This window comes from Pelodiscus sinensis, chromosome 8 (assembly GCF_049634645.1).
Source record: "Pelodiscus sinensis isolate JC-2024 chromosome 8, ASM4963464v1, whole genome shotgun sequence".
NCBI classification, from domain to species: Eukaryota; Metazoa; Chordata; order Testudines; family Trionychidae; genus Pelodiscus; species Pelodiscus sinensis.
In genome coordinates, this window is record NC_134718.1 from 35075598 (window position 1) to 35363955 (window position 288358).

The 288358-nt window shown below is 42.7% G+C and overlaps 1 protein-coding gene and 1 long non-coding RNA gene across 8 annotated transcripts in view; both read left to right on the plus strand.

Moving 5' to 3' along the window:
• Window positions 1–20912: 20912 nt before the first annotated feature.
• On the plus strand, window positions 20913–159331 carry LOC112546456 (uncharacterized). Of its 2 annotated transcripts, XR_012905796.1 has the most exons (5): window positions 20913–21231; window positions 71254–71517; window positions 124771–124892; window positions 148403–148472; window positions 158733–159331. It is a non-coding gene; the product is annotated as an uncharacterized LOC112546456 (long non-coding RNA). The 2 variants fall into 2 exon arrangements; XR_012905797.1 differs by lacking the exon at window positions 71254–71517.
• Window positions 159332–198258: 38927 nt separating this feature from the next.
• PCDH15 (protocadherin related 15) overlaps window positions 198259–288358 on the plus strand; it is a 1467631-nt gene continuing 1377531 nt past the window's right edge. For 4 of the 6 annotated variants that reach the window (XM_075935032.1, XM_075935037.1, XM_075935036.1 and 1 more), the window contains exons 1-2: window positions 198259–198513; window positions 258956–259007. The gene's annotated coding sequence lies outside the window, so the exon portion shown is untranslated. Of the gene's footprint in view, window positions 198514–258955; window positions 259008–285065; window positions 285081–288358 lie in introns of those variants that run through there. The other 2 variants (XM_075935034.1, XM_075935035.1) reach the window with 2 other exon arrangements.

Sequence of the window (288358 nt, forward strand, 5' to 3'; positions counted from 1 at the left end):
TTAAACACTGGAAAAAAAATGCCTAGAGAGGTTGAGGAATCTCCATCATTGGAGTTTTTAAGATCAGGTTAAACAAACAACTGTCAGGGATGGTCTAGATGATGCTTAGTTCGGCCGAGAGTACAGAGGACTGGACTTGATGATCTCTTGAGGTTCCTTCCAGTACTATTAGTCTACGAGTCTGTGGAGATAAACAGAGAAGTAGAGGCCATAAAGACAAAACTATAAAGAAGTATAGATTTCACAGTCCCAACTGTTTATAAGTGATTCCTTTCTAGAATGCAATAAAAGTTTTTTTAAAACATCTTAAAATCTGTTTCTTTATCTAGTGATGGTGGGTACTATTAGGACAGGAATGCCTTTTTAACAGCCTGGTATGTTACTGTATTAATTTTTAAATGGAGTATGAGGATGTGACTTTCTGGTTCTTCGCTGGCTGCTGCTGTCCTAATATGGCTTCAGAGAAAGGTCTCAGACCTTACACTATAAATATTGGAAATATATCAGTGTGAAGTCTCAAAGCTCCAAAGTGGGACTGATTTATGTCCTCTCCATGTCAGAGAGAGAATTGTTGAGCCCTGGCATGATGAAAGAGGAATGCCATTGCAGTATCTTTAATATATTAGTGTATTTTAATGCTTAACATTCCATTGTATTAAGGATTTATATGGGTGATGTTCCTGGCATTCGTGGGAGTAAAATACCCTCTGCCAGATCAGTGGTTGGGAATAAGGCTGCATCTCAAGCCCCTTTTTGTGGCTTCTGCTCCAGTCTGTACACTATAGTTGGGGCTGCTGCCTATATATTTTTTTTACTCTGGGTCTCTTTATGTCTGTACGTATGTAGCTATGGATCCTATACCCTTCTACTGTCCCATCTTCAGTGTGCCTCCCTGTATTGGCCTGTTTCAAATGGAGCATGACACTATCTCTGATAGGCTTCATACATTCCAGGAAGCCATCTCATTACCTGTGAATAGGAAACTGAATTTTTGGCTGCTAATGGAATTCCTGCGTATATAAGGCAGATAGAAAAATAAAGGTCACAGTGGGGATAATAAGGTAGTTTTTTCCCTCTAGTCAAGGCTTGATCCACACTCCCACAGTATCTGCATATTTCTGACAAAATAATGAGTAGTAGTATAGATAACAATGCTTGACATTTACATTTTTGTTAGGTTTCAGCATCAACCCCCTCCTTGACATGAATGGGGCCTTGGCTAGTTAATGTTTCTGCCTGTCTTTAGATTCAAGAAGACAATGTAGCATTAGGTCATGTTAGGACTAGAGCAATTTATTTGCAGCTAGAGGACCTGTACGTTTTGAGCAAAAATCTCAATCAGGGTAAAGTGGAATTAGTCTCATTTACATCAGCAGAGAACCTAGCCTTTTCTTGTCTTGTCTTCTGAGATCTTACTTTAAGCTCCATAGAAGCCAGAGGAGCTGCCAGAGACTTGCTGACAGAACAGATCCAATCATTCCCTCCCCTCTAATCAGAATTCAACACCTTTGGAAGTGATAGAAAGCGCTGATTTCCAAAAGGTCATTTCAGTAAAACTATAACTCACATTTTTATTAATAAATTTGTAAAATAAATAAGATTGGGTAATTATAAATTGTCAATAACAATTGTACTAATGTTGGTTTAGCAAGTATTAACTGACTTGAGTGCTTATAGATTGTAATCTATGGAAAAACAAAATCACTTATTTTCAAATAACTGATTTTGCATTTGTGTATATTACCATGTCTTAGATGCCTTTTATGCTGAAAGGAGAAATTGCTATTAGGATAGCATATAACACATCTGAGGGTAAATAAATTGCACCTCAGTTGTGATGGCAACTCCCCCTGAGGAGGGGGAGGCATCTGCCTAAATTGAGGCAAGTCCAGAAGTTTCCAATAGCAGAAGCCATAAGTCAGATGGAAGTGAAACATTTCAACAAAAACTGTATATTTTCAAGGTTCACGGCCTACAGTGCTTCTGAGAGATTTTAAATTCCCTGCAAGAAATAAAACATTTAGTTGCAACAATATATTAATGCTGTGGTGATAATGAGATGACAAAATACAAGGAATCTGGTCAATCTCTGGGATAGTCTTCATAATGTATGAATGACTATTTTAAACCATGATTTCCATTTACTTTGGGGACAGTCAGTAAAAGAACTCAAACATGTACCTATGGCATATTTATCTCAAGAAAAGCAAGAGTGACATATAATTAAAAAATTCTCCTTTGTTCATGGAAACATTACTTGACAAAATGAGATTTGCTTTATTTTAGAATATAGTATAACTTATAACTACTTTTCAGTATATTCTCTTAGGCTGTGTCTACACTGGCATGAATTTCCGGAAATGCTTAAAACGGAATACTATTCCGTTTTCAGTTTTTCCGGAAAAGGAGCGTCTACATTGACAGGCTGCTTTTCCGGAAAAGCCCTTTTTCCGGAAAAGCGTCTGTGGCCAATATAGACGCGCTTTTCCGGAAAAGAGCCCCAATCGCCATTTTTGCGATCAGGGCTTCTTTTTCCGGAAAAGACTACTGGGCTGTCTACACTGGCCCTTTTCCGGAACAGTGTTCCGGAATAAGGACTTATGCCCAAGCGGGAGCAGAATAGTTTTTCCGGAATAGCGGCTGATTTTTTACAGTAGAGCATCGTTGCTTTTCCGGAAATTCAAGGGCCAGTGTAGACAGCTCGCAGCTTATTCCGGAAAACCGGCTGATTTTCCAGAATAAGTGGCCCAGTGGAGACACAGCCCTCGTGTCTCGACTGGATTGAGCCATAACAATTATGTAAATACACATTTAAATTTAGTTTCTTTTGGATGAACACTGGCTAAGACAAGATATCTTTTTGGTTAAGATATGATGAGTAAACCATTGCAGTGCAAGCAAATTGATCTTTTTGTGTGACTAAATGTCATGAAAATGCAAAAGGAAATGTTAGTATTTCCAACATCATCAGGATTCAGAGAAATACTTTACATTAAGAAGTATATTTTCAGTTCAATGAACAGGGTAATGTTTGGTTTATATTAGCCATAAAAATACAATCATCAATAATGGATTGTTAACTTGATCTACAACAGTTATTGTGTGCTAATTCGAGTATACATTTTAACTTGCATATTTCATTGCTTTAGTGGTGTGATGGCAACTGAAAACTGGATGCACATCCAGTCAGTTGTGTCTACACAATATTAGCTATTCTATGGAAGTTCTTCTAATTTAGTAAAAAAGCATCAGAGAAGTGAAGTGATTGTATTAAGTAGCATTTTTCCTTTGATTCAGCTACATTCAGACCAATCCTAGCTCAGGCCTTTCATTATGTGGTTTTTTGCTAAGTGCCCTCCTCTTCCATCTTACTGGCATAGGTTAGTGGGAAGCTTCAGAAAACTCCAGCAAAGAGAGCTGTGTTGGGGCCAGATAGCTGAAAGCATATGTTGTCACTCGGTGTACTGCACCTTCAAAAGTACAAGAATCCATCCCTGCTGCACAGACAGTTGGTGTTTGGTGGGTCAGTGAGTCCCTCCTCTCTCTCACCCAAGGAGAAATGCTGTGTTCCTTTATTTACACTAAATAATGTATGTATATTTGTCTTGGTACATGAGAAAACAGAAAAGGAGCTGAGTATCTTAATCACTTTGCCAAGTGTTCCCATAATGCATGCACTACCATACTGTCTGAGCACCTACCAGTAGTGCATTAAGCAATGTGGCTTACCCCTTCGGTGTTTGTTCTCTTATCTCAAGGAGGAGAAGCATGTGAGGAATAAACTTATATCTCTTGCATTTTACCCTGAAAATGGTACACATATGCATACATTGAAATGCTAATATTATATTAAAACACACATTCTGAAAATATCATTGCTAGTAAACTGTGTTTTTTTCTTAAGATACATAGCAAATGGCAGTTTTTTCACTTGTTAAAACTAGGTGGAGGACACCCTCTTATTGTAAACCAATGGAAGATGAAATTGATGAGTGGAAATACCGCACAGGTAACAATGAATACATTGGTTAAATTTTTTGAGCAGCAATTTATTGTGACTGTGAGTAAAATAAATATTTTTAGCCAAAACGAATTAACTCTTCAATTAGATGCAAATGGTGGTACACACTGATATAACAGATACCCGTTCAATACTATTTTTCAATAAACTGCGCATACTAAATGATAAACAGGTTAAAAAATTAAGCAGCATTAAAATGACTACATGCCCAGAATTTCAAAGGTCCCAAGCCCTTTAAATTGCCTCTGGAGGTATCCTTCAAAAATCTATTTCAAATATTCAGAGTAAAACAGGAGAGGGTGCAGAATCCTAAGTTATCTATCTTCCACCTAGAAGACAATGATACCAGCCCTTTGACTTTGGTGGATAGTTCTTGACCCAGGAGTTTGCTCAGCCAACTTGATAGATATCTGGTGAAAATGTTACCTCAAAGCAAGATGGGTTCATAACTGGTGGGATAACTATTCCCAGAGAGTAGATATCAGTGGTTCATAGAACAGTATAACGAGTGAGGTTCTGCAGGGAACAGTTCTGTTCAATATCTTCATCAATGATTCTGATAAGTTTGTGAATGATACCAAGCAGGAGAGCTGTAAGCAAGTCACTAGAATTAATTCTTATGTTCTACTCTGCATTGATTAGCCCTCAATTAAAGTATTGTGTCCTGTTCTGGGCATCACATTTCAGGAAAGATTAGGGCAAATAGAAGAAAGTCAGAGAAAAGCAACAAAAACAATTCAAGGTCTAGAAAACATGACCTCTGCGGGAAGATTGAAAGAATTAGGTTTGTTTAGTTTGGAAAAGAGAACACTGAGGTGGGACACAACAGTTTTCAAATACATAAAAGGTTATTATAAGGGAGGCTAGGACAAGAATCAATGATCTTCGACTGTAGCAAGGGTGCCGTAGATTGGACATTAGAAAAACTGCCTGTCGGGGTCTGTAAATACTGGAATAAATTGCCCAGAAAGGTTGTGGAACTTCCAGTAGTGAAGATTTTAAGAGCAGGTTAGACAAACACCTCTCAGAGATGGTTTAGATATACTTAAGCCTGCCTAGAGCACCGGGGACTCAAATAGAAGACTTTCCAAGGCCCCTTCGAGTTCTGTTTTTCTATATGCAATATGTAGTTTTGTCTGAGTCCCATTGAAGGAGACTTAGTACCCAATCCCACAAAATGCCATGCATTTCATGTGAAGTGTTCAACATGACTCTCACTGAAGTCAGTGAAATGTCAAGGCAGTTGGCACCTATGAGGAGACAACATGCCAAAAATTCACTACTATAGGAAAATGAGACATAATTATGAGACTGAGTTCTGTTTATAACTTTTTTTGGTTTTGCCATTTCTCATAGGCTGTGTCTAGACTGGCCAGTTTTTCCAGAAAATCAGCCGCTTTTCCGGAAAAACTTGCCAGCTGTCTACACTGGCCGCTTGAATTTCCGCAAAAGCACTGACTTCCTACTGTAAGACATCAGTGCTTCTTGCGGAAATACTATGCTGCTCCCGTTCGGGCAAAAGTCCTTTTGCGCAAAGCTTTTGCACAAAAGGGCCAGTATAGACAGCTCGGATTTGTTTTGCGTAAAAAAGCCCCGATCGCAAAAATGGTGATTGGGGCTTTTTTGTGGGAAAGCGCATCTAGATTGGCATGGATGCTTTTCCGCAAAAAGTGCTTTTGCGGAAAAGTGTCCATGCCAATCTTGACGCTCTTTTCCAAAAATGTTTTTAACAGAAAACTTTTCCATTAAAAGCATTTACGGAAAATCATGCCAATCTAGATGTAGCCATACTGTTTTATCCTTTCCTTCCTTTCTCTTTTGTTTTAAAGTCTGGATAATATTGTAAAATAACTTGATGTAGCTAATTCAAATTAAGTAATGGATCTGCACCTGCTGCCCTATAGGTGACTGGTAGCACAGTAGATATTTGTCATAACACTCCATTTTTAAATAAAATGCATTGACTCAAGATAGCAATGAATGTATTATTTTATTGCTCAGTATAATCCACTATCAAAGTAATTTGCCTCTTTTCCTACATTCACTTAGCATAATAAATTGCCTAATGTGCATATTTTATTATGAGCTAATTCATTCATAGGGAAAAAATGATGATTGTTGGTGTCAAATGCTAAAATTAAAAGAAGCCTGGAAATATATTTTGCAGGGTAATACTGATTAAGATTGGAATTTGAGCTCCAAATGAAACACAACTTATAGTTCAACTCCTGCATTTTACAATAAATAATTGTACTGACTGTGAACCACTGCATAATATTTTTCTGTGAAGTAGTGAGTAAAAATAGCTTCTGAAGTGCAATACTGTGTTCTGTCTGCATTCAGTGAATTGCTTTCATTTCTCGTCTGTTGCCAGAAATGATTGATTTCTGATCTTAAATTTTGTGAACGAGAAGTGTGTGACTTTATATAAAGTTATTCCATGACTAGCTTCCACCAAACATTGCTGTTTAGATAACCTTTTTTGTGCCAAGGTGCTACTTTCCATGAAAGAGTCAATTCTGACACTACAGCTAAATTAGCATTTGACTTTCTTTAAAGTTGACAGTACAAACTTTTCATCATAAATAAAAATCATTCCTTTCTTCTTTAACTTCACATTTCACCTTTAAATATCAACTGAATAGAACTGCCTCTCACATGGAGTGTATAAGAAATCAATCATAACTGCAGATCTTTTCAGCATCTGTCAATGTGATATCTGAAAATGCAAGAACATTTGGTGGTCGGTGTTATTAAAGATGCCCCTCCCCCATAGTATATTAGAGTACCTTTTATTTTGAGGTACTCTATGTTATATTACAGCATATACAAGCATTAGAACTCCTTAATAGAGCCTGCTGTAGCAGTGACTTTTATCTCAGTTTGTATCTAGCAAAACCCAAAGTTGGAGGTTCCTTTTTCACACAAGGTGATTATATATAATCCCCCTGCCTAAAACAATTATCGTTCTCCTCTCTACGATGAAACTTTAAAAACAATAAATAGTCCAGTAGCATCTTACAATGAACAAAAAATGTAGATGGTATCATGAGCTTTGTGGACACAACCCACTACTTCAGGTGAATGGAGTTAAGGAGTCCAGGGTACAAATACATAGCACAGAAAAAGAGGGGATGGGGAGGGAAAGAGAAGGAAAAAACGGGAAAAAATTGTCAATCAGCGTGTCCATGCAATATGAGGCTAATAGAATGAGTTGTAAGTACCCGATACTTAGCTCTTTATGTTGTTAAGGTGTGGATAGGAGCCTATCCAGTACAGGTCTTTGTTCAGATTCTGGGTATCAAGCTGGTAAATGAAACCAAGTTCTGCAGCTTCTCTCTCAAATTGGTTTTTGAAATTGCTTTGTAATAATATAGTCACTTTTAGATCCATTAGTGAGTTACCAGGCAAGGTAAAATTTTTCCTAACAGGTTTCTGTGTGTTACCATTTTGAATATCTGATTTGTGTCCATTAATCCTGTGTCATAGATACTGTCCAGTTTGGCCAATAGGGACATTGCTGATATTTGTTGGCACAGATCACTGTATTGAATGTGCAGTTGTATGAGCCTCTGTCGTGGCTTCTATGGTTAGGTCCTGTGATGATGTCACTTATATAGATGTGAGGACAGAGTTGGCACTGAAGCTGATTGCAGGGGTGCATTCCTGGATAATTATGATGGAGGTGTGCTGCATGGTGGCTGGAAAGAATTTGTTTGAGATTAGAGAGTTGCCTGTAGGTGAAGACTGGCCTGTCCCCCAGGGCCTGTGAGAGTAGGGGTCATTTTCCACAAAAGGTTGTAGATTATTAATAATTCGCTGGAGGGGTTTAAGTTGGGGCTGTAGGTGATGACCAGTGGTGTTCTGTTGTTTTCTTTGTTGGGCCTATCTTGAAGAAGCTGATCCTGGATTCTCATCTGGCTTTATCAGTATTGTTTTTTTCCATGTTCACGGGTGGATATTTAAGTTTTAAGAAGGCTTGATATAGATCCTGTCTGTCTGTGGGATTGGAGCCAATTTGGTTGTATCTTAGGGCCTGGCTGTAAACAATTGATTGGGAAATGTGTCTTGGATGGAAACTAGAGGCATTTAGGTAAGTGTAATGGTCAGCAGGCTTCTGGAATAAGGTGGTGGAAATGTGGCCATCATTTAATTGCACTATAGTGTCAAGGAAGTGGATCTCTTATGTGGTCTGATCCAGGCTAAGGTTGATGGTGGGGTGGAAGTTGTTGAAATTTCTGTGGAATTCTTCAAGGGTCTCCTTTCCATAGGTCCATATGATGAAGATGTCATTAATGTAGTGTAAATAGAGTAAGGGTGCTAGGGGGCGGGAGCTGAGGAAACGTTTGAGGTCAACCATAAAGATGTTGGCATATTGCAGGTCCATGCAGATGTTCATAGCTGTGCAGTAGACTTGAAGATATAAAATGTCTCCAAACTGGAAATAGTTGTGAGTGAGGAAAAGGTCACAGAGATCTATAATCAGGTGAGCAGTGACATCATCAGAGGTAGTGTTACTGACAGCCTGTAATCCATCATCATATGGAATATTGGTGTAAAGAGCTTCTATATCCATGGAGGCAAGGATGGTATTTCAGGAAGATTAGTAGTGCTCTGTAGTTTCCTCAGGAAGTCAAAGGTATATCAAAGGTAGCTAGAAGTGCTGGTAGCATAGGGTCTGATGAGAGCGTCAATATAATCAGATAATCCTGCTGTAAGTGTTCCAATGCCAGAGATGCTACCAGTATGCCTAGTTACCTTCAAGACACCACTGATTGAGCATTCCATTTTCCTGGAAGAGGCCAGGTACCTCATAGTTTATTTTCTTGTGTTACAAAAAACAAACAACAAAAAAGCATGCTTGCCTGAGGTTACAGAAGGCAGTATCATATATCGTCTGCTGGAAAATCAGTGAATTTTGAGACACGGTCTTACCAGACCATTGCTCCTCTAGGAAAGAAAGGCCGCTGTGCTGGGTAGGACTATCTGTGTATTTCATTGCTGAGTTGTTTTTGTTTCTCCAAAAGGAGTGCCATAGCAAAGTATCCAGAAGGAGTCATGATACCAGAGTTTTCTGAAGCATCCACACCACTGGAGAAACTGGCCCTGAGTGCATGTAGAACCCTGGGAAAACCCCAAGTGGGTGCTGTGAAAGATCATTCTTTTGGCAGTGCTTCATAATTTTGTAATCAATCCCATATTTATTTTTTCCTCAGCAGCATGAACTGACTATGTCTTGATCAATTGTTTTATGAACACTGAGCTTTATAAACATCTCTTCTACTAGGCATGTTACCTGGTCTGGATGGAAATAGTTTTAATTTCACACACATGTTTTACATGTACCTATGTAATATGTTACTGTCACAGTTTTTTGCTTAGTTTTTATCATTTTAAATAAGTGAACTGTTCTAAAGAAAATAGCAGTTGGTGCTTCATGGTTTCTCAAGTACCCACATGCATTAAATGTAGTGTTTCAACTGTGCATTACAGAATACGTAAGAAGGAAGTGTCACTGGATTTTTACCCTTCCCGATTATGAACTCTCCCACTTGTTACAGTTATTAACACAAAGGCTATGTCTAAACTGGCCACATAAGATGGAAGAGGCATGCAAAGCAGGCAAGTCAGAATAGGGAAATCCGCGGGGGATTTAAATATCCCCCGCGGGATTTAAATAAACATGTCCGCCGCTTTTTTTCCGGCTTGGGGAAAAGCCGGAAAAGAGCGTCTAAACTGGCGCGATCCTCCGGAATAAAGCCCTTTTCCGGAGGATCTCTTATTCCTGAAGAGAAATAAGAGATCCTCCGGAAAAGGGCTTTATTCCGGAGGATCACGCCAGTCTAGACGCTCTTTTCCGGCTTTTCCCGAAGCCGGAAAAAAAGCGGCGGACATGTTTATTTAAATCCCGCGGGGGATATTTAAATCCCCCACGGATTTCCCTATTCTGACTTGCCTGCTTTGCATGCCTCTTCCGTCTTATGTGGCCAGTCTAGACGTAGCCAAAGAGAATAAAAGTTGAAAAAAGAGACTGTACATTTTCTAAAAAAGACCAAATTTGTATACAGAATATTCAAACTGATGTTATATAATGAGCTTTGGCAAGGAAAAGGAAAGTGACTGAAGCTAGCAGACATGAAAACTCATGTCACAGAAGCAGTCCAATTAGTGGGATAACCTATTTTTGAAAATTCGTTATTAAAATATTCGAAGTGGTTCCCAGGGTACAGGATGCATCCGTGCTTTTTCCCTTGCTCTGCTACCTATCACTTTCCAAGGCATCTGTTCATCAAGTTTGTCTTACCTCCTTCTTCTTTGGATCCCCTTGGTTGCTTATTCCATCTGGGTGGGCTTTGGATATGCTCAATATTTAGTTTTGTCATTGAAACTGACTGCACATTACCATGAAATATATTCTTGAAATACTTTCCAGGGCTGTTTTTCTCGAGTTTCAAATGTTTCCATGTGAGAATCTTCACATCTTGTTCCTTGTAAAGTAAGCCAACATATGTACATACCTGCTAGCAAACAAGCTGTTGGTCCAGGAGGACTAACATAAAAAATCTCATGAGCCGGGGACCCTTGCCAATAGTTTTAAAGTAAATATAAACAGGTTGAACGACATTCAAAAGGCCATATTTGAATAAGAAAAATACAAAGGGATACATTTTAATTTATGCATGCAAGTTCCATTCCTTTGAAAGCAATGAAATTCAGATTGACAAATTTTACTCTTAAAAAAAAAGTTAAGTTACTTAAAGGCAGCAATATATTTTTGACTGGAGGAAGAAAGGGATGTCATCATTTGTAAACCTCCATGAGGTTAAAATAAAGAAATCTGAATTAAAGAAGCACAGATATTAAAGCATTTATGAAAGTAAACTCTCTCATCTATTTCATATTGCTTCAGATCATGACCCACTAATTAATTAGGCTGTGTTTACACTGAGTATCAATTTCCCAAATTTCAAATGAAGATCTGATCTGAATAATTGATTAGTCTGTATATTTTACAAATGCAGCAGAATAAAATTCTTCCCTGTCTTATTAGGAAGCAGGGGACCTTACAAGGTAAGGGACACTGGTAAGGGAATATGAAAATCTTTGCCCCTTCCATGCAGCAGGAGACATAACATGACATAACATGCTCACAATTGCACTTAATTTCTTTAGTATGTATATACATATACATGCAGGACTGCTGCTGGGGGTGGTGGAAGGGAGCTGTTGTTCCAGAACTCAGAGATTCAAAAGGGCATGGGGTGCTTTAAATTGCTGCCATAGCCCCAAGTGGCATACTCCAGGTGGCTCTGAGGGCTAAGTGATGCGTGGTGCCGCATGCTTCAGGAAGCATTCAGGAGCTGGCCGCCACAGCTCCACCCCTTCCACCTGAGGCCCTGCTCCTTCTGGGAGCCCAGAGCCACCCTTCAGTCACCTTGTCCAGCAAGTTTGTTGTTTACATGTTCCTGGGGGAGTAACCTCTTTCTTTCCCCCCATTAACTGTCTGGCAAAAGTTTCTGAACTGCTCTCAATTATCTGTAGTGGGACCACACGAATGCTAGCAAACCTTATGTGCATCTCACTGTTGCACATCATCTTGCAACAACAAGCAAAGGCAACTTTCCCAGGAAACAGTTGGTTCTTCCATCCTTAGAGAAGTGGCTGACATCTCCTCTCCCATGTTTCCAAAATTCTACTACCTTTATGACAAGGCTTTATCATAGCAGGTGATACAAAAGCTATCTTATCAGTGCATGGAGGATGTCTTGGGATTTGGCTAATACATACTGCTAGGAGTAGAATACAAAGTATCCTGCTGATAAATGATCCTCAAATGGCCACTGTCTGGCCCCACCAAAAGAATGACGAGAAACAATGGATGTGGTTTAAGAGAGGCACAACTTTGTTAACTTAACATATCTTTCAGTACTTAGCAATAAATTGGGCATTTATTATTCATTGTTCATTGCCTCATCATTTCTAAACAATCCCCAGCCTGGTCCCAATTGGCATGTTGAGAGCCTTCCCAGCGTGGGGAGTTAAAGGAGCTAGAAAAGAAGAAGATTGGCTCCTTGCTATATCTTGTGTTGGCATCCCACACACCCACATACCTCAGCTCCCATGAAGGACACTTTCCTTTAAATCCTTTTTCAGTCCATTTGAGTACCTATTGTAGGCCCAGGAAACTGCAGCTAAAGGCCCTTTCCCTTAGTTGGCAGGAGAGGACCAGTGTGCCCAAGACACAACAGAATACTGGGGACAGTAAATGAAAAAACAAACAAACCAGGGACAGGAGTGAAGGTTATAGGGTGAGAATCAGGTAACAGGAAGGGGACACCAAACATAGAGCCCCCAACACTACCCATTAAAGGAGTCAGTGGACACTGCCCAGAGTAACCGTGTTCATAGGTTTGACTGAACAAAGGAATGGAAATAGGTTCCACAGTCACACCTATGATGGACAACTGTTGTGACCAGTGTCAGAAAGGTAAAGAGGAGTTCTCACAATTTAGTGGGTCTGTGGGTGGGGTGTACCAGCATCAGAAGGTGCAGGGAAAAGTGCAGCTAGAACCTCAGTTCTGGAGGAGTCTCATCTTAACTGTTCATCAGCAGACCTCAAGGCTCTTTACAAAGGAGGTCAGGATTTTACAGCTAATGAAATTGAGGAGTAGGGATAGGAAGTGATTTGCCCAAGGTTACACAGTAGGCTAGCAGTAGAACCAGAAAGAGAACCCAGGTCTCTTGAGACCTAATTCAATGGGCTATCCACTACATCACACTGCCTCTCCTTGGAAAGGTGTGTAAGTAGTGAGGCAATGGATTGAAGTGAGTGAAAGGATGGACTCATGGTAAAGTCAGTTGAATGATGCCCTTGTAAACTGGCACAGGTGTTGCGGGTCTTCCTGACCATTGTAGGCCTCCCTCTGTCAAACTCCCACTCAGACTTCCCTGTCTGCAGCTCCTGTCCTGTCCAGTCAATACAGTGTAGAAGAGGCTGACATTTCTCTTCGAAAGCATTTAATGCTGACATCCTTACTTGTACAATTTAATCCCACTGAGCTCTTGCATGAATAGAACTAAGCAGACCAAACCCCTTCCCTCCTCCCCCCAAAAAAACAACCAGGACTGGGGTCTTATCCTGGGAAGTCCCACTGTCGAGAGTACATTTAGGAAAATTCCCTGTGTGGGGACATCTCTAGAGCTGGGGAACACTGTAATTACAATAGGAATAATCAGATATTGACTCCTTTGAGATGAACTTCAAAATTTATTATCCTTTACTGGAAACAGTGACCTTAAGTTTGCCGCAGTAACTATTTACATGAATGTTAATGCTCATCACACCGAGAAATCAATATATGCATTTTTTACAAAGATTCTGAAGGTTTTAATCACAAACATCTAGATGTTTCCCAGTTATGACCAGGGACTTAAAAGTATGATGACTTTAACATGGTTTGAGTTCCAAAGTAAAAATATTATTCACCTTTGGAAGAGTGAATTATACCTTTGCCTTAATTCAGCTGCTAACAATTGGGTTGCATTCCTACGTACATGTGAGATTAATTAAAAATGCTTCTGACTTGAAGATCATTGTCTGCAGCGTTATAGTTCGTCCTAAGGATGTTAAGGAGCAGTTATTAAGCTAATCGTGTAGTCAATATAATTAGTGTCAACTACACAATTAGTCAATAAGGGGAGACTCTCTGTAGAGATGCAGCGGGGATAGTTCCTGGAGCCGGCACAAGCTGGGCTGGGACTGAGCAGTCCTGGTTCATGCTGGCTCTGGACTGCTGCAGCTCTGCATTTTAAATGTAGTAAGAGCCGCAGAGCAGGTGGCTCCCAGAGACAGGGAACCCCGTGATAGAGGCAGCATGGGGGGAGGGGAAGGTGGCACCGCAGAGATGGTGCTGAGGGGAACCAGCTTTTAAGCCAACTCCCCCTAGAACAAGCTCCTGTCCCGCCCCCTCCCCCCCACTTGCTGTCTCTCATACAGAAGCAGCAAGAGGGCGAAAGCGAGTAGTCGAGTACTCAACTGGACTACTCAGTAAGCTTAGCCTTACTGGGTAGTTGAATACTCAACTACTTGCTTATATTCCTGAGGCTATATCTACACTTCCCATTTATTTCAGAATAAGTAATTTTGGAAGAAATATTCCAAAATAGCTAATTTCAAAACAACACGTCTACACACCAAAAGCTCATAGAAATTGAATGTTCACGCTGATTGGACATTAACTTGCATTAAAGGCCACCCGGAACCACTTCAGGCAGGGAATCAGGACAGCAGTTACTTTCTGGAGTTGCTGCCTGAAGATATCTGAGGCTTGTGCTTAAAGGGAACCCCTCTGTACAGCCATGTCTCAGACGTTTTTCCTTTGCCTACCTCCTTAAGGGAGAGCAAAGCCTTTTCTTTTGCCTGATGTCCTTGCAGACACCTCAGAACTCCAGCTGTGGAGTCAGAACTGCCTTTGGGCAGCTGACAGCTATTGAAGCTTGTGCTGCACCTCATGCAGCAGTTTCTGCAGGCTGCCTCCCAGATCTTGCAGGAACTCTACCCCCTGCTCCATTTGGAGACCCTCCTCAGCTCTCAGTGCGCCTGACTCATGCTGCTGGATCCCACCCACCCTCCCCTGCACACAGTGCACTGCTGCTTCTAGCATCTGGACACCAGTACTGACTGATGGGACTGCTTTGTCATGGAGTGGTAAAGCAACCAGCAGTGGCTCCAGAATTTTTGGATGAGGAAGGACACCTTTCTGGAGCTGTGTGAATGGCTCACCTCTACCCTCAGGTTATGGAGCACTCACAGGAGATCTGCCATCCCCTTCGAGAAGAGGATCGCCATTGCCCTGTGGAAGCTCACCATGCCAGACAAGTACGAAACCATTGGGAACCAGTTCAGTGTGGGGAGATCGACCATGACCATGGTCCTCAGTAAAGAAGGTGTTGGTGTTGGTGCAAGCCCCCTCCCCAGGAAGTTTCTTCAGTCAAACCCTCACAAAGTCCTGGTGGGGGATGGGGTAAGTGTGGGGGATTGCTCCTGGTGTGTGTGGGGTGAGGGGACAGTTGGGCTCAGGACCTCCCAAGGGCTCTGACCACCTTCTGATTCCCTGTTTGTTTGTCTTTCTGTCTGTCTGTCTATCTCCTTCTACAGGTAGTGTGAACCATCAACACCATCTTGCTGTGCAGGGTCTTCCATCTTGGCGATGTGGATACCATCATCACCAGCTTTGCCAACATGGGCTTCCCCTACTGCTGCGGTGAGGCTATTGATGGCACCCATATCCCCATCCGGGCCTCTGACCACCGCGTTTCTGTCTACATCAGCCAGGAGGGGTACTTTTCAATGGCTCTGCAGGCTATCACAGATCACCAGGGCAAGTTTATTGAAATCTACATTGGGTGGACAGGGAAGGCACACGATATCCATGTCTTCTGCAAGTCCAGAGTATTTCAGAAGCTGCACGGCAGAACATTTTTCCCCGACCACACTATCAGGGTCGGGGACGAGTACATGCCCATGTGCATGGTGGGGGACGCGGCCTACCTTCTCTTGCCCTGGCTCATGAAGCCCTACACCGGACACCTTGAGCACTCTAGGAAATAGTTCAACCCCAGACTCATAATTGTGAGTGCGTTTGGTTGTCTCAAGGCACAGTTCAGATGTTTCCTTACTTGGCTGAATATCAGGGAGCACAACATCCCACATGTGGTGGCTGCATGTTGCATGCTTCAAAATATTTGTGATTGGAAGAGGGAGTAGTGCTTGCCAGGGTTGGGGGCAGAGGCTGACCAGCTTGGCAGGACCTTCAAGTAGAATAATTTCCTAATGTATACATGCCCTCAATGAGGGAGAAACCAGGTAGATGCTGTAGCTTGAATCTTTCATCAACAGAGTTTGGTGTACCAGAAGATATTTTTTCACCCATTCTGTCTCTCTTCACTATTATTGACCTCTGAGGAGAAGGTAATCAATAGAACTTACAGCTTTCACATGCTTGTTTTCAGCCAATGATGAACTAAGATTTTATTTTCTGTAGCAAATGGCATTTAAGGAATAACGTGTCAACTTGACTGGGAAAGCAATCCTACAGTTGCTACATTATCTGTGAAGTGTGTGCAGCATTATAAGAAAACGAATTCCTATAATACACAAGACTTATCCATTCTGAGGTTTGAAATACTAACTATTCACATGGTATTTCTAAAATTGCATTAATTTGAAACATATTCTTGTGGACCCTGCAAAAACAAATTACTTTGTTTAAAATAATAGTTTGGTAACATTTAATAGAGATATAGTTTACATAAAATGCACAAGAGCTGTCTGAGATTTTAAAAGAAAAGATTTATTCTACAAAAGCCAATGAAAGAGTGTTTGACTGGAAGCATAGACCCTGATTCTGCATACATTTATTCACATGCTTAACATACTCACACAAATTTTTTTAATTTTTTTTAAGACTAAAGATAAACATGTGCAACTGTTTAGAGGACTGGAGAACTAACCTGGTAACATCTTATACTCACTCATAACTGTGCATAATGTAATGTGGTGAAGATTTACATCTAGGCTACGTCTATACAGGCATGATTTTCCGGAAATGCTTTTAACGGAAAAGTTTTCTGTTAAAAGCATTTTCGGAAAAGAGCATCTAGATTGGCCACAGATGCTTTTCCTCAAAAAGTGCTTTTGCGGAAAAGCGTCCGTGGCCAATCTAGACCCGCTTTTCCACAAAAAAGCCCCGATCACCATTTTCGCGATCGGGGCTTTTTTGCGGAAAAGAAATATCTGCTGACTACACTGGCCCTTTTGCGCAAAAGTCTTTCAGAAAAAGACTTTTGCCTGAACAGGAGCAGCATAGTATTTCCGCAAAAAGCACTGATTTCTAGAGGTACATACTTGCTACTGCAACTCTCTGTACGTCTGCACTACACTGCGGCTTATGCTTGTGCTAGCTTCAGGAAACTGGGGCAAAAATGTGCATGTGTACACAGGAATTGCACCTCTACGATACAGCCAAAGTTTGCCTCTGTGATATGCATGAATCCTGTATGAAGGCTGTATTTTTAATGTTGTCTAACTGAATAAATGTACAATTAATTCATTACTTGTAAAGATTTATAGTTTCTTTATATGAAACTTGAAGGGAAAGAGCAGGAGGAGGTACCGTGTCAGAGAAGGCCAGCTCAGAAAATGAGAGTAGCACTCAGAAATATGACTACTTGAATGATTAAAGAACTTATTTGAAGCTGCTGGGGAAATAGAGAGCAGCATTCCCCATTTTAAAACATCAAAGGTATAGAAAGCAAAAGAGGATTATGAAGAAAAGCTGGAAAGGTATAATAAACAGATTAGGAAAACATAAACTGACAATGAGAGAAGTACTGCCCTTGACATAAATATAAGATTATTTAAAATGATCAGTGATTTAATACACCAACTGGCTAGAAGATAGATGAGAGGAAAAAATGATAGCTGAAAAAATAAAATGAGTTTCTCTATGTAACTCCTATTGCCTTCAACACCCCAAATGTATGAGTAACTGCTGGAGACATTTGAAATACGATTTATTATTGCCTTATTAAAGTGAGGATTTAACTGTTATATAAATCTACAAAAATAAATAAAACAGCACAGAAAAGGGCACTAGAAATCTATTCTCCTAATGCAGACAGGCCATCTTTAATGATCAGTTGAGTGCTGCCAAATGTGATACAATATAAGGTGCGTAATTTACCTCATCAAGTAATGTCCCAACTACCAGGTATGGGGCTTTGTTCTGAAGCACTGATGCTTCAGTGGAATGTACTCAGGTTCCCCTGCAGAACAGAAGCATCATAAGAACAATCAAACTCGGTCAGACCAAAGGTTCATACAGCCCAGTGTCCTGTCTTCCAAAAATGGCTGGTGCCAGGTGCCCGGGAAGGAATTAACAGAACAGGTAATCACCAAGTGATCCATTCCCTGTTGATCATTCCCATCTTTTGGCATACAGAGGCTAGGGACCATCACTAACTAATAGCCATTGATGGACCTATCCTCCATTAATTTATCTAGTTCTTTTTTGAACCATGTTATAATCTTGGCCTTAACTTCTTCTGGCAAAGATCTCTTCAAATTGACTGTGCTTAGTGCATAGAAATATTTCCTTTTGTTTGTTTTAAACCTGCTGCCTATTGATTTCCCCTAGAAGAGAAGGAGTAAATAGCAATTCCTAATCTACTTTTTCTATAGAAATCACGATTTTATAGCGCTGAATCATGTCACCCCTTACTTGTCTCTTTCTCAAGCTTAAAAGTCCTAGTTTCAATAATCTCTCCTCAAGATAGGCTAGATAGACATCTATCAGGGATCGTCTAGATGATGCTGGGTCCTTCCGTGAGGGCAGGGAATGGACTCAATGACCTCTCGAGGTCCCTTCCAGTTCTTGTGTTCTATGATTCTATATGGATGTTGTTCCATACTCTTAATCATTTTTGTTGCCCTTTTCTGAACCTTTTCCAATTCCAATATATCTATTTTAAGATGAGGTGACCACATCTGCAAGCAGCATTCAAGTGCTACACTGTAGTAAACCAGTTAAAGAGTGCTTGATATTGAAAGCAAATCATAATAAAATTATAGGAACAAGAGATAAATCAATGGGAGACCTGTTCAATATCTTTGTTGTCTATATTTAAAGAGGAATATGGAAAGAAAGGGGGAAGACCTGGAAGCATTAGTGTATAAGCTAACTTATGACTTAGATGGCATCTCAGAGACTTAGTGGGATAAGCCTCAACAGTGAAATATTGGTGTAGAAGACAATAGTTCGTCCAGGAAGAATGGGGAGGTTAAAAAGTGGGGAAGGAGGAAGGGTTGCATGGTACATTGAAAATATATACACAAACATACATAAATGTATACGTATGCTTGTTCTGAGCTCCAGAAGGAGGAACTAGACAGGCCAGTTGAAAGTCTCTGGATATAGATAAAGGGGTAAGAATCAGAGTTGATGTCCTTGTGGGTGTTTACTATTGTCCAAATCAGGATGAGGTAGATGAGACATTTCTAGAACAAATATCCAAAATATCCAGAAGACAAGGCATGCTAATAATATGAGACTTTAACTATCCAAACATCTGTTGGAAAAGTAATATAGCAATATGCTATTGTCCAATGAGTTTCCTGCCAGTTCTGGGGACAATTTTTTGTTTAAGAAAATGAAGAAAGGAATTGGTAGCGAATGAGAAAGTGGAAAGCATTTCAGAATAAAGTGATCATGAAATGATAGATTTTATGATTGTACCAAAAAAAAGGCATGAGTGTAGCAAATTATGGACAATGGACTTGAGAGAGACTAATAAGCTCAGAGAATTCATAGGTAAAGTTCTATGGGAGGAAAATCTAAAGGAAAAAGGAGTTCAGGAGAGCTGGCAGTTTCTCAAGGAGAGTATGTTAAAGGCACAAATGTAAACTATTCTGATGCAAAGGAAAGACAAGAATAGCAAGAGGAACTCTTTAATGAACTGATAATCAAAAAGGAACCCTACTTAAAGTAGGAACATGGGCACATTTCTAAGAAAGGAGCACAAAGGAATAGCACAACCACCTACGAACAAAATCAGAAACACTAAGGCACAAAATGAGATATACTATCAAGGGACATAAAAGGCAGTAAAAGAGATTCTTTAAATATATTAGGAGCAAGAGGGAGATTAAGGAGAGTATAAGATGTCATCTTATTGAGAAAGTTGAGCTAATAAGGGATGATGACATCAGGAACACTGAAGTATTTAATGAGTATTTTGCTTCAATCTTTACTAAAAAGCTAAACTGTGACCAACTACTTAACACTATTAACAAGGGGAAAGGAATGCAAACCAAAATAGGGAAAGAACCAGTTAAAGAATACGTATATAAATCAGATGTAGACAAGTCAGAAGGGCCAGATGAAATTTATGTGAGGATAGTAAGGGAACTAGCTAAAGCAGGCTTGGAGCCATTAGCAATTATCCTTGAAAAGTCCTGAAGCACTGGTGAAGTCCCAGAGGACTGGAGAAGGGCAGACATAGTACTTAATTTTAAAAGGGAGAACAAAAAGGACTAATGGAGTTAGATAAGTCAGCCTAATTTAGATATCTGGAAAGATACAGGAGCAAATTATTAAAATTTCATTTGTAAGCACCTAGAGGATAATCAGTTTGCTGTATAAGGAATAGCCAGCATGGATTTGTCAAGAACAAATCATGCAAAATTAACTTAAATCCTTTCTTTGACACAGTTACTGGCTTGTAGGATAAGGTGGGATACAGTACAAACGGTATATTTTGAGTTTAGTTAGGCTTTTTACAATACCACATGTTACTCTCATAAGAAAAAAAAACTAGGGAGATGGTGTCTTGATTATATTACGATTAGGGGATATACAACTGATTGAAGACTACACAAAGAGTAGTTACCAATAGTTTGCTATCAGACTGAAGGAGGGTATCCTGCAGAATGAGTTATGGGTCCAATACTATTCATTATTTTTTGTTACTGGAGTGCAGAGTATTCTTTTAAGTTTTGCAGAATACACCAAGCAGGGAGGGGTTACAAGTATTTTGGAGGACAAAAGCAGAAATGAAAATGACTTGAAAATTGGTATTAATTCAACATGATAATTTTTAATAAAGACAAGAGCAAAGTACTTCGCTTAGGGAAAAAATCAAATACATAGGATGAGTATTAGGAAAATATTTCTAACTATAAGGCTAGTGAAGCTTTGGAATAGATTTTCAAGAGAGCTTTTGGAATCTCCATCACTAGAGGTTTTAAAGAACAGGTGGGACTTGTCAGAAATGGGTCTATGTTTACTTGGTCTTGCCACAAGACAGGGAGTTAGACTTGGTGGTTTTTCAAGGTCACTTCCAACCCTATATTTCTAAGTGACTAGTATATGTACCCTGTTGCTTTATAAATCAGGACAGTGTTAAACTCCTTCACTCATCAGAAAGGAAGAAAGTAGCTCTTCAACATTGGTAGACCTGCAGATTAGGATAGAAGAACTGGCAACTGTGACTAGTTAGGCTGCTGGGAGGTGGAGATAACAGCTGCACCCTCTAAGCAGAAAGCTCCAGTGAGAGTTATTTTCTAGTTTTCTCTCATTACAAGAAGTTACTTTTCCAGATTTCCGGATAAGGAAATGGAAGGGTAGAGAAATTATTTCTTCTTGTAGAAGGTAAGCTGTTAGTGTGTGACGAATAAGTTCTGTTCATTTGTTTTTCCTCTGAGTGACCCTAGCTAAAGGAAACAGCCCTGTTTTCTTGTTAGCATTTGTACTAAACAGAAAGAAGCTACTTTGCATTTGTTTTGTTGTTGGGCTTCTTACTAAGAGAACCCAGCCTGTGGGTATTTTATTTTCTCTGGATGAAAGTGAAATGCTTTCTGTTCTGGGACCTTCCTTAAAGTGGCAGTATTCCATACACTTATTTATGCTCAGTTAAATATTTTTCTTCAAAAAGGCTTACAAAGCCTCCCTTTCATTGTCTGTGAGACTTTAAGTGAAAACTAGGAGAGTCTAACACTCATGGACACAAGTGCTTAAATAAAAATGATAATGCAAACAAAGCATGTTCTTCACTCCACTGCCTGTACTGTTTTATATAACAAGATCTCTTACTTGCAGGCGGGGGGACTAACCGACTTGCTTCATGGGGCTTAGGATAGAAGGGGCAGAGTTGGAGGCCGTCAGCCTGGAGTGCACCATACTGTGGGCTCCCATCAGCCCTCAGAGCTGCCTGGAGCATGCCACCAGGAACTCTGACAGTGATTCAAGGGCCCCAGGGCTCTGGCTGCTGTAATCCTCAGGCCCTAGGGCAACTTCCCTCTTTCCATCCCCCGCCACAGACACATTGACAGGACTGCCTGCAGGGTGTCTTGTTTGACAGCAATGTCTGTATGAATTATATTTCTCCTAATGAGGGGAAAAAGCAAAAGGGACAGTGATAAGAGCAATTTAGAAATTAAATAGTGGTGCTAAGCTCCACTACAGCAATAAAGTGGTCATGCCAACCCTCTTCCATATGCATTTTCTGGCAGAGCGAGGTTAGCATCAAGCCCATTTGATGATGTGGGAAAGAGTGAAGGAGGGCAACTGTCCTGGGGCCTAGCAATTCAAAGGGGCCTGGGGCTCCTGGCTACTGCTGTGGCGGTGACTGGAGCCACAGGCCCTTTAAACCTCTGTCCGAACCCCACATGGCACACAGCAGAGCTCTGGACAGTGCTGTGGGGGGAGGGGCGAGTGGCAGCCCCGCCCCTTCTGGGACCATGGAGCTGAGCCCTCCTCTCCCTTGCCCAGGGGCCTTGGTGAGTCTGGTGGTTTGCCTGGTCAGTGCAATATAATACTCATTAAACCTTTTAAAAGCATATATTTCTAATGTTGGATCCTGTACCTAATGGTGATAGCTTTGACTCAAATCATTAACACTTTTGCAAATTGAAGGCAAAGTACGTATGAAATGCTACCTGTCTCTGCCTCTCATCTAGAGGCTATAAAGTGAGTGAGGGTGGGTGTTGGGAGCAAGAGCAAATTTTCTGAAAAGTGTCTCCCACAGACTGGTTACATGTCAGAAGGGGGTGGCACCGGTTGCCACAAAAAAATCCTTTTACAAAATTTATTTCTTCCCTTGGGAGGACTTCTTTATGCTAAAGGGCTTCCCTGATGCAGATGGCAGCAGGAATAATGTTCCTCATAAGAGTTCAGCACTTGACAGTGAATCAGCTGCCCAGTCTCCCAGACTGCTCCCCACCTACCTTGTTAGCAAATCCCTCTGTGTGTACAATGCTCCATTGTCTTACCTTTCCTGAGCGCATCGTATTTATGTAGGCAAGTCAAAAGAAGATTCTATCTGCTTCTCCCATGATGGCAATAATATTTCTGCATGGGCATGGCTGATGCACAATATAGAGGTTTTGGTGGTTTTCACCACATGTTAGATGAATTTCAGGATAAGATCTGACAGGCTTGTAAGTGCCTCTTCAGTCTGCATTATGTCCGTGTTCTTATAAAATAGCTGTTAGAGCTGAAGCTGACATTTATTGAACAGATTTTTTTTTTTAGTAATTAGACATCTCTGCTCAGGAGGTGCCCCAATATGCACATGAGTAACTGTTTTCCTTTTAGCAAATTATGGAAAAATCCAACTTTCAATGATCATCAGCTGTACAGTACTCCTTGAACCATGATTAAATGGCATTTCTGACTGATCAGATGGAGTAGAAACAAATGAATAAAGAGAAAAAGTGCTTATCACAGTAGTGGTGGCATGACACTTTAAAATTTCACCCCTCAGGATATTTTATATGGAATCGCTGTATTGTTTTTTTTTCCTTGTGTACTAAGACTGGCTGTCTAATCCAAATTTGAAATCCCCATGCTCATTGATTTGAATTGTTTTCTGATTCACAGTCTGTGCAATCCCATTGACTTCAAACCTCACCCTACCTGATCTGTCACCTCCTTCCCATTATCATGCTTGTTTTAGAGGGATCTGATGTAGTAAGTATTTTTGTTAAACCATTAGACTTTAAACAAACCCCTCTCCAAAGCCATTATTACTCTACTACCACCCATGAGCATGTCCCCCCTGGGAAAAGCAACTGCTGTTTTTGTTTTTTGTTTTGTTTTTAAACATGCCCTGTTTCCAGACTGCAGATGTTTGGGAGGAGTTCAATTATCTCATTTCTTCTGTGGAGCGCTTGATATTTAACTATTTGATAAGTAATTTCGTATTAGGAGATTGGCCTCAGTGATTGGCTGTATAATTCAGAGCCTTTCATTACTAGGTTATTCTTTTAAAGGAAAAAGCCAATACCATCTAATGATTTCTGAATGGCATTTGTAAAATGAGTTGTTGGTCTAAGTCACTTCCTAATGAATAGGTATCCAGATCAGAAAAAATAACCAAAGTAATTGGCACCCTTATTGGTAAACTTCACAGAGGCTGAGGGCATGTCTACATTAGCACTTAAATTGATGTAGCTTATGTTGCTCTAGGGTTTGAAAAACTAATCCCCTGAGTCATGCAAATTTCAGCAAACTAAGCGCTGTGTTGGCTGTTTAGGCAGGAGATGCTTTCCCACCAATATAGCTTCTGCCACTCACAGTGGTGGAGTAATTTTTGCTGATCAGAGAGCACTCTCTCATTGGCATATCATGTCTTCAACAGACATGCTATAGCTTCATTGGTGTAACTGCACCAATGTAGAATTTTTAATGTAGGCTAACACTGACTGAGCATGGAGACTTAAGGGTGGTCCTTCCAGGATAGTGCCATGAAGTTTGATCTGCTGCTACCTGTTCTGTACAGTGTCTTTTCAGGACTACAAAATTCAGTGACTTCCACATAAATGTTTTAAGAGATTGATGAGTCTAGGGGAATTGATGGTGAACCACCATCCTGCATAGCCTGCAGCTGAAGAGTTGCCAGAGTGCTTCTATTCTACAGATCAACTCCTAGGCAGTGTCACAAAGGTACCTCTGTACAGCCACATCCCTGAGCTAAGCCCTCTCAATACACATTTTGAGAGGTTTCTCATAGAATTTTGCATCAGGACTCAGCATTCTCAGATTGATTTAAGATAAAAACAATACTTCCTGTTTGGCTAGAGATAAACTAGGGTTGCTAATAGTAGGTTTGTAAAGTCTAGACTGGACACTACTGTAATTGCAGGATGTGTTAAGTAGCATTTGTCTGATATTTTCCCTGGTTGACATATCCTTTAGAGATGTGTAAGGAGAATCGAAGAGTTGAAGTATTTTGTGACTAAGGTAGACACAACTGGTATCTTGCATCAAGATTACAATGTAAGGGACAAATCCCTCTTAGTTAGTACATTTTGTTGACTGTAAGTTAGAACATTAAGATCAAGGACATTATAACCAAAAGGACACTAAAATCAAAATGGAGTCTTGAGTTTTACATAGAAATCAAAATGGAACCCAAAGGACTAAAAGACTTTTGCCACCAAAAACCATCATTTGCACACAGAACATGGCTGTGTACACAACACTGTTGCTCTGCACACGATACTACAGTCTGCACCAGGAACACTAATATGCACCCAACACTATACACCTCGTGCACTAGAGACGCTCCTGCTATTTCCTGCCCTGGGATCTTTATAAGCTCAAGTGATCGGGCTCCTGCTCCTAGCTCCTGCTTCCTTCTCATCTTCCAGTAGCTGGCAGTTTAGATCACTGTTGAAAAAGAGCTGTGGCGAAGGCCGGGACCTGCTTCCCAATAGACTCAATTTCACCGCTACCTATAGGGTGCATTAGCTCACTACTGTGGCAATTGCCCAGCATTGTGGGTTATAGCTACCTGTAGTTCCGGACTGAGAGTAGCTGCCTATCACCCAGTTCCACTCCAACCATTGTGGCGAAGGCCCTATTTTGAAGCTGAGAACTGATTACCATCGGGTGCCTGTGTAACATACCCATGGTCATACCATCGACAAATCATCAGTTGGGCTCCTCAGTGTTCCTCCCCTGAGGCTGCCTATGCCAACGGATTGAAGGTCCTGAGCCTCGGCTGCCATCTGACTTTAGATGCACTTTCTTGTTTAGTTATACTGTGCTATTTTCTATTACTTCTGGGGTGAGGGGTTGATTTATGCAGTGTTCTATTCTGGGGTTATTCTTTGTGTTGTTACCTGTTGTATTCAATATATCTTTTAAATTTGACATTTGTGTCTGTGCTTTTTTCGGACTGGAGAAATCCTCCGGTGACAGATATGGTGGTTTCCAGACTGGACCACCTTCTGGGACAAAGGCATTTTCCATCTATTCAGATCGGCCCTACTAAATTTAGTTTAGTAGTGTGCTTTTCTAGGCTATAAATTGTTACTAGCAAAGTGCTAAGAGGCTGGTTAAATTAGTATGAATGAGACTCAACCTATAATGCCAGTAGGAGTAAACAACACATTTTTAAAAATTGCTTTACAATGGGTTTTTCAGGGAGAATGAATCTTGGTATTTTAAGCTTGAGGCCTAGTGATAGTAATTATGTAAGGCCACATTTTATCTACTAAGTGAGCAAAATAATCATACTTGAATCAGAAGGTTTAGTTATGGCTTATGGTAGACTGTCTAGAACACAAAGGCTTTATTCATCCAGACTTCTTTGACTTTATTTTAAGAGACTCATATACCTGTGCAAATTCTTATGAAAATTGTCAAAACCCACAAAATGGATAGCGGCACTTACAAGTACAGTCACTAGAGTCCAAGACTTCATCAAAATGGTCTTCGTAGGCAAAGGTGGCTGTAAGAAATAAGTTCATAATAAGAATCAAACCCGACCCTCAACAGAGCCTTGGGATGGTGGGTTGATGCCAACCTTAATGGTTATTTTACCTTAAGAGGAACCTGCAGTCATGTGAGTATATGGTACAGATTCTGCTGTTGCTGCTTACTTGTTCTATTTCTGTGACTTTTTCTCTTATATTGATCATAATAATAGAATTCAGGAAGTTTTGTGTATCTGACCAATAATCTTTAATCTTAAAATAGCCAACAAAGAGCAAACATATTATTAGTGGCGTGTGTATTTTGCACACCAAATTTAATCCTAGATCTATACCGCTGATGGAGTCATCAGCTATAAGAATTTGCACTGTCTTCCCCTGTGAAGTGGACAGAATCAACCCATAATATGTGCCTTTCTGCTTAAGCAAGTTCTATAAAGTTGCTATTTAATTAGCTACATTACTCATTCTTCCTGTAAGAAAAGAACAAAATACAAATTGCCTGTCTGTATTGCAACGAGTTTCCACATAACCCACCTTAGCTTAGAATGACATTAATTTCCCTTCTGGCTACCTAACTGTTCTTTGAGCCATTCCCCTTTACTTTTACTATCCACAGTCATTATATTCCATATTTGTTCTTCGACGAACCTCCACGCTTGCTCCCTCACCCTCCTCACTATCTGCTTATTTTTCTGTGGCAATATATTTTGAAACAGCTTGTCAAACCTGCTAAGTGACCATCAGCTCTCAAGAGTGCTTCATGTGACCAGTTCTCCAGTTTTGTGAGTGTTGGAGTTGATCCATCAGAGTCAAGAGCTATAGTAAGATAAAGTGCTTTGTGAAAAGTTCGGAACTGGGATTACTTTAGCTCCATAATGTTCATTCAATATCACTGTAAAGAGATTTGGCTAAAGTTGATTCAAAGGGGGGTATGAAAAGAGATAATCAATTTTATGTTTCTTAAAACCATTTTGCCTTTCATAATTCATGAAGTTACTTTGTATTTTTTCATCTTCAGATGTTTACTATTATAATTTAATTGAAGCTAACTAGGTCAACTTTTGTTACATCTCTCTTTGCTCCATCTAAACTCCTTATTAACTCATGATATTTATTTATTTTCAGTGAAGCTAGATGTTTTGCAACCATCACAGGTATTTTTCCTCCTGTATTGATTCTACACAACCAAAACCATATACACTGACAAATTTAAACTAGCAACTTTTCCCCTTCTTCCTCATCCATAATGGACTATGTCATGTAGACCCTTGGCCTGGGGAGCTATTAGCATAAGAATCTCCCTCTCTGAGTGTTGTGTTACATAACTGAGATAGGAACGGATTTATTCAGTGCACTCAGTGATCAAACATCATAAAATCTGAGTTGATAAAATTGCCAGTTTTAGCAAAGGGAAGGAATATAAAATTTACCATTTTACTAATTGCTGGCTTTAGATTGCATTGCTTTTCCTTGCAACATACTACTCTTGATGTTCATGTTGCTGAGCAAAGTATAATGATAAAATAGAAAGTATTGTATTCTATCCTGCATAGTTCCATGTAAATCAGCAAAGTAACAACAGGGACAAATGTGGCTCAGTATGATACAGGAAGGTAATAGTTGTTACCAGCAATGCTTCTATTCTAATGAAAATCCCAAGCCATAATGTCATACCTTCTCTTACTAGTAAGTTGAAAATGATTCCCTTTTACATTTGTGATGTCTATTTGAATTATGCATTAATTACCTTGAACCTTATTTTCTTCATTCACGTACTTTTCCCAGAACTATAACACCATTTTCATCTACTTTTTTTATCTGTATCACAGTAATGCCTTAGAAGCCCCATTCATGGCCAAGGTCTCCATTTTTCTAGAAGCTGTACAAACACATAACAAAGACAGCCTCTGCACCCAAAACCTTACACTTTCTCACCTTAACATAGATATGTTTGCTTAATTTCCATGGTGTACGTGAGCAGTTTATATCATGCATTTCTACTTTCTGGTGCTGAGATTGTGGCTGTCTGTAGTTATAAAAAATAGTTCATGCCCCAGAGAGTTGATTATATCATCTTTACAATATTTGGACCCTCTTCTTCCCTCTTCTCTACAGCATGGGAAGAGGAAAAGGTGCCTAAGGAGAGAAGTGGAACCAGTAAATCATGCTTCCCCTTTCCCACTTCTTAAATCGACACAACTATTTTATCATTTATCACATTACTATTATATTTACCACTTTTTGTTAGCAGTTCAAATTACTTTGCTTTGTCTCTCAAGATGAGATAATCTTATACCTTACAAGTAAGAGAACTGTGTTACTATATTAATCATCCCATAACTCTTGTTCTTTGACTGGTGATTTAGAAGAAACCCCTGTTCCAGATTGCACCTCCCATAGACTCTTAAACAGTCCTGTGTCCCAGCTGCCATAACTTTCTCCTACTAAGGCTATGTCTAGACTGCAAGCCTCTTTCGAAAGAGGCTCTTTCGAAAGAGCGCATCTAGACTGCACGTGGAATTTCGAAAAAGCAAGCCGCTTTTTCGAAAGAAAGCACCCAGTGAGTCTGGATGCTCTCTTTCTAAAAAGCCTGTTTGCTGTCAAGAATGCCTTCTTTCGAAAGAGCACTTTCGAAAGAAGGAGTTCTTCCTCGTGGAATTAGGTTTACCACCGTCGAAAGAAAAGCCGCATTCTTTCGATTTAATTTCGAAAGAACGCGGCTGCAGTCTAGACGCAGGTGAAGTTTTTTCGAAAAAAGGCTACTTTTTTCGAAAAAACCCCTGAGTCTGGACACAGCCTAAGAGTAAAAGGTTCCAAAGCCTTATCCTAGTTCATGAGACAGCACCTCCTTTGTTCATTTCCATAACAAAGCATTTTGGCTCCTTATCCCTGGTACTTACATGCGTGCACAGACTCACAAAAGGCTTTGTTTCTTTTTTGCACTTCATGTCTTGTGATTATTTTTTTTACACACAAGAAGAAAAAAATACAATTGACATTATGTCGAAGTGAATAGACCATATTCACGTTTTGAGTGTGACAGGTCTTCTATTGAAACTCAAATTAGATTGCTCTTCTAATTGTTTTCAATGAAGGCAAAAATGTAAAGCAATTTTGCCTGTTAAAATGGAGAGCACTTTTTGAAAAGGTCAGTTTAACTTTATTTTAGTGTTTGGAACAACTGAAAATACTTTCTATTCCTATCACATGAATACAACCTTTCTACACTGAATAACTCCAACTGATTATGTTTCTAAAGGCTGCATAATAATTGTGTAGGGAGTCAGCCCTATAGTATAGTGACAAGCCATTATGCTGCTGTGAGAAAGATCCAAGTTGATATCTTAAATGTTGTAGTGTCAGTAAACCAAAACCGGAAGAAAAGGATAACTTGCATTCTCCTGATCAACAGATGGTCACTATAGACAGTCTCGAGTCACTTTTCTGTCCTGACATGGGATGGAATCTGCCAGTGTGAGGCCTTTCAGAGTGTCTAAGGCAGGGGTGGGGAACCCTTTTTTTGAGTTGGGAGGGGGGGAACTGACCCACAGAAAAATCATTCAGAGGCTGCACATAAGTGAGCAACAAAAACCTTCACCCCTCACCAGTATGGGCTCCCCAATGTTGGGGGAAGCCCCCAGTATCAGGGGCCACTATCACCCGTCAGACTTGTATCACTACAATTTAATATTGACGATAGTCCCTTATCGGTGAGAGAATGACACCTATGTTACATATCTTCATATTTACCATGACTTTTTGGCATTTACTGAATACATTTTTTTGAGTAGCTCATTACTAGTGAAATAAGAAGGGGGATGAATGTAAGCCATAGTAATGTTGGAGATTTTACATTCTATTTGTTTGCACAATGTTTATCATTAACCAGTGATAACACATTGAATATTATTAGAAATATCATGTTCCCATGTCAGAAAAAAAAACAAGTGGGAAGGGGGGTAGAAAACTGTTGTGTTTTCAATAAAGGTCAGATAAGTTGTGTGTAATAAACACAAAAACTTATTAAATGTCGGGGATTATGTTTTGTAGATAATATAAATTTTATTGAAAAAATCACTCTTCAAATTAGATAATCACATTTTAATAAAATCAAGCAGATGGATTTTTATTTAAATCAGATTTTTTTATTTTATTTTCTTGGAAAAAATCTGCATAAACATCTTTTGTATTACATTAATATTTTATGTCTATACTTATTTTAACCTCTTAACATTTAAAATAAAAATACACATGATGGATCTGTGAGTCTCTATCAAAAACATTGCATTAAAGCTGGCGAGGGAAACCTATGGTCTGGGGTTAAGATCCAGCTTCTAGTTTGCCTGGATCTGGCCCTCAAGGTTTGGGGCTCCTCCCCGCATTGGGGAACCCGCACCGGTGATGTCCCTGAGGGGCTGCAGCACCAGCATTAGCTCTGAACTAGGGATGTTAAATTTCAACTAATTGACTAATCGAATAATTAATTGACTAAACTATTTGATTAGTGTTCAAAGGCGGAGGTGCCCTTATTGTGTAGCAACAACCCCAGGGCTGTTGCTACACTTCAAAGGCAAATGCACCCTATGGAGCTAAGGATCAGCTGGGAACTCCCCCGCTGACCCTGGGCTACACGTGATGCTGCTGCTTTGAAGCACCCCCTGTTGTCTCTTCCCTCCCCCACCCACACCCCACCTCTTTCAGAGACAAGGGAGGGAAATGTCTAGTCGACTACTGTGTTGACTATCCGATAAGCATTTGATTATAGGACAGTCGACTAGTCGTTCACATCCCTACTCTGCACTACATGGGAGAGAGAGGGCCTGTGACTCATGGGCCGGAGTTAGGCAATCTAGGGCCAGATCTGAGCCACAGGCTCTGCCTAGCAGGGGGAGGAATCAGCTTTGCATGGGGAAATGGCAGCACAGCAAAGTGCTGCCTAGAAGCTTTTCCCCTGCTGTTTTGAATGGCTGTAATTGTGGCCAATCAGCGTAGCAGGGGGTGGTGCCTGGTAACAAAGGGGCAGGGAGCAATGTGCATCCCTGTGGACCTGTGCCAGGTAAGTGTTCCCTCACGTTGTCCAGACCTCCTACCCCCTCCCCACTCCTGCACCCTACCACTTCCAAGGTCCCTGCCCCCACTCCACTTCTGCACCCTACCTCCCACCCAAACCACCCACTTCCAGCCCTCTCCTACATGCCCCCTACTCCCACATCATGACTTCCACCCAGACCCCCACCATCAATCCACAATCTGGTCTTCCCCCTCCCTGCCCAGGTCCCTGCTCCGCTCCACTCCACTCTTGCACCCTACCCCCCACCCAACCCTTTTACCTCTGGCCTGCTTTTTTACCATTCCAACCTGCCAGACCCTCCAACCCACTCCTGCATCCTCCCACCAACACAGACTCCACACCTCTAGCATGCTTCCCAGCAGACCCCTCCCACATATGGAATCCCTCATTTCTGGCCCCACCCCAGCACCTGGGGGGGCACAAAATCTACTAGCCTGCCCCCCTCCATCTCCGTTGTGTAAGGGGAATGTGGGAGTGTCTGCTTCTTAGTTGGGGGCCATATCAGTGAGATTTGTTTTTTGCCCCAACTCAAAAAAGGTTCCCCACCCTTCATTAAAGGGTGTTCTTCCTATATAAAGAAAGAATTCCTTGGGTGGTGGTGGAGGGAGGGGGAGTGGGAGAGGAATATATCCAATTTTGAGGTAAAGTTTTATAAAAATAGCATAAAGTCAGCCTCAATAACTTAGGAGACTCATTTAAAAAAAAACAGGGATGAATAAGACTTAAGTTCCAATCACTTTTATTTAGTCATATTTGAATTTTTTTTCCAGGCTGACCTGATATAATTGGTTTAATTCACTCACTACAGATAAACCTTCTATTATGTAAATCATTTGGTTGTAAGTGACAAACATATTTGGACTGTTTATGCGTATAAAGAATTTCATGTTATTTTGTGTAACAAAACATATTTTTGTACACTGTTGTTTAATTATATTCTGGTTACCATGCTAATGTGACTTCATATTGGTCATCTGTAAAAATAAGCAATTCACTATTTTCAAGTATACTAAAACATATATTTAATAAGAAACTGAACATATAAAGCTATATAAGCTTTATATAAAAAATAGGCTATATATTAGCTTAAATAAATGCTTGTAACTATAGCATATTCTCTTGGATAGCAAAATGATGGTACCAAATCTAGTGTAAAGGCTTTATTTAGCTGTAAATCAACTTGTTTTGTTATATCAACCAGAATGTATCTTTCTTTAGAAAATAACTGGAGAACAAATAGAAAAGTAGATTAAAATAAATTATTTAAATTGAGAGTTTCTACCTCATGATTTAAATCAATTCATCCTGCTCTTCATTTTAATGTTGACATTTTTCATTACCTTTTCTTCAAATAACACCTTTCTGTATAAACAGACATCCTATGCTTAGTTTTTTACTTGGGGTGGAGGAAGGCACTGTTAAGGCAGCTTGTAGGCACCTTTTTTCTGTTGTTCCGATGTTGAGCATGGCCCCCGCTAAAAGACAGAGCAATTTCAAAGTTGCTCTACCAGTCTAAACCCTGGTTCCAGATTCTAGGAACTACTACAGATTCTAGGAACTACATAATAGATGTTGTGTAGTATCTACAGTGTAGGCCCACTGCTCCGGCAGAGCTCATGTACCTACTTAGAGTGTTTATACATTCAACCAACCAAAGATACCATTCTTGGTCACAGCATTGTAGCAGGAGTTCATGTTCAGCTGACTATCTACCATGACTCCCAAATCTTTTGCAGAATCACAGCTTCCCTGAACAGAGTCCCTCATCACGTAAATATAGGCAATATTCTTTATTCCTAGATGCATACACTTACATTCAGCAGTATTAAAACACACATTGTTTGCTTGTACCTAATTTACCAAGCAATCAGGATAACTCTCTATCCATCATTCATCTCAATTATTTATCAATCCTTCAACCTTTGTGTCATCTGTAAAGTCATTAGTGATTATTTTCTTTTCTTCCAGGTCCCTAATAAAAGTGCTATATAGAGTAGGGCCTAGCATCATCCACACCACTAGAACTGCTCAATGATGATCCCCATCTGTAATTACATTTTTGGATTTATAAGTTAGCCAGTTTTTTAATCCATTAAATGTGTGCCATGTTAATTGTATATTCTGGTTTTTTTAATCAAAATATTGTGCGCTACCAAATCAAACACTACACAGAAGCCTTAGTATATTTTATCAAGTGTGCTACCCTTTTCAACTAAACTAATAATATCATTATAAAATTGTAGGTAAATGTGACTGCCCATTTTCTATAATCCAGTGTTGATTGGCATTAACTATTACCTTCCTTTACTTTTTATTGATTCCTAATTAGTCCACAATCTTGCCCAACATTGATATTCACAATTTTCATGTGGTACAAAATAAAGCTATGAATATTTGTTAAAATCTTCAGTGAAAACAATAGACAAAATCAGTCTTAAGGAAAGTGTTGCAGTACAGATGAAAGAAATATCATTCAGTGAGTTCTGCTTTTCATTCAAACAGCAGTGAAAAGGAAAAGAGATATAGCTGCACCCATTCTTGACCTCTTCATTTTCAAAAACTTCTGATAGGAAAAAAAAAAAGGAAGTTAAATCTACTCTTTAGAGGATGCATTTTGTTTCTTGACAAACATGCCATAGTATAACTTCATCAATTTTGAAGCCATGGATGTTTTCTGCTGAATCATTTATTTTTTATTTATTGAATTTATATATTTTTAGAGTCTGTATACAGTGTGTTTTTAAAGAGTTATAAAGTTTAGAGGGAAAATTAAATTTGAACAGATGGTTTGTGTACGTTTTACCCTGCTCTCATCAGATGGAGCCAAATTTTGCTATCCCATACTCTGCTTGTAATCCTACTGAGGACTTTTACATTATTGGGCTTGATTTTTTTTTAAATAACTAAATTACTAATAGTGTAATTGTTGTGTTTGTTTCCACAGAATCACAAAGTATAATATACTGTTCTTAGTGTTGTTTCTAAGGTAGTGCTTTGTTTCTTTTTGTATCATGTGTCCTTATAACAAAAATGCTCAAAAAAGAATGGAGAAGATGTAAAAAGAAGTGTGTTGATTGGGAATGCCCCAGATAGGAGAAGGACAAATAGAGAAGAAGAATATGTTATCTTTCGATATCTTTTTTATAGATAGATAACAAATCCATGAATTCATCATCAAATAGTTTTATTCTCCCCTTTATTTGAGTATTAAGTACATTGTATTTGATCTCTTCCATTTCTGAAGTGTTTTCCAAACTTTGTTGACATGGACAATTGATCTTTCCTTGTCCATAGACACAAATACGGATTTTGAGACTTTCTTGAAGCTGGTAACTATAGTAAGATGAAAGCCTAAAACATAAGCCCATTTAGCACAGGCCCAGTTAGAGGCCTGAGGCCTAGCTAACAACGGACACAACATGGCTAATATAAGGCAAAGCTAAGATTTGAGCAAGAGGCAGGCCATGGCATGAACAGGGCATGAGAGTGCAAAACACTATTAGGTCCAACTGTAGACCCATAATTGGTGCTAGGTACCGACTGCAAAATAGTAATTGATATTGGTCATAAGTGGGAAGCACACGGTACCACCAGTTTATTAAAAAGACCTTCGTACACAGTCCCCACAGATACAGGTGCAGAAAAGGGTCTAAAATGACAGCATGATGGATAGAGATGATCTCATCAAACCATGGTGATATCTAAACAAGGGTGATATCTAAACAAGGTCAGAGGGTGGTAACCTGACATGTCAGCAGTGATGTGTAACTTGTTTGTACCTGTATATAAAATGGTGTCTTGGAGGGGAGGATAGTTTTTGGATGACCTAGGGGGCAATGGAAATTTACTATTGATTGGGTCATTCCATTGTTATGAATGTGTAGTGTTTCAGTGAAGTCTACTGACAACTATTACTGTACTTCACTAAACAATAAACCTGGCTGGGAACCTTTAATCCTTATCTGATTTGTGGTCTTTGGGCTCTCTCTTGGGGTCTTCAGTGGAGACTAAGTGCACAAGTCAACATGGTACATGTTGCGCTTCCTCAGACTTGCTGAGGAACAAACCCAGACAAAGGGTGGGCTGGAGCAGTATTGCTTTGGGGATTGTTTATTGGTACAGATTCTCAAGAGTAAAGTGATACTCACACACATACATCTCATTCATGCTGGCAGTTTGGAGGCAGGCTGCAAGTGCAGTGTAGATTACTTTTGATTTCGCTGGTGGCTAGAGTGCAGGCCAGCTGTCAGCTTCCCAGAGGTTTGATCATGATGTTCCTTGGGAGCTCCCTCTGGGCCAGTCCCAGGTTTCTGCTGTGAAGTTACATTTTGTCTTAGAGAGAGAGAGAGAGATTTTCTGGCTGCTTCTCAATTAATTTATCTACTTGCAGGTTCTTTGTCTGCTTTAAAAGGTCACAGATTCTAAACTGCCTTTTTGGTTGGGTATTTCTCAGTCTCACCTCACACTCATTCCACAGGTTACATACATATACATAAAAAAGCAATATGGTTTCTGGGTAAAATTCAGCTTTATGGCTTTAAGTGACCAGAAATCTACCAGAAATTGGATTACTTGACATACTAAAAGGACCTAATGTAAATAATATGGGTTAACATACCAAAGGCATGATAAAGACTTAATATAAATTGTAACTAAGAGAGGTAGGGTCAAAGGAAAGGGGGAAAGCAGAGGAGTATGTCCAGTCAGCTAGATGCCAGTGGAGAGGAAGGGAGGGGTCATGTCGGACTGGTTGCATGTGTGCTCCATGATGTGTGCTGTAAACAGTTTTCTGGTTATCATCATCATCAACAAAGCCAGAGACCTGTGAGGGCACCTCAGAAGTAAATCCCAACCCCTAAAGACTAACTACAGTAATTAGAGTTGGCTGGTGATTTTTTGTTTTCAATGAAAACTATGTGAGAGAGAAAATACCAATTTACTGAAATCAAACCTTAATTTTGTGGAAATGTATTGGTTTAGATGAACATTTTTTCAATTAGCTGTCTCACCTCCAGGATAGAATTTCTGGTCAAAAGGATTAGATAGGGAGGAGTCAGATCAAAAAAGAGAGAGACTGTAACCAATACTCAAATTGTGAGATCCAAATTGAAGTCTCTCTTCAGTCAATTTCCCACATCCTAGGTGAATGTTCTAGCCACTGAGCTATAGTCAGTTTCTGTGTGAAAATCTCAACATTTTTTTGTGAAATGGTATTTTTGTTTTCCAGCCAGAGTTACTGATGATTGGCATTGCTGTGTTGCTCGCTCCTGGTTTTCTTTCTTATGTTGGACACAAATTAATTGTGTGGGTTTTCTTCTAAGTAAAGTCAAATTTGCAATTTTCAGTATACAAATGTAGCCCAAGTGTGTTTCAGCAGCAGCCCTGGGATCTACAAGTTGTGGACTACAAACCGCAGCATGTTGGGAGAACTTCCTGGTTCCTGCCAGGATGTGCCCTCTGCCCCAACCCAATTCTTCTTATATGCAACAGTAATTTTCAGCATATAGTCTTAAAAATGTGGGGCTTGATCCTGGAACCTTTATATATTGATTCTAAAGATTGAGCAATTTTAGGAAGTAAACAGTAGCTGAGAGAAATGAAGTCTGCCTCAGGAAGAAATTCTTGAAGATTCATAGAATACTAGAACTGGAAAGAACCTCAAATGTTTATCAAGTACAGCCGCCTGCCCCTATGGCAGGATCAAGCACCATGTAAACAATCCCTGATAGGTGTTTGTCTAATCTGCTCTTAAAAATCACCAATGATGGAGATTCCACGACGTCCTTATATAATTTATTCCTGTGTTTAACCGCCCTGACAGGAAATGTTTCCTAATGTTCAGCCTAAACCAGCCTCGCTGCAATTTAAGCCCATTGCTTCTTGTCTTATCAGAGGTTAAGGACAATAATTTTTCTCCCACCTTCTTAGAATCATAGAATCATAGGACTGGAAGGGACCTCGAGAGGTCATCGAGTCCAGCCCCCTGCCCTCAAGGCAGGATCAAGCTCCGTCTACACCATCCCTGACAGATGTCTATCTAACCTGTTCTTAAATATCTCCAGAGAGGGAGATTCCACCACCTCCCTTGGCAATTTATTCCAATATTTGACCACCCTGACAGTTAGGAATTTTTTCCTAATGTCCAATCTAAACCTCCCCTGCTGCACTTTAAGCCCATTACTCCTTGTCCTGTCCTCAGAAACCAAGAGGAACAAATTTTCTCCTTCCTCCTTGTGACACCCTTTTAGATATTTGAAAGCCGCTATCATGTCCCCCCTTAATCTTCTTTTTTCCAAACTAAACAAGCCCAGTTCATGAAGCCTGGCTTCATAGGTCATGTTCTCTAAACCTTTAATCATTCTTGTCGCTCTTCTCTGTACCCTTTCCAATTTCTCCACGTCTTTCTTGAAATGTGGCGCCCAGAACTGGACACAGTACTCCAGCTGAGGCCTAACTAGTGCAGAGTAGAGCGGCAGAATGACTTCACGAGTTTTGCTTACAACACACCTGTTAATACAACCTAGAATCATATTTGCTTTTTTTGCAACAGCATCACACTGTTGACTCATATTCAACTTGTGGTCCACTATGACCCCTAGATCCCTTTCTGCCATGCTCCTTCCTAGACAGTCGCTTCCCATCTTGTATGTATGGAACTGATTGTTCCTTCCTAAGTGGAGCACTTTGCATTTCTCTCTATTAAACCTCATCCTGTTTACCTCCGACCATTTCTCTAACTTGCTAAGGTCATTCTGAATTATGTCCCTATCCTCCAAAGAAGTCGCAACCCCACCCAGTTTGGTATCATCTGCAAACTTAATAAGCGTACTCTCTATCCCAATATCTACATCATTGATGAAGATATTGAACAGTATGGGTCCCAAAACAGACCCTTGAGGAACTCCACTTGTTATCCCTTTCCAGCAGGATTTAGAACCGTTAACAACCACTCTCTGACTACGGTTATCCAGCCAATTATGCACCCACCTTATCGTGGCCCTATCTAAGTTATATTTGCCTAGTTTATCAATAAGAATATCATGCGAGACCGTATCAAATGCCTTACTAAAGTCTAGGTATATGACATCCACCGCTTCTCCCTTATCCACAAGGCTCGTTATCTTATCAAAGAAAGCTATCAGATTAGTTTGGCATGACTTGTTCTTCACAAACCCATGCTGGCTATTCCCTATCACTTTATTACCTTCCAAGTGTTTGCATATGATTTCCTTAATTACCTGCTCCATTATCTTCCCTGGGACAGACGTTAAACTGACCGGTCTATAGTTTCCTGGGTTGTTCTTATTCCCCTTTTTATAGATGGGCACAATATTTGCCCTTTTCCAGTCTTCTGGAATCTCCCCTGTCTGCCATGATTTTTCAAAGATCATAGCTAAAGGCTCAGATACCTCCTCTATCAGCTCCTTGAGTATCCTGGGATGCATTTCATCAGGACCTGGTGACTTGCTGACATCTAACTTTCCTAAGTGATTTTTAACTTGTTCTTTGTGTATCCTATCTTCTAAACTTACCCTCTCTCTGCTTGTATTCACTACGTTAGGCACACCTCCAGACTTCTCGGTGAAGACCGAAACAAAGAAGTCATTGAGCATCTCCGCCATTTCCAAGTTTCCTGTTACTGCTTCTCCCTCCTCACTAAGCAGTGGGCCTACCCTGTCCTTGGTCTTCCTCTTGCTTCTAATGTATTTATAAATGTATTTATAAAAGGTCTTCTTGTTTCCCTTTATGCCTGTAGCTAGTTTGATCTCATTTTGTGCCTTTGCCTTTCTAATCTTGCCCCTGCATTCCCGTGTTGCTTGCCTATATTCATCCTTTGTTATTTGTCCTAGTTTCCATTTTTTATAGGACTCCTTTTTTATTTTGAGATTGTGCAAGATCTCCTTGTTAAGCCAAGCTGGTCTTTTGCCATATTTTCTATCTTTCCTACACAGCGGAATTGTTTGCTTTTGGGCCCTTAACAACGTCCCTTTGAAATACTTCCAACTCTCCTCAGTTGTTTTTCCCTTCAGTCTTGCTTCCCATGGGACCTTACCTACAAGTTCTCTGAGCTTATCAAAATCTGCCTTCCTGAAATCCATTACCTCAATTGTGCTGGTCTCCCTTCTACCTTTCCTTAAGATCATGAACTCTATTATTTCGTGATCACTGTCCCCTATACTGTCTTCCACTTTCAAGTTCTCAACTAGTTCCTCCCTATTTGTTAAAACCAAATCCAGAACAGCTTCTCCTCTGGTAGCTTTTTCAACCTTCTGAAACAGAAAGTTGTCTCCAATGCAGTCCAGAAACTTATTGGATAGCCTGTGCCCCGCTGTGTTAGTTTCCCAACATATGTCTGGATAGTTGAAGTCCCCCATCACCACCAAATCTTGTAATACCCTCTTAGGTACTTAAAAGCTGTTATATCCCCTCTCCGTCTTTTCTTTTACAAACAAACCCAATTATTTCAATATTCCCTCATAGGTCATGTTTTCTAGTCCTTTAATAATTTTTGTTGCTCTTCTCTGGACCTTCCCCACTTTGTCCACATATTTCCTGAAATATGGTGCCCCGAACAAGACACAATACTCCAGTTGAGGCCTAATCAGCACAGAATAAAGCAGAATTACTTCTTATGTCTTGTTTACAACACTCCTGGTCATACATCCCAGAATGTTTGGCTATTTTTTTTATTTTTTATTTTTTTTTTGCAGAGGTGTAATGCTATTGACTCCTATTTAGATTGTGTTCCACTATGATCCCAGATTCCTTTCTTCAGTACTTCTTCCTAGACAGTCATTTCCCATTTTGTATGTGTGAAACTGATTGTTCCTTTCTAGGTGAAGTATGTTGCATTTGTCCTAATTGAATTTCATCCTGCTGACTTCAGATCCTTCTATCCCCCAAAGTTCTTGCAGCCACTTCTAGCTTGATCTACAAACTTTATAAGTATGTTCTCTATGCCATTATCTAAGTCATTGATGAAGATCTTGAACAGAACTGGTCCCAGAACTGATCCCTGTAAAACCCCACTCATTATGTCCTTCCAGCATGAGTGTGAGCAATTGATAACCACTCTCTGTGAATGCACCCACCTTTATAATAGCTCCATCTAGACTGTATTTTCCTAGTTTATTAATACATTCAGATTGTTTCAGGTAAAATTTCTATTGGCTTATATGGTGCAGTAAACACTAAATGATAACCTTTCCTCTAGTGTCTCCAAATGACATAATTTAAGAGCAAAGTAGGTGGTGTTAAATATTCTATAAACTTCTGTTTTCCCCTCTTGAATTATCTGTGAACATGCTGTATTTGAACAATTTCTCTCCAATATGAACTCAATATACTGACAGGGCCAATATCATGCTGTTAATATGTCGTGTACTATAAATGCTCTCCACAAACCTTAGAGCTGTCTCCTGCATCTCAATGTTTAAACATTTCTCATGTGCAACTTAGAACTGTTCATTCTCATCTTTTTTGGGTGAAACACATACTAGCTCCAGTTATAGTGACAGATTAATGTGTGTCTGTAGAAGTCTGTATCAAATTATGACCTTCAGTTGATGATGTAATCATCATTTTGACCAATCTGATTCATATTTTGAGTGTGCAACTGCCATTGCTTAGATGTGTCAAGGACAAACCAAGTCAGTTTATTGGAATGCAGGACACCTCTCTGGAGTAACTAAGACAAGAACCTCCAACAGTGACTGTCTCAACTCGTGAATCTGCAATATGAAGTGAGAGGCTAAAATTAATTATTTTTCCTAGTTCGATTCCAGGGGAGTTGGAATCTGGACCACTTAGCTGAAGCATTGAATCTGTATGGCTGCTCACCTGACAAAGGGGAACTGTCTGTCCAGTCTCTCCCTCTCTCTTCCTGGCCAAACATTGCAAAGTAGACTGTAAGGGTATGTCTAGACTACATTGTTCTGTTTTTTTAAACTGCCCTTTTTTCAAAAAAATTTCACCTGCATCCACACTGTAATAGTGTTCTTTCAAAATTAAATCAAAAGAACGCAGGGTTTTTTTCGACATTGGTAAACCTCAAATTACGAGGAAGAATGACTTTTTCGAAAGAGCTCTTTCGAAAAAAGGCATGTGTGGACGCAGAGCAGGGACAGTTTTTGAAAGAAGAGGCAATGGAAAAAAGCTCAGGTGCCCTAGTGGCCATTCTCTGAATAGCAATCAGGGCTTTCTTTCGAGAAAGTGTCCATGCAGTCTGGACGCTCTCTTTAAAAAATATATTGCTTTTTTAATCTGGTATTGAGGTGTGGATGCTCTCTTTTGAAAGAAGCTTACAGTCTAGATGTACCTTAGGAGATAAGGAGCAGAAAGGACCCAGGGATTTACAAGAAGGAATAAACATGAGCTCAGGAGAATTCTCAGCACACTGATGATAACCAAAAATATCTAGATCACTCTGCCTAAGAAATGGGAATCCACACATTGTAGAGGTTGCTGCTAATTTGTGGAGTTTTTTACTAGTCCAGCAGCTTGTCATTCTTGAAATGGCTAAGTGAGCAGATGTAATTAAGAGCTGTCCAAGGCTACTTTAATTTGTCTTTTTCACCACCTTCGCTGTTGACATCTTTTTTCTTATTTGGTAGTTTTAATATTGTTCATAGTCCTTTAACTAGAGTGGGTTGGAAATTTTGCAGTGAATCAGCTGTTGGGAACCTCGACTTCTAGGGCTCCTGGCTCCAGGGCAGCTCTACCATACAATTTGCCCCAGGAGTGACATTCCAGCTTTAGGCCAACTCTACGAGATATAAGCAAATGTAGACCTGGATAACTTAAGAATTAATAACGCATTCAGATGAAACCCCAACTTACCAAGGTGTCATCTAATTATACCCAAATATGTGTTTCACAGAAGACCTAGGATGTATGATGGATCTGGCCAGTGATGCACAGTCTTTTTCTGATGTTGACCAGCATCAGATGGTACAGAAGAAAGTGCAGAAATCTTGTCGTGCTTACTTCTGAAATAACCACCTCATTATGGAAGAGGTCAAGTAAATGAGGAATGATGAAATTATGTCAGATCAATTTAGTCTTTAAAGAAAAGTATGCAGGAGGTGAGTGATAACTAAGGTTTGGATAGTCCCTATTTACTCTGTTTATAGAAACTATCATAGACTTCCATTATGTCCCCTAGAGTACTATGGAGTTTTGGCAGAATATACATTCTATGTGCTATTCTGAGCTACACACTTCCTCCTTTTGATGTTCAGACAGATTGTCCCTCAAAGCAATATGATTTTGTTGTTGTTTTTTGCCTCTAGAGAATTCTTTCTCCATAGCCTGATATTGAGCTACACACGTCCATGTGGTTCTCTGCATGGTTCATGCCATCAGAGGACAGATTGTATATTTGTATGAACAGCGCTCCTTATTAACCCTTTAAATTGTCAAGTTGTGTTTGGATGCTTTGTTGTGATGAACCTCATAGCTGATATCAGTAGCCAAATGTAGCGTAACACTGGGCAACTTCTGCTTTAGGGTAACTGATATCCTGCTGTTATAACATAGTGTTTTATATTGACATGTTATTCTGTTCTTATTAATGCTAGATACTCTGTTTCATATTGTCACCCCCCTGGCAACTTAAAAATCAATTACCAGTTTCAAATTTTCACTGATAGATAAACCCACAAACAAGCAGAACAGATATATTTGTATGCTGATAGGGTTCCATTAGAAGTATTCATTATTAATGCTACAACACAATGGTTGTGTCTACATTGGCAAGATTTTGCGCAAAAGCGCCCACTTTTGTGCAAAAACTTCCTGCCTTTCTACACTGGCCGCGAGTTCTTGCACAAGAACACTGACGTTCTAATGTATGAAATCAGTGCTTCTTGCGCAAATAATCTGACACTCCCGCTCAGGAACAAGCCGTCTTGCGCAAGTGTTCAGTGTAAACAGGCAGCCAAGACATTTTGCGCAAAAGCAGGCTAACTAGAAAAAAGCCCTTGTGGTTGCTTGGACGCTCTGTACCTGCAGGCAGCTCTGGACTTCCTGGTAACCCGAGCCCCCTTAAAGGCAGACGCAGCCTGCAGAGGCCAGGAAGCAGAAGCAGCTTTGCCACCTCTGCCCAGAGCTCTGCCACGTCGCTCTGCTCCCTGGAACAGCCACCAGACCACTGAGGATGGCCACTCCAGAGGGGAACAACCCGCATCCCCAGTGCAGGAGGCACCAAGGGGCACAAAGTGCCGTGCTTCTTCCTGGTCTGCAGGGGAGCTCGATGCTCTCCTGGACCTCTGGGCCGAGGAAGAGGCCTTCCACGACCCATGGTCCTGTCGGCACAATGCAGACATATTCCACCGTATGGCCCAGGCGCTCTCTGACCAGGGTCATCCAGCCCGGACCCTCAAACAGGTCCAGGCTAAGGTCAAAGAGCTGCCTGTGGGCACGAGCCACCGATGGGGAGGACTGGGGTGGCTCTGTGGGCTCCTCGGGGTGGAAGCTTTCCTTCAGGGTCTCCTGGATCCTGACAGCCCCCCCAGATGGCAGCCTGAGGCAAGTGCTGCCGGGCTGATGGCCGAGTGCTGTGATTTGCCGAGTGTGGGTGCTCAGGGCACTCCAAGACAGGACTGCTTTGCTGTCCCTCATTGAGGTAGACAAGCAAGCGGGGAACCCTGAGAACTGTCTGTCCAGGGTGGGGGTCTGGTCCCTTTAAGCACAGCCCTCAGCTAGCCTGAGGCAGCAGCTCCACGCTCTCAGTCCTAACCTGATGCCCTGCCGGCACCTGTTCTGGCCAGCCTTAACTTCGGTTCAAGGTCCACTCAATGTGGACATACTATTTCGAATTAGAAAAACGCTAATTCGAATTAGTTTTTAGGTCTAGATGCACTAGTTCGAATTGGCTTAGTTCGATTTAATTAATTTGAATTAAGTTAGTTTGAATTAGTGCTGTAGTGTAGACATAGCCTCTGTGTGTGTGTATAAATTGTTAGTCTCTAAAGTGCCAGAAAACTACTTGTTTGTTTGTTTTTAAAGTTGCAGACTAATACGGCTACCCATCTGAGACTATTGTATGTAGAATTCACTCGGCATCAACTCTTGTGAGCATTCCCTTCTGGTCTGAAGTGTCTGCAGTCTTTCAGTTTATGGTGACCCCATTCGGTTTCTCAGGTGGTTTTTCAGTGGCTCAGGCCTACAACTGAGTAACACATAGAATCTGTATGTGAATCAGAACAGCCCCCTTCCATGGTATAGCGTTCAGCAGGACCCTATCTCAGTACCCTCTGTTTGGTGTGTCTCTATCCATTCCTGAGATCAGGCTTTAAGTAGTCCTGATCCAAGTATGTGGTCATACCCCCAAGACTTCTCCCTCCTCCCACCCCAGAGGCAATGTTTTCCTTGAGGCACTTCCCAGGCTCAGCCCTTACTGAGTCCCAGCACCCAGCCGAGAACTCCTTCATTGCTCTCCCCTCCGCCAATCTCTACCAGGAGACTGCCTAGGGCCCAGTCCCTGCAACCAACCAGATGCTCTCTTGCTCCTCTGGTCTCTGCCCACTCTAAGCTGTCTATGGGCCTGCTGCTCTTTCTGCAAGCCAGTAACCTGGTACTCTCTCTTCCAAGTCCAAACAGCAACTAACTGGGGCTCTGTTTTACAACTCCTTTTACAAAGCCCTGCTGGGCCCTGATTGGGTGCTCCCTTCAGACTCTTCCTCTAATTCAGGGGTCTCCAAACTACGGCCCGCGGGCCGGATGCGGCCCGCGAGGCCCTCTCATCCGGCCCGTGGAGACCGTCCCTGGGGCGCCGCCGAACGGGCCCTTCTTGCCGCGGTGGGGGGGCCCTGTCAGGGGTGTGCGGCGTGTACTCACGCCGCGCCGGGGCAGGAGAAGCGGGCCGCTCCAATGACAAGCGGCCGTGCGGCGGCAAACGGCGCAGGGGCGGGGGTTAGCATGGGCGGCGTTCCCCCGCCCAGACTGACAGGGCAGCCGGCCAATCAGGGGGCAGGATGGGCGGTGGTGGTAACGCCCGCCCGGCGACGTGCAGGGGAACGTGAACCCCCGCGGGAACTTTAAAAAGGTGACCCCTGATTTAAATCGATATTAAATTCTTTCAGATCTCTCCTAAAACACCAGATCTAGTGCCTAAAATCAGCTTCTAGGTGAGGAAAAATGTTAATTTTTAATGCTTCATTTGTCTCTTGCTCCTTTTAAGTATTTTTCTCACTCTCTGGATTTCTTCTCGCTGGCCTGAAGGGTGAGTTTTCCCCAGTGCATTAATGCAGTGCCCCATAGCATGTGCCTGGCATGCTGCTAATTTGTTTTTGGAACAAGTACAGGCCAACAACTTGACGCACTTTCAGCAGTGCAAGGTCTTCATGGCTGAAGCAACAGCTGAGTTCCCCACGTCTGAAATATGTGAAGAACAATTTGAGAACAAACTTGTCCGATGATAATCTCAGGTCACTGTTGATGTTAGGGACAACAAATCTAAAGCCAGAAATGTCTGCTATTTTGGCATCCAGGAAACAATTTCACCATTCACACTAATACAGGTGTTCATGTGTAGTGTATCAATGTGTTATTAAATAATAACTGAATAAAATAATATTAAATAAATAATTAAAAACAACATCCATGTTTTGATTGTTTTTTATTTGGACCTCAAGTGTGTAGTCGGCCCCCGAACTGCTGTTTGATAGTTAATGCGGCCCTCGGGCTGAAAAGTTTGGAGACCCCTGCTCTAATTGCTTCCCTGAAAGCACTCTAGGCTGCTTGGAGGACTTCTCTTCTGTGGGACAGGGTATGGCAGGACCCTGAGGATTCCAGTAGGGGGTCTCTGGACCTCATCCACCATGACACACAGTGCTTTGCAGAGCACCAGACCAAGATCCATGCACCACTTAAGACCTGTTTTGTGGATACCGGTAAGATTTAAAGAGGCATATAGGCCTTGTGCTGGCCCTCTGCACTGAAACATATATATAGTAGCCCAATGTCTGTGATTCTGTAACGCTGAAATGCTGGCTGTTCCCTCTGGTCGGCGCTGTTGCCTCCCTGGCTGTTCCCTCTGAGCAGCGCTGTTGCCTGAGTCACATCCTTTGCCTCACGCCATGGCTCTCGGTTGACTTCTGTGCCACTCAGCTGGGCTGCCATGGGGGAGCAAGCAGCGCAAGCGGCCATTTGGGTGCCATGGTCCCTATGCAGCACACCTGTGCTGCATGGAGAGCGTGGGGACCAAACGGCGTCTTGCGCCGCTTACTCCCCCACAGCGGCCCGGCTGAACGGTGGAGAAGTCAACTGAGCGCCATTGTAGGAGGCAAAGGGGGGCAAGGCGGTGACGTACATGGCCAGTGGGCAGGGCCTGGACGAGCGTGCATCCCCAACAGACAGAGGAAAGTGGAGAGAGAGTGAGAGGCAGGAGGAGGAGAAGAGAAAGAGAGAGACGGACAGAGAGGCAGAAGGTGGAGGAGAGCTGAGAGAGACGGGGGAGGCAGTAGGAGGAGGAGAGAGAGACATGGAGTGAGAGACAGGAGGCTCAGGAGAAAAGACCGACGCAAGGAGAGACCTGAAAATCCCGTCTTATAAGGGGCTAGTCATATATATAGTAGCCCAATGTCTGTGACTGTGTAACACTGAAATGCTGGCTGTTCCCTCTAAGGGGGTGCTGTTGCCTCCCGCCATAGCACTCGGCTGACTTCTGTGCCCCTCAGCTGGGCCGCCGCGCAGGAGCAAGCGGCGCAAGTGGCCGTTTGGGATCCATGCAGCACAGTGGTGCTGCATGGGGAGCGTGGGGCCCAAACAGCCGCTTGCACCACTTCCTCCTGTGCAACGGCCCAGCTGAGCGGTGCAGAAGTCAGCTGAGCACCACAGCGGGAGGTGAAGGGGAGCAGGGTGGTGATGTGCGGCATGACAGCAGCTCTAGGCCCCGCCCCCTGATTGTGAACAGACCCTGGCTGGGGGAGAGGGAAGAGGGGGACAACTGGAAGGCTGCAGGATCAGTGCTCAGGTGAAGGGAAACGGTTCAGGGGGGCAACTGGAGCTCATAGGCAGCTGCTCAGCTGGGCTGTCGCATAGGAGCAAGTGGCGCAAACAGCCGTTTGGGCTCCGCGCTCCCTGTTCAGGAGGAGGAGGAGAAGAGAAAGAGAGTGAGAGTCGGGAGGGGGAGAAGAGAAAGAGAGACGGAGAAAGAGGCAGGAGACGGAGGAGAGCTGAGAAAGAGAGGGGGGAAGTCAGTCGGAGGAGGGGAGAGAGACGGAGTGAGTGACCTGGAGGCTCAGGAGAGAAGACCGAGATAGAAAGAGAATAGGACGTGGAGGAGAGACTCGAAAATCTGGTTTTACAATGAGATAATTGGCTAGTTTGTAAAATATTTATAGAAGAACCATTTTAAAACTGAAATGTTGGTAGGGTTTTTAATAACGCAGCTTATGTTTAATATTGAGGATAGATGCCCTGCTGATTTTATCCAAAAGATATTATCTCACTGTTTGTTGGTTGCTTTTGTACTATAGGCAGGCCAACTTATCTGATGCTCATATACCACCAGCTACCTGCTGTAGATCATCTATTTGTTTTCTTAATTGCAATGAAATCATTTTGCCAACTAATGCCATATTACAACAGCATAATTTAATTTGGAACTGTTCATTACAGTTCTATTACCCTCAGCTTTGGCACCTTCCCAGAAAAGGACCCATGAGTAGCGGGTTAGACAATTTTCTGAAGTGATAAAAATGCACTGCCACACAGTGCACTGCCAGGCTGATGGGTTTTTTCCCAAAATTCTGATGTAATTATATATCTTGATCATTAGGTATTTCATCTCACCCCCCCAAAAAGAAAGTGTTTTTCTTTGGACTTCTCTGCCCTTGATTGTAATCTCATCTTCATTCTAACATAATTATGCATCACCATGTAACAAAATTATTTAGAAAGAACACGACACATGTCCTTTACTTCTAACCAGTATAGCTTTTTATCTTGAAAGCCGTATAGAATTGCTCACTACATTAATACAAGACAAAACTAAAAAGTTCAAGTTGTCTCATCTAAAACTTCCTAATGAGAATAGTAATGAAACTTGAACTGTGAGTGTTTAGTTTGTTGTAATAATTTGAATCTAATGAACATGGCTTTTCAGGCATATACTCTTGTTATATTTAAGGCATTAGCATGCAGAAACATTCTGAGAAATGCATTCTGCTGTTGAACTGAATATATTTGTAGTAAATCTTTATAATTAATTAAAAGCAAGAATTTTTCTGAAAATTTGTCAAAGCCTCAGCAGGTCATCTTTGTACGTTCCTGTTATTTTCTACATTGTTGCATCATATATTAGTTTAAATTGGTTAGTTTCTTTTTTACCTCTGGAAATAAGTGAAGTGTGTATTGTGAATTTCTTCTCTTGTTTTTGTAAAATCCGGCCACATGAAGTTTTCATGAAAGATTGGTCTTCTATGAGAGTCTTCAGTCTTCTGCATGAAACTGTGGAGATGGAATTCATTTGGAAATTTGACACTATCAGACTGGGACTGAACAGAGACTGGGAATTGTTAGCTTACTACAAAAAGTGATTTTTCTCTTTTGGTATTCATAACATCTCATCAAGTATTGGGAATGGGCCACATCCACCCGGACTCAATTGACCTAATTAACACTGGTCCTTTGCATAGTAATTTAACACACCCATCTTTGCATGGGTATATATATACCTGCCAAATAGAAGTTTCCACTTCATGCGTTTGACAAAGTGGATTCCAGCTCGTGAAAGTTTATGCCCAAATTAATTTGATAGTTTAAGGTGCCACAAGACTTCTCGTTGTTTTTATTTTTACAATGAACAACATTTGCTGGGTCATCATCCAAGACTGCTATAACATGAAATAGATGATAGAATGTGGGTAAAATTCAGAGCAGGAGGCATAAAATTCCCCCCTGAAGAATTCAGTCACAAATTTAATTAACATTTTTTTTTTAAATGAGCATCATCAGCATGTAAGTGTGTCCTGTGGATTGCTGGCTGTAGGATGAAGGTGCATACAAATGTTTGGCATATCTCGAGTGGAAATATCTTGCAATGCCTCCCACAAAAGTGCCATGCAAACTCTTGTTTTAACTTTCAGGTGACACTGTAAATGAGAAGCAGGCTGCATTATCTCCTGCATATGTAAACAAACTTGTTTTCGCCTAGCAACTGGCTGAATGGAAAGTAGGATAAGTGGACTAGTAGGCTCTAAAGTTTTACATTGTTTGCTATATAATTGCACTGAAAAACAAAACAATCTACATTTTTAAGTAGCATGCTCATAATTAAGTGGTTGTATTACAGTACTTGAATGGGGTTAATTGAAATACTACTTTTGGTTTATCATTTTTATAGATCAAATATTTGTAAAAAAAATATAAAGTGAGCTCCTTATACTTTGTATTCTGCATCGGAACTGCAATTTAAATCTATATATTAATCACATGAGTTAATGGTTATTTAATCAAGAGCCCTTCTTTACTGCCATCTAAACTTCAGCACTGGTATGCTGCCTTTATTCTATAGTGTCTTTTTTGGATTTGATTTAGTATATCTTTTCATATTCTAATTCTGTTTAAATAAATAAAGCAACACACCGATTATCTTAGAGTCAAAAATTGTTCATGGATAAAAGATGCACTAAAATGCATAATGAAGGGACATGAAAATAATACTTAATTGCCTGCTGGAAAAAATGTCGGGGGGAGAGGGGGTGCCATGTTCAGTCTTAAGATCATAGCATGTTCTTACTAGAGTGAAGGGATATATACTTGCCTACCCCTAAAAGCAGCAGAATCCTATCTCAGGCCAACTGCCATCTTTGTTTAAAAAAAAAAGACATCTGTGTTTACCAGGCCACAGCGTAATCGGCAGATAGGTTCCTTCTTATTAATCTTCCATATGAATAAGGGCAGAATGGATGGCTAGAATCAGCTTTACAAACTGGAAGAGTCATCATGTAGCAAGCATTATAGATCTAACAGATCTTTTGTGTCTTGGGAACTGATAGAATAGGGGAAATTAGATCAGAAAAGAATTACATCCTTTAAGTGCATTTGCTGTGATTGAATTCAGTCAGTGCCATTTCTGTGTTCCCTTCCTATGACTACAGGTTGGAACTCCCTGTTCCAGCATCGTTGTTCAAAACCAGTCAGATCCCAAGAGAATTTGCCAGACCAGGGAGGTCTCCTTCTGGGGAGACCAGGGGAGGCCCCCCAAGCCCATCATCCACTGATGGCAGGCTGCCCCAGCAGGCAGCCCTGCCTTGCCCATCCCCCGCCATACACACACCTGGCTCGGCTGCTTGCCCAGCTAATGCTGGCACCCTGGGCTGCATAGGCTCTGGCTCCTGCCAGGGGCAGCTGCGGGGCTGGACCCCCGACCCCAGTCCCACACAGCCTTAGTCCCGGCCCCACTCAACTGAGGGAAGCCATGGGAAGCTGCGGGGCTCCAGCCCCACACAACCCCAGCCGTGGACCTGCACTCCTGGGGGATGTCATGGGAACTCTGATCTGACACTGTCATATGACTCCATCCTAAGGCCTGCACTCCCAGTAGCTGCTGCACGGCTCCGGCCCCATCCTGTGCTGTCCCCAGCTGGGCTGCTGACCCAGATGCCTAGCCTGGCTTACCCTCCTGCCCTTAGGCTCCTGGGCTCTGTGGTCTGGGAGCATCCCTGGTCTTGCCAGACCAGGGATAGTGCTGGATTTTGGAGGTACCACCTGTATTTAAAAAATCAGCTGACCAGCATATTTGTGAAAGAAGATAATGTTAAGTGTATATAGCAGAGTATTAACAAAGATACATTCTAAATAATGTTCTTGTGTGTTTGTACTGGAAACCTCCAAAGTTATGCTCATCCAGTCAGGGAATGAAAACATATCCATACCCACAGTTTAAAAAGCGTAAATTAATATATAGCAATCTGATTGAAAAGATTTTATTGAAGTGAATGTTTCAAATAAAGTTTACAAGATACAAGTTCAAAAAGAAGGCAATGTATACGCTGGGTCAAGCTTGGGTTATGAGGAAATACAAGTATCTGTTTATGTGGTTATTGAGATGGTTAACATTCATAACCAGCATTTTCCTGGATTATGGTAGATGAATTTTTTGGGGCATCAGTAAACAAGTGTCCTTGGAGATGCCTCCCATGAAGGGTATAAAGTTGTAGTCTGTGGCAGTTAAGAGCATAGGCATATGGTTCGAGCTAGTCCCTCAGTGGAGTGTGCCTTGGTCTGTCAGAGCCTTGTGGGTCTTTTATGAAAAAATATGTGGTCCACTAGGGAAGAAAGCATTTCCCTAACCGTGTCTCTTGTTAGCGATCTCGTTCAGTCGTTAGTAGTCTTGTTCACTGATCTATGTCCCTAGTTGATGGTTCAAGTGTCTCCTGTAAGAACATACATAGTCTGTCAGGGAAAGAAGCGGGTTGTTTCCCTGACCATATTTCTTGTCATGATATTACTACTTGAGACCCAAGAATTATTTGCAGAACTTATTAAGCAAATAATTTCTAGAAAATAGCAAAAAGCCTGTTCAGAGAAATTACAAACAGAAGAGATTAAATTTGTCCTATAAATTATTCACTTGGCTCTAGTGATTATCAGTTAACTGCAGTAAAATCTGAACTGTAAGATCATGTTTGCACTCTAATTGGTAATTGCAACTAGTACCACCAAAAAGTGATTACTCTGCAATCTGAACTCCAGTTTAGAAAATTGAAGTTATTAATGTTTTGGGGTCTTTAATCATGACATTAACTTACTATGTGAATCTTCTGGTTAATGGCACTTACTATGTTGTATTAATGTAAAAATCTTTATTTTACAAAGGTAAGGGCATTAAAATAAAACATCAATATACTGCAATAAAAGAGGCTTTTAAAAAAATAATACAGAGCTTCTCATGAACTGAGACATTCTACCATCACAAACATTTGCCAATTTATATGTAGCTACTGGCCCTACTTTTTAAGATTATCAACACAGAGTAGAACTGTTAGCTTGCATTGGCTTTATTTCACACATTCAGTGTAATTTACATAGTAACTTCTGTTGATTTCAAATTTAAGCTCCTGGTGGAGCAGGGAGGAGATGACCTTTGCTGGGCAACTTGATTATTGTTCTGTTACTTCCACTCTCTAGGCCAGATCCTTAGCTCCAGATGAGCTATAATCAGCCTAGAACCTGAGAAGGGAGGGACAGATATGGTATTATGGCATTGTTCTGCTTCCTCTAAATTGGAGCATCTAATTTAGGTCCCATCACACTTATGCTGAATCATAATTTTCCCATAGGTGACTGTAACAAACAGGTACCTGAACGAGGGTCAGACCATCCTTTTGCCTTAATTTCATCCCTTAGCTCTGGTCTGCATTAGGTTATTTCAAAATGACCTCTCCTCTTAGGTTGAATGTATAAGTGGCGCATCCACCCTACCAAGCCTGTTAATTTGAAATAACGGGCCACTTATTTCAAAATCTATACTCCTGTTTTCCTTGAGGAATAACATTAATTTTGACATAGTTATTTCAAAATAGTGGTAGTGTGGATGCACTGGTGCTGCTATTTCAAAATAATTGGCTTCCAGAGGCCTCTCATGGCTGCTGCTCTGATCGTTCTGGCCACATCTGGCATCTCCACTGCTCCCCTCCTCCTGTGGATCTTAAAAGTCCCAGCAGCAAGAGAATGTCTTATTACACGTGAAACAAAATACAGGACTATGTAGCACTTTAAAGACTAACAAGATGGTTTATTAGATGATGAGCTTTCGTGGGCCAGACCCACTTCCTCAGATCAAATAATGGAAGAAAATAGTCACAACCATATATACCAAAGGATACAATTTAAAAAAAATGAACACACATGAAAAGGACAAATCACATTTATTTGTCCTTTTCATGTGTGTTCATTTTTTTTAAATTGTATCCTTTGGTATATATGGTTGTGACTATTTTCTTCCATTATTTGATCTGAGGAAGTGGGTCTGGCCCACGAAAGCTCATCATCTAATAAACCATCTTGTTAGTCTTTAAAGTGCTACATAGTCCTGTATTTTGTTTCAGCTACACCAGACTAACACGGCTACATCTCTATCACTATTCTTATTACACGTGGTGAGTTTTAAAAGCCCTGTACAAGACACCACCATCCGAGGCAGGCATGACTGACCCCAGTGCTCTTTTGGATGCTCCCATGGCTGCCAGCACTCCTGCTGCTCCCACAGCTGCCACTGCCCAGGGACGCAGGAGACCCCTGGAATGGTGCGAATATCCTGGACCTCATCAAGGTCTGTGGGGGAGGAGACCAGCCTCCAGGATCTCCAGACCTGGAAAAGGAATGTGGACATCACCAGCCAGATCACTGCCAGCCTGGCTGACAAAGGGTACGCCAGGCCTTGGACCAGTGCCAGATGAAGATTAAAGAGCTGTGGCAGGTGTACCATGAGTCCAGGGAGCAGAGAGGATGCTTCAGAGTGGCATCACACACCTTCCAGTGCTATGACAAGCTGAATGCCATCCTAGGATTGAGGCCAGTCACATTCCTCGCTGTCGTCATCGAGTTCGGCCAGGACATGTCTGGCATCAATCTGCAGGTAGTAGAGGATGACGAGGAAGAAGAGGCCAGCCAGGCAACCATGACCACCAGCCAGGGCTTGCTCTTCACTCTAGAGCTGGTTCCCTCCTGCCTCAGGAAGTCTCCAAGACTTTGGAGGAACCTGGGGAAGGCACTTCAGGTGAGCTCTATAACTACCCTTATCTACATGCCAGGGCAGGCAATGGGCTGTGAGGGGCTGCACACTCTCTTCTCTCAGCCTGTTCATGTGTGTGCACATGGAGCACCAGTCCAGAGCACTCAGCTCCATGATGCTCTCACACAGGAACTCCTTGATCCTTCTCACAAGATTCCTGGAGAGGCCTGCCTTACTCCAGGCTCTATGGTGGGACACTTTCCCATGACAAACCACCACTAAGGAGTCTGAGGTCATGGAACAGCAGTTCCACACATGACATAGGGTCATGCCTGCACTCAGGCAACATCTGCTCCCAATCAAGCATGGTGATGCAGAGGAGACTGATCTTGTGCATGGGAACCTACCGTAGGGAGGGGAAGGAAGAGAAGAGGAACCTAGTAGCACTATCTCTGGCAAGCAGCATCTGCTGCTCCCAGAAAACTTCCCCAACAACCGCCCCTCCTCCAGTGGGCAGGGATAGTAATTCTCTCTCTGCGGGACACTGCCAGTGATGGACCCAGCATGTGTGGGACAGAAAGAAGCCAGGGCAGGAACAAGCCACTCACAGAACTTCATGAAGGTGGCCCCACCAGTCGAAGCTCGTCTCCCGCCACCAGAAGCAGCATTCCGCGGTGTTCGGGAATTAAGGAGTATTGTGGGGGTCTGGTCCCGCCCCCCTTCTCTTTTCCTTGTCTTTTCTTTTTTTTTTTTTTGCTTGCTAGCTGCTGAATGGCAGCTGCCTTTAAAGTTTGTTTCGCTGGGTGTGCGGGGTGGGGGGTCTGGGCCCACCCTCACTCCCAGGTCCCAGCCCAGGGCCCTAAAGACAGAGTCTCCAGGACCCGTCCCACCGGAAGGGGTATGTCCCCTTAACCCACCGGTGCGCCGGCTCCGTGCCCTGCCCTGGGCTGTTTCCACCCTGCCTCCTTCGCGCCTCTCTTATAACTGTCCTCTCCACTTCCTTCTTCTGTCTCTCTCTCCCTCCCCTCTCCTGCCTCTCTCCCCCCTTTTGGCACTTCCCTCGGGGCTTTTATCCCCCTCCCTTTGCCCTTCCCCCTGGGCGTCTGACGTCACTTCCGCCCCTGCCATCACTTCCGGCCACCATTACCCTGCGGCCGTGCACTCCGCAGTGCTCAGCAACGGCTGCTGGCTCACCGTTCAGCTGATGCATGGCGGCGCTACACAGCCCACAAGTGATCAGCTCCCGCTGTGTTGCCCCCACGAGCGAGAGGGCAATCGCGAGGTCAGTACGGGGTGGGCCCGTTTCAGTGGGGTAGGCGGGTCTCACCCCGTCACAGGTATGCATAGCAGGAAGACTGCAGGAACTGGTCGAGCAGGGATTGCAGTTCATGCTGGGGTTTGTTCTGCAGGTCCTGGTCCTAGTCCTGCTGAAACAGCATCTGGACAATCTGGAAGTACAGTGCCATGAGGCATAGCACAAGGACAATTAGCCTGGCACTACTTTGCAGTAGCTCTGGCTTCTTGCTATGAGTGCTGTGACATCCTCAAGAGCAGCCAGAGCACAATAAAGCACTTGCCCACTGTGTCTCTTTTGTATGCTGCAAGGTGGGGCAGCAGTGAAGGATTGTCTTGTGAGACACAGTCATAGAGAGGAGCCCCTGAAGGCACAAGTCACAGCTCGCCTGACCAGGAACTATCCACCACAGGAAGTATTCGCCCCCTTGGTGCCCTCCCCAGAATGCTTCCAGGGGCTCCAAGTCTCCAAGTCAAATGAATTCTAACTAATTTCAATGTTTTCCCATAGTGGGGACATGCTGTTTCAATTTTGTTAAATCAGGAGTTAAGTCAATTTTAGTCCTTTTGAAATCATTTCCTAGTGTAAACATGTCCTTGGTGTTTTTACATATTGCCCAAGACTCTTGGGCAAGGTAAAATATCCCTCTTTGAGGGTCTTGTTTAATTAAAACAGTTAAAATGTCATCATAAACCCAAACAAGCTTTTCTCCTGCATCATGTCTAAGGACCTCTTTGTTCCTGAGGAGTGAGCTTCAGGAATGACAGCCTGTCTTCCTCTGTCTTTCCCTGCAACTGCCCTCAGATTGGATCTCTGGGTCTCTCTTCCAGCTGAATTTGGCTCCGGTAAACTGTTTTCTGTGGTAACTAGTTACAATGGCTTCAGAACAAAGTATTTATTTTTTGACCCAGATTAAAGGGTAAAATTAAAACTCTTTATTCATATATTTCTCCTTAATCTTTCCTTGAATGCTTCTGTAAATTCCTCTCTGTCCAGCTAATCACTTTGGGCAGGAGAAGCAGAAATGTACGTTCAATGCATGCACCCTCTGTCTTCTGCCAGCCTGTCAATTTTCACTGGTTTTCCCTGGTCAGATACCTCCCGCTGCCCCTGCTTCAGACTGACCTTTTTCAATTCTGAGGTTTTTAGACTGTGAAGTCCCCTTAATACACCTGGTCTAGTTCCAATTAATGATTTCCTCACTGTTTCTTCAAGGACTGTTGGTATAGCTGCTAATAGCCCCATGCCTTTGTGGTACTTCTGTTTCTTGCCATTTTCTCCATAAGCATTCTTTGAGTTAACTCTCTGGGATCATCTAGACTACGTTAGACTGTCGAAAGAGGATATGCAAATTCCCAGATAATTTGCATATCTTTTTCTGATCTCTTTTTCTGATCGCAAAGCTTTCGAAAGTGAAAGTAGGTTAGATGTGGCTTTTTTGGCAAACCCCCGCCCCTTTGTTGTAAAGCCGCTCTTCCTCAAAATGCGGTGTACATGGCTTTTTGAGCTTTTCCACGGGAATTTGCATATCCTCTTTCGACACTCTAGCATAGTCTAGATGAGCCCTCTGTGTTCAGGCAGAATAATATCACACAGATAACCAGAGGGGGCATATGAAATTTATCAAAAGAACACATAACTTCCTCATTCTCTTCACTCCCGTGCCACAATTTCCTTAGCCCCTAGCTGACCTCCACAGTCCTTTCCAAGTCCTTGGTTCTGCAGCTTGATTTGTCTTATGCCTCTTTTCTCATAAGATTTCTACCCTTATCTCAGGTCACCCCAGCTAGGCCTTTTAATTTGACTAGTGTGGGGATCCTGCTGCCCACTCCACTCTGCCTCTTGTTCCTTTTTAGACAATTTATTTTCTACAGATCTCTCTGTTCCCTAGAACTTTCTGAACAGACACTGGAACTCTCTGGAGAACCCTTCCTTTTCCAGACACCCAAGACTTCCTCTCTCTGATGGCACAGAATCCTACAGGGGGAGGGATTCCTATCACTTGATGCTTAGTCACCTGCCTCAAGATTAAGCCCAAACCCATCATCTTGACCAGACAAGGACTCAACTCTAATCTCTTAAAGGGTCTGCCGATACTGTGACAGAGATGGTTGTTTTGCAGTCCAGAATCAATGGAACACATGGTGCTCTGGCTATGCCAAACCTAGCTCCAACACATACTTGGAAAAGAGGTCATCTGCATTAGTTCAGAATGTACCACAGAGAATAAAACAGGTTCCCTTTGTCATACTTCAGTGGTCTGTACTGTCAGCTTTTCGGTGTTGTCTGGTCAGAGTTCTTGGGGTTGTCCTGGAGCACTCCTGACAGAACCTCTACTCCGTCGGTGGTCATAAACTTTTGGCTGCATCCGTAACTATCAGAGCTCCCTTTATCTAGAGTGTTAGACCCCGTGCACTTGGGTTGACACAGGAGATCTCTGAGAGCTGCTGGAAATGACCGATGCAGTCAAGGTTTGAAATCAATCGAGCAGGTTTATTGTCAAATGCGAAGCTCTAACAGTTGATAGCAGAGATCCCACAATGCTACACCACTGTGCCTTTGGTCCGCTTTGACAAGGTACCAACATCAGGCAGGCTTATTGCCATATAACAAATATTAACAGCAGTTAGTTAGAGTTAAGTAACTGTGCATTCTGTAAGGTTCGGCAATGACACCTGCTGTTCAGGCACCTAGTGCGCCCCCTCCATGGTCGGCCAGAGAGCACCCTTTGTGGTGTCCTACTACAGATGGGTACAAACAACTGACATCACTTCTTTACGTACCAGGTTGCTACCCTCTGTTTCCTGGTTACCACCCCTCACCTTGTGTAAGGGAGGCTCACCTTCTATTCGTCATCCTGTCGGTTTCAACCTGGTCCTGAACCCAGATCAGTATGTGCATAGCTCCTAGGAAGTCCTTGTACCAAGACATTCCTTACTAAGATGGTCCGCTACTCCCCTTTGGCTTACAGTCTGTGCTAGGTGCCTCTCTATGTCTTGCCATGCTCCACCTAACTTGCACAATCGCACAATTATCAATAGGGCCTCTTTCTTGACTACTGTGTTGCTGAACCAAAGTCTTGCTCGCTAGATTGCAGGCTTATTGCTGTTTTCATGTTACAGGCCTCTATTCAGGCCTGCTGACTCCATGTTACTGACCCTCAACTTACTACGCCCTTTATTTATCTCCCCCACATGTATTTCTCTAAGAAATGTGACTAAGGAGGACAAGGAACTCCCCTTCTTTATATCTGAGGAGAGGCAATTATCAATAATGCCAATTGTTGCTCCATCAGGTGAATTTGAGCTATTCTTGGTAGTTGATTTTTTTGATATTTTTCTTCCCCCTCCCCACCTTCTTCTATGTCCTTGAGATGCAGGTTAATAGTTTCTTATCTGTTGCTATGCTGACTTAGAATGTCTGGAGTGTTGCACACTCATCATACCCTTATCCGTGACTTTGGCATGCTCCTAGGTTTCTCTGCGAAGTCATCTTCTCCAGCTTTACACCATCCGGTTAATGTCAAATGAGGACTTCCCTCTGACTATGACACAAAGGAGATAGAGATGGTACCAAAGTTCATGCCAATTATATTTATGTTAGAAGTAATGTTAGGTAGCAAAAAACACTGTCATAAGCGGAAAAAAATCAGAAAAGCATCTGCAAGAGTATTTTCTTTCACATTTCTTGAAATGTGCAAAAAATAAAAAAACTTCCTTGTTATCTATGGAAAATAACGATTGCATAGTTTTATTGCCAACTCCACATTTAAAGCATGGTACTCAGACACTTGAATTTTTGTGGCCAGTTAAAAGAAGCTGAAGTCAAAGCAAGAGATTTTGGTAGGGCAAATAAATTGCTGTCCACATCATTCATTTCTGTAAAAGCTTAAACAAAAAATGGTCTAGCAGCACCTTAAAGACTAACAAAACACATAGATGGTATCATGAGCTTTCGTGGGTTCAATCCACTTCTTCAGAAGAAGTTTCATCTGAAGAAGTGGGTTGTACCCACAAAAGTGCATGATACTATCTACATGTTTTGTTCGTCTTTAAGGTGTTACTAGACCATTTTTGGTTTTTTTAAGTTTTTCCAGTTACAGACTAATTTGGCTATCCCTCCAAAGCATTCATTTCTGTATCAGCTGTGAGCCCCACTATACCTTTGTACTGGAAATGCTCAAATAAAATCATACCTTTTGATTTTTGTTTCACCCAAGACATTCATGCTAATAGATTTTAAGTTCCAACCTTAGGTGACCTTTCTCCAGGGTTATTTATGTTATGTGAGTCCACTTGATACATGATAAACTGAAATTTGTGATAGGATCTGACATCCTTAGAATCCTAATGAGGAACCACATTAGTACCAGGTGAATTCACTATTCAGGTGTTACTATTTTTTGGTACTTTAATTTGTTTTATCTGCCTTGTAAAATACTTTTTAAACTTTGCAAATATTCCTTTATTCTTTCTTAACAGTATTAATTCATGCTGCATAGTAATGGAACAAAGCGTCAAAGTCATTTTGGTGTGCAATTTCATTTGAATGTTAGTTTATAGCTCTAGTGTATATTTTGAGAAGAGGAAGTGATGAGGACTGAAGTATCATGTAATGAATAACACACTGTATAGGGATTTTGTGAACTTTGTTCTAGTCCTTTTTCTGCCACTGGTCTACTGAGTGACCTTGGGCAAGTTGCTTCATTGCTCTGTGCCTCAGTGTCTCTGCTGATAAAATGATTATTACCTTCCTTCTAAACCCCAGTAAGGACTATATATGAAAAGTATTGTAATATATATAAAACTAGGCATTATTATTAAATAATTGTTAAATTATTAAAGTTATAAAGCAGACAGAAAAGTGGTGTGATTTACCAAATTACACAAATTTCATACACACACACACACACACACACATTTAGTAACGGTACATGTGTTCAAAAATAAAACCCAACAATTGGAATAATTGTAACATACAAGTACTCAAGATCAACATTCCTATCATGTACATAATTAATTCATACTGTAATCCACTATTATCAAATATTTGTGTTGAAAATGCTGCAAACCAGCTGCTTGTATATATGTTTTAGTGGCTGTTGTACAAGTTTTGATTTAAATCGGTCTTTCAGCATCATTAATTTATCACTTCAAAAGAGTGTAATCTAGTAGTTTGAGCAGGAAATTGGCCTAAAAGTGGAAGTAACTAGAGGAGATCCAAACATTTTTTAGAACCCCCAAAAAAGTTTGGTTAAAATCTAGTTGCAAAAACAAAAGGATCAGGGTAGTGGTGCTCTTCCACATTTCCACCCCCCCCCCCTTCTGGGTTGGACATGTCCCGTTCCTGGCACTCTGCAGAGAATCAAAGTGATTACACTTCTTTGTATTGAAAACCATCAAAACCTTGTTAGATGTCTCACAAAAAATTAGTTTTATTTCATTTAACTTATGTTGGGCTAGGTTCTGCTTCATTACTCATACTGACTGATCACTTTGCTCCTGAGTAAAGTTGTTGACTTCATGGGATTAATTGCAGCATAAGGGACCATTTGAAATGAGGAAGGGTGGGTCCTGTCTAAATTACTCGGTAACATTCGTAAATGGAGAAAAAATGGCTTACAGGAAAACTACTAAACATTAAGTACTCCTTGTCAATACTATTTCAGTCTTTTTTTTTTTTTTTTTTGCTTGCTCATGGTATTTTGTGATTGCCACTCAAGAACCATGTACCCACTATTACCCACTATCTCCTCAAATTAGGTAACATTAGGAAAACCAGGATTTCCTTTATTATCTAAACTTCACTCTGGTATAATAAAATTCTCTGATGGCATTCAGACTTGGATTATTTGCAGTGATGATAAATGCATTAGAAAGCAGAGAAATTTGAAATATGTAGATACAATTCTTATTGATAGCAAATACTCGGTGAAGAACTGTATGGATAATGCTGTAGCACCTAATGGAAATTCTAAAGTTGACAGTGTTTGGTCACTTTTCTGCTCTGTACCATTTCATAAAAAAAAGGAAAACTGAGGCATGGTGGTGCATCCAAATGGGGAGATTTCAGTAGTAGTAGCAGGAGAAGAGAAGATAGTTCAAATGGACTGGAACTACTGTTTTATCTTCAGGGAATCAGAACTGGAAATAAAAAACAAGACTATAATACACAAAAGGGGAAAGAAGAGAACAGCAAAGAAAGAACATGCAATTTCTGTCTGTGCTGCTGCCTCTTGCTTACATCCTCATTGCTGGAGAAATATGGTCATAGCACATGGTCTGACCAGTCACTTTGAAGTAGGCAAACTGTGTCAATATCAGGTTATTTTGGGCACCGTTTTTAACTGCCTCTCTGGTCAGAGGCTCATAGCTGTTTTGCAAAAGATTCAGAAGGCCAAAAAAAAAGGAGAGAAAGAGGTAGGAAAAAGAATGGGGGATGAAAGAAAAATGACCTCTTCGATGATGAGTCAAACAGGAACAAAAATCTAAAATCTCAGGTGGTGTTTGGGATCTACCCAGAGCTGCTGGAAATGGCTGTCATCTGGATCCCTTTATGTGGCTCAGTTTTGATAAGGACATCTCTCAGGACTAGAATGTCCTTACTAGAATGGTGAAGGCCCACCAATGCTATGGCAGATCCCAGGGTACCAAGAGATGCTGAGGGTGTCAGTCATGGAAGTAAATCCAGAAAGATAATTTGATTCTTTTCCCAAAACTTTTTTTTAGTCAATAGGTGTGTGTTTAAGGTTCCCAAAAGGAAATGATGGCTACAATAGCCCATCCCTTCACTATTTTGTCCACTAGCTAGACTTAATTTCTCACACAAACTTTGATCCATTGATTTCTGATCCAACGTCTGACACTCATGACAAAATGGAGGAGCTCTTTTTGCGAAGCACTTTGCAGATAAGATCACTCGCATCTGGTCAGTTTTGGACTCTGGTTGCTATGTAAATGTGGTACAGAATGTGTTGAGCGTACCACCCAGTCATTCTCTGGATCAATTTCAGCTATTGCAGACTGAGGATGTGGACAAGGTGCTTGGAAGACTGTGACCGACCCCATGCTCACTTGACCCCTGCCCTTCACGGCTTATTAAATCTAGCTGGGAAGGGATGACTGGCTGGGCCCAGGGGATTATTAATGCATCTTTTAGGTATGGTTCCCACCGCCTTGAAAGAGGCAGTGATAAAACCATTACTCAGGAAGACTTCCCTGGACCCACATGATTTAAATAACTATCACTCAATTGCTAATATTCACTTCCTGGGCAAGGTACTCAAGCAGGCGGTGGCTTTGCAACTCCAAGCTTTCTTGGAAGAAACAGATTACTTAGATCCATTTTAGTCTGGCTTTTGGCTTGTTTTTGGAATTGAAATGGCTTTAGTTGCCCTGGTAGATGACTTACGCTGGGAGACAGACAAGGGGAGTGCATCCCTGTTGATTCTTTTAGACCTCTCAGCAGCTTTAGATACCATCGACCATGGTATCTTTCTGGGAAACCTGGCAGAGTTGGGTACTGGAGGCACTGTTTTGCAGTGGTTCCAGTCCTACCTGTCGGGACATTTTCAGAAGGTGGAACTAGGGGGCTGCTATTTGACCCCGTGGCGATTGTGCTCCTTGGGGCCCCGCAAGGTTCGATCTTGTCCCCCAGGCTGTTTAATATCCACATAAGGAGTTTTGGAAGGACTATACCATCAATATGCAGATGACACCCAATTTTATTTCCCTGTGACATCAGAACCAGCTGTGGCAGTGACTGATCTAAATCGGTGTCTGGAGGCAGTGATGGTTTGGATGAAGTCAAACAAGCTGAAGTTGAATCCAGATAAGATTGAGTTCTTATGGATCAGGAGGCCATCTGTTCGGGAATGTGACATGGCACCTATTCTAGATGGGATTACCCTCCCCCCTTCTGAAAGAACAGGTATGCAGCTTGGGAGTCCTCTTGGACCCTTTTTTAACTTTTGAAAACCAGATTCTTTTGGTGGCCAGGACTGCTTTTGGGCAGCTTCATCTGATCCGCCAGCTACGACCCTTCCTGAACAAGCATGACTTGGCCCCAGTGATCCATGCTCTTGTTCATCCCGACTGGATTATTGTAATGCACTTTACATGGGCTTGCCTCTAAAGAGCCTTCGGAAACTTCAACTGGTCCAGAATGCAGCTGCTCGAGTCTTAACTAATACTCATTATACAGAACACGTTATGCCAGTGCTTCGGCAGCTGCACTGGCTTCCAGTATGTTTCCAGGCACAATTTAAGGTTTTAGTTATGACCTATAAAGCCTTAAATGGGTTGGGTCCAAGGTATCTGAAGGACCGTGTTCTCCCATATGAACCTGCCCAGGGATTGAGATCAGCTGGGAGGCTTTGCTTCGTGATCCCCCACTTGTGGAGATTAGGTTAATATCTACGCAGAACAGGGCCTTCTCACCTTTTGCTCCCAGGCTGTGGAATTCTCTTCCTCGGGATATTCGCATGGCACCAACGCTAGCATTGTTACGGCGTCAGGCTAAAGCCACCCTTTTTACTCATGCTTTTATTAATATTTGAGTCTGTGTGTATATGTTCCTTTTCTCTATATGTTTTTAGCAGGGTTTATGACCCTCTGGGGTTTCGTATTTTAAATTTTTATATATATTTGTATTGTGTTTAAAAAAATTTTGTAAGCTACCTCAAATATTTTAAATAGAGGGGCGGGGTAAAAGTATTTAAATAAATAAAAAATAAATAAATAAACTTACTAGGCTTGATTTCAACCTAGTCATCCAGTTACATCAGTAAGCCTAGGTGTTTGGACTCTTGCAGGGTTTTGTTTTGTTTTTGTCTTTAACATTTGTATCTTTCCATCAACATTTATTATTTTAGCAGATGGAATTATTTCATCCACTTTTATCACTTTCTTACAGGTAAGCTCAGAAAAGAGGTAGGCCTATTTGGCCTCAGTTATTACATCAATGCACAAACTTTGTCTTGACACTGAGCTTTGCAAATCCAATACCCACTGCCGCAACAAAATTGCTGAGTGAAACACCCAGAATGTTTGACATTCTTTCCAAAAGACAGTTCCTTCCTGATTATGCCAGGGCAGCTCCAAATTGTCCATAGCAAGTCTCTTTTCCAGTCTGTGCTGGGGGTGGGAAAAAAAGACTAGATTTCAACAAATTAAAGCCCTGATGAGCTTTCTCCAACCTTGAACCAGGCCCTATTTCCTGAATATTTGAGCCAGTCTTCAGAGGTGCACAGCTTCTTTGAAAATATTTCTTTTTATATATGAAAATATTTATTTTGTATCTTTAGGGTTGCATGTGGCATTTAACCAACTAATGAAGTTCATTGATTGAAGAAAGTAATGAGTACTCTAGCTTCCTGAAAATGAATCTTGAAAGCTTCACTGATTACACATTTCCTACTTTTAATTGCTTTTATCTCCCAGGCTAAAATCGAAGATTAGTGGAGATTAAACATAATGCAACTCACTGACTAACAAACCATAGTCATCCTAAAAGGGGATGTTGATAACACACTGGAATGTTATGGTAGTGGGATGGTTCTCTAGTGTGGCATATTGGATTCTGGATCCCCTCAGGGCGTGGAAGGGTGCACAACACTCTGACAAGTCCAACTCAGGGATGCTGTCAGCAAACAAGGACTTGTTGAAAATTCCTTACAGCAGCTTACAGTGCTTCAGAGATGGTTTTGAGTGATTAATGTTAGCATATAATATAACATTCTTATGTGCAAAACCATCTATCTTGTATTGAATTTATAGTCATCAGCTCTCGGTGCTCTGCAAGTGTGTGTGTTTTCTTGCTATCAGCTTTCCAGACTCCCTGGGAGTTCACTGCTCTGGGCTCATTTCTGATTACTTTCTGCCTTGTTCTGAGTGGTGTGTTGTTGCAGCACTGTTTATAACAGCCCCCAGCAAATCTGAGCTCAATTAGCCAACTTGCTTCATCAGAACGTACTACAGGTATATGCGTAATACACAGATATAGAATGTGATATGGATATGGAATGTGATGTAGTATGCTAAAATAACTGTAAAACCTAGAAAAGAAAATGCAATGTAACGTAAGTGATTGGGTTACAGATGAATTCAGAAGATGAATGCCTGTGTTTCCATAAGCCTTTTTTATTTAATCATTTTGCTGAATGATTCATTTGCATACATATAACAAGAAATGATGCTTAAACAGAATGGAAGTTGTTGTAGATTGACTCTAAAGTAAAAATTAACTTCCAGTATCTTGGTTTTAGTCAAGTGCATAGATTATTAAGGGTAAATTTAATCTAAGTGTGGATGTTACTAATTTAAGATATTTAATAGATGTTTATTTAAGAAGCTCAAATACCATTAAATGTCAGTCTCTTGTATTTTATTTTATTTTTTCAGTATTTAATGCATATGGAAGATTCCTCTCCAAGGATCTAGCTGCCTTTGTTGCCAGTTTAAAATATTGTATAAAATACACTCTTTATTCTAGGTAGACAGATTTTCATCTCTTTAAAGATGGGCCATATATTTATCCATTCAGTGTCCTCCAAGCCTCTGCTTAAGTTGGCCATACATTTTTTCTTTAATGTCAGGAATGCTTCGGTAGAAGGGGATGGGAAAAAATTACTAACTCAAGAAAGAACCTTCAGGAGATTTATAGGAGGAAGCATTCTCTTTCTCCCCTCTCCCCCATAATTTTCCAATCATTTTTATTAAATTCTGATATTGTTGTGTGCTTAATCATTGTATACACTGAAAATTACAAGCATAGGAGAGTTGCAGTTTGACTCCAAATTTTGTAGGGGAATTGTTTCTATAGTCGATATGAGTCATCTGTTCTGTGTCAGATGCTGTTGATGAAATACTGGCACCATTTAAATCAATGGCCGAACTCTCACTGAGGTCTCTGAGATCATTATTTCTCCCACAGAGTTTTTTCTTGTTTCTTCTCCGTTTGGAATACAAATGCTGCCAAGTGGTGCTGAAAAGGAGGGGAGGAGGAGTTTGAGTCAAGGGCCGGCAGTATTGCCTAGTAGTGATACTCTAGACTGTCACCCATTTGCAAGTATCAATGGCACTTCTCATAGCAGTCAGCGACAATGGTAGCGTTTCCCAGTGGAGAGAACTGATGGCCACTGTTATATTATTTGGAGTTCCATGCTTTAGAAAGAAATCACTGGAAACACAGAGAGCTTGAGCAGTGGCAAGTGTCCATTTATTCCATAACACAGAACTATCTAGAACGAGTCCAAACTGACTGGGCTGACCCCTCGTGACCTAACTCAGTTACTCTAACAACAAGATCTATATCTACACCACCCAACTCAATATATAACAGCCACTTTGTCTAGCAACTGTAGTCGCTGGCTGTGTTCCTAATGATGACAGTCAGTGGCAATTTTGCCTAGTGGTCGGAGTAAGTGTCCCCAAATGGCAAGAGTTACTGGCAACTTTGCCTAGTATGACTACAGTCAGTGTCTGGGAATTGGAGCAGGAAGACCCAAAGATCCATTAGTTTCAATCCAGGACCCCAAGAAATAATTTCTGTTTCAGTTCCTCTTCTGGTGCCTCTGGTCTGTCCTGGGATCCCCCTTGGATCTCACTGAGGTTACTCCTGAGGTGTTTTTCCCTCAGTTAGTGGCAGACTGGACTCGATGACCTCTCAAAGTCACTTCCAGTTCTAATATTCTAGGAGTCTATGAGCTCATTGTCCTTGGCCTCCATAGTTTAAAGGTTGTATAGTGACTTAACTGTAAAGTCTGTCTTGGCTACCTGGAGCTTTAGCAACTCCTCTGTTAGAAACTGCAACACTTAACTGCTCTCCTGCTCTGTCTATGGAAATTTGAATGCTGTCTTCCCTGTGAGCATGCTTAGCCGGTGCTATGGGTATGGCCTCTTGTGTCCAGAAATTCCTTTAATCCTCATTTCTGCAGTGAGGTGTTTCGATTCCCCTTTGTGATGGAGTGAACAGACTGATTTATCACCACATAGGGGCTGTGTCTACACTTAGCCACTTATTTCGGAAAATCAGCCGCTTTTCCGGAATAAGCTACGAGCTGTCTACACTGGCCCTTGAATTTCCGGAAAAGCAATGACGCTCTACTGTACAAAATCAGCCACTATTCTGGAACTATTTTGCTCCCGCTCGGGCATAAGTCCTTATTCTGGAACACTGTTCCAGAAAAGGGCCAGTGTAGACAGCCCAGTAGTCTTTTCCGGAAAAGCGCGTCTACATTGGCCACAGACGCTTTTCCAGAAAAAGGGTTTTTCCAGAAAAGCAGCCTGCCAATGTAGACGCTCCTTTTCTGGAAAAACTGAGGGAATAGTATTCCGTTTTAAGCAGTTCCGGAAATTCATGCCAGTGTAGACACAGCCAGGTAGTATTAACAGAAAATGTGGCATTCCCCTTGATTTTATTCAGTGGAGCATAAAAATGTCAGAGTCCATATGCCTCTCTTATGGAGTTTGCTGGAGTTGTGAATGAGTTGTTAAGCACAAGAACTACGTTGACTAGACTCTACAATGTCAGTGGAATAAACTAGCAAGAATTAAATCTCTTAATTATTGGATTGCAGCATCACTGCATTATCAGCCTTTGGGATTTTATTTTCCCAGCAGAAACAAAGAGATATGCTTATAGTTCTAAAATAATTAGCAGTGCAAAGTCTGGGTATATTTATACATAATATTAATTTGGGGAATGTAAAAGGTTGGATCAGAGAAATCTCGTTGAGGTTGTCCCCTGGTGTGCTAATCAAGCTACTGACGCTCACCTTCCTGTCCTCTGGGGCTCCTCAATGCACTGTTCTGCTGGGCCAAAAGCTCTCACCTCCCCCAAGCCAAGACACAGAGTCGGGGTTACTACACATCTGCAGAGTAATACAGGTGATGAACCAGTTCAGCTCTGAGAGAGCTTATCTATAAGGGCTCAGCACTCAGGAAACCAAACCCCCCAAAAAGGACCAAAACCCCAAATACATCCTTCTTACCCCATGTAAAAGGTTTACATAGAGACAGCTCATAAATTCACCCCATTTATCAATTAAAGAGAGCATCAGAGGGCTTGGCCTCATATCTTTGTAGACCCAATAACCACAGTTGGGTCTTACAAGAAAAACAAAATTATCACAGGTCATTGGTTATCAAGCCATTAAGATTCCCTAGAATCAGTAATGGCCCTCATTAGTACATTTAGAATTATAAACAGAGCCACACTTCATATTTTAATGTCACATACAAGAATACCACATGCACAAAACTAGGACCTACACATTCATCAGATTGTAACTTTAAAATTGATATTACATGAGGTATTTTTCCTACAATGTCTTTGAGTTATGCATATTCATAATAAGCCTATTTTCATAATGCATGGGGAGGAGGAAGAATTATCACTTTTATAACATGACTTTACCAATTAGTCATCAGGAGAGGAGACCAATTTTGTAATAGCTGTATATTTATTTTGAAGACAGGATTCTAATTGTCATAGTAGGCATTATCCATGCTCATTCTTAAATAGCGGAATTACTTTGCCTCAGCTTTAATTAACAAGAGAAGCAAAAAGGGTGGGAAGAGAGGGTTGCCTAGATCATGAAAATGTTGTTGTATTGATCTACATATTTGGGTAGAGGGTGAATTGTGTACATTTTCTGTGCCTCAAAACCACACAAGAGGTACATTAAATCCTGATCTGATGCTTGTCAGAATTCCTTCTAAGCTGAATTGCCTAGGGTTCAATTTCAGCAGTAAAAAAATGGAGAGGGGCAAATTTGTTTGATCTATTAAAGTTAATATTTAGATGATTGAATCATTGGATAGTTTTTTCTTAATTATGGGTACCTGGATCCCTCCTTCCACACCATAATGGCACAAATACCTTCACCTGTCCCGGGGAAAAATCCAGCCGTTCTCCCACTCTTAGACTGGGCCCTAGGTTTTAGTACCCTGCATCTCAGCCATGATTATTTAGCAGGTTTGGCACATGCACATTTTCTTCCTAGGTGTTTGTGACCAGATAGCCTTCTCTGACCAATGATTGTTTAACCTGCACATCAGGAATAAACACAGGGAAAGTGCACAACAAAATGCATGCATGTGTACCTTGCCCTTAAGGTTCGGGCCTAACCTGTACAATCCTGAGGCATTAAGACAAGCAGATTGTGCATCTTCACACATTCCCGCATTCCCCTGTCAGTCTGTTCGCTGAACAGCTCCCTGATAACTGCCACCACACTCTCCCTAATGAGTGACCTTTTAATTGTTTACTCTCCTTTTTGATCTTTTTGGCTCCCAACTTTTAATTCTGTAACATTGCACGATCCTGGAAGTAATAATTCTCCATTAATAACTTAAACATTGTCTCATTACCAGGAGATTCCTTATTTAGCCATTGTGCTGCCTTCCTGCTCATTTCCTAGCACCCCTGCTATAAAACTGAACCAATGTATGCATAAAATAAACAGTATAGACATCAAGTAATGATTCCAATAACTGGACCACAGACAGTTTTCATGAATTGTTAAAGATCATCTGCACGTCTTTACAATGAGCATAATGAATTTTACCCATTTAGACTCCAAGCCTGAAAATATGCATATGCTTAATTTTATGTCCGTTATGAATATAAAGATCAACATTTGCAAATTAGGTACTTAAAAAAGCCTTCGCTGCTCACTTTTTTCGGTGTAGCAAATGAATGGCCACTGTGCAGAGTGAATGGTTTTCTTCAAAGCCTAATTTTAGTTATATAACCACTTTCCAGTAGTGGGCCCCTTGATATGTGATCTGCAAGATTTGGACTATCAAGTACAAAGTTTAGTCAATCTGACTCAGGGCTGCTGACAGAATTGCTGGGGCTCTGGACAAGATGTGGGGGCTGGCTCTGGGCTCCCATAAAGAGCAGGGCCTCAAGCAGAATGGACATGGCTAGAGGTGTGCCTTAGCCAGCTAGCCTTTCAGTAATTCCCAGTTCGCCCCTCATGCGGCTCTGGCAGTTATTTAAAAGACCTGTGGCTCTGGCCACTGCAGTTGCCATGGTAGTGATGGTGGCTACACCTGAGAGCCTCAGGCCCTTTTCAATTTCCAGGCTCTCAGACAACTTATCATTTTGTTTCTGCTCTCCCCTCCCCTTTGTCAGGAGCCCTGATCCGACTATATTATGAAATGAGGCTTTCTTTCTGATCTAGTGATGGGGAATTTTTGTATCTATTGATTTATGAAGCACTGTTGATTTATGTATTGAATTTCCTGGCATAGTCCTAAGAAAAATAACTAAATATTATTCATGTTTAGGAAATTTGGAAGTGAACTAAATCATAGATCATGATTGTACATATGCAGGAGTATGTTCTGTATAACTCATAGATTAGCTATCTGCAATAATTCATCTGCATGGGGAAGAGTGTGTTTTTTAAATGTGGTTTTTAAATGCATCCACCATTTTTTGTGCTTTTGGTTCATGTAAGAACCAAAGATGTAGTAGGGGGAACTGGAAAGTCTTTTAGCTTGACCAATTGGTATTAACACAGGCCATCAACATTTTAGACCTGTGTTGGTTTTTGAAAGAAATGACTATCATTTTTCATAATTATTATAAAATATTATAATTTTTATGAAGTGAAAATTTTGATTGGCTGAAGGTTGACACTGACCTTTCATTAGTCCCTCAACCTCAATTTGTCCATCTTTAAACATAATTGATACTACTTATCAGGGTTATCCAAGATTGGGAGTGCGTTCTCTTGTGTCTTAACTAAGTAGGAGCATTTCCCATTGACTACTTTGAAAGTTTTTTCATGATATATGTGACTGTTTATTTGTTGTAACAAGAGCTTTAGGAATTGTGTAATGAGATATGCATGTTTAGTAATTTTCTGATTGTTTGTTTGCTGTTTCAGGAATAGAGTGCCTGGAGAAGTATTCAAAAGGGTTATTCTTGATAGGCTAACAAGCAACTTTATATTCCCTATCTTATACTTCGAGCATCCACACCCAGTGCAAGCTGGTGGGAAAATGATTGACAGTTGAACGTAAGGTTAAGAGATTTTTGGTCAATCAGAATCATGAAATGACATCTGAGGACTTCTCCTAATTGAACACAACAGGCATCTATCAACAGTTCCATTCTTACCAGACTCAAATATGAAAAAATTACATCTCTGGTAAGGGATTTCTTCATTTCCTCAAATGCACTTTGATGGTCATTTGACCAAACCCATATTTAATCTTTCTAGGAAAGATATCTTAAACAGTAAGATGAGTGATAATAGTTAACCTAGCAATAAATCTGCCTCAGAAATTTGCTAGTCCTAGTGTAACTGCCACTAGGCGAATTTAAACCTGGGACCTCTGGAGCAGAGTATAGGAGCCTCTACCCTCTGAGCTAAAAGCTAGCTGGCTCCTAGCCCATGCTGTAGAGGTCTCTTGATCTTAACTGTTGCTGTGGTCTAGGTACCACTTGCATTGTTCAGTAACCACACTAGGTGTGTGCGTTACACAAGCAGGCTAAGAACTTCAGTGTGGTTCATAAGCTCAGTGGCATTGTGACTATCCTTTGCTTTCTTAGGCTTTGCTCAGATACTGTCTTTGGAGAATGTGTATTGTTAGTTTATTGTACTCACATTTATTTGGGTTGAATGTGAGATTCTGCTCCTGCAGTGGTTCGGAGTATTGTGTTCTTCAGATGTGGTGCCAAATACTAACGCTATTACCCACATTACAAAGACCAGAGAATCCCATCAGTACTTCGTGGTGTTTTGAAATATTGCCAAAGCTGAAGAAATGCCAAAACTGAGACATTCATATTACTGGCATAGATCCATGAAAGCTGTTTTGTACCTCCAGTCAGGGTACAGCTCAAGTTTATGGCATCCTGCTGTGAAGTCAAGCTTGGAGAAGACCTTTGATGCATGTATATGTGCAGTAATCTCATTTACAATAGAGTTAATGTGTTTCTCTCACTTGATAGCATGATTAGGTAAATTCATATCCATGCAAATTTGCATGGCTGCTTATGTTTTTGGGTCCTTGATATAGACAAAACTGATGGTATTGGGGCCTTCAACTGGCACAGGGATGTCAGACTCTTCCAAATATGCTAGTTCTTCTTCTGCTTGCTTTGTGACACAGAAATAAATGTATCCCTGTGGTAAAACTACAGGCTGAGCCATGCTATAAATGTACAATTGTATTTGTCCTTTCAACTTCCCACTTCCTGTAAATGTGTCTCCAAGAGACAGGAAGAGTTGATTTGGGCTGTACCATTTGGATTATTTGAATCATTCCTACTGCACTTGATGTGGTATAGCTAATCAGTGTAATCAGTGGTATAGCTAATCTGTGACATTAGTGACTACATACATCAAATGGATAATAGACTTGTCCTTAAATACAAAATGAACCAAGAATGCATGACACACTGTCAGCAGTGTTCCCTGCAAGCTCTGCACTTGTGTGGCCACTCAGGAGAGATTCAAACACTGCCCAACTGAATAGTAGAGTGTCCACAGCTAGGTTTTTATTTCTGCTAGGTGGTGCATATTCTCATATGCCTCGGTGCACATAGAAACATTTTGCATGTGGAAGGAAAAGATAAGAGGGAACATTGATTGTCAGTGGATTTCCTTAGGCAGATACTTCTGTTGCCACCGGTTATAAAAGTGATTTATGTGGTATGGTCTCATACATGTTGATTCATCAAGTTCATTAATGCACTGGTGTCAATTAAAATTAAAATTCTGTTTCCTTGTGTATGATGATGATGTGGTGTCACTGGTTGAAAACCATGCTTACAACACTTTTTTACCTGAGAAAATGTTACAATATTCCCTGAGAAAATAAACAGCAGTTATCTTTTCTGGAGTCTGATCGAAGCACATTAACTTGATCTGGATATCCTCATTGGAAATGTTTCTCAATTTTGCAGGGAGTAGCAGATCTGCAGACTTTTGCACGATGGTTTCATTATCCACCACTATAACAGACAAGCCCTTTTGCTAGGCTGTCCCCTTGATGAAAGTGTGAGACTCCATGTTTGTAGCATTTTATATTTGTCATCTTTGAGGCTGAACCCTGAGTTTTCTGGGATTGATTATTGTCTTGAGAACACCGCACTTGATTCCAGATTGAGTTCTCACAGTGAAGTGTGTGCTGTTTCTACACTCATCAGTCTTCCTTCTTGGTTTTCTGAGCATATCTTTGACAGCTTATTCACTCAAGCAGTGTCAAGTTTTCTGATGAGAGTAATTGGGAGTCTTGGAGATGTTGTTTTCTTCTCAGTTTAGCTGACAGACATCCTTGTATTATCTGTTCTCCTATCTTGTGATCCAAATTAGTGAGCTCACATGAACTTTTAAGGCAATGTAGATGGGCATGACTTTGATCCATGTTGTCCCCTTCTCGCTGACATGCTTACCAGAATGTACATTGTTCATAGATGGTGTTTTAGGTAGCTTAAAAGACCCAGAATGAAATTTTTGCTTTCTCTTGATCCTTACTATCCCTAGTGTCAGGCATTGTTTTAAAAATATGATGCACCTAATTTCTTGGAAAGTCTAGGAGTATAGGATGTTTTCCTTCATTGCAAAACATAGCTCATATAACCTTTCAAGCCAGTGTTCCAAGCTAGGCCCAAGAATGCAACAAGATTCCTAGACAAGAAACTCCATAATACGTTTCATCTGAATGACCAGGACATGATCGCTATAAAGTGCTGTTTACAGCATGGCAGTCAGGTGGCTTCTATGAAGAAGGGGTAGAAGTATAGGCTGTGTTGCAAAATCTAAAATTCAACAGCTAGGAAGAGCTCACGCTACTTTTTGTAGTTGTAGTCATTGTAGCTGTTGTCTTTGTCCTAACTAAAGATGAACATCTAGAAGGAATCACAGACAAACTGTTTATAGTTTTAGATTAAGATTCTGTAGACCATTTTCAATCCTGCACTGCACAGAATACAACTTCCCTTACAATAACTATTTTAACTTTCTGGTAAAATTCCCAAATCTGGAGTAGACTAGCATGACATAGATACTATACTAGGTACTCTCTTACAATTCATTCCATAATATGTGCTTTTTTATTTAAATACTGTGGGTCCTCTTCCCAGCTATGTTGCATTGAACAGAATTTTAGAATACTAGAAATGGAAGGGACATCGAGAGATCATAATATCCAGCCTTCTGCCCTCATAGCAGGACCAAGCTCTATCTAGCTTATCCCTGAGGGTATGTCTACACTACCCTCCTAGTTCGAACTAGGAGGGTAATGTAGGCATACCGCACTTGCAAATAAAGCCCGGGATTTGAATTTCCCGGGCTTCATTTGCATAAGCGGGGAGCCACCATTTTTAAATCCCCGCTGGTTCGAACCCCGTGTAGCGCGGCTACACGGGGCTCGAACTAGGTAGTTCGGACTAGGATTCCTATTCCGAACTACCGGTACACCTCGATTTAAAAATGGCGGCTCCCCGCTTAGGCAAATGAAGCCCGGGAAATTCAAATCCCGGGCTTCATTTGCAAGTGCGGTATGCCTACATTACCCCGCTAGTTCGAACTAGCGGGGTAGTGTAGACATACCCTGATAGATGTCTATCCAAACTGCTCTTAAATAGCTCCACTGATGGAGATTCCACAACCTCCCTAGGCAATTTATTCCCTGACAGTTAGCAAGTTTTTTCTCATGTCCAATCTGAACCTTCCTTAACCATTGCTTCTTCTCCTATCATCAATGTCTAAGGAGACCAATTTTTCTCCATTCTCCCTGTAACACCCTTTTTGATACTTAAAACTGCTGTTATGCTCCCTCACAGTCTTTTCTAAATGGAACAAGCCCAATTATTTCAGTCTTCCCTCATAGCTCATGATTTCTAGGCCCTTAATCATTTTTGTTGCTGTTATCTGGACCTTCTCCAATCTTTCCATATCTTTCTTGAAATGTGGTGCCCAGAACTGGACACACTACTCCAACTGAGGCTTAATCAGTGCAGAGTACAGCAGAAGAATAAATTCTTGTGTCTTTCTCACAATATTCCTGTTAATGCATCCCAGAATCATGTTTGCTTTTTTGCAACAGTAACACAGTTGACTCATATTTAGCTTGTGGTCCAATATGATCTGTAAATCACTTTCTGTAGTACTCCTTCCTAAACAGTCACTTACCATCCTGCATGTGTGAAACTAATTGTTCTTCCCTAAGGGAAATACTTTGCATTTGTCCTTATTAAACTTCATGCTATTTATCACAGACCATTTCTCCTGTTTGTCCAGATAATTTTGAATTATGACCCTATCCTCCAAAGCACTTGCAATCCCTCCCAACTTGGTATCATCAGCAAACTTAATAATCATACTCTTTATGCCATCATCTAAATCATTGATGAAGATACTGAACAAAATTGGTCCCAAAACAGACCCCTGCAGAACCTCACTTGTTATGCCCTTTCAGCATGATTATAAACCATTAATTACTCTCTGGGAAACTCCAGTCATTTGAAGAAGTGGACTGTGCCCACGAAAGCTTATGACCATCTACGTGTTTTGTTTGTCTATAAAGTGCTACCAGACCTTTTGTTGTTTTTTAAGTTTTTCTCTGAGAACTGTTATCCAGCCAGTTATGCACCCACCTTAGAGTAGCCCCATCTAAGTTGTGTTTCCCTAATTTCTTGAAAGGGTCATGTGAGACCCATATCAAATGCTTTTCTAACGTCTAGATATACCACGTCTGCTGCTTCTTTCTTATTCACAAGACTTATTATCCTATTAAAGTAAGTTATCACATTGGTTTGACATGATTTGTTCTTTACAAATCCATGCTTGCTGTTACCTATCACCTTATTATATTCCAGGTATTTGCAGATGGATTACTTAATTACTTGCTCCATTATCTTCCCTGGGGCTACGTCTACACTGGCCGCTTTTTCGAAAGGGGCATGCTACTTTTAAACTTCGGAATAGGGAAATCCGTGGGGGATTTAAATATCCCCCGCGGGATTTAAATAAAGATGTCCGCCGCTTTTTTCCAGCTTGGGGAAAAACCGGAAAAAAGCATCTAGACTGGCCCGATCCTCCGGAATAAAGCCCTATTCCGGAGGATCTCTTATTCCTACTTCAAAGTAGCGGCGGACATCTTTATTTAAATCCCGCGGGGAATATTTAAATCCCCCACGGATTTCCCTATTCCGAAGTTTAAAATTAGCATTCCCCTTTTGAAAAAGGGGCCAATGTAGACGTAGCCTGGCACAGAAGTTAAACTGACTGGTCTGTAGTTTCTTGGGTTGTTCTTTTTTCCTTTTTTATAGGTTTTCCTTTTTGCAGTCTTCTCAAATCTGTATAGACCCTTCCTATAGTTTGGCTTTAGTGACAAAAAATTAACAAGTCTGAAAAAACCCCTCAGGTTGATCTCCCCTGATTTGGCTTCTTTTTAGGGTTGCAACCTCAGAATATACTCCACCCACACCTTATGTTGTGTCTTTAATAAAGCCACTCCACTTCACGTATTTTCGGGTGGGGTAATGAGCAGCCTACCTCCATGAATAAAACACATACTGCTAAGAACTATGTCAGCAGGCTTAACTCCTGCTACCAGGGTGAATTTTTCCCCAAGCAAACACTGCCAGCCTGTTAGAGGCTTAATTAATGAATAACATGTTTGAGAGCTGAAAGGAGAAATGGAGGGGGGGGGGGGGTGGAGTACTCTGGCAGATGATAGATGCTCTAAAGAAAATAAGAAATGTTTGGTGCTATAGGTTTACATGAAGTAGCTATATAATCTTATTAAATTTTCTCAGGTTCCCTCAGAAATGTTGTTACATCCTCATTATTTGATTAGCTTTTTTATTGGGTCAGTGTGATGTCAAGAACATGCTAAAACATCAGTTATTCAAGTTGTATAAAGCACTGCTTTATTCTACTACATGCCAGTTTAAAAGATTAGTGTCACATCTTTATTGTTTTGCACGGTAATTAACTCTTAGCTCAGTCGATAGTTAAGGCATAAAGACATGCCACCATTCTGCGTAGAGACTCCTGTGGTTCCATGTGCTAGTTTGGACACTCTGTGATTTCCAGCAACCCGACATGTGGTAGGTGTGTTACAGAAATATAGAAAAACACAAAGTCCCAGTTCTAAAAAGAATGCAATCACAGGGCTTGTGTACAATATATAGTTACTTAATTTAGGTTGGCTTACAGTCACTGAAGAAATTCAAACAACTATTGGTGCTCACGTATCCTCCTCCAGTGAGGGGAGATTGATTGATTGCTTTGAGTGGGACATTATGGGGCACTAAGTTGCACTGAGCTGAATGTGGGGCACAAATAGCTATAGAGAGCTCCAAGCTGGAACCTGCCCCCTACAAGGCCTCAATTTCACTTTTCTGCGATCTGTAACAAAATGTTGTCCTCTATACATCGAAGGCCTCATTAGACATTTTGTGTTTTGCCAATGTACCCAACAGATGTCTGGGTAGTCAGTCTCTCATTACTACCAATCTCATGTTTTTTAATAGTTCTCATTTGTTCTAAAAATGCCCTGTTTCTCTTCTCCTGATCTGGTGATCTATAATATCTACATACTATAACATCACTATTATATTTTCCTCTTTTAATTCTACCAAGAGACTTGCAGCTTATTTGCCTTCTGGACTTTAGAATTGATGTGTTTATACCAGATGTATAATCCATTCCCCATTTCCACCTTTCTGCTCCTGCCCTGACTCCCTGAAAAAGCTACACCCCTTTGTATCACTATTCCATTCATGAGATTAATCCCAGAAAGTCTCTGTGAAGCCAATTAAGGAATGATTTAGTAATAGTGTCAGTTCTTTTTGTTTACTACCCATACTCCTTACATTTAAGCAGTTTCTCCATTGACTTCTCTCTTGTTGCTCCTATGACTTTATTGTAATTTTCCATTTCCTCCATTCCCCAACAGCCAGCCCTCTGTTATGGTCACCTTTAAAAAACAAACAAACAACCTGTCAGTTTTTGTCACATGCCCTGTTCCATATATCTTCCTCCTTTTTGCAATGTATTAAAGGTATGGGCACAGTGTAACACATCCAGGTTACCTTGAATTTCATCCACCATTTTTTACATTCTCACTGCACACAGCAACTCCAGATTAGTATTCCCTGTAAGCTGAGCACTTGGGCGGCCACTCAAGAAAGCTAGAAATGCTACCCCCAGCTGATTTGCAGAGCATCCACAGCACCAATGGCCAGCATCATGTTTCTGCTGGTGGTATACATCCATGAATGCCATGGTGCACATAACAAAATGCATTTTGTACATTGATGGTGTCAGTTGGAATATGGAAATATACTTGACTGTGAAGATGTTCAGTTTACCAGTAGCCACGTTCATAGATTCAGGCTTAACTGTTGGGGCACTAGGAGATTAAAAGAAATTTAGAAAGTCTTCTGCTCAACTCACAGACTCAGTCACTGATTGTGAGAGCAGGACACCTTTCCCCTCTTTCCATCGACCAGTTGGGAGTCTGAAATGTTCTGCATACCATAGATAGAAGTAGGATGTTCTGTGGTTAAATCACTGGGCTGGAACTTGGGAGGCCTAGGTTCAGTCCCTTATTTCCTGTGTATGAATATTCCATTTAGTACTTAGTTTAAAAAAAGGATAAATTGTCTAGAAACTGGAGTATAAAGCAGAATTCTAAAATTAATGATGCTCTATATTGGAAGTCAATGTGAAAAGACAGGAGGGAAGTGATATACTGACATTCTCAGGAATGTGTCAATATTCACGGTGAACGTTCTGGACTGCTTTGGCTTCAGTGATGGCAGTTCATAGATGATGAATATAAAATACTATAACAAATAGATCAATACTATAACAAATAGCGTGAATCAAAATCTCATCCAATCATATTATCAAAAGTCTCTGTAATCTAAACAACAATAAAACTAAGTAAATAATGGACCTCTTGAAAAGCTCATAAGTGCAAAAATAGCTAGAATACATAATAAAGTGTTCTTCTTTATAACTGTGTTACAGATAAGAGTAATGTTGGCAGAATGGTATTTGAGAAATTCCTCAATATAGAAAAATCCTGCTACAGAAGCAATTGGATTAGGAGGAGATCAGAGTAAGTCTGAAAGAAAAACATAAAGAAATGTTGAGGCCCAGTGACTGGAAATGCAATATTGTAATTTTAAGCTCTGTAAGACTAGTTCCCCTACCCTCATTTTCCTTTCACTTGGGCACAAGGAAAGAGTTCTCCTTTTGTTTGTCTGAAATGGAGACATTCATTTATTTTTTCACTGAAGTATCACTCTGGGTCAGCTCTGTATTTCTATAATCTATTTCTGCTCTGGTCCCTGGAGTTCCTTTTAAATAGAAGTATTCCTTGCTGTTTGACCTTCAACTACAGAGTTGCTGTTTAAATCAGCATTAGTCTGGTAATCTTATTCAATACAAAGCACAAGCAAAAATAAATCTAGAATATGAATAGTCACAAAAACATGTAGGGGTAAGCAGGCTTCTATTTAGACTTTAAGGACTTTATTTCTGCATGCCACATTTTTCGTGTGCAAACAAGTGTTTGCTCACAGAGATCAGCAGTCTATTATTTGTCTGTTAAGTCCCAATAATGCATTTGGCTCAATACAAAACAGAAATAAAGTCTCCAAGGAGTTCCAAGAAGCTTACAGATTGAAAGTCAAAGATTAGATAAAATAAGATAGGAACCCCAATGGATAAATGAACCTAACAAACTAGCACTGGTTCAGGAAGGATGGACAAGTCTTCGAAAGGAAGTGGTAGAAATACACAGTGATAAAAGAGAGGACAATATAATATGGGCTAGCATTTGTGGGCCATTCAAAAGAGATGAATTTGAATTATCAGAGAGAGAGAGAGACCGACCCTGCTATATGGTTATTGGAAAATCAGCAAGCAGTATGAGGAATGGTGTGGAAGAAGACAAAGAAAACTGGAAGACTTAAATGCAGAAAACAACAATATCTGAGTTCTAAAGAGGATGAAGTGGTTTTTGTTGAGAGACTGCAGCTGACATGTAGACAGGGAGTAGCACTATGTAAACCCCTACACAATTAGCAGGCACTTCAGTGAAGAAATGTAGGGTTCTCGTGCAAAATTTGATAGCATAACACTGGAGACATACTCCTGTAAATGAAGAATCCCTGGGAAACAAAAGCTACTGCCTCTTTCTTCTCAGAGCCACTCCCACTCCATATCTTCTGATGCTAGTGGGGGATACAGCAGTTACACTGAAATTCTGTCCTAGTGACATTCATCCTATTCATTCAGATCTTTACATTCTATGTGAATTTTTTTTAAAAGTCTAAAATTAGCTTAAAATCTACAGTACTGGAAAAATGCTAATTCTGAATGACAGCTCATGATTGAGCTAATGTTCCATAAAGGCAGGGTGTGTGTGTGTGTGTGTGTGTGTGTAGAAGACTATTTGGCTGCTTTGCCTTCTCACAATATCTAATGTTGCTTTTCTGTAGCTGAAAGGAATACTCTTACTTCTGACATCAGAAAACATTCAACACTATTTCATGACCATTTGCCAGACTCACTAGCACCAAATCCTCCAGTAGAAATTTGAAAATGGATTTGAGACTGAGATCTGAAGCTGAAACATACCTTTAAATCTTCCTCCTGGTGCTTCTGGCTTTGTTTTGGTTCAGTTGTTAGATTTTTAGACAAACCTCCACAAATATGTAGGGACATGTGTTCAAAATCTGGCCTAATTTTGGAAGCTTTCTCCTAATTATCTTTGACATGTCCAGCTGTTGGGCTTTGTATGTGCATGTGTACAAATGCAGTATTTCAAGTATTGAAAAGGCTGAACCTCTCCATAGGTTGTGCCTCCCTTAACCGGGATTCTCTGGCCCAGCAACATCCATGGTCCAGCTGGAGGTCTGGCAGCTGGGCAGGAGCACGGTGGGGTGAGGAAGGAGGGGACTCTGCTGGGAACCCTATGGAGAGGAGGAGGTGTAGCAGGGAGTTCTGGCCTCAGTGGCTACGGAGCAGGAAGGGGTGGCAGCAGCCACACAGGTCCAGCCTCAGCAGCAGCCAGGGAGCTCTGCCCAGGGAGACACAGCCGGCCGGGCAACAGTGGGGCCGGGCTGGAGCCTTAGCTTGGAGGAGACCACATTCAGTACCAGCAATAAAGGGAGGGATCTCTTCTGGTTTAGCAAATCCCCTCATTTGGACTTGTCTGGTCCTGAGGGTGCTGGACCAGGGAGGTCCAGCCTGTAGTTTGTCTCTCTCTTGTCCAGCAACATCTGTGGCCAGCATGATTTTAGTGGCCAGATGTCCACTTATCATGGTTGTGGCCAAGTTTCCTCTGGTGTCATAAAGTTTGTGTATAGCCACCAGTCCTGGCTCTCAATGCTCTGTACTGTTATATAGTTCTAATTTACTCCTAAGGGCACATCTAAACTACATTCCTCTTCCGAAAGAGGAATGTAAATGAACCTGTTTGAAAATGCAAATGAAGCACAGATTCAGAAAAAAAAACCTTTTTCGAAAGAACCCGTACTCCTGAAAAAATGAGGTGTACGGGTTTCTGTCAAAAAAGGGAGGGGGACAGTTCAAAAGAACCCCATCTAGACTGTGGTTTCTTTTTCGAAAAACCCTTTTTCGAAAAAGCGCTCGTGCGATTATGGAAATGAAGCACGAGATTTGTAAATCTGCGCTTCATTTGCATTTTTGATCGGGCTCATTTACATTCCTCTTTTGGAAGAGGAATGTAGTTTATACATAGCCTAAGTGTCTTTTAAGAGCCCAGTAAGCAGTGAAAGTGTTGGTAACACTACTAAACGATATTGGCCTCCCATGGACCAACAAATTCTCTGGTTCAGCACCAGTCAGGTCCCAAGGGTGCCAGACTAGAGAGGTTCAACCTGTATTTGCAGAGTTGCTCTTTTTAAGGGGACAGATGAATACATGCACGCATTAGAGCCTACGTTAAAAAAATTGACCCTTAAAGTAAGAAATATACTAGTATGAAAATAGAAACTTTTGTATAGTCAAGGCATCCTGTTTCTAACAAGCACCTTTAGCTGATAGTTGAAATTAAAGGAGAAAATCAATAATGGTTAATTGCACAGTATTTATTTTATGGAAAAAAAACCCTGTTTTTCCAAACCTTAGTTTGTGTTCTCTCCTTCTGAGAGAACAGTAGGTGGTGTTCCTTCACTTCTCAGATATTTTATCTTTCTTGGGCTGTTAGTTTTTGTCACATGAACTACACACTTAATTAGAAAGACCTGAATTTAAAACCATAAGAATCTCATGAGAAAAATATATTGTAAAAAATTAGTTGTGTGGTTCAAAATTCCACCCAGAAACTCAGCTTTAACAGAGAGACTGAGACTGCTGTGGTCTTTATCTTCTTTTCATTGAGAAACAAACTCAATATATGTGGCCAGGCAGAGATGTTCACTTTTTTCATGTTACTTTTTCCTTTCCTATTTCACATTACTGCTGTACTAACATCCCCCACTGCTTTTTTCTAGCACAAAATGAACATTGAGAGACCAATGGTTTGCGGAGAACCTCACAAATCCATCCAAGACCAGGAAAGACATTTTAGCTGAATCTACATTTTGTGCTTATGATCAGATAAATCATTGAGCCAGGACTAGCTCTTGTATATCCATTTTTTCCCATCAGACGTTGACTGGAGCTGAATGAAATTTTTTGGATGAATAATTTGTTCACAGAATAGATCTAGACAGAAAAAAAATGGTTGGCAACTTTCATATAATGGGCTGAGAAGACAGAGATACTTCTGGCCTTCATATACATATTATCCCAGGGGAGCCGCAGCCTTTGCCTAAGATGTGGGAGACCCATCTTCAGATCCCACTCTGGATCAGGAATTTTAACCCAGGTTTCCCCCCTCCCGTCCTTTTTCCATTGTCCCTTGTTGAAAGTGATCTAATTTGTATAAATACTTGAATAGTCATTGTTCCAGAGAGAGAGAATTAATGACTATAATACCCTAGTCCAGGTGTGAGGAACCTGCAGGCCATATATAGTTCATCAGGGTTAGCTGCTGGTGGCACACTATATGGTTTATTTACTTAAGTGTCCACTTGCATGGCTGCCTGTAACTTGCAGTGGCCATGGTTTTCTGTCTCTGGTCAATGGGAGCTACAGGAAGTGGTGTAAGCAGGGCCACTGCTTATGGCAACTCGCATTGGCCAGGAATGTCAAACTGCGGCAACAGGGAGATGTGGACAGCCATGCATGCAGATACTCAGGAAACAAACTGGCAGCCTGCCAGTGGTTATGGTGCTCAGGTAGGACAGGGGGCACTAGTATATATCCCTGGTCCCATAAAAATGTAATTATTTATTCAAAGTGGAACAGCTTCTCTCTGAAAAACAGAGAACCCTATCACAGATTAGTTGATTATCTGGTGATTAGGGCACTATTCCAGAACCGAGATTCGGTCTCTGATTCCCCACATCTCAGGTGAGTGTGCTAACCACTGTGCCAGGAGTTACAAAGTGAGCATTACCATCCCTCCTCTGTTGTGAATCTAGTTCTTTTAAAATGCCCAGAAACAAACTGGCTCACATAGAAAAATATGTTTTATGTGACCTGAAATGGACTCCTGTGATTCATCAACGATTTTGTGGGCTATCAGATTTGTTTTGAAACAGACTGAAATATTTTTTAATTTTTCAGAATGGCCAGTAAGTTGAAAAATCAGTCATTTGCCCATCTCTGATTTTGACCAGTGGCTCATCCTCAAGCATTTTACAAACCAAATAGCCTTTGCAGGAGTATGGAAGCCTGCCAGTTGGGTTCAGAGCTCTTTCTGCCAAACAAGTGGACACTGGAGAACAGGAATTCCACAGCCAAAAATAAAATACAATCAGTTGCATCATTTTGTTCTCAAACATGTATTGGAAAAGGGTGCAACTGTATTCTTAAACAGGGCTCACCTGCCTTACGATGTCTCAAGTGCCTGGATTGCTAGAATACAGAAATTGCCATGTACTGTTTTGTTTTATTATAAAATAGGCATAATGTGCTACAGCTCTGCTGCAAACAAATGCAAACTGAGTACTCCTGTTGGTTATAAAAAATCTGAAATGAAGTTGTCTATGCAATCTATGGACATTTATTTTCAAATATATATTTACACCATTGTATTGTTAGCACATAAATCCATAGCAATGTCTTTAGTTTGGAACAATTTTGCTCATTTATGATTCAAGTCTCAAGCCGGGCAAAAGTAGAAATATTCATTTTGAATGAGTAATCATATGGGAAAATAAAAAGTATCTGCTCTCAATTACTACACCCTCAAGAAGGTAATATAAGAACCTTTTGGCCAAGTAATATTTCTATGTAGATTGGTGAAAAATCTAAGTTCGTCTACATATCCAAATTCATTATCAACTTTCTCTGCCTAGAAAATGGCTGAAAACTCCAGGAGAATATACATTCTTGGGCAGAGACTAACAGACTAACAGAACATGTAGCTGGTATCATGACCTTGCATGGATGCAACCCACTTCTTCAAAAAGTAATTTCTAAACTTTTCAACAGTAGCACAAAGCTAAGAATTTCACTGGAAGACTGTTACAAAGCAAAAAAACAAGCAAATGAAAATCAGTCCAAAAAAGCTAATAGCTCATAATAAGCAAATTTAAATCAATTTTATTTAGTTTTTAAATAATTCATAATCTTTCCAAAATGTGAATTTAATAAAATCATTTTCACTGATAGGAAAAAAAATTCTTCATGACAGGAGAAATGTGTCCCAATGGAAATGGGACATTGCATATAATGAAAAGACACATTTTCTCAAGCAAAACTTGTGAGGGAATTGTCTTTCAATATAATGGAAAATACAAAAACCTTCTGCACAGCAAAACTCCTATTCAGAACAGTGAGACAAGGATCTCCTCATTTGTAATATCACCTGATAGTCATTATAACTCTTGCCAGGAAATAGATAATGCACTTTTAAAAGTCTTAACACAATAATTTTTAATACAGCATTTTTGTAAATCTCCTCAATGAATCTTGTAAATGTCAGTGATATTATCATGTGTCCCCCAGCGGACCCACCATCTGGTCTTTATTAATGTTTTGGGGTCCCTCACCCCTTTTACCTGGCCCATCCCCGGGGTCTGAGTTCTAGTGACCCGAGGTCCTGGGTTCACCTAGAGTTAGTGCCTAGTGTCGCACGAATGAGGGTGGAGTACTGGGGGGAGTTAGGGGACCCGGGCCCGCCCTCTTCACCGGATCCCAGCCTGGGGCCCTAAGGGTCGGGGAGTTAGATCCTTACGTTGCTGACGGGGTTCCACCCGAAGCACATCAGCCCACAGGCACCAGAAATGCTCTGCCCCAGGCTGCTTCCTATCCCCCTCCCTGGCTACCAGCCTGTCTGGTGGGTGCTGGAGGCTTGCCCGTCTGCCAACTTCCTCGGGCTTAGCCGGGTTCTATCTCATACGGGCGCTCTCCCAGTGCTGCCTCCACCGAGGGGAAACAGTCTCCCACTTGGAGTCCAGCTAGCGGCTTCTTCTCCCTGAGCCACCCCGACTTTCCTGTTCCGGCCGCTTTTCAAACGGCTTGGGTGCAGTTGGGGCTCCGTATCGTCCTGGCCCCTGGGCGTCCTTACACCCTGGGACATCTGGCCGCAAATGTGGGGTGCCTCCCTGAGGGCCTTTCTGGGCCGGCTGGAGATGCAGTGGCCAGCTGGAGCGGACTTGCGTTGTTCGACCCCATCTCCTCCCTGGCGGGGCTCGCGGTGTCTTGCCGCGCTCACACCCGGACATGGCGAGATGGGAGCCAGGAGGGTCACCGCTCCTCGCTGCCCCGCTCTGTCCCTCTGGAGCAAGAGCAGGTGAGGTCCTCCCAGGGGCAGTGCGGGTCCCGGCGGGCCCATCACATCCTATATATTAAATTGATAATCAAATATAAACCTTATTTGATTCTACTACAGGCTTTTTTTTTGTCACAAAACTCTGCTTCCTTCTGGTGAACCTAGTGACTAATGACATTGTTTAGAACTATAGTTAATATACTTCTCAGTAGGTTATGCCCATACATCATATTTTGATCTTACTAAAGCTATTTCTGTGGTGAAGAGGCAATGTGGTATCAATTATATCTATGGCCTTTTATAAAGGAGTGATGTGAGGTTAATTGAAAGGTTAATTATAAAGAGGTTTCATCTATAGGCAACAAGTCTAATCTCTTCTTCCAGATTCATAAAAGAGAGAGCTCTCTCACTCAGCTATCACAATAAAAGCATAACATTCCTCAGAGATAAATGATCACTCATGCTGTAGGCAATTTCATTTATTTCAAGACATTATAAATATATAGAAATAGTTGCTTGGCAGTAAAGAAGAGAAAGGATTCTATTTGGGCATCTGCTACCCTTAGCGTGTTGAGCCAAACAAATTATATAATCTCATGGCAAATCACAATTGTGAGGGTTAAAGGCAAAGGGAGTAAAATTATGACAGACCAGCTGTGGTTGACATCATAGCATTCTGGCCACCACAAGTAAAAGCCCAAGGTCAGTAACAAACTGACACACCAGGGCTACGTCTACACTGGCCCCAAATTCCGGAAAAGGGATGCAAAGCAGGTAAGTCAGCATAGGGAAATCCACGGGGGATTTAAATATCCCCCGCGGATTTAAATAAACATGTCCGCCGCTTTTTTTCCAGCTTGGGGAAAAGCCGGAAAAAAGTGTCTAAACTGGCGCGATCCTCCGGAATAAAGCCCTTTTCCAGAGGATCTCTTATTCCTACCTGAATAGTAGGAGTTCTTTCGAAAAAAGGCATGTGTGGATGCAGAACAGGGACATTTTTCAAGAGAAGAAGCAATCGAAAAGAGCACAGGTGCCCTGGTGGCCGTTCAGTGAAGAGCAGTCAGGGCTTTCTTTTGAGAGAGCATCCATGCAGTCTAGACGCTTTCTCTTGAAAAAGCAGATAGCTTTTTCGATCCAGCTTTGAGGTGTGGATGCTCTCTTTTGAAAGAAGCTTTTTTGAAAGAGCTCTTTTGAAAAAGCTTCTTTCTTTTGAAAGATGTTAGCAGTCTAGACGTACTCTCAGAGGGAGCTCAGCTTTCCTGTTCTGGACATCCCCATTTTTAACTGTGATTCTGTCTACATCTACATTCTCCACATGTCCATAAAAGTATCCACCCTTTTTTCACCTGTTGTCTGTGTCCCCTGGAAGAGATTCCAATTTTCTATAGGTTGGGTAATTTCCCTTTTTTCTCATTAGCATTGTCACATGACTGTGCTTAAGACAATGTCTGAGATGGATGCACCTTTATGATATTTTTATGATTTAATATCTATTAGTCTTCTGGGTAACTTGGCACATTATTATCACTTGGTACCTCTTCACATAATCTTAGTGCATCAGGTTATTTTTCTGGTCACTTATGTCATTTCTTGTCTCAAAGGCCTAAAATAGCTAAGCTAAGTTTCTACAGGTTTTTACTGACAGGTTCTTGTGTTTCCGCTTGTTTTACTCATGTCTTGTTAATATTTCCTCTAAAAAATGACCTCTTATACTTTTATAAGCCTTCAAATTAACTCTAATATACATACAGAGAATATATTTATAATACAACATCACACAATAAATGAATAATGAACTAAAATTATGGGCTAGACGATTAAATGATTGTTTGCGTAGGAGAAAGATTATGTGAGAGGTTAGTAAAGAGAGGGCATTGGAGTGGGAGTGGCATTGTTCATTACTTGAGTTAAAGCTGTTATTTCACACATTATTCTGAACTACAGTTTCTAGGAACTATCAAGCCTTTTAATCCCAGCATATAAAAATACCAGCCTAGCTAATTCATGTTTAACATACTCTGGGTATGTCTACACTGCCACCCTAGTTTAAACTAGGGTGGCTAATGTAGGCATTAGAAGTTGCAAATGAAGCCCGGGATTTAAATATCCCCAGCTTCATTTGCATCTTGCCAGGCGCCGCCATTTTTAAACCCCCTTTAGTGCAGACTCCGTGCCCGCGGCTACATGCAGCACGGAGTAGGTAGTTCGAAGTAGGTAGGTAGGCTCGTGTATGGAGGTGGAGCTGTACCGGTAGTTCGAATTAGAGAGCCTAATTCGAACTACCTACTCCGTGCCGCGTGTAGCTGCGGGCACAGAGTCCGCACTAACGGGGATTTAAAAATGGCAGCAGTGTAGACATACCCTATATTCCTAACATCTGGGTCATTTTACTGGATTTAGACTGAATTATATAAATATAAAAAAGCACTGCTCTTGTACTTAAAATCATGTACAAGAGGAGAGGAGACTCCTGAACTTCAAATCAGATGGAGTAGAAAGATGGCATTTATTTCAAGCATGTGACTACTAAAGATGCATTAATCCAGGAAACAGGGTAAGAAGAGAAGAATGAAATGATGATGACACTAAGGGCTCTTAAGACTTCAGTGGAATCCTCTGAGAGGGCACTTACAGAAGAATGAAACACTCCAGGAAGTCAGTAGACACACACACTCACACACATCTAAAGGGGAAGCAATTTAAAGGTCTAATTTCAAGCACGTTATTCTTTTATATCATTTTATTAGTCCCCTATTAATTTGCTTTAGTCTTTCAAGGATAAAAGCTGATCTGTTTGTTTAGATATACTCGGAGGAAAATCTAAAGATGATTTACTATGGATATATTGTGCTATAGACAAAAATATTTCCATCATATTCCTGACAAATTTATCTACTCTGAAGGTGTATAGGGTACTAGAGACTTTCTGGGGATATGTTTGATTCAAGAGTGGTGTTCTCCTAAGTTGAAATGCACACAGTTCTGCAACTGGATCTGCATAGAGTCCATTAGGGCATGTCTACACTAGGAAACTATTTTGAAATAACTAAATTCGAAATAACTCCTGAAATAACAAAATGGAAATTAGTCAGAATTATTTTGGAATGGCACATCCAGACTGATTGCAGCATGCCTCAGACGATGTGTACACTCCAGGTTATTTTCAGAAAAAGATACACAAATTGCGAACCACAATTTGCGTACCTTTTTCTGATTCTTTTTTTGGAAGAATCTTTTTCTGATTCTTTCTTTAGAGCCCGCAGAAACCACCTTCCTGGAGCTCTGCGAGAGGTTTGCCTCTACCCTCAGGTGATAGCATACCCAAATGAGACCCACCATCCCAATGCAGAAGGGCATTACCATCATTCTGTGGAAGCTCATCATGCTGGACATCTACTGTTCCATCTGGAACCAGTTCAGCATGGGGAAATCCACAGTTGGGTCTGTGCTTCTGCAGGTAGCCAAGGCCATCAACCATGTGCTGCTAGGGAGGGTCATCACTCTGGACAATGTAGACTGAATTGTTGATGGATTTGCTGCCTCGGGCTTCCCCAACTGTGGGGGGCAGGAGGGAAGGGGGTCATAGACAGCACGTACATCTCCATCCTGGCACCCAATTACCGTACCTCAGACTATATAATCAGAAAGGGGTATTTCTCAATGGCGCTGTAGGGCCTCATGGATCACAATGGACACATCACCAACATCAACATGGGCTGATTAGGGAGGGCACACAATGCCCCACAACACCCAGATCTTCCTGAACTCCTGCCTCTTCTGAAGGATTCATGCCGGCACCTTTTTTCCTGACCACACCATCAGAGTTGGGGAGGTGGATGTGTCCTTCCACATTCTGACTGACACAGTGTCATGTGGTTAATTTATTTTAGATCCAAGGGAAACCAGGACACTTCAGGGATATTTAACCACTTTCTTATTTATTGTAAGTTTTAAGCAATAAATACAGTTGTTTAAGTTTTTTTACAAGTCTTAAAAACAACTATACAATTTAAACTTTAAATACTACAAATTCTAATTAATACAGTGCAATTACAAATGCAATTAATACAGTGCAAAACAATGCAAAAGCAATTAATTGAAGATCTACTATAGTACAATAATAAAGCCTAGTTCACTTCCACTTCACCTGTATGCTACTTACAGTACCCGGCAGGAGGTGGTGGCTCCTTTTCATCCCACATAATGGAACGCCATGCACTGGGTCGCTGGCACAAAGGGCCTATTTACTTCTACTTACATCAAGCAGAACCTGTGGGTCAATCCTGCGCACTCCCTCCCATCGATTGTTCTTACTAAGCCTATTTTATAGCAAAGCAAGTCTTGGTCATTCTAATGATATTTACCAATTGATTACGTATTGTGTAGGCTATGTAAAATTCCCAATACCCAATTTGGGGTACATCCTTCGCAGTATGTTGTTGCTGTGTGTGCAATTGGCAGTTGTATGGCTGCATCTGTAATTTTTGCTTGTCAGAAACAGAAGGTTGCTTGTCATGTGTTCTTGAGGTGGTCTCGAGTACCATGCTTAATCTGCATTGTTATTCAAAACATTCTTTCCTCTCACAGATTCTCCCTCCCAAACCATGCCTGCATGCTTATGTGCACCATACTTGAGGCAGGCCTGGGTTTTGCTTTTTAGGGATCCGCACTGTGGAAAAGGCAGACGTCAAGGCAGGGTAGTCCAGGCTCCCCTACACGCAGCTTACCCGTGCTCCCCTAGAGACCACTGTCACATTACCGAAATGGAGGGAAATGGAGGGAAGCAGCCAGATCGCTGCTGCACCCCTAGGTGGGGGTGTTGGTCCCAGAAATTGATATAAAGGGAGCCATGTGGGGTATTGAATGGGAGCTTATTATTTGTTAATCTTATGTACGCTATTTATGTGAGTATATAATGTCTGTGTGTGTAGGTAGGAATCTGTAATCTGTGTGGAAGCTGAATATTTCTCTGAATGTGGTTAAGCATGGCTATGGACAGGCTGAGTATCAAAGCCCTGTGGAACAATGGCTCTCAATAGGCTATGGACACACCCAAAGAATGGGATTTGTCACCTGAGGGCAGCCAGCAGGGAACATAGAGATTGGCCTCTGACCAGGTGACTTGCTGCATACAAGAAGAGGCCAGGAAGGGGATAAAAGAGGCCATGTGGTCGATGCCATTTTGTTCTCAGCTCAGCACTTCATCCCACATATCCACCGCGGCATTTGCATGAACATGGCTGCCACTTTTTTCCGGCTCGGGGTTTTGCCAGAAAAAAGCGCCAGTCTAGACGGGATCTTGTGGAAAATAAACCCTTTTCCGAAAGATCCCTTATTCCTACTTGAAAGGGTTTATTTTCCACAAGATCCCGTCTAGACTGGTGCTTTTCTCCGGCAAAACCCCGAGCCGGAAAAAAGTGGCAGCCATGTTCATGCAAATGCCGCAGTGGATATTTAAATCCCCCGCAGCATTTGCAATTCCGAAGTGTCTCATTAGCATCTCTTTTCCGGAAAAGGGTGCCAATGTAGACGCAGCCAAGAAGTGTTTTTTCTTCTCTTCTCTGCCCTGATTTGGCCTCACGTAGAGTATTGAGTCTAATACTGGGCACCACATTTCAAGAAAGATGTGAAAAAATTGGGGAGGGTCCAGAGAAGATCAACAAAAATGATTAAAGGGCTAGAAAACATGATCTATAAGGGAAGAGTGAAGGAATTGGGTTTGTTTAGTTTGGAAAAGAGAAGACTGAGAGTGAGCAAGATAATAGCTTTCAGGTACCTAAAAGGGAGTTACAAGGAGGAAGGAGAAAAATTGTTCTCCTCAGCCTCTGAGGATAGGACAAAAAGCAATGGGCTTAAACTGCAACAAGGGAGGTTTAGGTTGGACATGAGGAAAAACTTCCTAACTGGCAGGATGGTTAAACATTGGAATAAATTTTTTAGGGAGGTTGTGGAATCTCCATCACTGGAGATATTTAAGAGCTGGTTAGATAAATCATCTTTCAGGGATGGTCTAGATGGTGCTATGAGTGCAGGGGACTGGACTTGATGACTTTTTGAGGTACCTTCCAGTTCTAGTATTCAATGATTCTATAATTTACACATAAATAGGGTCATTTTGAAAAGATAGTTGTCAATGCTTATGGCAATTATTTCTTATATCTTGTAGTATCTCCAGTATTAGTGTGTGACAATTCTTGTTACTGCTGACTATGAATCACTGTGCAGCTGATTCTGCAAATATATAGTAAGACTGTGGGTATATCTGTGTATTATTTCGCCCTCCCGAACTATTCAAAATGAGTTCTATAATTTATCTCAATTAAAAACAGCATTAACTGTTTTATTGCTAGGTGACTAAATGCTTCAATGGGTAATGAAAGCCACTCAGAAATGCAGCTGCTCATCTTGACCTCCCAAGTTTGCAAAGAAAAATCTGGAAGTCTCATGGGGAGAAGCATTTCAATTAGAGGAAGATTTTTGCTTCTGCCCCAAAATCTTTTTAAAAAGCCCATTTGTATTCTATCACTTTTTGATATAACATCACTCAGTAATGAATAATGATCTAAAATCATGGGCTACAAGATGGAATGACTCTTCACATAGGAGAAAGATTAAGCAAGAGGTTGGTAAAGAGAGGGAATGGGAGTCAGAGATTGGTATCATATCACTTTTTGTTCTAAAAGTGGAAGTTTTAAAAAATGTTTAACTGTTTTGAAACCTTCACAGTTTTGATTCAATTTTAATTCTGGAAATGTCTGAAGAGGTTTTTGGGGGGATGCATCTAAATAGTCTACATATTTCATTGCTTGCATGACATTAGAAACAATTTGTGGCCTCTTTCCAGACATGATCTCCTACTTGAGATCCTGACTGCATTTTTTGCACATTAAATTAAAGTATCTAAGTGAGAAAAATAGTGTCAAATGCTTCCACAGCCCAGAAATTATTCTAGCAACTCTGATAACAGTAAAATAACAAGTCTCAAGCACCATCAGCTTCTCTAAACATTCATTTTGTTAACAGACGTATCAGCAAAGTAATCATCATTAGAATAGTAATTTTGTTTCAGTATCCGTTAAATTCCTGCTGTGCGCCTGCATTGGCAGTCTCTGTAGTGTTATGAACTGATGAAAAGATGTATGATATTTTATTAACTAATCCTTAGAGCTTTTTCAGAAAAAGGCTTCTTCCTCATAGAAAAAGGTTTACCACTGTCAGAAAAATCCCTCCATTCTTTCAACTTTCTGTCAAAAGAATGCAATAGCAGTATGGACGTAAGTATAGTTTTTCTGGGAAACGGCCATTTTTCTGGAAAAATGATGCAGTGTAGACATACCCAGGAAGCAAGAGAAAAGTACATAGCTCATCTGCTCCCTGCACTCCTCAGCCAAAGTAGGGAATGCTATAAACTGTGGACCTTACCCTCATTCCCTAAGGCTGTGTCTATACTACATGGCTCTATCGACAAAGCCGTGTAGATGAGGGTTGTAGGCAAAGGGAAATGAAGCGGCGATTTAAATGATCGCCGCTTCATTTAAATTTACATGGCTGCCGCGCTGAGCCAACAAACAGCTGATCAGCTGTTTGTCGGCTCAGCGCGCTAGTCTGGACACTCCCCTGCCGACATCAAAGCCCTTTGTTGGCAGCCCCGTTATTCCTGGTGGGATGAGGTTTACCGGTGCTGCCGACAAAGGGCTTTGATGTCGGCAGGGGAGCTTCCAGACTAGCGCGCTGAGCCAACAAACAGCTGATCAGCTGTTTGTCGGCTCAGCGCAGCAGCCATGTAAATTTAAATGAAGCGGAGATTATTTAAATCGCCGCTTCATTTCCCTTTGCCCAATAAACAAATCTACATGGCTCCGTTGACGGAGCCATGTAGTGTAGACGTACCCTAACACAGGGGACCAGAGAACAATGTCTTCTTATGAATGGGGGAGGCTCCAGCCCCCTGTCCTCCTTAAAAGGTGCCTGGAGGGTGGGACGCTCAGGGCTGGAGCAGTCATGGGTGGAGGGGGTGTTGGAGGGCACCCCAACCAGCCTTTTTCACCTGCTGGGTGATTATCTCTCTTTTTTTCTGTATGGTTTTATGAGAAGCAATCCCATTCCAGCCATATCCCATTTTTCCTGGCACAATCAAACCCTTACCTTGCTTTAATGTATGATAAGAGGAAGCTGTAAACCAAATTTGGTGGTCCTAGTTCTTACCATTTAGAGGGAGTCCTTGCACAGACAGACAAACTCTCTCAATATATACTAGATAAATGTGGCCTTTTAAAAACTTAAATTGAGTATATACATATATATATATATACATATATGAGGATGGAAGAGCTAATACAAGAGCTAATAACTGGAAGGTGAAGATGACAAATTCAGGATGGAAATACAGAGCAAATATTCTACAGTAATTGTAATTCGTTAAAACAACTTACCTAAGGATGTGGTGGATTTTTTAGCACTTGAGATCTTTAAATCCAGACTGTCTTTTTAAAAGAGATGCTGTGTGTCTAATAATTTTTATAGGGTTAATGCAGAAATTATTGGGTGAGAGCCTATGGCTTGAATTATGCATGAAGTCAGACCAGGTGATGATAATGGAGCTTCTGGCCTTTTATGCTTTAGCTAAACCTCTGGCTAAAGATGACCAGAGCATCTATTATGTAGCATTTTTAAGTGAAACTTAGAAGCTCAGGAGTGATTATTGAGGAAAAAAACTGTTTTTAGTAGGAACTATTGTTAGCTAGAGCTCACACAAAATACTGCTGGAAACTTTGGGGATTGTTTGTACATTTCATTGTGCAACTAAGAAGCAGCTGCCTTGGAGATGGTTCTTTAGTTGTTCAGTGAAATCTGTAATTGTGTCTTAAACTTCATGCTCTCTAACAGCAACATCATTCAAATATCAATTATTAAAGCTCTGGAGACATGGAAACAGTTTGGGGAAGATTTTGCAATGTGACATCCTGCCTGGTTTCAAAAAGCCGCACACAGAGTATACTCCAGCCGCAAAAAGGATTCTTTTAGAAATCGACAAGGCAAATGGTTGTCTAATAAGTATGCTATAAGCTTAGGTCGTATTGGTTGGAAGCAAAGGAGGTGGTGAACCAAGGTGGGAGGGCTGATGCTGGCAGTCCGCTCTGTGCTGCAACCTCTCTCTTCCCGCCCACCCCGCTCTTTCCTTTCCTGCTTCACTCATTCACCTGCAGTGAGGAGGGCACAGACCAGGTGTGTCTAGCCCGCATGGTGCCACTTCTCACTGCTCTGGAGAGTGCTGGGGAAAGACAGGTGGTGAGGGACGAAGCAAGGGTGGGCCGGGAGCAGGGAAGGGCAAGGGACTATGCTCTCACTTCCCCCGCCATGTGTCGCCATTGTCTGGAACTGCTTTCCAAGGGAATAAGTGGGTGCAAAAAATCTACTTGGCTTCAAGAATGTGCTTGGTAAGTGCCTGGAAAGGAAGAGGTGATGGGATTGCCTACAATAGCATGTTGTCAATTGGCCACAGCAGTTAGCAAAAGTCCCCAATGGCTGGAGATGGGACATCAGATGGGGAGACTCAGAGTTACTGCAAGGAATTCTTTCCCAGGGAATTCTGGTGGGTTTTGCTCATTTGCTTAAGGTCTAACTCAGGGGTGGGGAACCTTTTTTGGGTTGGGGGACAGTGACGTGCCATTGATGGTCAGGGGTTGCACACAAAATGAGAAGTGAGGGGACTAGAGCACCAGTACAGTCTCCCCAGTGCTGGAAGGGGGAGCCTGATCCTACAGGACTGGAACTGGTTCAGCTGGTGGCTGCATCTGACCTGTAGGCCTTAAGTTCCCTACCCCGGCCTAACTGATAACCATATTCAAGGTCAGGAAGAGATTTTCCCGAAGGGGTCAGACTAGCAGCATGGGACTGGATCACTTGTAGGTTTAAATTAGTGTAACTCTTTAACTTGACATCTTTAAACCATGATTTGAGGACTTCGGTAACTCAGCAAGAAGTTAGGGTCCATTAGAGGTGGGGATGAGGTTTTGTGATCTACAGTGTTCAAAAGTTCAGACTAGACGACCATGATGGTCCCTTCTGACCTTAAAGTCATGAATCTGTGAACTATGCACTTGGCTAATTTAGAAAGTATTTTTGAAAAAAAAAAAAAAACCCCAAACCCTGAATGTTCCTACTATATTGCCAATTTAGACTTGAGAGTAAAAATTAGATGAAACTCTTGCGCCAATTAGTGTTTGTTTCTAAGTCTAATATTAAAGTTAACTGAAGATCTAAGTAGCTACCAGCACTAAATAAACAGGTATGACTGGGTACTTGAGAGTACTCCTCCTGGTTCTTTTCTTTCTGTTGCGCTCTTGTTACAATGCACCATTTCTAGGCAAAAAAAAAAAAAAAAAAAAAAAAAAAGGAGTTAATGAAGTGTTCTTCTTTTTACCACATACAGTGATAATGGATCTTCTGGCCTTAAAATATATTAAGGGAATCTAAATGACATTTTCATTTTGACTGTATTATGTAACTTAGCTCTTGCCCAGAATAGGGTTTTTAAAAAGTATGAAGTTAGTATGGGTCAGCTTAGGCTTTTAGTTCAACACATGTTAAAGACTGTGTGCCTTGCCTGTATTAGAGTCTTTAAAACATGCTGTTATTTAATGTGCTATTATGACATCTTTAAATGGTAGTGTTGACTAGGCTTTTGATAACACGATAGAAGAGATTTACTCTATCCAGAAGGTCTATTCTATGCCCATTCAGCTACACCCATTACCTGCTGGATGCTGAGAGAAAAAAATACTTAAAACCTTTTGGTTTGGGGCTTGTTTTGTGCTAGCCTGGCATTGTTTAGAGCAGCAATCTTGCTTTACCCAGAAGCCATTGCACCGGCTGATAATAACTGGGGAATAATTTGCTAAGGTTCATTTTCCATAGGAGCTACCCATACGAGCTGGAATTTCCCAACACCAGAGAAATCTTCATTTGGTGAGATCAGGAGAATTCATGACCCATTTGTACCTCGGGAGCAGCATGGAGGATAGGTTAACATTGCAAAGAAAAGCCAACTGCAATGATCCTGGGACATCATGTCAATTGTCTTGAGTTTCCAGGGCTAAAACTAGCAGCGTAGAACACGCCTACTTGGGCAGGAGCCTGGAATCTGAAACTTGCTGATCAGGAGGGGGGTGAGTGTCCTGAATATCTATTGATTTACCCATGCTCTGAGACTTGTTGCAACAGGTTTTTCTTTGGAGCATAGACATATCAACTAAGGTCAGTCTAGGAGGAGAATCTGACTTTGCAGAAGTCAGAAGTTGGTGCTCTATCAAAATGATCCAATCTACACTGCTAATCACTTTGCTTCTGCTACTCTTTGCCAACTCAGCTTCTCTAACCCTAATCCATTTTCACGTTCTTATACCAACAAGCAAATTTTAAAAGTCCCATCTCCATTTGGTATCTGAGAATACACAGGAACCATTTCTTTCCATATCTTTAATGATATGGGACTGAGTTGCTGACCAGCAAGGATTTAGTTCAGAGAATTTTTTATATTATAGTTGATAGGCCAAGTCGCCAAGGGAACATTCCAAATAACACATTTAGGACATGCAGATTTAGTATTAATTGTGGGTCTCATATTAAGGAACTGATATTCTCAAAGAATTTTGCAAATGACACTGTTGTATGACCTTTCCAAAGCTTTACACGAAGAATGGACAGGTCATGTGAAAGTGTGTCAGGTTTTAGGGCAATCACATATGTCAACATACTTTTAAAGTAATTGAAAAGTAGATAGTTCCTAACAAATTGGATCAGTAGAAGATTCTTATTACTCGAAACTCAATATTTTGTACTTTGCTTGGTAATTACGGCAGTTAAAAATTTAAAAGTATATGTCTGAACGCTCAGAAAAATCACTAATAAAACATATTAGACTGAAGTACCGTATCCCATGAACTGTTGATCTGGTTCCTGCTCGATTTCTGGGTTTACAATTTTTAGGTTTAACTTTTGGAGAGTCTCTCTCTGCATCTTTTGGATATTGTCACTCTAAAATGTCTCAAATCATTAAGGTCAGGCACTTTTTAATGTTCGGGTGAAGTTGGTGCTTATAAACTTGAGGAACAGCAATGTTGTTTAAAATAGGCACAGGGCATCTTGAAAATTACTCTCGGTAGCTTGGCCAAAGCATCTCAGACTACATCTCATTGCTTGCAATTATGTTATCCTACTTTTGTGTTGTGAAACTTGAAATCCCTATAAATAATGTCTGTTCTGATCAGACACTAAAATTTTCTCCTTCACTATGAGCCTAGCAAACCCACAGTGAAGATAGCAATCCTTTCCTTTCCCCCATTCTTTCTCTGTGTAAAAACGTAAGCTGTTTTGGGCAGGGACTGTCTTGCTGTTTGTCCATGCGGTTCCTAGCACAATGGGATTCTGATCTTGGTTGGAGCTATGGGGCACTAACAATACAATATTTATTCAAAAGCGTGAGGCCATCAAGCATATTACCTCTTGAAAGCAGAAAGATACTGAAAATTGATTAATTCTGATTAGGTACAAATCTTGATAGTTTTGATTTTGTAAACAAAATGTAATTACCCATAGATCTGACGATTTTAAGCTTCAGCAAAAACCTTTGACCATTTCCCCTGGAGTATGATTCAAACATATTTATTACAAAAAAGAAATAGAATTATTAGAGTGCATCTTGCATTTTGAAATCATTAAACATACCCTTAGATCTTGGATTAAATATAGTTTTATGAAATCTGACATTAGTACTCCGTATTTTAAAACCCTGTCAAAGCAGTCACCAAAGGAGTACTATAGTCAAAGATATCCCATATATTTGTACAATGAGTTAATATTTTGAGCTTTTATTAGTTTTTTTTTTTTTTTTTTTTTTTTTTTTGGCCCTGGAAGGTGCTGCATAACTGCATCACAGTTCCATGCACCATCTGTATTTCCCTCTATGTCCATCCTTCCCTTTATTGTCCTTTATTATGTCTTTTACTTTGGTGCTAATCAAGAATAGAAGCATGGGAAGCTGGATTTACCTCCTGTGAAGAAGATGGATGTTATTTACATTAACTCTTTGAAAGGATTCACAATGAAGTACCATCTCCTTGCTTCACAAGAAAAAAGTCCATTTCTTCGGTTTCACTCAAAATCTTAGCCTCTTAGCTATGGACTTGATGTTCAAATTCAGAATCATATGGTGGCCTAATCTCTTAGGGTATGTCTACACTACCTCACTAGTTCGAACTAGCGGGGTAATGTAGGCATACCGCACTTGCAAATGAAGCCCGGGATTTGAATTTCCCGGGCTTCATTTGCATAAGCGGGGCGCCGCCATTTTTAAATCCCCGCTCGTTCGAACCCCGTGCCGCGTGACTACACGCGACACGAACTAGGTAGTTCGAACTAGGCTTCCTAGTGGAATGAGGAGTAACGGTAGTTCAAACTAGGAAGCCTATTTCGAACTACCTAGTTCGTGCCGCGCGTAGCCACGTGGCACGGGGTTCGAACGAGCTGGGATTTAAAAATGGCGACGCCCCGCTTATGCAAATGAAGCCCGGGAAATTCAAATCCCGGGCTTCATTTGCAAGTGTGGTATGCCTACATTACCCCGCTAGTTCGAACTAGCGGGGTAGTGTAGACATACCCTTACCTTTTTGGCATGCATGATACATTTCTCAGTCATGGACAAATGTTGATTTATGAATGTATGAGAAACAGATTACTGTACCTGGAATGGACGGCATAGAAATTCTGCTTTTCTTTATCATGAAAATGAATTGACACTTTCCCTCCCCATTCTTTCCTGCTGTACTTATGGTAGATGACAGGGTACTTGCTTGCTTACTTGAAGTCAAAGGAAATGAGGTTGCTCAGTTTTTCTGAAAATCAGTCCCAAGATGTCTCAGAATAGATGCCAAAATAAAGTGGCATACATAATTGTTTGGATACTTTTGAAAATCTTATTATTAAGGTCTGGACAAAAGTGACTCATAATTTTAGGTGCCTCTTTTTTGGTTGACCAGTTTGAGACATGTTAATTAAAGTCTATTTTTTAAATGGTGAGTGCTTGGTAAAATAACTACTTCCTACTGAAAATGTAGGTTTCCATGCTCACTTTCACATGTGTAAAATAAGGGTAATGTTTATCAGATTTTGTTTACAGTGAGAGATAAGGCTGAATTAATTACGATATATTTTTCTAGCACCCAGTTTTATAAAGTCAAAGGTGCATGTTCCCATTGTGCACAAGAATTCGACATAGTTTGACATAGTGCATCCCCAGTAAGGTGGCCACATCAACCTTGAGAGGGATGAACTGTGAGTAACTATCCCACAGTTCCTGACATCCCTTTGCATTCTAGGTTATTCTCCCAGGGTACATCTATGCTACAGAGGAAGATTGAAGCTGCCGCTGTCAGTTTTCCAGGGATTCAATTAGTGATCTAGTTAAGACAGCTAATTCGAAGTGAGAGAAGCACTCTGGTTGATGCCAGTAACCCTGCTTTCAAGAGGACTAAGGGAAGTCAAAGGAAGAGTGTTCTTCCTTCAACTTTCTGCAGTATAGACAGCGCCAAAAGTCAAGTTAAGGTACTTCGACTTCCGCTGTCAGCTGCTGACGTAGCTGAAGTTGCATATCTTAACTCAACTTTGTCCTGTAGTGTCTGCACCAAAACACTGCAGCATGTTGGGGTACATGTTGTCAGTGTCCCATAATGTATTCCTCTTCTCCCTCCCCTACTTGAAAGCTATGCCAAACAATCTTTCTGTGCCCTTTTTTACCTGATTATCCATACAGATGCGATAGCAGGGTAAGCAAGGAACCTAGCATGGAAACCATTCAGCAGCAATGTACGATGGCTTGCCCCTTATGCTGCAGAATGCCCAGAACATACGCAGGGCCCACATGAATGAGGAAGAATCATGCGAGGCCATGAACATACTCTTCTGTGAAGCACTTGAGTTGAGTGACTGGCAAATACTACCGACATTCAATTTTCTGGACACAATGGAACACCGGTTCTGGTGCCATGAAACAAGCACAGACTGATGGGACCACATAGTTATGCTGCTATGGAACAAGCAGCAGTGGCTGCAACAATTCACATGCATAAGACCAATTTCATGGAAGTTTGCAAATAGCTTTCCCATGCCCTGAAAAGCAGCAATACCGGAATAAAACCCTCTCTGAAAGTTGAAAAGTGAATGGCAATAACCTTGTGGAAGCTTGCACTGCCCGATAGTTACCGGTCAGTTGGGAATCACTTACAAGTGGGGAAATCTACAGTGTCGGCTGTTCTGATCCAAATAGCCAAGGCAATAAATACCCTTATGTTATGAAGGATAATGACTCTGGGAAATATGCAGGATATAGTGGAGGACTGCCACTATGGGGTTCCCTAATTGTTGTGGGGTGATAAATGGAACACATATCCCTATTTTGGCACACAACCATCTTACCATAAATTCCAAGAGTTACTTCTTAGTGGTACTACAGACACTGGTGGAACATAAGGAGATTTCTTCCCAGACTGGAAAATTACCATCGGAAGTACTGAAATGCCAATAATGATCCTTGGAAACCTAGCCTACCCTTTGCTCCCATGGCTCATGAAGCCATGCAAAGGCAGCCTAGACCACAGAAACAAGCAGTTCCGCTACAGACTGAGCAAGTGCAAAATGATGGTAGAATGTCCTTTTGCATGTTTAAAGGGAAGGTTTCACAGTTTTGATTAGGTTATATCTCAGCAAAAGCAAAAGTCCCATTGTTGTGGCAGCCTACTGTATGCTCCATAATATCTGTGGAAGTGAGGGAGAAAGCTTTATACTAGTGTGGGCAGCCAGACACCAGGGCAATAAGGAGAACACATCGAGGGGCACTGAAAATCAAAAAGGCTTTGTGAATAGCCAGATGATATAATAGTTGTGTGTGTTGTTCTTAATGAGGAGCACCCTGCATTATGTGTGCTTGCCTGTAAACCCTGCAACCTCCCTACCCGCATTAAACATAAGCAATAAAGAGACTATTGCTGAGAAATCATGTGTTTTTATTTAGGGAACATAGGGAAGCAGGAAGAGAAAAAGAGTTCAGAGGGGAGCTTCGGGGGGGATGGAAGAGAAAAGGGCAAAGTGATATATTACAGTCCCCCTGTGCATCAATCACAGGTGTGAGAAGGACATCTTTTCCTCGGGGATGCATCCCTGGATGCTGAGTGTGAGAATTCCCTTGACTCCCCCACCTTATATTCTAGGGCTCTTAAGAGAGGAGGCTATGCAACTAAGGCTACGTCTAGACTGCATGCCTTTTTTGACAGAGGCTTTGTCGACAGATACGATCGACAAAGCCTCTGTCAAAAAAGAGCGTCTAGATTACATTATGCGGACGCCATGTAATGGCCACAACCAGTGAAAATCAGAAAAAAACCCAGCTGTTTGTGCGCAAAAACCCATGAAGCATCCAAATCTCAAATGCACTTTTGCACAAGGAAATCAAGAGTACAATGGCAGAAGAGAGGGATTTTTCCGCCATAGGTAAATCTCCCTTTTGCGCAAGAGTTCTTGTACAAAAAGGCAAGTGTGGATGCTCCAGATGGCAAGTGTGGATGGGAAAAAGCACAGGTGCTCTGATGGCCATTCTGTGAATGTCAATCAGAGCTTTCTTGCACAAGAGCATGCAAGAAGCATGTAGTGTAGACATAGCCATAAAGGAGACAAATTGTGGAAAAGGTCAAAAGTGGGAGAGGGGGAGACACATCTAATTGCATATGATGAACAGCTCAGTGAGACCTGTATCAAAGGATGAAGATTTGGAAGGCCTGCAGGGCAGGCAGGTGGGTGAAAGAAAATGGCCTGGAACAAATAAAATAGTGTGGACTGGAGACCTAAGCGGACACCTAAGTATCATGTGGGATCCCATGCTGCTGTTTTCCAGAGAGGGTAGAAGAAATCTCATTCTTCACTCTGTTGTATCCAGACAGAAGAATAAAGATCCCAGAAGAATTATGGCACAGAGATAGCGAAGGACTATGTATTGGTTTCTTGAAGTTCTGATACCCTGAAAAGGGAAGATTCTTTGGTTTGCCTGGAAAGCTAAACCCCATCCAATCACCTAACCCTAACCACAGGAAATCCAAAGAAGAGAGCACCCAACCAGTGGGGGCAGACGGTCAAAGTAGGGAAACTGGGCATACCTACATCCTGACCCAAGAAAGGTAAAAGACCCACAACAGTTGTTAAATTAAATAGATCCCTATTTTTATGGTGACCACTTTGTTTTCTACTTTTATAAATTTCTGCTATGATTTTTTAACAATGATTACATTTAAATTACAATTGCAGCTATTTTATCATTTCAGCTTTTCAAGGGGAAGGTCTATCCCATTTTGTTCGCTTTGTTTATACAACTACTTATTGAGATTTAACTTGAACAAAAATTTTATTTCATTTGTAATTGAATGCACATGGAGGGAGCTTGTATTACTCATATTTAATGGAATTGTATGTGTGTATTGCTTATGTACAATGAATAACAATTATATATATTGTTCTCTACTGCTTTTCACACAGTTGCGTTCTATCAGCTTAGACGATATAGATGATGGCTGCAATTTTTATTTTTAAACTTTTCCTGATAATACAATATTATTGAATATTTATAAATATCATCAGAATGTAGAAAGGACTGTGCATATTTCGAACATAGTGAATTTCACATGCATAATGAGAGGAAATCAAATTTGGCACTGCCTTTGTTGATTGCACAATTGTGCAGCAGCAACAACTAAGTGTTCAATAGCTGCTTCACAGTGTCCTACATGACAGGCTGATAGCCCTTCAGGCTCATGAAACAAGTGTTCTTGTCCTGTTTGTAATGTCTTCCTGTGTTTGGAGTGTGCCTGGCATATTTTGGGCACTATTGGAATATATGATGATGGACTTCAAATTGTAAATCAGATGTTTAGTGACATACCAATAGGCACTTACTTGGGACTCTAAATTCATGGCTGTGTGACCTTTTTGCAGGGGGTAGGGTGGGCGGAACCTGAATGCTAAAAGATTCATGGCTGTGAGGGATCTGTGCTGGTTTGTTTGTCTCAGTAGTTATGCTGCAAGATGCCACCTTCCCACGAGTTGTTTTGTCTACAGCCTAACTCTCTCGTCTTCCAGCCACAAAAGCAGACATCTCACTGAATGAATCAGCAGAGCCTCAGGCTCTTGGTGTGCACAGAGACAGAAGAATAGGCCCATACATTCAAACTTAATTGAAGTGTCCTAAAGGAGGAAGAGGCATGGAGGGAAGAGGACGAAAAAATGATTCTGAAGTGAAACAGAATGGGTTGGACCTTGGGAAAGGGAAAGAGCAAAAATATAACTGAGTACACAGAGGGAGAAGCAAAAGGAGCAAAGTGAATAGAATAAGGGAAACAAAGGAGAGGATAGCATGATATTACAGAGTGTAATGGACTTAATACAACAGGAAAAGGGTAAAGAATGAGAAGAAAGATAATGCTGCTGTTCATAAAAAGGAAAGGAGACACAAGGAAATGTGATAGAACAATACAAATAGAAAACAATAGACCAATAGAGGGAGAAAAAGCTGTCAGAAGAAAGAAAATCGATGTACAACCTTTATCCTGGTGAACTGAAACACATGGTAGATGCTTTTGTCTCATTTCCCAGACAGATAGCAATTTTCAACTCTTATATTGCATTAACGTTGCTGACTACTCTGACCCTGACATGTTTTATACAGCTTCATCTTGGTCAGCTCTGACAGAGCTTTCAGCAGTCCCCTGTGTTTCCCAAATGTGTCTCGTGTGAATATATTTGGTTGACAATAAGACTATTTTTCTCAGCTAAGTTTCAAGCGATTATGCCTTACTATACTAGTTCTGCCATTAACAAAGGAATAAATAAGGATTGACAGAGGATTTGGCCCAATGAGTTCTAGGATTATTTGTATAATTTCCAATAGCTATCTTGGTGTTCTTGTCTTCTTATATCTAGGAATTCTACCTCTTTGGTGCAACCAGATACATGTGTATTTTATTTATATTAGAACAGAATAAAGCATGCCCAGCCACCTCATCTTATCACAGTTTACGATGTGGCTTATAATTTATATATCTGGATGTGCATTCCATTGTAAATGCTACCCTTATATGTGCCAATGGTAGCAAATGAGTTAAATTTTCCAGGTTTTTTTTTTCAGAATCAAAGATGCTTCTTTAAATTATGAGAAATGTTATTGGAAACTGGGTTGCTTATGTGCGACTTTAAAGCACATTTAAATTTCTAGAAAAAAGATTATCACAAAGATATTGCTGGAGATTAGAGAAATCTCTTTCCAAAGTTATTCTGAGCCGTTAATTAATGGAAGACTTTCTTTGATAGCTTTCTTTGTACTTTACAGTATAAAAGGATATCACATCTTTAATATAACTTTTCCTTAGCAGTTCTGAGTAACACAACAGTTTATTTAAATATTTCAAGTCATTAAGTAAATAATTTCTGGAGATAAACTGTATTAAAAACTGATTTAACATATCAATCTCACATCCCATTTCCAGAAGTTAGTCAATTATTACAGACAAACCATTTTAAAAAAAGTCATAAAATTACTTTTATTTTAATTTTGTACAAAACTTCTTAAAATGGAAACTAAATCTGGTTTGACTCAAGTCAGTAAACTGCCATTGTAAAAACAGCAACATTTTACATTAAAGTCAAGTGTAAATAATTATTATCTTTCTCTTCTCCCTGCTGCCTATTGTAATTTTAATTTTCATTCAGTGTGTATTTAGGGCTGGATTCTAATACTTTGACTCATGCTAAATATCTCTTTAAGTTCCACTTCTGCAAAGAGTTAAGTGAGTCCTGACATTTACATACTCTGGATAATCATTTTTAAATCAGTTCAGCTGCTCCCAGTGCAATAAATTAAGCAGAAGCATAAACCTTTTTAGGATCAGGACCTTCATCCAAAAGAAGTCTCATTGATTGCAGTGGGAATATTTATGGAGTAAGGTATTTTGCCTAATGTGAATAAGCATGGAAGAAGCTAGTCTTGAGGAAGAAAAGCCAATTTTAAATATTACAATGTTATATTACATTACCAAAAATATAATATTCAGTTACAAACATTGTTGTATTTTTTTATATTTAAAATATTTTAGGAAAGGATTTACTTTATTACATAGTACATAAGGCACTTGATAGATTTTAGGTGCAGGGCTTTGTCTTCAAATATATTTTTATAGCTCTTTGTGCAATAAGATCTTGATTCCCCTTGTTTTTTCTATGTGCTATTACAGGTTGAACCTCTCTAAACTGGGACTCTATGGTTCAGCAACATCCACAATCTGGTAAAACCATGAATGTTCCTGGACCACAAAGCTCTGGTGAAGGTCTGGCACAGGGAGTCCTGTTGGGGATTGTAGCTCAACTGTGCTGGCGACAGGGGAGTGGGGAGACTCGGGGGCTAGAATTAATTTCCCCTAGTCCGGCAAACCCTTTTGTTTGGGATTGGTCAAGGATGCGGGACTAAGAAAGTCCAACCTGTACAATATAAATAATAGCTATGCATAAATAAGTAATTTATGTTGAGGGGTAGAAAAGCTGGTTTCTTCTTGTGATGGAATTAATATACTTCCAGCTGTATGTAATGGTGCTTGAAAGTGTGTAGTGCTGTGGATTGTGTGAAATATCACTGAAGCAGTGGATATACTGTCTGCTCTTCATTTAGGAGAACTTTCTTTATGATACTATAGCAGTGTTTACCCTAATCATGATTTAGAGGCAAGAGAACAAATTTACTTGAAACCCACAGAGCTCACACAGAGGAGCAGATCCAGTGAAACACCTGGGCACATGCTTAACTTTAAACACATAGGCTACGTCTACACTGGCCCCTTTTCCGAAAGGGGCATGTTAATTTCAGAGATCATAATAGGGAAATCCGCGGAGGATTTAAATATCTCCCGCGGCATTTAAATAAAAATGTCCGCCGCTTTTTTCCGGCTTTTAGAAAAGCCGGAAAAGAGCGTCTACACTGGCCCCGATCCTCCGGAAAAAGCGCCTTTTTCCGGGGGATCTTATTCCTACTTTGAAGGATCTTATTCCTACTTTCACGAGGAGTAATGGTAGTTCGAACTAGGAAGCCTAGTTCGAACTACCTAGTTTGTGCCCCGTGTAGCCGCGCTGCACGCGGTTTGAACCAGCGGGGTTTTAAAAATGGCAGCGCCCCGCTTATGCAAATGAAGCCCGGGAAATTCAAATCCCGGGCTTCATTTGCAAGTGCGGTATGCCTACATTACCCTCCTAGTTCGAACTAGCGGGGTAGTGTAGACATACCCCCAAATATTAGCAATCGAAGTATGAAAGCACACTGAATGGAGTGACCTAGGGCAACAAAATAATTATGTTGCGATGTTCTGATATTGTGTGGTGATGGCGGTTTTCAACGATATGATGAATTGGATTAAATGCCACAAAAAATTGTAGTCAGTTTGTTGTGTTTGTGTTGCTCTCGGTGATGCCATTAAATGCTAGAAAGACTTTCAAGAGCTCCTTAACTATTGCTAGTTTAGGACTTTATTGCAAGTAGTAAAAAAAAAAATCTTACTTTATGTTTGAAATTATATATTAGTTTTCTAGAAAATTTAACATTAGAAATAATGCTAATATACTATAACACATGAGAAAGCAATTTATAGACAAGCTGAGAATGTTCTAAAAAATACTTTGAAATGGTCATGCTTCTAAATGCAATATAAATACAAAGCTAATTTACCATACTGTTTAAATATTGAACTCATATTCTGCCTATACAGAAAGACACATATATATCACTGCTTAGTTTATTTGTGTGCATATACGTAGGAACAATAAACACTAGTTCATTCATTTGCACATAAGAAAGAAGTGAAAGAATATTTTTTTACCTTTAAATAAAGTGTAAAATAAAATATACCGTTATCAAGTAAGTCCAATACAGATACAAAAATCAACTCAAATATTTACAGCTTGTTCTCTTGGAAATGGAAAATACATTGACATTTCAAGTTATCATTTAGAACAAACTGTCCACTTAGAAAGGGGTAAAATTTACAACAAAGAATGTACTGATCTGGAAAAGACAATTATGCTTATTGAATTAGTGAAATTAAATTTACTGAATGAGCATAATGTCTCTCTGGAGAGTCCCAGCTGTTTATTTGTATACCAAGGTCTTTTCATTTACTGGGGTGTCAATAGCAAATGTACCTATGGTAGTGAGTCTGAGGATTGAAGGGGGCGGGGGAGACTTCTGCAGCTAAGTTCAGTAAAGTCAAAATTCAGTAGATTTGCATTAGTTTTTATTTCAGGGAAGCAGGGGATAAGCATAATGACAATTGGAGTGGCACATTGTTTTATGATATTTTCATTTATGTGCAGATGTGAAATTGCCAGGGTACAATGCTCCATTCTAGGTCATCCTTTTCACTAGGAGAACCATTTTAAACTCTTTTTACAATGGAAAGGACAATTAAATATTTTTTAAAATTACATGCAACTCAAATTCACCTTGGGGAGAAAAAATGAATTGCTTGAAAGGGACAGATAAAGAAAAGACAAAAGAACCGTATGGCTGTCTAGTAATAACTATTCTGAATGGCCATGTTCCATCAGAGAAAGCATACTAATTACAGAAATTCTTGCAAGCCACCCATTTTCCATAGTGGAACAAGCAGGATAAAAACACGGCCAAAATACGGGTTGAGCTTCTGGGCCTAGATGCACAAAAAAGACTTAAATGCCAAGACCCCAGATTTAAGTGGTATTGCAATTCACAAAATCCCTGCTCAACTGCTACATACCCCTGCAGGCACATAAAACTCAGAACATTTTCTCGGTAAAAGCCCAAAAGCAGAAATTCAGGTTCCTACGGAACACGTGCACACCTAGCCCCTGTAAGATCCAGATGAAAATAGGTGTGTCTCTATCAGTTTCACTTGCAGGGTATGATCTAGTGGATGTGCTCTGAATGTGACTAGCTCCAAGCAAATTAGCTCATGCAAGGGAGGGAAGGGACAGGACATGATTTGGGAGGAAGCAGTTGCAGCAGTCGTCTCATTTGTGAGATTTTTGCCCTGTGGTAAGGGAACTTATCCAAGCTGAGAGAGATCCTGGTCCAAATTCTCTTTTGATGGAGGAGCAGAAAATTTTTGAACAGGGGCTTCTCACTTCTCATGTGTGAGTCCCATCCTCTGGAGCAAAGAGTCATTCTCACTCTTTCTCTGGCCTACTTAACACTTAACTATTTTATACAAAGGCTACGTCTACACTGGCCCCAAATTCCGGAAAAGGGATGCAAAGCAGGTAAGTCAGAATAGGGAAATCCGCGGGGGATTTAAATATCCCCCGCGGATTTAAATAAACATGTCCACCGCTTTTTTTCCGGCTTGGTAGGAATAAGAGATCTTTCCTACTTTCAGGTAGGAATAAGAGATCCTCCGGAAAAGGGCTTTATTCCGGAGGATCGCACCAGTCTAGACGCTTTTTTCCGGCTTTTCCCCAATCCGGAAAAAAAGCGGCGTACATGTTTATTTAAATCCGCGGGGGATATTTAAATCCCCCGCGGATTTCCCTATTCTGACTTACCTGCTTTGCATACCTTTTCCGGAATTTGGGGCCAGTGTAGACGTAGCCAAAGTGTAACAGCTTCATCAAAAGAGATTGAGACACCCACATTGGACTGTCCCAGGGTTTGTCTACACTGCCACCCAAGTTCGAACTTGGGTAGCTAATGTAGGCATTTGAATTTGCAAATGAAGCCCAGGATTTAAATATCCCGGGCTTCATTTGCATGTTCTTTGGCGGGTGCCATTTTTAAATGCCCATAGTTGGAACTACCTGCCCACGGCTACACATGGCATGGACTAGGTAGTTCGAATTAAAGCTCCTAATTCAAACTACCATTATTCCTCCTGAAGGAATATTTAAATCCCGGGCTTCATTTGCAAGTTCGAATGCCTACATTAGCTACCCGAGTTCAAACTAAGGTGGCAGTGTAGACATACCCCCATAGTCTCCTGTTAGGGATTCATCCGAGAGGTAGGGATTCTCTGTTTTAAATTCCTTACAACACGTTCAGAGGGGCGGGAATTGAACTGGGGTGTCCATTATCCAAGGTCAGCACCTTAACTATTTTAAAGAGGCTGCCATTGCTCTTTTGTTTGATAGGTAGGTGCCTAAGACATTTCTTTCACTAAAGAGCTTAAGCACCTGATTCCAGGAGATGGTTCCAGGCTATAGATCACAAACCAATAGCTCTCTTCCTGCAGCCCAGACTTAGGTGCCTAACTCGATAAGAGGGGAAAGACTAATGACCTGGCACTCTTCCCTTTTGTTGACATATTTTGTCGGTCTGTTTAAGAGCCACCTACCATGCTGGTTTAGTGTCTCCCATTTTCAGGTGCTTCTCTCTCCCCATGCATTGTGGAGGTACAGATGCATTAAAACCCAATCTTTGTGAATTCAGGTATGTGAACAATCCTGGTACTCCCTGCGGGGTCCAGGCAGCCATTTTTCCCTCCCACAGTCTCTCGGAGTTCCCATTCCAGAGTTTAGGGCACCTTCCTTCCCCTAATTGAATGTCTATGTGCTACCAGAGTCTGGGGCTGTTAACGTTTTTAAAAGTCTTTGGCAACAAGCCCCTCTGTTTGACGGATGTGTCGCTGGATGAGTAGGGGGCCCCGACCCAGGACCCTAAAGACCAGGGGAGGTAACCCCCTCATCATCGTTGGTGGGGTCGCTGGCTGAAACACACCAAGCCCACCCTGGCTTAACAGCTTTGTCCTGGTCGCTTCCTGCTTGCACTCGACTCCCTATTCAGAGCCAGGGTCCGACGGAATGTCCTGCAAAGCACGGCGTGAAGTCTGCTGCCACGATAGGGCCATGGTCCTCAGGCCCTCAGAGCTGTCGGTTTGCTCTCGGTCCCTCAATGCCCATGCAGATCTTGGGGGTGTCTCGCGGCAAAGACACGATGGGACTCCCATCCTCTCGGGACTGGGTGGCATCTGTCAGCAAGATAGGAGTGGACCCAGTTGACAATTCTGGTTGGTTTCCCGTCCCCACTGCAGAATTATCTGCCATGTCTCTGCTTGAGACTGGTAGGGTCTGAATGCCCTTTTCAGGTCTGAGAGGGGACCGCGCTCATAGAGCTGCCTGGGGATCGGGCAGGGAGTCCCATTCTCTCTTCCCTGGCTGGGCCCACATCTGGAGGCACAACCACGGACTGGCCTCTGCCTCAGGGTGCACCACCGGCCCTGCCTGCCTGGAAGGTTTTCCCGTTGCCCCCCTTCTGCCCCCAACCGTGGTTCTTTTATCACTCGGCAAGGGCCAGCCACATCAGGCGCTCAGCATTTTGCGTTGGAGTCCCCAGTGCCTGGTACTTTTCCCGGGTCCTAGAACTCACCAGGTCCAGCCCTGCTACCTGTGAGCAGATGCCGCACAGACACTTCAGTGGCAGGTGTTCACCCCAGAAGGCTGCTCCGCCGTGCTCGGCAGTGCAGGCTTCCGCTACTCCATCACAAGGTGAATTTCAAGGTACCTAAAGTCTGACATTGCAGTGGCCATGTCCCTTCGAAGCACCAGTCCCTGATATGAAGTAAGAGCTGGATAAGCTATGGGAAACAGAAGTGGAATTACAAACAACAAGGTTGGGATTATTTAGAAAAAGTCAAAACATTAAAAGCAGGAAGGAAAAAAATAAGCTGAGTTAAAAAATAAATGAGTAATAGTCAAGGAGTGAACACAAGTGACAGTAATATCTGCTTCATCCCTTTGGCCTAGATTATCCCCTCCCACAGTGCAATATATGGCTATGGCTACACAGCAGCCTTATTTTGGAATAAGGTATTCTGGAAGAGATCATCCAGAATAGGTTATTTTGAAATAGTGTGTCTACATACAAAATGTGTTTTGAAATAGTGCTTAGCTACTACATAGCATGTGTTGACATAGCACGTCCACATTGATTGGATGCCGAATTGCATTTAAGGCCACCTGGAACCAGTTCCGGCAGGACATCAGGTCAGTAGTTACCTCTCGTGGCTGCTGCTTGAGGCTATATGAGGCTCGTGTTTCAAGGGACACCCCTGGACAGCTGTTTCTCAGGTTTCCCTGCTTGCTCGCCTACCTCTCTCAGGGACAGCAAAGCATTTTCTCTTCTTGCTCTGGCTACCCTGACTCAGGACCCCAGCTCTCTCTGCTATGGAGCAGGAGCTGACTCTGGCAAGTCTTCATCTCTTGGAGCTTTTGCTGCAAGTCATGCAGCACTTTCTGCAGGCTGCCTCCCGGCTCTGCAGGAACCCAACCTCCAGGGCTTCTTGGAGACCCTCCTTGGCTATGTGGGAGAGTGGCTACAGAACCTGGATGCTGCCCGCCGGGGTCTGGGCACCATGCCCTGCTGCATCTGGCATCTGGACACCAGTGCAAACTGGGTGGGACCACATTGTTCTGGAGTGCTGGGGAGACCAACAATGGCTCCAGAACTTCAGAATGAAGAAGGGCATCTTACTCAAGCTGTGCGAGTGGCTTGCCCCTGCCCTGAGGCGATGGGATATAAACATGAGGCCCACCATTCCCCTCTAGAAATGTGTCGCCATTGCCCTCTGGAAACTCTCCACACCGGACAGCTACTGAGCCATGGGGAACCAGTTCAGCATGGGGAGATGGACTGTTGGGGACATGCTTATGCAAGTATGGAATTCTTGGGCTACTGTCCCAGGAGAGGGATGGAAGGAGGGAATGGGCTTCCCTCAGGAAAGGGGGCAGAGGGTGAAGGTGGTGCAAGTCGCCTTCCCAGGAGGGTTTGTTCTGTCCTGCCTATACATCTCTATCCATCCCCCAGACCACCGGGCATCAATGTACATTAACCACAAGGGATACTTTTCAGTGGTCCTGCAGGCTGACTGACCACTGGGGCCAGTTTACAGACATAAATGTTGGGTGGTCGGAGAAAGCACACAATGCACATGTTTTCAGGAACTCTAGCATCTGACAGAAGCTGCAAGCCAGAACTTTCTTCCCTAAATGCCACATCAGGGTCGGGGATGTGGACATGGCCATATGCCTGGAGGGGTATGTGGCCTATCCCCTACAGCCATGACTCATGAAGCCCAACATAAGAACATAAGAATGTCCATACTGGGTCAGACCAAAAAGGCCATCCAGCCCAGTACCCTGTCTGCAGACAGGGTCCAATGCCAGGAGACCCTGAGGGAGTGAATTGAACAGGTAATGATCAAGCGATCTCTCTCATACCATCCATCTCAATCCTCTGACAAACAGAGGCTAGGGACACCATTCCTTATCCATACCGGTTATTGGCCATTAATGGACTTAACCTCCATGAATTTATCTAGTTTTCTTTTAAACCCTGTTATAGTCCTAGCCTTCACAACATCCTCAGGCAAGGAGTTCCACAGATTGACTATGAGCTGTGTGAAGAAGAACTTCCTTTTATTTGTTTTTAACCTGCTGCCAATTAGTTTCATTTGGTGTCTGCTAGTTTTTATATTATTGGAACAAGTAAATAACTTTTTCTTATTCACTTTCTCCACACCACTCATGATTTTATAAACCTCTATCATATCCTCCTCTCCTCTATTCCAAGCAGAAAAGTCCTAGTCTCTTTAATCTCTCCTCATATGGGCCCTGTTCCAAACCCCTAATCATTTTAGTTGCCCTTCTCTGAACCTTTTCTAATGCTAGTATATCTTTTTTGATATGAGGAGACCATATCTGTACACAGTCTTCCAGATGTGGGCATACCATGGATTTATATAAGGGCAATAAGATATTCTCCGTCTTATTCTCTATCCCTTTTTAAATGATTCCTAACATCCTGTTTGCTTTTTTGACTGCTGCTGCACACTGCATGGATGTCTTCAGAGAACTATCCACGATGACTCCAAGATCTCTTTCCTGATTAGTTGTAGCTAAATTAGCCCCTATCATATTATATGTATAGTTGGGGTTATTTTTTCCAGCGTGCATTACTTTACATTTATCCACATTAAATTTCATTTGCCATTTTGTTGCCCAATCACTTAGTTTTGTGAGATCTTTTTGAAGTTCTTCACAGTCTACTTTGGTCTTAACTACCTTGAGCACTTTAGTATCGTTTACAAACTTTGCCACCTCACTATTTACCCCTTTTTCCAGATCATTTATGAATAAGTTGAATAGGATTGGTCCTAGGACTAATCCTGGGGAACACCACTAGATACCCCTCTCCGTTCTGAAAATTAAACATTTATTTCTACCCTTTGTTTCTTGTCTTTTAACTAGTTCTCAGTTCATGAAAGAATCTTCCCTCTTATCCCATGACAACTTAATTTACGTAAGAGCCTTTGGTGAGGGACCTTGTCAAAGGCTTTGTGGAAAACTAAGTACACTATATCCACTGGATCCCCCTTGTCCATAGTTTGTTGACCCCTTTAAAGAACTCTAGTCAATTAGTGAGACATGATTTCCCTTTACAGAAACCATGTTGACTTTTGCCCAACAAATTATGTTCTCATCAGCTAATAAACCCTCCTGTTAGTCTTTAAAGTGCTACATAGTCCTGTTTTTTTTCAGCTACACCAGACTAACACGGCTACATTTCTATCACTGTTCTTCTATGTGTCTGACAATTTTATTTTTTACTATTGTTTCAACTAATTTGCCCTGTACTGACGTTAGACTTACCAATCTGTAATTGCTGGGATCGCCTTTAGAGCCCCTTTTTAAATATTGGCATAACATTAGCTATCATCCAGTTGTTGGGTACAGAAGGATAGGTTACAAACCATAGTTAATAGTTCTGCAATTTCACATTTGAATTCTTTAAGAACTCTTGGGTGAATGCCATCTGGTCCAAGTGACATGTTACTGTTAAGTTTATCAATTATTTCCAAAACCTCCTCTAATGACGTTTCAATCTGTGACAAGTCCTCAGATTTGTCACGTACAAAGGACGGGTCAGGCTTAGGGATCTCCCTAACATCCTCAGCCGTGAAGACCAAAGCAAAGAATTTTTTTAGTTTCTCTGCAATGATTTTATCATCTTTAAGTGCTTCTTTTATGTCTTGATCATCTAGGAGCCCCTCTGACTGTTTAGCAGTCTTCCTGCTTCTGATGTACTTAAAACACATTTTATTATTATCATTTCAGTTTTTGGCTAGCTGTTCTTCAAACTTCTTTTTAGCTTTTCTTATTACATTTTTACACTTAATTTGGCAGTGTTTATGCTCCTTTCTATTTACCTCATTAGGATATGACTTCCACTTTTAAAAAGATGTCTTTTTATCTCTTACTGCTTCTTTTAAATGGTTGTTAAGCCACAGTGGCTCTTGTTTAGTTCTTACTGTGTTTTTTAAATTGGGCCTCTATTATGGAGTCTTTGAAAAGTGTCCATGCAGCTTGCAGGAATTTTACTTAGTCACTCCATCTTTTAATTTCTGTTTAACCAACCTCCTCATTTTTGCATAGTTCCCCTTTTTTAAATTAAATGCCATAGTGTTGGGCTGCTGAGGTGTTCTTCCCACCACAGGAATGTTAAATGTTATTATATTATGGTCACTATTCCCATGTGGTCCTGTTATAGTGACCTCTTGGACCAGATCCTGTGTGCCACTCAGGACTAAATCGAGAATTGCATCTCCCTTGTGAGTTCCTGTACCAGATGCTCCAAGAAGCAGTCATTTAAGGTATCAAGAAATTTTGTCTCTGCATCTCATCCTGAGGTGACATGTACCCAGTCAATACGGGGATAGTTGAAATCCCCCAACTGTTATTGAGTTCTTTATTTTGATAGCCTCTCTAATCTCCCTTAGCATTTCATAGTCACTATTACTATCCTGGTCAGGAGGTCGATAATAGATCCCTACTGTTATATTCTTGTTAGATCAGGGAATTACTATCCAGAGCAATTCTATAGAGCATGTTGATTCAGTTGGGATTTTTACTTCATTTGATTCTAAATTTTCTTTCGCATATAGTGCCAATCTCCCACCCGCATGACCTGTTCTGTCCTTCCGATATATTTTGTACCCAGAATGATTGTGTCCTATTGATTGTCCTGACTCCACCAGGTTTCTGCGATGCCTATAATATCAGTATCCTCCTTTAACACGAGGCACTCTAGTTCACCCATCTTATTTTATAAACTTCTAGCATTTGTGTACAAGCACTTTAAAAACTTATCACTGTTTATTTGTCTGCCCTTTTCCGATGTGTCAGATTCTTTTTTATGTGAATGTTTTTTGTCTGATCTGGCCCATACTTTATCCTCTTCCATCCTCTTCTCCTGACTAAAACCTAGAGAATCTCTATCAATAGACTCTGTTCTAAGGGACGACTCAGTCTGATCCACGTGCTCCTCCTCACTAGTCAGCTTTTCCACATCTCTTAGTTTAAAAACTGCTCTGTGACCTTTTTAATGTTAAGCGCCAGCAGTCTGGATCCACTTTGGTTTAGGTGGAGCCTATCCTTCCTCTATAGGCTTCCCCTATCCCAAAAGTTTCACCAGTTCCTTATAAAGCTAAACCCTCCTCCCTACACCATCATCTCATCCACGCATTGAGACTCTGAAGCTGCGGGAGGAGGCAGCAAGCTCTGCAGCAGGATGTGCATATCATCATTGCACAGGGAGCATTCTGTGCAAGCAGGTCCTGCTAGCTCTCCCATTGTAGCTGCAGGTCCTCCTCCACCCAGCAGTCGATGGTCCTGTGCAAGGCTCGCAATGCCGGCAAGTGCTGTTGCTGGTACTCGTCCATTGGACGTGTGTGCTTGAGGAAGCCTCGGGAGTGGGAGGATATCCTGGGTGGTGTAGGCCTCACTCCACTTGCAGCTGGTCCGGCTGTGGAGAAAAAAGAAGGATGGTCAGTCATCCCAGGGGACATAGTGCCTGAAGTCCAGCCCCTCTCTGCAAGCCAAAAATGACAGTTCTCAGCACTGTCACAGCCGATGTGCTTGGAGCCAGGCCATGTGCACTATGGCCAGTGGCTCCTGATATCCCCGGGGTTGGGGACTGCCCCGAGACTGTGGTCATGCCCATGTGCCATGTGCGGGAGTGCTCAGTGTGTTTGTGAGTGTGTGTGGGGGGATAGGAATGTCCCTTGCCTCCTTCTAGAGGGGGCATGTGCAGGGAGTGGGCTTGTGGAGGGAGAGTGTTCTTCCCTGGAGTCAGGAGCATGGCAAGTCTCTCCAAAAACCCTGTGGCCAATAGCCCAAAGCTCATGTGTCGCAGCCTGCTGGGGCCACGTGCCCAGGAGTGGTACGACACATGCTCCCATGTGCCCAGGTTGCTGTGTGATCTGTGGCCAGCAAGGGCCAAGCGTGGCGCGCCTAGTTCTCTCCCCTCTCCTCCCCCCGCCGCATGACGGGAAAGTGATGGCACTCACACAATGTTCTTTCCCCAGCCTCAAACGATGCCTGGGAGATGGCTTCAGGGGGGACTTGGGGCTGCTGGTTCAGATCAGTGGTCAGGCTGGCCTTGTCCAGGTCCTGAGCTGCCGCCTCCTCCTCACTGGCGTCTCCACCCTGGAGTCTATAACTTTGGAGGGAATGGACTACCCTGCCTCACAGGGTGTGGTCCAGCTCATTATAATATGGGGAGATATGAGGCATAAGCCTGGCAGAGCTCCTTGACCTTCATTCACACCTGTTCTTGGGTGCGGATGTGGCCTTTGCTCTGCAGGCTGTCTGCCATGCAACCATAGGCATCCACATTCCTGCATCTGATGCAGAGATCCTGGAGGTTTGTCTCATCCCCCCAAACCTCAATAAGGTCCAGGACCTCTGCACCAGACCAGGAAGATGCATATCGCTTGCGGTCCCTGGCAGGTTCCTGGGAGCTGGCTGAATGCTCCCGGGGAGCAGTGGAGGGCTGACTGGCACCATCTGGCTGGCTCATCTTGGGCCAAAATGGAGTCAGGTGCAGCTGCAGGTTTGATGAAGTAGGGATGGTGCTAAAGAGCTAGCAGGACATTGCATCAGTGCAGACTTGGGTTCCTCCCTCTTTGCAGAAAGGGAAGGAGCACTTAAACGAAAGGTATTTATTTTGTTGACTCCAGAGAGAATAAGCTCAATGTATAATACCCTTAGTATAAAAGTTGTGTGTATAACTAGTTTTTCAATTAATTAGCTTTTGCACACACAAAAAGAGATAAAATAGTGTTGAATTGAAACATTATGGAAAAATAATTTGAGGTTGAGGTAAAATATTTTGTTTCAGCTTTTAAAATATTTTAATCTTGGTAAATGAAAGTGAAGTAAATTCCAATAACTTTTTCATTTTTAAAATGAAGCCTTTGTTTTGAAAATGTTTAAACTGAACATTGTGCACCTAAGAGAGCCTGCTGGGGCCTTTGTAAATTAAGGCAGCCTCTCAAAGCTGCTCACTCAGCTCAGAAACTCAGGAGCACAAGGTGCAGTGGCACCACTGCTGACACAATCTTTCTACTAGCCCCACATCTCAAGGCTTGAGAGGGGTTCTCAGGAATCAATATTATATTTATTTTATTTGGGGCCTCTGGCTTGACACTGGGCTCTTAATGCCCCTTTTCATCACTCCTTCATTTTACCCATAGTATAGCAGTTGTCATGGAAATGAGGATCTCACCTCAAGAATGTTTAGATCTGGAGTTTTGAGCTTGTCTCTAATATTTTTAACATTCAACTTATGAACCTTTTTAATTATTTCTCTGAGCCTAGCCTCATGTTTTGAGCTATGCAAAATAGAAAATGCCTCTGTGAAACCTGTGAATGGAAGGAGGTACAGTATCAAACTTAGTAGAGAAAACCATTTCCCCCTTTCAGGATTAAAAGTGTGAAGACTCACTTGTTATAAGTGTTACAAATCAATGCCTGAGCCCAGGAATTAAAAACCTGGTATTTAGTCTGTTTCCATATTCTATTTGGCTCTTAGTGCTCAGTGTCACATTTTATATGGATTTTTTTATTATTGATTGAAAAATAAAACTAAAAGCCTGAGTTGCAGCATCATAATACAAGAGATCTGATTATAGCTGAACTAAAGGCTCTTTTGCTACAAAGATTTTAACAAGGGAAAATATGAGGAGTCAAATGGTTTCTCTGACCCCTACCAGGAATATACATGCACTAATGACTACATTCAGGATGGTCACAGACCTTGCACACATACAAGAAATAGCAGATTATTAAAGAACTACCTAGGTAGAAGGAGACTGGAGACTCAGTTAAAGGCAATTTATCCTATAAAGAGACTTTAAGCAGTGCATCAGAAGAAGAGTGGGGAAAACATCAAAAGGAGTAGAGAAGGGAAGTCAAATAGTACCGTCCCTTCCAGAAATCTAAACATTATTGTTTGTGATTGGGAAAAGTGATCCTGATCATATTTTAATTCCATATCCTTTAATTATTAGCAACTTTTATTATTATCATTTGGATATTGCTGCTATACACTGTAAGGAAACTGTCCTTATGTGATAGAAATGTAGCCGTGTTAGTCTGGGGTAGTTGAAGCAAAATGCAGGACAATGTAGCACTTTAAAGACTAACAAGATGGTTTATTAGATGATGAGCTTTCGTGGGCCAGACCCACTTCCTCAGATCAATCTCAGATCTGGCCCACGAAAGCTCATCATCTAATAAACCATCTTGTTAGTCTTTAAAGTGCTACATTGTCCTGCATTGTCCTTATGTGAGTATTGCAATTCTAGTTTTCCTCACCTTTCAGTAACAGATGCATTGAAGAGAAGAAACATTATCAACAGCTGTCAGATAGTTTTGGCTGATTCTTGATGAAAACACCATAATCGAAAGAGCAGAAAAGTTCAATGAAACTCTTACTAGATTTTCGATATGAAAATATTTCTGGGCATCAGATGTTATAACTACACCTTCTCCAAAATTACACATGAATTTCTCTCTAGGAAGATGTGAGGTAGCAAGCTAGCAACCTACTCTGCATATCAAACAGAGAAACCTCATTGCCTTTGCCATTCTTATCGACAAACTAGAAGATTTACCCAGCATTACTCAGCTCCTTCAGGGCAGGGGGCTATGGGTTTGGGGGGTGCAGGAGTCAGGGTAGAAGCTTGGGAATGTGGGGGGCTCAGGACAGGGGACTGGGATGTGAGGAGTGCAGGAGTCAGGGTGGGGGGCACAGGGCAGGAGGATGCATGATTCAGGGCAGGGGGGTCTCTCAGGCCTGGGGACTCAGGGCAGGGGGTTGGGAGGTCAGGGCAGGCTTACTGAGGCCACCCATGGGGGTGAGGGTGATGCAGCTGTGATGGTGACACCTTCCTGGGGGCTGGGGCTGCTCAGTCCTTGCAGCTTGCGGCTCCTCATGGGACAGGGGGCTCCTTGAGGGTAGGAAGAGGCCAGGGCTGGACTACCCCCTGGCTGGGGCTGCTAGAAGGAGAGAGGTGTCCGAGATAGAACATCAGAAATGGCTGCCCGTCGCAGGGAGCCATAGCCTGTAATACCTCTGAGGCTGGTATAGGGGGCTCTGTCTGTGAGGTGGAGTGTTTTCCAAATAAGGGCATATAAATTAATAATCTTCCCCTGCTCGCTCCACCCATTGCAGTAAAAGATCAGCCAATGCGCTGACTGGTGCTCAGGCCTGCTATTCCACCCACTGCAGCAAAAACCAACCTATGGGGTGATAAGTTCACAGGCAATAAAACAGGAAGGCAGCCCCTCACTCACTGGGGATTCGCATTGAGTGAACGCCTGGCCTGATCACCCAGACGCCTTGCACCCCCCGCTCTCGAGTCTTACTGAGCGTACTCCGAGTTGGTCAACCCGAGTGGAGACAGTTTATGAGCATGCGACCGGTACTTGTGTTCCTGCTGTCTCCAGAACTGGTATAGCCCCCCCGCCCCCCGCCATCATCCCTATCCTAATTGATTTTTTAGTTGTCCTTATTGCTTGTCAAGTGACAGTGGCTAAAAAGTTACTAAGTTAGTTTATAAATAGTTGTGGTTTAGGTTTTTTACTGTTTCCTTATATAAAGTTGTGTAAATAATCAGCCCTATGGATAATACCAGTGTTAATTCAACTGTTCCTAACTCCTCGGCAGTTATTGGGAATTATTGTGATTTAGAAAAGCCTCAGGGAATTGTTTTGTGTTGTCTGGCAATCTGTTTAATTTTTGTTCTGATGATTGTCTGGCGTCATCAAAATAAAATCAGTTTGTGCTTTTTGAAACCCCCAGTTGTGGTCTCATCCTTTCCGGCATCCCTTCGAACCTCGTGTATTACGGGGACTGACAAGAGGGAGTCACTTACTTGGGCCAGTGGCCAGCAATATTAAGAGATGCATCCCCAGCTGGCCACCTCTTCCTGATGTGGCTCCCCCCTGTGGTCACTGTCCCCTGTGGTCATTGTGGAGCATAACTGCCCCTCCTATCAGCCCCTCCCGTTCCATGTTATGGAAAACAATCAAATTCCAGGCACAGAATCCTGACCTTGCTTTATGTTAGGATAAGAGGAAGCTGCATACCGAGTCTGGTTAGCCTAGCTCTTATCGTTTACAAGGGATTCTTGAACAAATGGATTCATGGATGGATGGACTCATGGACAGAGAGACAGATGCACAAACTCACTCTATATAGATATACAATGTTGTATTTTGTCATATTCTAAAAGAGAATGATAACATTAGTTGCTATAAAATAAAATGAAAATATATTAAAACAGGGTTTAAAGAAGTAAATATCTATTTTATAATGCTTCTACAACACATTTCATGTAAAGAAATAGACCTACTGTCCTCCATTTTTGTTCTTCTCTTTAGTTTACTGTCTCTCTCTATTCTGAATCATACTCAGGGCTCGTCTAGGCTATGCTGAAGTTTGGAAAGAGGATATGCAAATTCTGTGGGAATTTGCATATTATTGTCCAATCTCTTTCGAAAGCAGAGCATCAGTAAGCAGAGCTTTCTAAACTGAAAGTAGTCAGGATGCGGTTTTATCAGCACCCCTCCCTTTTTCGAAAAGCTGTGTAAACCTTATTTTTTGAAGAACAGCTTTTCGAAAGGGGGAGGGAGATTACTGAAAAAACCGTCCCCCAACTACTATAAAACAGAGCTTTAGAAAGTGAGATCGAAAGAAGATATGCAAATTCCCACTGAATTTGCATATCCTTTTTTCGAAACTTCAGCATAGTCTAGACATAGCCTCTGTGTTTGCTTTGTGTCCAGTTACATTTTCCCCCTTGCTTCCTAAATATCACCCTCCACTTATTGCCATACACCCTTTCTTCCTCTTATTCCTTGGCCCTTACCGTATTTTCTGGCGTATAAGGCGACCGGCCGTATAAGACGACCCCCTAATTTTTTAGTTAAAAGATAGGGTTTCGTCTTATACCCCAGCGCCCCTCTGCCTCCTTTGCTCCCGGTGTCCCTGGTCTGCTGGAGACGGTCCCCAGCAGACCAAAGGCACCGGGAGCAAAGCCGCAGCAGCGGCGGGGTCCCGCGTCTCTGAGGCTTTGCCAGAGCAAAGCCTCAGAAGCGCGGCACCCCGCCGCCACTTCGGCTTTGCTCCCGGTACCTCTGGTCTGCTGGGGACCGTCTCCAGCAGACCAGGGACACCGAGAGCAAAGCCTCTGAGGATGCCCCGGCAGCGGGACAGTCCCAGCGCGCCTGGGCTGCCCTGCTGCCGGAGCCCCTCCGCAGCTTTGCAAAGCCTCGGGGGAAGCCGGTGGCGGGGCACCCCAGGCACGCCTGAGCTGCCCCGCCGCCGGAGTCCCTCCGCGGCTTTGCAAAGCCGCATACCCAGAGTATAAGACGACCCCAGATTTTGGGGGGATGTTTTTTAACATTAAAAGTCGTCTTATATGCCGGAAAATACGGTAATTTCTCTTTGGTCTTTTCCTTGTCTTCCTTTTCTTTTCCTTGTTCTTCTCCTTCCCATGTTCTCAGTCCTTTTTTTCCCAGCTTCACTTGCTCCTCTTCCTCCCCTGACCTCCATCAATTCCTAGACTGATTCAGCAAATGCCCTTTGTAGCTTCTCATATCTGACACCATAAGAAATGGCAGCAATACAAATAACACTTGTCTTCCTCAGAATGGCCCAAGAATCTGTATCTCACTGGATTTCACTGTGCATCTCACAGAAGCACAGTGATCCCTAGCATGATAGTAAAAGCATTATTGGCTCAGTAAGGAGTTTACCACCTTCCTGGAAACTAACGCCACTCCCTGCATCAGAAACCTCTTGTGCAAGTAGCCTTGCTTAACTTATGAGACCTGATGGAATCAGAACATAAGGTTATATGGTAATGTTTTGTATATTAAATTTTATTTTTCTAAGTGATAGTATTTATGATCCTCTAAATATAAGAATGGAAAATGGAACCCAAGAAAGCCGAATAAAGCTCTCATCTCCAGAATCTGCTGAGTCAGGCATCACAAACCATGTTTACCATGATGTCTTTAGGACCCTCTTAGCATGTTATTCAGTTTTGCCTCTTTTCATACTCTAGAAAATATTGAAATGCAAAAATTATCATAATGACTAGGTGATTTATTCTATGCCAGATAATACCTGGAGATAATGTTTTTGTCTGTGGATAAGCTGTTCGTAGCATTGTTTTATAAACATTTCAATGAATGAGGCTTTAAAGGCTTGTTAATTGCAATACATTAATCTTTTAAAACGTGTCTTCTGGTGATAGCTGAGTGAGGGGGGCTGATGGAGCAAAAATACTAACAGAAATTATTTTTATACATGATAGCATATGTGTTGGGTTTTTTTTGGCAGAATAATGAAGTTCAGATCTACCTGCAATATCATATTGAATAATTCCTTTGTTTAATTTTAGAAAATGCTTTAGGTAACTATCATTTTATTGTATTGAATTTACTAAAAAGGAAGATGAGTATAGATATGATTTTTTTTCACTTTACACTTGTGTTTATTATGAATGCCATTCTCCCAACATGGTAAGTGTATTGGTATGAAATAGAATTCCATTTGTGTTCAAAACTGTTATGAAGTAAAAGAAAAAGGATTAAGAATTTTAATCAAAATAGTAAACATTTTTTTAATAAAACATAACTGGTATGCAAGAATATGTTCTCTCAGTTTTTACTCCAATTCTGTAAACACATGTGCATTAACTTAACTTGAAGTATGTAAGATGTCCCATTGACTTCACTGGAAGTGAAGTAAAGTTTGTTCGCATGAGCAAAGTTAACCACATACATAAGGAATTGTAGGATCAGGGACTTACCGGTAGTTATAATATCCTCTAATGCTGCATGACTAAAGCCATACAAACCCTTCTACAGGTAGTTTTTTCATTTCAATAATCATTTGAAGAGAATAGTTTTTTCCTGTTTTTATTAAAAATAATATATTGGTTAGTGGAAAGTTTAATTCCAGAGTTCTTCAATTTTATGCTTAATTGCATGAAATATATGCAATTTTTGTGTCCTTTTCAGCAGATAAAACTTCTTTACATAGTTTTTAGGAGAAGTATGATATTTGTTCAAACCAGCAATTAGAGAAAATGACCACTAATAAATATTTCCAATTCTATGTCAAGGTATAACATCCTACCAGTTTGACTGTGGAAGATTGCTGGTGATGGGCAAAAGCTGAATATACAGTCAGACCACTTTAAACAAGAGATGGAGATGAGTGACACTCCGTATACAAGGAGGAAATGTGAGTTTGAGATTTGCCATCATGATGCTCATGACAGTCTGTTGTAATCATAGACATGTAGGTCTGGAAGGGACCTCAGGTCCAATCCCCTGCACTCAAGGCAGGACTAAGTAATAAGCAGATCATTCCTGATGGGTGATTGCCTAACCTTTTCTATGAAATGACCAGGAACAGAACTTCCAATGCTTAAGTATTTGGACAATTAGAAATGTTTTCCTAATGACCAACTTAAACTGCCCTTCCTGCGACTTAAGCCTATTGCTTCTTGAACTGTCCTCAAAGGTTAAGAAATATAATTTTTATCTTCCTTCTTGTAACAACTTTTAATATACTTGAACATTGGTATCATACTCCCCTCTCCATCTTTGCCGGACTAAACAAACCAAGGTTGTTTTTTTCCAATCATTCCTTATAGGTCTTGTTTTCCAGACCCTTAATAATTTTTTTTGCCTCTTCTCTGCACTTTCTCTGATTTTTCTACATCTTTCCTGAAATGTGATGCCCAGAACGGAGCACAGTATTCTGAGGGGGGAGGAGGGTCTTATGAACATGGAGTAAAATGAAGGAATTGCTTCTTATGTCTTGCTTATAGCATTCCTGCTAATGCATTCCAGAATGATGTTTGCTTATTTGTTACATTGTTGACAAATATTTAGCTTGTGATCCACTATCACCTCCTGCTCCCTTTCTTCAGTACTCACTCCTAGGCAGTCATTTCCCATTTTGTAGATGTACAATTTATAGTTCCTTCCCAAGTGGCATACTTTGCATTTTCCTGATTGAATTTCACCCTGTTTACTTTAGATCATTTCTCCAATTTGTCCAGATCATTTTGACTTTTAATCCAGTCCTTCAAAGCATTGCAAACCCTCTCAGTTTGGTGTTGTCCATAAGCTTTATAAATGTATTCTCCTATGAAATCAGATTACACACATATATATTTGACAACTGCAACATGTTTATATCTTATTTAGATTAGTCCTAACACAAAAGCATAATATTTAAGTTTTCTTTTTTCATATAGTGCAAGCCCTTTTTATAGAGGCATTTCAGGTAAACAATAAATATGTAAAATTATCTCTCTGTAGTGATAACCATTTCCCAAGACATACATGCATTTCTATGTTTGGAATCTTTTCAGTATTCAGTTTTGTTGTTTAGTAATTGTTAGTCTAAATTCTTCCAGATTTGAACATAGGATTGTATTGATAAGGAAATCAGCATAGAATCATAGAATACTAGAACTGGAAGGGACCTAAAGAGATCAAGTCCAGTCCCCTGCCCTCATGTCAGGATCAAACACCGTCTATATCATCCCTGATAGATGTCTGTCTAGCCTGATCTTAAATGTCTCCAGTGATGGAGATTCCACAACCTCCTTAGCATAAAGCACAGCATAATAGCTATCCTTCTGATTTACTTATAAGTGGTGAGATATCCTTAATAAAAGCACTAGAGCATGTACAAAAACACTGTAATTCAAATAATATCATTATCAAGCTGTCTAAAGTGCCTCATGACAATGAGTGCCAATTTCAGTGCAGCTACTCCCAGGGCTCCCTGCCCCCAGCTACCTAGCTCTGTGTGGGGCGGCAGCCAGGTTTGGGGGTCCTTGCCTCCCCCTGCCAGGCCCCACGCTTAGCCACAGTTGCTTCTGGGGCTTCCTGTCCCCATCCCCTGCAGGGCAGCAGTCTCTTCTGGGGCTCCCTATCTACATGTCACTGGCCCTGGAAGGCTGCTGCCTGCTAGATTGACTCCACTCCTAGCTGCTTTCAACCTCTATGGCCAGGGCTCTCTGGTCAGCAACATCTGTGGTCCTGCCGGAGAAGAGAGGTTCGACTTGTATATATTACTTTTACATACATATGTTTTTGTGTGCCAGCCCTTTATATAGCTTTCTCTTTGATGTGTGCAGTATATTTTTATTTGGCATATAAACTCTTTTATTGACAGTACCGGGAGCATCCCTACTGTTAGCTATGTATTATTTTGCCTATGTCATTTTCTGCCATGTTATGAGATGCTACCAGAAATGTTTTTCACTTTACTTTTGGGTATAATCTATTAATTGTGGGAAAAGACATCTCTTACTATAGCATTCATAAATTTAAACACAGTTAGTTAGTCCTACACAGTCAAATGTGGCAGGTTATTATTAGCAATAATGTATTTGTACTATGGAAGTGTCCAGAGGTCACAGTTGTGATTGGGGTCCTATTGTACTTTTGGCACCATCCAAACACATAGGGTACGTCTACACTACAGCGCTAGTTCGAACTAACTTAGTTCGAATTAGTTAATTCGAACTAAGCTAGTTCGAACTAACGCATCTAGAACTAAAAACTAGTTCGAACTAGCGTTTTGCTAGTTCGAACTAGTAAGTCCACATTGAGTGGACTCTGAACAGGGCTTAATGATGGCCGGAAGCAGTGCCGGCAGGGCATAAAAGGAGGACTTAGAGCATGGAGATGCTGTCTCAGGCTAGCCGAGGGCTGCGCTTAAAGGGTCCCGACCCCCACCCCGGACACACAGTTCTAAGGGGTGCCCCGCTTGCAAAGAAGTTCTGGCTTGGAGTGCCCTGAGTGCCCACACTGGGCACATCACACCACTCGGCCATCAGCCCGGCTGCACTTGCCGCAGGCTGCCATCTGGGGAGAGGGAGTAATTGGGGGGCTGCAGGAGAGCTTCCACCCCCAGAAGCCCGCAGAGCCAGCCCAGTCCTCCCCATCGGGGGCTCGTACCCCATTCCTCCCTCACCTCCTTCCACTTGCCCTTCCCTAGCCCCCCTTCTTATTGATGTACAAAATAAAGATAACGTTTCTTCCAACATTGACTCTGTCTTTATTGAACAAAACTGGGGGAGACTGGGAAAAGGAGGTGGGAGAGGGGAAGAGAAAGGCTGGGAGAGGGGAGGGCAACTAACATGATCAGGGGTTGGGAACAGGTCCCAGATGAAGAGAGGCTACAGAGACTGGGACTGTTCAGCTTAGAAAAGAGGAGACGGAGGGGGGACAGGATAGAGGTCTCTAAAAGCAGGGGTTGGGTGGAGAGGGTGCATTCATAAAAGTTCTTCCTGAGTTCCCATAAAGAAGGACTAGAGGACACCAAAGGAAAGGAATGGGTAGCAGGCTTGAAACTAGTAAGAGAAAGTTGTTGTTCTTGACAAAGCAAATAGTTAACCTGTGGAACTCCTTGCTGCAGGAGGCTGTGAAGGCTAGAACTAGAACAGAGTTGAAAGGGAAGTGAGATAAAGTGATGGAGGTTGGGTCCATGGAGTCCTATTAGCCAGAGGGTAGGAGTGGTATCCCTGCCCAAAGTTTGTGGAAGGCTGGAGAGGGATGGCACGAGACAAATGGCTTGGTCATTGTCTTCGGTCCATCCCCTCCAGGGTCCCTAGGGTTGGCCGCTGTTGGCAGACAGGCTACTGGGCTAGATGGACCTTTGGTCTGACCCAGTACGGCCATTGTAAGCTCAGGGCTCAGTGTCGGGGGTCTCAGTGGACCCCCTTGATTTTCATGCACACCTGGTCCTGGGTGGCCAGGCTGGCAGCTCTCCTGCCCTAGACGGCCACTTTCCTGTGCCTAGTGCGGAGATCGTGGACAAGGTCCACGATGTCCGCACTAGCCCAGGAAGGTGCCCGCCTCTTGCGGTCCAGGGCAAGCTCCTGGGAGCCGCCAGCCTGGTCCCGGCAAGAGGGGGTGGGCTGGGGGGCATCGGGTGGGTGGCTCTGTGCCGTGCCAGGTGCAGGGTCTGCTAGCTGGGTGCTGGCAGGCTTGCACCTGGCACGGGCACCGTAGCCAGCCCGTGCCCCTTTAAGGGGTCCGGGGCCGGGAGGGGGGCATAGAGTTTCCCTGGTGTTGGCCAGAGTGGCCACCAGGGAAACCTGGGGAGGGCTAGCCTCCCACTAGTTCGAACTAAAGGGCTACACAGCCCTTAGTTCGAACTAGCTAGTTCGAACTAGGCGTTAGTCCTCGTAAAATGAGGTTTACCTAGTTCGAACTAAGCGCTCCGCTAGTTCGATTCAAATTCGAACTAGCGGAGCGCTAGTGTAGCGCATAGGAAAGTTAGTTCGAACTAACGTCCGTTAGTTCGAACTAACTTTCTAGTGTAGACATACCCATAGGAAGTTATTTTCCCTCCCCTGAAAAGCTTTACTGTGAAATCCATAAACCTATCCTCAAGGGCAACAACCTACACAAAAAATGTAGAGTTATAAATACCACAAAGAGTGGTTCAGAGTTCCTTGGTAAACTTTATTTTTCTTGATCAATAAATTAAAAGCTTTAAACTTTCTACTATGTGACTTAAAAATAGGTTTTTGAAGGAAGCTGTAAATTGTACTAATTGTTAGAGAATCCAAGCAGCATCAGAAGTTTACAATCTAAAATTTCAAACAAGATGTTGTTTTCTTTTAGTTGACTTTCTTGTGAGACTGAGATTTAGTTTTGTGCCCCCTTCCCATTCAATTTTTCAATCTTATTCACAGAAATTGAACATTTTAATTTTATTGCTGCAGTAGATTTTCTCGAATATGTTGTTTTGAGCTCTTTCAATATTTTTTCACACTCCGCCAGTTCCCCAATACTAAATGGTGAAGGAAGCACATCACAGCAACAGTGAGCCCTTCATTATGTAGAATACTGAAAAGTTCAAAATAATTCCATGCACTATAATGATCCTGTGAACACTGGTGACAATGAATATGTACACTTTGCACTACAACAAATATTGGTATTAGGACAGAAAACAATTGTCATAGAATCATAGAGCTGGAAGAGACCTCAGGAGGTCTTCAAGTCTACCCCCCGTACCCAAAGCAGGACCAATCCCAACTAACTCATTCCAGCCAGGATTGTGACAATTCTTGTGACAAACTTCATAAAACACTTAACCCATTCCTGTTACTGTCTTCAGTTTGTAAACAGACGTCTTCAGTTGAATGCAAAGTTATCTCTACCTAAATATTTTTTAATTATTAGCTCTCACAACTCTAATCCCTGAACCAGAGCCCTTGGTTTATGTTCCACTCTGGAACATTGTATTAAACTATTAGCCACGGGTGCATGCATGCTGCCCTTTTGGTTAAATGTTTAGAGGACCCTTCCATTTGGATAGAAAGTTCCAGCTGTTTATTCTGAAAGGAATAAGGGGAGACTCTCAGGGCATGGTCGATGCAGCCTTATTGAAATGCAGACTTATTGTGCAGTCCTATGTGTCAGCTATTGTTGTGGCATAACTAACACCACTACTTCCATGGTCACTGCACTGTTTGAACCCATTGCTTTATACAAAAGCAAACAGGAAAGGTTTAATGAACTCTTCGGGCCTCAAACAGCCTTGCCATGCTACACCTACAGCAAGTGTGAGGCTTTGAGAGAGGGATTAAAAAGAGCAAGCACAGCACAGTAGAGGGATGACTAAGAAGGAGATCAGTTTGTATGCTGTGAGAGGTAGGGTAAGGAATAACCTGAAAGACTGCTGCCTTCCAGAGCCTCTCTGCAGCAAGGTGAACATGTTATGGTACTACTGTTTGATTTGTCACCATTTACCTAGTTATTGGTGCTGAATAAACCTGCTGCAGGAGGTGCACTCTCAAAGATCTTTCATTTCCTTACATATGTGGAGGGGTCTGGCCATGGTCTGACTCAAGTGTAGAAGTGGCTGTGTCACAAACATCCTATTTAATTATGGACAATTTAAAATAAAACCCTTTAGCAAGTGGGTGTTGGAATTACAATTTTTTACAAAAAATAAGCTAGAAATCCTGAATTTAAAACAATTAAGTTATTTTGTAATATGCTTTTAGTACCATAAAACTCCACCATAATTATAATTAAGGAAGCAAGGGCATTCTTATTGTTCAAAGAAGAGTAGACATTTCAGAAAATATGTTGTGGAAACATACTTCATGCCAAAGGAAAACAGCCAAATATATTTTGAACAGTGTACCTGCAATTGAATCCAGCTCTATTTGCCTCTGGGACATAATTTTGCATGCGTTGCTCAGTGAAACAATCCTATTTGTTTCAATGGGGCTACTCTTGTGTGCAAGAAGCAGGATTGGAACAGCTGTGAGTCTGTCCTTCAGTCATGTTGTTTGTTTACAATCTGCTTAAAGTTTCACCAATGACATTCTTAATGTCTTATTGCTATACCCTTAAGACTTTGGTCCGCTTAGGCTACGTCTGGACTGCAGGCTTCTTTTGGAAGAAGCTTTTCTGGAAGAGATCTTCCAGAAAAACTTCTTTAGAAAGAGAGCATCCACACAGCAAAAGTGCATCAAAAAAGGTATGTTTTTTTTTTTTTTTTTGAAAGATAGCATCCACGTTCACTGGACACTGTCTCGCATTTAAGTTGTGATTACTATAGACAGAATGGCCAGTAGGGCACCTGTGCTTTTTCCTGGATGCCCCTTCTTTCAAAAGAAACCCAAACCCTCTTACCCTCTCCCACATGCCTTTTTCTGAAAGAGCTCTTTTTCCTTGTAGAAAGAGGTTTACCCCGTCAGAAAACCCCCTGCATTCTTTCAACTTTCTGTTGAAAGAACCTAATTGTAGTGTGGACATAAGTGTACTTATTCCAGAAAAAGGGCGATTTTTCTGGAAAATCTCTGCAGTATAGACATACCCACATTCTAACCCTTTATAGGGCTAAGCGTAACCCTATTCTTAATGTGCAATAATATACAAATATTTGGTACCACTAGTAGCCATAACAACAGCACCACAAAGCCTGAAGAGAAGAACTCTGAGGACTCAAAGCATTAATCACATGGACATTCAACAATCAAGGCTCTGTAAGGAACTATGGAAAACACCTGATCCCATGAAATGTTGCTAGAGCTGTTGGTACTTTGCTTTTTGTGAGCACTAAAGCTGGGGGTATGTCTACACTACAAAGTTAATTCGAACTAACAGCTGTTAGTTCAAATTAACTTTCATAGGCACTACACAAACAAACCGCTAGTTTGAACTTAATTTGAACTAGCAGAGCGCTTAATTCGAACTAGGTAAACCTCATTCTACGAGGACTAATGCCTAGTTCGAATTAAGGGCTGTGTGGACACTTACTTTGAACTAGTGGGAGGTTAGCCCTTCCCAGCTTGCCCTGGTGGCCACTCTGGGCCAAACCAGGGAAACTCTTCTGCCCTCCCCCCCGGCCCCAGAGCCCTTAAAGGGCCACGGTCTGGCTACGGTGCCCGTGCCAGGTGCAAGCCTTCCAGCACCTAGCCAGCAGATCCTGAACCTGGCACGGCATGAGCCAGCTACCCGCTGCCACCCAGCCCTCCGCCTCTTCCCGGGACCAGGCTGGCGGCTCCCAGGAGCCTTCCTGGGGCCGCAAGAGGCGGGAGCCCACCTGGTCTAGTGCGGAGATCGTGGACCTCATCCAGGTTTGGGGGGAGGCCTCCAATGTCCACGACCTCCGCACTAGCCACAGGAAAGTGGCTGTCTAGGGCAGCATAGCTGCCAGCCTGGCCACCAAAGGCCACATGTGAACCCAGGAGCAGGTTTGCATGAAAATCAAGGTGGTCCAGTGAGACCCATGACACTTAGAACATAAGAACGGCCGTACTGGGTCAGATCAAAGGTCCATCTAGCCCAGTAGCCTGTCTGCCGACAGCGGCCAACACCAGCTACCCCAGAGGGGATGGACCGAAGACAACAACCAAGCCATTTGTCTCGTGCCATCCATCTCCAGCCTTCCACAAACAGAGGCCAGGACACCGTTCCTACCCCCTGGCTAATAGGACTCCATGGACCCACCCTCCATGACTTTATCTAACTTCTCTTTAAACTCTGTTATAGTTCTAGCCTTCACAGATTCCTGTGGCAAGGAGTTCCATAGGTTGGCTATTTAGTTTGTGAAGAAGAACTTTCTGTTATTAGTTTGAAGCCTGCTACACATTCATTTCATTTGGTGTCCTTTAGTCCTTCTATTATGGGAACTAATGAAGAACTTTTCTTTATGCACCCTCTCCACACCACTCATGATTTTATAGATCTCTATCATATCCCCCCTCAGTCTCCTCTTTTCTAAGCCAAAAAGTCCCAGTCTTTTTAGCCTCTCTTCATATGGGACCTGTTCCAAACCCCTAATCATTTTAGTTGCCCGTTTTTGAACCCTTTCCCAGGCCAAAACATCTCTTTTGAGGTGAGGAGACCACATCTGTACACAATACTGAAGATATGGTGTACCATAGTCTTATACTTCCCCTTCTCCTTCTTCCCCTGGCTTCCCCCTTCCAGCTCCCTCCTCCCAGGTTTCCCCCTCCCCTCTCCCACCCTCTCTCTTCCCCTCTCCTACCTCCTTTTCTCAGTGTCCTCAGAGGTTAATCCTCCTTCCCCCCCAGTTTTGTTAAATAAAGAGAGTTTCTATTTTTGAACACACGTGTCCTTTATTTTTTTACATCATGAAGGAGGAGTAGGGAGGGGTAAGTGGAAGGAGGTGAGAGAGGAATGGGGTATGAGCCCCCGATGGGGAGGACTGAGGTGGCTCTGTGGGCTCCTCGGGGTGGTAGCTCTCCTGCAGGGTCTCCTGAATCCTGACAGCCCCCCGATTGACCCTCCCCAGATGGCAGCCTGTGGCAAGTGCAGTCAGGCTAATGACCAAGTGCTGTGATGTGCTGAGTGTGGGCACTCAAGGCACTCCAAGACAGGACTACTTAGCTGTCCCTCATCGAGGTAGACAAGCAAGTGGGGAATCCTGAGAACTGTCTGTCCGGGGTGGGGGTCGGGTCCCTTTAAGCACAGCCCTCCGCTAGCCTGAGGCAGCAGCTCCACACTCTAAGTCCTAACCTGATGCCCTGCCGGCACCTGTTCTGGCCAGCCTTAACTTCGGGTCAGGGTCCACTCAATGTGGACATGCTAGTTCGAATTAGCAAAACGTTAATTTGAATTAATTTTTATGTCTAGATGCACTAGTTCGAGTTAGCTTAATTCGAATTAACTAATTCGAATTAAGTTAGTTTGAATTAGTGCTGTAGTGTAGACATACCCTGGGATTTTGAGAGACGCTAAGAGTTACACATTTGGCTCTCATTAAAAGTCACAGAGAGTTTAGGCACCTGACTCTCATAGGCGACTTTGAAATCCCATCCTGAATAAATAAGGATCATCATCATCATAAACTAGTCTGGCAGATGCATTTGTAGATAAGTCTATATTGTTAACTGTATTCATATAGCAGCATACTTCTGTTTGTTATGGAGAACTGCAACTACTGACTATTTCTAGAGAAATCAGTTCTCTAGCTCTGTAAAACTTTTTGTTCAGATATTGGAAAGTTATCCATTTTCTGTTTTTATTAGCTAATTATAATTGTGTGGTGGGATGTTAAGTAAATGATTTTTAATGTGGCTTGGTCAGTGTTTATGTGGTATTACAAAGTTTTATGAATAACTTAATTGGTTTCAATTGGTTTTAAAATATAAAACGGAGCAACGTAATAGAGAAGCGTGGGTTGGCTTGAAAGCCAGGAGACTAACAGGATGTTGTGTGCAATTTGTTCATTGTTTCGTTCTAAAACAAGATTCAGCTGATTTCCTTTGGAAATAGTCCTAGGAAGCAATACGATCAAATAGTCTTAAAGGACATTTCTTAATTAGACATACAAGACATCTGTTTTGAATTTAATCCATCTTGGTAATAAAGGATGCACGTATGATATTTTTCCTGTATATTGAACATTTTGTTCTTTTAGGATTTTTTTTTTAAGTTCCTCAGTAATGTAAATTCTAGATGCCACATTATCAATGCTGTTCTATTAAGGATCATCTACCCCTTCTCTTAACGACTTTTGCATCCCTCCTTGGCTTCCTTTTTTTTACTACTATCTCATATGCAAGCATCTTGTCTTTATTTTTTATCTTCAACCCAAGGTATTCCATCTAAACTCTGTCATGTGGCCAGCCCCCAGTTTTGTTCTACCAGTGATAGTTGCCTTGATCACTTTTCCCAAAATCAGCTTCTTTATGACTTGGAGGAAGTTCCCATTGCAATTAGTAAACCCAGCACTCTTTTAAAAACCTCTTTAAAGCCTACCTCTCTGTTGATGCCTAGAGATCATTACCATTTGGCATTGATACTAGGCTGGTAGCTAGTTGCGATTGTTTAAATATACAAATGTATACATGTTTTGTCACTTTGTTCTGAACCTCTGTTTGACTTTCTTCACTTGTGTCTTTCTTGAAAACCTATATTGCAAGCTCCCTGGACCAGGGCCTGTTTTTGTGCACATTTGTACAGTCCCTAGTTTCATGGGATCTTGATCTCTGACTGGGGCATTTCAGCATTACTGTAATATAAATCATCATGAATTAAATCCTTTCATTTCTTGGTATTGTCCCAACTTTGAGAGACGATGATGTCATGGCTTCATTATAATCAGCCAGATAGATGTCTGGCTATTTCTCACTACCTTCTGATTCAGCATATCCTTGTCATAAAGAAAGTTGAGTGACCTGCAATCTGTTACCTGCTCGAATGTAGGCATAGGTGGCGAGTTATATGGGCTCATGGTGTCCATGCTCCAGGAATATTCAGAGCCAGGGGCCCTGCTCCACCAATATTTGGAGCTGGGTCTCTCCCCCGGCCCTGCCTGGAGCGGGCCCCGGCCCCCACTTTCCATCTTCCCCTCCCCCGCGTGTCCTTCCCCCCTGGCCCCAGAGCATCCCTGTCAGAATGAAAGCTGTGCATGGCTCTCCCTTGCCTACTTGCCTGCTGCCTATGGCAACAAGAGACACTGGCGGCAGGCTGAGCACTCAGGAGAGGGAAGAGGTACTAGGGGCGGACTGGCCCGGCGGGACACCAGGAATTTCCCGGTGGGTGTCCTCTGAAGGGCCAACCAAAGGGCTGGCTGGCAGCTGCTGCAGGAGGAGGTGGATTATGATGGGGTGCCGCAGCCCCGCACTTTAAATTCCCTGGAGGGGGGAGTGCGTGTGTGGCATACTGAAATGCCACGCAACAGCTGAGAGGGGAGATACCCAGGTGTGGCATGACATCATAGCCCAGGACTTTAAAACTGTGCAACCCAGCTCCAGGCCCCACAAGTGGTCTGGAGTCCCGGAAGCAGCTGGGGCCCGATCACAGACTCCAGCGCTGCAAACTGGAAGGAAGAAGGTGGGGTGGGGAGGGGAGGGGAGGAGAGGAGAGGAGTGGAGTGGGGAGGGGGAAAATAGGGGGAAGGGGTGGGAGAGGAAGGGGCTTGTGCTGAGGGGAGGGGGGCAGGTCAGGAGAAGAAAGGGGAAGGTACCAAAGGATAGGGTGGAGGAGAGACAAATGCCAGGGGCCAAGTGCAGACAATGAGGAAAAGGGCAGGAGGGGAGGTGTCAGTGGGAGGGGAGACAGGATGATGCTGGGAGAGGAGAGGGTAAGGGAATTGGGGGCTAGAGGAGGGAAGGGAAGGTGCTGGGAGAAGGCTTGAAAGAAGGGGTGGGCATGAGGAAGGCGGGGATGGAGCAAGGCATGTGTGAGGGCACGGGCATGAGGGAAACAGAGGGCAGAGGGTGGTGAGGGGGTGGGCATCAGGGAAAAAGAGGGCAAAGGGGACAGGGGCAGTGAGGCAAGGGGGGGGCACCAGGAGGGTGCAGAGGTAAGGGAAGGTGCAGGTGGCAGGGGATTCTGGGGATGAAGCAGAAGGACAGACACCTGCAGGGGACGGACAAGCACAAGAGGAGAGAGGCAGGGCAGGTGTGTAGAAGAAGGTTTTAGGAGAGGGGATGAGGAGGGGTAGCTCACATGATCAGAGTGGGGCTACTGGAGGAGTGGGGACAGTGGGGAGAGAAGGGCTGGTGGAGGGGGGCAGGTCTCAGGAGGGCTGAGGGCAATGAGAAGGGCAGGAGTCCGAGTCAGGACAGCAGAGGAGGGTGAGGGGTTGGCGGGCAGCAGGCACCAGGGACATTAACACGGAGAAGCTATTTCTTCATTTAGAAATGTAGAATGATATTTGCAGATCGAGGAATTGCCAGCTTAATTTGGTGAGCGAAGTGAAGCAATTTCTAAAACAAAATGAAGGCTTCAATGACATGTTGTCAGAAGTTACAATTCTCCTGAACTTATTCTACGCAATTCTGACTACAACCTGCACTGCTGAGTGATCATTCAGTTGCTTGCACCGACTGAAAAATTATTTGCGAACGACAATGGGCCAAGAACATCTAAATCACTTGGCATTTCTGCATGTTCATAAGAACTCTACCTTTGAATTGGACATTGAAAATCTTCTGGATGACTTCATTTCAAGAACCAAACAATGATGAAAAGTGTTTGCTGCCTCCTAAAAAACATTGCAAAAGAAGGGGCTATATTTTTTTAATTTTAGAAAGTGTTTGCTTGTGGGGGTTATTGATCAAAGAGTGCTTGGTTGTTTCCATATTCAAAAGAATATAAATAACGTTGACATTCTTAGTTAAATAGTTTGTTCTTACGATAGTGATATTGTGCAATAAAGGGAATCTGTTAAACGCTTATGGTTTCTAGTCCATTTTTACATTATTTAATAAAATATATATCAGCTTACAGGGTGGGTGGGCAGGGGTGGCGTGACTAGACCCATTCTGGGCACCACCAAAAATTATACAAACTTGCCACCCATGGATGTAGGTAAGGCAGTGTGTAATGCTTCGCGGAGCATTTTGAGCATCTCAGAACATGTTACAAGTTAATACATGCGTATTTGAGCAAAAATAGCAGACAAATGTGCCCTCGTATACTAGGGGAAAGAAGTCAGAAAAGTAGAATCTGAGAGAGAAAGAGAGGAAGTCAATGATTTTAAATGGTCACAGGAAAAGAAAGGAAACTAGAATGCTGTGGATTGAGTAGAGAAAGAGGATTGAAATCTTTGTCATGGGATGGCTTGAAACAGAGCATAATAGAACAGACAGCTTCATTTCCACTTTGATATCCCATCCCTCCCAACATAATAAATATACCCCGGATCCTTAATGAAAGCTAAGCAGATACACCACCAACTTTCTCCCCGGCCACTTCTCTCAATTTCCAAAGCCTATAAAGTTGGCAGCTCATTCTTTCATTTTCTGTTGATTCATCCCATGTGGTATTCCTTCTGTCTTGCTCCTTTGTCCCCTTTCTTTGGTCTTTTCCTCCCTTGCACTTTTCCTTTCTCTTTTATTGTTTCCTGTATTCTTGGACACAACTGTAGGGTTTGTTTATATTGCAGGCTCTCTGCCTATGAAAGTACCCATAATCACTTCCTCTTTGCTCCATTACACACACTCAAAGCCCATAAGACATGCCTCAAAGCAAGTAGATCTCTCACTGGTGAGCCCATCAGAGGAGGGGAGTGTATAGACTAACTGTGATCAGTTCCCCAACCCTCCCACTTTGTAGTTTGGCAGTAGCAAAGGTGTACAAGTACCTTGCATTTGAGCCTTGATTACTCTCCTCTTGTGGTCCAACAATTTCCTCTCCCTATAGCTTTTGAGTCATCTATATACAAACTTCCTACTCATCTTCTATGCACCGGAAGCTGTTTCAGGGTTTAGCCCTTTATTTTCTACACACCCTACTGAATTTGCATCATTTTCAGAGCAGCTCAGCACAGCATGGAATTTTTGTTGTGTCCAGAGGGCTGCTTGCCAGCAGTAGGAGCATACTAGGCCAGCTATGAATCTCTAGCATGAGTACTCCTTTTAGAGAATGATTTTTACCAAGAGCTCAAGGAATCTGCTCAACTGTGACCTTATCTCAAAAAGACTGGGAGAGTTTTTCCACGGATGTGCAGTAGACTGGTCTGAAATGTTGGAACTGGCTCCAGTCTGAGGCATGCCAGAGATGAAAATAGCAAATCCGGTCCAATATCCTTCCTATGACCCTGCTAGAAAGAGCTTGCTCTGTTGTTTGCTATAGCTCCATGCACAAAAGCCCACTGTAACCTATCCTGAATCTGGATGATATCAAACCAGATCAAGTGGGTGATGCAACAAAGAAGTCTCAGGAAGAAGCTCCAGACAGGAGATCTGGAAGCCCAGGATCAGTCTTTTTACCCAGCTAGTGGGAGTCATCTTGAGGAATTTTCTGAAGACCTGTTAAGTGGTGAACTTAGGGAACAACCTGGACAGGTGTCTGGGCAAGGATCCACTCTGCAAGCATCCACTCTTACCTTGTGCATTATATGGGGAAATAACTTTTTTGAGGGAAAATTCTGGGTTCTGGCTAATAAAATTACCATAGGGCAGTGGTCCCCAACCTTTTGAGGTTGTCATGCGCCAGGGGGCGTGGCCGTTCACCCGCCAGGTGCCAGGGGGCAGGGACACTTGTGCACCCGGGAGCGCCCCCCCCATAGCCGCATGCCTGGGGGCGCCCCCCTCCCATAGCCGCTTGCCTGGGGCTGGGGCCCCCCCATAGCCACGCACCTGGGGCCGGCGCTCCCCCCCCCGCAAGCGCCGTGTGCCCGGGGCTGACGCTCCCTGAAAGCGCCGCGCCATGTGCCCAGGGCCAGGCCAGGCCCGAGCACCTGGCGGGCGCATTCAAATGCACCGTGTTGGGGACCACGGCATAGGGGATATGTGAGACATTGTTTTTTGTTAAATTTCTGCTTAAGGCATCATCTTCCCCAGATCATGTAGAATCCAAGATTATGTGCAATAAACAAGGGGGAGGGAGAATTGTAACCAGAGTTTTTAAAACTTCTTTGCGGTTTTAAAAAGAATAACTAGAAAACAGGCTGTATGACATGTTAGTCTAAAGACATCTGTCTTTGTTCTCTTTGGTCTGCCAGTTTTGTGCTGAACAATCAGGATGTGCTGCTATTTATCTTCATCATATTTCAACATTACATTATGATTCTTCCACTCCTAGCAGGTGATACTTGCAAGATTTTCATGAAGCAGGAGTTTAAGTCTATCAGTCAGATTTAAGAAGATGGTACATTTTCTAGGACCACCTTGTCTTTCTTGTCAACAAAAATGTGGCCAATAAAAGATATTACCTCACCCACCGTTTAGGCTGACTTTGGTAACTTGATAATAACTATCTCACCAATGGTAATACCAGTTCAAACTACACTAGACTCTCCTCTGTGTTTCATGCTCTGCAGCCAGATTAGGGTGTGACAAATTGAGTGATTGGGCAATGCATAATTCCGTGAACTGGAATGTGTACATCTTTTCTGGGCACACATCTATGAACAACCCCTCTGCAACTGTGTAGTCATGTGCAAGATGGTCAAGATGTCCTGCCAAAGAGAAGGCAAAAAGGCAGAGGACTTTGGACTGGTATGCCTGTTTCTGATTGTATTTGATGCTTCTGACCTGTTTGTTCCCTACTTCAATAAATTGTTGGGGGTTGTTTCATAGAATACTAGAACTGTCAGGGACCTCAAGAGGTCATCAAGTCCCATCCCCTGCCCTCAAGGTAGGACCAAGCACCATCTACATCCTCCCTAATAGATGTCTCTCTTACCTGCTCTTAAATATCTGTAGTGATGGAAATTCCACAACCTTCCTAGGCAATTTATTCCAGTGTTTAACCACCCTGACAGTTAGGAAGTTTTTCCTAATGTCAACCTAAACCTTCCCTGCTGCAGTTTTAAGACCACTGCTTCTTGTCCTATCTTCAGAGGCCAAGGAGAACAATTTTTTCTCCCTCCTTCTTGTAACACCCTTTCAGATACTTGAAAACTGCTATCAAGTCCTCTCTCATACTTCTCTTTTCTAAACTAAACAAGCCCAATTCTTTTAGTCTTCCCACATAGGTCATGTTTTCTAGACCTTTAATCATTTTTGTTGCTCTTTTCTGGACCTTCTCCAATTTCTCCATATCTTTCTTGAAATGTCGTGCCCAGAACTAGACACAGTACTCCAACTGAGGCCTAATCTGTGAAGAGTAGAGTGGAAGAATTACTTCTCATGTCTTGCTCACAATACTCCTGTTAATGCATCCCAGAATCACGTTTCCGTATTTTTTTTTTTTTTTTTTTTGGCAACAGTGTCACACTGTTGATTCATGCTTAGCTTGTGGTCCACTGTGATCCCTTGATCTCTTTCTGAGACAGTTGATTCCCATTCTGTAGGTGTGAAACTAGCAGTCCTCCTTCTTGGAACAGCATCCTGAGGTCAAGAAAGCCAAAGCCTTCCTGGCAACACCATCTTCACAGCCTGGTATTCACCTCCAGGATAAACCTGTTTGTGCCTGGGCCCCTACTTTTGACAGGAAGGACTAAAGAGGAGACTACTGCCTGCACCCCAGTCTCCCTCACCCATCTCCCACAGTCCTGTAGTCACTCTGGATCTGCTCAAGGTCACACCTTGAAGTATCATTTGTGCCCATATGGATGAGTAGCATGGGGTAATAGTCAGAGGGCTGGATAATCCTTGTCAATCTCTCCATAATATCTCAGATTCAGGCCCCTGGCAGGCAGCATACTTCCCGAGATGTCATGTCAGGGCAACAGATGGGAGCCTCAGTCTCCCTCAAACGAGAGTGTCTAACCACATTACCCTGTTTCCTCCTCGTGGTGGTGGATGCAGATCTCCCAGTCTTGGGGGTATAAGGCTTCTCCTCTTCTGCCCCGGGGGGTGATTCCTTGTCTCCTGTATCCAGAACAGTATAGCAGTTCTCCAAAAGCACGGTTGCTTTGTGGGTGCTGCCAAAGGAATGAAGATTAAGGCACTTATTAAAGAAGGTTTTAACAACGTTGAAAAAATGTCACAAGCACATAGGCATGTGGAATGAGACAAAGCTCATTCGACCTGCTCATTCACATTTCATTCTCATTGCCCTGTGAGGATGGGATCCGATAAGGCATCTCTTATTCCCTCACCCATTGGGCTCATCACCCACATTGACTGGGCACATTTCCCAGTTGTATGCACTGGATTTTCAGAACATCATTATCTTGATACCCCTACCCCATGTGAAATACTTGCCTTTCACTTCACCAGCATTATGTTGGACACAGCAGGCTATAATCATATAATCCTTGCTTGTTCCTGCAGGCAAATAAACTATGGATGGCCCTAGCACAGTTTGGGAGCTTAATTATCTGAAAGCCAGCTATTATTTCAGGCATATCTTTTATTCTCACCATCTATGGGTAAACCTGCTATTCACCTAAAATCTCCATTGCCACCTGTGACTTGACAAAACCAAACTGGTGTGCAATGGACATACAGCAGTCTGGGACAGTTGGCTTCCAGAGCCAAGAGCAACTGGCTTCTATACCAGTAAGGCCTCCCTTGACAACATGTTTGGTGTGAGGAGTTTGTGTTAGCTCTTCCTGTAGCTCCATACACATTGTTTCTTCATTCAGAAATTCTGGACTCACTGCTGGTCACCCCAGGTCTGCATGACTGTCCTCCTTCTGTAGTTATCTTTCACCGAAAGCACTGATATGCTCATGAAGATTCCTTGGCAATAGCATCACTGACCATGTCTTTAGTGAGTGAATCATCCTTGGAGTCCTGCTTCCTTCTGCATTTCAGAAAAAGTGCCAGAAATATTATTCAGCATCTTGCCAAATGTCTTCTACACTGCATAAACAATACTCTCTCAAGCCGGAGCACTTGATCTAATGGATCCATAGCCCTGTGTGGAATGGAGAGATGTAAGGAGTATGCCAAGCTAGAAGAAACTGCTAAATAGTTAATGGATTAAACTGACCTCTCTTTAATGGTCCAAAAAGGACAGACAAGTTCTGCCGTGACACAACAAAAACAGTTTATTAGAACAGCTCCATTTGTTCTGTGATGCCCTCTACAAAGAACTGATCTACAAAGAAACATGAGACAGGTATGTGTTTGATAATGCTGATGTAAGAAAGCAGGAATGAGTGTATGTCCTGCCTTGCAAATGGACTCTTGGGACAGATTTGCTCACATTTGCATGCACACAAGCCAAGAAACTGCTATGCACAGTAGTACAGAGAGCTGCATCTTTAAGCACATTTTCTTTACTTGTCCTTCCTCTAAAATATGCACTTCACTTAGGTCTATGCCAGGTCTTTGCTAAAGGGGAATGTTGAATCAAGATACACAACTCCAACTATGTTAATTACTTAGCGGAGCCAACATACCTAGATTTGAGGTTCCCTGCCATCCACACAGCTGGAGATTGATGGGAACAAATGTTCCTGTCTGCTTCCCTTACTTCTTGCAGGAGCAGGAGTACCAGCTGCCAATGGAGACACCTTCTGATTTGATTTAGTGGGTCTTTACTAGCCCCACTAAATTGAACACCAGAAGATAGTTTGTGGCAGCATCAGTCTTCCAGTTACTGAAGACATGGCCTTAGGTTTGGAGCTGACTAACACTGGAGTCTATGGGCTTATAAGTAAAAGTAATCTGGTAAAAGTGAGTAATAGAAAATATTTAATTAATTTATAAAAATAATCGGCAAGCTGTTCTGCAAACTTAAATTCTGCAGCAAAGTGGATAAAAACAACAATTGCAGTCTTCATAATGGATAAGTTCTCCAACTTGATTTCTGTTATTCTAGATCTATTACAGAATTTCACATCTATTTCCGAGATCCATATGAGTCACTAAGTTTGAGTTCAACCAATTTTTATTTTCAGGTATTACAAGCAAAATACATAGAGCACAATTCACCACTGGATTACTGAATCATTCTGGCATTGATTTCAATTGAATTAACCAGTGTGAAATGTGAATAATGCTATGGTGAGTCAGGTTAATAATTTGCTCCTCTTTGAGTCATGGTACATTTTGATGATTCATCAAACTGCATCTGCTTGATAAGGTTATTTCATTCATTAACTAGAGAGTGGCCTAAACTTACAAAATTCAGACACAAGATCTTTTGATCTTCAGATATTTCACCACAGTACATTTTAGCCAACAATTTCATTTTTTTTTATCTTTCAACTGACTAAACAGATTTCCTTATCTCAAAATTTCCACTCTTCTTTTCTTTTGCTAACCAACTGCAACTAATTGCTTCCTAGAACAAACGCCATAATCATGAAAATGAAAAGTTCACAGTGAAGTGCAGGTGTGCAATATTATATTGAACACAGAGTGTTCATTTACTGGAGGGGAAATGCAGTAATGTGGTAACAGCTAATATATCACTCTGTGGAAGCCTGGGAATAGATTTTTTGTTAACTTTTATGTCTCTAGCTAGTTAAATCTCATTTTGTGCCTTGGACTTTCTAATTTTGTACCTACATACTTGTGGTGTTTTAGTCATCCTTTATAATTTCACCTAGGAAGACTCTTTTAAGTTTGTGATTATTGAAGATCTCTCAGTTAAAACAGAGTGACATCTTGCCATGCTTCCTATCTTTTCTATGCAGTGGGATAGTTTGCTCTTTTGCCCTTAATAATGTCTCATTGAAAAACTGCCAGTTCTCTTAAACTGTTTTCTCTCAGACTTGCTTCCTACATGTGGCACTGTATAACTGCTGTAAGCTAAGAGGAAGAAGTGTATTCTCTTTCTATCTTTCCTTGGCATAGAAGCTTTGCTTCTGTGAACTGCTAGGGATAAAAATTTAACTGGCTCCTCTTCTTTGTTATACATGATTAGAATGTGTGCCAAACTGGCTAGCCATGAATGTGTATCCAAATAAGCCTCCAAATATACATATATGTGTATAGAGATATAGTACTGGTTGAACCTCTGTGTTCTGGGACTCTCTGGTCTGGCAACATTTGGCAGGACCATGGATATTGCTCCACCAGAGAGCCCCAGCCACAAAGGTTGCCAGAGTTTGGGAGCTCAGCCAAGCAGCCTGGAGGGCCAGTGACTGGGGGGTAGACAGCCCAGCCATAACTGGTAGCTGGAGCAGGACTGGGAAGGATGCACTGCTAGCCAAGAGCATAGCTCTGTCATCTGAGGACTTGGAGCTCCTGCTGGTCAGGGGCATGGAGCCGCTGCTAGCTACGGGCAGGAGAGCCATCCCCGCCCAGCCAGGCTACTGTGGATGGGGGCATGGAGCCACTTCCAACCAGGGGCAGGGAACCCCATGCTGGGTATGCAAAGCCACTACCAACTGGGGCAAGGGTCATAGAGCTGCTGCCACCTGGGGGCAGGAAGCCCCACCAGCTGGGTTAAAGGGCAGAGCCCTGCCTCTGGCCGAGGGCAACACATTAGCCAGGCTGGTGGCCAGGAGGGGAGTCCTGGGAAAGCCTGATGCCTGACTTCCCCTGCTCTGGCAAATTCCCTCCTTCAGGACTACTCATATCCCAAAGGTGCTGGATGAGGGAGGTCCAACCTATACCTAAATTTCCTTTCTCAATTCATATCTGATTAGAAAAGCTTACAAGAGGCAGCTGTCATTTTATTGTAGTAAGCCTTGGTACCCAGGATGAAAGTAAAAATTGAATTTCAGGTGTACAAAGCACTATAAAGAGCATCAGACAATGGAAACAAAATGGCAGATGAAATGTCAATGTTGGTAAATGTAAAGAAATGTACATTGGAAAACAGAATCCCAAGAGATCTTGGACTCATTGCAAATTGCTCTCTGAAAAAATCTGCCCAGTGTGTAGGAGCGGCAGAAAAAAAAATGTCTAGCAATGTAAGGGAGGGAAAAGGGTCACTAACAAGACAGAGAATAACATAATGCTACAATATAAATCCATGATGCCCCACACTTCAAATACAGCATGCAGTGGCGGTTGCCCCATTTCCAAAAGATATGATTGGAAAAGGTATAGAGAATGGCAACAAAAATTGAGGGATATATAACAGCTTCCATACAGGCCCACACTGGGCTCTTTAAATTGCTGCCGGAGCCCTGAGAGATGTTCTCTGGGTGTCCCTGAAGGGCTGGCAAGGGAAGGCTAACTCCCAGCCCCTTCTTCCCTGAGGTCCCATCCCTTCCAGAAGCATGGAGCTGGCCCCTGCCACCTTACCCAGGAGCCCGGCATCCCATGGGGAGAGATTTAAAAGACCAGGACTTTTTAGTTTGTGAGAACTAGAAGGTGCTAAGATAAAATCCTATGTTATGGAGAATGGTATGGTAGCTAACCACAGACTATAAAAGACAACTCACTGTACAGTCCATTGCATTTGTCATATTTCCAATAAGAAGAGATTGTCTGGACTCCCACCAAAAAAACCCTGTAATTTAAGGCTGAGTTGAAGGCACTTGTAATGACACAAGCTAGAAAGCAAAGGAAAGGTCAACATGTGGCCAATATAATGTAAGAATTTTTAGCAATCTTGGAAATTAGGTTCACAACCTTCTACACTGTACTTGAAATGTTAGAGAGCCTCTTCTAGCATGACATTGCAAATGTACAATACCAGATCATAAAAATAATTAAAAAAAGGTTCCAAAATTAAATTCAGCATTCACCATGGTACCGGTGAGGCTTTCCTATACTATTTGGGTACGTCTAGACTACAGGCTTTTGTCGACAGAAGTTTTGTCGACAGTATCTGTCAACAAAACTTCTGTCGACAAAGAATGTCTAGACACATTCAGTTCTGTCGACAAAGCAAGCTGTCTAGACACAACCCTACAGTTCTGTCTAGACACAACCCTAGATGCAATAACACCTTCTGTCGACAGAACTCTGTCGACAGAAGGTGTTATGCCTCGTAAAATGAGGTTTACCAGCGTCAACAAAAATGCTGAGTTCTGTCGACGTTATGTCGACAGAACTCAGCGGTAGTATAGACGCAGGTATAGTTATGTCAACAAAAGTCCACTTTTGTCGACAAAACTCTGTAGTGTCTGTAGTCTAGACACACCCTAGAGTGGTTTATTGTATCAGTATTATAAATATATTCCTTAAAAATAAATGAAAGAAGGCAGATGGACAAATTATCTTGGAGAAACTTGCTATCAGTTGTAATCAGTGCTTACACAGCATTTACTAGCTGATCTAAAGCTTGATTTCCAGTATGATCAACAACTTATTTAAGGTTCAGAGGTATCCTGACATTTTTAATTTTTAAGTATGGTAGGCAAGATCTGCAATGTTAGATTTTTTTTTCTTTATGTGCATATGTGCAGAAAGGCATCTAAAGTTGTATACTGAATCTGTTGTGATTTAAATCCATAAAGACATACAGCTTTGAGTCTATGAAAGAGTGTAGGAAAGCTTTCGTTCTCTGATTTTATTTTCTAAAGGATTGATTATGGCATGTGTATTGCATGTATCAAATCAATCCTTTAAAAACCCCAGTATAAATAAGCCTTCAGAAGTATCAGCATGTTCCCCTAGAAAGCTTGTAATTCTTATATCAGTGAGATTGGATACAGGCCAACAGAGATGGAAAGAGCATCAAATGCAAATCTACTCCTTGAGAACACTTGAGGTTCTCATGTCCAGACCTCAGTCTCTTCAGTTTTGGTGGCAAACCCAAGTGTTTTGGCAGGGATGAACACATCAACAATATACAAAACTTTGTGCCTTCAGCTTATAAATTTATATTTAAGTGACTTCCCTTTAGGAGTACCTCAGTAATGATAAGAGATTTTTTTCCATGATCTCCTATTGGCCCAATGCATTGATGGAATATCATTCCTTTCTTCTGAAGCGTTTTTTGTCAGTATGAAGATTCTATGTTAGAATTTCAAATGTCTGATATGGCAGTTCCCATAATCTTAGTCTTATCACTGTATCATTATGGATTCCATGATAAAAAAAATCTTAAAGCCTTTTAAAATTCATTATTCCTTTCCATTTTTCATGTATGTTGTATGGACAGTGGGTACTGCTCAGTAACAAGGAGCAGGTCACTTCAGCAAATCATGGAAATAATGTCTAGCTCTTCATTTAATTGCCATAAATGTAAGTTGATTTATTCATATTTTAATACGGATTTGTACATCTTGTGAGCGTTATAAGTGCTTTCTTGCTTGTTTTATTTTAAGCACCTGTGTTTTGAGTCCTTGTTATACATGTTCTTATTTTTTCAAGGTAAAATTCAAGATCATTTTTAATATTTGCCTATTTACCACTTGTTCTAATAGGTTCAGTCACTTCAGTCTTATTACTCTCAAAAATTGTTCAGTTACAGATTTTAATTGAAGAAGAGAACCCTTTAAGCATTTGCATATCAGATATTTTGTAGATGTTATATTTTATATTCAAGCAAGTGCAATGATATTTGTAATTAGAGGGCATCAACCTGGTCATCTGTAGTGTTTCTTTTCTCACTGAAACTGTGTTATTACAGTGAGTATTCAGATGCACAAATTTCTCCTCATACTGTTGAACAGAATCACAGTAGTCCTGACATTTATAAGGTCAACATGATTTACACTTTCAACCAAAGTTTCAGCAATGTAAGAGAAATGTTTGGCAAAGGCATACAAGCTAACCTATGCCCTCTAATGTTATTACATTGCAAGAGCTGCCAGTCTTGAATGATTATGTGATAAATCCTAACACACTGAGACAACAGAGATAGTTGGGGCCATCTATAAAAGACTGACCTCTTCAATTGTCTTGTATGTCCTTGGAAGTAGTTTGCTGTTCCAGAGTGGATTAAAATCAAGGGGTATTTGGGTTGGTGATTTCCTGCTGCTCCAGATTAGATAGTTCACCTATAATCTCTTCCCCTCCCTCCCGATAGGATTAAGAAGATACCCTCATTATTGAAAAGGCAATTACCTGGACAATATCATTCAGGGAGAACACTTGAGGTAATTATAAGACACTAAAAATTAAAGGATGTGAACTTCTCCAAGTACACAGGTACAGTAACCATTGATATAACTGGAAATTGCATAAACTGAATGAGGATCTGATATGCCATATATATTTCACATAATAAGAGTATGAAATTATTACAGCTAGGAAAATGTGTCATGGAATCCTTTTTAAATTGATGAAAAAGGAACGATTTTGGAAGCTGATGGAGCTCAAACAAAATGTTTAGGATCAGAATGAGCACAAAGTATGAAAAAATTACAGTTTGGAATTTTAAGCCATCTTGGTTGCCTTTAGATGTACAAATGATGTATATTTTGCTTTTCCAGCAGGCTGAATTCAAGATGGTTGGCAGATGCCATTTTCTCAGAAGTGGTTGTATTACTGTATGTGCTATGTAAGCCAAATAAAAAATGACTTGAGCCTCTGTGAATTTTGTGGTACAGGGAAGGTGTTAGTATAATGTGCTTATTATTTAGCTAGATTTAAGATCAAGCAGACTTGAAACTCCACCCAGAATGGTAATCGGAGTGACCCTAGCTGGTTACAGCCTCTGAAAGACACTCTAGAGAAGAAATTAGTCAAACCACCAAATAATTGACCACAGGCAGAAGATGCATGCTACCAGTACTTTCTTGTAAGCACACCAGCTATAGGTGAAAGAGGATTGTCTGTGTGGTATAAAGGAATACATAGCCCAATGATGGCCTCTGTAGGTTTTGACAGCTCAGAAAAAAGAATGTGAAGCTTCTGTAGTTTTCCCATCATTAGATTTACATGTAGTGAGCTTAAGTGGAAACAGGATCACACATGATTTTTAGATCTATTTTGGTTAAGTTAACGTTACAGTTTGAGACTTTTTGTTTTATTTCCTTGTGGCATAGTGCACATGTCAGAAGAATGAGTAATTTTACCAAATACTGTGGGATCTTGGCAGGAAACAGGCTATCTGTTGTCCCACCATAAAAAGGAATTATAAGTCTTTTCTGAGGTCTCCAACATGCTGTGGTACTGATCTTGTTTTGAACATTCCTGGCAGTGCAGGTGGTACCCAGGCTTAATCAATCACGGTAGACACTTCATCTTTTAAAGCCCTTTCGGCCCTGACATCTGCTGAATTCCAGTATGGACTCTCCAACTGCCTTCAGCAGCAAACTCCTCCCAGACAACAAACTGCAATAGAATCCTCTCTTGCGGGTCATATTTCATATTTTTGAGTAGGGAGGGGAAAAGCAGCAATTCAGAATCCACAGACTCTTCATAGAGTTCCTCTGCTGCCATATTGTGGCAAGCAAACAACAGTTAGGGTGTGTCTACATAGCAAAGTTATTTCGGAATAACAGTCATTATTCTGAAATAACTATGTGAGCATCTAGACAGCAATTCCACTATTTCAAAATAATTTCAAAATAATGGACAGCTCATTCTATGAGGAATAATGCCTATTCTGAAAAACCTATTTAGAAATAAGGTGTGTGTAGACACTCCACTTCTACTATTTTGAAATATCCTCTCTCCTTAGCCATTCTAAGTTGTTCCTCCTCAGGCTTTAAATCAAGATAGCACATCTACATTAGAGTAGACTGCCTCAAACTAATTTTGAGGCTTCCCTGCAGTTAGACATGCTATTTCAAAATAAGTTATTTTGGAATAACTATTCTGGAATAGTTTATTCCGAAATAACTATGCTGTGTAGACGTAGACTTACTGTTGTGTCCTCAGCATCACACATGCTTCCCAACATTCCAGCCTAAAAAAATCCTCTCAGACTGTTTAGCATGTCCATTGTCTGCAGCAAGGGAAGTCACAGCTGGAGTAAAACCAAAACAGGTGGCCACTAATGATTATGCTAGAAAAGAGGATCCTATATTGATTTCCTCTGCCCCCATCTGCACTCCAGCACCTGGTATCCCCAGTTTCAGGGCACTGGTCTCTAGCTGCAGCATGAGAATATGGCATGTGTCTGATGTGCTCAAAGATCTCCAACTGGTATGGGGCCTGTTAACAGTTCTCCAGTGGCAAGTCAAGTTGAATTAGAGACCAGAACTGCAATAATTCAGACTACCTGTCCTCCCAGAAAAGAAAAATTATGGAAAGAAAGGCACTGTTGCCATCCTGTGCCCCATAGGGTTCTTGATTCAAATCTTCACCTGATTCTCCTTCAAGTTGGATCAGTGGGTGGGATCTTGGTGTTCACTGGCCCTGGCCACTTGCTGGAGATGTCCAGTCCTCTAGGACTGGCATGGTTGCTTATATAAGTGTAAGACAGTTTAACTGTCTTTCTCACTCCCTATCTTCTCTTCACAGCATCAAAATTCCTCATGGCTGCTAAGGCATAACCCTAAGAAATACTGGATATGTAAACTCTCAAAACAAAAAGTCTGATAGTTGGATTTTTGCAAGCCAATCTGCAAAAATATGTGTGGACCCTTGACAAATTCCCAATTTGAAAATGTGGAAATCATATTTATGAAATTTTGCTCAAAATTTTAGCCAATTTTACCTAAATCTAGTGATTAGGAAGCAAATTCCCTAAATGACAGCTGACCTAGATCATAAAACAGAAATTGTGTGAATTATCTTACAATGACTTCATCAATTTTGCAGATATTTTACAACTAGTACTAAAGAAGACCACCCTTTCCTCCACCCAGTGAAACCACTTTGATTTTGTATTTTCTTTTAAGAATCAAAAGTTTGCATTTCTGTAGTGCCATTTTTCAAATATATTGTTTCAAAATAGCAGTAATAAACCAAAAGCCTTTCTGCTGACAGGTTAATAGAATCAGTTGAGATAAGAAGTATAAACACATCTAGTTAGTAATGTGATGTACAACTTAGTGTTGTATTTTCATTTTCCTTGAAAATGTTTATTGCTTAGGAGCTGAATTCAGGTGAAAGAAAAGAATAGGTAATTTATGACTAATATTGATTTTAATAAACATCTATCACTCCCCACATAGTCTAACTAAAATCAGAAGGTAAAGAAGTCTACTTGTGTTTGGAATATTGTTCATTTTGATCTAATTTGCTGTACAAAATGGAAAAATTGATGTAAGTAAAATCTTTCTCTGGGTCTGACCAGTAGTAAAGGTCATCACTACCAAGTTGAGTTAGCCTTGTTTATTTTCCCCATCTTAGTTTTTCACTGCCAGTTCCAGGAGATGGAAGCACTGCAGAGGTAACAGTACTGTATCTCAAGGGATTACCGAGCCCTGCTAGGCAATAACTCCTCTGGCCAGTAAAAGCTGTTGAGTTCCAAAAGAGTGCAATTTTCCTGGACTGAATGACTGGTGTCTATCTTATAAGTTGGAGTGAGGTTGACTGTCATAGGACTGATGGGCACCCAAGACCCTTCTCCACTCCAAATGGGACCTTATTTTTTTCTTCCTGTAGTCCAGTTACATTTTTATCAAAAACAAATTCTTGAAAATCAGAATTTTGACTTAAATTTTATCCTAATTATACCCTATGTTACCTAGAAGTGTGAAGTGAAAAACTCCTGTGATTATACTGTGACATCCCACAGATGAGTCAATACTGTGGTTTTCACATGTGTCAAGTTCAGCCCTGTGTTTGTTTCTATGTAAAGGATTTAACAGTAGAGTGGAACAATGGAATGATTCTTCATGACACAGGAAACTTGAAAATGGTGGCTGGCTCTTGACCACAGATTAGAGATGGTCAAAAATGCCCAACATGATATTGACTTTTTTTTTTTTTTACAGTTTCATCCCGTTGTTGATTCATATTAGGAGCATCTACATTGGCAGGCTGCTTTTCCAGAAAAGCCCTTTTTTCTGGAAAAGCGTCTGTGGCCAATGTAGATGCGCTTTTCCAGAAAAGAGCCCCGATCGCCATTTTCGCGATCGGGGCATTTTCCGGAAAAGACTTCTGGGCTGTTTACACTGGCCCTTTTCCGGAACAGTGTTCCGGAATAAGGACTTATGCCCGAGCGGGAGCAGAATAGTTTTTCCAGAATAGTGGCTGATTTTGTATTGTAGAGCATCGTGGCTTTTCCGGAAATTCAAGGGCCAGTGTAGACAGCTCACAGATTATTCCGGAAAAGCGGCTGATTTTCCGGAATAAGTGGCCCAGTGTAGACACAGCCATTCTGTATCTGTAACTCCCAGATTCTTTTCAGTAGTACTACCACTTTGACAGTTATGTAGCAGAACATATGATTTTTCTTTGCTAAGTGAAGAACTGTGCACTTATCTTTACTGAATTTCATCTTATAGATTTCAAATCAGTTCTTCAATTTGGTAGGCTAATTTTGAATTCTAATCCTGTTCTCCATAATGCTCATAATTCTACCTACGTGGTGTTATTTGCCACATTTATTACCATACTCTGCATTTCATTATCCAAATCATTAATCATAGAATCATAGAATCATAGAATAATAGGACTGGAAGGGACCTCGAGAGGTCATCGAGTCCAGCCCCCCGCCCTCAAGGCAGGACCACGCTCCGTCTACACCATCCCTGACAGATGTCTATCTAACCTGTTCTTAAATATCTCCAGAGAGGGAGATTCCACCACCTCCCTTGGCAATTTATTCCAATATTTGACCACCCTGACAGTTAGGAATTTTTTCCTAATGTCCAATCTAAACCTCCCCTGCTGCACTTTAAGCCCATTACTCCTTGTCCTGTCCTCAGAAACCAAGAGGAACACATTTTCTCCTTCCTCCTTGTGACACCCTTTTAGATATTTGAAAACCGCTATCATGTCCCCCCTTAATCTTCTTTTTTCCAAACTAAACAAGCCCAGTTCATGAAGCCTGGCTTCATAGGTCATGTTCTCTAAACCTTTAATCATTCTTGTCGCTCTTCTCTGTACCCTTTCCAATTTCTCCACATCTTTCTTGAAATGTGGCGCCCAGAACTGGACACAGTACTCCAGCTGAGGCCTAACTAGTGCAGAGTAGAGCGGCAGAATGACTTCACGAGTTTTGCTTACAACACACCTGTTGATACAACCTAAAATCATATTTGCTTTTTTTGCAACAGCATCACACTGTTGACTCATATTCAACTTGTGGTCCACTATGACCCCTAGATCCCTTTCCACCATGCTCCTTCCTAGACAGTCCCTTCCCATCTTGTATGTATGGAACTGATTGTTCCTTCCTAAGTGGAGCACTTTGCATTTCTCTTTATTAAACCTCATCCTGTTTACCTCTGACCATTTCTCTAACTTGCTAAGGTCATTTTGAATTATGTCCCTATCCTCCAAAGAAGTTGCAACCCCAACCAGTTTGGTATCATCTGCAAACTTAATAAGCGTACTCTCTATCCCAATATCTACATCATTGATGAAGATATTGAACAGTACGGGTCCCAAAACAGACCCTTGAGGAACTCCACTTGCTATCCCTTTCCAGCAGGATTTAGAACCGTTAACAACAACTCTCTGACTACGGTTATCCAGCCAATTATGCACCCACCTTATCGTGGCCCTATCTAAGTTATATTTGCCTAGTTTATCAATAAGAATATCATGCGAGACCGTATCAAATGCCTTACTAAAGTCTAGGTAAATGACATCCACCGCTTCTCCCTTATCCACAAGGCTCGTTATCTTATCAAAGAAAGCTATCAGATTAGTTTGGCATGACTTGTTCTTCATAAACCCATGCTGGCTATTCCCTATCACTTTATTACCTTCCAAGTGTTTGCATATGATTTCCTTAATTACCTGCTCCATTATCTTCCCTGGGACAGACGTTAAACTGACCGGTCTGTAGTTTCCTGGGTTGTTCTTATTCTCCTTTTTATAGATGGGTACAATATTTGCCCTTTTCCAGTCTTCTGGAATCTCCCCTGTCTGCCATGATTTTTCAAAGATTAATGAAAATATTGAACAGTATAAGACCCTAGACCCAAGACTACCTTTTGAGGGACCCCACTAAATGTGACCTCCTAGATTTGTTGACAAACTATTGATAATTACTCTGAGCCAGTCTTTCAATCAGTTATGCACCCGCTTTATAGTAATTTAACATAGGCCACATTTCTCCTGTTTACTTATAAAAATGTCATTTGGGACTGTGTCAAAAGTTTTACTAAGATCAAAATATATCTTGTCTATTCTTCCTCCATCTCCGCCCATCCACTAGGCTGGTAACCCTGTCAAAGTATTGTCTCACTATCACATGGGATATATTTGTTCTGGAGACCATTGTGCCTTCATAAACTTTAGGGTCCAGATCGTCAGCTGCTGTAAATAATTGGTGTCTTTCCATTTACTTCAATGGAGTTACAGTAATTTACAGAATTTGAGGATCTGGCCCAAGATTTCTATATCAGAAAAATAATCATAATGGAAAAGTCTTTCTAAGAAAACTACTGATTGTTTTAATGAAAATGTCTGGATTTTTCTTTTTAAAAAGAAAACAAGTAACAAAAATATGAAAGATGCAGAAACTGCTTCTAATTTTTTTCAACATGTGGCAGCAGCTGTTAATATATCTATTTGTAATACATTGCTTATATTATAAACCAGTGGTCCCCAACTTGGTGCTCGTGGGCACCATGGCGCCCGCCGAGCCATTTCAGTGCGCCTGCCAAGTGATCAGGGCTGGCCCCGCCCGCAGGCATGCAGAGCATGGGTGGCGCCAGCCCCTGGATGCGCGGAGCATAGGCGGCCCCCCATCTGCGTGTGCAGCACAAGGGTGGCACCAGCCCCTGCTATGCAGCGCATGAGCGGCCCCGCCCCTGGGTGCATGGCACAAGGGCAGCCCTGCTCTATGGTGCACAGCACAGGAGCGGTGCCAGCCCCAGGCGCGCAGCACGTGGTTGGTGGTGGCCCTGCCCTCGGAAGCGCGGCGCATGGGATGTTCCAGCCCTGGGCACGTGGCGTATGGGTGGCCCCTGCCCTGGGCACGTGGTGCAAGAGCGGCACCAGCCCCAGGTGTGCCACGTATAGGCGCTGCCAGCTTCTGGGTGCACAGCGTAGGAGTGGCGCTGGCCCCAGGCACGCAGTGTATGGGCAGCCCCACTCCCGGGCACGCAGCGCAGGAGTGGCGCCGTCCCCGGAAGCGTAGTGCATGGGTGGCCCTGCCCCCATGCGCGTGTGAGTCCCCGCCCCCGGGTACCCAATGCATGAGCAGCCCCGCCACCAGGTGCCCAGCAACCCCAAAAGTTTGGGGACCACTGTAAAAACTATTGTCAAAATAGATGTGCACAGATTTCCAGATAAATGTAGCTTGTTGAAAGATACTCCATTTCAGTTTAGAGACTACTTATTCTAGCATGACTACAATCTTAATTACAAGTACACTCCAAAAGCTTGTATTCTTTTAATGTGATATTGTGAATTTCACAGTGTGTTTTTTCATATAGGATTTCAAGAATATATTCTAAAACCACTGAGACATTACAAAAGTCATCTTGCTAGTGGACTCCACATAAAGCCAGAAAATACTAAAAAAAAAAAATTGGCCACTTCCACAGTATATAGATCTTCTTATAATAAGACTTCCATGTTCTACTGTATTTCTGAGAACTCTGAACTCAACTACAGATTAAAAAATGTAACAAACATCTTAAAATATGTACTGATTTTGAATCATTCAAAAGAAACTAATTTTTTTTAAAAAATAAACAAAAATTGTTAAATAAGGGAAGTGAAAAATAAAAAGGCACCTGAAATGTTAGGCACTTGAAAAACATGACTTCAGTTCCCGTTAACAGCAAATAAAAGAAACTGCTTCTTCACCAATGCCATTGATATATTTATGTTCAGGCCAGCGCTTCCTGCTGCAATTGATTTGGGTACTTAGCATCAAATTCAATTATCCATGTATCTAAACTGGAAAAAGTCATAGGAGTAGCAGGATATTCAGTAGGCTTTCACATGATTATTGTTGCTAGGGAAACCACTCCCTTGGTAATACATGTAGTGAACACATCTATCTCACTTTGTCTTTAGCTTCCAGACAGTGAAGCTTCATTCTACCTATTTATTGAGGGATTTAAAAAGGAAAATAATTAAAATATTTTGTATCTACTTCAATTTCTTTTATTTTTGTTTTGTTTTGTTCTAAAGGTAACTTCACTCCCGCAGAGGAGTCATTTTGGGGCTGAATTAATTTTTGTAGGAATAGGATGGTATCTCTGACCAGCATGCTAAATTCCTTGGATCTAATTACATCCCTTGTTCCTATGAAGTAACTGCTATTACTAGTCAGTCACTCCTCTGGTTAAAGTTTTACACATATTATCCAGTTTCTGAGCGAACTGGTAGCTCTAGGATTCTAGTTATAACAGAATGAAGAATTTGTACATTTTTGTGGGTGAAGAGGGGAAGTCAGTATACCTTTAACTATCTGACCCTGCAAAACAAAGGCATATTTAATTTATGATTTGGCTGAATCTCAGGTAGCACATCTTACTATATATTTGAGAAATGTGCCTCTATCTATCTGTCTGCCCATCCATCTGTGAGTCTGATTGTTCAAATCTCCTTCTAAATGGTAAGAGCTAGGACTACCAAATTCGGTATAAAGCTTTCTCTTATCATAACCTAAAGCAAGGTAAGGTTTGGTTGTGCCAGAACAATGGAATGTGACTAGAATTTGATTCTCATAAAATAGAAAGGGAAGGATAGGCGGGAGTCATACTCAAACCAATTTCAAAAGCCAGCTCGACAGAACTTAATTTCATTTACAAGTTTGATTCCTACAACAGAAGTCTAAGCAAAGACATTGGCTGGATTGCCCATTACATTTCACATCCTAATGTGAAATTAAAAAACAAACAAAGGGTAGTTAAAATGGTATTCTTATCAGCTTCATTTAGCATGGACACTCAAATTGACAATTTCTTTACCCCCTTTTCTTCTTCTTTTTCCTCCTCCTCCTCCTCCCCCCCTCCCCCCCCCCCCAACCATCCCCTCTGTGCTATTTATTTGCAAACTGGACCAACCCCATAAACTGCATTTATCTGAAGAAGTATGTTGTGCCCATGAAAGCTCATGATACCAACTATGTTTGTTGTTAGTCTCTAACACTGTGTCTAGACTACATCCCTCTTTCAACAGAGGGATGTAAATTAGACACATAAAAATTGCAAATGAAGCAGGGATTTAAATATCCCGTGCTTCATCTGTAAAATTGCATCATGGCACTTTTTCAAAAAAGTGCCATTTCGAAAGTAAAACCACGGTCTAGATACAATTATTTTGAAAATGGCAGGCTTTTTTGAAAGATACTGTAAATCTCACTTTTTGAGGAGTACAGGATCTATTGAAAAAGCCTGCTGTTTTTGAAAGAACTGCATCTAGACTGTGGTTTTACTTTCAAAATGGTGCTTTTTCGAAAGAGCGCCATGATGCAATTATGCAGATGAAGTGTGGGATATTTAAATCCCCACTTCATTTGCAATTTCGACGTGTCTAATTTACATCCCTCTGTAGAAAGAGGGATGTAGTCTAGACACAGCCTAAGGTGCTGCAAGACTATTTGTTGTTTTTTAAGTTTTTCACAGGGAGGACAGCAGGGGGCCAGAGATGGGGGACCAGGACAGATAAATCCCACTAGGCCAGCAGGGGGCCAGGGTGAGAGAGGGTCAGCGATCTACAATATATTTCAGATAGTTGATCAGTTTGTGTGTCTATTTGTCCCCCTGTCGGGGGACATGCACCTCTTCCCCAACTGTACCCACGGCAGCTGCCACAGTCTTGGACAAGCACTTCTCACCTGGCCCCAACCTGCGGCAGTGAGAGAGGGCTGGGGCAGTCTGCATAGTGAACCCCTCATCCCCAGAACAATGATTTAAAACTAATTTGAGTTAAGGACCAAGCAACATTGAGTAAATCTTCTAGTAAAATGTAACCAAATGGATAATGAGGAGTGGAAAGGATAAGGAGAGGAGGGAATAGAAAAGTTTTCTCTCAGGAAGGACAAAATTGAACAGTGTAAGACCATTTGTGCTCTAGGAAATTCTAGGAAACTAATAATCATTGTGGCTACTATCACTTGAGGATTATATTACCAGTGCTTTGTCTACACCATGGCTCTCAGCAGTGCAGATGAAGCAATGGAAGCATTGCTGGGAATGAGTTTCTATAGTTTCCTTCTTCAAAGGTGGAGTTTTGCAAATGGATAGAAGTCTAAAACTGATATGCTTCAAGTAACATTGTTAATGACCAGAAGGGAAGTTTGAAGCTAGATTTATTACAAGAAACTTGATTTAATTGATATTACTGTTAAAATATTTAAACGATGAATGACTTTTCTCTTTTAGAATATTTTCCTGAGAAAGCTTCCATAATGACATGATTGTCCTCCTGTCTGGCTTGATGCCCACTGGGACTAGGCCTGCTATAAATCTGGGCACCTGTTTGGTTTTCCACCTTCAAAGGAGCTATTGATACTGTATATTGTGTGCTAACCTACATTATTTATATCTTTTTGGTTTTTGTGTGTTCATACTGAAATCCTTCCTTGGAATTAACAAAAAAAGACCTACATTGCCAGACCAGAAGTTTTACTTCTCATTTGCTTCATTTTGATGTTCCATAGAGTTCTTATTAGCAGAACAAAGGATTAACCTCTATACTTGTTCAGATGACAAGCATATGATTGCCCTTTTTTGGAAATCTGCACAAGAGAGTGGACATCTCATGCCAATCTCTGTGATTGGGTGATCATCTGGGATAATATTAAGACTCAAGAAGGTACTCTTTTCCGTGATTTCTTTCCCAGCATAACAATTTTCCTGCATGTTCTTCTAAAAGTTTCTCTGTTATTTCATGCTTTCCATGGTATATATGTAGTAGATTGATTTTGTATTCTCATTGTGAGTTCTGTATGTTCCTTTTCATGTCTTTGAATAAATGTAAGGTATATTTTAAAACAAAAAGGGGAGTTTGAGAGTGGGAATGTTACATTTCTGCCACCATTAACCCAAAAAATAAATTTCAGTATCTTGATCCAGTTCTAGTTTGAGTATTCTGTTTCTTTAAAAATTCCACCGTGATTTTTGCTGATTAATTAAGGCAGCGAAGAACAGATTAAACTTTTCTTATTCCTGCTATGTATTGTTAACAGTAACCATCTTTCTCTCATGAGGGAGGGCTACCTTGGATTACATTACTCATTTTGTAAGTCTTCTAAATGGAAGTATAAATGTAAACTTACTCATTCATCTTCATTCATCTCCAGTTCAGTTCAAATTTCTGAAAGTAATGCAGACCTCTCCTTTCTTGTGTAACTTACATGAAGAGAGAAATCTATAAATACACTAAAGAAATCAGTTATTACTTTGAAATACAAAATCTTGTGAATATTAACAAGATATGGTGACCAAGAGATGGCTTGTGTAATTGCACTAGGAGGGAAGCTTAACGGTGTTCACTCCTGGGATATATTCACAGACTATTCTCATGGGATGAACTCCAGCTCAGTTGGGAGTAAAGGTGGTGTGGTAGTTTTGTATATTAATGAGGCAGTAGAAATTACAGTAGGGGCAAAACACTGAACTGGATTGAAGATGGATCTGGATAAGCGTATGTAGGGGCTGGCATGATGATCTCGCTGAAGTGGCATATGGCATCTAAGATTGCTAGTAGCAAATATTTCAAATGGCCACGGGAGGGTAACTAAATAGGGAGGGCTCTGAGTTGAATTCTTTGGTAGCTGTGTTTACTGGATCTTGTACACATGCTCTCGGTCTAACTTACTGCTATATTTCGGTTTGGGAAGGAATTTTTTCCTGCTTAGAAACTCTATTTTTGTTTTTGTTTTGTTTTTGTTTTGAGGAAGGGAGGCGTTGCTTTCCTCCGCAGCAAAAGGCACTGGTCACTTGCTGATTTGAATTAGAGTAAATAGATTCTCTATAACTTGAAGATAGGAGGACTTCAGTAACCGTCAGTAACTCAGACAGTTGTTATGGGTCTATTACAGGAATGGATGGATGAGGTACTGTAGTCTGTGATATACAGGAGATCAAACTAGATGATCACAATGATCCCTTCTGTCCTTGAAGTCTATAAGTTTCAGGCCTGGTCTACAATGAGAGTTTCGGTCAAACTTATCACATGAAGTCAAATTTCTAAACAATGAGTCTACACCACCAAGCCCATCAAATCTGCTTATGGGCCGTAAATGTCGATTTTGGTACAGCAGATTTTCACAACAAGCAATGCCAAATTTGACCTTTCATGGTTGACACAGTATGCAATGCAGACACAGTACTGTGAAAGTCAAAGTTCTTGACCTCTGAGAGATGCCCTGTAGTACCCCACAGGGACCGCTTTGACCAGGACTTTCAATTCTACTGCTCTCAGGTGAACAGGAAAGGCCCCAGGACATTTTGAATTTAATTTCCTGCAGGGGAAGCAGACCTCACAGTAAGCAGCATACCTGAGTACACACATGACCATGAGTTCTCAGGACTACAGACAATCACCTGCATGGAGCACGCAGGAGATCCTGGATCTCATTCCTGTGTCAGGAGAGGAATCTGTTTTCACAGAACTATGAACCAGCAAAAGAAACACCGATATCTATGACAAGATCACAAAGAGCATGGAGAAGAAAGGATGTGCCAGGGATGCTCAGCAGTGCCGCATGAAAATAAAGGCACTGAGGCAGTCATGCTAGAAGACAAGGGAGGCAGATGGATGGTCTGGATCATCGCCACAAATATGAGTTTCTATGTGCGGCTATATACAATTCTAAAGGGGGAACCCAACCAGTTTCCCTAGTCAGTCCATGGATTCCTCCCAAGACACTCCTCTGGCAGCCTTGGACAACAGCATGGAGGATAAGAGAAGGAGAATGATCAGCAGGCGAGCAGGGCAACCAATGTCACTGACAGCCAGGATCTTTTTATAACTTTGAAGACAATCTAGCCCACCCCTCACCTCCCTTCCAATGACATCTCACAGCTAGGACCTGATCCCAGGGAGGGCATTTCTCTCAAGTTCACATTTTCTATCATGCTCCAAGTGAGTTAAGGCAATTGGGTGTGATTTATGGAAGCCACTGTGCCTACACAGTGTGGGGGGATGAGGTCCCAGGAACAGCTTGTTAATGTGTCTGGAGATGGAGTGGGAATCCTTTGTACACATCTCCATAAAGCTCTCATACAGGAACTCTTTATATCTTCTCACAAGGTTTCTGGGGAGGCCTGCCTTATTCCGTCCTCCATGGTAGGACACCTTTCCACGCCAAGCTACCAGTAAGTAGTCTGACCAGTACAAAGCATTTAAGCATAAGATCCAGGTTCCTGGCCACATCTGCCAGGGTCAGCATCTGCTGCCTATCATTCTGTGTGATTTGGAGAAGACTGATACCTTGCATGGAAACCTGGGTGAAGCAGGAAAAGCTATTAGCTGATGCCACTGCAGTAAACCACCATTTGCCCATCCCAAATGAAGCACGACGTTAGCTCCTGCCCTGCTGCCATACCCAGACTCCCTCTGCCCCCCCATCCTCCTGCTCAGATACTTCCTGTGGGAAGGGAAAGTTACACTGTCCCAGCAAATGGGGATGCCGAACACACAGACAAAACACAAGCCTCTGTCTTTTCGCTACAAATGGACTCCCTCCCACCCGCATGTTCCTGTGGGAAGGGAAAATTGCACTCTCCTGGCAAACAGGGGACGCCAAACTATACAGGCGCCACATGAACCCCTGCACTTCCCTGCATTGCCACCATGCACAGACCCCCATACTCCCATAGGCTCAAGCCCTGGCCTGTCACTTACTATGCCTGCCACCAAACTGAGTCATCTGCTCCTCTAAGAACTCTGTTGTGTACCTGCTATGTAGTCACAACTTACAAGCATGACTGTGACCTTGTACAAAACACGTCCCTATTGTCTTTTGGCAGACCTTCCTTTTATGCTAGCAGTTTAGATTTTACTCTCGACAATGTAGCCCCTGTAAAGTCTGCCCTACATTTTTCGTAACAGTGGGAACAGCAGTGAGTGTGCTATGCACTCCTCTGTCTCTGACAGCTGTCTGTCTGGCAAAAATCTGCAGATAAAAGTGGACTATGGATGACATGTTCAGTGAGCAAATGCAATCCACCAACTTGGACAGAGAGCACTGTGAGTGGAGGAATGCACTGCTTCTGGAGATGTGAATGGAACATGAGGACAGGAGAGCATGCAGGAAGCTGGAAGTGAAGAACCAGGAGAGAGTCTTGTTATCCATGGTGGGTGTGATGAACTGCATAGCATCCTTCCAGGACAGCTACATGACAGACACCCCATTCAGCCCTTGTGGGACCACATTCTCTCCTCGCTGAATATCATACATAGCGTCCTCTTCCAGGGGCTCTACAACATGGGAGGAAATCAAGGGAAGCCTCATATTCAACCCCAAGTATGTGACTGAAGCAAAAGGCTGTCCTTATAACAAGTGTGATCACCCCTCCCACACACACACACCCAAAGTTCCCACCCTCGACTCCTTTTCTTTCCCTGCTATCTTCCCTTAATAAAAACAAATGATTTCTGAACAACAGTCTCTTTATTGTTGTGTTGAAGAGGGAGGAGCTTTATAGGCAACCACATAGAATGCAGGGGCATTTTGTTAAGAACAACAAGCAAATCAGTCTATTCATAAAACTGTCTTTCAAAGCCTCTCTGATTTACAATGCCCCTGGATGTGGTCTCCTTGTTGCCGTGGTGTTTGGCTGCTCCTAATTAGTGGCTAGGTGCTGTGCCTCGCCCCCCCCTCCCTCCCTGCCACACAAATTTCTCCCCTTTCTCACAAATATTATGGAGCGCACCGCGGCTGGGAATGTTGCTTTCACTGAGATCTAACCTAATTATTAGACTCCTAAATCTTCCCTTTAAATGCTCACAAGCACACTCTGCCACCATTCTGCACTTGCTCAGCCCATAGTTGAATTGCTCCTTATTGCAGGCCAGGCTGCCCATGTACAGGTTCATGAGCCATGGGAGCAAGGGTTGTCTGGGTCTCCAAGGATCACTATTGGCATTTCAATGTCTCCAGTGGTAATTTTCCAGTAGGAAAAAAGTTCCAGCTTGAAGCTTTCTGAAGAGGTAGGAGTTCCTAAAGATGTGCCTGTCATGTACCTTTACTGACCATCCCATGTTGATGTTGATAAAATGGCCCTTGTGATCCACCAGCACCTGCAGCATTGAGAAGTACCGCCTTGCAATTTATGTACGCCTTGGCAAGGTGGTCAGATGATAAGTAAGGGCTGCACATTCTATCACCCCAGCACAGTAAGGGAATCCCATCACAGCAAAGCCCTCCACTGTGTCTTCCACATTTCCCAGAGTCACTACCCTCCATAGCAGAAGGGTATTTATTGCCTTGACTACTTGGATCACAACAGCCCCCATTGTAGATTTCCCCAGTTCAAATTGATTCCCAACAGACTGGTAGCTCTCTGGCACTGCAAGCTTCCACAGGGCAATTGCCACTCATTTCTCCACTGTCAGCGCGGGTCTAATTCTGGTATTCTTGTGCTTCAGGGCAGGAGAAAGCAATTCTCACAGTTTCATGAAAATGGCCATGCAGTGGGAAAATTTTGCAGCCACTATGATAATCTAATAGCTACATGACTAAATGGTCCCACCAGTCTGTGCCTGTCTCACACCAGAAGTGATGTTCCATGTGTCCAGAGGATCAAATGTCAATGGCATTTTCCAGTTATCAAGTGCTTTGCAGAACAGTTGTCAACTCAAGTACTTTGCAGAACAGTGCGTTCATGGCCTCCAGAGATTCTTCCTGATTCTGGTGGACCCTGGATACTCTCTGAATATACTCCAGTATGAGGAGCACCATGGTTCATATGATTGCCATAATGCTTTGATGCTCACGGGGATTCACAATGAGTTCTATGTTTACACTGCTGTAGCATCTGCATGGATAACCAGGGAGGGGGAAAGGGTATGAAAAGATTGTTTGCTGTTGCTCTCAAGCAGGGGCAAAGGGAGGAAATGAGTGCCTTATGGTATACTGACAACATGTACCCAGAACCACCCACTGCACAATTTTGGCCCCAACATGCATTGGGAGCACAGCCCAGAATGCAAAGGGGTGAAGGAACTGTGGGATAGCTATCCACAGTGCATAGCTCTCAGAATCAATGGCACCCACTCTACTGGGGATGTGCCACTTTGAACATTGTATTCTGGTGCACATTGGGGATGTGCTCCTTTAATGTTGCAAAATCGGGTGCTGAAAATTTACCTTAATAATTTCAGCCTTATATCTCAGTGTAGGCATGGCCTCACATGTTTTTTTCACATATTTTATTTCCTGACCTATATGATGTTCTGACAGTTCATGCTCAGATAGGATCAAACTATTAAATGACGAATTTTATTCTACAGTGTAGAAATGTAGCCGTGTTAGTCTGGTGTAGCTGAAACAAAATACAGGACTATGTAGCACTTTAAAGACTAACAAGATGGCTTATTAGAAGATGAGCTTTCGTGGGCCAGACCCACTTCCTCAGATCAAATAGTGGAAGAAAATAGTCACAACCATATATACCAAAGGATACAATTAAAAAAATGAACACATATGAAAAGGACAAATCACATTTTAGAACAGAAGAGGGATGCGGGGGAGGGGGAAGGTAAATGTCTGTGAGCTAATGGTATTAGAGGTGATAATTGGGGAAGCTATCTTTGCAATGGGTAAGATAGTTAGCGTCTTTGTTGAGACCGACACGTAGAGTGTCGAATTTTAGCATGAATGACAGTTCAGAGGATTCCCTTTCAAGTGCAGATTTAAAAGGCTTCTGAAGCAGGATGCAGGTAATTAAGTCATTGAGACAGTGTCCTTTCTGGTTGAAATGGCAAGAAACTGTTTTTTCTTTGTGACCCTGTCTAATATCTGTTTTGTGGGCATTGATCCTTTGGCGAAGTGTCTGAGACGTTTGTCTAATGTACAAAGCAGACGGACACTTTCGGCACATGATAGCATAAATTATATTTCTGGATGCTCAGGAATATGTATTCTTGATCTTATAACTCACTTGGTTAGGTCCAATAATGGTATCAGCAGAGTGAATATGTGGAGAAAGCTGGCAACGGGGTTTGTTGCAAGGGAAGGTACCAGGGTTGGTATTAGTGTGGTATGTCCTGTGGTTGTTGGTAAGAATCATCTTGAGGTTAGGTGGTTGTCTATAGGAGACTATGGGTCTGTCTCCCAGAGCCTCTTGGAGTTTAGTATCCTTTTCCAGTATAGGCTGTAGTTTATTGATAATGTGTTGGACAGGTTTAAGTTGGGGGTTGTAGGTGATGTCAAGTGGTGTTCTATAGTTGGTTTTCTTGGGTCTGTCTTGAAGTAGATGGTTTCTAGGTATTCGTCTGGCTCTTCCAATTTGCTTTTTTATTTCTCCGGGTGGGTAGTTGAGGTTTATAAATGCTTGGTAGAGATCCTGAAGTTTCTGGTCTCTGTCAGTGGGATTAAAGCAGATGCAGTTGTATCAAAGGGCTTGGCTATAGATGATGGATGGTATGGTGTGTGTTGGATGGGAGCTAGAAGTATGTAGGTAACTGTATGAGTCAGTGGGTTTCCTGTAGAGGGTGGTGACTTCTATAACATTGCACCATGTTTTCTCTTTAGACAAACAAATACATTTATTTCAACATAATTTCTGTTATCTACATGATAATACGCTTTAAAATAAATCATTATATTTTCAAAAAATAGGATTTGGGGTAATGAATATAAATAGAGGGAAGTACCTAGATTCATACATCCTAGTGGAAGATGCTATATAAATTCTATTTATACACACAGCGTTCTAAAGAACCACCTAAGCAGTTCTTTAGACTAGAGTCAGCAACTCAATAGAGGTTTATGGAAACATACATTTGCATAGAATATTTCAAAATCCATTTGCATGCCTTCTACATCTTCAGTCCAAGAAATATATGTTGTAGCTGAACAAAGTCGTGGTCTCTGCCTTGTGTTCCTTTTTTTATTGTTCCCCTCTTTCTCTCCTCTCCTTCTCTCAGTTTTTCTTGTAAGCTTGATTCTATTATTTCTTGTTTAAAGATCTTCACTATAGATCTGTGAAATGTGAAATAAAAAATAATTTTTTAAACTTACAAATGAAATTGCCCCTTTAGCACAGTCATAACTTCTTATTAAGCAAGTTATTATTCTGAATAATTTGAGCATTAAAAACCGCATGCTTGGGCACTCAGTGCATTTCCCTTCTCTCCCCCCATTAATGCATTGATCTGAATAGAATCTAATCTTGAGGGCCTCTACTCTGATATATTCAGTAAACCTAAATTTAGTGTTCCCTGTCATGTGAACACCTTGGGGAAAGGTTACTCTGTCATCTGGAACTGACATCTCAATCAGAGATTGACATTTCAACTCTTTGCAATCAGCTACAGAGTCCTTCATTATCACTATACTTTGGAGTGCTCTAAACTCCTTAGTGGCCTTTTTAATAGATCTAGGACTTTCATGAATTTATAGTTACATGATAAGCAACATATATAAGTAAATATTGGTCAGCACTGCCAAGCTTCTCTATTACAAACTGAGAAACAAATCACTCTGAATTAGTTCAATTGGCACCACTGCATTTATAGAGAACAGGAATTTTTAAGCAAACTTCCACTCTTTAAATACTGTATCAATAAAAAGTGGAAGTTAACCTTAAGAACTGGTTAAGATAATATTTGACAGCACTGTTTCAGGGACTACAGTTTCCCCGGTGTATCAAACTGCAAAGAAGTCTGTGATTATATAGTTCAGGTAACATAGAGCCCAAATAGCTTTTAACCATGGGATTATACTTGAGTCTCAGCTCTTGGTCATACTTTCTGACATAGCCTCTCAATTCATAATTAATTATATTATGGATTGCCATAATGTCATCAGGAGGACTCAAAGTTGCTCCTTAACTATGCTGACTGGTAACTAGCCAGTCCCAGCTGATAGCTAATTATAAAACATATTTTCTATTGGGAGCTACACATTAGTGTATCAATTTCTTGTGCGGGTGAGACTATCCTCCCACATAATGAGCACCATTCACGTCAAGCCCCACCATTCTCACCCCTAATCCAGATATGCCAGAAGCCAGGGACATTACAAAGTTTCTAGGATACCCCTAGTAGTAAGGTCCCACCCATGTAGAAAAGGTTGAACACCTAGGCTGTGTCTACACTGGACCACTTATTCCGGAAAATCAGCCGCTTTTCCGGAATAAGCTGCGAGCTGTCTACACTGGCCCTTGAATTTCCGGAAAAGCAACAACGCTCTACTGTACAAAATCAGCCGCTATTCTGGAAAAACTATTCTGCTCCCGCTCGGGCATAAGTCCTTATTCCGGAACACTGTTCTGGAAAAGGGCCAGTGTAGACAGCCCAGTAGTCTTTTCCGGAAAAAAGCCCTGATCGCGAAAATGGCGATCGGGGCTCTTTTCCAGAAAAGCGTGTCTACATTGGCCACAGATGCTTTTCCGGAAAAAGGGCTTTTCCGGAAAAGCAGCCTGCCAGTGTGCATGCTCCTTTTCCAGAAAAACTGAAAACGGAATAGTATTCCGTTTTAAGCAGTTCCGGAAATTCATGCCAGTGTAGACACAGCCCTAGGGTGTGTCTAGACTGCATGGCTCCGTCGACGGAGCCATTTAAACTAGTGTACCCGACATAGTCAATGAAGCGGGGATTTAAATAATCACTGCTTCATTTACATAAAAATGGGTGCCGTGCTGTGCTGATCAGCTGATTGTCGGCACAGCGCAGTAGTCTAGATGGAGATCAACTGACCCCAGAACCCTTTGTTGTCAGATTTTTTATGACTCATGAAACTAGGCCTACAGGATCTGATGACAAAGGGTTCCGCGGTTGGCTGACAATCAGCTAATCAGCATAGCGTGGTGGCCATTTTGCTGTAAATGAAGCCATGATTAGTTAAATCACCACTTCATTTCCCTTTGCCGAGTACACTCATCTACATGGCTCCATCGACAGAGCCATATAGTCTAGACACACCCCTAGTGTGTGCCATTCTAATACTCCAGATGTGGAGTAAGTACACTTCGGTGTGGACAGTTCTCTGATGCTGCTTCAGGATGTTTTGCCTTTTATTTCTGGACTGACTATAGCACCTCTCAAGAGTCCTCCTCATTTCATATATGAAACCACCATTTCTGTTCCTAGGGAGTTTGGACACAGTAACATATCTCCCATGCCATCTTCCCACTAGGCCTCAATACACACTTCTACTGGAATAGTATAGCCAGTTGAGTCATAAGGTGTATTGGATGAAGTCAGATAGCTTTCCCAGGAGCTCTAAATTTGCTTGTACTGGCCCCAGCTCTGCCTCATATATTCTCTAACTTCCTTCAGCCTTCATCATAGCTTTGTCTTCAATAAAACCATACTGCTGCTGCCAAGGACTCACATTAACTATATGCATGGATCCCTTTGAGAGTCACCTCATCAGGACTAGAGGGTGTGCAAAGTTTAATACTGACATAGTCGTTATTAATTGAAGTTTCTAAGATTCTTCCCTTACAGGGAGACAATATGAGAGGGGTGCAGCAGCCTTGCCCCTTCTTTCAACACAGGGTTTTGCAGAAGTGAAGATTGATGCCACAGCAGCCACATTCCCCAATCTGACTTTTCTCAGATGAGATCTTCTGGTTCCTCTGCCCTCTGTTGGAAATAGAGAACACAGCTATGAATAGAATAGATGAGCAAGATAAACAAGATAAATTAATAATGGCTGAAGAGGTGGTCACAACAGTGTAAATTATTATTAACTTGCTGGTTTATTTATTTTCCTATTGGAGGCAATGGGTAAGATTCAGCCATTTTACCAATATCCAACCCTACTTCTCATTTGAGTTGCATATAAGTAACTGATGGTATAATTTGTGTAAGATGTACAATAAAAGGAGTCTTACTCAATATAATCTTTTTAATCTATTTTTAAGTTGGCATTTTGCATAACACTGCAACCATAAATTGTATGTCTTCCAGAGTTTAGAGGGACCACCTATGAAAATGTATCATTAAATTGTGGCAGAGTTCAGGTCCCAGAAGAGGGCAGCTGATTATTTAAAAGTAGTTTTTAGACACAAGAGAGTTAATTAGGCAAGTGGAAGGTGACGCTGAATATGGGGAAAAGAACGATTCCTGTGCAAATGTCAGCATATGGTTTCACTAGAAATATTTTTTTGTATTAATGTGCTTCACAAGTACTCATAGACTTTATTAAGTTGGGAGCCTTCATACTTCATTTCTAAGTCAATAGGCACTATAAGTAGACCAGAGGTTCAGACTGATGGCAAATTATCATTTGAGGATGTATCATACATCTTACAAAGGGACTGAGCCTACAAGACACAGCTTTAAAGTGTTCTAAAATCTACTAGAGAATTCTCACTGTATTTCCTCTTAAGCTCTATTTCATTATCTTGGCCTCTAGGGTCTTAATGTATTTTACTTGTTAAAAAGAGTAATGTTTTCCTCTTACATAGAGAAATATAGACTGTATATTGTTATTTGACAAATGTTTCTATGATTAATTTAAAATAAACTGGGTTTTGACTGACATGTGATTGTTTGCTTTCAGAATATTAGGCAGTGAGTTCAAAGTCTTCTGTTCTCTCTCAAAAGGAACAAGACTGTCTATATAGAGGCCTAAAGACATAGAGAAGGCTGATACCTTCCTCTGGAGGAAGTCAGGTTGCCAGCTCTCCAGGATTCTCCTGGAGTATCCAAGAATGAAAGATAAATCTTTAACAAAAATGTTATGTGATGAAACCTCCAGGAATATGTCCAAACAAAATTGGCAATTCTAGGAGGCTGCCATCTGTTCTGGACCTGGAAACTACCAACACGTTACACAAATTACATACTAATAATGAAGACATTAAATTGGTTATTGAAATTGGACTTTTAAAATTCTGATGTTATTAAAAACATCAGTTGTCAAAATCCATTTTGTTAGGGAGTTTTTAAAATATAACCTTTACTGGCAGGTATGTCTACACTACAATGTTAGTTCGAACTAACGGACGTTAGTTCGAACTAACATTCATAGGCGCTACACTAGCGCTCCATTAGTTCGAATTTGAATCGCACTAGCAGAGTGCTTAGTTCGAACTAGGTAAATCTCATTTTACGAGGATTAAGCCTAGTTCGAACTTACTAGTTCGAATTAAGGGGTGTGTAGCCCCTTAATTCGAACTAGTGGGAGGCTAGCCCTCCCCAGGTTTCCCTGGTGGCCACTCTGGCCAACACCAGGGAAACTCTATTGCCCCCCTCCCGACCCCGGACCCCTTAAAGGGGCACGGGCTGGCTACGGTGCCCGTGCCAGGTGCAAGCCTGCCAGCACCCAGCCAGCAGACCCTGCACCTGGCACGGCACAGAGCCACCCACCCGATGTCCCCCAGCCCACCCCCTCTTCCCGGGACCAGGCTGGCAGCTCCCGGGAGCTTGCCCGGGACCGCAAGAGGCGGGCACCTTCCTGGGCTAGTGCGGACATCGTGGACCTCATCCACGATCTCCGCACTAGGCACAGGAAAGTGGCCGTCTAGGGCAGGAGAGCTGCCAGCCTGGCCACCCAGGAGCAGGTGTGCATGAAAATCAAGGGGGTCCACTGAGACCCCCGACCCTGAGCCCTGAGCTTACAATGGCTGTCCTGGGTCAGACCAAAGGTCCATCTAGCCCAGTAGCCTGTCTGCCGACAGCGGCCAACCCTAGGGACCCGGGAGAGGATGGACGGAAGACAGTGACCAAGCCCTTTGTCTCGTGCCATCCCTCTCCAGCCTTCCACAAACTTTGGGCAGGGACACCACTCCTACCCCCTGGCTAAGACTACTCCATGGACCCAACCTCCATGACTTGATCTCACTTCCCTTTAAACTGTGTTCTAGTTGTAGCCTTCACAGCCTCCTGCAGCAAGGAGTTCCACAGGTTAATTATTTGCTTCGTGAACAACAACTGTCTCTTACTAGTTTGAAGCCTGCTACCATTCCTTTCCTTTGGTGTCCTCTAGTCCTTCTTTATGGGAACTCAGGAAGAACTTTTCTGAATGCACTCTCTCCACCCAACCCCTGCTTTTAGAGACCTCTATCCTGTCCCCGTTCCATCTCCTCTTTTCTAAGCTGAACAGTCCCAGTCTCTTTAGCCTCTCTTCATCTGGGACCTTTTCCCAACCCCTGATCATGTTAGTTGCCCTCCCCTCTCCCAGCCTTTCTCTTCCCCTCTCCCACCTCCTTTTCCCAGTCTCCCCCAGTTTTGTTCAATAAAGACAGAGTCAATGTTGGAAGAAACGTTATCTTTATTTTGTACATCAGGAAGGGGGGATAGGGAGGGGTAAGTGGAAGGAGGTGAGGGAGGAATGGCGTACGAGCCCCCGATGAGGAGGACTGGGCTGGCTCTGTGGGCTTCTGGGGGTGGAAGCTCTCCTGCAGCCCCCCAATTGCCCCCTCTCCCCAGATGGCAGCCTGCGGCAAGTGCAGCCAGTCTGATGGCCGAGTGGTGTGATGTGCCCAGTGTGGGCACTCCGGGCACTCCAAGCCAGGACTGGTTTTCAAGCAGGGCACCCCTGAGGACTGTCTGTCCGGGGTGGGGGTCGGGTCCCTTTAAGCACAGCCCTCGGCTAGCCTGAGACAGCATCTCCACGCTCTAAGTCCTCCTCTGATGCCCTGCCGGCACTGCTTCCGGCCATCCTTAAGCCCTGTTCAGGGTCCATTAGCAAAACGCTAATTCAAACTAGTTTTTAGTTCTAGACGCGTTAGTTCGAATTAGCTTAGTTCGAATTAACTAATTCGAACTAAGTTAGTTCGAATTAGCGCTGTAGTGTAGACGTACCCTCTGTAAGTTAAAGATGGCCTTCTTCTTACATCATGGAGCCATGCACCCTGCTATCACAGGAATCCCAATCATAAATTCCAATTCATACTATTTAAGATGGAGACACACAAGTGTTTGCCCCCTGTAGTCTTATTGAGAGACTGTTAGAAATGTTCTTCCAGCTTAATGTTGCTCAGGCCTGATTTGTTCATGTGCCAATATTGTCCTTCAATTTAAATAGTTCTTCTCCTTCCTTGCTTTAGTTGTAGATAGCAATCATATTGCCCTTTCAGCCTTTGTTTTGCTAGGCTAATCAAGTCCAAGCTCTTCTAGTTTCCTCACATAAAACAAGCTCTCCATTTCCCTGTGAATTCTAGTTGCTATTCTCTACATCTGTTCCAGTCTGAATTAATCTTTTTTGACCAGAGTGACAAGAATTGTACAGGGTCCCATATGTGGTTTTACCAGTACCTTGAATGATGGCATTAACACTTTCCTATCTCTAACTAGAATATTTTGATATATCCTAAGATCTCATTTGCCTCTTTCACTTCTACATCACACTGGTGGCTCATAGTCAGTGTGTAATCAACTAACATACCCCGGTTTTACCTTATGTTTCCAATTGATAAGCCTCAATCCCCCACTTTATAGGAACAATTCTTCTTAATAATCCTCAACAGTGTGCCCTTGCATTTTGGAATAGAGATGTGATTAAATGTAATAGTACAGTCTTCCAGTTCATCTTATTGCTCGTTTAATATTCCAAACCACTTCTGTGATGCCAACTAAATTTTTGTCACCAGTAAATTTTATTAGCATACTCCTTTTTATGCTCATGTCATTAATGAAAATATTGCATAAGACTGATGCCAAGTCTGATTCTTGAATGCCACTAGTAACTGACTTTTCTTCTTTTTATCAGAACCTAATAGTGCCAGCTTCTGTTCTGCCACTCCTTTTCCACTTGTCTGAAAAAAGCAATGATCAAAGAAAGATATCAGGTTAGTCTGGCACAACAATGTTGCATTTTATTCCATTTTGTTTACCTCAATGTTTTTAATTATTTTTTCCTTCAAAATTTGTTCTAAAGCCTTGAATGCTACTTGAAATCAGAGTAATGGGTCTGTAGTTTCCCAGTTTCCTCTGGGACCCATCCCAGCATGCTCTAAAAATTCCACCTCCCACCTGTGCTACAACAATTGTTCTTCATTAGATTAAAAACCAGGGCAAGTAATAGCATGTAGCAAGCAAACCAATAGGCCAGGGCCCTCTGTGGAACTAAATTGCTCAAGATTCCACTTCCCAGGAGCAGGGCTCAAGACTCAGCTTTCTACCTTGGGTGCCATTGAATATAATGCTGGCTCTACTCTGTTTCATCTGGGAGACCCCCTGAAACTTGCTCATGGTCCCCGGGAGGCCTAGCTGAGAACTGCTGGTCCAGATGACTTTTTTCACCTTCCTTAAATTTAGAAATATTTGTTGTTCTCCAGTCACATGGTACCATTCCTGAGCTGATAGATTTATTAAACGTCCTACCTACTGAAATTGAAGCTTCATGTGCTTGTTCTTTCAGTATTCTGGGATTGAAATTATCTGGTCCCCCTGATTTGTGCACATTATTATTATTATTTTGTTTTTAGTTTTACTTCAACCTCATAAGCAGTTTGAAACACTCTTTATCATTAGCCCTCTTGCCTTTCCCCCCATGTTCTACATTATCAGCCTTACTGAAGGCTGAGGCAAAGTATACATTTTGTTTTGGGGCCATGTATAGATTATCCTTAACATCCTCTCCCTGCTTCTTTTCTTGGTTTCTTTTCTTTTATATGGCTATGCTAGTTTATTGTATGCTTTTAATTTATTTTAATGTCTAACAGTTTGATTTTTGGCAATACTCACTTTATCCCTATGCTTTCTCAGTTGCATTCTTTGCTCATCAGTTCTTTTTTTCTATTCCTTGGAGATGTTCTGCTTATTACTATATCCCTTTGGAAGTGGTTATTCATCCAGTTAGGTAGGGAGCCTTACCTTATAAGCTTTTTCCCCTTTGCATTGGAGTGCACATTTGAAATAGATTTTTCACCTTTTACTTAAAGAAATTCCAAACTTCATTAACATTTAAGTCCCTGAACTCTTCGTTGCAATTGATTTCACTAACCAGTTTCCTTCTTTTCTCAATATGCCTTCTTGAAATGGAAAAGCTTGGTTACTGAGCTGTTTTGATTGTCCTTCAGTTCAATTTAAACTGAATCAACTCATGATTACTTGATCCAAGGTTATTTTCTACAATCAGTTTTACAATGTCTTTGCTGCTTACTAAAACTAAGCCTAAAATGGTATCTCCTCTTTTGGTTCAGTGACTATTTGGCGAAGAACTCTGTTGGTGATCACATCCAGGAAAAACTGGAATCTACTACTATTAGCAGGTGCTCTCCAAACTGTCCCATGATGACAATTTTTTCTCTTGAAAGTACTTAGATGGTCTCTAGCCATATGCAACTCTAACCCTCATGATTACTGTATAGCTGATCACAATTGCCCATGCTATTTGCAACTAAACTACTATTTTTTTAGCATTCTACCTTCATGAGAGCTAATATGAATATGTGTATTTAAGATTGGAATCACACCCCTAACTTCAGTGTAGACAGACTAATGAAGCAAATCTCTGTCAAGCACCTTGCTTCTGAGTGATTACCACAGAAGTAATATTGGCTTTCTCAACTGTCAATACCCATCTTATATTTAGGAACTTGTATTTGCAAATTAAATTGATCTCATTAGATCTTTGATTGCTGTTGGATGCTTGGACAGTAGGGGTGTGTCTAGACTACAGAGTTTTGTCTACAAAAGTGGAATTTTGTCAACAAAACTATACCTGTGTCTACACTATAGCCGAGGTCTGTCGACATAACATCAACAGAACTCAGCAGTTTTGTTGACGGTGGTAAACCTCATTCTACGGGGAATAACACCTTTTGTTGACAGAGTTCTGTCGACAGGAGGCATTATTGCATCTACACTGTCCTTTGCATCTACACTCTCATGTTGACAAAGCGGCTTGCTTTGTCGACAGAACTGGATGTAGTCTAGACGCTCTTTGTTGACAGAAGCTTTGTCTACAGTATCTGCACAAAAATTAGTACTTTATCATTTTCAACATATCTGATGTTAGTAAAGCATGCCAAAAAAGAGATATTAATCATTATTTTCAATGTTGTTGTACTTAAATTCATCCTAGGATATTAGAGACACATGACCTGCCAAATGCCATGGGTGGAACAAGCAAAGGTCCAAAGTCTCTGGCGGCCTGGGGGACTAGCCGAAGAGCATGATACCCATAACAGGTTGCTCAGGAGGAGGGGACTTGGAAGAGGCAGACTGGGGGCAGAGCGGCAGTGGGAAAAGGTGAGGTGTGGGAGAAAGAAGTCATTGTCCCAGCTCTCTCATGGGATGGGGTGACATGGGGATGAGTCACATGATGGGAACTGTCATGTGGCTAGTACCTCCCTGTGTCGTTCCTCACCTGTTACCCTTCATCACTTTGTGAAAGGTATTCACCCACATCTGTTATCATCTCTATGTGTGTGTTCATTGAAGAATATAGTGATTATCTCATTTCAGTCAGGGTATGTCTACTCTACAGCGTTATTTCGAAATATCTTATTTCAACATAGTTAATTCGAAGTACGTTATTTTGAAATAACGCGTCTACACACAAAATGCATTTTGAAATACCACGTCCACACTGAGTGGACACTGATTCAGAGTGAAGGCTGGCCGGAACCAGGTCAGGGTTAGGACATCAGGTAAGGAGTGTCTTTGTGTGGCTGTTGCCTGAGGCTAGCTGAGGCCTGTGCTTAAAGGGACATTCCCCCGCCCCTTCCCTCCCCCCAGCAGCCAGTTCTCAGGTCCCTGCTTGCTTGCCTGCCTTCCACTTACCCCTCCCTAGCCCCCCTTCCCAATGTCAGATAAAATACACATATTTTCACAAATATAAACTCTCTTTATTTAACAAAACTGGGGGATGAAACTGTGGGGAGACTGGAGAAAGGAGGCAGAAGAGGAGAGAAGAGAGGGTGGGAGAGGGGAGGGGGAAACTGGGAGGAGGGAGCTGTAAGGGGGAAGTAAAAGGAAGAAGGGGGAGAGGACGCTCAGGGCTTAGGGGTGAGGGTCTCGCCAGGCGAGCTGTCTCCCAGCACGGTGGGTGCAGGGGCCTCGGCGTCCCCAGAGGGCTGGGGAGGAGGCTGTGGAGGTTGAGGAGGGAGAGGCGAGATGGGGAGAAGGAGTGGGAGGAGGAACAGGAGCTGGGGAGGTAGCTGGCACTGGAGCGGCACGAGGCCGTACGCTCTGCATCAGGGTCCGTAGATGGGCACAGATGGCACAACCCTGGGCAAGCTGCTCCCACTGAAACTTCCAGTCATCCTGCACCCTCTGCTCCATGGTGTGGTGCACAGCTCACAGGGCCCTCAGCTGCTGGTCTTGGTACCCCTGCAGTGTTCGGGTGGACCCGTGGAGCCCTCGGGTGAGGGAGCATGTCCCAGGGTGGTGCGCCCTGCATGCGCAGCTGGTGCAGCTGTGTAGAAAAAAGAGAAGTGGTCAGTTCACCCTGGGAACACAGTGGTGAAGCCCAGCCCCCCCTCTGTGAGGTGAGGATGACTGTGCCCTGCACCGTCAGAGCCACTGTGCTTGTACAGAGGCCATGGTCGGAATGTCCAGCTATCCCCAGGAGTGGGAGCTGCCCCAAGACCGCACCCATGCCCCTGTGCTGTGTATAGTGCGGCCAAAGTGGGGGAGGGGGGCAGATGTCCCCTGCCTCTGTGTAGAGGGGGCTTGTGAAGGGAGGGCATCCTGCTGTGTCCCGTCCCGGGGTCAGGAACATGTCAGGTCTCTTCACACACGCATGTGGCTATCAGGCCACAGCCCCTGTGTGGCATGCAGCTGGAGCCACCTGCCCACGGGTGGAATGGCACGTGCCTGCATGTGCACAGGTTGCTGTGTGATCCGTGGTAAGCAAGGCCCACGTGCACGGTCCCTGGTCTCCCTTCCCATCCCACCCCCCACCAGGAAGGGGACAGTGATGGCACTCACGTGGTGTGGCCTCTCCGGATGACCCTGGTGACTCTGATGCTGGGACAGCTCGGGGGTCCTGTCAGCATGGAACCCTCAGTGGCGGCTCCTGTGGCTCCTCCTCTGCACCCTGGTCAGGGCCCTCTGCTCCCGGCTTGCTGCCCCCCGGAGTGGCATGGACCATCCCGCCCCCCCATGATGCGGTCCAGGATGTCAAAATAGAGCTAGGTGTCTGCCCCTGTTGAGGAGCTGCCCTGAGTGGACCTGGCATACGCCTGCTGCAGCTCTTTAATTTTCATGCGCACCTGCTCTCGGGTGTGCTTGTGGCCTTTGGTGGCCATGGTGGCAACTATGCAGCCGTACACGGTGGCGTTCCTCCATCTAGTGTGGAGATCATGGACATTGGAGGCCTCCCCCCAAACCTCAATGAGGTCCATGATCTCTGCACTAGTCCAGGAGGGTGCCTGCCATCTCCGGCCTCTGGCTGGCTCCTGGGAGCTGGGGGTCTGGGCGGGGGACTGCTGGCTGGCTCTAGCTGCCCGGTTCATTGTGTGGCTACTGGGTCATGGGAGGTGACTGCTGGCAGGCCTGGCTCTGGCACGTGCACTGTGGCCAGAGTCTATCCCTTTAAGGGCTCCGGGGCTGGGGGAAAAGAGAGGAGTTTTCCTGGTTTGTCCCAGGGTGGCCCCCAGGGGAAACTGAGAAGGGCTGGAGGCCCCCTATTTCGAAATAAGCATCTACACAGAGCTTATTTTGAATTAGCTATTTTGAATTTGGCGTTATTCCTCATAGAATGAGATTTACCAAATTCGAAATAAGTGCTCCGCTATTTTGAATTTATTTTGAAATAGCAGTTTGCCTGAATAGAAGCTATTAAAGTTCATTCAAAATAACAACTGTTATTTTGAATTAACTTTGGTGTGTAGACATACCCTCAGAGAGTTATCAAGGGAATTTAACACCCTTGATGATGTACACTACGTCTTCTGGGTAAGGATCTAGGTGAGGTGGGGTAGGATTGAGCAGTAGAGTTATGCCTACAGGTTTTAAAAGTGTATGGTACTGTGTCTCTTTGAGTTGGAGTGTCCTGATCTGCAGGGAGCTTAATAAGTTTGGGTATGTCTACACTACCCCGCTATTTCGAACTAGCGGGGTAATGTAGGCATACCGCAATTGCAAATGAAGCCTGGGATTTGAATTTCCCAGGCTTCATTTGCATAAGCCAGGCGCCGCCATTTTTAAATCCCGGCTGGTTCGAACCCCGTGCCGCGCAGCTACACGCGGCACGAACTAGGTAGTTCGAACTAGGCTTCCTAGTTCGAACTACCATTACTCCTCGTGGAATGAGGAGTAACGGTAGTTCGAACTAGGAAGCCTAGTTTGAACTACCTAGTTCGTGCCGCGTGTAGCCGCGCGGCACGGGGTTCGAACCAGACGGGATTTAAAAATGGCGGCGCCCGGCTTATGCAAATGAAGCCCGGGAAATTCAAATCCCGGGCTTCATTTGCAATTGCGGTATGCCTACATTACCCTCCTATTTTGAAATAGGAGGGTAGTGTAGACATACCCTTTGAGTAGTTGTTTGAAAGCCAAGAGAGAGGGGTTTAGAAAAGATTTCCTTCAAAATGTCATTTCTCCGATTACGATGTCTAATTGTTTAATGATAGCTCAATTAATACCAATGTGGCGTGGAAGGCGAAACTGGGCATATGTGGTAGGAGAATGGGTAGGATTCTGTATTCAACCATATTCTCTTATGGAATTTGTGTTACCTTTTCCTATAATGTGATATATTTTTCTAGTGCAGTGTTGAATGCAAAGATATTAACTGTCCATTTCACTTTGAATGTTCCTATGTGTTAACTATTTGTGCTAAACAATTTCTTTCACCTTGTATTTAGCTGTGACACTTGGAATACAATTTCCAGACCTGAAGAAAAGTCCTGTCTAATCTCTCAAAAGCTTGTTTCTTTCTCCAAAAAAGTTTGCCCCATAAACTATATTTTCTCACCTACCTTTTCTCAGAGAAGAATAGTGGCATTTATTTTATACCACATTTATAAAGATTCCGTTACAGCAACTTAGAGTTTCAGCAAAATCTTTTCTTGGAGAAATACCAACATAAACATCGTTTTATTCAGGAAAAGTTTTAGAAGATCTTAACTATACTTGGTGGGCAAGCACAGACACAACTTTGGATACTCACATTTGAACAATAGACAAATAAAATAGCCTACCTAGCCCACACATACTTTCATGAAGGCTTTTTTAAACTTTCCATTGGAGAAAAAAGATGACTTAATACCACTTTATAAAATGTGTATGTCTGGTTGCAATGAGGGGGAAGATTGCCTTAATGTACTTAATGCATGAAGAGTTCTCTCAGGAAAAAGATAGTATATATAGATTTTTTTTCAAATAGAAAACAGAATATTAGTATTTAGATTTAGAAGGAATTTGGCAACACTCCACAGTCCTTACTCAGGCTGCTTGGTACATTCCCCCTAATGCAATCCCATTCAGGAAAACTGGGCCTGTCTGTAAAGCAAGATTCTGCCTGGTGTTCATAACGATGCCAGACCTGGGCTCTACTTTGTTATTGTGATGCAGTTGTTCTCCCTGTGCTTGCTCTGACTGGGTTTAGATAGGCCAGTGGGGCCAATAAGCCTATTAGGTGACAAGCTGGGGGGAGTTAAGACTGTTAAGGAAGCTGTAATTAGAAGCTCACCTGCACTTGAACCAAGAAGCTGGCAACTGAAGGTGCTCCTGGGAAGATTGCAGTCACTGAATGGGAAGACAGAGGAGTATTTGTAGGATGCAGTTGCTTCCTGGGGAGAAGAAAGGGTGAATCAGGCCAACTTAGAGAAGGTAGGGAGAGCCAGAAGGTTAGAACAGGATTCTGGGAAGTGGAACAAGAAATGGAGTGGAAGGATGCATCTACTCAGCACCCTTATCTCAAAATAAGCTACGCAATTTGCACTACGCAAATTGAGTATCTTATTTCGAGGCTATTTTGAAATTTGGCACTGTCTACAAACTGCCAAATTTTGAAATAAAGTGCATGGAATGAGGGTTACAGGGACACTGGAATAGCATGCCCATTATTTCAAAATATATTTCAAAATAACAAGCACATTTAAAGATGTGGAATTGCTCTATTGGGATACTTCCGGTATCCTGAAATAGCCCTGCTGTCTAGACATAGCTGAACAGACCTTGAATGCTATCTTTTAGAATCCCAGGACCAGAGCAGATGGCAGGTACAGGTTCCCCAATAAATCACTGGGAAGTGGCACTGGCAGTACAGTGAACAGGAAGATGCCCTGAGACTCTTTGAGAGACAACACTCCCTGCTTTTATCTTCCCAACCGTCACTAAGCCTGATTCAAGAGGCCAGAAGGCTTTCTCTGGCTGGAGTCCTCATTCCTCATTGAGAATATTAAATACTTATCTTCTCCCACTTGCTTGCCTACTTCTTTTGTTTGTCTTGCATGTAAACTTGCTTCTTATTATCTGTGGTCACACCTTGTTTAATATAAACTAAAGACACAGTAAAGCCCATACAACAGTATTTTTTTGTCTAGGAATGACTGGTCTTAGCACTTTCTGCCTAGCACATTTTAAGAATGTAGTTCCAGTGTACATCTGTAATCCTTTATACGCTACCCTACACACATCATGGCATCTTATTGAGCCTCCACATCAGCTCTCTACAGAGCAACATGGCAAAGAGTGACTTATCAGCTCATGCCCCCAGCCTGCAGTGCCAATGGAGAATCCAAATGTCTGTAATATGACAATAAAATGGCATTTATGGACATGACTATAAAGTCTCTAAAGCAAAGCCTATTTGCACACCCCTCGGTGTCTTTATTTGCACACAACACATTTAATAGCAATGGAATAATCCCCAGGGTGATGTTCCATGGTTTTGACCTTTCATATGGCAAAAAATATTGTTAAATTCCCTCAAGGTGGTCATGGGCTAGGTCAGCTAATTAAATAATGGCATTTGATACACACTCCAATAAATTAACCTTACCTTAGTGTAAAGCACAAAAAACATATAAAAACAAAGAAATGTCAAATACCTGAAACACAAAATGGTCCAAATTCTGTTTAGTTCCTTTACATGGTGTAAGAACAGCTTATTTTTATGTACGTGTGGGGGGAAGGAGGGAAAGATTACTTAAATAATTATATTCAATATTTTAACAGAGTACAAAATAAGAGCATAAACTACATCAGACATTAAGAGAGGAAATTAGAGGATCCAAAATAGAGACTAAAGAGCAACTTGCAAAAAGTATAAACTAGCAAACAAATAAACAAGATATTCTTTAAGCATATCAGAAGTAGGAAGTGTGTGAAATCATTCATGGGTTTGCTTAATTACCAGGCATTAAAAGGAATAGTTAAGGAAGACAAGGACATAGGTGAGACGCTGGGGCTGCGTCTAGACTGGCATGATTTTGCAAAAATACTTTAAATGCAAAAGCATCCGTGCCCAGTATAGAAGAGCTTTTGCGCAAGAAAGCTCCGATGGCCATTTTAGCCATCAGGCTTTCTTATGCAAAAAATTAAGGTGCCTGTCTACACTGGCCCTCTTGCGCAAATATTCTTGCACAAGAGGGCTTATCCCTGAGCGGGAGCGTGAAAGTATTTGTGCAAGCAGCACTGAATTCTTACATTGGAACATCAGTGCTCTTGCACAAATTCAAGCGGCAAGTGTAGACAGCTGGCAAGTTTTTGTGCAAAATCTTGCCAGTCTAGACGCACCCTAAGGGTATGTCTACAGAGTGGCACTATTATAGGATAATGTCTGTTATCCCAAAATAGCATTCTGCATTTCTTAACAGCACAACCATTATTTCAAAATACATTCAAAATAACAGGCTTCTTATTCCAGCTTCCTGTAAACCTCATAGCATGAGGATTAAGAAAGATGCTGGATTAGTGATTTATTTCAAAATTAGCTCTGGGTAGACGGTGCCAAATTTTGAAATAAGCTATTTCAGAATAAGTTACACAATTTCCATAGTTTAAATTGCATAGCTTATTTCGAGGTACATGCTACTGTATAGACATACCCCAATGAAGGTATGTATACACTACAAAGTAAATTCGAACTAACGGACGTTAGTTCGAATTAACTTTGAAAGGTGCTACACTAGCGCTCTGCTAGTTGGAACTTAATTCGAACTAGCGGAGCGCTTAGTTCGAACTAGGTAAACCTCATTGTTCGAGGACTAAGCCTAGTTCGAACTTACTAGTTCGAATTAAGGGGTGTGTAGCCCCTTAATTCGAACTAGTGGGAGGCTAGCCCTCCCCAGCTTTCCCTGGTGGCCACTCTGGCCAACACCAGGGAAACTCTATGCCCCCCTTCCGGCCCCGGAGCCCTTAAAGGGGCACGGCCTGGCTACGGTGCCCGTGCCAGGGGCAAGCCTGCCTGCACCCAGCCAGCAGACCCTGCACCTGGCACGGCTCGAGCGAGGCACCCGATGCCCCCCAGCCCTCCCCCTCTTCCCGGGACCAGACTGGTGGCTCCCGGGAGCTTTCCTGGGACCGCAAGAGGCGGGCACCCGCCTGGTCTAGTGTGGACATCGTGGACCTCGTCCATGACCTCCGCACTAGGCACAGGAAAGTGGCCGTCTAGGGCAGGAGAGCTGCCAGCCTGGCCACCCAGGAGCAGGTGTGCATGAAAATCAAGGTGGTCCACTGAAACCCCCGACCCTGAGCCCTGAGCTTACAATGGCCGTACTGGGTCAGACCAAAGGTCCATCTAGCCCAGTAGCCTGTCTGCCGACTGCGGCCAACCCTAGGGACCCTGAAGGGGATGGACCGAAGACAGTGACCAAGCCATTTGTCTCGTGCCATCCCTCTCCAGCCTTCCACAAACTTTGGGCAGGGACACCACTCCTACCCCCTGGCTAATACCCCTCCATGGACCCAACCTCCATCACTTTATCTCACTTCTCTTTAAACTGTGTTCTAGTTGTAGCCTTCACAGCCTCCTGCAGCAAGGAGTTCCACAGGTTGACTCTTTGCTTTGTGAAGAACAACTTTCTGTTACTCGTTTGAAGCCTGCTACCCATTCCTTTCCTTTGGTGTCCTCTAGTCCTACTATTATGGGAACTAATGAAGAACTTTTCTTGATGCACCCTCTCCACCCCACTCATGCTTTTATATACCTCTATCCTATCCCCCCTCAGTCTCCTGTTTTATAAACTGAAAAGTCCCAGTCTCTTTAGCCTCTCTTCATATGGGACCTGTTCAAAACCCCTCATCATTGTAGTTGCCCTCCCCTCTCCCACCCTCTCTCTTCCCCTCTCCCACCTCCTTTTCCCAGTTTCCCCCAGTTTTGTTCAATAAAGAGTGATTCTATTTTTGACCACACATTTTCTTTATTTTGTACATCAGGAAGGGGGGCTAGGGAAGGGTAAGTGGAAGGAGGTGAGGGAGGAATGGGGTACGAGCCCCCGATGGGGAGGACTGGGATGGCTCTGTGGGCTTCTGGGGGTGGAAGCTCTTCTGCATTCCCCAATTGCCCCCTCTCCCCAGATGGCAGCCTGCGGCAAGTGCAGCTGGTCTGATGGCTGAGTGCTGTGATGTGCCCAGTGTGGGCACTCAGGGCACTGCAAGCCAGGACTGTCCGTCTGGGGTGGGGGTCGGGACCCTTTAAGCACAGCCCTCGGCTAGCCTGAGGCAGCAGTTCCACACTCTAAGTCCTCATCTGTTGCCCTGCCGGCACTGCTTCCGGCCATCCTTAACCCCGGTTCGGGGTCCACTTAATGTGGACATGCTAGTTCGAATTAGCAAAACGCTAATTCGAACTAGTTTTTTAGTCTGGATCCGTTAGTTCGAATTAGCTTAGTTCAAATTAGTTAATTCGAACTAAGTTAGTTCGAATTAGCGCTGTAGTGTAGATATACCCTGACTGCTTTTCTTCAGTCTTCACTACGAAGAATGTTGGTAAGATTGCTATGTTGGATCTGTTCTTGCTTCATACAAATGTGAAGTATTGGCAGCATTGAGATGACAAAAAAAGGGTGTTAGAGAAAACTGATCATTTAAAATGCAGTGAGTCACCAGTTCCACATGTGGTATGAGTTCTGAAGGAGCTCAAGTATAAAGAAGTTGGGCTACTTTTTAGAAACAAGTGTTTTTCTTATTAAAAACATCCACTCTTACAAAGGCTCAGAAGGAAGCAAATGTTATAGCTATATCTTTAAAAAGAAATCCAAAGGTGACCTACGGAATTACACAGGTATGTCTTATATCTGTGTCTGGCAAGTTCTGTAAAATGAGGATTAAAACCAGAATACCATCACATATGGAAGATCATGGTATGACAAGGTACAATTATCATGGATTCTGCAGAGGAAAATTGTGTCTTACATTTTGAATATGTCAGTAAAGTAGTGAATTAAGGAAATCCAGTTGACATAACTTATTCAGACTTCCAAAAGATCTTTGAGAAAGTCCCACACATGAACACAAAGGAGCAAAGTAGTCATGGGATAAGAGGCAAAGTACTGTCTTAAGTCAGAAACCTGGTAGGAGACAAAGCACAGAGTAGAATCAATCAACTTTGATCAAGACAAAAGGCGAATAGCAGGGTGCCCTAATGCTCCATACTAGGTCATGTATTATTTCATATATTAATCTGGAAAGGCAAATAAGGAACTAGTAAAGAAAACTTGCAGATTACACAAAATTATTTAAATTAGTCAGGACTCACAGATGACTGTGAGGAACATCAGAGACACCTAAACACGCTGAGTAAGGCTATGTCTAGACTGCAGGCTTCTTTCGAAAGAGGCTCTTTCGAAAGCATCTTTCGAAAGAGCCTCTTTCGAAAGATCGCGTCTAGACTGCAGGCGGATCTTTCGAAAGAGAAATCCGCTTTTTTGAAAGAGAGCACCCAGTGAGTCTGGATGCTCTTTCGAAGACGGCCTCTTTACATTGAAGAACGCCTTCTTTCGAAAGAGGAACTTTCAAAAGAAGGCGTTCTTCCTCGTGAAATGAGGTTTACCGCCATCGAAAGAAAAGCCACGTTCTTTCGAAATAATTTCAAAAGAACGCGGCTTGAGTCTGGACGCAGGGGAAGTTTTTTCGGGAAAAGGCTACTTTTCCCGAAAAAAACCCCTGAGTCTGGACACGGCCTAAGTGGGCAACACTATCACAAATTAAACTGAATGTCAACAAATGCCAAATAACACACATTGTAGGAGAAAATTTAAAATGCTACTACTGTACACTTCATAGCATTCAAGAAAGGGGCCTGAGTGGACAGATCAATAGGAATCACTGCTCATTGTACAGCTGCAGTTTAAAAAGAAAAAAAAAGAAACTTGGATCCATAAGGACCATAAATCTGAAAATATTGTCTTCATAAAATCAGAAGTGAGCCCTGACATGAAATCTGTGTGCAATCCAGGTCATTTTGTCTCAAAAGGGATAGTGTAGAACAGGGAGACAGGGTGGGAGCTTCAGGGAAGTGCAATCAGAAGTCTAGAAAATCTTGTATGTAAAAAGAGATGGGAAAGATTGGGACTGTTAGCTTAGAAAGGAGATGGTTAAGAAGGAATAGGACAAACATACATACAATAAATGCTACGAAGAAGGTAGACTGGCAACTTCTCGTATTATGAAATAGGAAAATTGAACAAAGGAACATTCAATTGAAAAATAAGGTGGGAAATTCAAAAAGGACAATAGGAAACACTATAAAAATAGTTCCAGCACCACTGACCCTTGTTCAGGTTCAAGTATATGGTTTCCTCCTGGATTGCTGGATGTTGGGGAGCGGGGGGAGAGACCATATGCTTGTATGCTGCCTCCTGGAGTGAGAACTCTGAGCCTTAGCAGCATAGTATTAAGACATCCAAAGTTACAAGGCAGGCAGTGACAAAATCTCTTAGGGTATGTCTACACTACCCCGCTAGTTCGAACTAGCGGGGGTAATGTAGTCATCCGCAGTTGCAAATGAAGCCCGGGATTTGAATTTCCTGGTCTTCATTTGCATGAAGCTGGCCGGCGCCATTTTTAAATGCCGGCTAGTTCGAACCCCGTGCCGCGCGGCTATACGCGGCACGGAGTAGCTAGTTCGGATTAGGCTTCTAATCCGAACTAGCTGTACACCTCATGGAACGAGGTGTATAGCTAGTTCAGATTAGGAAGCCTAATCCGAACTAGCTACTCCGTGCCGCGTGTAGCCGCGCGGCACGGGGTTCAAACCAGCCAGCATTTAAAAATGGCGCCGGCCGGCTTATGCAAATGAAGCCCGGGAAATTCAAATCCCGGGCTTCATTTGCAACTGCGGATGACTACATTACCCCCGCTAGTTCGAACTAGCGGGGTAGTGTAGACATACCCTTACTGGTTTGGGCGATCCCCAGCGCATGGTAGGCACACACCTGTCTGGGGAGAGCCTCATTTAACTTGTATATAGTTTTCAACGGTGTTTCTGCTAAAATAAAGTTTGTAGATGTCATTAGCCCAGCAAACTGCAATAGTGCCACTATTGCTTTTCTACTGGTATATGTAGTGTCAGTTTCAAAGGTCATCTCCTGCGGTCAGCGTATGGTGTTGCAGCACTCCACTAGAGGAAGTCTGAACTTACAGAAGGAAGGAAGATGAAGGAGTGATAAAGTATCTAAGCGGTCTTCTTCCAAAAGAATGAAATTAGCTTGAGTAATGGCCAGACTGGTTGATCCTCTCCATTATGACAAATAAAAGTAAGAGGTAAGAAACTAATTTTATGTTCTGTATTGATAAAATGAATATTATACACTCTATTCAGTTTACTTTTTATGTGATCTCAGAAGCAGAGACGACCTCACCCCTCCAAATCTGAAGTTCCTCATCACATTTAAATATGTACATAGCATTGACAGTATACATAGTGATTTTTAACTGAGGGTATTCATGATCTCTGAAAAGTGGATTAATATTCTTGGAAAAACAATTTAAACAAATAAGGCCCTGCTATGCCATCTGATTTAACAAAGGAAGGGCAAGTTGTGGCAGAAATTAGGAGTACAGTAAAACTTTGTATTGAAATTAGCATTAAATGCTTTAAGACCTCTTCTGGGAATTCAAACATTAAAGAAAGTCATAAAAATGTTAATTTATATTAAACTCAATCTAGAATGATAGAAAAGTGCTAAACTCTCTCCTAACTACTTTAACATAGAAAATAGAGCTGAAAAGAGATCTTTTCCTGGCAGGAAACTTGGTAAGGGCAACAGCTGAACCAAACTACTTCAAAGGACTATCTAGACTTCTGAATAAATTAGAATAGAATAGAAATGGCCCAAAACCAATTTCTCCATTCTGTACAAATCAGGCTATATTTTGCGTTTTGTTCTTCTTTCAAAAGGTTCAAATGAAAATATATGTTGCTTTACTGGACTAACTATCAAATCACCTCTCACATTTCAGATAGATGTGGTAGTATTTAAAGTAATAAACTTGCTAAATAAATACAAATGGCTTTCCCATCTGCACACATGTAGAGTCAAAAAATTCTCTTCAATGATGGTCTTGAATCTTGGGGGAGAAGATATGTGGCATGAGAGAAGAAGGAAGAAGAGTGAAAGCCCCTTTATTTGCAAGAAAGAAGGAAAGTTTGTCGGGGTCCCTGAAACAACCTTCTATTCCCTCTTAGGCTATGTCTAGACTACAACCTTTTTCTGCTTCTTTTTTTTTTTTCTTCAGAAGAGGCTTTTCCAAAATTTGGCGCATCTACACTGGGCCAAATTTCGGGAAAAAAGCCTGTCTTTCAGAAGATCCCTTCTTCCTTGTGGAATGAGGAAGACAGGGCTTCTGAAAAAGTGTGTCTACTCTTCCGGAAAAAACAGCGGAAGATCAAACGCGTTCCCTTGACACACAGTCTAGATGTACCCTTAGTCCCCCAAAATAGTATGACTAAGTACTCTATTCGCAACTTGGTATAGCAGAGTTCTCATGCTGCCAGCTAATGCAGTAAATAGAGCTAGGTAAATAATTTTGTATTAATTTATTTGCTGAAAACTGCAATTTTGGTGGACTCAAAAGATATGGAAAGCCAGATATAGTTCTCTGGGCAACCTTTATTCAGCTCTCTGAATTAGAATACAATCTTTAATTACTTGATCACAAACCATTTTCCCAAAACCTCTGTCTCATTTAGTGACTGGCCTGGATAATGCTCTGCGAATAAATCCCAGTAGATTAGTGAATGAGGCTTCTTGTAGGATCCCTGAAATCAAGAGGAGATCTGGATGCTCAGCATTGCTGGGTGGAAGGCAGTGTGGGCAGAAAAAAATGAGCACAGTTTTGGGAGGCAGTTGCTCTTGAGCTTAATCCTGGCTCTGACTGATTCACTGTCTTCCATCTGTGAAATGAAGACAATGACACCCTCTTATCACTCAATGAAGGAAAAATCATTAATGTTTGTGAGCCTCTATGCCCTTGAATGGCCTAGAGAAGAAAATCCTAAATTAATATTTCTGTGTCCATTGCAGGCATTCAGTGGTATTCAGTAAATCAGACCAGTGTCACTCATTGATAGCAGTTCAATATTTTTTATCCTCTTCCACTTTCCTGACCACAATTCAGCCTTCTGCATTGAAAGAATCAAAGGCCTTGTGGAAGAAATAGCACATGACCATATAAACTACACAAACAGCAAAACTAAGTGTGCACAGGAAGCTTAAATTCTGGCGTTTCCTGAGTTTTGAGCACTTGACAATGCAATATAAATAATGTTCTTTGAACATAGTTCTTGAGTGCAATTTTTGTTGAATGGCTTACAGTTCTTCTGACCTAACCTGATGTTCCCAGACAGAAATGAAGTGAAGACTGCAAGGCTACGTCTACACTGGCCCCTTTTCCAAAAGGGGCATGCTAATTTTAAACTTCGTAATAGGGAAATCCGCAGGGATTTAAATATCCCCCGTGGGATTTAAATAAAGATGTCCGCTGCTTTTTTCCGGCTTGTAGAAAAGCTGGAAAAGAGCGTCTAGACTGGCCCGATCCTCCGGAATAAAGCCCTATTCCGGAGGATCTCTTATCCTCCGGAATAAAGTCCTACTTTGAAGTAGGAATAAGAGATCCTCCGGAATAGGGCTTTATTCCGGAGGATCGGGCCAGTCTAGACGCTCTTTTCCAGGCTTTTCTACAAGCCGGAAAAAAGCAGCAGACATCTTTATTTAAATCCCGCGGGGGATATTTAAATCCCTGCGGATTTCCCTATTACGAAGTTTAAAATTAGCATGCCCCTTTCGGAAAAGGGGCCAGTGTAGACGTAGCCTTGCAGTCTTCACTTCATTTCTGTCTGGGAACATCAGGTTAGGTCAGAAGAACTGTAAGCCATTCAACAAAAATTTCACTCAAGAACTATGTTCAAAGAACATTATTTATATTGCATTGTCAAGTGCTCAAAACTCAGGAAACGCCAGAATTTAAGCTTCCTGTGCACACTTAGTTTTGCTGTTTGTGTAGTTTATATGGTCATGTGCTATTTCTTCCACAAGGCCTTTGATTCTTTCAATGCAGAAGGCTGAATTGTAGTCAGGAAAGTGGAAGAGGATAAAAAATATTGAACTGCTATCAATGAGTGACACTGGTCTGATTTACTGAATACCACTGAATGCCTGCAATGGACACAGAAATATTAATTTAGGATTTTCTTCTCTAGGCCATTCAAGGGCATAGAGGCTCACAAACATTAATGATTTTTCCTTCATTGAGTGATAAGAGAGTGTCATTGTCTTCATTTCACAGATGGAAGACAGTGTATCAGTAAGAGCCAGGATTAAGCTCAAGAGCAACTTCAAAGTAGGAATAAGAGATCCTCCGGAACAGGGCTTTATTTCGGAGGATCGGACCAGTCTAGATACTCTTTTCCGGCTTTTCTACAAGCCGGAAAAAGCGGCGGACATCTTTATTTAAATCCCCCGCGGATTTCCCTATTACGAAGTTTAAAATTAGCATGCCTCTTTCGGAAAAGGGGCCAGTGTAGACGTAGCCCAAATGTGTTTTAGTAGAATCCAGCTAACATGTGGACCAGGCCCAGCCTTTGGGCAATATGATCGAGGCGGTTGCCTTGGGCCTTGCACATTCAGGGCCCTGTGGGCATTCAGGACCCCGCACTGGCCAGCTACCGGCCCTGCCCACCTGGCTAGGAGCCATGTGGCTGTACGACTCAGTGGGCTGCCTTGGGCCCTGTACACTCTTTGGCCGGGCCTGATGTGGACCCTTTGTTGGTTACTGCTTGTGAAGCTGTTCAGTGACCCAATGCAGGTTTCTATAACCAGTCCTAAAAAGTTACACTTGGGAGAATTCTTAGATTTAGAGCTACAATCTTAAATAGGTCAAGGAATGCTAAAATGAGGGTAACAGAGAGAAAAAGACCTAAATGATATTAATGGAAAATGTTAGAAAATAAGAATAATGCAGGTGTGATTGTTGGAATCTCAATGACTAATGTATTTCTTCACAAGAAAACAGAAGTGTTCCAGTGGTGTTAATTTAGATTTCCACCTAGGCAAGTAGGAGAAGAATATATATTATTATATTAAGGGCCAGCTCCTGTTTCCAGTGAAATCAAAGCCAAAAATGTTATTGACTTCAATAGGAGCAGTATATGATGAATTAATTATATTCAATTTTGATCTTTTCAGAATTATATTTACAACTACAAAATGTGCTTTGAAGCACTGAACTAATTCTCCTTACAACTGTTTGGTTTTGAATGCATGGAAGTATGTGGAAATACTGCTAGAGTACCTCTGTTTTGAAATAATAAAGTGATTTTTCTAACTAGGGATTTATCAGTATGTGATGTCTTACGTTCAGTTATGTTTGGATATTTAAAAAGAGAGAGGAGCTCGGTGAGTTTTGGCTTTTCCAAATAAACATAACTCTGAAATTTGGGGCTAAGAATATGACATAGTATTTTAAAAGATACACAAATATATGCCAATGTTGAATTAAGGGAGCCCTGAAGTTTCTCTGTAGTTCATAGCCTTGCTATGTTGGAGATCATCCTCCAAATTCTTGATGGCAAAACGAAACTTTCAATAATTGAAAGCATTATGTTTCAAACAGAATGGCCGTGTCCAGACTCAGGGGTTTTTTCGGGAAAAGTAGCCTTTTCCCGAAAAAACTTCCCCTGCGTCCAGACTCAAGCCGCGTTCTTTTGAAATTATTTCGAAAGAACGCGGCTTTTCTTTCAATGGCAGTAAACCTCGTTTCATGAGGAAGAACGCCTTCCTCCGAAAGTTCCTCTTTCGAAGGAAGGCGTTCTTCAATGTAAAGAGGCCGTCTTCGAAAGAGAGCATCCAGACTCGCTGGGTGCTCTCTTTCGAAAAAGCGGATTTCTCTTTCAAAAGATCCGCCTGCAGTCTAGACGCGATCTTTCGAAAGAGGCTCTTTCGAAAGATGCTTTCGAAAGAGCCTCTTTCGAAAGAAGCCTGCAGTCTAGACATAGCCAATGAGTATTGAGACAATCACATTGGAATTCTGCTTTAGTATGAAAGCTTTCAGTTCTTAAATTCATAAATGCTGTGTATCATTATAACAAAACAAGATTCTGCTCTAAGATCTGTGTGACTGATCTGATATTAATAATAAATATTGCCATGTACAACAAGCTCTACTTGAACTGCACTGTTTTCCCCATATTCAAATCAATTAATTTGCATCTTATATAATAAGATGAGATCTCCAAGATCTCCACGAGTTAACTTAAAAATAATAGTTAGATATTTTAAGAGAGACTGAAGGTGGAGTAAGCAAGGGGAGAATAAGAGGGTACAGAGTATGCAAACATGTTCTAGAAATGTATTGTTGTTGTTTTTTAAATAGCAGGTGAACACTAATTACATTGTGACTACTTTTCTTTAGCATAGATGGCAGTCTAGGTATTTATATGGATTCCATCACCGAGCTCATTACAAACTTACGAGGAAGGAAAGTAGTATTATTCCATTTACAAACCAGGAATGGATACACATATTCAAGACAAAGAATAAGATCCTGGTCTCACTTAAATGAATGGGAGTTAAGATCATATATCTTTTTGGTCTATTCTCGCAATATATATATATTCTCTCTACATATAGACCAAAAGTTATAGGGCATGTGAAAAGTAATGTAAGTGTATAAGTCTTTTAATACTAATTAAAGTTAATACTTGAATCTATTAGGCTGTGTCTACACTAGGCCACTTATTCCGGAAAAGCAGCCGCTTTTCTGGAATAAGCTGTGAGCTGTCTACACTGGCCGCTTACTTTTCCGGAAAAGCAATGACGATCTACTGTAAAATTGTCAGTGTTTTTCCAGAAAAACTATGCTGCTCCCATTTGGGAAAAAGTCCTTTTTCCAGAAAAACTGTTCCGGAAAAGGGCCAGTGTAGATAGCACAGTAGTCTTTTCTGCAAAAAAGCCCCGATCGCAAAAATGACGATCGGGGCTTTTTTCCAGAAAAGCGCCTACATTGGCCATGGACGCTTTTCCGGAAAAAGTGCTTTTCCGGAAAAGCATCCTGCCAACGTAGACACGCTTTTTCTGGAAATACTTATAATGGAAAACTGTTCCATTTTAAGCATTTCCAGAAAAGGGTGCCAGTGTAGACATAGCCTTACAGTATAGAGTACATAGAAAATTATTCTCAGTTCTATAATACATCTGAAAGAAATTAAAGAACACTCTCATTGCCTTGCCATTATTGCTTTAAGGGCAGGATTTGCTTTTTAATAACTCATGATACAAAGAGCAGATATATTTTTACTGGGAACATTTACCTTATTTTATCCTTCCTGCTCTAAAATCGCTCCTGTTAGCAACTATACAGCAATTACAGGTAACAAGTGGTAAATGGCAGGGAGAAAATCACCTGGGAAGCTAAAGCTATAGGACATGAGAGAGCCCCAGCCATTGAGGGAAAACAGTAACTGAGCACAAGGGAGGTATGCTGTCCAAAATATCTGCATTCAAGCCCCAGTCCCAACCACAGAAAAGATGAATGTGGGTTCAGAAAGCAGCTTTTGTCAGAAAGTCTAATCACCTGGCTCATCACGTCGAGCTCCCCAATCAAGCCTCAATCAAAGGCACAATTTGGGGTCTCAAACATTCGGCTGCATAATGTTGTACATTCTTGGGCTGACCTCCGCCTAATGCCAATATGAATACACAGAAGAATTGTGTGGTTCTTCCCTGTTGCTAAGGGGATGAATAGTCTAGGCAAAAGTAATTTAAACCACTTCGACTCAGTGAGACCCCGGGAAAGTGAAGCTAATAAAGGTAGCCAAGAAGGAACCTGTCGAGATGTTAAAGGGATATGATGAGCCTATTCGTTATTGCTCGGGAGAGAAAACTCGGAACTGTCTGTTTTCACTGCGTTCTTTCTGCCCCGATCTACCCTTTCTAAAAGCGAAGCAATGTTCAGGTTTCCTGAAAACCAGAGAGGAAGGGCTGGGCTCCACCTGCCCTATTGGCAGCTGTAATTCGCTGTAGCTCCGAGATGAGAACGAAGCACAATTTCCCTGCATCAGATAACCTGCGCCTCGCTGCGCGCTGTCCAGCAGTAAAACACACTGGGAGCTCTTAAGAGGCTAGAGGTGTCCCTAGTCACGGATTTCTTCTTACTCCAAGCACCAGTGCAGGGCGTCTGCAGTCATTTGAGACTGGAGCTTTGACAAGGGAAGCGAAAGCACCAGAGACTCGGGAGACCCTCTCTCTCGAGATTTGTACTCACTACAGGCACCCCACATGTTCTCTCAGAAAAGAATAGACTGTCTGTGGTAACCTTGTGTCCTGGGGGCAGCCCAGGGGTGGGGTGGGGTGGGGTGTGTGTGTGGGGGGGGGGGGGAATAGGACAAATGAATAGGCACTTTTTGGAGGATCTGATGGGCACCTCCAAAGCTGGCCAATGCTAGAATTTCACCAGCTATTTTCATGCGCTTTGGGAGCCTCTTAAAATGTTCCCTTCCCTCCTCCCACCCAAGGCTTTTCCCTCTCCCCCAGGAGTACACAGCTGGATAAGCATACAGTGAGAACAATGATTAAAATACAAGAAAAATATACGGATGTGAAATTAAAGAAACTAATAGAAGAGGTAAGAACAAACATGAGTATATAGGGGGAAGTAAAACATACATAGTGTGAACCTGCCATTGTTTGTTACACTCATCACTGAGGGCCTAATACTGCCAGCACTTATGCAGATTAATTACTTTACTCACATGAGTTATTCTGTAGGTTTCAGTTCAGGTAATTCTTTTATGTGACTGCAGGTTTAGTGCCACATTATAATTATGATTAAGAATAATGGGTTAAATTCTGTAACTTATTGTTCTTGGTTTATGCTGGTTTAAGCAATAGCAAAGTGCTGCAAGTCCCACTGAAGTTCTCAAAATCTGGCAAAATTACTTAACTGCCTAAGTGTACACATGATCAGAATGAATATGTGGGGAAATGGGAAACAGCGAACAAGCCAAAGGCACTATCCTGACATGTACTGAGTGATTCCAAGAGGTGATGTCTGCCCCCTGCTGTCATTGGCTTAAATGGGTGTAGATGGGGTCAGCATCTCTCTAAAACTCATCACTTTTGATCAGGTCTTTGTTTAAAATAGTGTTTCATGTGTTCTTTCTGTTTTGGAAATGTTCCCAAGAATCCAACTCAGGTTTTCTTAGCTTGAGAGCCACAGCTGCAGTGATTCTTGTCAAGCATATTGAAAATTTGAAAGCAGAGAACATATCTGAGCTGCTTGATTGGCACCACCATTATTTAAGGAAATTCTTTTCCCATAATAAACCATTTTCCTGGTTGCTTTACACTTTGCCAAATGTTTTACTGTTGAGGCTGAAATTTCCCATGCCAAGTGTCTGTTTTAGGCAGATATTTTTGAATTTTCACTAAAATTGCTGTTTCAACTAGAATTAGCTGTTTCCAAGAACAAAATTGTGGAAAAATGTTAATGTTACAATATTATTAAAAGAGTTTCATTAAGAAATTTCAGCATCTCCATACTTTGTATTAGGGGTTTGAAATTTGGCATGTGTCTGCATGGGAATCACCATGGCTCCAGGGATATACCTTTGTGTGTTCCCATGAAAAATTGGCCAAATATGACTAATTCATAATTTTTGAGGGGAGAGAGAATCTGTCTGCATATGTTCAATGGAGGCATGTTAGACTTTTGCAGCTAAATCTTTGAAGATTGTCTATATATCGCATATTTTCATCCTTGGGCTGGGGCGGACTGCCCCTGCAATTACTATGTCTAGCTGTTGAAGGGCCCAGATACTGAACCAGAGAGTAGGGAGACTGTCCTGTGCTCTCCATGCCTAGGCAGCATAGAAAGTGTAAGTCTCCAATGTGGAAAGGAGAAGACTCAGATATGCGTGTGTGGAAGGAGTAGATTGGGACATGGATCAATAGGGAGGGACTGAGAGCTTGGGTGGAGCCACTATGTGAATAGAGGATGGTGGAGGAGGATATTGAGAACCAAAGATGTAATGGGGAACAATGACAGACTGGATAAGAAGCTGGGACCAGAGGAGAAACACTAACAGGGAGGGTAGAGACTGGGACAAGTCTGTCTGAAGAGTGAGATCAGGTGGCTGGGATTAGGGAGAAAAGATGGAAAGCTGAGACTGCACAAAGGGACTAGGATTAGGTGGTCCGCACAACTGGGACTGGTAGGAGGAGGGAAGATTGAGATGAAATGAAGCACTTAGCATGAGTGACAAGGCCCTGAGGTAGGAAACTGGAATGCGGGGGGGGGGGGGGGGTCTGGAAGGGGAAAATTGAGGTATTCAGATTTCATGAACAATCTCCAATAAGGTAAGCAGCAGCAGAGTTAAAATGAGCACTGAAGAAAATGATCAATAGTTGAAATCTGATACAATAGTTGACAGCAAAAGATTGAACAGGAGGTGATGTGACCAAACTGACAGAGAAGGAAGCTGACAAACAATTGAAAGTCAATAGTTGTTTTCATTAACACTTATGAATGCATTAAACTCAAGTATTCTGAATCACTTTCCCCAAATCTGGCACTTCTCAAGTGTCAGGGATACAGTTAGTAAGTTCGATCTTGAGCACCTAGCATACTTCTGCAGAGAAAAGGATGTGATCAGCATTAACAATTAACTGTGCTACTTTAAAAAAAAGTATTCTAAAGCCAGTGTTCTTATTTTACAATGTGTGTCCTTTCCAATGCACCATAGACCAATTTCTAAAATTGTGACTAGTTAGTTTGCTTATTTATAAACATTAATGGTAACTTTCCTGAAGTCAAGCACCTGATCCTGCCTAGCATTTTTCACTCAAGCAGTAAGTCCAGATCACGTGGGTGGAACTATTTATGTGATTAATAACTTCTATTAACAGATTTCTTGCTATATTTGCATTTGTGGCCCTCAAGATGTACATTCTTAGGGGCTAGATGGGCATATTTTGTGGGATTTCCCATTACTTTCACAATTTGGAACTAGATTACAGTGCCAGAAGCGAAAACCAGAACCAGCATATTGCTGAAGAGCATTTTTCAACATGACACATTCTTCCCTAGATCCTCTGCCTCAAACTTACTCTAAAAATGAATTAAATGTATCTAAAGTTTGATGGCTAAGTCCAATCATTCCCAGCAAAATCCTATACATGGCATTTGGGGATAGAATGATGCTAAGAAAATGAAATTGGCAGTTTATACACTTCAATCTGGATTTTAAATCAGTACTTGTTTTCAGTGCCTTTTGACAGACGTTTCTTTTTTGATGTCATGAAGTATGTTGCTACTACTGCTGAATGCCAAATACAGTGCACTTAAAAAACCGCTTCCTTTGCCACTATGCTTCTGCTTAGATAAACTAATGGGACTGGAGTGGCAAAAACAGCTTTCAGAATCACTGCTGTATATTGTCAGAATTATTTTACCTTCTAATACATATTTGTCATCAACTAACAAATATTGCTTTGAATCAGAAAAGAAATGCTGGTTGAAGGTAGCATTACTTGAAAATTGTTATTGGTTTTCGTTTCAAAGGTGCATTTATAAGGAGGATTTCTAACGCACAAATAGCTACAGGAGCCAAATAAACTAATTAGCAATGCACGTATCGCTTGAGGGCATGAAACACTTGTAGATTTATTATTATTGGCTCATCAAGTATGCGTGAGAGGAAAGGAAAAAAACAACCCTGTCGTTTCTGGGGTAGAATTTAGTTCCTTAAATCTGGTTTTCTATGGATTGCTTCCGATGGCATTTCAGATGTTTTTCTGATTTCCACACAACTTGGAACATTGCAGGATGAAGCAGAAGGGTGACTTGGAGGCATGAAACTGGGAAGTCGTGTCAAAAGCCTCTAAGCTGCACGGTCCATTTGTGACTCCTTCGGTAAGATACTCAAGATCTAAGCATGGGTGGTGGCATTACCCTCCCCTCTCCGGTACGCTGTGCAGCGCCGTGGATGTGCGGCGTGAGCAATGAGATGAGACTATCTGGCTTGTTTCCTGCGCGATCTGCCACGCTACAGCGAGGGGCACGGGCTTTCCCCCGTAGCCTCGCCAGGCACTGGCTGGGCGCGCTCGCCGGCTGCGCCGCTTGAGGAGCGCGCTGCTTCCCAGCGCCGCCGCCGCCTTCCAGCCCGGCTCCTGCCAGCCGCCCGTGGGTTCCTTTGCGGCTCTCCCGCTGCGCGGCTCCGCGCCCTTCACCTGTGGTGGGGAAGGGTGAGGCGCCCCCCGCCAAGCAGCCCGCGCCTACTGGCGGCTCCTCTCCCGTCGCTTTCCTCCCGGGCTGGGAGGCGGCAGCGTCCCCCCCCCTCCCGCCGCGGTGTTTCCCCCTCTCTGGCTCTCGCTGGAACATCAAAGTTTTCCTCCCTCCTCCAAGCCCCCTCCCCGCCCCCGAGCCCTTATTACTGCGCAGCCGGTGCACAGAGGGCTGCTGGCGGCGCGGCGAGCAGATTACAGCGATTAGCAGCGGGAGAAGCGGCGGCGCCTCGCCGGCTCCCCGCGCTGACCCTGCCCGCCGAGGCCCCGGGGAGCCCAGCGCAGCCTCCCCGGTAGGCGGTGGCAACGACGGGGACGGAGCGGCAAGAGCCGGGCTGGCAGCGGGGCGGACCGACGGCGGGGCTTGCAGCGGCAGCTGCCGGGCAGCGGGGAGGCGGCTCGGGGCAGCGAGGTAAGGAGCGGACCCCCCATCCCTCTTCCCCTCCCCCACTGTGTCTCTGACATTGTCCTGCCCGCCCCCAAGGGACTGGGCTGCCGGCCGCGCCCCCGCACCAGGCTGCGCGCCGGCCAACCTGCCCGGGGCTGCCGGGCTGTACCGCTAACCCCGCCGCCCGGCTGTCTGCGGCGTGCCTGGGACTGAGCATGCGCCTGCCTACTGAGCATGCTCATTAGCGCCCGCTGAAGCTGGTGCCCGGTCGCTGCTCTAGGCTTGCAAGGGGGGAGGGTGTTAAAAGTGGCAGCGGGGCAAATCGGGAGAGAGAGAGGGACGGGCGGTGTTCGGGCAGGGCAAAGACCGACGGCCGGGGGGGGGGGGGGGAGCAAAGCGCTGGAGGCAGGGGAAGGAGAGAGTCAAGGGGGAGACCTGGGTTAAGCCGCGGGGTAAGGACACTGCCAGACGGGGTCAGAGCGGGGGAGGTAACCCTGGTAGGGAAGGACGGGGTAACAGGCACGCGACGGGGTGAGCCTTCCGTGATAACTGGAAAACCAGGGTGTTGGGGGCAGAGGCTTTTCCATCCACCTACCCTCTCAGGACGGCGCAGCTGCCTTCTGGATGCCTTCCAAAGCCTAGGCAAGACAGCTCTTCACTATCTGATAGGATGCATTGAGCTGCTAAAAGAGATTTGATTCAGTGAAATAGTTTACTGGTGCCACCCCTCTCCCAAAATTACAACAGTCACACATGGTTTTAATGTTTAAAAGAATCATTTGTCGATTTGTATGACTGCATAAAGCTTCAGAACAATTCACACATTTGTTATATGCTGTTCTGATTGCCTGGATTTAGCTGCCTCTTCTTGTAATCCACTGTAAAAGTAGTTTCACTCCTCCTTTAAATTATTCACCCTTTCAAGTGTTATTTTTCATTATTTGTGACTATTCATCATTTACCTTCATTAATATTGTGCAGATAAATGTCACTGTTCTATTTAATTCATATTTCAATAAGCAAATAAAGCATTACAAATATTAATGGTTGTTAGAAACACAGATGTGATTGCTTACTAATATAGAACTTCCTGTTTGTATTGAATTTTATGTTTTTATTTTTTCATTTTTTAATTCATAAGCTTATTTTTGTGACTCATGTTACTTCAAAGCTGATTTTCCTGTTTTGGGATCAAAATCTCTTTAGTTTCCTTTGATCCACCAATGGGGATTGATTTGGCAACTACTGTTTTTTCTCTCTATCCAGCACTCAACTACTTTTTTCAGGTCACCACTTGTGTATAGAGTTTGGTTCCCAAATATTCCCCAGAGGCCAGATTTTAAAGGGTGAAAGTATTTAATAATCATTAGTTGCCTAAATATCTCTAAAAATTGGTGCAAGGAACACTGAACAAAAATGTACAAAATCTTTCTCAAAGAATAATTTCTTCTGTAAATTGTACTGAATAGCAGTATGTGACCCTGAGACATAATGATCACCAGAAGTATTCAGAATTCATGAATGTTACACCAGAGAACCATGAAATTAAAATAAACATATTTGGGGTTCTTTTTATTGACTTTTTATTTCTAAACCTTTCGGATGTGCTAGCTTCATACATATTGCAGGTGGTACCAAGCTAGGAGGATATGCGAGTATTTTGGATCATTCAAAATGATCTGGAGAAATGGTCTGAGATGAATAGAATAAAATGCAATAAGGACAAATGCAAAATACTCCATTTAGGAAAGACCAATCAGTTTCCCACCTACAAAATGAGAAGTGATAGTTTAGGAATGAGTACTGCAGAAAGGTATCTAGGGGTCGTAGTGGACCACAAGTTAATATGAGTTAAGAGTGTGAAGCTGATACCAAAAAAAGTAAACATCATTCTGGGATGCATTAACAGGAGTGTAGTAAGCAAGACTCAAGAAGTAATTCTTTCGGTTGGCTCCGAGCTGATTAGGGCTCAACTAGAACATTGTATCCAGTTCTAGGTACCACATTTCAGGAAAGATGTGGGGAAATTTGAGAAGGTCCTGAGAAGAGCAATACAAATAATTAAATGTCTAGAAAACATGACCTATGAGGGAAGACTGAAAGAACCGGGTTTGTTTAGTCTGGCAAAGAGAAGATGACTGAGAGTGGGCATAACAGTTTTCAAGTACTAAAAAGGATGTTTGCAAGGAGGAGGGAGAAAAAAATATTCTCTCGAATTGCAGCATGGGAGGTTTAGGTTGGATATTAGGAAAAACTTTCTACGTGTCAATGTAGTTTAGCACTGGTGAAAATTGCCTAGGGAGGTTGTGGAATCTCCATAACTGAAAATGTTTAAGAGCAGGTTAGACAAACATTTGTCCGGGATGATATAGATGTTGCTTTATCCTGCTATGAGTGGAGGGGACTGGACTTCATGACCTTTTGAGATCCTTGCCAGATCTAGCATTCTATTATTTGCAAATATATTTCTGAAAGAAACCATATGCTTAAAATACTTTTAGATTTCTATAACAATCAATATCATTTCAGGCTTCTAGTATCATGTGACTTCCTGTTCTCCCTTTGTCAATGAAAAACTTATTAAAAATTTTATTTCTGTAAGAAATTCCCCTCTCCTGTAAACACTGAACTGCACACTTTACTCATCAACTTTAGTGTATGTAGCAAATGAAATAATAGATTTTTTTTCTAGTTTCGTGTTTTTATTTCCTAATATTTTAATATATGCTACATGTTCTTTTATGATACATTTCAATGATCTTCATTCTCACAAATATACTCTTCTGTACTGTCAAAACCAATGACTGTTAAAAGAGTTATCCTGTTGCTCTTTTGCATTGGTTATAGTTGTGCACCCATCTTATAGTAGTTCCACCTAGACACGTAGTCCCTTATAACATGCTCATAAGCAAAGTAGAGTATGTAAAAAAAGTACAAAAATTAAGATCTAGCACACCTACTGCTTCTCTTTCCTGTGGTTAACCTTGTCAAAGAAGGAAATTAGGTTGGGTTGCTATGATTTGTTATTGACTAACCCATGCTGACTGTTCCTTATGATCAGATTTTCCTCCAAGTATTTACAAAAAATGTTTAATAATTTGTTCCAGTATATTTCTAAGTATCAAAATTAGGGTCTGAGTCCTTTTTGTTCCTCTTTTTAGTGATTTAGGACTAGAGTCAAAAAATGTAGGTCTTTACATCCCAATTTTAGACTCCACTGCAATTCCCAGAACTTTTTCCAATCTTTTTAGGCACCTAAACTCACTGAACACCTACACTTTCAGAGTAAAATTTATTTAAGTGTTTAAGCTTCTGCCGCTAAGATTTATATTACTGCCTTATTTTAGATATATGCATGCTTATATTCCACCTAAGTTCCAGAGAGATTAATGAACTAGGGAAGATGGGGGAAGGGGCAAAGCTTATTTTGCATGCAGGGCCCAAAATGGTAGGTGATCTTCGAGGCTGTTAGGTGATTTGGTCCCATTCAAATTCTAGTTGAAGGAAGCCATGGGTCACCATCCACCTTTATTTCTAGTTGTTAGAGCATTTATTTCCAGTATAGGAGAACCTAGTTCATTTTCCCCTTCAGGTGGTGGGGGGACAGAGAGATTTGAACAGGGTCTCCCCTATCAGTGCTTTGTGTAGTAAGCTAGAAGTTACAGGAGGGTACCACCATCTCCTCCCAATGTGGAATTAGTGACCTGCTAAATTCATTGTCTCATGAAACTCCAGAATGGGAGTTTCCATTTGTGGATGACCAGGCAGAACTGGATGCTCCCTGCAGCAGGAATTTAGGCACTGAATTCTGCAGGGTTGGCTTAGAAGACACTCTTCTGATAGCAATTCCTGTTTTAGGCCACTACCCTGGAACCTGATGATTCTAAAGGGCCTGAGATTTCCAGCTACCACCACGGCTACTGCAGCAGCACTCTGAGCCCCAGACCGCTGGAGTGCTGCAAGATACTCTCCGGTAAGCTCTATAAGCTGGAGCAGGGGGTTTGCACCATGCTCTGGGCAGCACCCAAGGCTCTGGGAGGGCTGGCATGACGCTCTTGTTGCCTTGTCCTCACCCCTTCTGCCTGAGACTTCACCCCTTCCAATTGCTGGCCCCTCCCATCTTACCTAGAAGCCCAGCATGGCTGTCGGCTCCCCTATTTTGAGGCATCTCTCCCTGTTCATAGTTTTGGGAGTTTAAAACCATAATCCAGGATTTGTGAATTGTGGTGATGTTCTTTTGACTTTCTTAGTTCTTGAAAGCTAGATGTTGTGATACTCTGTATCACTAAGTCTCCTTTGGAGCTTAGCCCACTTTTTATGTCATTTCCTCATTACTAAAAAAGGCAACCTTTGTTTAACTTTGGGTAACTAAGGTGTGTAAACTACTCTAAGGTAAAAACTCAGCGAGGACAAGGACCTTTGGTTTTAGCAGTGAGGAAAAAAGTCCTGAGAAGATGTCTGGCTTTCGAAAAATGTCTCAGAAATAATATCAGAAGGCAAAATGCTCTTATGATTATACCAAAATAGAGTGCAAATTTTGTTATGAAAATTTGATCAATATGTATGATAATGACAGGATGGAGACTGTATAAGGGACAATGGCAGATTTTCTGTCTAATTGCTTGCTTTCTGTCTATTCATAAGTATTTAATGAACTGTTTAGAATGCTTTACACTCATTCCGAGTTTTGTGTACACTAAATAGTTATTTGCTATGGGACATACAATTTCTAATCCACAGTGGAAGTAGACAAGTAAAGAAGAAAAAGCCAATACATTTTTTAGCTGTGTAGTTTAACTCTTCAGAATTCTTTTCCAAATAATCAAAATACTCTTTCTTTTGTCCAGTTTTAAAATAAAGTTTTCATAACTGTGTTCCCAGCTATCACAGTTAGCAAAGAAAAACACTCATAGATGTAAGTAACTGCTTACCAGTAGGTGCTGTTTGCAGATGGCTTTAGATAGATCTAACTTTGGTGGTGGTGTTCTCAGTTGGGAGTGAGGATGGGGTTGAATGAATGCCAACAGGAGCATCCTGGGCCTCAATGCAGTAATTTACCTTTGCTGAGACAAACTCTGTTTTCACCCCCTGCTCTTGCCTGCTCCTGGAAAGGTTTTTGTTCTGACTTGATGCATACTCTACTTGTTAGGTGGAAAAGAGATTTTGCATTTCTTGTTTAAATATTCTATGGACCACTTTAAAACTTGATACCTATGCCCAGAAAGCTTCTCACTCCATTGGGAATTGGGCCCCTTTCCTTGGTTTACAGTGAGCAAGGATGAATTATGACATTCTGAAGCCCTAAACTATGTCAAGTTTAAGAGGCTTCATAGCACTAAAAATATTATTTTCACAAAAAGGACACTAAATATATAAGCATAAAAGCTTTATATTTGCATATGTACAAAGGCGAAATTGTAAATATAGAATAATAATCTAATTAAAACACCATTAGCCTCAAAGAAGACACAAAATCGTTTCTATGACTGAATCTTATCTTGAATGCTCACTTGAAAAAAGGTCCTGATGGTTTAAATGTCCTTTATCTGCATAATTGTATGTGGGTTGTATTTTTCCAGTCATTGATTTTTTTTTTGTTTTTATATAAGTTATGGTGAATTATCAAATATTGTTACTAAAATTAGTAGTAGAAAGTTTTTATTGAAACCAATAAACATTTACCGGTATATTATAAATATTGAGATTCTCTTTTTCTCTAGATAGACAGATAATGCCAAAAACCTGTGTTATTTTACCAGGATATATCTGTACACATTATTGCTGGTTTGTTTATGTTCTCACAGGAAAACAAGAGAGGATATATAATACTTTTATGCCATGAATAAGGAAAATTTCCTTTCTCTTCATATGTATAAATTGTAAAAAAAGTTGTTAGGAAAATAGAAAGCTTATCTAGACTTTAAAAATATATTTACAAATGTTTATTCTGGTTTAATTTTTGTCATGAAACAATTACTTGGTTTTTGTTTTTGTTTTTTTGACATACCATAAAAATACAGTGACACCTCCCAAAACTGACAGTGGGAAGCAAACACATATTTATTCTCCTCAAGATCTACTTGACCAAGTCCATAAAACAATCACCTGCAAACTCAATTTGGTGTGGGCATTAAAATACACAGTTGTACATATGTAGAGATTAAAAACAAAGAACACAGTAACACTTAAGAAAATGAGAGGGAGGGGAAGCAGGAACAAAGAAGGCTCTATAAAACTCAGAATGCTAGATGACGGTCTTCCGGCTAAGGTAGATGCTGTACATGACATCGCCCCTAGGATGAGTCCCATATGAGTATGAGTTCGACAAGATTGCTTTTCAACACTGCCATCTCCAATCTCATATTATTCCTGATTTTATTGGCAGTGAGATTATTTAAAGAAGTTATGAAGGCATGGTCAGAATTTTACCAGTAGCAGCTGGCCAAAACAATACTGCCTGAGGAGAGTGACAGAAGACTTATTCATAGGAAATACACATTTTAAAAGTACAATTTTAAAGTTTTTTTTCCCTCAGCCCTGGCCTCCTGCCTATCAATAATGAATAGTTGTGAAGGGTAAGAGTACGGTAATAGTACTTGTATAGCCAGATGTGTATATTTTTGTCATATTTGAATGGAGATGTCTATGTTTAGAGAGAATCTTCTTTTCCCCATATCTCTTTTATTTATCAACAGATTCTGATCAAATTTGTAATGGGGTGTAATGGACAGGAGGAGTGCTGACCAGCACCCAGTGACTAAGGGGTTAAGCTCAGGTAGCTAGCAAAGGTTTTGGCCAGGGGCCAGAAAAACCAATGGAGACAGAGGGTTGAAATTTGAATTGGATATAGATTCCTTGCCTGCTTTCTTTGTGTGGGAGAGAGAAACCAGGAGTTGAGAGACACAGAATGATTTAAACCCAGGCAGGACTGCCATGCCCCATGGAATTGAGGGCATAGGAGAGGACTGAATAAAGAGAAAAATTAGAAGTAAGAGGGAAAAGTGAATCCAGTCACATTCAGGGTATTTTTCTTTATTTTGTAGTTTGGTTGGAACTGCTCCCTGTGAATCTATGCCTCCCCTTCCCATTTACTACCATCTAAGCAATATGCTAAGACTTTTCTCTATATTTTAATTTGCTTCCCTTAGTTGTTCTGTAAAATCTAGCAACCAAGTATTTTTTCTCGACTTTATCTTTTGTTTAGTAATAAAAATCATTTTTAAGGTGATGATTTGATTCTTGTGTCCTGGAAGGTCTGTCTGTGTGTATCTGCATGCCTCTGACTGAGGGGTCAGCTACCAGAGACTGCAGCTTGTTTTTCTCTCTTCTTTTTTTCAAGCTCTCATGGGGCAAAAGAATTTGGGGGTACTCTTGGAGGTGATTTCAAGTGTTCACCCCTGGTTTTTAGGTGTCAACCCTGGTTTTTGATGGTGGCAGCAATTCCCCAAAAACTGGGTGGGGAGAGTGGGGGAAGGGAGTTTTTGTAACCAGTGCCTGTACAGGAAAGGCTTTGCAGCTCTCTTCCAGCCCCCCATCTTCTGCACTCAGAGTGCCAGAGTGGGGAACAGCCCTGACATGGGGTGAGCTCTTCTCTTCTCTTCTCTTTTTTTTTTTTTTTTTTAAAGAGGCTCCTCATGTTGTGAGGCTCTCATTGTAGTTAAGTTTATGCCTTTTGTTGGGATATGTAAAACATTCATGGAGGTTTGAAATTGCTCTACAGTAGTGGTTCGGGGTCAGCCACAGCATTAACCTTGAAACATGCTTTTTCCTTTTGTTTTTTGTAGTTTGGGAAGAGTCTGGTTAAAACCAGTATTATCCTTCTGATATATAAACATGTTTCTCCCTTTGTTTTTGCAGCCTAGAAAAATAGCCAAGTATGCAGCTGCTCTACTTTGTTGTGTCTTTTGTCTATCCTCCTTGGTGTTGTATAAAATATCTTCAGGTTTAAAGTTCTTGTAATCTCTGTAACCTGCTGATTTAGAAAGTTTGTAGTATAGAAGTGGTGATTCAAACAGAAATTCTGTAAGTAGTAATTAGGGGTGGGTATAGTTGTATTCATTATTGGTTTATTAATATTCATTTTATGGGAGTTAACGTTATTAAATAAGGTTTTAGGAAAAATAGTGATAGATCTGTGAATTAACATATTAAAATAGATAAAAGGGAGCGACTGGCACCAGGTTGTTGCCACTTGGATGTTGTGTTTAATGTCCGAGGTAAACATGCGTGGGCAATAAAGCAGTTGCCATCCACTCCTGGGTCCCCTGTTTCTTCTCTAAGACCTTTTTCTGATGCTGACAGTGAGGAAAGAAATGCCTGGTTCCAAAATTGTCTAAAGTTTTAAATCCTCCACAAGGAAGGGAGGTGGGTAAGATGCTAAAGGGAGAACTATGCTGAAACTCAGCAGCTGTGCTGTAAGTGTTTGATTTCCTCCAGTTGAACATTAACTAAAGAATGAAATTCCTAGGGTGATAGAAGAATCTCACAATTTTGCAAATGGCCTTTCTGGATGAAGGACAAGCCCCATCTGTCTCCTATCAACAGGCAATGTATAAACTGTGCAATCAAATATATATACAAAAAAGCTGAATTTGCTTAAGGGACTGGTGAAGAAGCAAAGTGTAGTCTTTAATATTTGCATATGGCAATCAGAAAAATAAACAAACCGGTTAGTATTCCAATCTTGTAATACTTCGTGCGGTAGAAAGGCTGCTGTTACATTTCATTTCCGATCTTATTTGTGGGAGTGGAATAATGCTGGATATGTTATCTGCTGTCTGCTCTTACGTGCCTTCTCTTCACATCTCAGGGCATCCTAAAAAGGAGAGAGCATGGAGGGGACCTTGCCTTTGATATGACTCATCTTTTAATATTAAAAGAGTAAACTGTGGTTAGAAACCCTTTTGGGCATGGGAGGTAATGGATGTGTTTCATATTTGAGGCTGTAACTACTACTGCTGCTGCAGGGTAGAATCAGCAGGGTGACACTTTCCCTTGGACTCCTTGTAGGTGATATGACCCCTCTCATCAGCGCTTTGTGCAGCATGTACAGTTCATCCTTTCACTTGCACATTGGACCTCTGCATTTCAAATCTTGTGCTAACTAGTGAAATCCATCATAAAGCCAGCACTGTGGGCAGCTTGCAAAGCTATTCATAGTCTCGAGGCCATTAATGGAGGCATATCCTGGGGAGAGCAAATACCAAAATATAAGGGCTGGGGAAGAAGTATGGTTAGTATAAAGGACATTTGCTAGAGAAAGCAGATTGAGGTATAGAGAACCTGCTCTCCTAACAGTTGAGCAGCCATTACTATCAGGTGTGTGCATTTTAAAACTTATTAGGGAAGGTTTCTCTGAGTCAATTTGTATTTAGCTTATTCTAGTTAAAAAACAACCCTCCTCCCTTCTAAAATGGACACTAGTAACCTGTTCCCCCAGTCATAAAGGTGTGTTGTTAAAATCTGCCCTTCAGTTGCCCTGATTTCTCTGGAAGCTATATAACAAGAAATATCACACACTCTGTGGAGATTGGGTAAGAATGAATGGGATGAATAAATAGTACTTCCCCTTAACTGATAATATTTTTGCTTTTTGTTTATTAGAAGCAGAAATGTGGGATTAACACCCTCCTCCTTTCCCTTCATCAGGTTGTGTGTTACAATAAGTAAACCAAATAAATATTCCCCACATCTCAGGCTGGAAATAAATGAGAACTGTGTCTGCCCTGCACACCTACTAAAACAACTCTCTTAAAAGGTGTTATCTTTTCCTAGTTCCTAGCAGGGTAAAATCTGCACAGTTAATTGGTCACAATTTAAATCAAGTGCTTTGATAGTATCATAAAGACACTTTAATGCTACTGCAGCATAGACCATGCTCGGGTTATATACATAGTACAGCATACACAATAAGGGTTTGAACGCAATTATATTTTTATTTTTGGCACATGTTAAATCTGTATAAAATATCCCTTGAAAGATGTTCCTCCTTGATTAGGGATATCCCTGTATACAGCATTAATCCTCATGTTGTTGATGTCGAGAGCCCCACTTCTGCTGCTACATGAAACTATGGTGACTATAGGTCACTAATTATTGAAATAATCTTAAAGAGGGAGTACAAGTGTTGAATTTAGTTGTCTGTGGAATTGGATTACAGTTTGTCAAATCATCTTTTTGCTATGCAAAACCTGAAGTTTGAAGAGTACATTGTATAATTCTGGTTTTTTAGAAAAATATAATTTAACCATTGCAAATTTTTATTTGAGACTAGATCTTGAGCTTGTGACTTATTTCTTTTGCCTTTTAAAATAACTCCATGCTTAAAACAATCCAAGCCCCAGAAATAACAAACAAAAATAAAAATCCCCTCTTTGTAATATGAGTACTCACATGATCTCAGTGTATTTTGCAAATGCAGGCTCTCCGTATTTGGCCACAGACAACATCTACTATGCGTACATACATGTGGTTAAGCTGTGTGGGTTTCTTAAAAAGATTGTCATGCTTTTACTCACTGCTTTTTTATTTAAATCAACATTCTGAAGTCACTCCATTGTCTTTAGTGGGGAAACACTAATTTCCAACAGCTGTGACTCTGACCCACGATATTATTTTTGAATGGCTGAAAGCCTGCATTCTTCTTATGGGCCAAAGGTCTTAACTTCAAATGATCAGTTTGTGAGAATAAGGCAAATAGAATTTAGCCCCAAATTTGAAAAGGAATTGGGATATGTGGTGAACATGTGTGACTTCTGCATGCTTTATCTGAGCAATAGCTACAAAAAAACATGAATAAGAATTGAAATAATCAGGTCCACAGATGCGTGGGGGGAGGGGGAGAAGGAGGCAGGGAGACCAAGAAGGCAGTTGCCTTGGAGCCTGATGATTTAAAAGAGTCTGTGGCTGCTGGCCGCCACTACCTCAGGAGAGGTAATGGTGGATGGCTGGAGCCACTGGAGTGCTGCAGGATGGGCTCTGGGCAGCTCTGAGAGCTGGCTGTGAGGGGGAGGTATGGTGTGACACACTGCAGGTGGAGCTGAGCTCTGGCTGACCCCAGCCCCACCCTTTTCACCTGAGGCTCTCCCCTTTACGGGAGTGTGGAGGGCACCTGCCCACCTTGCTCAGGGCCCAGCAAGTCTGTTGACTTCACTGGAATTAATGTATACATTGCTAAAAGGAGATGTTTTAGAATTAGGGGTAGATCTTTCAAGTCTCCCATGGTTCTGATCTCAATAAAGGTGTTTCTGTTAACTACAGTAGGCTTTAAATGAGACTGTAAGGAATCTCCTAGGATCAGGCTGATATTTTGTTTTTCAGTGCTGTCTTTTTATTTGGTGGGGAGGGAAGGAAAATAGCTGCAGAAAGGAGAAGTCTGAATTCTTATCCTCACACTTCAGTGGTAGTAAATAATTTTGTAGATTTAGCTAGTTAGGAGGGTCATAGGTCAGTAGCAGCAGGAATAGAGTATTAGTAAACTTGTATGGATATGATTATTGGAACTTAAAAGTATGCTTTCTATTTTGCTCCAGTCTGTGTCATTTGGCATTCAACTTGTATGCATCAAAATTTGATAATAAGAAAAATAATTAAATGAATTTCAGCATTAGGAATAAGATTGACATAAAACTGGCTAGTTTGGCAAACCAAACCTTTTTAGTCCTACACATTAACTATGGTTTTTCTGTCCATAAAAATCAGAAAATTTTAAGAAAACCTGAAATAAATCATAGAGAAACATGACAGTTTTATGCTTGAAAAGGCTTGTTTTACTGGGTTCCATTTTTGGAAAGTATCTCAAAGTTCTAAGTCAATGTTCTGCGGAGAAATGAGAATTTTACATACACTTTTAATTTTTAAGTTAAGCAGTTAAAGTCAGTATAGTTACTCAGGTTTGCATTACTTGGTAAGTGAAATTCCAATCTGTCCCAAAGATTTTCTGATATTTCAGTTTTCTACTTATTATTTATGATTTTTTTTATAAACCCTGGAAAACAGTAACAATAATGGAAATGCTTATTTCTCAAAGATCTGTCATAATATCTTGTTAAATTAAAAATAAGTGATTAAAGGGAAATTTAAAAAAATCCTCAAAAGTTCACAGGTATGGAGATGTTTATTTTGCTAATAATAATGTATTCTATATTGTATTATAAATACTAATGTATTTATTAGTATGACATTTATTGGGGAAATAATTGTGGAATGCTTTACAATTAATTCAACATAGCTAGGCTTAAACTTGCATAGAGCTTGACAAGGTTAGGTGAAGAAGAGCTTGCGTGCAAAAGTGCTAACTCAGCAGCGATTAGTGACAAAATGTGCTTTGGCAGTGTCTTGTGCTGTTGGTGGTGGTTGTGTTTATGCATTCTCTAGTTTAAAATGGCATACCTGTCCCTAATGACTACTTTATATAATTCAAAGTTGCTGCTCTAGGAGCAGAGGCATGGAAACAGGTAAGTAATGGATTAAATACTTTTAATTGTTAATCGTCTCAGAGCTAGAGATGCTTAAGATCATGTGTGTTTTAAAACCAGACCAAATATAGTTTTTAAAATGGGTACAGGGGAAGATATTTTTCCTAGATACACACACTGAGGAAAGGGATCCTTCAGTGCATGGTGCTTGCCCGTCCAGCCCGGAGAGGAGTTATCTACTTCTGAAGAATGGATGTGTCTGCCACAATGGTTTCAGGGCTCTCCTTGCATGTGGGAAGTCATCAAGACTGGGATTAAGCACACTGAGTCAGTTCCCCAGCTGATGCAAATAACCTTAGTGCCACTGAAGTTGCCCGAACATACAGCAAGTGCTAGTGTTACTCATTGGCAGAGCCTGTTGTGGCTCTGTCCTGTTGTTTTGTCACTCTTCCCCCTAGTGGAAAGTGCTGTGTCACAGGTTGAGTCTCAGATCTGCTTGAGATCGTCACATGTTGGACTGATCATACCACTGAGCCCACATACTTACCCTCTGAGGCTCCCCACTGTCCTGTCTTGGTGAGAGAGATTGTCTGGTCTCCCCAGTACAGAGTTGGAGTAACAGCCCACAGCAGAGCAGCACAGATATTGAGAATAGCTCAGCTCTAGGAAGACTCAGTCACAGGGACTTGACATAGCACCGTATGCACACCCTCAACAGGATCAAAACCCAGATAAATCCATCTTACTCTGTTTGAAAGTTTTACACACAGAAAATTCATAAAGTTTGCCCCCTTTATCAATGAAAGAGAGAGATGAGAGCTTTTGTTTCCCCCACCACCACCACCACCGGGGTAACAATTATTTACACTGGGTTTAATAATAGACAAAGGTGATTTTGTTAAGAATAAAATCTAGGATTTAAGTGGTTGCAAGTGATAACAAGCAGATTAAAGTAAACTACTAAGCTAAAATAAAACAAAATATGCCATCTAAGCGGTAAACTAAGAAAAGTTCTTATTTCAGGTGAAGTCTTTTTTTTAAGCCAGAGCTGTTCTTTCTTACTTGGGTCCAGCAGCTTATCTCTACACCTGTCATTAGAGTTCTTTTGTTTCAAGGTCTTTTCATGTATCCTCTCGGGGTGGGGAACAGTCTGTGAAGGCACCTGAAAATAATCATTGTTTGTTTCCCATTTCTTATATAGAATTTTCCAAGGGAGGGAAGTTTCTGTTCAAACTTGTGGAAAAGTACAAAATTCAAGATGGGTTCTAGCACCAGCTGGCATGGCCACATGTTTTTGTAGGACCAACCATAGACCAGCCATACAGGAAAAACAAGACTAGTCAAAGATTGTTGTCTTGAGTACTGGACCTTTAAGTGTATTGAGTACTGCTACTGGCCTTTAATAAAACATGTAGGTATATAAATGGGTTTATACTAGGGTTGTCAATGTGTTGTGGACTACATGATTAACCGATAAGCCTGGGTTTATCGGTTAATCCTGTTGACTACATATGCTCCCTCCCTTTGCTGTCTCTGTATAAGCCCCACCTGGGGGTGCAGCCCTACTGGCAGAGGGGCCATCATGGCAGGGAGTGCAACCCCACCTGGCCAGAGGCAGCAGAGCCTCAGCTGGGCTGGCATAGCGGGGAGCATAGCCTTGGCTGGGCCAGAGGGAGCAGAGCCAGCACCTAGAAGTGTAGCCCAGGAGTGTAGCCTGGGCTGGTCATGAGACTGCAGCCCCAGTCAGGGTAAGCACACAGTGGAGCATAGCCTCAGCCTCAGGCAGGGAGCACAGCCCTGGCAGGGCTGGGGGCAGCAGGCTTGCAGCAGAGAGCAGGGCCAACAGCTAGGAAGGGAGCCTTGACCTCTTCTGGTCAGGCAAACTCTATTGTTTGGGACCATTCAGGTTCCAAGGGTGCCAGACCAGGGAGGTCCCATGTGTACCCCATGATTTGGGGGCAGAGACTTGACATAGGTTGGAATCTGGGGAGACCATGGGCAGGGACAAAGAGACAAGAGGGAACTAGGGATGTAAGTGAGTAGTTGAGTAGTTGACTGCTCGACTACTTGCTCCCAGGGATGGATTAAGGGGGAGGCTAGCTGGGCAGCTGCCCAAGGCGCCAACCTATTGGGGGCACCTGATTGCAGCTGTAGGGGGCACCGTGCGGCTTCCGCCCTCGGGTGCGCGGCGCCCCTTACAACTGCAATCAGGTGCTGTGCGGCCTCCACCCCCTGGGCGCATGACACCCCTTACAGCCCGGGGGTGGGGCTCATGCGGCACCTGATTACAGCTGTAAGGGGCCCCGCATGCTTGGGGGGCGGGGGCTGTGCATGTGCCGTGTGCCCGGGGTGGAGCCGCACATGCGCCGCATGCCTGCTGCCCAGGGTACAAGAATGGCTCAAGCTGGCCCTGCTTGCTCCTCTCCTTGCTGCCTCTGTATCAGAGGCAGTAAGGGGCTGGGGGAGCAGGGGCCAGTGCTGGGAGGAGCCATCTTAAAGGCCTGTTCCTGTAGGCACTATCTCCACAGTTCCATCTGCTCCCCTGGCCCCCCTCCTTCTTCCCTCCCCCATGCTGCTGCCTCTATCAGAGGCACCAGAGAGGGGATGGGCAGAGGGTAGATGAGGCTGTTGCAAAGCAGCCTCTGGCCATGGCAGGCACAGACTTGCCTCAGGCAGATACTGCTCTAGCAGTAGCACCTATCCAGGAGGGATCACAGCAGGCAGCTGGGCCCCCCTGCAAACAGGGGCTGCTGCTGTGAAGCTGGCTATAGAGGCTGCTGGACCTAGCACGAAGTGGGACCGAGTAAGCCTGGCTCAGTCCTGATTCACGCTGGTCTGGGACCACTGTGGCTCTGCATTTTAAATGGAGTAAGAGCCACCTGGCTCTTGATCCATTTAAATTGCAGAACTGCAGTGGGGTAGCTTTTGGACTGGTGTGAGCCAGTACAGAGTGCCTTCCTTATTGACTAATCATATAGTCAATACAAATTGTATAGACTACATGATTAGTCAATTACCTGCCTCTTAACAGCCTTAGAGAAAACATAGAGGGGAAGTATCTTCACTGCCTGCATTCTAATTCAAGAAGTATGGGGAATAAATAGGAAGAACAAGAAATGTTGGTGAATAAACACAACCATGATGTAATTGGCATTACAGAGACTTGGTGGAATAATACACATGACTGAAGAACTACTGGTATAGAAGGTACATCTTTTTAGGAAGGCCTGGGAGGTGGAAAATTAAGGTGGTGTTGCCTTGGTCTGAGGTGGAGATTGCATAGGAGACAGACACATTGAAAGTATCTGGTGAAGGATAAAAGGTCCTAAAGCCAAGATGGTATACTGGTAGTGGTGGTGGGCCCACTACAGACTGCTTAACTAGGAAGAAGAGGTTAATGAGGCTTCAACAACAAAATTATCCAAAGTATAGATCTTGGTGGTGGTGGGAAACTATCCAGACATCTGCTGGTGGAAAAAGTACAGCAGGGCACAAATTAGCCAACATGTTCTTGACATTCATTGGCGACAGTCTTTTATTTCAGAAGATTGAAAATGCAGCCAGGGAAAAGCCAGTTCTAAATTTAATTTTTGACATATGGGGAGGAATTAGTAGAGATTTTGACAGTGGAAGGCAGTTTGGGTGAAAGTGATCATTAAATGACAGAGTTAGTGATTATAGAGAATGGTAGGAGGGAACAGTACAATAAGGATAAGACTTTCTTCTTTAAATCCATTTAGCAAACTCAGGAAGTTGGTAGGTAAGAGCAAGAAAGTCTAAAGGGAAAACAGTTCAAGAGAGTTGAGTTTTTCCAAAGAGGTATTAAATGCATGTCTCTGTGCTTCAGTGGGAATAAGGAAAACCTGGGGAATGACAAGTCAGTCATCTTAACTTCATTACCCAAATAATGGAGCTTGTAATCAAGCAATCAAGATGCACACACTTAGAGGATAATAAGGGTATAAGAAACAGCATGGATTTGTCAAGAACAAATCTTGTCAAAACAACCTGATAGCTTTCTTTGACAAGGCAACAAGTCTTGTGGGTGGGTGGGTGGAGCAGTAAATATGGTATATCTTGATTTTAGTATAGCTTTTGATACTAGGAAAAATACAACCTTGATGGAACTATCATAATGTGGGTACATAAGTGATTGGAAAACAATGGTGTCTTACAGGGATTAGTCTTAGATACAGTTATGTTTAATATCTTAAGAATGATTGAGATAATGGCATTGAGAGGGCACTTCTATAACTTGTGGACAATAACATGGTGAGACAGATTGCAAGTGCTTTAGAGAACAGGATTAAAATACCAAATTATTTGGACAAACTGGAGAAATGATCCAAGTAAATAGAATGAAATTAAATGAGGACAAATACAGAGTTATCCCATTGAAGAAGGAACAATTAGTTGCACACAAAGAAAATGGGAAATGACTGCCAAGATAGGAGTAATGCAGAACAAGATCTCAGGATCATAGTGGACAACAAGTTAAATGTGATTCAACAGTGTAACAGTACCGCAAAAAAAGCAAACCTAATTCTGGGATATATTAATAGGTATATTGTAACTAAGACACAAGAAGTACAGTAAAACCTGTGTTATACGGCACGCTCGGGACTAGGGCGTTCTGGTTATCTTAAAATTCCAGTTATCTGAGGGTCCCCATCTACCTAGGAAAAACCAATGGACAATAATAGTAAAACTCAAGTTTTTAATATTGATAGTTTTGTAGTGTGAGGCAGCTGGTCTCACATTTCTATTTTGAGTTAAAGATGATTAGTACTACTTAAATAAAAAATTGTTAAACCAATCATGGTAAACCAAGACAGGCCTGTGCACCTGAAGATGTGACAGTATTGTGGCTGAGGGCAATGCTAGTTAACAAAGTTTTCTGGTTAACTGAGTGCCAGATAACAAATGTTTCACTGTAATAGTTCTTCTTTACTCTATATTGATAAGGCCTCAATTGTGTCTAGTTCTCTATGCCAAATTTCAGGAAAGATGTGGACAAATTAAAGTCCAGAAGAGAGCAACATAACTGATTAAAGTTCTTGAAAACATGACCTTTGAGAGAAGATTAAACAAATCCAATTTTTCAGTCTGGAGAAGAGAAGACTGGTGGGAGGACATGATCACATTTTTCAAGTGTATAGGGAAGAGGGTGAAAATTTATTCTCCTTAACCTCTGAGGCTAGGACAAAAAGCAGTGGGCTCAAATTACAGTAAAGGAATTTAGATTGGACATTAGAAGAAAAAGAACGTCCCTGACAGTAGTTAAGCACTGGAACAAATTGACTGTGGAGCTTGTGGAATCACCATTAGAGGTGTTTAAGAAGAGGTTATGCAAACACCTGTGAGGAATGGTCTGGCTGTTTCCTTGCTTTGTCTTGAAGATGGAGCTGGAGTAGATGACCTATTGAAGTCTTGTTCAATCCTACAGTTGTGTGATTTGCCAGAGGGTAGTCTTAGTGTCACAGATGTGCCTTTTGCTGTACCCATGATTTGGTAAAGTTATAATCCTTTGAAAAACTTAACAGCTAAAATCTCTGAGGATTCCTTTCTGGATATGCTCAAGTCTCTTGCGTGTAGTGCTGACCTATGTATGCCCTATCATCACAGAGTGTCGGAAAATGGTAGAGGGACAAAGCCAACTTTGTCTGTAATCGCAAAATATGGGAAATGAAAGAAGGGAGCCTCACTCTTTTTCTCTGTGATGGAGAGGAATAGGCCTGATGCCCCCTACTGCAGGTTTGTTGCCTTGCCACACTCTGTTCCAGGAAAAGGCAAGAGAGAGTGGCAGCAAAGGAAGTGGCCAATCAGGGAGAGAAAGCCCCGAGGTGATGGTGAAGATGCTGTTTCTAGGAGGGAAAACCTTGAAGCACCATTCTTCTCTGGAGTGGGGAACAGGATCCCTATCCTGAATGGCATCTGACACCTGGGAATCAATTGGTAGAGGGCATAAGGAGTGCATTGGGTCCCCTGGGTCTGATGTCTGCATAATAGAACACTAAAGGGTGATGTGTGATATCTCTACAAACAGGTCCAGAGTAAGGTCAAAGAGCTCCACCAGGGATCCATGAGGGCCAGAGAGCGCAGCTCGCATTCCGGGGCAGGACCCCATACCTGCCTCTACTACTAGTGGCTGTACCAAATTCTGGGGGTAGGGAGGAAGCCGTTTCCCCACCCACCATGGTGTACTCCGGCCTCAACATGCCCAATGTGTCATGGCTGGAGGTCACAGCGGAGGAGGAGGAGAAGGACCAGGGACCGTACAAGGAGGAGGAGGTGGATGACACGGCCACCATCATACTCTCCTTAGAGCTGGTTTCCATGAGCCTGGATGTTTCCCAGGTCTCCTCAGATGCTGGGGAGGGATCTTCATGTAAGTGATCTCAGCCTCTGACACACACGGGGCGGGGGAGGTGGGCGCAAAGGGGGAGGAGTGCAAGCATCGCTTGGCCTGCTCGGGCTGGACATTGTGCTGTAGTTCACATGAAACCAGCAGGCAGACACGTGGAACTAGCAGGCAATGTGAGCATGCCAAGGATCCTGTTCCCAGACTCAGGGAAGCCACACTCATGTCTGGCCCTGGCACGGGGGTGCCCTCTTAGAGCCTGCCATGGCTGGAAGCAGGCTATCCACAAGGGTGCAGGCACGACCCCAGATACACCAAGGAGTGCCGCACACAGCGCACAGGCATACACTGCAAGGCACAGGGGTGTGTGCGGGCCCCAGGGAGGGCCAGGCTGTTCCCGACTCCTCTGCCACCCTGGGGGGGGATCCCACTGTGGCTGGACCCCAAAGCTCACCAGGGTCCATGAAGACCTGATGCGGTAGCATGACAGCGTCCTTGCAACATGCAGCAGATCCTGGTGTAGAAGATCCAGGAGGACGTAGAGTGGTGGAACTGCACGTGGGACCAGCTCATGCAGCGGTGCAATAGCATGTGTGCCATCATATGCGACATGATGTCACACTTGGCTGCGGTTGCTGCTGCTGCCTACCACCCTTCTGCCTTCCCTGCTATGCCCATTCCCCCTCCCTCTGCCCCTCTAAGTAATGCCTTTCCCAAGAGAAGCCCATGCCCCCACCCCAAGTGATGCCAATGCCCCCTGCCCCTGTTCCACCTGCCATCCTTAACCCTGCTCCAGTCTCCCCTCATGCCCACAAACTGTTGACCCAGGATCCATCCAACCCCAACTCTGATGAGGTCCCCACACCCAAGGTGGCACATCTGGTTGCCCTCCATGCCCATCCTTTCTCCCCCTTAAAAAACACAAATACAAAGTTTTGTTCAAAACCAAACAGGTCTCCTTATTGAGAGGTCAGGGAAGGGGTGAAGGGAGAAGCTGTGGTGGGGAAGGGATAGTGCAGCAAGCCAGAGGCCCCTCGGAGAGAGGCCCTGGGAAGAGTTAGTGGGGTGCTTGAGAGAAACTCATAGACTCATAAACCTTACGGTCAGAAGGGACCATTATGATCATCTAGTCTGACCCCCTGCACAATGCAGGCCACAGAATCTCACCCACCCACTCTTGGAATATTCCTCTCACCTATATCTCAGATATTGAAGTCCTCAAATGATGGTTTAAAGACCCCAAGATGCAGAGAATCCTCCCGCAAGTGACCCGTGCCCCGTGCCACAGAGGAAGGCGAAAAACCTCCAGGGCCTCAGCCAATCTACCCTGGAGGAAAATTCATTCCCAACCCCAAATATGGCAATCAGCTGAACCCTGAGCATGTGGGCAGCCAGACACCCAGGAAAAGTTCTCTATAGTAACTCCTATTATTCCACCATTGGCCTATTTACCACCGATAGTGAAAGGTCAATTAGTTGCCAAGATCATGCTATCCCATCAAACCATCCCCTTCATAAACCCATCTATAAACTCTCCCTCAGGGCCTCCTGGATGCGCACCCTGGCTTGATGGGCCTGTCGGATAGCAGCTGTCTGCAGCTGCTGAAATGGTCTCCCCTCACAGCCATTTCCTCTGTCCCCTACGCTGGGAGGAAGGGAGAGGCCTCCCTCTTCCTCTTCACAATGTTGTGGAGGATACAACATGCTGCACCTACCTCAGGGATGTTGTGCTCCTACATGTCCAGGTGGGTCAAGAGGCACCTGAACTATGCCTTGAGGCAGCTAAAGGTGCACTCCCCCTGAATCCTGGCCTGGTTCCGGTGGGCATTAAATTGGTCCTTGCTGGCGTCCAGGTGGTTGGTATAAGGTTTCATTAGCTACAGCCTCGGGGGGTAGGCTGCGTCCCCCACGATGCACATTGGCATCTACACGTCCCCAACCACAAAGTCTTGGCGGGGGAAGAATGTTGGAGACTTCAGGTTGGAGTTCCTGAAGATGTGGGCATCATGTTCCCTGCCCAACCACCTGACAAAAATATCCATGAACTGTCCACAGTGGTCAACCAAGGACTGCAGCACCATAGAAAAGTAGCTCTTGCGGTTGATGTACTGGGCTCAGGATGTGGGTCCCATCAATCACTCCCCTGCAGCTTAGGAACCACAGAGCAGAAATTCCAGCCACAATGGGGTCCAGGTCTCCCAGGCAGATAACCCTCTACAGTGGGATGGAGTTGATGGCCCTCAAAACCTGCAGAAGGAGCCACCCCCTGTGAGGCCGCCTCCCCAACAGCAAGGCTGTATGAAGATGGGACGGCACAACCCCCCGGTGCCGGGGCTTCACTCCCATTCCACACCCAAAACCCACAATCCTCATTTCCCAAGGGTCCCCCTTTTCTAAGACTCCCTCCCCCCACCCCCACAGGTCGGAGGGCAGGAGTGAGCCAGGCACACAGCTCCAAAAAGGTGATCATCCATATGCAGAAGTTCTGGAGCCACTGCTGATCATCCCACAACCAGCCAGTTCCACTAGTCAGAACTGGTGTCCAGCCTCCAGAAACACCTCTCCCCTGTTAGTTGCAATTGCAAGGGTGTTGCTCCCGCAGCCATGGAGACGGTCCCCAGAATGGACTTGGGGTCCAGCTCAGTTAGGACCAGGAAGGCAGTTGGCACGAAGTGCTGAAGAAACTGCAACATGGCTGTGTGGGGCCGTTGCATATCCTGGGGCAGTTCTGGCTGCATGGCACAAAGGAAAAAGCTGTGGCATCCAGAAAAGTTGGGTAACCACAGCACGCACTGCAAAAGCTTTGCTGTCCCTCGAAGAGGTAGGCAAGCATACAGCAGAAGCAAAGAAATGGCTGTCCAGGGGGGTTCCTTTAAGTCCATGTCTCTGGTGGACTCCAGCACCAGCACTCGGAAGCAACTCGTGACCTAAAGCCCTCCCTGAACTGGTTCTGGCAGCCTTTTATGTGAGAGTGTCCAGTCAGCTTGCTTGGATGCTATCTTTTGAAAAAGCAGATCACTTTTTTGATGCCCTTAGCCAGTGTAGATGTGCTCTTTCAAAAGAAGTTTTTTCAGAAGATGTCTTCCAGAAAAGCTTCTTCCTAAAGAAGCTTGCAGTCTAGACGTAGCCTGAGAGAGAGAGTGAGAGTGTGAGTGTGTGTGTGAAAGAGGGACTCTGTGAGAGACAGACTTTGACACAGATTGAGGGTTTGTGTAGCACAGAGACTGGGAAGAGCATGTGTGTGTCAGCCAACGGTCAGGGCAGTGAGTCCCTTATGACCGGCTGAAGTTCTTTTAAATTGTGCTTGGTTCTGTTACAGCAACTGAAGGAGTCAGGTTAAAGCTTAAACAGTTATTATTTTATTGTTACAGGGTAAACTTAGTTGTTAAATGCTACTGCTGTGTTACAGATAACACAGCCACTACGAAGGACAGGACAGAAATTAGACTAATAAGTCACTTACAGGTACCATGAAACCCTTTTGGTTCTCTGAGCTCTTATTAAATGCATGCAAAATAGACACATAGCAGGTATATATTCTCATCCCTGCGTTCCAGACTCGGCGTGGCCAGCGTCTTTCTCTCAATCCCTCGGGAAGAAGTAGGGTGAGGTTGGGCGTCCCACAGACCTCGGGAGACAATCAATACCTGCCAGCAGGTGTAGGTGATTGGAGCTCAAATGGGGTGGGCTACTAAACCCCTCTTTATACCCCTTGGGTCATGTAGGCTTCTTCCTGGTCTTAAGTGGCCAATCAGGAAAAATGGCTTTGAATGCCAAGTTTCCCACGAAGGGTGCAAAGCATCATTCACACCTGGGAAAATGCAGACAATGGGCACCTCTGGTATGTGATGGGCGAAGATTCCTCTCCTGGGACAGTGCAGGCGTGTCAATTACTGGTACTAGCCATCAGGGCGACGGGAGGCCCTGGGTCATCAGCTAGCCCATTTACTGTCTGGTTTCTGTTTATGGTAGAGTCAGGGACAGGCAGCACACCTGCGTTCCCAGGGCATCAAAGGCTGACTGCCTTTCTCTTGCTCTCTGGGCGGGGAAGGGGGTGGAAACCAAGATGGGGTTCGTGTCTGGCTACAGTGTGGCACAGAGACAGGAATGTGTGTGTGACTGTATGTGACAGTGACTCTATGTATGGCACAGACTGTGTGTGTGTGTGTGTGTGACAGTGACTGCTGAGATGTGTGTGTGCTAGCTGCTGATAAATAAGTTTCTGAGAGAAGTCACATGATCTTGGTGGCTTGATCCAGTGGCTTGGCAGGCTAAATCCAGCCCACGAGAGGTGTCTTGCTCACTCCTGTTCTAAAACCACTCTGAATCCCTGGAAATACTCTGTTTCCCTTATCTTTTGAGTGCAAATTATCAAAACAGGTACCCCTCCCCACAAGGAAGTGAGTCCTAAAACACAGGAAGTAATAGTTTGTTAGTAACTCAAATATTGTGTTCACTTGCCCAGCCATCCATCCCCATGCAAACAAGAGTGTGACAAATTATGAGTTAGATGACCAAGAACCACACAGGTTCTTATGATGGCATGAATTCTTGAGCTATCCCAGAAACACTGTAAGTTTTGTGGATGTAGGGGGTCACTTTGGTTTACTAGGGAGTATGTGTGTACACTCCTGCAGCTCCTTATAAATTAGAGAAACCTCTAAAAGAGATTATCTTTATTAGAAAACTTCTCTATTACAGAATGAAAGTGGCTCAAGTTCTGTCCTACATTAGGAAATTAGGCTGGTATAACTGCGGCTGCAGACAAAGGTGTTAGGCCTTCCAATAGTGCTATGGGCCTTACAATATGGCTACAGAAAAAGGCCTTATCCTTACAGCTTTTTGTACAGGAAACTCCCTTAAACCATCAGTCTAGATCTAGTTTCTATTACAAATACTTTAACTAAAGCACAAAACACTATTCATAACTGTGAGAGAGTACAGCAAGTGTACAGGTGAAGCTGTACTCTGATCACTTAAATACTAATTTGTTCTTCAGACAAAGCTAATTGGGGTTAATTATTTAATCAGGCTGGTGGACTTGTTGGGGTGACAATTCAATTAACCTATCAACCCAAAACTAAAAAGAGGCACAGGAAGGAAGTAGGGGGAGAGAAGATAAACTAAAGCTAGCTGAGCTCACTCACAAGACTTCAAAGAAGGGTTTTCTCTGTTTCCCTCAAGTCTTGAGGTGAGGGCCAGTTGCATTGTAGATATTGTAAACACAGTTGCCTGAGGACTAGAAGTAATATTTGTGGATGGAACTTGAAATAAAAGGTCAGTGAGTTCATACCTGGCAGAATAAATGTAGTTGCTTCAGGGAAGAAGACAGTGGAGCTGCGCCGTGCTGCACGTGGGGAGGCTTGACCAGGATTATGATTTCCCATTGGTGATACCAAATCTCCTGATTGAAGCTAGTGCAAGGAGTCAGTGTTCAGGCAATAGAATAGCCTCTACAGTGGTGGGTGGAGCAACAAAAAAGAGGTGATGAGGGAGGGATAGCTCAGTGGCTTGAGCATTAGCCTGCTAAACCCAGCATTGTGAGTTCAATCCTTGTGGAGGCCATTTGGGGCAAATATTGTCAGGGATGGTACTTGGTCCTGCTGTGAAGGCAGGGGACTGGACTCAATGACTGTGCAAGGTCCCTTTCAGTTCTAGGAGATAGGCAATCTCCATTAATTTAATTTAAGGCCATGCATTTGTTCCAGGAATACCAATACCAGGGCTGAGCAGCAGAAGAGATGGAACAGCAGTTGGACACGGAGTGAGCCTATCGAAGATGGGCCCAGCAGATGACCTTGAGGCATTTTTACTAACTTTAGAGAGGGTAGCAATTAGGGTTTGCCAGGTGTCTGGTTTTGAACTGCACAGTCCAGTATTTGAGCTTTCTGTTTGGGAAACAAATTGAGAAAATATAAATGTCCAGTATTTCCTAAATAAGATGTAACATAGATTGTGATGTAATGTCAAGTGTGTCTGGTATTTTTGTTGAAAACATCTGGCAACCCTATGGGATAAGGATTATGAGCCCTCCTCATGGCACCCTATTTGATAGGGGAATCCCATGCAGCCTATGTGGTTCTGAGCAAGGAAGAGGCCTTGGTCTATGATGTGGAAAAAGCAGCTGTCCTCGACAGGGTTGCCCTTTCAGTCAAAAAATAAGGATAGACATTTCAGGCCATTAGATACAGTGAAGGCATACAACCAAAAGTGATTGTGCAAAAATTAACAGATTGGGCAACGTGTTGGTTAAGACTGAGTACCTGAAGTGTAGGGGAAATAATGGACATGAAAATATTAGAGCAATTTCTCCAAAGCCTCTCCTAAAGGTCTCACTTTTGTGTCCAATAGCACCAGCTAAGGACTCTGGAGGAAGTAGTAAAGCTCACAAAGGAGTTTGTGAGTGCAGATTTTGCCAGTAAAGATTTCCTTTCATTTCTGGAACTGGACTTGAAAAGAAAGGGGGTGATTTGGCCACACACAAGACGATCAAAAAGAGAAAGAAGGAGAGCAGGAAAACTCCTTTGCTGAAACAAGGACTGGTGTGGGCCACTGAGATATGGACAATGGGACTGCCTGATGTGGGTACAAGGAATTTTTCATTGAGGAGTTGAGGGGCTTGGCTAACACTAGAAATTAGACCTTGGAATATGACTATTAACATGTTATGGGTGGTTAAACTTGAATTTTAAACAATCACTGATTTTGTATTTAAATAATTTTAGTGAATATCTTCCACATACTTTGTTCCATTCTCAAATTCCTCCACATCTTTAGGGTTACCTTTATTAAAATCAAATTGCAAGCCGTCAGACTTTTACAATAGGCAATCATTAGATACATTTTTTTTAATCCTCCCTTATGGTTAAGATAAAAAGAAATTGACATTTTAAAAGCAGAAATGTTAAGGAGGACAGATCAGGGAGAGAGCACATTGACAAAGAAATTAAGTACAGGCCCAGACAGTTAGACATCTTGAGTCTGGCCAGAAATCAATGAGCACTTTCAAGAATGATATTGTTCAGAGTAGTTTCAAGAAATTTTCTCTCTGAAAAGGAAAAATAGAGTAAATTACTTTAAGCAGATATGAAAATGAATTTGTCCAAGGGATGTGCATAGTAGAAATCAAATTTGCCTAGTTTATTAAAATTTCTAGCTTTCTTTGTGTGTGCATGTTATTAGTATGGTAGTTTGCTTTGGAAGCAGAAAGTGCACACCAAAGATAGAATCATAGGTATGGAAGAGTCCTCAGAAGGTCAACGAGTACAATCCCTTATGTGACAGGGAAGGTTCCCCTCGCACTAGTCCAGAAGTGGTAGACTCCACTCTGAAGGCCAGGGAGGCCACTGGGCTTACTGGGCATGCTCCCACTGCTCGGGTATGAAAGAGGGCTACTCAGGGCAGAAGGGATGGACCTTGGGAGGGGAAGAAGCCCACGGGGGAGCTCCTGGACAGCTCCTGCATCCGGAGCAGCCCCAGCCACCGCAACAGCAGCTGCAGCTACAGAAGCAGCTGCCCGTGGAGCAGCATTAGCAGCCGCACCAGAGGATTGGCCTCCAGGAGCTCGGCATGTTCCGGCAGGCACCCCTGCCTGGCAGACAGCGAAAACAGTTGCTGCCAACAGGACCCTGGGCTGGGACCTGGTGGAGTGGAAGGGCCCAGGTCTCCCTATCTCCCCATCCCACCATAAACCAGCTACCTAGATTTAGAGGATGTTTACCTATGGCTAGTCCGTAAGCCTGTTTTCACCCTGAGGAAGTGAGGCTGTATTTGTGACTAGTCCCAATAGGGGAGCGTTTAGCTTGTGACTAGGCCTGAGAAGCTGTTAATAGCCAAGTAGAGGCTGATCCGTGTGGGGGGAGCAACGAAGGGTGCCCCGGGCATTAGGGCACCCCCGTGACACCTTGCTATAAGCAGGGCCAATCCCAACTAAATCTATGTCTCTGAGGGTATGTCTACACTACCACCCTAGTTCGAATTAGGGTGGTTAATGTAGGCAACCAAAGTTGCAAATGAAGCCCAGGATTTGAATTTCCCAGGCTTCATTTGCATCTTGCCGGGCGCCGCCATTTTTAAAGCCCCGCTAGTTCGGACTCCGTGCCCGTGGCTACACGCGGCACGGAGTAGGTAGTTTGGATTAGGCTTCCTATTCTGAACTACTGGTACACCTCATTCCACGAGGAGTAACGGTAGTTCGGAATATGAAGCCTAATCCGAACTACCTACTCCGTGCTGCATGTAGCCGCGGGCACAGAGTCCGAACTAGCGGGGCTTTAAAAATGGCGGCGCCCGGCAAGATGCAAATGAAGCCCGGGAAATTCAAATCCCGGACTTCATTTGCAACTTTGGTTGCCTACATTAACCACCCTAGTTCGAACTAGGGTAGTAGTGTAGACATACCCTGAAGGAGTATTCAGCTATTTCAGATGCTTAAAGCAGGGATGAAGCAAATATGTTAGAAGAGCGTGACAGGCTCTAGTCATTCTTAAGCTCCAGATAGTTTATTATGCTGCTCCTGATGATTCATTAGGACTAGGAAACTAATGGGAAAGCCAGACTGTCAAACACGGATGGGATTTTCACAGCAGCATTGTTAAGTCTAATGTAATGCTTGCATTAGAGAAGTTGCTAGCATGAGTTGGACAGAAAACGCTCATTCATAGTGCTTCTGTGACTTATGTATAGATTATGGCAGCTGCACTGCAGTTGATCCATGATCAAGATGTATTTGAGTGATTGCTTTTGATATATTAGCTCAGGTAATAATTGATCAGTGTGGGTATGTCTAGACTACATGGCTCCGTCGACGAAGCCATTTAAACTAGTGTACCTGACATAGTCAATGAAGCAGGGATTAAAATAATCCCCACTTCATTAAAATAAAAATGACCGCCGTGCTGTGCCAATAATCAGCTGATCCGGCACAGCACGGCAATCTAGATGCGGATTGGTTAACAAGGGAAGCCTTTATCAATCGCTCCCTTATGCCTCGTGAAACGAGGTTTACAGGAGCAGTTGAGAAAGGCTTCCCTTGTTGACTGATCCGCGTCTAGACTGCCATGCTGTGCTAGATCAGCTGATTGTTGGCACAGCACGGCAGCCATTTTTATTTTAATGAAGCGGGGATTACTTAAATCTCCGTTTCATTGATTATGTCGGGTAAACTAGTTTACATGGCTCCATCGACGGAGACATGTAGTCTAGACATACCCTGTTAGATCTAGCAGTCCTCTGTGTACCGTTCAAGAAGCTTTTAAAATAGGCTTATCAGCAAATAATAACAACCTGGGTGATCTCTAGAGGTGAAAAGAATAATGCTGAATTTCAGCAGTTTTAGCATTCTTATTAAGACTGTTTTTATATTGTGGGAAGGGATTCCTTCTTGGGGAGGGATTTCAGTTTTAACTGGTGAAGGAGTGGATAAATTAAAAGTCTAGTCAATAGACACTTCCGCATTCCTCCTTTGAAGTGTACAAGAGCCCCTGCCTTTCTAGTGTAGTGAGCCCCAGGAAAAAGAAAACTTTTATTTTACACGATTCATGAGTGAATGATGCAATGGACTGGATCTGTCAATAGGCTGAATATCCATTGGCTGTGAAGACCAAAACATGCTCCAACATCAGTTGGCTCATCTTAGCTGGGAAATGAGGACCGCACGTGACTATCACAGAGTTCTTTTGATATTTAGGCAAAATGTTGCATGCTTTCTGGTTATAAGGGTTGAATTAGAATTTGACCTTTATGTTTGACTAAGCATTTATATAATGTATCATACATTGCGCCCTAATTTGTTTGACAACCTAGGAAGTTTAATATGTATGAATTGGAGCAGGATTGGGCTGGGGGGGGAGGGGGAGATTTTGCAAAACTTCCCCCTCCCTTCAGAGCAAAGAGCCACCAGTCTGAGCTTTAAACCATGGAAGCTGCATGTGCCTGAGTGTCCTGGCAGGGTGATCTGCGGGCCAGATCTGGTGGCTTGCCCGGCTGTATCCAGACCCCGGGCCATACTTTGCCCAGCCCTGCCTTAACCTGTTCTTTCTCCAGTGAGGACTCCCGACTTCCTTCCTATACTGCGTTGCCTACTGCAGTTGTTTGGGAGCTGACCTTGTCTGTGATGGTATCTAATCACTTTCTCCGAAGCCAGCTTTCTTGATGGAATGAGAAGATGTGCAGTGGGAGAGGAGACAAACTGTTCTGTAGGACAAAAGCTTTTGGTTCACTGAGTTTGGTAAGTTTGTGCTTCCTCCTCAGTCACCCACTATAGTGATGATTAACTGGACCTACGTCTGGCCTGTTGTTTATCAAGGACACAATTATAACCTGACCTTATTTTAACTTTATTGTTAAATAGTATTTTCAATGCCATTTTGTTGTATTTTGTAAATTAAGTACCACTAATGTTGTATTTTTACTCATTCAAAAACATGTCTGAAAAAGATATGGAGGATTCCTCTTCCTTTTTCTTTTCTAGTGGAAAAATTAATTTTAAATCATTAATTAATTTAAAATAATTAATACAAATATGTTAATTTTTAAATAACTAGTTCTGACTGATTTAAATTGTAACATGCAGTATTTTATATGAATATTAATGTTTAAAAGGTAAATAAAACCACCCATTACTAAAATGTGTGGCTCTGAATTAATATTAAAAATTGACACCTGTTGGGCATTACAATTTTAATCTGTCAATATTTCCTTATCTGTTGAGTTTCCTCTTGATTTTCATCCTAGAGCAAACCTATTTCTTAAACCTAAGCTTAATTCTTACAAAAAGTTATTTTCTCAGTGCTGTTCTGAGTTGATCTCCTTAGTTTGGGTGAGAGTGTTTTCTATATTGGAGTTACATTCTACTGTAAACTTCCTTTTCACACTCTGGGGGAAAAGTGTATATGAGGCTCTCATCATACGGTATTGGTATATTTACTTAGAAAGCTTGCATAAAAATTACATATTCAAATTCATATATGAAATCCCAAGACCCTCTTCACCATTAGAGACCTTGGAAAATCAGAGTCTTGCACTTGAAAAACTGTTGCAAATGCTCAGTTTCCCTTGCAGTCTTTCCAGTAATAGAATTCTCCTTTGGTACAGGATTACATATCAATTTTAAGAGGAGGAGGTTTCCTTTTGTGCAAGGAGAGGAAAATGGGAAGGGTGGATTGAAACTGAATTTTTTTCAATGTAAGCCCTATCCTTACCAATGGGATATACTTCTTCTCTCTTTGCCTGACAGGGCTAATCCTTACTCAGTCCTTACTCAGATCTGACAGCCAGTAAAGTCACTGCACTGACAGCAATAGAAGTCATTTTTGTTTTTGAAAGGAATCTGTCAAAATACTTCATGTCCCCACTCCCCCAAATCTTCAGCAAATAAATAGTTGATCACTGAAAGGAAAGTATTAGAATATAACCATGAAAGTTAATAAAATAAACATGGGCATTAATGTATTCATACATGGTAGATCTGTCATACAAATTTAAGCAAGAAAGTACACAACAGAGGTGAGTTAGCATGAAAAAGACCAAGTCTCATTCTCTAGAGTTATTACAATGGAAATCATGCATGGCAATATTTCCTTTGGATCTGCTTACACTATATTCATGTGGGTTGATTTGTATGCCAGTAAGGCTTTTTCCCCCTCACTCTGTCCCTGAGGAGCACTGACCTAAACGGTAGAGGCTTTCTGGAATTTTTTTCATATTAGTAGGCAGTAGACTCACTAACTATATAGTTTTTTCTCCTCAATTATAATTCATATGTGTGGTGATTTGCTGTCATTCTGAATTGAGTGAAACTATTCATAACAGTTCCTGAGGACAGCACTGGGTACTTTATATATTGAGGGAATAGCTGATGAAGTAAAGGTTTCACTAGTTTCTTATTCTTTGCCTGAGATATTTATAATTACATGCATGACTGGGGAATGCATGAGTAGGCCGCAAACCTATATGTTAGCTGACACTAAGAAAGAGAAAGCAACATGATAAGCTGTAAAATTTTGTATCTTTCAGGCACCCAAAGAAAATTAACCAGTCCTTTGCAAACGGTGGTTGCATCAAAATGCTTTATTAAGTCACATTTCCAGCACAAAAACTTGAACGTTTAGGTTGCTTAGTTGTATTAACTTGTCTTAGGTTTGGCGATTAATGTTATACCTGTTTTTTTTTTCCTTTTAAGCAATGGGATTAGAAAGAAATGAATGGATGACAACAGGAGTGGTGGCATTAGGAGTAAAATAATGAAAATAGTGTGGGATGTCAGTCCTGCATACATTTACACATGCTCGTGGGATGTGAGAGCAGGACACAGAGGGATTCAAGAGGCAGCTGTGGGCTTGGGATAAGTCTGGAGGACAAGGTGTGGAAACTGGAATGGCTGGAACAGGTTTGGAAACAGATAAAATCCACTGGGGCCCTCTTTCCCATCTGAACCTAGTTGTTTCCCCAACCTGTCACACTCCTTCCATTCCTTTAACCCTGGCTCCCCATTCACAGGGAACTTCTGTCTTCTCTCTCCAATGACAGCTTTTGAAACAATGAATATGTTCCCAATCTTCTCCTGTCAGTTGACAGTTATTCCTCCTGAGTGATTAAACTCTTGATATGTGTATTTGATTTAGTTCAACTTTAGGGGAAAAAATGCCATTTTGGTAATGGAGGGTTCTCTTTTGCAACTTTGGACTTGGCCTAATGCGAAAAGCTGACTCTTTTTTGTTAGACTGTTGTGAGAAACCGCTTTTTCTTGAAGGTTTGCATTAGAGCTACTTGGATAATGACTAATATAATTTGAGAGAAGTATTCTGCATATCTAGTTTACCTAAATAGATAAAGCCTGTCTTCTGCTGCAGTGAATCAGAACTACACACAACTTGTTGAATGAGAATCACTCCCCACTTCACTGTAATTTTAAAATGAGGTTGTGATTTCGTAGCTTATAAGAAAGGAGGCTCTGATTCCCAGTGGCAGCACTAGGTGGTGAAATGAGTCTTGGAGCACTGGAAGAATGAAGACTACATTGAAAGTAGCAGTTAACTTGCCATATGCAATAGATACATTGCTGTATCAGTCCTCAGTAATATACTGTTCTACTGTAAAGAAAGTTTCAGCTATATTATAGGTTAGCAAAGAGTCATGGGAGGTGAGTAATGCTGGTATGTGGGTGTGTGTGTGAGAGAGAGATGGGGTAGATACAAAACCACATTTTCTGTGAAATTTAAATTTTTTTTCATATGTGGCAGCTGTTGTGTGGAGTCTCTGGAATCATGACTCTGTATGCGTGTATGTCTCAATTATATTAGATTATGTTGTAGGCTAGCTTTGCTTTGGCGGAGTGAAAATATAAACTTGGATAACTTTAAGGCTTTCATTTATGACCTTATAGTTTTACATGGTTATAATGGGTAAATATGGGAACAAAACCACCTGATGTAGCTTTGAATGTTTGACTTTGATCCAACTGAGTTCATGTTCTGTTCAGGAGAGACAATCAAAAGTAGCTGAGAACAAAATGGAGCATAGATTGGTTAGAGTGAATATTGGTATAGAGTATACAGTACAGAGAGGGTATGGATGGAGTGAAAAGGGAAAAGAGTAGAATCAAAGACAAGAGACAGTCCTGTGGAATCAGGTATTGTACATAAAGCATACATTGGACACTCATTTAGGCCAGCTCCTCTTTTGGGTCTCTTTTTATAGCCATAATAGCAACTCAGAGAGCTCTGTGTCTAGTCAGGTAGGATTCAAACTTAGGAACAAACTGATGGGAACCTTTTGTCTGAAGAAAACTCTTGGGCATAGAATGACTCACACATATGTCCACAGTTGCACATGAGGCCAGCTTAAAGACTGCAGATGTCAGCAGTGACATGAAGTGCTCTGCAATCTTAAGAAGACACAGTCTATCATCTAACATATGGGCTTGATTTCTGTTGGCTTGAGCAATGACCATTAGGTCTGCTAACGGTGGTGGCAAATGGGGCAGTTGCCATGGGATCCAGCAATTCAAAGGGACCTGGGGTTCCTGGCCACTGCTACTGTAGCAACAGGGGTGGCTGGAGCCCTGGACTTTTTAAATTGTTTCCCTGAGCACCACACTCCGAGCAGTTCTAAGGGATATGCAGGGGGGAGGGTGCTCTGGATGGTGCACAGGGATGGCTGCCCTGGTCCTTCTGCCTGAGGCACGACTCTTCCAGGAGCCTGGAGCAACCATCCCGCAGCTTGCCCAGGGGCCCATGAAGACTGTTGCTGCCCTTGATGCCCATAATTCATTAATCTCCCCACATCTCTAGGTCAAGTGGTGGTTTAAATTCAATCTAGTTGGCCCATTGGGATGAGTAGGTTAGAGTCTCAGGCTACGTCTAGACTGCAGGCTTCTTTCGGAAGAAGCTTTTCCGGAAGAGATCTTCCAAAAAAACTTCTTCTGAAAGAGAATGTCCACACTGCCAAAGCGCATCGAAAAAGTGATGTGCTTTTTTGAAAGATAGTGTCCAATCAGTGTGGACACTATCTCACATGCAAGCTGTGATTACTATGGATGGAGTGGCCACCAGAGTGCTGGGAAGAACTCCCTCTTCCCTGTCCACACGCGCCTTTTTCCAAAAGTGCAGTTTCAGAAAAAGGCTTCTTCCTCGTAGAAGGAGGTTTACCAAGGTCGGAAAAAGTCCTCTGTACTTTTGATTTTTTTTTTTCGAAAGAGCGCATTTGCAGTATGGACATAAGTGAAGTTTTTTTGGGAAAAACAGCTGTTTTTCTGAAAAAATTCTGTAGTGTCGACATAGCCTGAGCGTTGCTGATGCTTGCATTAGTAATGCATTGCAGTACAGCTAAAGCTCAAGTTAGCATAACTCCTCTGCTTGTGAAATCATTTTGTGTAGTTCCAGTGTTGTTTAGCTGTGTGCCTGCTCTCTGAGCTACTCTGTCTGGAGTGGAGTTTGCTAATTGTTTGCTGTGAAGACAAGTCTCATATTTTGCTTAGGTTAGGATTGTATATACTTCTGGGATAGTTTTTGTTTGTTTTTTCCAAAATCTTGTGGCAGCAAAACCCTCAAACTGTGGAAAAAAGATAAAGAAGACACCCCAAATGTATTATTTTTTTGGAAGATTTTTTTTTTCCTGCGTGCATTAATTTTAAGTAAAAATTCAGGTCTTGTCCAATGTGCTGCTTGTTTGTTCTGGAGGACTGATAAATTTGTGATCTTAGAAATACAAAGGAGGTTGGACTAAAATTCCCTTCCTCTCTTCTTCCTCTCAGTTGCTCAACTTTCAATCTTTTGTATAGAACTCTTCAGCGATTCTCCAGGCATTTTAGAGTCTTCCAGGGAAAAGTACTTCTGAATGGCTGATGAAAAGAGCTCTCTAAGAACCTGCTGTGCTAGAACCAAGGACAGTGGAGGTTCTTGACCCTTGATGTTTCCATATCCCCACTAGAGTGTTGGGCTTGATGCCTGGGGAAGGACCTTGGGAAGCTAGGAAGAAGCAGTGCCCTGCAGGGCCCCAGTGGTTGTTTCTTGGAGCCTGCTGATTGGCCAATACTACTATATAAACTAGGAAGCCATTATGGAGAGCCATCTGAGCTACATCATCTGCCTGCATTCTTCTGCTCCAGATCCTGCTTGCAATAGACCTTTGACTCTGGCTTCTGACCCTAGTTTGTCCTGAACTTTGCTCTTCAATTGCTGCCTATAACCTGGCACCCAATCCCAGCTCACTGGTAACTTAACCTGAGTCAGCTCTGACCTTGCAGTTTGTCTGCATCTTAGTGCCGAGCCCTGACTTCTTGACATTCTGACCTGGCTTGTTCCTACTGATCCTACAATTTATCTCTGAATTGCAACTTAACAGCTGATCAGGGCTATTCTAGTTGGTTTTATTTTATTTTTTGTTGACCATCTTTAAGGCTAGAGAGAATTCCCAGCTGTTATCTATGGGTCCTCCAAAAAAGGCCTAGCATAATGGAAAAACCCCAGACTTGACCTCCCTAATATTTCTTCTGTAAAAACGTTCATGAACACATCTTACCTCTATAAAAGCATACATTTTTTTTGTACTTTCCTTGTCAATTTTAAATAATTAGGCTGAGGTGCTATTAGTTTTGTTAAAGAAAACAGGCCTTATCTGTGTGCCAAAAGATTCTATTAATTCAAGAAGCTTTGCTTGATTGCTTGCTTCACACTAAACTACTTTTATAAACTACGAAGATCAAGGAAAAGCACACATAACTTATGACTCTGGTAATTATCTTTAGTATATTAGGCAGAACACTTTTTTGTTCCCTAAAAGCTCTCTGATCTCTGAGGGTGACATTTTTGGGGGCCATTGTTTGGCTCATGTAGTTTTGTTAATGCAAGAAAAGGAACTCAAACTAGTAAGAAGCTGCAAGTTCTCTCCTTAAAAAAAAAATCTAGAAATTTTACAGTATTATTAGCTTGACTAATTAAACTGGCAGTGGACTCAATTAACTGCATAGTAACAGTATATTTTTTTAACTGAATCTCTTGATTAGAACTACAGGGGATCTCATGGAGAATGTTTTAAAATATTATTAATGTAAATTATGTTCTATGTTTACAGTATTTTTGAAAATAAGACTCTTACATTAATATTGTATTTTTGTTCACCTTTACTCTATAATTGCCTTTTCTATGCTACATCGTCCTACACTGCTGTGCTGCCCACTTTGTCATTGGTATTGTTTTGAAACAACAGCAGTGTTTGCTAGAATTGCATCATCATATCTGAGATGGTATCCATTTTCACTGAAGACCAAGTCTATCGTCCAGATATCAGTTTAGACCAGTGTTTTACTGCCCATTGTAGGATCAGCTTTTCAGTGAAACATTCTCAGTAAGTATTTCTCTTTTCTAAACATTGTTTTCAAGAAACTGGGGAATGAATAAGACTTGCACTGCACCCTGAAGGTCATCAAATTTGTCCATGGAACAGCAAAGGAAATATAGTTCTGAGCTGAGGACCTGCCATTGAAATGCTCAGAAACAAAGCTTGGTGTTGAAAACAAGGGGCTGTCACAAAAGTTCTTAAACTCCTTTAAGTTCAAGAATGGGGCACTGGTATTGTGTACAATACTTATTATAAATATCAGTAAACAGAGACCTGGATAAGAGAAAATATATGTAGTATCATGACAGGGCTCATGTGCTCTTGCTTCTTCTGAACTAAAAAATAGCTCCAGGTCTCTTTTTTTCTGCAGCACCCAGTGCAGTTTGCTTACAGTCAAAGTTCCACTTTGGCACATGTGTGCAGTGCGTCTTTAACTGTGAGTCCATGGTTTTAACTTAGGTATATGAAACTCTTTTTTTGCATATAATAACTTAGACATTAGCTGACAAGAGCACTATATCTAACGCCTATATAAGGAAAGAAATCTAATTAAATATTGGACCCACTTATCTCTAATACTATGTGTTCTGATATCTTGTGGCAAGTCACTTAAGGAACATGGGGAATGTTTAAGATTTTAATAGATATTCTTACTTTATTACTAACACTTGAATCCAACAATTGTAGAAAAATCTTTCTATCATTTAAGCTATTTTTTGTAGTTGATCAAGTTTGCAATAGATTTGACTTTTCAAAACATCCAACTAGGGAAAAGACCTAAGAGTTTATAGTGCACTGGCTTGAAGTTCTAGGGGTTTTAAACTGTTACTACTAATAATAGACTAGAAATGGACTGTAAATAGGAGTGCAATTGACACTTTTAAGTTCCTTTATGTTTTAGAGGCTAGTTACTTTCCAGATGGATAATAAGCAAAACACAGCAGTAACTGAGTAGTAGCTCTCACAGAAGAATATTTAAAACCAAACACCAAGAAAATCCCGCATTTTGAAGTGGTGGAAAAAATGAGTCTTCTGAGAAATCTCAGGGCCAGAGCAGGTAGGAAAGTAAAATAATTAGGAATGGACAATCTAGGCAATTCTTCCTGTTGAGAACAGGACAATCAAATCTTCCAGTCCTTAATCATCTGGGGCTAGGACATGCACCATAAGCAAGCCTCTAGTATAAAACTTGCCCCTGCCTTCCCTAAATAGTGCTTCTGTTTACAATTTTAGTTTCTACCATTCATGCCAGTTAATTCCAGCTGTAGAGCTCTTTCATTGATATGTAGCTTTCCAGGCTCAGGCTTGAGCCCAAATTCTGGGACCCTGGGAAGTGCCTTTCTCTTTGCATTTATATTGTCCTGACACTTGCTTAAGTTAGGCATATTGGGTTAGTTGTTAACCTAACCTATTTCTAACTATTTAGAAAACTAACATTAACAGTTATAACCATCTCAGGGCATGTCTACATTAGGAAATTATTTTAAAATAACTAAATTCAGTTTATTAACTCCCAATCTTACAAAATTGAAATAACTTGTCCCCATTATGGGGAAACCTCAAAATTAGTCTGAGGCAGGCTCCATTAATATGGATGTGCTACCTCGACTTAGAGCCCTAGGAAGCACTGGGGAGTAATTAGTTCGAATTACTCTGGGGAGTATTATTTTGAAATAGCAGCACCATAGCGTCCACACTAATACTATTTGGCTGTGTCCAGACTCAGGGGTTTTTTCGAAAAAAGTAGCCTTTTTTCGAAAAAACTTCCCCTGCGTCTAGACTGCAGCCGCGTTCTTTCGAAATTAAATCGAAAGAACGCGGCTTTTCTTTCGATGGCGGTAAACCTCATTTCACAAGGAAGAATGCCTTCGTTCGAAAGTTCCTCTTTCGAAAGAAGGTGTTCTTGAATGTAAATAGGGCTTCTTCAAAAGAGAGCATCCAGACTCACTGGGTGCTTTCTTTCGAAAAAGCAAGCCGCTTTTTCGAAAGTTCCACGTGCAGTCTAGACGCTCTCTTTCGAAAGAGGCTTGCAGTCTAGACATAGCCTTTCAGAATAACTATTTCGAAATTAGCGTTATTCCCTGAGGAAAGCAGGAGTATAGATTTTGAAATAAGCTGCTTGGTAGTGTGGGCATTCTGCTTATAAATTCAACCTAAAGCTTATTATTTCGAAATAAAGCCCTAGTGTAGTCCAGGGCTAAAAATCCTCCTTTACCACTGGAAAAAAATCCTGAATCTCTGCTTTTATGGTATGGGTAGAAAATAGATGCGTGGATTGATCTACTATGTCATTTTACTTCACCTGAAATCCTTTACAAGCTAGCTGTTCTTGGCTACCACTTACTACATATATTACACATTTTTTCTTCTTGTTTTTCTCCTTTATGTACTTCAAACAAACAGACTTTATTAACCCAAAACTGTCATTTTAATGTTTGAACTACATAAATCAAGATCAACAAAATACTAAAAACACAAATTCTGATGGTTCAAAATTCATACTAGTCACAATTTGGGTATGTGTTGCCCATCCATGAGTAAAAAATTCAAAATGATACTATTGTAGTAGATTGCAAACTCTGATTATCTGAATGTTTTGGATGTTCTACCAAAGGGATTTTGGGTAACTAAGATTTAGTTATTTTATGGAAAAACTATTTTTGACCTCTACACAGAAAGTGATTTAAGTATCTTCATAGGTCCTGTTGTCTTAGTGGAAATTAAACTTATTTTAAGGGGTTTTTGAATTGGGGTTTCAATAAATAGTAAGTATTGAAAATTTAAAAATAAGGGAAGACAGAAATATTGTCTCTGAAACTATGCTAAATTTGATAACATAGTTTTATCTGGAATAAAAACAGGGATATACTGTATTTCTATGGTGGGGGAAAGACTTAAGTGAAGAGTTTGCTGTTTAAATTCATAACAGAAGCATGCTCAAACTTGAGATTCAGAATGCGTATATGGCAAAAAAATGCAGTGGTAGATCTTGACATTATTGAATAAAATAGAACTTGGATTTCACTGTCTTTCCACTAACAATGAAACTCAATTACATTGCAGAAAAGCCTCAGTTTTTTATAAGCAATAAGTTCTGAAGTGTTGAAGTCTACCTTATGAAGTATTGCAAAATAAAAAAAGCAACTTTTGGGGACCTTTCACTACAAACTGAATACATCTAGTATTGAAGATCTTTAGAATGGCTGGAAAGCGAGGACTGAACATTTGAGATTTAATGAAACTATTCCAGTTCATTTAGTGTCTTAGAAAAAATATTATGACATGTAATTGAAATGTAAGACTTCAGTAAAGTCTCACTTTAACAGCTTGGTGCAAAAATAATCTATTTTAGGCTTATCTTCCATACATTTGGTAGTTTTGGTACTGTATCCTCAAATGTAAGACCCCTGTTTTTGAAACCACTTTTATGTATCCAAAGATAGATGAGGGTAGCAGTTTTATAGAACTTGTATTCAATTGAACAGTTGTGTGTTCTCACATCTTCTAGTGGCTGACAGAGGTGATTATGAACCTAGTACTTCTGTCACTTAACAGAAATCTCCTTTAGCTCCAGGAGAAGAGGATTGTGTTTTAGGAGTGAAGAGCCAGGGCTCTTCTATCTGTCTGACCTATCTAAAGGTTATGTGGGTTGTTGTTTTTTTTTTTAACATATAGATGTTACAATGGGGACATAAGAGTAAAAGCCTGGCATTATGTGTAGTTGCAGGGATTATGTACTTTCAAAATTTCCCTCATATATTTGATCCTCTCCAAATGGAGGGATCTCACGCTACAAAAGGCTGAGTACATTGTGAGCTGGGGACCTCTTCATTCAGGTCTCATTCAGCATTTTGACCAGTCTGTTCTTTGGAGATCTCTGGTTGCAGAGTGACTTAATGCCCTCCAACCCCCGTATCTTGCTGTGGTGGCGTGGACTAGGCCTGAAGGCTCAGCAAGCTGATATAAAAGAGTGTGACCCAGTCAGACCTAGGGATTGACTGGGAGGACAGTTGAACGTTGGATAGCTTCAAGAGCAAGCTGGTTGAAACCCAAGTCCAGCGGCTGAAGGCTAGTAGTAACAGACTACAACAATTTTCATAACAGGGCAGAGTGCACTGAGAACCTAACCTCAAAGCTCAGAGAGAGAGTTGGATGGAGAAGCTTCTTGTGGAAGTTGCCCAGGGAACAAGGTAGCAGCGGACAACAGAGATGGTTAGCAGGCAACTGGTACTTACAGGGTCCCTGGGCCGGGACCCAGAGGAGTGGGTGGGCCTGGGTCCTTCCCCCCCCTCCCCAGTCCCCAGCAGCTACAACAAGGGGGTAAGAATAAGCCTGGTCCCAGGATACCAACCAGAAGAACTGTCTGGGACACCTCCACTCCTAGAGACAGATGGAGTGGAGAAGTTGTGCACATGCCCTCAGCCACAAAAGGTCACCTGTGAGAGGTAGACTCCTGTTTAAGGAAGAAGAATTGGAAAAAGTTGGTGATTTAATTTCCATCCCTGCCTTACTGTAGGTAGATGTTAATGCTTTTTTCCTCCCCCTTAAATTTCTCTCATTACCCTTCCAAATTTAAAGGGATTGGACTCATCTTTTTGGCTCTTGCAGGGATGTATCCTAAAAGGTCCCCTTCTCTGCCTTTCTTCCCCAGTCAATGCTGCTGTTAGTCTGTGTGAAATATTCATAATGTGAACTTACATATACATGCATTAAGTGCTTAAATTCTTAGAGTATTTCCCAGAGCCTCCCCCACATCCTCCCTCTTTCTCTCAACATGCTATACAAACTCCACAGGCATTGAACATATTCACCAGAGTTCTGTTCCAGCCATGTCTGGCTGAATTTAAGCCCTGTACTCATCTGTAGCAATTTGTATGTGTTTTATGTTGGTGGAGTGGAGTGGGGGGAATCCCACTCCAATTAAAAATATTAAAGGATTAAGAGCCCCAAAATGATATTAGAGACAGTTCCGCTGTGAAGTAGCTCTCATCCAAAATTGCTATCTATTACTCAATTTAATGCCATCTTTATTTACAGCCTGGGTGAATCCAAGTGGGCCGAATAAGAATCGGCTCTTATAGTTGGGCTTCATTGTTAACAAGTATAATAAGATAGAGCATTTATATTCTCCAGGGTATGGTTGGTATAGCAAATTATCCACTTCCAGCTGGCAAAATTCCAGCTTGCATGTGAATGATAAGCGATGTTTGACAGATACAAGTTTTCAATTTGAGAGCTGGCTATTTTGCAGAAGGGCACAAAGAAAAGAAAGAGGATTTGTATAAGGAATATGCTTATTTGAAATTTGTATTAATAATTCTGGACCTGATGTTCCATCTACTAAGCAGAATGTAACAATCATGACAAAACAGTGTGGGTGGTGAAGGCATGCAGAGAACAGCACTCAATATAGTGCTTGTTCCCATTTTTTCTGGCCCCACATTAGTGGGCACCCATCTGGTTAGCTGGAGGAGCTAAAAAATCTGGGTTTGATCCAAATCCAATTTAAATTACTAGAAATACTCCAATTTACTTTAATGGGCTTTGGGAACCCTCTAGAAGCCACTGACTTGCACTGTATGTCTCTAGGAAGAGGACCTAAAGTCTTTTGCAGAACACCACAGAAATCAATATTGATTATTTTTTCCTCCTCTTGTAGAAGGGGCAAGACTTTGCATTCACAGCAAGGAGATCTAGGACTGTGCTTAACCACACCTGCTATATTGGTGGCATATTACCTGCAAAATAGTGCTTGCTTGGTCAGTGTGTCCAGCAGATTGCTTAATATTGTGCACTTCTCAAATTGAGAAGCTATGGTCTAGACCAGGGGTGAGCAATAATTTTTGATGAGGGCCACTCCAAGAATTTGGTAAATGGTCCAGGGCCACACTCTTCCATTATATTAACGGAGGAGGTGCAGGGGTTTGGGATGGTGACTGGGTGCAGAAGGGAGATTAGGGTAAGGGATTGGGGTATAGGATCTAAGAGGGAATTTGGGTGAAGGAATGGATTGTGATCTGGGACAGCAAACTGGGGTATAGGAAGGGGTTCTGGGTCAGGGAGGGGAGTGTGACTTAGGGCAGGAGTACAGGAGGGGTGTAGGGATTTGGGTTGTGACCAAGGATAGAGGATTGGGGTGCAAGGTCTGGGAAGGGGATGTGACCTGAGGAGGGGTGTAGGAGGGAGTGCAGTGTCTGGGAAGGTGTATGGGGGCTGGAACAGGGGTGTAGAAGATTTGAATTACATGGGGGTAAGGGTGCAGGAGGGGGCAGAGGGTTGGCTGGGGTGCCAGAGGAGCCTGGATGGCTCCCAGCCAGCAGGTTCCTTAACCAGAGTCCCTGCCTTACATGCCCCTGTACTGCTCATGGCAGTTACAGGAGGCATGTTCGCTATGGCAAACACTGTGAGCCTGGGGGATGGGGGAGAGGGGCATTCCACATGCTGCCTGTTCTTCAAACAGGCGGTTGCTATTGGCCAGAAACCAGGCAATGGGAGCTGATGGGGGTGGGAGCACTGAGAAGCCTCTTACTCCCTCCCTGGGGCTCTCCGCATTCACAGAAGCACATGGCCCTGCAGTCAGCTTTACTGAGTGCCAAGCAGGGCGGGGTAAGCAGAGAGCCATCTGAGGCTTTTGCGGGCCAGATCCTGCAGTTTGGCATGCTGCATCTGGCCCACACATCATATTTTGCTTAGCCCTGGGTTAGACGAAGGAATTACTGGGTGAAATTATGTGGTTCGTGTTGTGCAGGAGGTCAATTAGATTAGTATAATGACTTCTTCTGGCCTTAAGTTATGAACCTAGCAAATTTTACTACAGATGGGTTCTGTATTTTCCCTGTATTTGTACAGAAGTTAAGCTTAATATTTGGAAGACATGTAGAGCATGGTAGGCTTTCTAGTAACAAGCAAGCGTAATATCTGACTTGTGTGGTAAAATATTCTGAGGATTTGATAAGGCGAAAGATAGGTATTATTTTCTCGTGGTTTTACACATAACTCATAAGATCTAATTTATTTTGTAGTAGAGTCTTGACTGCCAGGGATTGAACTGTGGACCTCCAGAACTAAAAGCAAGAGCTACCACAGTTTCAGTTCCAAAGTTCTGTAGCTAGAGGCTGTAACAGCTCATATTCTCAGATGGGCATGAGAGGTGGGGAGAAACTTGTAGCTCATACTCACCAATGGTTTACATTGCTTTTTTGTTTATAAACTAACACATGGTATTTTGTTAAAAACATAAAATTCAAAAATACAGATTGGAACTCCAGCACCTTTGGGACCTGACTGGTCCGAGACAAGGGAGTTTGTTGGACCAAGGAAGGTTGGGGGGGGGGGGAGGGAGGGGATGCCAGCCTCTCCACTGTGCTTCTCTCCCTAGCCACCAGGACTCCTCTCCCTTGTTTCCTCTCCCTGGCCTCCTGGTCCCACAAGCTGCAGCAGCCATGCTGGTCCTCTTGCCAGCCCGACTGGAACTGCCAGTGGCCCTGCCACTCCACTGGAGCTCCCAGAAGCACCATCAGCCTCATGGCAATCTTATCACCCCACCAGGGCTCCTGGTGGCTCTGCCAGCTCCAGGCTCTGCTGTGCCATGAGCTCCAACCTCCACGTCAGCTTTCCTGCCTCACCAGCTGCAGGCTCTGGTGCTCTGCTGTCCTCCTGGCCTCTCTGGCTGGCTATGAACCATAGCATCAGCATCCTCTGCTGTTGGGGCTTTCTAGTCCTCCAGTATTCATGGTCCCCCGGACCACAGGTGTTGCTGAACAAGAGTGTCTTAGACATGGAGGTTCAACCTGTAATAAGATTACTTGTTTATGGTGATGTTCTGACAGTGCACATTAGAGGTTGGATATAGATTTTTGCTGTTTTTCAGAGAAATGTTGATGGCTGGACTCTAATGATGAGTTTTTTTTCAGATAACTTCAGTGGGCATGGAGCTGGGCCAATGCTGAGCACTTCTAGGATGAGAAATTCCAACCTAGATGGATATAGGGTTAATGCATCATATCTATGAATGTTTTATTTTAAATACTAAATATATTACTATGTACATTCTGTAATACTAATTCCAATGAATATGGGTTAGCTTTAAAAAAAATAAAAAGAGAAGTGCCTATATCCTTATTTAAACTACTAAATAGCTGATAAGCACTCACAACTCCCATTGGTGAAACACTTAAATTTATTAATATGGACTTCTGAAGTGTTTGACCACTCTGTACACTTCTGCAGTACAGTAGTTTCACGTTTGTTCATTTACTGAAAGTCTTGGACCATGAAGAATAATTTAACTTGCATATTTTTACTTCAGGCTAACAGTTTATATCTATTATCTAGTGTGAAATTATAACAGTGCAACTGTTGAAATAATCTATATGCATAATTTGGTCCATAGAAAATCAAACTGAATTATAACTTAAGAACTCACGATCAGTCATAAGTATTCTATCAATGTGAACTAATTTGGTACTTGGTATACAAGTATTATGACTCATAAGATGCATGTTTAGAACTTCAAAATGAAATACTTTACTAGCTTTTAGACTTTATAATTTGTCTAGAGTTTTGGTTCACAGATATCACAAGAGTAGGAAGTGGCTATTATTTTAATGGACTTGTGGATTCAGAGGGTGGAGAGTTTGAGTTGTGACATTCTGGAACATTGCTCTTTTATTATTTAGTTCTTTCTGGTGTTCACTTCTGTCTCCTCTTGTCAGCATTCATTGTCCTTTAAGTCACAAGTGGTAAGCTCCTAACAAGGCTGACTTGGAAGAAATATTTTGATCTTATCTTTGAAGGCTAAGAAAATCTACATTTTTCACAGATAGAAACCAGTCCCAAGCTTCTGATTTACAAAGAAAAGCACAATTAGGAGGTATAAGCTGAACAATGGTCTTCATTTCAAAAATTCATGTATAATCACCTTGTCACTAGAATACCAGTGAAAAGACTAAAAACAAAGGTTAAAAAGTACCATATAAAACAAGAATTATTATTTTTCATATTTTCATATAAGAATGACAAGTCTCAGGAAAATGGGAAAAATGTCTTGATTAAGAATAATTAGAAGATTTAGAATATGTACAGTGTGTGTGGTAGTGGGGAAACTACGGCATAATACTAACCAAAACATAATTGAAGCTATTTACATCCATGGCTTAATAATGATTTATAGCAAATAATGATTTAAAATCATTGGTTGAGTTACAGAAACCTGTGCTCTGCCATTGCTGAAATGATATCAAAAAGTAGATCTGAGCAGAAACAAAAAACAGGACTATGTAGCACTTTAAAAACTAACAAGATGGTTTATTAGATGATGAGCTTTCGTGGGCCAGACCCAGTTCCTCAGATCAAATAGTGGAACAAAATTGGCACAACCATATATACCAAAGGATACAATAAAAAAAATGAACACATATGAAAAGGGCAAATCAAATTTCAGAACAGAAAGGGAATGGGGGGGAGGTAAATGTCTGTGAGCTATTGATATTAGAGGTGATAATTGGGGAAGCTGTCTTTGTAATGGGTAAGATAATTAATGTCTTTGTTTAGACCGAGGTGTAAACTGTCGAATTTAAGCATGAATGACAGTTCGGAGGATTCTCTTTCAAGTCTGGTGTGAAAAGGTCTTTGAAGCAGGATGCAGGTAATCAAGTCGTTGAGATAATGCCCTTTCTGGTTGAAATGGCAAGAAACTGTTTTTTCTTTGTGATCCTGTCTAATATCTGTTTTGTGGGCATTGATTAATTAATCTGCTGTCCTCATTAGGATCAGTCTAGCTGACAAATTTGTAAGTGATTGGGGTAATGATTTGTGAGCTGTTTCTGCCACTGCGATTAAGGATCATTTTTGCTGTTAAAGGTCCCATTGAAATCAGTGAGTGGAAGCTACTAAGCTACAGGTGAAAATCACACTGCGAAGGAGGCCTATATACATGCCCCGTGTAAGTCCCACTTAAATTGTGTGTCAGTGCAGTTATGTATGCATAGTCACAGAGAAACTGTTAAAAATGAAGTTATGGCAAAGAGGAGAGACCAGAAATGTAAAGGATTTTATAATATATCACTGTATGAGATTTTTGCAGTTTACAATTAGGGACATCCAAATAGGCTTAACTCTGGTCTGTAGTTTAGATTTTGTTTGTGTTCCTGGGTGAGAATAAACTGTTTTTTGTTTTATAAACATAAATTAGACTCCCTTCCACAATCCAAAGTGTCACTCTATGTCACTCTCTGCTAGGATTGTATGGCTGCAGGGACTTTTGAAAAGAGAGAATTAGTATTAATTTATTGCCATTATTCTCCATAACTGAAAAGTTAAGTGTCAGTGGAGGCTGAAGGGAAATGTCCTACTTCCTAGAATTCTATAAAAAACTTTCCGTATTTCAAAATGACAATCACTTGTGAGTGAATCCTATCTGCCTTCCGGGATAATGTTGGCTCACTAGTTTTTCAAAAGATAGACTACTGTGAGGAAGCGGTGAATAAAAGAAATGGCCATGTTTCTGAAGCCTCTTGTCTTAGGCCCACTGTGAACAAAAGGATTCGGTAGCCATTTAGGAAAATTCTTTTTTGAATTCTGTGAAGTAGAATATCACTCATCAGTCTCTGATGAAGAAAAAAACACAAGAGCACAATGCTCTCGAATGTGTATTTCTTTTTTTCAGTCCAGTTTGGACTTAATATTGAAGTGCTATATGACATCAAAGGGCCTCCTAGTTTCTTTGGTGTAGGACTCACTGCTAATGGGGAATAGGTAAGGTACCTCCTCCTATGCTGACTGCTGTTCTGACACTGGTACAGAGTATATGAGTGATGCTGACGAAAGTGAAATCAAGGGCTCTCCTACCAGCCAGCTTTTTCAGAAGTCTGCTCACTTTCATCCTCACATTCTGGGGGCAGTAGGGAAATTTCACAGGTGTGTTCTCTGAGGTGCTAAGTATTCATTATATACCCGAGAGTGAATATTCAGTATCCACCTGAGAGTGGGCTGAGTTATCCTAGCCATGGAAGTTTAAAAAGGAATGATGTACCCTTTCCTATCTCCACTCTCCTTAGCCATCTTTCCTTTATGCAGACCAACAAAGTTGGTTTTATAGGGCTCCATGAGGTGGCATCATGATAGACAGACAGGTTTCGTCGACACTGCGGCTTTTGCCGCAAGAGCCTATGCAAATGAAGTATGGATTAACATATCACCACGCTTCCTTGAATAATTTATTCAAGGGGTTTTTGCACAAAAACAAGCAGTGTGGATGGGGTGTTTTTGCTCAAAACCCCCGTTTTGTGCAAGATCCTTATGTCTCTCCAGGAGGGACATAAGGATCTTGAGCAAAACGGGCTTTCTACACACAAAAAAAGTCCACGCTGCTTGCTTTTGTGCAAAACGAGCATGAATAAATTATGAAACTGAAGCACGGTGATCTGCTAATCCTCACTTAATTTTCATAGGCTCTTGCAGCAAAAGATACAGCCAGGGAGAGACCATTGCATGTCCAAGGTCCAGTAGCTGGGTGTCTGAGGAAGAACCCTGTGCAGTGCTGAACTCATAGATCAGGAGGCATATACAAGGGCAGGATGTGCTAATACTGAAAGCCAAATAAGGAATGGGTGTGAGATATTTTAAGAATCTGAAATCCAATTAAATTACACAATTTACAGTAAACAAAGTTACAGCAGCTTTTCTATATCCCAATAAATCATTACAGGAGTTTTAAATTTAAATAGTTGGCAGTGTCTGTTGCCTTTCTTTCACCAATCCATGTTAAATTCTTGAGATGGGTTTTCCTTGCATTGGTTTCTTCTTGAGTCTTCTCTATTTGGGATAGAATGGAAGGAGGGGAAATGACTTCCAGAAAATTTGTGACCTAGTATCTCATCTCTAAGAATACTGTAAAGATTTATAATCCAAAGTATGATTTTTTTTCTTAAATTTAACTAATAAGTTTGGAAATTATCCATTCCCAGGATCATGTGAAATTTTTGTTTTGTAATATACATTAAAAGTAAGTCCTATTCAATGCTGCTTTTGCAGACAATACATAATCTAATGAATTGTAAGATTACTTTGCTAGGTCAGTTTACAGCAGGTTCTTATTCTGTGCTTATCACTCTAGTGTGTGAGAATCTTGCAGTAGTGCTTGAAACAATATGACTAGAATCTCTCATATGCTTAGGGTATATCTACACAGGAAAGTTATTTCGAAATAACTTTACCAGAGTCTACACAGCCAAACCGCTATTTTGAAATTAAATTGAAATAGCAGAGGGCTTATTTCAAAATTGGTAAACCTCATCCCATGAGGAATAGCACCAATTTTGAAATTGCTATTTGTGCAATAAGGCTATGTCTAGACTGCAAGCCTCTTTCGAAAGAGGCTTTTTCGAAAGTATCTTTCGAAAAAGCCTCTTTCAAAAAAGAGCGTCTACACTGCAAGCAGTACTTTCAAAAAAGCAAGCCGCTTTTTCGAAAGAAAGCAGTGAGTGAGTCTGGATGCTCTCTTTCTAAAAAGCCCTGTTGGCATTCAAGAACACCTTTTTTCGAAAGAGCACTTTCGAAAAAAGGTGTTCTTCCTCGTGAAATGAGGTTTACTGCCATCGAAAGAAAAGCTGCGTTCTTTTGATTGAATTTTGAAAGAACGCGGCTGCAGTCTAGACGCATGTGAAGTTTTTTCGAAAAAAGGCTACTTTTTTCGAAAAAAACCCTGAGTCTGGACACAGCCTAAGTGTTGTATAGATGCTTATTTTGAAATAGGGGGCCTCTAGCCCTTCCCAGGGTGCCCTGGTAGCTACTCTGGGCACAACCAAGGAAATGCTTCTCCCTTCTCCCTCCCCGGAGACTTTAAAGAGGAAGACTCTGGCCACACTGCCTGTGCCAGATCCAAGCCTGCCAGCCCAGAGCCAACAGTCACTGCACCTGACCCATTGGCCCCAGCATGAGCCACGTAGCCAGTGCCAGCCAGCCCTCCACCGCTCCCCAGGAGCAGTCTGCCAGCTCCCAGGAGCCTGCCAGGGGCTGGAAAAGGTGGGCACCTTCCTGGTCCAGTGTGGAGATCAGGGACCTAATTCAGGTTTGGGAGGATGCCTCCAATGTCCATGATCTCCGCACTAAATGGAGGAACGTAACTGTCTACAGGCAAATGGCTGCCAGCCTGGCCGCCAAAGGCCACGTGCGAACCCGGGAGCAGGTTCACATGAAAATAAAGGAGCTGTGGCAGGTGTATGCCAGGGCCACAGGGGGCAGCTCCCAACCAGGGACAGACATAGAACCCTGCCCCTATTTTGATGCCCTGGACCGTATCCTGGGGGCAGGACGGTCCGTGTCCCGCAGGTGGTCATCAACCCTGGGGCAGAGCTTGCTGCCTCCTGCTGATCCAACCCCTCCTGCTTCCCCAGCTACCGCTCCTCCTCCCACTCCTTTTCCCCCTCCTGCTTCTTTCTCCCCACCCTATCCTACCCCTAGGGACGCTGAGGCCCCCACGCCCATGGTGCTGGGAGACAGTTGGGCTGGTGAGACCCCCAGCCCTGAGCTTTTCCTCCGCCTTCCTCCTCCTGCCAGCTCCCTCCTCCCAGGTTTCCCCCTCCCCTCTCCCACCCTCCCTCCTCCCCTCTCCGACCTTCTTTCCCCAGTCTCACTTCAGTTTCATTCCCCCCCCCCCACACACCAGTTTTGTTCAATAAAGAGGCTTTGTTGTAATGAACACATGAGTCTTTTATTGTACAGCAGGAAGGGGGGTTAGGGAGGGGTAAGTGAAAGGACGTGAGGGAGGAACGAGGCACAAGCCCCCAGTGGGGCATACCAGTGAGACTGTTACTACCTGCAGAATGTGCTGCCAGGCTCATAGCAACACGTCCAGGAGAAGCACCAGAGTGCCTAGGGGCCGCTTCGGCTTCATGCTGCAGAGTGCTGTGGTCTCATGAGTGTGGGCAACCGGAGCACGCAGAGAAAAAAAATGCTTTGTTGTCCCTCAGAGAGGTAGGCAAGCAAGCAGGGAAACCTTAGAACCGGCTGTCTGGGGGGTCCCTTTAAGCACAGGTCTCAGCCTCAGGCAGCAGCCACACAAGGTAACTCCTAATGTCCTGCCAGAACCAGTTCCGGATGGCCTTAAATGCGATTCAGCATCCTATCAGTGTGGACGCGCTATTTCGAAATAGCAAAACGCTATTTCAAAATGCATTTTGTGTCTAGACGCATTATTTCAAAATAAGCTATTTCGAAATAACTATTTTGAAATAAGATATTTTGAAACAACGCTGTAATGTAGACATACCCTTAGTCTCGCATCTTCTCCCCTAGGGAGAAGTAGTAGTGAGTTTTTTATTTGGATTTTTACTCCCAATAATATTTTGAAACATTGTCTTCTATTCTAAGTAGAATGTATTTCTAAGAGCAAGATATATTCCGACTTTGCTTTCTCTAATGTTAACATAATATATTATTATATAATATATACATGTTGCATTACTGACATTAGAGAAAACAAAGGCAGAGAATTAGAGCATATGTTTTAGATTTACTGATATTCTTTAGCCATATTTGTGCTGCGTGTATCTCTCTTTTCCTTCTCTCTTCTGTAAGTATTCCTTTATTTGGCATACATACTGTCAGTCTGTGATGTCACGCACCACCTCCCATTATTATATCTACTCTGGGTATGTCTACACTACAGAGGGTTTTTTTGAAAAAACGGCAGTTTTTCAAAAAACTCTTCAGTTATATCCATGCTGCAATCCAAAGAACGGAGAGGTTTTTCCGGCATTGGTAATCCTCTTTCTACAAGGAAGAAGACTTTTCCCAAAAGAGCTCTTCGGAAAAAAGCATGTATAGATGGGGAGGAGAGTTTTCTTTCAAAAGAAGAGGCCACCAGGAAATAACACAGGTCCCCTGGTGGCCACTCTGTCCAATGTAATCACAACTCTATGGTTTTTGTCTCCTGGCCCCTCTTAATACTGCAGGCACCCTGGTTAAGCCTTGTGGCAGGAAGCTGGTCTAAGAGCAGTATCCTGACTGCACAGCTGTCCATGCCACAGGCATTGCCATCCATGGCCTAGCCTCAAGCCCCCCACACTCTCTTTGGCCCTCACAGGGAGCAGCCCCAGGGATCCCAGGGCCCATCCAAGGGGACCATGAGGTGGGCATCCTCCTGGTCTGGAGCGCAGATCCTGTTCCTCCTCGAGCTGTGGAGTGAGGAGGAGACTGCGCAGGATCTCTGCTCCAAGTGGCAGAACGCCAACATTTATGGCTGAGTCCCTGGCAAAGCATGGACAGCCACACCAGACCTTGGAACAGATCTAGAGTAAGGTAAAGGAGCTTTGCCAGGTATGCTTGAGGGCCAGAGAGTGCAGTGTGCGCTCCAGGGCAGGACCCCATACCTGCCCCTATTGCCAGGAGCAGCACCAACTTCTAGGTGGTGGGGAAATGTCTTCCCCACCTGTCATTGTGGACACTGGCCTCGACATACCTATCATTGCCTGGATAAAGGCCACAGTGGCGAAGGAAGAGAAGGCTCAGGGACAGAAGGAGGAAGAGGTGGACAATGCGGCCATTGTCATGCTCTCGTTAAAGATGGTGGTTCTGAGCTGGATGTCTCTCAAGACTCCTCTGATGCCCTAGGAGGGATCTTCAGGTGAGTACTCTCAGTTTGTTACACACACAGGGTGCGGGAGGTGGGCGCAGAGGGGGTGGGGTGCGAGCGTCACTCAGCCTGCTTGGGCTGCAGTCTGTGAACATGGAATCCTCTGAGCACGGCTTGGATCTTGCTCCCAGGCTCAGAGGAGGCCACACATACACACCTCTCCCGGGGCCAGACGAAGGGGGAAGTGGGCAGTATGGACCCCGGGCACCATGGGGCCCCTGTGAGACAGCGCCTGCTGTGCAGCTCACACATGGCCTTGCTCCTGGGACATCCCCCTCCTCTGTTCTGAGGACTGCTGGTCGCTGCTCACAGAGGAGGGCACTGTTTCAGAGACAGTGTGTGCATGGATGACTGACCGCCTCTCCCTCTTTGTGTTCTCCACAGCTGGACCAGTCGGGACTGAGGGGCGAGCCACACTGCCAGAGCCCAGAGGACCTGAAAGTGCAATGGGGTCCAGAAGAGCTCACATGGCAGCATGGCAGTTTCCTGCATGACGTGTAGCAGACCCTGATGCAGAAGATCAGGGAGGATGCAGAGTCGTGGAACCGCACATGAGACCAGCTCATGCAGCGGTGCAATAGCATGTGTGCCATCATGAATGGCACACCCAGGTGCTGTTGCTGCTCCTGCCTATCACCTTCCTGCCCCCCGCTATGCCCATTCCCCCTCCCTCTGCTCCCAAGTGATGTCTATGCCTCCTCCCTCTGCCCCCCCCATACCATCTCTGAACCTGCTCCAGCCCCCCCCAGCCCCTCTCTTGTGGTACCAGGACCCACCCAACCCCAAGTCCAATGAGGTCCCTGCACCGGAGGTGGCACATCCAGCCAGCCCCCATGCCACTCCGAGCCCTTTGCCCTTCCAAGTTATGAGCCCCTCTTGTCCCTCCCCAAGTTTTTTGTATTGAAAGATCAATACATAGTTTGTTTTGTTTAAAACCAAACAAGTGTCTTTATTGAGAGGTCAGGGAAGGATTAAAGGGAGGGATTGTTGTAGGGAAGGGATAGTGCAGAATGCCAGAGGTCTCTGGGGGAGGCCCTGGGGAGAGTTACTGAGGTGCTTGAGAGAAACTCTCCCTCGGGGCCTCCTGGATGCGCACTCCAGCCTGAGGTGTCTGGTGGAGGGCAGCAGTCCACGGTTGTGTGAAGGGTCTCCCCTCACAGCAGGCTTCTGCCTGCCCCTCACCCCAGGAGGAAGGCCTCCCACTTCCTCTGCACAATGTTGTGGAGGACTCAACATGCCAACACCACCTCAGGGATGTTGTCCTCCCCCACGTCCAGGCGGGTCAGGAGACACCTGAACTGTACCTTGAGGTGGCCGAAGGTGCACTCCACCTGGATCCGGGTCTGGGTCAGGTGGGCATTAAATTGGTCCCTGCTGGGGTCTAGGTGGCCAGTATATTGCTTCATTAGCAATGGCATCAGGGTTTAGGCCACATCCCCCACGATGCACAATGGCATTTGCATGTTCCTAACTGCAACGTCACGGTGGGGGAAGAATGTGCCCACCTTCAGCTTGCTGTAGAGGCTCGAGTTCCAAAAAGCTGTCCTGCCCGACCACCTGACAGAAATGTCTGTGAACTGTCCACAGTGGTTATCCAAGGCCTGCAGCACCATAGAAAAGTAGCCCTTGCGATTGATGTACTGGGCTGCTTTATGTTGAGGTGTGCGGATAGGGATGTGGGTCCCATCAATCACTTCCCCACAGTTTGGGAACCCCAAGACAGCAAATCCTGCCATGATCCGGTCTAGGTCTCCCAAGCGGATGAGTCTAGGTCTCACAGCAGGATGGAACTGATGGATCTCACAACTTGCAGAAGGAAACAAACACACAAAACAGAGAATGGGGGCGGGGGCTGAGCCCTTGGGAGGTGCCTGCCCCCCTTCCCCTCAAAATCCTCAGGAGCCACCCATGATGAGGCTACCCCCCCCCCCCCAGCAGCAAGGCTGTGTGAGGGTGGGATGGCACAACCACCCAGGGACATGGCTTTCCCCCCATCCCCACTCCACCCCCCACCCTTCTCCCTCAACCCCTCTTTCTGAGGGTCCCCCTTTTCCAGGACTCCTCCCCCCCGACCTCCATGAGGAGGGCCCTGATGGTGGACTTCCCCATGCCGAACTGGTTTCCCACTGACCTGTACCTGTCTGTGGTGGCAAGCTTCCAGAGGGCGATTGTGACTCCATCCTCCGAGGGGATGGCGGGCCGTAGGTGGGTGTTGCATCATCGGAGGACAGGGGCAAACCAGGCACACCGCTCCAAAAAGGTGGCCGCCTGCATGCGGAAGTTTTGGAGCCACTGCTGGTTGTCCCACCACTCTGACCAGCTGGTCCCACCAGTCGGAACTGGTGTCCAGCCTCCAGACACGCTTTTCCACAGTGGGGTGTGGTTGCAAGGGTGTTGCTTCCACATCCAGGGAGAGGGTCTCCAGAACGAGATTGGAGTTGAGCTTGGTCAGGACCAGGAAGGCAGCTGGCACAAAGTGCTGCAGAAAGTGCAGCATGGCCATGTGGGGCCATCACATGCCCAGGGGAGCTCTGGCTCCATGGCTCAAAGGAAGAAGCTGAGGCGTCCGAAAAAGCTGGGCAACCACAGCAGGGACTGTGAGTTTTGCTGTCCTTCGAAGAGGTAGGCAAACACACAGCAGAAGCAGAGAAATGTCTGTCCAGGGAGTCCCTTTAAGCACATGTTTCTGATAGACTCCGGCACCAGCACTCGAAAGCAACTGGTGACTTAAAGCACTGCTTGGAGTGGCTCCAGGTGGCCTTTTAATTGAGATAGCATCCAATCAGTCTGGACGCTCTGTTTCAAAAAAGCAGATCGCTTTTTTTGATCTACTTAGCCAGTGTGGTCGCGCTCTTTCGGAAGAAGTTCGTCCAGAAGATCTCTTCCGGAAAAGCTTCTTCCGAAAGAAGCCTGTAGTCAGGAGGTAGCCTCTGTTCCATGACTCTTGAGTCCTTTTCTCTTGCCCCCAACACACATCTTTTCTTTTTGCTTCCTAATTGACTACCCAGAGATTTCAACCTCCTCCTCCTTTTTTTTTTTTTTTTTTTTTTTTTTTTTTTTTTTTTGCAATCAAAAAAGCTTTGTTATGGAATTTGAACATTTGGATATAAAATGAATGTTTGCTTTGCAGTATAAAGCAATGTAAAATGAACAGCGGTAGGGAAAAGGGTGCTTTGAATTGCTCTATAGCAGGGGTGGGGAACCTATGGCTCGGGGGCCAGATCAACCCCCTGGTTTGCCTGGAACTGGTTCCTACAGCTCTGAGCTCCCCCCACTGTATTGGGATCTGGTGCTCCAGCCCTCTGGCCTGCCCAGATCCGTCACCCCCGCTCGCTCCTGTACCTTACCTCTTGCCCAGACCTCCTACTCTTAGTCTGCTCTTGCACCAACTTCCAACCCACTCCTGTACCCTCCCTCCTGCCCAGACCCCACACCTCAAACCCGCTTCCACGCAGATCCCTCCCACACACTAAACTCATCATTTTTGGTCCACAAAATCTACTAGCCTGGGCCCCCCTAGGCTCTGGCGTGTGAGAAGGTGCGATGGTTTTTTTTGTCTCATTTTTGTGCAGTCCCCAACTGATTTTTCTGTGCATCAGCAGTCCCTGACCCAAAACAGGTTCCCCAATTCTGTTCTCTAGGGGTATGTCTACACTACCCCACTAGTTCGAACTAGCGGGGTAATGTAGGCATACCGCACTTGCAAATGAAGCCCAGGATTTGAATTTCCCGGGTTTCATTTGCATAAACTGGGCGCCGCCATTTTTAAATCCTGCTCGTTCGAACCCCGTGCCGCGCGGCTCTGCGCAGCATGGACTAGGTAGTTTGGACTAGGCTTCCTAGTCCGAACTACTGTTACTCCTCGTGGAATGAGGAGTAACGGTAGTTCGGACTAGGAAGCCTAGTCCGAACTACCTAGTCCGTGCCGCGTGTAGCCGCGCGGCATGGGGTTCAAACGAGCTGGGATTTAAAAATGGCGGCGCCCAGTTTATGCAAATGAAACCCGGGAAATTCAAATCCCGGGCTTCATTTGCAAGTGCGGTATGCCTACATTACCTTCCTAGTTCGAACTAGGAGGGTAGTGTAGACATACCCTAGCTTATGTAACTTAGGGATCCCAGTCATCTGTGGGCCGAATTGAACCTGGGATCTCTGGAGCTGAGAGTATGAGCCTCTATAGCATGGGCTAAAAACCACCCAGCTGTCAGCTAGGGCTCCAGAGCAGATTCATTATTAATTCTGTGTGGTCTCAGTGCCACTAGGTGGGACAGTCCACCACAACTTGAAAGTGTGTGGGTTACAGTTGCCACACAATCATTTCCAGTGAGGACACTGCAATAGCGCAGTGAAAGTTTTGGAGTGCAAATTAGCATACTACACAGTAATAACTTGCTGTGTATATATGACCTCAAACAAACAGAAATTTAGCACTTTCAGTGAACAACCAGAAGAACAAAGAAGCAATTCTAAGATGCCGATAAATAGCAGCAGTGTTCCATAAAGAAACATTTGTTTTCCAAAAGTGCAAATGTCATGAATAATGCAGCAGAGAATGGGAGTCAAGCTGCATATGTATTGAATATATACGCCAGATTGCATACGCTCACACCTTTTGTCTGGTTTTTCACTGGTTTCAAGGAGAAATTTTGTGTCACATTGTTTATTAGGTTATTAACAGTGTCATTCACCCTTCATGTGTTTCTGTGATAGAAGAAAGTTAGTTCCAGGCTACTAGTAATTTTTTAAAATAAACAATTGTTTTTAATTCATAATTGCAAGTTTTTCTCCAAATCCTAACTGTCCCACTGTTAAATTATACACTCGCAGTACCTTTTGAGATATAGTGTAATGATCTGGGACTTAGTAATTGTAGACTTGCCACAGTGTAGTTGGTGACTTAGGTAAGTCGTTGTGTTTTCCAGTAATTAATGGGACAGTGATACTGAACTTCTTCGTAAAGAGCTTTCAGATCCACTGATGAAAAGTACTGTGTAAGAGCTAAGCACGATATTGCTCATGTGAGCTCTGTGCCTGAACAGAGGGCAGAATATAGGAACTGAGATTGGTACCATGTTGACCTGAGTAGAAGAATTTGCCATAATATTGCTGTGTATATATGAAAAAGCAAAATAACTTTGCATTTCAGTCTGATAAGAATAGAAGGCTATGTTGTTTCAGAATATTACTTGGAATGTAAAATGCTGTGAGAGGATACATTTTACTATGACATTTTATAGAAGGAAATTTGGGGCTAGCTTAGGAATTGTCATTTTAAATCACTATAAGAATGAATTCATGCACCTCTGTGGTGATATCCTTTATTTATTTATATATATATATATATATATATATATATATATATATATATATATATATATATACACACACAAGAAGAAGCTGGGGGAGAGAAGTGACTTAATGATAGCACATAGCAAGTCAATGACAAACTTGGGATCAGAATTTAGGACCTTCTGACTCGCCATGCTGGCTTCTACTGGTGTCAAAAAGGCAAAGGTTTTACTGATTTAAACAGATACCTCAACCTGGGGCAAATACACTTAAGACATTTGTGAGGTTCATCTTTGAGTGACAGCTCTGAAGTGGAGAGACCTGGTTTTGTTTGTTCGTTTTTGCCTTTCTCTATAGCATGGGGCATGTGTTGGTTTGAACTTGAGTAAATGGTGGATTTTGTGCTTCTTCAAGTCTTTAGATCATGATTTAATGATTTCAGTAACTCAGCCAGAGCTTATCTATTACACAAGTGGGGAGGTGTGAGATTTTGTGGTCTGCAACATGCAGGAGGTTAAACTAGATGATTATGATAGTCTCTTCTGTCTGTAAAGTTTGAGTCTGTGTGGTAATGTGATCAAAAGGAGGAGAAGAAAATAGGGATGTCAGGAAGCAAGTAATCAGCTAATTGTTTAGTTGATAGAATTTGTATCGACTACATAATTAGTCAATAAGGGAGGAAGCCTCCAGGAGCTACCCCCTGCTATGGCTCTGCAGTGTAAATGTAGAAAGAGACAGGCATCCCAGCTCCTAATACATTTAAACTGCAGAGCTGCAGCTCCTGGACCCAGGACAAGCTGGGACTGAAACGGGCTTGCTAGGTCCCAGCACGTACTGGGTCAAGGAGCCCCTGTCTGTAGAGGGCCCCAGCAGCTGTTGGAGCAGCCTCTGTTCATGTCCGGCCCTGGCGGCTGCAGACAGAGGCTGCTGTCGAAGCATCCTCTCTTCACAGTGAGGGGCAACTTCATGGCAGCAGCCCCTTCTCGCAGGGTGTCCCAGAGGGTAGCTAAAATCCTCCGTGGTCAAGGACTGCTTTGCGGGATGCGGAGCAGCCTCTGCCCACAGTGAGCCTGAGCCTGCTGTGGGCAAAGGCTGCTTTGTGGTAGAGGCAGCAGTGTCGGGGAGGTCAGGCAGCATTACAGAGACAGTGCTGGGGAGGAAACTGGCTTTTAAGCCAGATCCCCTCAGCACTGGCTCCTGCTTTCCCCACCACCTTGCTGTTTCTGATACAGAGGCAACATTGGGGGGATATGCAAGTAGTCAAATAGTTGACTCGACTACTCGCTTACAGCTGTAGAAGAAAACAAGGAGGGAAAATTTGGTGCAAAAGAGGAAGAAAGACCATGCATAATGCTTTCACAAACAAATCACCAAAGTGGTAGTTTTAAGTAAAAATTCTTATCCTGAAACTACTGAATTCCACTGTTACGAAGATGAAGGTTAAGTGCATACTATGGACCTTTCAACAGCTCAGTTGTACCATTGTAGCTGCACTGCTGGAAAATACCCTGTGTAGCCTCTGTATGCTGGAGGCAGAGAGATGTCCCACCAGTGTAATTAAAGCATCTCCAGCAAGTGGCAGTAGCTATGTCAGCAGGAGATGCTCTCCCATTGACATAGCAGTATCCTCTCAGACACATTTGTCAGCAAAACTTCTGGGTTCTTTTTCCTGACCTTAGAAGTTTTGCTGACAAAAGTGCTATTTCCTTTGTATTGTAGCCAGTAGGTACAGAGAGGCTGCCATTTTCCTCAAGTTCTGAAGAATCCAGGCAACGCACACTGCATGATATCCTCTGCTGTGAAGATAGACATAAGCAATGGCCTACAAGCCTCCAGGCTTTTAAAATGATACCTTAGCTAACTAATTGAGGCATAAGGCCAATAAAATGCTGTGGTAACTAACGGGTATAGTAATAAGATTGAGGTAAAGGTATTGCCAGAGAAGGGACCCTCAACCATAGTAGGGTGAGAAACTCCAAATTAGGAAAAGGGGCTGAAACACCTACAGAAAATGCATTAGGCATAGTGGCATCAGTATAACACACTGTCAAAACTGTATTCCAACCTGAGTACCTTAAGACATGCTAAGATGATGGTAATTAATATTTTAGGTTGTTCAGTAAGTGTGTATGTTCAGATTTACATTCTGTACTACCTCTGTGTACCTTGCTGTGCTGGCATGCGGCATGATCCTGTCAAACCTCAGAGTTAACTGGGAATTCTTAAGCAATCAGTATAATTAATATGTTATCAACAGATCAGGCAGCAGTGTAGAATCTTGCATGTGAGCTAGTAAGTAGTGTCGCTTTTTTTCTTCCACCTTCATTATGTACAGTTGCATTTTCCTTTGTGCAGAAGATGCCAGGCACCTTCTTCCCCATCATTGGCATATACTGAATCCTAAAATCCATCCCAGTTAATGCCCACACAACCAGTAATAAGAAAATATGTCTGTCAAAGCCACCATACATGTTTTTAGGTCAGGCAAGGCAGATTCTAGACTCGCTAAGGATATGTAGCCATCAGTCAGGCACTAAAAGAAACTGCATGTGAATTCCATTGGGAAACATATAGAGTCTCTTGGAATCTCAGGAAATACTTCCAGAGACTGTACTAATACCTTGGAAACCAATATGAGCATGTGTAAATCCTCATCAAAGTGGCAATGCTTTGTAGACATCAAGGCACATCATTTTGAGGTGATAGCAAACTGGACAAGAAGAGCTTTTGCCACTATAAGTTACTTTATGACCTCAATTTGCCTGTAAAATCCAGTATGTTTGTGAGATACAGGTTTAATGGAATAGGGAAATACTGAGGCCCTATTTATGTATAATTTTTAAACACAAGTTTAGTAAAGACGAGACTAAGGGGGGATATGATAGAGGTATATAAAATCATGAGTGGTGTGGAGAAAGTGAATAAGCAAAAGTTATTTACGTGTTCCTATAATATAAGAACTAGAGGCCACCAAATTAAATTAACGGGTAACAGGTTTAAAACAAATAAAAGGAAGTTCTTCACACAGCACATAGTCAGTCTGTGGAACTCCTTTCTTGAAGAAGTTGTGAAGGCTAGGACTATAACAGGGTTTAAAAAAGAACTAGATAAATTTCATGGAGGTTAAGTCCATTAATGGCTAATAACCAGGATGGGTAAGGAAAGATGTCCCTAGCCTCTGTCAGGGGTGGAGATGGATGGCAGGAGAGAGATTGTTTCATCATTATCTGTTTGCTTCACTCCCTCTGGGGCACCTGGCATTGGCCACTGTTGGCAGACAGGATACTGGGCTGGATGGATCTTTGGTCTGACCCAGTACGGCCGTTCTTATGTTCAATATAGAACAAAATTTGCTGGTGTTCTTCTAGAGACTTCTCTATCTTGTTACTATTGTGTGTGGTTACATATAGGAGTCCATCACAAAATCCACACTTTAGCACATGAATGTAAACACATCTTTTTTCATAGATCTCTATCTTCACAGTGTGAGGATAATATGCAGTGTATGTTCCCAAGATTCTTCAGAACTTGAGGAGAATGTCAGCCTTTCTGTTCTTTATCAGACTCTTCAGAATCCTATCAGAAAATGAACATGCTGGCGCTCTCCACAGCTGGCAGCAGGGTGGATTGACCATCCCAACAGTGTAACAAAGGAAAAATGCAGTGACCTTTAATGTCTACGAAATCCAAATGAGAGTTCTCTCTTTGCAAAACATCATTAGGCCTGTGCTATGATGATGCCACAGTCCTTTCATGGATATGTACTTGTTAACACAGAAATAAATATCATGCTCCATTCATTCTTTGTTCTTTCACAAATTCCTTTTTATGACTGAGACAAATAGTCCCTCATTGACCCATATATGAAATGGGGATAGTACTTCACACACAAGTGATGAGGCTAAATTGATTTTATTTTTTTGTTAGGAAATTCCTATGTTCTTGTGACATGGAACCATAGGAGCGCAAAGACCCCAAAGTAAGTAGTCTTTTGATAATTCTTTAAAAATCACTTTAAATAAATAGATTTTAATCTCGATACTTGTAAAATTCCTGATTCACACCCATGTCACTTAAAAATTAATCCTGAGAAATTGTTCTCTTTTTTTCTGATCTCTTCCTGAAGCATTTTCAGTCCTATTGAAGATTTACAAATTTATGATGATTCTTTCTGTTATGAATGCATCTGAGGACAGGCTGTCTTAGTGTTAGAGGCAAGACAGGTACATGTGTGAGTACAGTGGATAATGAGTCTGAGACCCAAGTAACTGTTAGCAAAAAGAAAATTCCTAACACCCCATAAGGTGATTTTTTTTATTATTATTGTGACTCCTGGAACCCATGTATTCATACCTTACACAACACTACAATGATATTTTATGTAAAATATGCCTTGTGAGGTAAATGAAAGCTAATAAGATGAATATTAATACTATGTATTTTACAAGGATAATCTTATATGTTATGAATTCCCTCTGTATGATGTTATTAGAACATGTTTAAGACAACATAGTCTATGTAGATAAAGTGGTTAAACAGGCCTGTCTTAGTACAAGGGATGTAGATTGACCTCAATTTACATATCAGCAGTAAATAAAGTTTTTGAGATAAATCAGCAGAGGTTATTCTGTTCCTAAACTCAAGAGACAGAGAAATAACAGGGCTCCCTAGTATCCCCAGGAGACTTTCCTGATTTAGGCCAGGTAGCACTATCCCAGTATAGCGGTTCTGCAGCAGTTCACCACTTTAAGGCACTTTATGTAGACAGGAGAGAGCATTAAGACCAACATCAGTTTCATTCCACTCCCCTCCTCCCCATTCAGCCTTCTCCCCTCACCTCTTTTTAAAGTTGATTCATCTTTTACCCCTTATATACTTGCCTCACCTTCTTCCCTAGTTCACTTGAGCTTTTGGCAATGGCAGCCCTAGTCCTTTTTTGGGATTTGAAAATCACTTAATCTTTGAACTAAATCTTTGAACTAAAGGAATCTAAAATTTCCAAAATCTGTTTTGAAAGTGGAGAAATTGTCCATTAATCTTTACTCCTTGAAATCTTTTCAAATTATCATGTCTATACCTGGAGGAGATCTGAAACCTGGCACAGCCTGGATTCTCTAATTATGCAGGTACATCTTGAACTCTGAACTGTTTGAGAGTATTCAGAGTATTTAGTTTCTTTTAAAAAATCATTGCTGTGCCATTTATCTGCATGTACGCAGAATCCATTTGTCGTATTATCTGATGTAAGATTATAAGGAAGATGTGCTACACATATTAGGGTAGCACAAGGACGGAAGCTGATTCAAAGATTCTAGGATTAAATGTTGGAGGGAAAGGAAGATTTAGGTGGTAAACCAATCTCCTAGTGAGTTTTTTGTAGAGCATGTTGAGTTTTTTGTTGAGCATCAACTCCTTGTTGATTTGGTAAGATAAGAGTGTTAATACTTCCTTTTCTAACTTAAAGAATACTTCAAGATGGTAATTCGGTTAATGAACTGTGAATGATGTTAAAATAGTGGCTGTCTCAGTTGGTAAAAGCTTTGTTGTTTATATCCACCGGCATATATGAGACACATTAAGACCCTTTTTTCAAATGGCATGTTTATTTTTATCATACTCTTTCCTTGTGAAGGGTGAGTAGATGCATGCCAGCAGCATGCACATGCAAATTGATACCTTCCATTTTCTCTGGATGGCCTTCTCTGTTTTTAATTTTTGAGGAGAAAGATTGATTTCTTCCTGGAAAAAGCAATACTCAAAGGAATTCACATGATCCATTTCACTAGATGACAGCAGACTCATCTTACTGCATTGTGTGTTAATCTTAAAAATTGAGTAAGAGCATCAGTAATTATAAAAAGAAAAAAAAGGCATTAGGACTCATTTCACTAAAATTATAGTATTTGTGATATGCAACAGAGGTCACCTTCTGGATTACATGCCGCAGACAGAAATAAGGGCAGAGTTAATTTATTTTGATGACAAAGGATGAGATTAAACTTACATTAGTCCTCTGATTTTTTTAAATGCCAAAGTAACTTAAAATTATGTTTCAAAGTAACTTAATGGAATGATTTGTTGACTTATTGGGTCATTATTAGTATGTGAATTGCTTTGTACTACCTGAAAATGACTGAATTATATATACCCACCAAATCTTTTCCCTGCATATAGAGAAGATTTGGTCTTTCTAACAAAAGAATATCTGATACAATTTTCCTCCCTTTAATTTATCTGTTAAAATTAACAAATAATCACAGTACACAGGAGATGAAAATGATCATCAGGCAAGGTGATCAATACAATGTATTTTAAAGGAGCACTGTCAATGCTAAATATTTATATTCTATACCATTCTCTGTTTCTGTCCATCACTCATTTTTATTGGCAATGATGTGTTGAATTTGTTTAGTGTCCCCAGGGGGGAACTTAAGAAAGAGAGGTGGCTAAAATGTATGCAAGAACACATTTGCCCACCTAATGTCTTGCCACGATTTTAATTAAATTTCCTTTTTTTAGTTGGTTTTTCATAGACACCTTAATTATCCAGTTTCCCTCTGGCTGATTCTTTCAACCAATTATCAAAATCTCTCTAGAAATTAAGTAAACAGAAAAATTGGGTGACTTGTTATTTTAGTCTATAATATAAACACTGCAATGTGTGCATTTAAAAAGGAATATCTGTGCAAGATTATATCATTCTTTGATTCCATCCCTTATCACATTTCAGATTTTCTTAGAACTTGTCAGCCATCTCTCTCCTTCTTTTTACTTGATGCATTAGCCTCTTTTCTTCCCTTTTGAACTTTCTTAGCTCTTACTGTATTATTATTACTATTTTTTTTTTACGTTGGGTGTTTTGCGCTCCTAATCAGTTCTCTTTGGCATGTTCCCAACCTTGAAGCCTGTCATACAGGGATAAACAATCAATAGCTATGATGACAATTATTGCACATAGTGCATTCTTCCAAAAATGTTGAAAGTTGTTGAAAGTGCAAGTCATCTGCAAGGGGAACAAAAATATTACAATTAAGAAGAAAACAACTGCTCTATGTACAATGAAGTTTTGCAGTTTCTTATGAGCCAGATTCTATCTGCTTTCTTCACATTTGAGAGGACTGTATTCTGCAGAGTCACTTTTTTAATGCAACTATTTGAATAAAGAAAACCCTGGGGTCTTCGGTATTCTTTTTATTACTCCCTCCCTATCATGCACACAGACAATGTTCGAAATAGTCTACTTGCCATTTTCCATGGATAAGAGGAATAGAGAGAAGCTGCAAATAGCCTCTATAAGGGCTCATCTACACTGCAGGGCTAAAACCAAAATAAATAATGCAGCCTGAGATACGTCAATTGCATAGTTTTAGTCAAAATAGCTTATTTTGGCTTTTGGCGCTATGTACCCAGCAGAAAGTCCAAGGAAGAGCACTTTTCCTCCAACTTTCCTTACTCCTCATAAAATGAGGGTTACAGAAGTCTGAGTAAGAAGTTCTCCAGCTCACCATTATTCTGACATTACATGAAAAATAACGGCTTTTAGTGTAGACATGGACTATGTTATTTCGGAATAACACTGCTGTATAGATGTACTCACTTACCCTGAGGTCTGATCTATGAATATAAAGGGTTACTGAGAGGCAAGTAACTTCTCTGTGCATACTAGAAGAGCATAGAACTTAAATTTTAATGAAAAAAGTGATGGGGCTCTAGCAAGATGGGTTTTTTTAAACTTTTATAACTGATGTGACAAATGTGATGTGCTAGGACTACATGGTCATGGATTGTGAAACCCTGGAGGTGCCAGATCTTAGCTGTGGCACAAATCAAGCACTGAGTAGGCAGAAATTCTATCAGAAGTAACAGCTTCACATAGTTTTACAGTAGGTTGGATATAGAACAAGTAATGTTTCCTTTGAAGAAAATATCAAAAGTTTGTCAAAGAAAGGAAGAAATTCTTACCCCTCTTCTTTGATCAGTAAACTTTATATTAGTGATTTTAGATCTTTGATTCAATAGTTAAGATTAAGGCATTTATCCCTTGTGGTGGTGATATTTAATAGGATCTCCACAAATAGGCTGTCAGTTGGTCAAGTTTTATTTTAATGAGGGTAGTGATGAATGCAATCATGCGTTATCTTATCTTTGCAACCTCTTCAAAAGAAAGGAAAATAATCTAGGACCCATGTTACTCTGTTGATAGACACCATAATTTTTCTGAGTTCTTAAACTCACTGTGTCCACTATAAATCTTTCCTTTCCCAAGCATCTGAACAATGTTTACAGATGTTCTAGTAGACTTCAAGAAATTTGGGCAAGCCAGGGGAGGAGAGGGAGTAGGTGTACTCTCGAGGCTGGCATTTCCACTTCCTTTATCATATTAAGGAGTAACATCAGGTTGAGGGAGAGACTGATGTTGAGTCACTAAACCTCTTAGTATCTTTTTCCTATTTTCCTATCTTGTTTAGGATGTGCAGAGATTCAGCGTGATCACAATGGGAACCATACTGATAAATTTCACAAAGACCATAGAAAAAAAAAAAAAAAGTTCATGGTTTTTCACCAGGTATCTGCTTTTTTGAGTGTGAGGGGGTAAAAACCAGGGGAATCTGTTTTGCAGATCAGGATATTTTACCAGGTCAAGGCCAGAAGTTCAGATTGCTGTCTCTTTGAAAGGGTGTCTTTAACCTCTCTCCCCTCACTCATGGTTTACTTAACCAGTTGCTCAGTGAGATTCTAGTAGTATCCATTACAAGAGCCACACATGTTATGCATTACCATGTCGGTAGTGAGAGATTTTGTATTTAAAGGTGCTGGGGCAGAGGAGGGAAGGAGATTGCATTGAAATGTGTAACCAACCCTTTCTAAAATATTATCAGCTTAGCCATGTAGGAAGCTTCAAATTCCATTCTTAAAAAGTTGCATTCTGTCACTGGAGGACCCAGGAGCTACAGCCCCTTTTGGATGATATTTCCATAGACCCATGAGAGGATAGAAAGAAACGGAGTGAAAACTAGAAAGTTACAATCATCTGTGTGTTTGGAGTGATCACAGAACAGGAACACAGGCCTTTGTACCACGTTAGGAAGCTTCCCATCAGAGGAAATTGCAGTCTAGGGCACCTACAGTGATATGGGGGCCTTGCCTCTAATTGTGAAATGACTCCCCTTTCTTCATTCCTGATAGGGCACAAGATCCAGAGTGGAAGAGGAGATCTGGTGGGCTGTAATTGGTTTTACTTAAAGCCCTCTCTAATGTTTTCTATGGATCAGTCATTGTCAGATTGGATGATGGCTTCAGGGTATGGTCAAAGCCAAACTGCAAGATGAAGGTATCCCTCCATATGAAATAAGAAATCTCGGTGGTGGGTAGAGCCAGAGCGGCATGACCCAGCACAGAATTGACAGATGAATATTATAGAATGTTGAGTGACTTAATTTCTGGCTTGGATTTCTTTCTTGGCTTCTTTGTGTCTGTGTATTTTTGGGACTGTTTGTGAATAAGTGCAGATTGATTACTCTAGCCAAAAATGCATCCATCTTGTAACAGACAAACTTAAAATAAATACAATCCCACTTCACTTGTGAAACAGAGGACCGAGCAATTGTTCAATGGAATTTAGTAATTCAGGAATTTTTGCATGTCAAAGAGAAACTCTGTTTGAAATCTGGAAAGAAGAGAACCAGCTTTTCTGTACAGTAACCGTCTCTTTTGCATGGTCAAGAAGCACATTGATGTCAGGTGTTGGGGAACCACTTGACTGCTGGCCTTTGGGGTGAAGAATTAGGGTTGGGAGAAGGAAGCCCTATTCAGTTATGCAAATATTACTTTTTCTGGCTAGGTTCTTGGCCCCCCTCCCCTGTCTCTCTCTTCTACAAACATATCTGAATAGTAACTTATTATAAAAAGATAGCCTACATGTCTAACCATCTCTTGAAAGGACTTCTACAGAACGACAGACCTATATGATATTTTCAGTGGTGTTTGTCACTAATATAGCAATATAAATCACTTCTAAAATTAAAAACATATTTGAATAATGTAAGTAATAAATTATTATTATCATTATTATTGTATATTTTATAGCTGAAAAATTCAGGCCTAATATTTTAAATGACAAGTAATTTTGACTTCTCAACTTGAAAAAATGTAAGGTGTGACTTGAGACAGCTCAGTGCTTCCTTTGAAAAGCAGGTTCCTTTTAAAGGATTTCAGAATTATCAGTCACTAGTTGAAAATCATGGTTTGACTTTGTATCTATAACACACGCTTATCGGAAAACTTTGGAAGTGTCCTATATTAGCACATGTGAAAATGTATCGTTCCCAATCATTAATTATTTGTACATTAAAGAAAGTAGTTCCCGACACTTAGGGCCAGCTCTAGGTTTTTTGCCACCTCGAGCAAAAAATGTTTTGGCTGTGTCCTCCCCCCCCCCCCTTTTTTTTTTTTTTGTTGGCAGCGACCCGGACCCAGACCCAGAGCTGGGGCAGCTCCGGCCGTGGCTTAGGCCCCCTGGCGTGGGGGGAGGGGGCATTCTGCTCGGCACTCTTAGCCCGGGCCACAGGATCTGGCCTGGCACAGCCCAGCATGGGGATAAGAGCTCAGCCTGAGAGCATGACCGGCCCCGAATGACCCAGAGCACCAGGTTGGAGCCCAGATGCCTGGGTTCTGTCACCGGCCCTGCCACTGGCTGGCCTCAGTTTCCCCTTCGGGAGCTGGGGAGATGCTGCTGCCCAAGCACAGTGACTGGGTGGGAAGGGGCTGGGGCTCCCTGGCCACCCCATGCAGATGGATGCCCACGCACCATGACACCCCGCAGGGCCCCGCACCGCTCCCCCTCCTATTCCCCCTGCAGGGCCCTGCCGGGTCTGTGACATGGTGCCAGCTGATCAATCAGCATGTGCAGTGGGGCATACACAGGTCCAGGCCCCGTGGGAAAGAGACTCAGGCAGCGCCGCCCGTGGAGAGGCAGGGCTATGGGGCACCTGCCTGGGCTCTGGGACCCCTGGGGCACGTGGAAGGGGCTGCTTCTGGCAGGTGACCATGGATGGGGGGCAGAACGGGAGCAGCACAGTACAAACAAGTACACACAAGTATGGCCGGAATGCCGCCCCTGGAAATGTGCCGCCACAAGCATGTGCTTGCTTTGCTGGTGCCTACAGCCAGCCCTGCTGACACGCCTTTTGAAAGAGAGGGCAAGGGGTTATTTTCTGATGTTTATGTCTGAATATTATGTTTGGGTAGTCTGAGGCCTTATCCACTCAGCATATTGGATACGGTCTCAAAGGCATTCCAAATCTGTAGCCTCTGAGACCTTATCCAGTTGCTGTCTAAGAACTACAAATTCATGACTGAAGTTTCTCTATTGACATATAATCTAACTGCACTTGAGTTGATCAGGTTTATCCACAGGTAGCGTGCATGGCACATCACACATCCGAAGTACTATATTGTGAATCCATTTATATATACACACACACTTCATACAGCATGTCACATACTTCTGGCCCTGCTTAGGTCTTGAGCTATTTACATACTGCTCTACATAGCAGGCCATGTCTGTAAGCTATTCCACATTGCTTACTATCCTGTCTCTTTTGCTGCTAGCTTCATCTTTTAATATTTATGAGGCTAATGTAAAGTCATTTTTTTTCATTGTTTCATGTTCTTGCTCTGAATAGATGTACATATTTTAGCAGTTCAGTGAAATACCTGAATTGCCACTTTCAAAATCATGCCCGTTATTTCTTCTATACGAGCACTAGTGCAACCTGTAGGGCAATTTTGTTCTTCAGATTTAAATGAGTTTAAAGGAGTTGTCTAAATAGAGACAGAATTTGATTCCAAACTATATATAGTTTTAATCTTACAAATAAACTGAAATTCTCCTTCAGTAAATACTGAGGTTTCACATCACATATTTTCATCAAACAGTATACTGTACATCTGCATAAATGAAAATGTATGGAAAATATATGAACAAAAAGAAATTAATTTCATTTACTATAGAACAGTCTGATTCTATCTCTAAGGTATTGTAGTGTCTCTAAAGTGTAAGGCCATTGTTTTCCAACCTGTAAGCCTTGAAAACTTAATCTCCTTTAAATCATGTACTGAATAAATCATGTGTCCAATATCTATACAATGTGGGAGTTGCAGCCCAGTAAATCATTTTAATCATACTATAGTCATAGGTCTGGATCTAAGCAATTTTGGGGAGGCTTCAGTTCTTCTCCGCAGACTTTTGCTTAGAGAGAAACAGTATCAAACTATTTAAATAACCCCCTTTATCTCATATATGAAATATCGGCATATAAGAGACCAGTTTCACAGTCTGCAAAGAAGTTAGACAGTCTCCTGAAAAAGAAAAGTCCCTGATAAATAACAAAAAGTTTTTTTTAAAAAACCAAATCACTATAAATCAATTCTATAGTAAGTGAAAGTATGCAAACACCTTGTTTTACAATCATTGTAAATGAAACAAAAATACTACCAACAAAACCAAGGACAAAGCTTTCATACCTAGCTATTTTATCTTAGGAGGGAAAATAAATAATCATATATATAGTAGCGCAATGTCTGTGACTCTGTAATGCTGAAATGCTGGCTGTTCCCTCTGGGAGGTGCTGTTGCCTCTCTGGCTGTTCCCTCTAGATGGCGCTGTTGCCTGATTCGCATCCTTCGCCTCATGCCGTGGCGCTCAGCTGACTTCTGCACAGCTCAGCCATGCTGCCACAGGAGAGGAAATGGCGCAAGCGGCCCTTTGGGCGCCGTGGTCCCCATTTAGCGTGGGGATTCTGCATGGGAGCGCGGGGCCCAAATGGCCACTTTCATCGCTTGCTCCCCTGCAGTGGCCCGGCCGAGTGGTGCAGAAGTCAGCTGAGCACCATGATGGGAGGCGAAGGAGGGTGGGGCAGTGATGTGTGGCGTGAGGCAGTGACAAGCAGCATGACAGTGGCTTCATTCTCCCCCCCCCCCCCCGGCCGTGAACATCAACGCCCTGCTCCCCTTCACTTCCCACCATGGCACTCGGCTGACTTCTGCATCACTCAGCTGGGCCACCGCGTGGGAGCAAGTGGCGCAAGCGACCGTTTGGATTCCACAGTCCCCCGAGTGAGAGGCAGAAGGGGGAGGAGAAGAGAAAGAGAGAAACAGAAAGAGAGGCAGGAGGCGGAGAAGAGCTGAGAGAGAGAGAGAGAGAGAGAGAGGGGAGGCAGTAGGAGGAGGGAAGAGGAGATAGAGAGATGGAGCGAGAGACCGGAGGCTCAGGAGAGAAGACCAGCGTGGAGGAGAGACCTGAAAATCCCATTTTTTAATGGACTAATTGGCTAGTTCTTATATAATTGAATGCAAAAGGTCTAAATAAATCTCCCTTTCAGTCAGATTGTTAGGGAACACTGTGGCGAAGAAGAGTTGGGTTTCTCACTGGGAATTTGGGATTGAGTCTGGACTCTTAGCCGTAGAAGCTAGAGACGTAAAAGACAAATTAGCATCTTTCTACCCACACTTCTAATTTAATTCAGTTGTGTTGCATTATTTTTCTGACTTTCTTGGTGTTTGAAAATCCTCCCAATGTAATATCATATTAATGATCTTTATATAAGATATCTTTGCTCCCTCATCCTGCAATCTAATGATGATAAATAAGATTCAGTATAATGCATTCAACACAGTTTTCTCTGTGCCAGATTAGAGCCTGCATGGAAACACAAGTGAGATGACTTACAACAGTAGTTCCAAGAGGAGCAGATAGCAGTAGTACTAACCTCCAAGTGACAAAACTTCAGAGACAGTGTCAAGGAAAAAAAACCCTAAGGGGCCTAATCATAAAATTCGGTGTGTTTCTTGATGTTTGGAGAAATTAGAGCAATTGTGGAAGTGGATAAATGAAACAGTTTCAGCTGATCGTCTCTTCATCTCTCCTAACCCTCCAAACAAACAGCTCTCTCTAGGGCTGTTCCTAAAGTATTTAAACAACTTGGACCCAAATATGTTCCTGCTGTAACTCCCACAAAGTTAGCAGAGATGCACCAGGGATTGGTGATTTGGCCATTTGTGATTGTCGCTACATATCTAATTCCTTCAACAATCAGGAAATCTGGGTGGCTGATATTTTTTAAGTATATAATGAGGTTTTTTTTGTAGATTTCCTTTAACTTTGGGTCCTGATAACAGTTTTCTTAAAGGTCTGTAATTACTTTTATATCTGTATTCACTTGGCTGTACAAATCGTCTGCATGCACAGTTTTCTGTTAAATGTGGCTGGCAGCTCGTAACAAGGCAAAAGACATTTCCTCCAAATTTAGCAGCATCTTTTTTCTTTTGTACTACCTAAGCACAAAGAAATAATCAAACAGAGTCCTTCACTAATCTGAAAAAAATCTGGCTATTCTAATTCTACTTAAGAGCTCCATATTATAACATGGAACAGTAGGAAATACATTAACTCTTTGAAATGTTTATTTAGTAATCACTGGACATTTCAAGCACATTAAATAGGTCTGGCATCACTGACTTTTTTTAATGTGTGAGTTTAAGGTGAAATCTGAATTCTGTCTATATTGAGAATTTAAGTTTAACAGGGAAGGAATCAGGGGGAATGATTTCAGTTAGGTCTAGAATTTCACCCACTGATTCTGCTTTGTGTCGCTAAGGGTATCAGTATCAGAGGGGTAGCCCTGTTAGTCTGAATCTGCAAAAGCGACGAGGAGTCCTGTGGCACCTTATAGACTAACAGATTTGTTGGAACATCAGCGAATAACAAATAATTTTATTGAATTATATTATTTTTTCAAGTAGGCTCACTCATGGTGAATCCGTGGCACTCGCAACAGAGTATATCACAACATGTACTAATGCTATGAGGACTCGCTAAAGTAAATGTGTGATAAGTGTCTTTTAAAGTCAAACATCTTGAAATAGCTTCTAAGTTTGTGTGTGTGTGTGTTTTTGACCTATGCCAGTTCAATTCTTTTGCTTGAGACCGTTAATTCATTTATTAAGACAATGTCTTGTCATTTTTCTGAATTTAGGAATATCTTAGTTGTGATTTATTAAGATGGATAAAAAGCAAGAGGTCTCAATAAAAACATAGTGGATGTAAGATTTAAGCAGACAGAAAACCTGCAACAGCAACAGATTGATTCAACAGCTGACATTAGTGTTGCTCCTCTCTATTACTTACTTTGCATCATTTAATTCTTCCAGGCTAAGAAATATGTTGACCTGATAACATGTAGGAAGGTACTTTTTTTTTCAGATAAAACACTTGCTGGTAATCTGTTCACAAGTTTTACACACAATGGAATTGAGCCTCTATTTACTTCCAAGTTCGTAAAAAGATACATGATATTTTCCATGCAGAAGATTATTTTGAAAATTAGCGAAGTTTTTTTCCCAAACACATAAGACTTCCATTAAAATATGATGTGAGATCATTAGAGTAGGTAAAAAAAGGTAAGATGCGCTGCTTCACTTCTTCAGGTATAATCAAGTAGGCTGTATATCAAGTAAGAGGAATTATTAATGAACAAGGGGAAGGGAAAGAGACAGGCTATAAGAGCAAGCTAGAACTTTATTTCCTTTTGCTAAAGTTGAACTCATTTATGTCCATGCACTGAATTTTGCAAATATGTTCCAACGAAGTATTGCCAATAAACATTCCCCTTACCTGAGAAATATAAAAGTGATTTTTATATGCATTTGGAAACAGACTAAGGCTATGTCTACACTGCAGAGCTTTTCCAGGATACCAGAGGAAAATTTTCAGAAAAGCAGACGCGTTTTTTCTGCATCCCTGTAAATCTTGTTCTACGAGGAAGAAAGGATGTCTGAAAGAGGGCTTTTTGTCTGACATTTGGCCCTGTGTAGATGGGCTAAATGTCGGAAAAGCCTCTTTCAGAAGAAAAGCAGAAAAATATAAGCAAATTGCGTATCTTTTACTGACTTTTCTTTGTAGTGTAAACGTAGCCTAAGGCCCCCAAAAAGGTTGCAACCAGTGACAATTAGCTAAAACCCTAGGACCAATGAGTTGTAATGGGGGCATGTGAATTTCTGAAGTACTCATTTAATACCTGGCTTTTTAAATCTCTTAATAATTTTAGTCCTCTGGTGCTTAGTTTTTGTAAATATGTTTTATATATCTGTATTTTTAAAAATATCAAGAAATCAGCCAGAACAGACACATCTGTTGATTTGTTAGTATACCTTACATAAACTGTGTGGGTAATACATAAAGTAACATGGTTATTTGAGTCCCAACTGTGCTCATGCTGTCCTCATGTGATTTCGTCCAATTCCTTTTCTGGTGTAATGAACAAAAGACAAGTCTAACAATATGAATTTTAGTGACAATTTGGAGTGCTGTAATGTAATGTAATGGGGTAGGAAAAGTCAGTTTTCCAAGGCAACAAACATGCATTCAGCTTTTTGTTAGGTGGGGGGGGGGGGGGGGGGGAGGGTGGCGGTGGCGACGAGTATTTGGTTGCACTCTGAAAAAAAGATTTACAGCAGGAAATACTGCTCTGAATTTAGCAGATTTAACCTTTCTACTTGACTGAGGCATGGGGCTATCCAGAATTAGTCTCTCCTCTCCTCTGCTCTGCTCTGCTCTGCTCTGCTCTGCTCTGGCCTTTCCTATCTAATGCAAAATTATAGAACAGTTGCTTTATTTAAGTTCCAAATGCATCAAATTAAAAATATAAAGAAATACAGGCAGTCCCCGGGTTACGTACAAGATAGGGACTGTAGGTTTGTTCTTAAGTTGAATCTCTATGTAAGTCGGAACTGGCGTCCAGATTCAGACACTGCTGAAACTGACCGCCAGTTCTGACTTACATACAGAATCAACTTAAGAACCCCAGGCGTCCCCAAGTCAGCTGCTGCTGAAACTGATCAGCAGCTGATTCCAGGAAGCCCGGGGCAGAGCAACTCTGCCTGGGGCTTCCTGTAGTCAGCGCTGGTCAGTTTCAGCAGAAGCTGACTTGGGGACGCCTGGGGCAGAGCAGCTGGGGCGCTACTGGACCAACCCGGCAGCACCCCATCTGCTCTGCCCCAGACGTCCTGATTCAGCCGCTGCTGAAACTGACCAGCAGCGGCTGAATCTGGACCTGGGGCAGAGCAGCTGGGATGCTGCCGGGTTGGTCCAGTAGTGCCCACGGGCGCTGCAGGACCAGTCGGCAGCGCCCCAGCTGCTCTGCCCCAGAGTCCAAAACAAAAGCCTGGTCTGCTGGGGGGGGGGAGCACACTAGCTGCGCCCCCCCCCCCCCCAGCAGACCAGGGACACGGGGAGCAGAGCCGCAGCGGCAGCGGGGTGCCGCGCCTCTGAGGCTTTGCTCTGGCAAAGCCTCAGAGGCGAGGGACCCCGCCACGGCTGCGGCTTCAGTCTGGGTGCCTGTGGTCTGCTGGGGACGGTCCCCAGCAGACCACAGGCACCCAGACTGAAGCCGCAGCCGCGGGGGGTCCCGCGCCTCTGAGGCTTTGCCAGAGCAAAGCCTCAGAGGCGCGGGGAACCGCCGCTGCTGCCGCTCCAGTCTGGGTGCCTGTGGTCTGCTGGGGACGGTCCCCAGCAGACCACAGGCACCCTGACTGAAGCCGCAGCCGCGGGGGGGTCCCGCGCCTCTGAGGCTTTGCCAGAGCAAAGCCTCAGAGGCGCGGGGAACCGCCGCTGCTGCCGCTTCAGTCAAAGCGGCAGCAGCGGCGGTTCCCCGTGCCTCTGAGGCTTTGCTCTGGCAAAGCCTCAGAGGCGCGGGACCCCCCCGCGGCTGCGGCTTCAGTCCGGGTGCCTGTGGTCTGCTGGGGACCGTCCCCAGCAGACCACAGGCACCGGGTCTCAAGGGGCAGCAGCAGCGGTTCCCGCGCTTCTGAGGCTTTGCTCTGGCAAAGCCTCAGAAGCGCGGGAACCCGCCCGGTGCCCCTGGTCTGCTGGAGACGGTCTCCAGCAGACCAGGGGCACCGGAGCAGCTTACGAACGGGGCTTTCTCGCCCCGACTTCCGGGGCGAGAAAGCTCCGTTCGTAAGTGCGGATCCGACGTAAGTCGGATCCGCGTAAGTCGGGGACTGCCTGTACTGAATTAATGGTTGCTAGCCTAAGTTGCAAAATGGTGATGGCTTCTATTAACTGATCCTTTTAAAACCGTGCTTTATACATGACAATGTGAGCTTCCCCTCAGAAAAACATAAGCAGCTAAAATCTGTTTAACTTTGCGTAGGCTGAAATATATTTCCAGTGACAGCGAGCGACAGAAGTACAGAACCATCTCTTTAGATAGTGGTTTTGGGACATATATGTTTCTATCCCAGATTACAACTGGTGACAAGTGTTTCAGCTGTCCTCCTCCCAGAATTTATTAGGAACATGATTTCAAAAGTTGATATCAATGAGCCACTCTGAATTCTGAAGATATACAGAAATGATTTTCTTAGAAGAATATATGGATGGTTTGTATTAGAAGCTTTTGCATCTGCTACATGTGCTAATATAAACTTCTGATGCTGATAGTGCTGTATTTTCTATACTGGCAGCTGAAGTAAGTACTGCTACTACAATGTATTGTGATAGCACATAATCCTTTATATGCTACCTGGTGTTTGACCCACATTGTTCTTTTCCTCTTCTAAATTGAAAGCCTGTAAGGGACTATTAGAGGTCAGAAAGGATAATGTAGTATAATGCTGGCCAAACAGTTTTATTCAGTGGAGACCTATAACCTGTATTTCACTAAAGCATTTCTTCCAGAAAGAATGGTAAAAAGGTTCACCACCTCAGCGATGGACTTGATCAGTGCTTGAGTCTTTAACAATCTGCCACAAAGCCTGACATTTTCCACTGTGCCACTCCAATACTGTTCTTGGGGGTTTATTTTCCACTTGGCATTTGATCATCTGGGTTTTCCCCACAGTTCATTTTTTGGTGTTTGTCCTGATGCTATTGAGGGTTACCGAGTGCCCAGTTTTTGAAAAGGAGACCTGGCAACCCTAAATAATTCTGAAACCAAGAGTGTAGTCACTGAGGGACAGGTGGAAACACTGGGTCATTAACCTGTCTGGGGGGAGAAGAACAGGCAACAGGCATGGGGACTTGGAAATCTGATTATAGCAGTAATTAAAAAAGGTGGCAACCCTACTTTCTAGAAAAGGACTCCTACATCTGTGGTACTATTTCCATCTCCTCTGGAGCTCCATGTGGTTAGAGTTCTGCTGAGTTTAGGGTGTGGTGTTGAAGGCCGGTGGGAGTGAGGTACTTCACTGCGGAAATCAGGAAATTCCATGTGGAAGTCTGAGTAGGATATAGCTGAGTAGGATATAGCCTCCTTTGGAATTCCCTCCATGGATTCTACCATGGGAAGGGGTCAACAGAAGAGAAGCAAGATTTGAAGGAGAATTCCTGTCCCTGCTCCATGAATTCCTGAAAATACCAAATTTCCTGATCTCACTGCTGCTCCTCCTATGCTCTGAATTTCCTCCCAACAAAAACAACCCTTAAAGGAAAATATTGTGAGTGACCTTCTGTCTGCACAATTTCTGTACGTTTTTCTTCACGTGCTGAGTTTGGTGACAAATAAATAAAACACGCAAGCAAGGCAATAAAAATAAATCTAACTTTCCCCTAGTTAGGCTAAATATGTCCTGGTTCAACTAACAGTGTAGCTTAAAGGGTGCATGTACACAGTACCCTAAACTTGAAATAAGATACATAATTTGTGCTATGCAAACAGCTTATTTTGAAATTTGGCATGTCTAGACAGCACCAAATTTTGAAATAACGCACTATTTTGAGGCATCCCCTAACCCTCATGGAATGAGAGTTACAGGAATGCCAAAATAGTGCACCTGTTATTTAAAAAAATTTAAGTTGCGGGGTAGCTATTTCGGGATACTGGAGGTATCCCAAAATAGCCACTCTATGTAGATGTACCAAAAGGGAATGATACTTGACCTTCTCCATAACACAAACGATTATCAGAGTAACTCCTTTTGACCATAAAATGTACTAGTTTGACATAGAGTGAGATAATATTCTAACAGTACTTGGAGTACTGAAGATCAGATCATTACACAGCACTATAATTATTTCAGAAACAAAAACCTCTTTTTGAGAAACTGTTTAAGGTTGCCAAGAGACGACAACTGTGTTGTCAATCTCATAATTTAGTTTAATAGATGCCAAGGCCAGAAGGGACACATGTAATCTCTTAGGGTACGTCTAAACTGCATTGCTCTTTTGGGAAACTGAAGGCATCCGGAAAGAGCAATGCCATGTCTTTAAACGCGCCTACTATTCCAGCATCCCTGTACCCCTCGTTCCATGAGGGTTAAGGGATTTGTCAGAATAGTGTCTTATTTTGAAATTTGTCACTTCCTACACGGAGTCAAATTTCAAAATAAGCTCTTTTGACCTAGACTCGGAATAAGCTATGCAATTTGCATAGTGCAAATTGAGTAATTTATTCCAACAGAAGGGTGCTCTCTAGATGCACCCTAAGTTTGACATCCTGTCAAGGATAGGAACTAGGATGTAGGAATTATTTTGAAGAATTTCTGTCTTTGGATGTTCTTCTAAATCTTGATTATAAAATTGAGGGATGAAGAAGATACAAGGACCCTTCATAAACTGAGAATACTTAAGTATTAGAATAATATTAAACATGCCTTATTTCCAGTCTGTAATGTCTAGTATCAACTTCTTCCTGTGGAATCCTGTTAAATGGAAGGTATTAATAGACTAATCAAGCAATCCCTTAACTTTCTTTCTAACTAAAAATATAGAGCTCCTTGAGACTGTGTCACTATGAAGTATATTTTTGAACCCTTTAATCATTCTCATGGCTTTTGTCGAAACCTTCTCCAATATATCAATGTTGCTCTTGAATTAGAGGCACTAGAATTAGACAGTATTCTGGCACCAGTGACAAATACAAAAGTAAAATAAATTTTCTACTCCTTTTTGAGATTCCTCTGTTTATGCACCCCGGGATTACATTAGCTCTTTTTTGATTAGAGTCACATTGACAGTTCACATTTATATGACTGTCCAATACAGAGGTGGGCAAAAGGGCCTCCGCAGGCTGGATACGGCCCACTAAGCAGGTGGATCCGGTCCACAGAGGCCCAGCTGCTCCCCTATACCCAGACCCTAATTGGCCTGGGGGTGGGGGAGTGCATGAAGCCTCCCCCACCATGCCAGGACCATGTAGAGCTAGGGAACTTCCCATTTTCCAAAGGAATAGTCCCATATTCCTTGCGGGCTGCTTGGTGGTGGTTCTTATAGGTATTTTTTAACTCTTTCTTGGCTGAGCAGGGAGTGCATGTGGGACTGCCATGCACACCTCAGTCCTTTTTGGACATTCCCCTCCTTACTGAATAGGCCGATGTTCACTGAGCTAAATGTTCTGAGCAAACTGCTGCCAGGACACACATTTGGTTCTGTGGCAGCATAAAGAACTAACAAGGTTACAGGAGAGATGCACTCGAAAAGCCATTAATCAGAGAATCTCTTAGCCTAGGAAAGAGACTGATGGTGTATGTGTGTGTGTGGGGGGGGAGGGATAGTAGGTGGCTTATGACACAGAATAAAGACATCTGAAGATTTAATAATACTCAAGAGTCCCTATGGCATTAGGAAGACTGGTGATGACAAGGAAGTGATCAATGTAAGTCCACTGGTCACCTCCCTGATGGGCTTCATTTTGTCAAGTCCCTATAACCCAGTCCTGTTGTTTCCAGTGAGTTCACTCCCTCCCTAGGGGGAATGTGGGGGCAAAGGCACTCCCTCACCCCTAGACCAATCATTGTCTGGGGTGGGGAACCTGGAAGTACCTTGGCCCCTCCCTTTCTGTTTGATGCCTCACCACTTCTACTTGATGGCCTGCCCCTTCTTGTGTGGCCCAGGGCCACTTGAAAAACTTCTGAAGTGGCCCCTGGCAAAAAATTATTGCCCCACCCGGTCCACTAGATCCCCTTTTCAGGAGTAAGTGCCATTTCAAGATAGCATCCCAAACATGTAAGTATGGCCAACATTCTCCCCTCGAGACTGAGGGGAAAAACAACTGAGGAGAGTTGGCAGTTTTTCAAAGGGACATTGTTAAGGGCCCAAATGCAAGCTATTCCGATGTGTCGGTGTGGGGGTTCGGTACCTCCCCCTCTCCCTCTTCCCCAAAAGTCTTGTGTGTACAGTAGTCTTTCATGGTGAGGCGCGTTTTTCATCCTTCCCCGCGACACGGTGCACGTGACGGCTGGCATACGGGGTCCGGGCCCACCCTCTCTCCCGGACCCCAGCCCAGGGCCCTAAGGACAGCATCGCAAGAACCTGTCCCACTGGAGGGGCGAATGCCCTAAACACACCAGTGCGCCGGCTCTACGCCCTACTTCCTACCCCGCTTGTGCCTTCCTGTGTTACCCTCGGTTTCTGCGCCCCGTTCTCCTCTGCTTCTCCCCTGTTCTCCCTCCTCCCCCCCGGTCCCTTCCAGGTGCTCCCCCCCTCCGGACCTTGGGGCCGTCTTTTGAAAGTCCCGCCTCGACATCCGGGGCATCTGACATCAGCGACGACGCATGCCACACTCCTCGTGGACCCTGAATCTGGGCCGTGCGCTAGCAGACGCCCCACCCTGGTCTCGGCTCCGCTGCTCAGCTGAGTGGCGGCGGTGCTACACCGCCCGCACGCCGCTCCCATGCCCTGGGCTGCCCCCAGGAATGAGAGAGCGATCATGGGGTCAGTGCGGGGTGGGCCCACTTCTGCGGGGTAGGCGCGGCCCGCCCCGTCACAGTCGGAAAGATAGAAAATATGGCAAAAGACCGCCTTGGCTTAACCACTAGATCTTGCATATTCTAAACATTAAAAAGGAGTCCTATAAAAAATGGAAAGTAGGACAAATTACAAAGGACGAATACAGGCAAACAGCACAGGAATGCAGAGACAAGATTAGAAAGGCAAAGGCACAGAATGAGCTCAAACTAGCTATGGGAATAAAGGGAAACAAGAAGACTTTTTATAAATACATTAGAAGCAAGAGGAAGACCAAGGAGAGGGTAGGCCCACTGGTCAGTAAGGAGGGAGAAACAGTAACAGGAAACTTGGAAATGGCAGAGATGCTCAATGACTTCTTTGTTTCAGTCTTCACCGAGAAGTCTGTAGGAATGCCTAACATAGTGAATGCTAGTGGGAAGGGGGTTGTTTTAGAAGGCAAACTAAAAAAAGAACAAGTAAAAAATCACGTAGAAAAGTTAGATGCTTGCAAGTCACCAGGGTCTGATGAAATGCATCCTAGAATACTCAAGGAGCTGATAGAGGAGGTATCTGAGGGTATGTCTACACTACAAAGTTAGTTCGAACTAACGGACGTTAGTTCGAACTAACTTTCATAGGTGCTACACTAGCGCTCCGTTAGTTCAAATTTAATTCAAACTAACGGAGCGCTTAGTTCGAACTAGGTAAACCTCATTTTACAAGGATTAAGCCTAGTTCGAACTAGCTAGTTCGAATTAAGGGCTGTGTAGACCCTTAATTCGAACTAGTGGGAGGCTAATGCTTCCCAGGTTTCCCTGGTGGCCACTCTGGCCAACACCAGGGAAACTCTATTGCCCCCCTCCCGGCCCCGGAGCCCTTAAAGGGCCACGGGCTGGCTACACAGTTTGTGCCAGTTGCAAGGCTGCCAGCACCCGTGCCAGCAGACCCTGCACCTGCCACACTATGAGCCAGCCACCCGATGACACCCAGCCCTCCACTGCTCCCCAGGACCAGCCTGGCGGCTCCCAGGAGCTTGCTCGGGGGCACAAAAGCCGGGCGCCCGCTTGGTCAAGTGCGGAGATCGTGGACCTCATCGAGGTTTGGGGGGAAGCCTCCAATGTCCACGATCTCCGCACTAGCCACAGGAACGCGGCCGTCTACGGCCGCATGGCTGCCAGCCTGGCCGCCAGGGGCCACCAGCACAGCCGGGAGCAGATCCGGTGCAAAATTAAGGACATGCGGCAGTCCTACTCCCGGGCCTGCCAGCCAGGGGCCGACCCGGAAGCTTGCGCCCACTTCCACGCCCTGGACTGCCTCCTGGGGGCTCATGCTGTCCCTGCCCCCCAGGAAGTGATAGACCCCGGGGCAGAGGGCCCGCTCCTGGAGAAGGAGGAGGAGGGCTCTGAGAGCCAGGAGCCTGCCACCAGCCTGCCCAGGACCCGGGCGGGACCCCCGAGGCACCCCACAGAGCCGCTCGCCTGTGTCGTCTGAGGCCGGGGAGGCGTCCACATGTGAGTACCATCGTGTTCCCCTTATGTGTACGGGGGGCTGGGGAGAGAGGGAGCCCCGGGACCATGCGCCTGGGCGTTGCCCACCAAGGAGCAGCAGCTGGGGATCCTGCAGGGGCCCTGGTCTTGCAGAGGGGAGCTGGGTTTCACACACTTGGGCCCCTGGGGTAATTGACCACTGGTCTTGTTGCACCACAGCCACAGCACCTGGGCCTGCAGGGTGCACCACACCGCCTGCAGCAGCTGCCCATGCCCGGGCAAGCAGGAGAGCCAGGAACGAGGAGGAGTACCAAAGGCGGCACCTCCGGTTCATGGACCACCAGCTCCGCACCCAGGACCACTGGGTCCAGGAGGACCTGAGGCTGCGCCGGAGGAGTCTGGAGGCCGTGGAGGAGCAGGGCCGTGCCCTGCGAGGCCACCTCCAGAGCCTGCTCGACCGCTTCCCATTTCCTCCTCCCCCTGCTCCCCCTTCTCCGCCTGCTCCTTCTGCTCCCGCTCCTGCTTCTGCTCCTCCTTCCTCCACACCCCCTGTCCCTCCTGCCCCCCCCCAACCATTTCCCACCGACGCCCCCGGACCCACAGTGTGGCGAGACGGGAGAGGGAGCCGGACTCCCACCACTGAGCTTTCCTTTCCCTTCCTCCCTTCCCTCCCCTTCCAGCTCCCTCGTCCCAGGTTTCCCCCTCCCCTCTCCCCCCCGCCTCCTCCCTCCCCCCATCCCACTTATGTTAAATAAACATACGTCTTTCTTTGAAAAACAGGTGTCTTTATTTTACAGTAGGTAGGAAGGGGAAAGGGGAAGGGGGGTAGGGTGGAAGAAGGCCCCAGTGGGGCATGCAAGGGAGAGGTCAGTCCTCCTCCTCCACCAGGAAGCTCTCATGCAGGGCTTCCCGGATGGCGGCGGTGCGGGGCTCACCGTAGTGTCCAGCCATGCGGTCAGCCTCAGCCATCCAGGATGGCAGGAAAGCCTCCCCCTTCCGCTCACACAAATTGTGGAGCACACAACATGCTGCCACCATGGGAGGGATATTGTGCTTGGCCAGGTCCAGACGGGTGAGGAGGCATCGAAAGCGGGCTTTCAGTCACCCGAAGGCCCCCTCCACCACGATGCGGGCCCTAGTCAGCCTGGCATTGAAGGCCTGGTGGGAGGGATTGAGGTGCCCCGTGTAGGGCTTCATGAGCCAGGGCTGCAGTGGGTAGGCGGCATCCCCCACCAGGCACACGGGCATGTCCACGTCCCCAACCCTGATGTGGCGGTCGGGGAAGAAGGTCCTGGCCTGCAGCCGCTGGCACACGGAGGAGTTGCGGTACACCCAGGCGTCATGTGCTTTGCCGGACCAGCCCACATTAATGTCCGTGAACTGTCCCCGGTGGTCACACATGGCCTGCAGGATCACGGAGAAGTATCCCTTGCGGTTGATGTACCGGGACGGCTGGTGTTCCGGGGCATGGATGGGGATGTGCGTCCCGTCGATGGCCCCCCCCTGTAGTTGGGGAAGCCGAGGGCGCCGAAGCCTCGGATGATGACGTCCGGGTCGGCGAGGCGGACCACCCTGCAGAGCAGCACCCGGTTGACGGCCTTGACCACCTGCGGAGAGAGACACAGCAAAGCGCCAATCAGTGGGGCGCCCGGGTGGCTGGGAGCGTTCGTGCCCTGGCAGTGCCCCGCACCCCACTTCCGGTAGCAACCCCCCTGGTGGCGTGTAGTACGGCCGAGACAGCCCGACCCCTTCGGTGCGGGGCGCTTTCGCCTCCTCCCGCCCCCTCTTTGTCCCTGGGGCGGCCCATCCCCTCCTCGCAGCCTCCCTCCCCCCCGGCTTGGTGGCCGACGAGTGCCATACCTGCATGAGCACCGCTCCAACAGTGGATCTCCCCACGCCGAACTGGTTCCCGACGGATCGGTAGCTGTCCGGCGTGGAGAGCTTCCAGAGGGCGATGGCCACCCGCTTCTGAAGGGGGATGGCGAGCCTCATGCGAGTGTCCCTTCTGCGCAGGGCGGGGCGAGCCACTCGCAGAGCTCCAGGAAGGTGTCCCTCCTCGTCCTGAAGTTCTGGGTCCACTGTCGGTCCTCCCAGTGCTCCAGGACGATGCGGTCCCACCAGTCGGTGCTGGTGTCCAGACGCCAGACGCGGCGGGGCACGCCGGTGCCGGGGCGCCGCCGCGGCTCCTCTATGACTATAGGTTTGTTCTTAAGTTGAATCTGTATGTAAGTCGGAACTGGCGTCCAGATTCAGCCGCTGCTCGGACCTCAGCCAGCAGCTCGTGGCGGACCTACAGGTCTTCCCGCATCCAGGCCTGCAGTGTGTGGTGCACGGCTTGCAGGGCCCCCAGTTGCTGGTCCCGGTACTCCTGCTCCGTGCTGGCGGTCCGGAGCAGGCCGCGGGTGTGGGAACAGGTCCCGGGCGGGGTGGTGCTCCCTGCACGAGCAGCTGGTGCAGTTGTAGAGAAAGAAGAGAAGTGGTCAGTTCTCCCTGGGGATGCAGAGGATGATGCCCAGCCCCCTCCCCCACCCCGCAACATGAGGGTGACCATGTCCTTCACCGTCACAGCTGCTGTGCTTGTACAGAGGCCATGGTCAGGATGTCTGGCTCTCCCCGGGACTGGGAGCTGCCCCAAGACCGCACCCATGTCCCTGTGCCATGTATAGTGTGGCCGGGGTGGTGGTGGGGAGGGGGGGATGTCCCCTGCCTCCGTGTAGAGGGGACATGTGAAGGGAAAGCATCCTGCTGGGTCCTGCCCCGGGGTCGGGAGCATGTCACGTCTCTTTGCACAAGCATGTGCCTATTGGGCAATGGCCCCTGGGTGTGACGCAGCTGGAGCCACCTGCCCAAGGGTGGCATGGCATGTGCTCGCACATGCACAGGTGTCTGCGTGATCCGTGGAAGGCATGGCCCACGCACGCGGTCTCTGGTCTCCCTCCCACCTCCCCCCCCCCCCCCCCCGAACTACTTAATTCAAACTACTTACCCGGTACGGTCTCCCTGGACAACCCTGCTGGAACAGCTGGCGGTGGCCCCTCCGGTGCACCCAGGTCAGAGCCTTCTGGTCCCGGCTCGCTGTCCCCCGGGCTGGCACGGACCGCCCCTCCCCCCAAGAGTTGGTGGAGGGTGGGGAAGTAGGGGCAGGTGTCATCCCCTGCAGCGGCGCCGCCCCTTGTGGCCCTGGCGTACCCCTGCCACAGCTGCTTCAGCTTGATTCGCACCTGCTCTTGGGTGCACCTGTGTCCCTTGCGGGCCATGGCGGCTGCTATGCAGCTGTAGACAGCTGCGTTCCTCCTCCTAGTGCGGAGATCTTGGAGATTGGGTGCCTGTCCCCAAATCTCAATGAGGTCCATGACCTCCGCACTAGTCCAGGGGGCCGCGCGCCATCTACGGCCCCTGGCTGGCCCCTGGGTGCTCGGGGACTTGGCAGGGGACGGCTCACTGCCACTGGCTGCCTGGCTCATGGTGGGGCCACTGGCTCAGGGGTAGACACTGCTGGCAGGGCTGTCTGACTCCAGTGCCATTTGGCCAGAATCTACCCCTTTAAGGGCCCGGGGCTGGGGGAGAGGAGAAGAGTTCTCCTGGTTGTGCCCAGAGAGGCCACCAGGGGGAACCTGGGGAGGGCTAGCCTCCCACTAGTTCGAATTAAGGGTCTACACAGCCCTTAATTCAAACTAGTAAATTCGAACTAGGCTTAATCCTCGTGGAATGAGGTTTACCTAGTTCGAACTAAGTGCTCCGTTAGTTCGAACTAACTTTGTAGTGTAGACATACCCTTATAGACTAACTGAAGTGTTGGAGCATAAGCTTTCGTGGGCAAGGACCCACTTTGTGACACGCATCTGACGAAGTGGGTCTTTGTCCATGAAAGCTTATGCTCCAACACTTTGGTTAGTCTATAAGGTGCCACAGGACTCCTCACTGCAGTACCAGTACTGGCTCTCCAATGCTGGGGGCACCCTGAGTCATGGGGGCTGGATCCAGGCAAGCCAGGGGGCTGCATCTGGCCCCCAGGCCTGAGGTTCCCCACCCCTGGCTTATGGGAACAAAATAGGAAAAGTGGCTAGGATGGATAAGAAATTCAGTAACATTTCCAGAAAAGCAATGGTAGAGAGAAGACACCAGGTTACAATATTAGTTAAAATCTTAAAAGGAAGCCCCACCACAACTCTCAGTAATAAATTAAGATCCCCCAAGGTGTTATATTTTGGGAGGAAACAATGTATCAGTCCTTTGGAAAGCATTCTAATATTTCTGGGTGAAGTGAAATGTTGCCATCTTGGAGCAAAGCTGTGATTAGTTATTATATAGCAAGGGAGGACAATAAAATGGTGGCGGCTCACCAGCAACAGCCCTAGATAGGCTGCTGCTGCTATATTTACCTGCACCTCTGAAGGTACAGGGGATTGCAGCTTCCATTGGCCTGGAACAGCAATTTGTGATTCCCTCATATCTGCAGAGGTGCAGATGAATATGGTGCTGTGGGGGCCTGTCAGGGAGTAATCCTGGAAGACTAGATCTAACCTGCAGGCTGTTATTTGCCCACCCCTATAATATAGGATTGAAATGCTGGGCTTGGAAACATAGAAAGGCAGTATCACTAGCAGAAACTTTTTTTGACAAAATAATTACTATTTTTTTCAGGAAAGAAGTCTTACAGAAAGATGTTTCCTAGTCTCAATCATAATGTGTAAGGGTTGTATAGATTAAGGTCATGGCAGTACATTGTAGAATACAAAATTGTAAACTTATTTTTTGAATTATTTTCGGTGAAAGATCATGCCCTGTTCTTAGTATAATAGCACCAGAAGGTGAAAAGGTCATCTGCGCTGGTTATTTAGCAGTTTATTAATATGGTCTTTAGTGGTTTCCTATGTTTGGAAAATTATTCATTTTTTATAGAGTTAATACATGTTGTGGGACTGTGTGCATAGAAGATTGCTATCACCTTTTAATAAATAGGTCAGTACCAGATCCTTGTTAGTTAAATGCAAATTCACACCTGTGACGTGAGGAATTTGATCTTATCAGAAATATTCCTTGCTAAATACAGATGCTTCAAAGTGACAAATGGAAATTAAGTTCAGATATTGTAGATTGTGCCATCACATTGTTAGCTCGCATGCTAATTTGCTGAAATTTAAAAACTAATCTTGCATCTACTTTCCATTTGTATTTCTTCATAAGAGTCTGTGCAGAAAAAATGGAAGTCTGTTAATCAAAACTTCAGGAGATTGTATAACTTATTTCAAATCTCATTAAGATAAAAAAAGAAAATGAGTTGCATGTTTTGTCAGGCAAAATTAAAATATCACTTCTCAACAAAGGATAGATCAAATGCTCACCAATGGCTGCTTTGTCAGTTCAAGAGTGTGAAACTTGAAATTTCTCAGTGTTTTTATGCTGTGGAGTGAGTATGTCAGAAGTTTTTACCAAACTTGAAAAAAAATCACATATTGATACCACATCATGATTTGGGTCTTGTGTACTTTTCTTCCTTTAGTTGAGCATGGCCAAGCAATCATCATCTGAACACTTGTGCTAAAATGTTATTTCAAGAGTAGATGGCTTCACTTTACTTAAGGCTTTTCTCAATGCTGCCACAATGTGCTCTACACATGTGTGAATTTGAGTTGTCTAACTTGTGCTCTAATTGGCACCAATGAAGCATGAACTAAGGCTTCCTAATTTGTGTTTCTGAACTAGGTACTCTTGAGTTCGTACCAGCAGCTTCTGCATGGGACAGCTGGAACACAACAGATTAGCTAACTCTACAGATCACACCAACGCAGAGTGCAGTGCAGGATTTTATAGATAAATCCTTACCTTGCAATCTCAGGTATGTCTACACTACATGCTTATTTTGAAATAGCATGTCTACACTGCAGGGAAGCCTCAAAATTAGTCTGAGGTAGGCTTCCCTAATGTAGATGTGCTATCTCAATTTAGAACCCCAGGAGGCACTAGGGAGGAATAATTTAGAATGGTCCTGGGCTATATCTAGACTGCAAGCCTCTTTCGAAAGAGAGCGTCTAGACTGCACGCAGTACTTTCAAAAAAGAAAGCCGCTTTTTCGAAAGAAAGCACCCAGTGAGTCTGGATGCTCTCTTTCTAAAAAGCCTGTTTGCTTTCAAGAACGCCTTTTTTCGAAAGAGCACTTTCGAAAGAAGGCGTTCTTCCTCGTAGAATTAGGTTTACCACCGTCGAAAGAAAAGCCGCATTCTTTCGATTTAATTTCGAAAGAACGCGGCTGCAGTCTAGACGCAGGTGAAGTTTTTTCGAAAAAAGGCTACTTTTTTCGAAAAAAACCCTGAGTCTGGACACAGCCCTGGTGAGGGGCTATTTCGAAAAAGCAGCAGTGGAGCATCTACACATGCCATATTTTGAAATAGCTTTTTGGAATAGGCATTATTGCTCATAGAATGAGGTTTACAGATTTTGTAATAAACTGTCCATTATTTCAAAATGATTTTGAAATAACAGAATGGCTGTGTAGATGCTTACATGTTTTTCAGTGACTTGTTTGATGTCAGTTGGATAAATTTATTTATATTACAGCAGATCTGTGGCATCCCAAACTAGAATCAAGTTCCATTGGAGGAGTGTATGTAAGTATATATGAGGTGGGGAGTAATAGAAAGTTCCAGTTCTAAAGAGCTTACAATCTAAGTGGCCAAGACAAATAGCCAGAGGCAAGCTATATTATTCCCATTTTACAGATAGGGAACTGAGGCACAGAAAAGTGATGTTTGCTTGTTATTAAGGGAAGATTGTCTCAGGGCTATAAATTCAGACTTCTTGAGTTTAGTCCAGTGCCTTAAGCACAAGGTTATCTTTTCTTTCTACTCAGATATAAATAATTGAAAGCCAAACAACTGCAGTAACTTAAATCATTATTTAAAGATTAGCAAATTTGAGTGATTAAAAATAAGCAATGGTAGAAAGGTAATACTTGTCTACAAAACAAAGCCCTTGTTTTAAGTGGGTTAGTCATAATTTATGCTGAGTAGACTCCTGTGTACTACAGGCCATAACAATTTCATCCAGTTATTTCTATATAGAGGCCTATTACTTGTGTTTGACTAAATCTATTTTCCAGAAAGGCATCTAGTTTTGATTTTGAAGACAGACAGGGATGGAGAATCCACTACTTCTCTTGGTAGTTTTGTTCTAGTTCAAAGTAAATCATCCTAACTTACTTCTAATTTGATTTTCCCTGTTCTTAGTAATTGCCTCTCTGTTATGTATATTGTGATAGTAGAGTTGTGTGTTTCATTGGCCTGGCCAATGTAGGGATGTTAGTGACTAGTCAACTATCTGACAAGAAAAGCTTATGGATAGTCAAAGGACTAGTCGACTAGTTATTCAATCCAATTAAAAAGCAGAACCCGCTGTGGCTCCCTGATTATTGACTAATTGACGGAAAATCCATTGACTAGTTGATTAGTCGATTAAACTAAATTTAACATCTGCAGGCCGATGTAGCTCTCTCTCTCTCTCTCTCTCTCTCTCTCTCAAATACTGCTGCAGTATGCTCTACACATGTGTGAATTACAGTGGTCATACTTGTTGTGCAGGTAGACCCAGGTGGCATGAACTAAAGGTTACCTAATTTGTGTTTATGTGAACTAGGTACTCTTGAGTTAAAACCCACATTGTCTACATACGGCAGTTAGAACACAACACATTAGCTAACTCCATAGATCACAGCAATGCAGAGTGCAGTGCAGAGTTGTTGTGTAGATACGCCCTTACATGGCAATCTCAGTGTGTTAGTGCTCAACAAATTACTCCATTTCATAAGTATAATTCCATTTTAAATGCAGGGTTTTTGGAGGAGTTTTTACCTATTTGGGGCCAAGAACTTAGCCAGTATTTATGGTCTTGCAAGTTAATTCCATTAGAAGGTGGGGGGGACCATAATTTTTGATTGGGGGCCACTCCAAGTTTTTGGAAAGTGGTCCAGGGCCACACTATTCCATGGTATTAATGGAGGAGATGCAGGTTCTGGGATGGAGTTTGGGTGCAGAAGGGAGCTTGGAGTAAGGAACTGGGGTGCAGGAGGGAGAATGAAATCTAGGAGGGAGTTTGTATGGAGGAGGCATTTGTGACCTAGGGCAGGGAACTGGGGTGCAGTGTTTTGGGATGTGACCTAGGATAGGAGGGAATTGTGATCTTGGGCAGGAGATTGGGGTACCAGATCTGGGAGGGGGTATAAGTGCAGGCGAGTAGAGGGACAGGAGTCGAAGGCAGAAGGTTGGGGAAGGGAAGAGCTGGGGTGGCAAAGGCATGTTCTGGTCAGGAGATTTACCAGCCAGCAGCCAACATGACTGCCTACAGAGCTAAAGGCTTGTAGAGCTTAAAATGTTTCTGCTTACTCACTCAAGCACATGCAGGGGGGTTGTGCTTTGTGGATGCCTGTTGTTCAGACAGGCAGTTACAATTGGCCAGTTTCTGTCTAGAAACCGGCCAATGGTATTGTGCTCGGGCAGGAGCAGTGTCAGAATCTTCCCTCCTCATCTCTCCCTATTTTTTGGATGTCAGGGTGGAAGGAAATCTAATGAGAATATTTTAAAATATTCATATTTTTGATAACAGAATTGGAGAAAGCAGATAGGGGTGTGCTCACTTGGATTCAAGCTGAAATGAATGTCTGAACATCTTCAGACTTTTGATGGAAGGAAGGATTGAGGCTCCAGGTCACAGTTTAGTGAATTGTGACTTTAGTGTATAGTGTTAGATATGAAGATGCTGGGGAGGCAGAACAAAAGGAAAACCTGCCAGGGTTCAGAGGAAGAGTTACAGATACACTAACAACTGCATATTTAAGAACAACTGAAATTGGTAATGCTGCTGAATTGTAGTAGCTAATGGGTGCTGGTTCATCTTTAGCCTAGAGACAGCAGTAAATCCCATTCACTTCTATACAAAAACATCTTTTCATTCCACTAATACAATAGCAGCTGATGAGCTGCCTCCTTTTGCTAGTAGTCAATAATTTGTGTGAATGCATTGTAAGGAGAGAACATACACTTCCTTATATGGAAGCAAATATTAAGCTGGTTTCCTTAGTGATCATCTTCATCATCATTTGTTGAGTTTAGCCAGTTATTCTTC